This window comes from Podarcis melisellensis, assembly GCF_964234715.1.
Source record: "Podarcis melisellensis genome assembly, chromosome: 13".
Taxonomy (NCBI): Eukaryota; Metazoa; Chordata; class Lepidosauria; order Squamata; family Lacertidae; genus Podarcis; species Podarcis melisellensis.
This window is the reverse complement of record NC_138545.1, coordinates 19,002,843-19,284,690: the sequence shown is the minus strand read 5'-3', so window position 1 is coordinate 19,284,690 and position 281,848 is coordinate 19,002,843. Positions and strand designations below refer to the sequence as shown.

Genomic DNA, 281,848 nt, shown 5'->3' with positions numbered 1-281,848 from the left:
ACGTGGCTTCAGGTGCTGAACAGAAGGGTGTGAAGAAGGCTAACTGGTTTTGTGCCCTCTTTTTATGTTTCTGACTTATCATCCAAAACTGAAACTTGCTCATCTCCTCTGCTATGAGATGTGCGCTCACCAAATGCTGGGGAAGTCCACAGGTGCAAGACAAGGAGGGTGCTGCAGTTCCTCCTTGGGACATGGCACCAGAAGTGTAGAAAGCGAATGTGTGTCCCCTCTGCCCTCCATTTCCGTGTAATGTGTGAAGCTGCTCTCCTTCACAGATTCCCAGTAGGATAGCTGTCACCAGTTTGCCAGGACAACTACTTCTTGTACTATGGACAGCCAAATACAGAATGCTTTTTTGGGGTGGGGGGAAGAGGAATCAAATGTGGGGTTTTGGTGTGGCTATGTGATTGCAAATGTCCTTTATGAAATAACCAGCTGCAGAATTTTCTGTAGCAGATTGTTGATCGCAGAATGTGATACATTATCTAAAACCTATGCAGCTGGGAAGTGTGCCTTATTAACAGCAAATGCCTATTTTCATCCATGGGCTTAGCCATGGGCTTAGCCAGGATTTATGTTAGGGGTGGCAGGCTTTATGTTGGGGGGCAGAACCCCCTCCGCTAGAGAGAAATGACCCCAATCCCCACGTGTTTCTTGTTTTGCATGTTTCTGTAGAGTCAGTTCTGGGGGGGTTTGCATTCTGGATATTTCTACTTGGAAAGCCTGTAGTGTGAATTCAAATTGCAGAGTTTTCTGAGAGTGGAAATGATGTGAGAGTTTTTATTTGGGGACATTCTGCTTTGAAGGAATGACAGAGATGGCAGCGTTTGATTTGCAGGAGCGCTCATTGTAACACACTCAAACAAAATCAGAGTTCTGGTGTTTGCATTTAGAGGGGAAAGCAAATTGAATTCCATTCCAGCTTATGTGTGCTCTGTGGCCCCCAAGTGGAAAGAATCCATCCTGTCCCACTGCTTTGTTCCGTTGACATATTTCCAAGGGCAAAAATGGGTCAGTGCTGGTGACTAAGTTACAAGGTGGTGGCTTACCTTGATGTGTGTGTAACAGCTGAGTAAACTGGATTTTTTTTGTCCTAAGTGGTGGGGAAAGAGGGAGTCTTCTTGCTGCATCTGCATCAGATCAGAAATCTAGGGAAGAATTGGATAGTAAAATTCTCCTCCCTTCCCCAATAGGATAATACAAGGCCTTTAGTTCAGCAAGTGTACCTCACAGCAAGTTACCCATCAATAAATAGCTTTCTCGTTTTATTTAATGAGTCTGTGTTGGTGTGCGCACACATGCACTCTAAATATGTGCATGTGTACATAGCTGGGTGCTTGGTGTGGCCCTGAACAAAGTGTGGAAAGGATATGATGTGTTCCATTTGGGGGTATCGGGCTTGTATGTGTGTGTGTATAAGAAGCATCATTGCATAGGGACACATGAGGTGTGCAGCTATCCGTGGCCGTGTGGGGGAGTCTCTCATTAGCTATGTATATATCTCCGTGTTGATACTTCCTAATTCTAATATTAATAAAGTTTAATATAAACCTACTCCTGCTCTGTTTTCTCATTCTCTGGAAACCAAATCTCACAGTGGGCCGGTCAAGGTATGCATGGGTAGCAGGGGGAAACTGTGAAAAGCACAATTCATTAATGGGAATTTTAGATTGTTCCATTTCTAGCAGGTATGTGCTAAATGCAATGCATAAATGAAGAAAATAATTTTGCATTTGCTCACTTAGGAAATTGTGTTTTTATCTATTCCGTCTGGCAGTAGCTCTCCAAGGTCTTGGGCAAGGAAAGCCCTTCCACATTCCCTACCGTCCGATCCTTTTCCCTGGAGATGAACCCGATACCGTCTACAATCAAAGCATGGGCACAGCCACCAAGCCACCCCACAACGTGCAAAGTGGAAGCATGCCTTTCATCCGCTGTGTGCATACCACAGGGAAAAGGCAGCAAGAGAGCGTTGCGATAGGCCCCAGCTCCCTGCAGCATGTGGAGTCTTTTAATGTGTGCCTAGGACTAATGTGACTTTTGAAATGGCCAGCCGACATGGCCTTCCCTTGCCAAAAGTCAGAGAGGAAGTGTAGCCCAGGTTCAGCCTTTCTCTGGCTCACAGCGCATGTTGCACAAGCATTAAGGATGTGCAGTACAAATTCCGGTGCAACCGTGTTGCTCTAGTGCTTGTTGCGCAACAAAAAGCAGCAGCGCCACAGCAGTCTCTTACGCAACTAGCCATGAGCACCATGCTCACTCCGTGTGCCCTCTCTTGCGCAAGCCATTCCGCTGGTGCAACTAGTGCGCTACAAAGGGGCTAGCACTACGTTGAATTCTCCCCTTTATTCCCTTCAGACGGTTGTCCTGTGACACCCATGTAGGCCACACTCCAATGGTCCTGTTGCTCATACAGCTCTCCTCTTCTCCACATCCATTTTCGGACTCTGGAGGAACCCAGTGGCAAATCAGGCAAATTAATTCAATGTATGCAAATATGCACAATTTATTACCATTGCAGAATTTTGGAGATTTTTTTTTTTTAAGTTCTGATATTTAAATGCTCTCCCCATCTTTACATACTCCTTCCCACATCCCTTCCATTAAAGTATCACCCCTTACAGTCAGCCCACAGTAACATCTCTGACCAGCCACTCCCCCCCCCCAGTCCATGACACCTCAGTCCATCCTCCGCAATGCATCCTTACGCAGCCTATTGCCACCCTTCCCACCCCCATTCCTTGAATAGTCACATTCCCTATCCTTTCATCCATCTACCCACCCACCGCTATTTACTTACTTTCAACCCCCACCCTAAGAATCATCCACATAGACGGAGAGTTGGGTGCAGTGGTGGGTTTTTGTTTTTAAGATCATTTCCTCTTCCCCACCCCACCCTGCCACCACCTACTCTTCCTTTTTAGTTTATACATCTCTTTCATTTTGGCAGATCAGAAGAATTGGCAACGGTTATCCTCCCTTTATGTGGTAATCTGGTCGGTGGTGCTTGTTGTTTTTAAATCTCCTGCTTTCCTCAGAATATACAAAGAGGGAACTTGGTACTAATGTGGGAGAGCCTTTACCCTGAGTCAGAGCGGCCATTTTAGTCTCAGCAGGTGAGGAATCTAAAATCAGCCCACAAGACACAGGACCAAGATGGCCAGCCTGACACAGACCTGAAGCGGGATGCTGATTTCCAATCTGGATGTTTTCTAGATTCTTCTGCTTCCTGTTCTCCCTAGCACTGCCTGGAAAAGGTTAGGAATGCGATGCCATCGGTAAGGCTGTTTTGGGGGAAGGGGAAACATTTTAGCTCAGAGGCATCGTCCCTTAATCTACGGGTAGCTGCCAGGGCACCTTTCAGATGCTGTTGAACTACAACTCCAGTCTTATTCCTGACCATTGGCCCTAGATGGCTGGGGCTGATAGGACTTGGGAGCCCCACAGCATCTAGAGAGGGTGCTGTGTTGGCTACCCCTGCAAAGGGGTTCTCACAGTGGACAAGCAGGTCTCCTGATGGAGGCAACAAGGGTGGCCATATATCGTGTGAAGACTGGAGAAAAAGAGTCAGGGGACCAACACAGCCCTGCTTGTGAGTTTAGGGCCAGAGGTGATGTGGCTTGGTCCCGCCAGTGTTGCCAGGGGTGAAGATCATGGGGGCAACTTTTGGAGGTTTGCAGGAGCTGGTAAGAAAAGAGAGTTGCGAGCTTTTGTGCTTCCAGGCAACTCCTCCTATGGGCATGGGACTTCTTAACACACATTTAATGGGATAGCTCAGCTGACTCTTAATCTTGGGCCCATGGGTTCGAGCCCCATGTCAGGCAAAAGATTCCTGCACTGCAGGGGGTTGGACATTTAGATCCTTGTGGTCTTTTCCAAGTTGTCAATTCTATGATTCTATGACATATCAGGAGGGCAGAGTGCCTTAAATGCTTTTGGTGAGGGATTGGCTGGTCTAAGGCAGCAGGAGGCTCAAATGAGAGGCTCTGGTAGCCAGACTGAAGGGCCTTATCTTCCTTGCCACACTGCGATAGCTTGGCAAAAGAAGCACATGCTAGCCTGCTCTTAGGTACACATAAGTGTCTGCTGAGAAGTAAGCTCTCTTGAATGAAAAGGGACTTACTCCCAGGCAGGGATTGTTAGGATTGCCACCTTAGCCACTCGATATAGCTAGAGGGCACTGTGGCAGCTGCTAGTTCACTGCGGGTCAGAGGGCACACTTCTGCCCGGCTGGCCAAATAAAGCAATTTGATTTCAGGATAAAGGCCAGTTTGCAACTACTTGGTTTCCTGCCTCTCAGCTCACATGCTCATAAGCACATCAGCTTGCTTGGAAATATACCGGCTCTCCTCCTCTCTGTCAAGTGCATTTGTTGACTTTGCTTCACCATCTCTCCAGACCCCTTGGGTTAAGCAAGTAGAGGATGGGTCTCCCTGTGGCTGCTAGCTCTGCAAGCCTGCAGGTGCAAGCTCTAGTTTCAAAGATGGCGCATCTCTACCACAAACCAGCAATGGATATTCCCAGCATGCCTTGCTTTGGCACCTCCCTGTGGCATCTGGCTGGTCATCTGTCTTGCCTCCCCGTAGGTAATTCTGAGTTCCTGCTCACCTTCTTTCCCACCTTTATTATCTCTCTCCCATACACATCCACCCCAAGTTCAGAATTAAATACCTGTCTCTTATCTAGGCAGAAAAATTCTTTCTGAGGGGTGGGGGAAGGAAGGAGTTAGCACCCTAAATCAACCCTTCCCCTAGAAGGGCAGAATGAGCTTGTATCAAACTGCCATGTAAAAACCGACTGCCTCTTATTGTAGGCACGACCCAAACCATCAATATGCCATTTGTGGTCCAGTGAGTATTTACTTCAGAAATCAATGCTGCGAGAGCTCAGGAGGAAGTCGACATCTAATCCCACCCACCCAGCCTGGAAGGCAGGTTCATGCATATATCTGCCCACTCCACAAGACCAACCCACATACCGCCTCACACAAAAGATGAGGAACCTGTGTCACCCTCCAGATGTTGCTGGACTCCAACCCCCATGATCCCTGACAGTTGTCCATGCTCCCTAGGGGTGATGGCCGTTGGAATCCAACAACAACTGGAGGGCCACAGGTTCCCCATCCCTGCCCCACACCGATCCTTCACGTATCCAAATATTGCCACTACAAGCAGAGAAGAGAGTGAGCAGATCCATCATCTCAAGATGTTCGCGGAATAGATAACTTCAGAAGTTTCCCTACCCCTCCAAGCTCCCCGTTCCACTCCTAATACAATCTCAGTCTTCACGTGGTGCTTTTGGCACAATTGAATGGTGGCTCCGCAAATCCCTGGAACTTCCAGTGATTTCAACTGTATCCCAGTAGGGCCCAGTAGCCTTTATTAACCTCCCAATATCAACCAGTGGAGGGCTGGGAAGGTCAGGAAAAGGCCAATCCCAATAAAAGCTAGCCATCTCCGTCAACGCTAAGTATGAGCGATGGATATTTTTTCCCCCATGTATGACACACCAACCAGCCTGGGACAATTAACCCATGGCTGTCCATTATATGGCCACCAAGTAGGTGTTGTGACAAAGTCAACATCCTCCCATATCGGTTCATCCCAATGAGAGCTGAGCCAATGTGCGTCTCTTCTCAAAAACGATACTTCTGGATCATGCCCTTGCGGAGGTGTCAGATCAAAGGGCCCCTACCCAACCAAATCTCATCCACCTGCCTTGTGGAGTCCAATTGTCCGCTGGTAATTCCAAGGCCGTGTGTCTGACTTGGTGATGACGTTTTGCCGACAAAACTCTGTCCCAAGGTTTGAATCAACGGTCTTTTCTATTGTATATAACGCTGGTTAAAAGGGGAGGATCACCAGCCCTATTCAGTTCCATTTGGCACAAAAAGGGTGTCGTTGTTCAAATTGGCAGCCATGTTCCACATTCCAAGATGCAGCTGATGAGGTTCGGGGAATTGCAGAAGAAGGCTCATGAGCAGGTCAGACGCCACTTCCTGGAAACCCCTGTTTCCCAACCCAACCCTCTCAATTTGGCACAGAGGGTCCTTATAAGGGACATATCAGATTGCTGAAGGGAAGCCAGGAGGGGGCACAAGGGTTATACATTCAATAGCCAGTGCTGGGCAGGGGCCCCTAAAATCGAGGAAATGCCCCCCTCCTCATCACTCATTGGCTCATGATTGTTTATACAAAAAGTTCTGCCCCTTCCCCAGAAGTGGGGCTGAGTTGTTGGGCAGGAGAGGAAGGGCAAAAACAGTCCCTATGATGTCAGGCTCCAGTTAGCAACAATGGCCCCCCCCAACACACCATGCACGCGAACGCACGCACACACAACACATCTGTCTGTCCGTCCGCCACAGGAACTGGCGGGTGAAATCTTGGCATCATGGGCAAGTCAACTGGATGACTGGGCGTTGTCCCTGAATGTCGAGAGAAGAAGAGGCGGGGTTGTCCGATTTCTACTTGGTCTCAGTTCTCAATGGGATCTGGGAGAAGGGAGAAAAAGCTTCTTTTAACACATTATCAACTTAAAACCAGGTCACCCCACTCCACCCTACTGCATTTCACATTACATTTTCACATTGTTGTACATGAAAGTCACCCACTGTCTGCACCAGTGGATGGACTGTAGTTTGCCCACCACGTGTAAGAATGGATTTAAACCCTAGGAGAGGATAATATGCTTGTGATTATTCTTTCCTAATTCACATCCTTTGCAGCTTAAGCTTGGAGACTAAAACAAGGTTGATTTAACCTCCTAGAAACAATAACCCAGGATGCTTTAAGGCTGACTGGATTTCCCTGGTAATATACCCTTTTCTCCCCCTTAACAACAATAATCACACATGTGCATTGTTTTGTGAACAAATAAAAGTGGTATTTACTTACATAATCTAGGTCTTGAAGCAGCAATTATAGTAGCAAAATGAAGGCAGGTTTACAACTACTAAGTTACAAAAGTACGAAATGTAAGTTCAAAAATGGTGTCTGAGCTGCCTAGCTCAGGTATGCATCAGCTTGGAAGCACGATGAAGAAAAGCAGGCTGCCCAGGCAGGAAGGAAGTGTGTAGCTTTACAGCTTCCTGCCAAGGCAGACAAAGGAAGTGATCTCACAGAGTTCTCTCTAGCAAATTTTACAGGAAAGCTCCGTGAGCCTCTGCCCCTTCATGTGCCTATCTGGCAAAACATGAATTGTTGGTTTGACCGCAATAACGTCCCACACCACAGAGGTACAATTCCAGCTAGAAAATTACAATTTTCAGAATCTTTTGGGAGAAGATATATGGCACATACGCAGCCATGGCCCATCTGCCCCGCTCCACGGATAAGAACCATGTGCATCCATGTGTCCACTTACCAGCCGTGGGTCCCAATTCGGTGTCACAGGATGAAGAAAGGTGTGGCTCAAGGGCAGGAGAGACGGTGAAGCGAGAGAACCTCAGGGCATCCACAAGGCCGGACTCAGCCCGCTTGGCTGCTGGCAGCAAGGCAGGGGCCATGGGCACAGGCGACATGACCGGGTGGGGCTTGGCTGCGTTGGGGTCGGGCACCACGGAGACGTAGGATGGGTTCTGAGCCATCAGGGGGAAGTCATCATCCCACTCAAAACTGCCACCTGAGTGGAGAAGGAAGAACAGGGAGGGTAGGAAGGAGGCCTAGATTGAAGCGATAAGGAAAACAGCCTCCCCCAGCCTGTTCCCTTGGTTTGATTGGCATCATCTCTCTCTCTCTCACACACACACATACACACGCTTTCCGGTGCTGACATGCACAGGGATAAAACATGGCAGAAAGGCAGTCTTGATGAGGCTGCACACACACCCCTTTCCCCCGGCCCCCGACGGTCCCTGGAAACAATGAAACATGGTCATATAGAAGTAGTTCTAAGAAAATTTATGGTTCGTGTCTTCCAAGAATTGCTGGGAAATGCCCGAAACCCTGGAGAGCTGCTGCCAGTCTGTGAGGGCAATACTGAGCTAGATGGACCAAAGGCCTTACAGTGGTACCTCAGGTTACATGCGCTTCAGGTTACAGACTCTGCTAACCCAGAAATAGTACCTCGGGTTAAGAATTTTACTTCAGGATGAGAACAGAAATCGTGCTCTGGCGGCGCTGCATGGTGCTTCAGGTTAAGAACAGTTTCAGGTTAAGAATGAATTAAGTACTTAACCTGAGGTACCACTGTACTCGGTTTAAGGCAGTATGCTATGTTCCTGTTCTGCTATTTCAATGAGATAATTCATGTACTATATTTGTTTGTTTCTTCCTCGTTTTTATTTGTTTGTATACACATGTGTGTTTTAGTCTTGAAGCTGCCTCAGAGGCCTTTTGCAGGGTACGGCGGTGGGGCCACAGAAAGCAGAATAGAAATGTCCTAAAATGAAAATAAAAGGAATCACTTGCGCATCCGTGTCTTCACTTCATTTGTGCTATGGCACAAAGCTGCCCTGAATCCATTTTTAATAACCAAGAAGACTCTGTGCTACCATCTGCCTTATTGAGTGTGACAATTTTAGACTGTGTGCTTTCAAGCAGAAATCTTTTAGGAGTTTATCTCCTAAAAATAAACTATTCAGGAATTCAATAAAAAAAAAATCAACACAAAACACATCCTGGCAATATTTCCCAAAGTTCTGTTTGCCAAATTGCACTGGATCAGAATTAATAAAGGAAGCACACACTTCACTCATACATCTGAAGCTGGCTTACTTTTAAGGTTGTGGAAAGAGAACAGAATCCTAAAGCTGGTGGGCACCTCAAAGGCCATCTAGCTTAACCCCCTGCCAATGTGGGAAACCCACAACTGTGCCACTCCTTCGCAACCATCCTGATCCAGCTTCTGCTTAAAAGCCTCTAAAGAAGGGAAGTTCACCATCTTTCAAGGCAGTCACTATATGGTAACACCTGCTTTCAAAACACTTGGTGGAATCTATACTAGCCCATTAGTTGAATTTAGATCCTAATGAAATGGCTGGGAGAAGAAAGCCACAGCCTGTAATCCTGTAGGTTTTTATTTTAATTATAATCCTTCTCTTTTCTTTTTGTTTGTTTTTTCAGAAAATTTATATATCGCTTGATTATTTTTATTTTTTTTAAAAAAGGAAAACAAAGTGGTTTTGGTGCTGTTGTTAAAACCTTAATTCAAAAACAAAACAAAACATGGTTGCTAATATGCCACAATAAATGCATCAAGGATGAGGAACCCCCACATGGAGTTAGGCTCCAACTCCCATCAGCCCCAGCCCTCATGGCCAATGAAAAGTCTGGAAGGCCACAGATTCCACAATGCTGAAGTACATTAATGAAATAACAAGATGGCCCCAGCCTGCCTTCAGCCAAATTGCCTCTGCTGTACCTCCTTGCCCTCAGCCCGCCAATGGCAGAATAGCGTGCCCAACAACACAGTTGGACAGCCATACGCTGTTGAAGTACGGCTCTCACCAACTTTGACCATCTGCCATGTTGGCTTGGGTTGGTGGGAGTTGGGAGTCCAGCCACCTCTGAAGGCCTCTGCACTGGCTACCCCTGCTCTGGTCCTTTTGATCTCCATCAACATCTTCTTGAGCTTAACCTCATGCTTCAAATCCTGGCCTTGCTTTAGAACTGGACCTTGTCTGTTTTGGACTATGCCCCTGTCACAATCTACCCCTCACCCTCCGCACTTAGAAGCCACCTTCTCCTGGAAGCCAGGACATTTCCCTGAAACTCATTTCATATTTTCACACCAAACAGTGACTGAAGTGACCAGGTTACTGTTTCTTTGGCTGCACAGCTGGACTGGCTCATTCTGCATTTCAGATTCCTGATGGGGATGGCGACTATTTCCCACTTACTCTCTCCTCCTTGACCCAATACTCACTGAAGCCATCAGCAGAAGGGAAGGCATCAAGTCCTGGTTCTGCCATTGAACCAGGGGAGGGGGAATCACCATCTGGAGCTCCCTGGGAACTCAGCTCATTGGTTGGTGTCTCCTGCATACAGAAGAAGACAAGAGATTGTGGTAGAACTGCAATCCTTTCGCTTCTGGCTCCTCCCACTTTCAATTTGTTTCTGACATTCCTACTACAAATAAATATGGGCTGCTGCCTCCTACCTGTGGATAATATATTTTCCACTATTGCTCGATATCAGCGAATATTCACTAACTCGCTGAATTATTTAGGAATCTGTTGCCTATGGAATGTTGGCTAACAGTTTTCGTGAGGGAAAGTGAAAGGTCAGTATGGCTTGGATTAAACCAAGTCCAAGAGGGCATGAGTGCTCTGTGGGTAGACAAGGGAGCTTAAGTGTGGAGTGCTTAGTAAGAAGACAGGCCTCAAAATAGGAGTGGTAACAGAAAGAGGGGAGTAGAGCCAAGATGGCTGAGGGGAGGAGGACAGAGTAGGGAACTGAAAGAAGCCCTTCTCACCTCACTGTGGCCAAACTTTCACACCATCAACCTTGGTGCTCTTGACAGCTCACCTGATCAAAGAGGTAAACGGTGACATCATCAAAGAAGGAGACCATCTTCCGCTTGCGGTCGAGCTCAGCCGCTGCCTCCTCAGCTGAGCGTGGTGACTTGAGGAGGCCACGCAAGTTACGGGCGTCATCGCTTTCGCTCACCACAATGGGGACACCCCGCCCTCCGCCTCCAGCCAGGCCTCCTTCCTCTTCCTCTTCAGCATCATCTTCCTCCTCATCCTCTGCCGCTATGGCAGCCTCTCTCCCTCCCAGCGCTGGACCCTCCCCCAAAGCCGCTCCTTCCCAGAATGGCCCTTTCCTTCCCCCGCCAAGCGGGGGGAACGTCTGCAAGGCCAGAGGGGGAAGCGACAGAGATAAGCGGGAGAGCTTGGCTGGAGGAAAGAGCCAGACGTCAAAATGGAAGGATGGCCAGGAGGTGGGAGGAGTGATTGGGTCGAAGAGCCAAGATTCAGAAGTCAAGAAGACCAAATGGTATGGAAGCAAGGTGAGGATGGAAGGATTGGGATGAGAGAGACAGAAAGAGAGGGTTACTTCATTAAGAACACGTCCCTAGAATTTCTACCCAAATGTATCTATCCAGGTAGAGGGCCTTCTCAGCAGTGGCGCCCACCCTGTGGAACGCCCTCCCATCAGATGTCAGGGAGATAAAGAACTATACGACTTTTAGAAGACACCTGAGGGCAACCCTGTATCAGGATTTTTTCATGTTTCATGTTTGATTATGTTTTTATATTTTGCTGGAAGCTGCACAGAGCAGCTGGGGAAACCCATCCAGATGGGTGGCGTATAAATAAAGTTGTTGTTGTTAGTATTCTCATTGTCAGCATTCCCATGCTGTACACAAATGCATTCCCTAATGGAGCCACACCACAGATTTATATGAATACATTATGATGCTGATTGTTTTTGCACATAGATACCCTTAGCATCCAAAACAGCACACACACACAACTTGACCTGTGGGTCTAATTAGTTCTGGCAGGTCTTCCCATTTGGCCAATGGGAACATTTTTTTGTTAAGCCACACCCACCTGCCCTACTCCTGAGATCATCTATGGTGCCAGGAGTGGGGCAGGGAAAGACATAGCGAGGCAGTGATTGTGGGCACCACTTGCAAGGGCCCATGGATCAGCTGGTTGTTGAGGTGTACAGTACAAAGGCACAACAGGGCTTTGCAAGTGCCACCGACCAGCTGATGAGCTTGAAGACACTCAGTGTAACTGCCAATCAGCAATTAGACTATAGGTTAAGCCACAGTCTCCCAGCTGCCTTCTCCTTCCTCCGTTTGTTTTATGAACATCCCAACCCTTTGTTCTTACTTCCACACCAATCACAGATGGAACCCTCACCTTTGATATCCTCACTGGCTTGGTTCGCAGGGACACCAGGTTCCTGATCCTTTTTGGGCTGCTCAGCTGCTACATATCTGTCTTCCTGGGCAGCATCCTGTGTTTCGACCACGATGGGCACTGCTACACTTTGGGTCTCCATCTGGCTTGGCCTCTCCCCTTCTTTCCTTTTCTCCTCCTCCTCCTCCAGCTCTGACAGCAACTTTTCAGACTCTCCTCTTCCCTCTTCTTGCTGCTGCTGCTGCTTCTCCTCCTCCTCTTCCTCCACTTTATCTTCCACACCTTCTGGCCACTGGGAGTCCGTTGCATCTCCATTATGGCTTTTCTTGGCCTCTTCCTCCTCCGTCTCCTTCCTCTCCTCTGGCTCTAAGGTCCACAGCCTGAGAACAGCCTGCTCCTTCAAGGGAGCCGCTGGAGAAAGCCTCAGAGTCGGCAGCCTGCTCTGATTACAGAGTAGGTTGCGTGTGACATTCTCTTGCAGTGTGACCAACAGCTGCTCCTTGCACACTTGGACCACAAAGCCTCCGTCTACCGTCACCTTCTCTGTGGGCTTCCTGCCCTCAGGCCCAGCAGCAGCTGGTGCCTCAGCTGGTTCTCCCTCCCCGTCAGAGAAGTAGGCCGAGTCCCGGTGAGGTGTTGCTAGCCCCAGGCTCCTCCCTATTTCCTCCTCTAGCTCCGCCCCTTCTTCACTTACTGACAAGGTAAGATCACTAGTGGACTGAGAGATGGATGCTGTTGGGAGTTTGCCGGAATCTTCTTCTGCCTCTGTCTCTTCTTCTTCTCCAGAAGGTGGCGGTGGCGGTTCCTCTTTGAAGATGAACTCGGGTGAGAAAGTGCTCTCCGTTTCGTAGCCGCTGTCGCCAAACTTTTGCCCTGGAGAGGAGTAGTGGGATGCTGGGCTGCAGACGTCTGAGGAGCTGGTGTTGGAAGGAATGTCCAGGGAATCCACTGAGTCTAGGGTTCCCCGTTGCCGATCTGGTACCGCGGGGGAGAGGCTTAAGGTCACTGGGCCAGTGGAGAATCCATCGATGACTTCCGGGAGGATCGCGATGGTCTCTTCGTCGTTGCTTTCGGCTAGGGTAGACAATGGCGGTATCTCCACCGGAACAATCACATTGCAGCAGCCAGACGGCAGGGCCGGGAAGGGCGACCCAGGTGGGCGAGCGCTCCCCCCGCCTCTCTGTTTCGGGTAGTCTTGGAGCTCATAGGTCTTCACCGCCGTGCCCATCAGGGGGTCGTAGAATTCTCTGCGCTCCCCGCCGTCCCCATCGCAGTCTCTAGGGGGCAGCATTGGACAGTCAGAAAGGGAGCCCCGCTCCACTTTTAGCGAGGAGTCGTCCTCCGTGCCGTAGCTGTCGCGGTGAGGGCGCCGCAGGGGCGGCCCGTGGTTGCTCCAGCCGCTCACCATGTCCCCCCGAGGGATGGCGCACGTGCAACGTGCTCGGGTGCACAGCGGGCACGGCAGGAGGTTGTGGCGCCCGCCCCCAATGCTGCTCCCGCCCCCGTCGGTGCTGCTGCCAGAGCTCTGGTCCTCCATCAGCGATGGCTCCTGTTCCCACGAGGGCGAACCCTGGAACTCCGAGGGGTCCCCGGCCAGCGTCTCCCCTGCCCCTCTTTCCTCCATCATCTCAGCATCCCAGCTGCGATGCTGGTCCTCCAGCTCACGGTACACTGTGAGCAGGGACTCGGCTAGGAACGCCTCTCCCCCCGACGTCGGGGTCTCCGTCAGGGACGTCTCCTGGATCTCGCCGTCTACGCGGAAGGGGTTGCTGTCCCCGCTGCCCCCGGCCAAGAAGGGGTTGGTGCTGGGCTGCTCCTGCGGCCGGTAGGGGGCGCCGTGGGAGTCCCAATCCGAGGGAAAGAGAGGCTGGGGTGGGGATCCAGGGCTGGGGGCACAGACAGGCCCCTCGCAGCTGCCATGGTCCTCCAGGCGGATGTAATACTCGCTACTGACCGAGGGGCTGCGGGCACTGATGACGGGCACGACGCTGGGTGTCTCCAGGCTGTGCCCACGCTGCGTTGCCTGTTCGTAGAAAGGATTGCTGCCCGGAACAGCCAGCCCGCCGTTGCTGGAGGGGTAATCGGGCGGTGCTGAGGCAGGGCCCTTCCACCGCCCCAGGCGGGCCTTCTCCCACATGTACTCAAAGTTCAGCCCCCCACTGCTCTCTGTCACCGTCAGGATGTCGTCCATGTCGCCGCCGTGGAACCCGTCCAGCAACGGGTAGGCCGAGATCTCTCCTGAGGGGCGGCGGTGGCACGCCGAGGAAGAAGAGGAGGCCGGGGGCGGCGAAGAGGAGCGCTTGGGTTTCAGGGCGCTCCAGCGCCACTCGAAGCTCTCCTCCGCCTGAGCGTTGGAGCGCTCGTTCAACAGGTAGCTCACCTGCAAGTGCAGCTCTTCCATGGTTGGGCGGTGGGAAGCCGGGAGCCAGCAGGACTGCATGACCTCATACCTGCAGCGGGGCAGGGACGGAGGAAGGATAGAGGAACAGTCGGAAAAACAGGCAGAAATAGGAGGAGGAGGGGGGAAACAGTTGTGGGGGGGAGATAGCCTGAGAGAACAGTTGGGGTGGGGATAGGAAATGGGGACATTTTAAAAAAATAATAATAATAGAGTTGCAGAAAAGATGGTTGCAGGCACCGCGAATAGAGTTGGAGACAGAAAAAGAGGCAGAAGCTAAAGGGGGCATGAGTACTAGAATGGGCAGTGATATGTGGGGAAGCTGTCAGGAGATGGGTTGTGGGGCAGTTACAGAGAACAGTCGGAAAGCCAATTGGAAGCCTTAGCAGACACAGTCAGAACAACAAGCAGACATGAAAAGGCAACAGTTGGAATTTCTCATTTTTCCAGTCTTCAGTTTTCCCCACTTCCACATCACTTGATATTTTTTTAATCCTCGCAAAAATTCATCAACATTTTGGTGCAAATTTCTCCTAATACACTCATGTTTCATAATGCAATTTATGCCTAATATACACATTTTCGCCAAGCGTTCCCCCCAGTTATGATGTATTTTTGTGTGTTATTTTCGCGATTACTTTCACTTTTAGGCACAGCTTTTCTTAATATGTGCATTTTGTAAAACATAGTTTGGCTGGAGAATTGCATCGCAAAATTTCAAACTTCAAAAGATGCCTGCGTTTCAGTTCACATATTGTTTTGGGAAAGTGTGATAGATTCTCCTTCAAATGTGAACTGAATCTATTTTCTCCCACCATCCCTACTCACGAGCATACGTCTTGTGGTTGGGATGGTGGGGATTCTCTCTCTTCGCTATATAAAATTTTGCTTAATATTGAATAAAAGTTACAAATAAGCCTGTGGTGTAGATATGTCCTTATACGGATATGAACAACATCCAAAAGGAGATCCATAACCCAAAAAACAGACAACCAACTGGAAAAGTTGCCAGAAGAATGGTCTGAAAATACAAATCTGGAAGGAGGGAATTTGATTCACAGATCACCAGTGCAGCTGGAAGAGCAGGCAAGGAAAAGGTACGTCACACAACCAGAGGAAGACCTGGCAGAATAACAGTGCAGGTAGGGAAATGGGCAGGTAGGCGGAGGAATAATTGGAGGAACACAGAGAGGGAAGAATGAAAGAACGTTAGGAGGACAAGAACAATCTTAATGCACAGGGCAGCAGCCACTCCCAAGTCACTAGCTGCTCAGGAGGCACCAACAGATGTCAAGGATGGAGGAGACTCGGGAAGAAGGTATCCCAGCTGGTGGGCCTTGCTTTCTTTGGAGGACAACAAATACCTTTTTTTTCTTATGGGGGGCAGGAGGGAGAACAGGGGAATCAACTCACCAATAGTCAGAGTAAGGAAGCTTAAGGCGTGGCTTGGCCAGTTTCATCTGCTGCTCCTTGACGACAAAGGTCAGCACTTCCTCGTCAGAGAGGTGACGGTAAGGCTGGGAGCCAAACTCAAAAAGCTCCCAGATGGTCACCCCCATAGACCTGGCAAACAAAGGGAACAAAGAGATTAAGCCCAGAACTATGGACTCCAGAGAAAGCAAGCAGAAAACAAAGAAGAAAATCATTGCAGGTGCCATAGGTGAGGCCTTATAACCCCACCCCTTTTACCCTTTCTTGCTTAGCCCCACAAAACCAAGAATCTCAGCCCAGACAATAAAGGAAATGGCAGCCCAGGGATTTGTTTCAGGAAAGCAGGGAGCTGCCTTATACGGAGTCTAACCATTGGCTCATCTAGCTCAGTATCCTCTAGTCTGATTGGCAGCAGGTGTCAGGGAGGAGCTTTTCCCAGGCTCACACCTGGAGACACCAGGGATCAAACCTGGTAGCTTCTGCATGCGAGGCAGAGCCAGGGGTGCCAATTTGAATAAAATATTGGGGGGTTCAGGTAAGTCCCATCCCACATAATTGATCACACACCATTTGAATGGCAATGCCCATCAACTAAGGGAATCCTCAAATAATTTATTCAAGGGCTCCCTCAGTTTATTTATTTACTCTTAGAATAATTTATTTGGGAGTGGACAAAGGGACCTCGGCCCCTAGGAGTTGGTTCCTATGGCTGAGGCTCTATCACTGAAGTACAATACCTAGGGTTGAGTCTTAGAACATCTGAAGATTAAGATGTCCCTGAGAATACACATAGTACGTTTCCTAAATGTCTGCAAAACTACAGTCTTCCCCTTTATCGCACTCCTTAGGGGTAAAGCAGTGGTAAAAAATATTTGCCCTCCCTCCCAGATGCTGATGGACTACAACTCCCATCAGACCCAGCAAGCATGGCCAATGGTCAGAAGTAATGGGAGCTGTAGTTCAGCAAGATATGAAGGGCCAGAGGTTCCTCACACCTGATGGAAAGGAACACGATAGTATTGAGAGCTTATATGGTGGCACTAGACACCATTTTCCCTGTAAATACAAATGTAACCATTAAAAAAAGAAGATGTCTGAAATTTCAAGATTACAAATGTTGGTTTTTGAGGGGCATTAACAATAAATTATTCTAAGTGTTACATGAAATAATATAAGGTATTAACATACCAGATTGAAAATTCTATACCCTGGGTTGGTTTATTTATGTGTATGTTTGTTTTTTTGTATTTGTTTCCTGCCTTTTTCTCTCAGTGGGACCACAGAGAGGCTGACAGTACATTATCACACAGCAGCACACAACAACAAAATAACACAACCAGAAATCAAAGCAGAAGTGAAACAGCAATAAGGCTCCCAGACTCTCACAAAATCCCTAAACCAAAAGAGCATCCATAAACTAGACATGTTATTTTAAAAATTCAAATCAACTAGGTCAGAATTGAACTGGATCCAGCTGGATCCCTTATCTCCCCTCACCCCCTGCTGGTCAATTTTTAAACTAGTGGGTGCCCACCTGTCAATCACCTGATGTCATGACATCAGGTAACCAATTGGAAAAGGCTCACTCTCAGCACCAATCAGCTGATGGGTACTGAGAGTAAGCTCCTTTGAAGGCATGGTGTTAGTGCCAATCAGCTGTTTGAGGCTGACAGTACGTCTTCAAAGAGCGCCCTTTGAAGTTTCTTTACAGGGGAGGGTTGCAGTCAGGCTGCACTTGCAAATGAAGAGGGAAAATGTCACGTTTGCAGGTATGGTTTGACACCAAAGAGTGCCTGCAAATGTGCTTTGAAGGCACACAGCCAGGCAAAGTACTGATGATCAGCTTTTGCAAAAGCACAGATCAGCTGGCGTGTGGTGCCTGTAAACCCCACATTACTACATATTTACAGATGGTCATGACTCAGCAGAAACAGCCTCATGAGTCATATGAGGCCTGCTGGGCTTAATTAGGCCCACTGGCCAGTGGTTCCCCACCACTGAACATGGTGGATATGAATTTTAATATTTGTAAGCAAAGTTCGGAGCATTCCCTTGAGGATTTTAAAACCAAGTTTGTTTCTGCTCTAGCCCAATTGGATCCAGGGGTGCAAAAATGCAAACTAAGGTTGCAATCCTTTGCACAGTTACCTGGGAGTAAGCCCCGTTAAACTTGGTGGTGCTTACTTCTGAATAGACATACAGTCAAACCTTGGTTCCTGAACGGCTTAGTAGCCGAACAAATCAGCTCCAGAATGCCGCAAACCCAGAAGTAAGTGTTCCGGTTTGCGAATGTTTTTCGGAAGCCGAACATCCAGCGTAGCTTCCACTTGAGTGCAGGAAGCTCCTGCAGCCAATCAGAAGCTGTGGCATGGTTTTTGAATGGTTTCGTGAGTCGAACGGACTCCCAGAACGGATTAAGTTCGAGAACCAAGGTACAGTGGTACCTCAGATTAAGAACTTAATCTGTTCCGGAGGTCCGTTCTTAGCCTGAAACTGTTCTTGACCTGAAGCACCACTTTAGCTAATGGGGCCTCCTCCTCCTCCTGCTGCGCCGCCACAGCACAATTTCTATTCTCATCCTGAAGCAAAGTTCTTAACCCGAGGTACTATTTCTGGGTTAGCGGAGTCTTTAACCTGAAGCGTCTGTAACCTGAAGCGTCTGTAACCCGAGGTACCACTGTATAGGGTTGCGCTGTGAATTCCCTCAAGCGCAGGTGTGTGGGGTGTGTGTGTCTCTTTGCAACTCACCAGACATTGCTCTGCTTGGTTTGATCCACGACAATGAGGCTTCCGTGCATCTCATCCAACAGTTCTGGGGCAACCCAGCGCAAAGGGATCCATAGCCGGTCCGGAGTGATGTAATAGTCTTCCTATGAACAGATATGAGGAATGGGTGGAACAGGACTGGAGATGCAGACTCTCCAAAGCTTCACAGATGAAAATAGGGTGTTGAGCCTTTCCAAGCAGGTGTCTTTCTGTGGGTACCGTATATTCCACAAAATGTCCCTGACACAACATTGGTGCATTTACTGGTTGATTTCGTCTGCTTTATTAACAGTTTTGTGATGCTTCCTCAATGCTACCACCTTACTGCTACAGAACAACAAAAGCAGGACAAAAATAAACCAGATCCTTTGTGATAGAAAAAAAAGGGATTTCAGCAGGAAGTTACTATATATGCGCTGATTGGAAATTATGCCGGAGGATCACCCTCAAAAACCTGATGTCACCAGACATGGGCAAACACATTTCAATCTACCTGCAGGGGCCTTGTGGCATGGATGGCCCCGCCCCTCACCTTGTAGTTGTTGTGCGACAGGCCGTAGTCTCCAACGCGCACTGTGAGGTCAGAGGTCAGCAAGCAGTTCCGAAGGGCCAGATCACTAGGGAGGGATAGAAAAATACCCAGTAAGGGCGGCTTGGAGGTGGGTGGGCCAGGGGATGGAGAGAGAGAGAGAGTAAAGGGCACCTTTCTTCACCAGCTTTCCCTTTCTGTTTATTTAATTTAATGCAGCCAATTGGCCCAAAATAAACAGAATAGCACTAACTAATCAGGTGCCACCAAGAGCTTGGATAAATAGGGGGGGAAATCAGTAGAAAAAAATTGTAATGGACACCATCACAAGACCAGGTCCACTGGTTGGAAGGGGCTAGGGAGGGGGCAGATAGGAGTTTTTCTGTTGCAGGGAGCCAAACCCAGTGTCCCCCCTGTATGCCATGGGAAATCCCATGGTGTAAAGCAGTAATTCTATTGGTAAAATGATGCATTCTTGCCAGGGGTGGGCAGAGCAGGAATGGCCCTGGATACAAAGCTTTTCCACCCCCCAAAAAAATCCCAGAATGAAGCTAATCAGCTATACCAGCCTGTAGCTGGCATAGTTGATCTCCCACCCCTGAAGCCTATGGAGGGGTTTAAAAACAAACGAAAAACAAGATAGGCTGAGATGAAGCTAGACAAAATTTGCCTTTACCCATCACTCCCCACCCCAGTTACAACTGCTCTGCTGAATGACAACAAAGCATTACAAACTTTGGGTGGCACCAGAGGAAAGTCCTGTTTTAGATGCCCCCCTCACCTTCAAATGTGAGACACTCCGAGTAAGGCCTCAGCAGAAGAGCTTAGCAGATAGGCAGGTTCACACATCTGTTCTGCCCCGACCTGCTCAAGCTATACTCAACGGGACTGAATTTGTATCTCAAAGGTAAATTAAAGTAAAAGTAAAGTAAAGGACGTCTGGATGGTTAACTCCAGTCAAAGGCGACTATGGGGCTGTGGAATACATCTTGCTTTCAGGCCAAGGGAGCCGATGTTTGTCCACAGACAGCTTTCCAAGCCATGTGGCCAGCATGACTAAACCACTTCTGGCGCAACCTCACACCTTGATAGAAGGCAGAGTGCATGGAAACACCATTTACCTTCCTGCCACAGCGGTACCTATTTATCTACTTGCACTGGTATGCTTTCGAACTGCTAGGTTGGCAGGAGCTGGGATGGAGCAACAGGAGCTCACCCCATCACAGGGATTCGAACTACCGACCTTCTGATTGGCAAGCCCAAGAGGCTCAGTGGTTTAGACCACAGCGCCACCTCCGTCTGGAGTACGACCCACTACATTTCAAATCATTAAAATGCACATTGATCAGCAAAACCCTTTTGAGTTCCAGAGCTTAAACCATACACAGCTCCGTACAGCTCAACATTTCCTGAAAAACCCAAGGATCGTGGTCTCTGGTCTACCTGTGGATGTAGTTGTTTTTATGCAAATGTAGCACTCCCAGAGTGATCTCGTAAGCCATGCGCTGTAGTGTGCTGAGGTCACGGGTCAGCAGGTCAGGGGTCATCCCGTCTGCTTTGCGCTGAGCTCGAAGGTAACGTTTCAGATCTCCCTGGAGGAACACGGGTGAGAAAAGGGATGGCGAGCAAAGTCAGCGAAGCTAGCACAAAGTTTCCTACAGACCCAAGCAAATTCCCCAACCTCACGTGAAAAAACAGAATGTCCCTTTTTTCCCAGGACACTTGGCAGCTATGGCCAAACAGATGGAGTGATGTTGGGAGAACCTTTCCCACCACTCCCCACAGCGATCTGTTTGGACCCCTGGCAAGAGCAATCTATCCCGTTTGTGTTTTCCCACCCAAATTCATCTCTCGGCTTAAGGATACTTACCAGCTGGCAGAATTCCATGATGAGCAGGAAAGGGATGGTCTCTGTGCACAGACCGAGGCATTGCAGTATGTTTGGATGCTGGAGGCTTCTTGAGGGAAGTGGGTGGACGGAGAGAAGGGCAGAAAGAGGAGGGGAAAAGAAGGTTTTGTTCCATTCATCACAAAGAGGCGGCACCTGTTTCTGCTCAGTTTTCGAGGGCTGAAAGTGTACCCCAACTGCATTTTAGCAAATAAAATTAAAAAGAGCTGACACTACATTCCAAAGTAAGCAAAGTGTTATGTACTGAAGTTCTCACCCTGGGCCAGCAGGGGGATACTGTAGATAGTTCAGGTCCACATATGCAAATAAGGGATCGAAAGTAACATTCAGTGATTGGATAGTTACAAAAAGTTGTTACAGTTACGTTGTACTGGAGCTCTATATAAGCAGGCTGGCTGAACCCTTCAGTTCAGTTCTGTTCTGGCCTCTGAATAAACAAGAGCTGTTTGAAGAATCGCTGTGTTCACCCACATCACCCACAACTTAACACAAAGCTTGACTGGGTTGAGTATAAATCCATTTAAAAAAGATTCCTTCTTTCCTATGCTCCTCCCTTTTCTTATGTTCCGCCAGGCTTTTTTATTTAGAGCAGGGAGTACAGTCGTACCTTGGAAGTTGAACGGAATCCGTCCCGGAAGTCCATTCGACTTCCAAAACATTCGGAAACCAAAGCACAGCTTCTGATTGGCCTCAGGAAGCTCCTGCAGCCAATCGGAAGCCGCGGAAGCCCCGTCAGACGTTCAGCTTCCAAAAATAGTTCGCAAACCGGAACAGTCACTTCTGGGTTTGGGGTGTTCGGGAGCCAAAACGTTTGGGAATTAAGCTGTTCAACTTCTGAGGTACAACAGCAATTGTGTTACTGGAGTCTCCCCTATTACATGATGATGGGCTACTGGGGAGACTGGCATGAGTTATAACACTTACTGGAATCATGGACAGCTTTAGCTCTTGCAGCAGCCGCCTCAAAATAAGGTAGCTGTTTATATGGGGATATTTTGCCCCTTGTTTCTTCCTCCCACTTCAGTTTCTCCTGCTTCTTACCGATATGGTTGGGCCTCTGACAGGAATTTCCTCTGCTCCAGTGGCCCAGCATTCACCCGTAGCTCCTTCACTACCACCTGTGCAGGGGTGAAATCTGAGAATATTTCACCCAGGATTACCTGTGGAACAGGGGGGGGGGGGAACGGTTACTAACCAGAGCTGTGAACACACGCTCCCATCCAGTGTGATCCTACCACTGGTTTAGGGAAGCGGTGTCCACGACATTGGCCACGATCCATATCTATCCTGTCATTTCTTATGAAACATTGCACATCCATTTTTTTTCCTCTTCCAAACTAGCTTCAGAGTTCAGAAAAAGAATGACCTGGGAGCGATTTAAGCCAGGGATATGTATGCAGCCTGGAACCAACTAAACAGAACACATCTCACCAGTTGTTACAGGGCCACTCTGACTGCCAGTTCATTTCTGGGCACAATTCAAAGGTAATTCGTAATTACCTATAAAGCCCTACCCAGCTTTGTGTCCGGATACCGCCTTTTACCACACAAGACTCACTGAACCTTCTGTTCATTTTTGAAGGCTTCTCTCTATGTCCCTCTAATCTAAATTTAGGCAGGTGGCAACTGGAGAGAGAGGACCTTCTTGATCCTGGTTATTTAAATGTAAGATGGCTGTAGGTTTTCTTTTATCCTTTCCACCCAATATTGAGATTTATTTATTTTTCCTGTATTGTGCAATTGACTGGTCACACCCACACTACACAGTTAGAGAGCATTTAACACACATTTAAAGGACATAAGAATCTGCAGAACTGTCGTTTACCCCTCACAGAGCTACAATTCCCTTCAACCTTAACAAACTACACTTCTCAGGATCCTTTGGTGGAAGCCATGTGCTTTAAAATATATGGCGCGGATGTAACCATGGTTGTTGTTTTATTTACTGTTGTTTCATTTTGTGCATCTGCATTACATAAGTGTCCTGTTACTCTGTTGTTGTTGTTGTTAGCTTCATAATAATATTTCAAATTATTGCTATTTTTAAACTTACAGTGGCTCTTCATATTCCCTCAGAATAAAACTGAAGCCCGCAGGAAAGAACCTTGGGTCCCGCAACAAAAATCACATCCCCAACAACAAGCTTTTGCTCACCTTTCCAAACCAGCCATTTCCAATCTCCTGCAAATAACTGAGGTGTTGTCTGCTGAGTCCCAAGTGTTTAACTAGATCTGAAAGAGAGACAGAGCGTGGCAGTAACAGAAGTCAATGTCATGGCCCAATGACTTGAGCATGAACCTCCCAACTTCGTTTCCCCCCCACGTTCAAAAGTTAATAGACAAGCTACTGGGACATAAGCTAGCAGCAGCAGCTGATGGGGCAGGATGGTACCAGCTTCCTGGCAAATATAATGAGCGCTGCTTCTCCCTTTGTAGGCCACCTATCATTCCGGGCAAGAATGGAGAACCTTTGGCCCTCCAAATGTTGCTGAACTACAATTTCCATCAGCCCTAGGAAACACAGAAAATGGCCAGGGTTGGCGGACCAAAAGCTCCCCATTCCTCCTCTAGCTTGTCTTTTTTTAAAAAAAGATATTTATTAAAGTTTCAAAGGTTATACAGAAAAAACAATAATAAAAACAAAACACAAACACAAAAAATAACAAATATAAAAAAATACAAAACTAAAAACTATTTAAATACAAGTAAAGTTTCATTCCCTTATTTTCTTATAACTTACTTCCCCGACCTCCTCATACCTCCCCTTTTTGTATTCCAATTTCTAATTATTAATTCAGCAAATCCTCTCCCTTAGTTTTCATTTAATTTTCAACCTTTCTTTTCTTTTTACTTAATCATTACAGCTGAAAACCCTTAATTTCTAAACCAACATCTTTCTAACATTCACCTCCTCTAGCTTGTCTGCCATCTATATGGGGCCAAGCTGGTGTGGGATTTGTTTGTTTATTTTTACAAATTTATAATCCACACTTCCATAAAAATAGAACTAGGCAGAGTACACATATAAGGGTAAAATCAGAAGAGCCATAATAACAGCAATAAATATCAGTAAATACTGGCTGGCTATGAGGGGAGGGGGGGATATTGTAAAAGAAAAAGTTTTCAAACGACGTCTGAAGGAAGAGAGAGATGGTTCCTGCCAAGCCTCCATTTGTAGGCAGTTCCACAGGGCAAGGTCTGCCATACAAAAGGCCTGGGACCTAGAGATGGCCAACTGATCCTTAAGGCCATGGGGAGCCAACAGAAGGGCCCCATCAGAGGATCCCAGTGATCAAGGTGGAGCATGAGGAATCAGGTGGTCCCCAAGGCACTTTGAGTCCAAGTTGTTTAGGACTTTGTGGATAAACACAAGTACCTTGAACCTAACCCAGTAGCAAATCAGCAGATAAAGAGACAGGCAGGTGCATGCATGCCCTCTCCAATGAATCTTACCTGTTTTGGGCATCTGCTGGTTGGAGGACGGGAGAGAGACCTCTGAGAGAGGCAGAATGTAGACATCCGGGATAGACTGAGAGGAGGACGTCTCCTCTGCAGGTGGTGTGTATTCTCCAGAATATTCTTCTCCATCAGGGTTCTCAAATTCCTGCCAGGTGGGCAGAGGTGAGTGTAAGGATGATAAGATATTCTGCTGGTTTCCCCATTATTTCCCAGTCTGTTGCCTGAATTAGCAACCTCAGTGTTTCCCCATGGCCTTGCCATCCCCAAGCATCAGAACCCACCAACAGGGCTGGTGCCAGGTTTAATGGGGACCTTGGCATGGCCAATGCAACACCACCATCACCAGAGGTACCCCTGCTGCACCTGATCTTCCCCTTTGTGGGACAACACTGCCGCCCTCCTCTTCCCTTCCGCCCTGACGTCTCTCTTAATCCTGTTTAAAAACATTCTTCACGGCTACAATAACAGCTTCGCTGGCACCTCCCTCAGCACCTGGGCTCTGAGAAAGGGCCAAAGACATCCTTTATAGACACAAGCATTTTGGTGATGTGGTGGCCTGGAGAATGCCTCCGCCGTCACTTCTGTGGTTTGCCATGGTGGCTCGAAAGACTTTTTAAACACAGAGGACTGACCTCTGGCGCTCCTTTCTACTCTTGCGGCTCAGTTAATACAGCATGAGACTCTTAATCTCACGGTTGTGGGTTTGAGCCCCACTTTGGGCAAAAGAATCGTGCATTGCAGAGAGTTGGACTAGACAATTCTCTTGGACCCAACTGTACAAGTCTATGATTATTAACTTTTTCAAAAAAATAAATGATTTTCAAAAGCCTTTTTAGCGATCACAGCACACCGCAGTAGCGCAGGCAATGCCTAGCCATCTCACCAAGAATGCCAGAATCTGAGAAGAAAGCTCCTTTGGCCCCTTTCTCAGTGCCCAAGCAAGGAGATGGAGGTTGCTAGCCAACTGCTATGCGGTGGAGCTGGACCCAATGGTGAGCTAGTGGGCAGCAGATCAGGCTGGTGAGGAGCACTTTAGAGTAATGGGGCCCACAGGAAATGCCCAATGGGGCTAACCGCTGGTACAAGGTCTTCTCACCAACATGAGGGATGGGGAACTTGTGTCCCTCCCATCATCCCTGACCTTCAGGGACTAATGGGAGGGCTATAGGTTTTGCTTAGGAAACTGTACACTCCAAACCATGATGCTGTTTAGCTTCACAGAATACAAGCCACAAATGCCTTTCAGCAAATAACAACAACAACAACATCCCTTCCCCAAAGCATTCCATGACCACCTCAAATCCCCACAACCAGGCTCACCTTGAACCCCACATCGCCCCGCTTGCAGCACAGGCAGGTGAGGAGGAGGAAGATAAAGGCCAGCAAGCCTGAGCAGGAGATCAGGACCACAGCATAGGGAGGGGCCAGGGGAGCCCGGCCTTGGGACAGACCATCTGCAGGGGAGGCAAGAGGCAGAGGAAGAAAGGGGACAAGGTCTTTCTCTAAAGCACATTTTAAAATGTCAAAAGCTAGGTTTGTCCACAACCCATAATATGGCATTTATAAGAATCAGCCAAAGCAGCTGGGCTGACCCAAACTTTTTTCGCTGCCTGATACAAGATGGCACCCTCCTATTACTTGTAAGGAAGAAATGAGACTAGGTTGTACACACATCACACATTGAAAGCATCTTGCTTCCCCACGCAGAATCCTGGGCGCTGCAGTATGTTAAGGGTGCTGGGAAGTATAGTTCTGTGAGGGGTAAACTACAATTCGCAGGGTTCTTTGGGGGAATCAATGTACTTTCAATGTGCTTTAAAGACATGGTGCATATGCAGCCTGAGAGCTGAAGGCAGGCGACAGGCTAGCCTCCTCCACCTTGCCTGAGGGCAGCATACGTGCTTAGGAGGTGCAGAGAAACCCCTAGGGGACACACAGCTTTGTCCAACACCTCGCTGCCATTGCCTGTCTTCCACCATCCACCACCTGAGGCAGCCGCCTCACTCTGCCTAACGCTAGGACCGGGCGTAAGAGTAAATAAGCAAGCATTCAAATTTTCTTCCAGAATTCTACATCTTGGGACTGAGATGCAGTCAATGAGAGAGAATGGAGGACAGATGTCAGGTGTGTGTGTGTTTTTTTCAACCCCCCAAATGTAAACAAATTCTCTGTGGTTTCAGCCCTTACACATCTGTTCAGGACCTACAGCACCATTCTCCAGTCATCTGTTATTTCATGTTTAATCCGGTTCCACCACAAATCTGGCTACACACTTCCCTAGACTAGGGCAGAAACCGTTCCTTCCATTCATGACCGTAAACATTCCTCCACTCCTCATCCTCTTAACAAACTACAGTACTACTTACCCTCCCAGCCACGTGACTCCAGTCTCCTCTTTTCCCCACATGCAGACCTCCTGACATCTAGCCCTACAGCGCCCAGTGTGAATGGGTCCTCAGCAAGCTATTCCTCCAGTCCTCCACACTGCCATGCTGGTGGGTCTTTCCAGACAAATGAAGACACCAGTGCCTTGCCCTTGCTCTGCTGCGTGTTGGGCTCAGCACCACCACCCATCCCTACCAATTCTCATTCCCCACAACCTCACTCGGACACCCCAGAAGGTTACCAGCAGCTGAGGAAAGCAGCTATAGCTGCCATCATCTTTCCCTCCCCTCAGAATGCCTTTGGGTTCCATGGACTTGAGGCCTAGAGACATTCTAGGTGATAAAGATGGCTGTGGCAGCAGTTGCTCCCCTATCGAAATGCTTAGGAAAAATTTATATGAAAGGATGGTGGCACCCATCCAGGAGGGTCCTGACATTTGCCCTGACATGCTGGGTGCTGAGGCCGGGTCTTCCCCAATGGAAACTTTTTACCAACTCCCTGTCAATTACTTTATCTATCCCACTTTCCATTCACTGCCAACCACCTGTCCATTTGGTGCCTCAGAAGCAGAACTCTAAACTGTGCAGATGTATTTTTCAGATCTAAAACTGAAAAAAACTAAAACAGTCAATATACTGCCATGGCTATATAAACTGTTTTATACCTCTCTAACTGCCATTACTCCCCCCCACCCCCACCCCCCAAAAAAAGAATTCTGGAAACTGTAGTTTGGTGAAGATGCTGAGGTGTCTAGCCCCTTCCTCCAAAATAATTACAATTCCCAGGGTTTTGTTGGAATGGGAATTGACTGTTAAACCAGTTTAATCCTCTAGTTGGAGGTGTCTCTTTTCTGAAGGCTTGGGGGTGGTTACATGGAAAAAGTTATACCAGAAATGGAAATCCAGCTGGATTTTCCAGGGAAAATATATGAATCCCTACATTAAGAGAAGCCTGGCAAACAGTCTGTGGTGAGCCCATAGACTTTTTCTTGATGAAGCAAAGAGAAATGTCACATCCTCTCTCCCGAGCCCATCATGAAGTCATGGGACTTCCCACCAAACTGCTTCTTCTGACATCACCCAAATGGCCTTGATTAGCCTGTCCTTGAAAGGGCTACTAGAACAATCATTTGTTTCCCTATGGATTTATCTGCCCTTGTCTGCAGAAGAAAGCATTTGGGCCAAAAAGGTCCAAGGTCTCAACCCAGGACGCCCTACCCTCTGGGTGACATCATGGAAAGTAAGCCAATGGTAGCCTGAGTCCCACCACTCCAGCCCGCAGTATGGCACCAGAGCATGTATAGAGCGAGAGGTGAAAAAGAGAGGGAAATATTGGAGGGTTGTACATGAGGGAACACACTGACTTTGCAAGAGAAAGGGCTTTGATTATAACTCAGGAAAAAAACTTTCCAGCTGTTGGAACAGTAGGGGTGACAGGATCCTGAAATAAAACTCATTAGCTACTTTGTCAAGAATAACATTGAATTTGTCCAAAGCTGCATACACACTAGAGCTTTAAAGCACATTAAAAGCACATTCCCCTCCCCCTCAAGGAATTTGAGGCAGTGTAGTTTCTTAAGGCTTTCTGGGAACTGCAACTCATGAGGGGTAAACTACAAAGCTTAGAATTCTTTGATGAAAAGAATGTGTTTTGAATGTCCTTTAAGGGTATAAGGAAGATAAAACTCCTGGCCTGTTTGACAGGCCTTTTGATCCAACAGTGTTTCAGAATTCACTGCGAAGAACTAATCTTTGTGATTATTTCTGTCTCGCAGAAAACAAGAACCCTATCAGATCGCACCAAAAGTTGATCCAATGCAAACATCCTGTTTCACGCAACAGGCCAGGCAGAGACTTCCAGTAAAACCACAAGCAATGTTCCCTCGTCCTAATCTCTGGCCGCAGCCACGCTATACATTTAAAGAGCATGGTTTCCCCCAAGGAATCATGGGAAGTGTAGTTTGTTAAGGGTGCTGGGAATTGTAGCTCTGTGAGGAGTCATATGCTTTAAATGTATGATGTGGGTGTGACCTCTCTCCCCCACCCCACCCTCTCTCTCTCTCTCTCTCTCACACACACACACACACTTGTAAACACCCCACAAGCTAACATTATGAGGAAAGTGCTCCCATTTTACAGAAGGGTAAGCAGTGGATGAGGTCCTGTCACTTATTCTTACCTGTACGGTCCATCAGTACATATCCACCCACCCTTCCCTTCAGCTTTTCGTCCCTTATGCACACACCTCTACCTTCCTCTCTCTTTCAGCTCATCTTCACAACCCCTCTTCAGGCCCCAAGTACCTTCTCTATCTCAGACATGCCGGCCCTCCCAGCACTTCAGCAGTCCCACAACACATGCCAATTCCCACAAAACTCTACCACCACCAGACCCTTGTGCCAAGGGCACATCCATAGTGAGTCACGCCGCTCTCTCCAGATGGCTGCCAGACCAAATGTGGCTTCATGCTATATATTCAAGATGCCACAGACCTCACGCCCACTCCTCCCCACCTCTCTCTCTCTCACACACACACACAAACACACACACACACATTCCTTGTTTTCTTCACACACTAATCCCAGATCTTTGCTGCTGTGCTCTGATCATAGGCCCCACCATGTACAAAAACATAATTGTTCTCGCACACCCCAAATAACTTCTATTCTTGTTTGCCACTCCTTCAGCCCCTCTAGGTCTACTCAATTTCCCTCGCCAGGGTCGGAAAGGAAGAAGGGGTGGGGGGAATCCAGTCAACCAGCAAACACCGCCGGCATAGGCATCTGAGGAAAACCAGCAATGATTAATTTGGTCTGTACAGGAATCCCAGCCTTCTCTCCGGAATGGAATTTATTAACCCAGAAAACACCGCCAGCCTCTTGTTTGGGAAGCGAGAAATCCCGCAAGCCCTGCCGCCGTGCCCAGCTTTGCACACATGAAAGTGGGATGGTTGTCTCATTTGGGCAGGTAACCCATCACACAAACAGGTGGCCGCAGATGGTGGAGGCGAGGGAGGCAAAGGCAAGGAGGGGTGGCCACTGTCACAGATGAATGGGAGCCCTCGCAACCTGCCAAGAAGACTCACCGTTTTCCGAAGGCGCTGCCAAAGCTTTCTCTGGGTTGAAATACGACATGGACGCAGCCAGGAGAAGGAAGGGGCCTTGTCTTAGCATCTTAGGGGGAGTCTGGGATCATGGATCAGGAAGGCGGGGAGAGGTCTCAAGACGTAGGTGCGGGGTGGGGGGTGGGGAGTGGAGAGAGAGGGGGAGAGACAGAGGGAGAGAGAGAGGGAGGGAGGGAGAGATCCACCAGCCAGCAATGCACAGAAAAGCAGAAACACGGTGGGCATCAGTCATCAGAAGGGATGGAGCAGAGCCGAAGACGCCAAGAACAATGGTACCCAACAGATCGTTGTGTCGCCTGCATCCTTCGGAGGATGTGCGACCGCTTGGCTGGCTGCTACCTGGATCTCATCCCCAGGCATCATCTTCTCTCCTGGCTGAGGAAGGGGAGGAGATGGGAAATGGAATAAATAAAGAGGGAGGGGAGGGCAGAGGATAGTCAAAGGTGGCTGAAGAGAAGTGGCGGCAAGGATGGAGGGGGGGCGAAGAAAGCCATTGTAACAATAGGTGATCTCACATGGGGAGGGGGAGGGAACAGGAGGAAGCAGATGTGTGGGGAAGAGGGGGGGTGGGGAAGAGGTGAAGGAGAAAAACCTAAAATCCCAGTTGAAAGGAGGAAGGAAGGAAAGAGGGGGGAAAAAGAGGGGAAGAGAAAAAGGGGGGAAGGAGGCTGGGTGTTCCCCCCCCTTCGGAAACCTTGCTCTTCGGGTAGCAGAGAAATTGATGGAGATCAAAGCCCTCCCATGCAGCCCGGGTTGTGGATTGGACAATGGGCATGTCACTTAGACTGAAGGGAGGAGGATGCAGGAATGGATGGGGGGGTGTTATCACCATGGAGACCTGCTCTTGGGTAGCAGCAGCAGTAACAACAGCAGCAGCAGCAGCAGTAGGGAGTGCAGGAGCAAGAAGGTGAAAGGATGGAGTGATTAAAAGAGGGGTTCAGGGCAGTGAGGCAGAGAGGGCTGCAAAAGGGGAGAGGATATTTTGCACACAAGTAGTGCTACGCCGCTGAGCATCTGCCAGATTCAGTGTCATATTCCACAAACACATAAGCATAAGGAGAATCTCCTTCTCTCTCACACACACAGGCATAAACAGAGTCTCTCATACACAAACATACACACACAAACATAACAGATCATGCACAATATTTCATGCTTGCAGAAAATGTCTTACACGTAGATAGGAAGTGTTGCTGTATTTATTTAAAGTAGCTGCATGCTGCTTTTCGACCACCAAGCAGTGTGCAACAGTGATAAAAAGATTTAAAATGATATTACTGTGAAAACAATTAATTGTTACGTAAACAACAATAAAATTAAAACACTGAATAAAGGGAAACAGTTGCTGAAACAGTGGTGCCAGAATCCCATAATTATCAAATAAACAACCAAACAGGAAAGGCAGAATGAAATATGTGTTTTCCCTGTCCTCTGGAAGGAAGAGGTGGCAGAATGTGAGAACAAGGACCGCAGAATGGGTAGGAGGGAATCCCAGAGCTTAGAGGCCGCTACTGAAAAGTCCCTGCTCCATCTCAACGGCAGACCAGACTCCATTCCCATGGTGTCATGAACTGTATTTTATGTCACACAGAACCATTTTCTCAAGGTCATCCATACACGTTGTCTCATGCATCCCAGAGAAAGATTCCCATTTGGATCAGAGAGAAGAAATCTTCAAATGACCCACTTTCAACAAACATATGAGGTAGGGGATTGGACCTGCTGCAAGCCACAATCACAACACTGGATGACACTGAGACCACATCTGCCTGACAGCCATTCATTCAGCTTTGGTCTGAAAAGAGGCCTGTGTACAGACAGGCCTCCACAATTCTGACCAATGAGGGGTGTGGCCAATTGGTGTCAGAAGGGGGAGTTAGTGGGTGCACTAACCACAAGGTGAACAGCCTTAAACATGGGTTCATTGTTGTTGTTTAGTCGTGTCCGACTCTTCGTGACCCCATGGACCAGAGCACGCCAGGCACTCTTCAACATGGGTTCAAAGCCTTCCTCAACTCTGATAATCATATTGGATGGTTTTGATCCAGTTACTACCTTCCAGCCTAAGCCCCCTCCTAGGATTTTGTAAAGGAAAAATATGGGATGCTGAAAAATACTCTGCCCTGAGTTTGTTGGAGGTAGAATGCAAACAGGATGAATAAATAATCCAGTGCAAAATGGCAGCAGTTTCCACACATGCTGAAACGGTCTTGGAATCATACGCAGTGTGGTCAATTAAAAAATAATACAGTAAGCCTGCAACTTACACACCTTTAACTTGTGCACATTTAGCTTTACGTATGTGGCAAATATAATTTTAAAAAACCTAAAAGGGGTTCTGGGGTTCTGGGGGAAACAACTTTGGCAATCCTGCCTACCATTGAACCCAGTGGGTTTTGACTAGATGTGATTTTGCCTTTAGTTGCCATCCCGAGAATGTAACCCCTGTGTGAGTTGTGGGCTTACAGTAATAATTTCACTGTGTCAGCCATTAAAGCTGCAGTGAGAATTTGATTTTTTAGTGTGGCAGAACTTTGGAATTCCCTGCCTATTGAGATCAAGCACGTGGCTTTGCTATCTCTTTTCGGCACCTGCTAAAAACATCCTTGTTCAGACAAGTCTGCTCAGATGCTTAGAAAGTTGAGGTAATTTTAATCTGTTTTAGCATTTTCAACTTTTGTATGTTGGCTGTGAATTATTATTGGTTTTATTGTTTTACTTTGTCGTAAACAGCTTTGAGGTTTTTTTTTATTACAGCCAAGCGGTGTATAAATTTTATAAGTAAATAATCAAATAATCGCATGCATGCAGACCCCAGTTGCCACCGTGTTTCACTCACACAAAATGGTGGCGCACAGATACCTGGTGCTATTCCTCATGCACCGTGGAGTAAGAATACACACAATTTGAGTGTCTACCAGGTACTGAAATCATACAGTGAGAGAGGGACCCTTGCCATCATGCGACTGGTTTGTGGGCTTTCCAGCAATAACTGGTTGGCTACTCGAAACAGGATTTTTGGAGGGGCAGCTAGCTCCATGCACACTATAAATTTAAAGCATACCTCCCCAAATAATCTTAGGAACTGTAGTTTGTTAAAGGTGCTGGGAATTATAGCTCTGTGATGGGCAAACTAGGGTTCCCAGAGTTCTTTGGGAAGAGCTATGACCATTTAAAGTAGTAGTAGAAAACCACTTTAAAAGTACAGTATAGTGCAGATGGGGCCTTTAAAATATGTGCTGCATGCAAACCATATATTTAAAGCATATTTAAGAGCATCTCCGCCCTGCAAAAGAATCCTGGGAACTCTAGTTTACCCCTCACAGAGGCTATAATTCCTTGCACCCTTAACAAGCTACAGCTCCCAGGATTCTTTCAGGGGTGCTTTATTATTATTATTTTCCCCCCAAAAATTATTAGTTTTCACAATATTATAAACAAACAAACAAACACACAAAACATACAAACATAAATCATAGCCTTATTGAAAATTACAGTGATTAACTTTGTTAAGTGACTTCCTCGCTTCCCCTTGGTTGAATTTCATTGCATGTCCTTTTAACGGTTTTCCAAATCCCAATTTTTATGAAATTTAACTTAAACATTAACATCCTTAGATCTTCACCTTATGGAATTAAACATATAAATTCATCACTTAACATAAATAAAATCCTTAGCCCATTAAGTATCTGCAAGCTGTTTTCAGTTAGTTTAACTTAACAAATTTAACTAAATAATCATTAAATTTATTCCACTCTACCTGATACTGCTCCTCCTTCTGGTCGCGGACTCTTCTGGTTAGGTCGGCTAGCTCCGAAAAATCCATCATCTTCATCTGCCATTCTTCTATTGTTGGTAATTCTTGAGTTTTCCACTTTTGGGGGGTGCTTTAAATGTGCAGCGCTGTGACAGGCCATCACAGCCTTCTCAGACTTTCCAATGGGAAAACTTTCATAATTTGTCAGCACATGTTACTGTCACAGCGCTGCACAGAAAACCCACATGAAAATCACATGAAAATTCACTAAGACCATGACTACATGTCATACTTGAACTGGTATGAGATGTGTTTAACTGCCTTGGCTTCTGTCCATGAACTTGAGGGTTGTACTTTTGGGACCATGATGGGAAATTGCTCTTTGGAATCCCTAAACCACTTCATGGAACTATAGTACCTAGAGTTCCTGGGGGGAAATCAGGACAGTTAAGCCACTTTAAAAGGTACAGTTCTCACTTATGTTTTGCCTTTGTTTTACTATTAGGCAAACACACCCTTAAAATCCAGGAAGGGGGGTGGAGAGAGAGTTGCATGAGAGGAGATCTGGAGTGGGGAAAGGGGAATGTTCCCCTCCCCTCTCCCTAGATACCACTTAAAGGTGAAGGGTAAAGGGACCCCTGACCATTAGGTCCAGTTGTGGCCGACTCTGGGGTTGTGGCGCTCATCTCGCTTTATTGGCCGAGGGAGCCAGCCTACAGCTTCTGGGTCATGTGACCAGCATGACTAAGCCGCTTCTGGTGAACCAGAGCAGCGCATGGAAACGCCGTTTACCTTCCCGCCAGAGCGGTACCTATTTATCTACTTGCACTTTGACGTGCTTTCAAACTGCTAGGTTGGCAGGAGCAGGGACCGAGCAACGGGAGCTCACCCTGTCGCAGGGATTCGAACCACCGACCTTCTGATCGGCAAGTCCTAGGTTCTGTGGTTTAACCCACAAGCGCCACCCGCGTCCCCCAGAGCGCCACCTGTGTCCCGCGATACCACTTCTTGACTCTCAGTTACACCCTCCTCAAACCGTTTTTCTTCTTTTAACAAAAGGGAATTTAAGCTCTGGTGCACATTTGCACATAATGTAAAGTTAAGCCCCTAGTGGTAAACCCGGGTTTGTTGTCCTGTAATATACGGAATGTTCTTAGGGCTTAGACCAGAGAGGCCTGCGTTCAAATCCCCACTCAGCCATGAAGTTACATGAGAGAAATGGACAAGATGTTAGGAATCCTGGATACTTTTGTCTTGAAGGCAAATAGATGCCTGGAGCCATGTCTTCTGAGAGGATCATTTGGAGGGAGGGAGGGAGGGAGCGAAAGCTGAGCTTTAAGGATAGAAGCAGGACAGGAGGCTGAGCCACAAACAAATGCTTACACAAACCTAACTTTATTGTTTTCCCCTCTGCTTTAAAAGTCACCCAGTAAATTAGCAGCTTCATTTATCTAGCATTTTCTGTTCCTCAGCACTTTATTGCTTACCAAATGAAAGTGTCTAATGAAAGGGGGGTGATTTACAAGCCTTCAGGCTCCCTGAGCCAAGAGCAATTTTCTACATCCCAGAACACAACAGTGCAGGAGAAAGGGGAAAGAAACTCATTGTCTGGGCAAATTCAGCCACGAAAGAAAGAAAGAAAGAAAGAAAGAAAGAAAGAAAGAAAGAAAGAAAGAAAGAAAGAAAGAAAGAAAGAAAGAAAGAAAGAAACTTTACATTGAACAAGTTAAAATCCTAGTCATCCAATGTGTGGTTCTTGCTCCATATTGTTCTTTGACTGTATTTACCTCTTAGAGGCATCCAAATGTGTCTATCCCTAAGATATATTTGTCCAGTGAAGCATTCCTAATCATTCATTTAAAGAAAAAATAATATGAAGCGGTTAGTGCCTTATGTCTCATGCTTCCTGAGTTCCATATGTTCTGCTGTATTTGCATTCGTTAATGTGGAAATAGTTATGTACAAGCATTCTCAGTGTCATTCAGGGCCAAGCAAGAAACACCATCATTCATACAATTAGCAATTTCAGGCATTAAAGAAAGTAAATCAGAGGCGTGGCAGGTGGTGGCTGCGGGGGGTGGGGGTGCATCTGTTATTTGCCTTGAAATGCAAGCTCCCATTTGTTCAATTAGAAATCTTAATTTCAGTGTAAATATCACATACACGGAAGACCATTTTCAACTCTCTTCAAAACTGATTCTAGCCCAAGACAGAAATGGATTTGAGAGGAGACCACAGCTTGAAACCAGAGCCTTGCGGGATATCCAGCCTCATATAACCAAGATGCTTAACTCTGATTAATGTATGAAGAGGTTAAGACCATAGAGTAAGCTGTTCTGCCAGGCTTAGCTGGATCACTCCACCTCACCTTGGAAGGAAGGGTTATCAAACTCTTTGTTTTCTCAATTGCACCATGTGAACCCTACCAGTAAGGAGGTCCAAGCTGGTTGCTGCAAGCCATGTGGCTTAAGAAAGCCATCTTTATGTTTCTATAAAAAATAATTTAGAAACACTTGCCATTTTGCAATCTATGTTGTACTGTACTGCCTGTATTTTCTTGCTACTGCATGGAAAAGCACATGAATCTGACCTTTGAAGAGTTTGTAAGTAAACCATTTCTAGCTTACCAAGCTGGTGGCCTCATTCCAAGCTAAGGGAAGTGGGGAACTTTAGAAGCAACTTGGGGTATTTTAAAAGTCAGTCTATATTTCCACGCTTTACTTTGGTGCTTGTTTCGTGATTTAAAATCTCTCCTGGGGCTCTCTCACCAAAGAGTACTTGCCCCCAACCATTCGGGGAATTATATTTTTAACTTTACCATATCTCTTTTTTTTTTTCAAACCAAGAGGCTTGAGGTGAGTGGGGAGGATTGACCAGCTTAGATACCACATAGTGAACAGAGTGCCCAGGTGCTGAACATAACACATAGCATAAGAATACTTAGCCAGCAGCTGAGCTGGGCAATGATATACAATAACTGATGGGTTGCACAGATAAGGCCCCTGTGTAAGCAGAAAAGTACAGATGGAAGGAGTTCCACTACAGGTGCATTCACACAAAATGCCCTCTGTCTTGCAGAGACTGCCTTTCCTGCCAAACATAAAACCTGGACAGTTAGATATGAAGACAGGCGGTCCCTCAAGCAAACTGTTCAGGGCTTTATAAACTAGCTAGCATTAAGACTTTTAATTTGGCCCCAGTAGTATATAGGCAGCCACTAAACATCCTTAAGGATAGGGGTTCTGTGCTGTTGATATGAAACCCTTATCAGGAGCCAGGCCGTTGCATTCTGCACAAGTTGCTGGGAAACACAAGGGAAGCCCCAAAGAAAACTCGTTGCAGTAGTCTACTTCCAAAGTTAGCAATGCTACAAGTACAGTGCCCAAGCTATCTAGAAAAGTTAGATCTCTCTTATGCTAGATGAAAACTGCTTCATTTTCCGAGGCCGTTTAAAGTTGCAATGGCATTTTTAGGATTTATATTTTTTGCTGCCTCGCTTTATATATATATTATTATCTTCATGACATGCTTTATTATTTTCTTGCTAACATGTTCGTCTTACTGTTTGCCACTGTCAGAAGCAGCAATACTGAAGGACATTAGAATACAGGAAAATAAATATAGGCAAGCAGAGCCAGACACTTAGACGTTGATGTATTTTCATTTCTTTTATTGTAATTTTAATTATTTGTACAAGTTTTTAATTGCTTTAACTGTTTTCATTGATAATTTTCATATTTGTTGTAAATCGCTTAAGGGTTTTTACTACAATCAAGCCATATATACGGTAATTTTTGTAATATAAAGTATTTTAAATTAATGGTGGAGGTCCAAGATAGCTACTGCTGATCCAATTTTCAAACTCCCTCCCCATGCCACAGGCACTTGGTGGACTAACCACTGTGCCCTCTAGCCTGGTGGTGCTGTTGGTGAATACCAGGTCAGTTCACATTAAAATGAAATCTCCCCCATCTACTATTAAATCATGGATAAGGAAGTTGTGCCGGCACGTATTACTGAGACCTGGGTGAGTGTGCAGCTTCAAGACAGACTACAGGGTTGTTGTTTGGGAGCTGCCACCATGGGAGGAAGGTGTGGGATGTAAATAAAATAAATAGTTCACACAAGCGCCATTTGACCAGCCAGGAAACCCCTCTATCCTTGGTCAGGCGATGAGAGCCTGCATTTGGCATAAGGCTAGAAGACATACAGGGGCCTCCTACAGGTATACCATGCACCCTGCTGCCCAAAAGCTCTGCTGCCTGAGCTTGTCTTGGGCGTGGTGCTGAAAAACCCTAAGGCCTTGTTCCTGAAGGTCTTCAACATCCATGCCAAGACCCAGCACTGAACTTCATGGCTTTCATGACAACCATGGGGCTGTCTCAGCTTGTCACTGATCTAATGCAGAAGCGAAGGCACCCCCTGGATTTCATATTTGTCTCAGGGTTAGGGGAGGATGGTCGGGATGTTAGACCTAGTTATGGTCTATCACCTAGTTATGGTCAAACCACTTCCCAGCGGAGTGACCCTCTGGAGTAGTTTTCTGCAAAGACATTTAGGGCTTTTCCACACTTCCGCTTGTCCCATGCCTAAGAAAGCATGGGTCCAAGCAGTTTTCTGCTTGCTTCACCAGGCCTGGCCAGGTTCTGCAGAGTACCTGGGTGGGCAAAGAGAGATGGGCCACTCCACACACACACACACACACACACACACACAGAGGTCTCTGCAGTGCATGCCATCTCTGCCCCCATCAAATCGGGAAAAAGAAATGTCTGAGTATGTAGGTAAGTAAAATGTGTATTGTGTATGTGTATTGTGTATTGTATGTGAGTATGTAGGTAAGTAAAATGTGTATTGTATGTATAATATACATAACTTAATATACATAACATAATATAGTTTAAGTTTATGTAAACTGATGTATAATATTGTTTTCTATAAAAAAGAAATGTCTGAAGCTGCCTGAGCTCCCAACACTTTCTCTGCCCATGTCCCCCCGCCCCGCCCCTTATTATTTACTAGATCAATTAGCCACTTTTTGCTGCACACACGCTCCTTGCCATCACCCAATAGCCAGAGCGGCTGTCACTAAAGCACCATCTTTCCTCCTCTGCCTCTCATAAGGTACTGAATGGCCATAGTTGCTGTATACTAGGGTACTACTGGGTGAGAGCATGAAGACAGAAAATACTAAGAGCTGACACGCATCCTATACTACACACGCACACAACCAGAAAAAGCCGTCACTAGCCACACGTTTCTTTTGCTAGAAACAGAGTAGAACGCAGGTCTAAAAACCGGAAGTGAGAAACAGCGGCGAAGGCATGTTCGACTCTACTTTTTTTGTGTGTATCTCTATAACGAAAAGGGAGCGGAAACGCATTGTGGGTTCTTTGGCACCTCTATGGTTCAGGGCACGGGGGGGGGAGGCGTTATAAGGAACCGTTGAGACAGTCGGTTTCAGAAAGCAGCAGGGACGCCTGTTTATTCGCTTCAGCCAACTTCAAACCGCAGGCAGGGATGGCGCGGACAACGAGGGAGAAACTCCCCGGCCTCAATGAATAGCTCTGTTAGGGTTCCAACCCCCACAAAGCAATGGCGGCTCCACTCGACACACAGACGCGGCCGACTCCTGGACCGTTAATGCAACGTGCTAGCCTCCCCTCGACCACTCTACGTCTTCTTCTCTATCATCCTTGGAGCAAGCGCTAATTGGTTACCGCGCCGCGAAGCAGCCCTCCGCCAATAGGTTAGGCAGGAAAGACGTCGCCTTGCTATTGGCTAGCGGTGACGGTAGGCGGAGCACCGCACGACATATATAAGCAACCTTCGTAGGCCGCTCCCTTCCTTTTAGTAGTGGCCGTCAAGCGCGTCGGAAGGTAAGCGGAGGTTTTTTTTCATGGCGACCCGAGGCGCGGTGTCGGGGAATAAGAAGCGCCCCGGTGGCCGAGAAGGACGTTTTAAGTGACTCCAAATAAATTGTTCTCGGCAACCAGCTGCTAGAAGTACCTTAGCGGTTGCGAATCCACTTTAAATCAGGGAGTTGGAGCCTTTATTCGCGCGGCCCCCGCCTCACTCGCTCAGTGCGCATGTGCGGGTTATAGAACTAGGGCAGCCCCGCGTGCGCAGATCACACGTGTCGCGTGGTTGCTTCCGCGGTGCTGCTCGGCCTATTCAGGGGATTCGTGGATGGTGGGGATTAAACACGCTCCCTCGAACCGCCGGTCTCACGTGATTTGAATTAAAGGGGAATTAGCCTTCCCTGTCTTGTGAATTTTACAAGTGTCACGTTGGCCAGAAAGATGCCTACTAGATGATCCTCTTGGTCCCTTCCAACTCTGCAATTCTATGACTTGGTGTCACCCCACGTGTTGCTGAAAAAATAGCAGCTATTTCTAGGTGCTCCCTTTTTTCTATAATTTTGGTGGAATCGTTTTCAAAACTTTGGTCAGTGTGAGTTGATTCAGTGTTAAATGTTTCCTTCCCAGAGGCTGGGTGGGTGAATGCTGCTTATGCAAAATCATCCTTGATATGAGGAGTAGGGAATGTGCCTTTCTTTGAGATTATTTTGCTCATGGTCCATAACATCTTTGAGCATTTCACAAATTCTCATATCTCCCTGCTCAGTTGGGAGCGTTTGGGCTTAACCATTGTTATATGGAATCACACTCTTTTTTCCTGCTCAAATTATATCCATATTAAAATACTGAAGTAGCAGTAAATTGTGCCACATATATTACAGGTCTTGCTTAGCTTAGTTTGTGGAGGACAGGACTTTAAAAGGGGCCAAAGGGCCTTGCTGGTTTATTGTAAAAAGTGTACTTTAGTTGCTTGCTGTAATTCAGTATCTGCACTGAAATTTAGTGCAGTGTTTAATGCTGACTGTAGCTGCTTTCTTTAGGATATAGCAAGTGGTCCAAAGTGGCATATTGCTTCAACAAACTATTCTCCCCTTTCAAATGGGTAAACTTCCATGATTTATATCACCTTAAGGGCTTCAACACAAATTTACAAAGAACAATTGTGACCCTCTGGTGTCCAGTAGTGTCAGTTAAGGGTCAGGCTAGATTCCAAAAAACAAACTTGTATTGAATTTACCCTGAACTCAGTTGGGTGGTGTGGTTCATTGGGTAGTATTGACCTTACAAGTAGGAAAGGCTTGCATTAGACTTGAAATTCCTGGCCGGACTAGCCTACGTCATAGGTTTGGATGAATGTATAAATGAAATGAGAGACTGTAATAAATTATACAGAGAAGTAGCTGTGAAATATATCAAAACTTCATTTGCTTCACTTGTTTCATCTGCCTGCCACTTCTATAGATCTCACCTTTTTTCTCCACAGGACTGGACTCCCTTTAGGCCAACATGCCAGTTGCCAGGAGCTGGGTATGTCGGAAGACATATGTCACCCCAAGGCGGCCCTTTGAGAAGTCCCGGCTTGACCAGGAACTGAAGCTGATTGGTTAGTTTATCCTGGATGAAAAAAATAAGTTGTTCAAACAAACAGTTACGCTCCAAAGGCAGGTGCATGTTACATTTGAACTTTTATATCCCCCTCCTAGGTGAATATGGGCTGCGTAACAAGCGTGAAGTGTGGCGGGTGAAGTTCACCTTGGCCAAGATCCGTAAAGCTGCCAGAGAGCTGCTCACCCTGGATGAGAAGGATCAGAGGCGTCTCTTTGAGGGTATGTTAGGGCTGGACATGTCAGTCTTCAGCATCTTTAATGGTTCTTTTGCTGTTGCGGATCCCTTTAACAGTTACCAGCAGATTAAGGGATCTGTGATGTGAGTTCACTTCCTTTATGAATCCTACCAGTTTCTTGGATCTGGTCCTATTAAATTTAAAACCAGAGATTATCAACTTACTGTTATGGACAGTTGTAATGTTTACATCTTTCCATAATGGTTAGTTGATGGTATCTGGTTTTAGATTTCAATGTGTTATATATAGATATTATTGTAAATACTACTTTATGATACAGGTCTCTCTCTCTCTCTCTCTCTCTCTCTCTCTCTCTCTCTCTGTGTGTGTGTGTGTATTTAATGCCTTTCAGATGTGCTTATTTCTTGTGTTAGATTTAAGTGAATAGACCATATCTATTGGATTAATATCAGTTACCTATGTTGAATTGTTCTTTTTTCCTGCTGTAATTATATTTATATATTGTCTTGAGAATCTTTTAAATCAGTCCCATATTTCAGATCAGAGACTAAGGCTGAGAGTGACTGTCTTCTCAAAGACTGCCCACCATTTGTGGCTGAGTTGGGATTTAAACTGTGATTTCAAGGTCAATGTAATATACTATAGTGCTGCTTAGTAGTATGTAACTAAACGTGTCAACCTGTGTTAGAAACTGAGATATGAAAGCTAGGAGCTAAATGGCACCTTAAACCTAGGTTATGGGTGCTGCAACAGTTTCTAGGTTCACTTTTTCATAACAAGAATACAAAGCTGAAAATGAATGAACTGCAGGTAAAATCTTAAATTCAGTTTTCACATGGTCTGGTCCTTATCTGAAGACTGCAAAAAACAAATCCATACTTCCCCTGCCCACCCCTATAATCTTATGAGGGTCCCTTCTCCAGTCTTCAGAATGGCTGAAAGTGGGGAGGCAGAAAAGGGTCCTCCTTTCCTTCTAGCAGTGGCAATTTTAATATGAAATCTTAGGCGCAGTACTGCACCCAGAGCTCAGAAACTGCTCACACTAATGAAATTCCCTGTCGCAAAATGCGCCTAGAACAAAGGGAGTTTCAAATGCTGGCGTCAACTTGGTGCCATTTCTTCCTCTTCTCTCCCCCACCCGTCATTAGCATTTCATAGAGAATGCTTTTTACATGGCCACATAAGACGTACCAAAATACATGCATCTTTTGCCCACTTCTCTAGTTGTGTGTTGGCCTCTTCAGCTTGTTTACATGTCCATATCTTTCCCTAGGTAATGCCCTGCTGCGCCGTCTGGTCAGAATTGGGGTGCTGGATGAGGGCAAGATGAAGCTGGATTACATCCTGGGCCTGAAAATTGAGGATTTTCTGGAGAGGCGTCTCCAAACCCAGGTCTTCAAGCTGGGCTTGGCCAAGTCCATCCACCATGCCCGGGTGCTCATCCGTCAAAGACACATCCGGTAGGTTGCCTTGGAGTATGTTTAGAAATGGCATTTCACTTAAGCAGAATGAAGCCAGAAGCAATGACTGAGTTGCTGTGGGCTGTAAAGACAGGCTCTACCTCTGAAGTAATGCATCTGATGTCTCTTATGTGTGGCCTGTGCAGGGAGATGTGTGGACATGTCCCAGCCGTGTATCTTTTTACCCCACCAATCCCTGCCCTGGACTGGAACCCTGGATAACCTAAAAGCCCTGCAGTCTGCCTAATGAGGCTGTATGCCAAAAGCACCAACAATTTCGGCAAGGTTCACTGCGGCTCAGCCGTACACCTTGCGAAGGTCTTGGCGTGTAGGCAGTAGAGGTAACAACTAGCAACTCTGCTCCTTCTTGGCACAAAGTGTTAATGTTATCCCTCGTTAGCAAATTGTATGCTGTTACGCCCAGTTTTCAGGATAACCAGGCATTCATCTTGCCATTGTATACTGAGGGCAACAGCAGTAAATGTCAAACTTGAGTCAGTTTCTCTCAAGCATTTCCTGTTGTTGGTTGGTTCTGAACCTTTGTTCTGTGACCAGTTTGCGAGTAAGAAGTTGTGAGGGCATAGTTGCATTGAGTTGTATTGTAAAACACTTATTAATGTGTAAGAAAAGCCTATTGAATGGTGGGACTTAGTTCCGAGTGTCGTGTTTAGGAATTCATTGCAGTGTTAATTAAGGAAGTGGCTGAGGTTAACCCTGGCTTTGATAATAGGAGCAGGATGTTAATGTCTACGTTCCCAAACGCTGAGCTTTTAAATTTTAAACTCCCTGAGTGCTGGAATTGGGGGGTGATCACTTGATTCCTCACTTGGCTCTCTTCCGTCAATCACTGTAGCTCTCTAGTACTGTGAAAAACCGTTCTTAAGAAGAATGCTGCCGGGTTTAGCTGGAACGTCTGTAACTGCTTCCTTTCTCCCTCTTCAGTGTAAGGAAGCAAGTAGTGAACATCCCTTCCTTCATCGTCCGCCTGGACTCCCAAAAGCATATTGACTTCTCCCTCCGCTCACCATATGGTGGTGGCCGCCCAGGTCGCGTCAAGAGGAAGAATGCCAAGAAGGGCCAGGGTGGTGCTGGAGGCGGTGATGATGAGGAAGAAGATTAAGCTGTGGGGTGCCCCCCCTCCGCACATGCCGGTGGGGAATCAAGCCTGCCTTAACTGTAACATTACACAATAAAAAATATTTGTGGATAAAATATTGTAGCCCTTCTAGTGTCGGGGGTGCATCTTGAAAATACCTGATAATACCTGCAACAAGTGATCTTGGATGGGGCGCTCTGTTCGGATGAGAAACTCAGTTGAGGTTGGTTCCTAGCAAACAGGACATCTGCATAGGAAGGAGCAGCAGCCAATTGTTGGTTAGGAATGGGGCTAGTAGTGGAGGGTACAGGCTGAGGAGGGTACAGTGCATTTGAGGCCAATACTGTACTCTTAACATATACATGCCTCTTTTCCATCTATGAAATGGTTGACTCCATTGCACACAGAAGGGTCCATAAACAAGGAGCAGTTGTTTTTTGTCTTATGCCAACCCCCTCCCCCTTGCCTTGGAAAGTCGAAACAAATCTAGAGGAGGCCATTCCCACTGGCCACCTGGGTCATTCATTCCCTGGACCCATAATACTACCCCTTGTTTTTCTGTACACTCAAGGGGGATTATTCCTGGAATTAGCATGCATATATGTGTAGCTGAATTGCAACCCTTATCTCCAGTAGATGGAAACGATCGCTGCTGAAAATAGCATAAAGGTGAGTGATGAGTAAAGAAATTGGCAGGAAACAAGTTGGGATCTTTCCCGGAGGCAAATCTACGGGAACAGATGGCAGGTGGAAAAGTGAGAGATTTGGGGTCCGGGAGCAGAATTGAGCTCTTTGGGTGCCAACTTTGCATGCACCTCCCATCTGTGCTGTGTCTCATTGCTTTTAAGGAGACTTCCAAGCAAACAGAAGTTGAAGTTAAATTAGCCTTCAAGTTTCATCAGAGCAGCTTGAAGCTCTGGGTCACCTCGCCTTGGAGACAAATTGGCAGGGACTCCCAGAGTTTCCAGTAAGAGATCTGGCTTGCCAACAAGAAATGCAGAATCTACAACCCAAGAATAAGATTGAAATCAGACAACCCGTGACTGCAGTTGATTTAAATGGGGGCAGGGTGGCTCGAATTAACGTTCGGGTAAACTGGAACAGCACAGGATACAAAAATTAACTTCAATTATTAATTGGTCAGGTGCAGTTTTAGACAAAGGTAGCTTTGTCTAAAATGTTTTTTTTGTTTTGTTTTAAAGCTTTAACACATCTGGTATGGCAGGTTCCTGCTGGTATGTACAGGGTTTGAGTGCATGGCAAGTGTTGAGCATATATGCTCACTGGTATAGCCTAGTCCCTAGTAATAAACTAGAAGTCACTGCTTTCTTTAAACACTGCTGCAGATCTGTGGCCCCCTCTGCTCTTCCAGGCTCCCCAGTGACATGGCCTTTGCACACACCAGGCTGTTTATGAAAACATACACAAGCTAAAGAGTCGCCAGATGCAGCATCAGATTAGCTGAGCTTGTACTTTCTTTTTGCCTCAAAACGTCTTTCTCTCAACAACTAGTTTCCTGTGTCAACATTCTCGAGGCCTGTCAAGTTACAGTAATGACCTGCCCTTAGGGCAGTGACTGGAAAGATTTGTGTCACGTGTAGAAAAATGGGATGTGGTGGTGGTCAAACATGAAAAGCGAGTGGGAGAAGGATCCCTTTGCAACAGAACACCAGTCTGATCTGTACAAACAATGCCTTTTCCTCGGTCATGGAATGCCCACATCCTTCCCCACACACTATGGGAAGCAAGGGCTTCTCATTTGTAGCATAGTGCACAATTTCTAGCTAAACGTTTTAAGAACCTTGGCTTGTGGCACATTTAAACAGGTATGGGGAACTTTTGTCCCTTCAGATGTGGCTGAACTGCAACTCCCATCAGCCCAACAAGCATGAGAAGTGGTCAGGGATGAGGGGGCTTTTAGTTCAACATCTGAAGGAACGGAGGTTGCTCACACTTAGAAGACTGGTTTATTCTGACAAAATTACTACACTTCTGATTGTTGCTAGATTACTGCATCTACCCCTCATTTAACACTGAGCAGTGCATCTCCTAGTGACTTTCTGGTGAAGAAGAGAACCCTTACCTGTTCTAGGGCAACAGTTACATCTTAGGCCATCAAGATTACAAGTGTGAACCTGCAAGGATGCAACTCCTCCCAAAAGCAGGAGTTCTTTATACCTTTCTCTGGATGTGCTTTTGAGATGGGGGCTTGTGTTACAAGCCCACCCAGGCCCTGGAATAGGCAGCTTTTTTCCTTTTCTCTGCTTCTGGTGATACTTGACATCTTGAGAGCATCAGAATGAATTTGAAGGCTTTTGATGAATGAAGAGATGGCTGCCCCCAGTATACCAGTTGGTTTATTCCACAAATATAATGATAAACAGGCGCCCCCAGCAATACACTGTGCAGACAGGCCTGCTTATGTACTGTACAAGGAATGTTAGGAAGGAAAAGAGCCTTTCAGGTGCACAGCGAGTTCAAGAGTCCCTGCGGTACTGGCAGCCCCTGCAGCTGAGCCCTGGCATCGCCTCTGCCCCTCATACTGGCACGCACTGCCCAGCGACTCAGCTCTTGCAAGGTGGGCACTTTGCAGCAGAGAGGATGGGTGAGGGCCAAAGGCACTGGGGGCTGCCCCTCCCTCTCCAGGTAGCAGGGCCCCCCTTCTACTGCTCCCAGGCACAGATAGTGCTCTACTAGCCGGACCACACAGTGGAAGGCCGGGGGGTGGCCAGCGCCTGGCAAGGCCTCCAGGTGGAAAGCTGAGCCCTGCTGCTGGATGCGCAGGTTAGTGATGCCCGTGTTGGTGCGGACGCTCAGGGTGAAGAGGTGGTGGTGGTCGGAGGAATCTCGCACGAGGAAGACGCCGGGCAGCTGGGAGGTCAAAAGGCGCTTGGCTTCGGCCCCAGACAGGCTGCCCCAGTAGAAGCCGCTGGCCTCAAGGCGTTCCAGGGCGCTTTCCACCCGCTCAAACTCCCCACAGAAACTCTTGAAGTGGTAGGAGGTTGTGGCCGTGCCCGTCATGGCCGCCGCAGCTGGTGCAGGTGCTGGCGGGCAGCACCAGCACAGGGGGACCATTGCGCCTCCAGTTGGCCAGGAGAGATGCTCAGTCGGTTACCGGAGCAGCATCTGAAAAGGAAGGCAGAGACGGTTCATGCAGCAGGAGCCTGCAGGCTTTCAAACTCCAGCTAAAAGGTGCAGGTCTCTCCCCTGGACTCATGTCTTCTTTGCTTGAGACAAGGCATAAAAGCAGAACCAAGAAACTTGAGAAATAGGTCTATTTCAATATGCGCCTAAATGGAGACACGCTAACTAAAAATGCTTCATATTATTCCTGTGCATTTGCTGTGAAAGATCTCGGAGCGGCACGACTGAACAAAGCAGAGTTTGTTTGAAAAGTAGCTTTGGCATTTTATCCAAAGCAGAGCTTTTTTTGGTTTGAGAGCCACATTCACCCTTGGCCAAAAACTTTCAGGTGTTGTCCATCAGTGGTGTGTGTGTGTGTGTGTGTGTGTGGCCACCTCACACACTTGCAACTCTATGCAGATCATCTGAGATGGGAGGTTGTGGCCACCAGATCAATCTGCCAACTGGGCAGGAGGTGGTTTGCAACCTAACCAGGGCATTAGGTCCCTCTGCTCACTCTAGTGCTCTACCTAATTTTTATTTTTTATTTTTTTGCCACATCATCAAAATTGGTAAGGCCTTGGGGGGTGGGGGCAGAAAAAAACCTCTTTGGCTGACCAGATCAAACCAAGGATGTTGTGTTGACATTCCAGTACGCCAAGCTTGTCAGAGCACTTGACTTCACAGCTTTCAACTTCTTGCAGGAAGCCTTAGCTATGTTGTCCAGTGTTTGTTGAGCTATGATTGAGCAAATTCAGCTCTTGCACAAACCTTTGCCACTATGGGAATCATTCATGAAAGTTATACCCAGAAGAACAAAGGCAAATTTGGGTGCCCAGATATCAAAGCAGGGAGGACATATTAGGATCCTGAGTGATATCCAATTAATCATACAGTGAATACACCCATTAAAATCAATGATTTGTATCCAACTAAGTTCTACTCAGAGGAGATATGATAATCATTTTCAAGTATCTAAAGGGCTGTTAACATGGAAGATGGGGCAAACTCGTTTTCTCCTGCTCCGGAGATTAGGACTGGAACCAGTGGATTCAAGTGACAAGGAAGGAGATCCTGAATCTACAGGAGGAACTTTTTAACACCAAGCACTGTTCAACAGTGGAACAGACTCCCTTGTATTGGAAGGTGGCAGACTCTCCTTGGAGGTTTTTAAGTGGAGGCTGGGTGGATGCTTTAGCAGATATTCCTGCGTTGCAGAGATGATCTTTGGGGTCCCTTCCAACTCTACAATCCCATCAGTCTAAGAAGCAATGATATTTCCCCCACTGTATCATAGTCCTGTATATCTGTATATATTGGATTGTATATCCAAAATAGGCTGCAGGGACGAAGCGTTGAGAAGATGCTCTTGTAGGAACCTCTTATCTGCAGTGTACAATGGTACTCTCCCTTCCACTGCCTCACCCCTCTCCCACCTTGTTCTGCGGACACATCTCCAAAGCTTTTCCTGTTACTAAACTGGACAGAAGCATAGAAGACTGTTTGATCTCGCAGCAGATCTGGTTGTGTGATTACTTGGAACGAATGGCTGTAGCTCAAACATAGTGGTGGATGAGCTCTGTTGCTCTCCTTGGGTGCCAAGCTGAAGAAGGTGTGTGTGTGTGTGTGTGTTGTTGTCCAGCTAAGTTCAGAGTTTGTTGACTGTTCTGTCTACACTGCTGGGGCAAAATCATTGACAGGTAGCTCCGGGATCTTTTCATGAGCATTTCTGGGAATGCCTGGGAGCAACAAGGGCATGTTATACCGTCGGGTTTTGCAACCTTGCACAAGGTACATAACTTGGCAACCCTACAAAACCAGCCACAGAGGGGAGTGCTGCAGGCATCCCTCACCCCAGGGTGCTATTTATCCTAGGACCAGGCCTACTTAAATGCATTCAGACCTGGAAGAGTTGGGTTCAAATCCCTCTTTTGACATCACATCTAACACCATACATTTAAAGCACATTTACAGCCATTCAACAGGTGGCTTCCCCCAAAGTCCCCAGGATTCTTTGGGGAAAGGCAGGTGCTTTAAATGTGCTGAAGATTTAATGATATGGATATGACTGGTCATAAAACGATTTTGTAAGAGGCACGTAAAGGTAAAGGGACCCCTGAACATTAGGTCCATTTGTGGCCAACTCTGGGGTTGCGGTGCTCATCTCGCTTTATTGTCCGAGATAACCGGCGTACAGCTTCCGGGTCATGTGGCCAGCAGGACTAAGCCGCTTCTGGCGCACCAGAGCAGCGCACGTAAACGCCGTTTACCTTCCCGCCAGAGCGGTACCTATTTATCTACTTGCACTTTGAAGTGCTTTTGAACTGCTAGGTAGGCAGGAGCTGGGACCGAGCAACGGGAGCTCACCCCGTCGCGGGGATTCAAACCGCCAACCTTCTAATCGGCAAGTCCTAGGCTCTGTGGTTTAACCCACAGTGCCACCCGCTTCTATGGTAGTCAAAACAGCATTCTGGTCCTTGATGGATGGAAAACTCTCCTTCCTTTGGAATGCAACACCCACCAGAGTTTGGGGTGGAGATAGGGAGCCATACAAGGAATCTCACAGAGCTGGCAGTGAAGTCTTGGGGTGGGCTGTAGCGGTTCACCTAGTACCACCTTGAGAGTCTACTACCCAAAATAGCACTTGCGGGGCCTGATAAATATAAGCCTGTTTGATCTCAAAATGTTTTTGTCTTTTTATAAGTAAACACCTGCTGCAAACCTTTGTAACTTATATTTCATTAAAAGAAAACATACCCTGCAACTCCCTACTTCTTGGGAAAGCGGAAGCAAAGACCTTTTTTGTCACTTTGGAAAGGAATCACTCTTATGTTCATTGCACATTCTCAAGTAATTTGAACTGTCCAGCTGTCTAGGATTTCCCATGGATTTGCAAACTGCACACATTAAGAACCCCAAAGTTGTTGCCCATCTCAGAACAATATATGCTGGTGCCCTCTAGGTCTGAACCTCCTGATAGTCTCCTATAATAAGGACTTGTAGACTACTCAAGTATGGCTTAGACCAGGGTTGCCATATTTTTTGTTTCCCCTCTGGTTGGCGTCATATACCTCTGCAAGCTGTGTGTGGGCAGAAATTCAACAGGTGATGCTTTTCCTTGAGAGAGCTGTAGCGATAGGGAAACTTCACCCGATGCGTATCTGCTTGTGAGCATAGAAAGCAACAACAAGGTCTGAACCCCCGTTTTAGAGCTAATATGCAGTCTCCGCCTGGTAAAGCCTCCTCAAGGCTGTACCACTGGAAGCTGAAGGCTGCACATTTGACAAGTTTCCCCACACCAAAACATCCCTGCATACAGAAATCAAGAATCATTCCCCCAACATACTAGCTTCCATGGGCAGAGTGCAAGAGAAAACACTCCATCATTCAATTCCTCCTGCCTTGATACTGAAGTGATACAGCCCCAAGAACACACCAGGCTGCAGTGACCATTCTGCTGCTGGACACCATCTTGGAAGATCTTATCATCCCACTGTAGCTGCTTCCCAAGGCCCTCTGCAAAAGTTAGGGGGAGGAGACTAAGTGGGATGGGTGTGGTTAACTTGCTTTTGGGGGGACGGGAGGGTAGCTATGCTATGCCAGTGTTTACAAAGAACCTCTGCCAGAAAAGTGCTTTTGGAAGCCTTCATTCCCACAGCAGAATCGACGTGGCGAATGCTACTCCAGAAAAATTAAACAATATATGGAATTTCTTCTTATTTTTTAAAGGAGGCATCTGTGAATAATACGGAGAGGGAGGGCGGGGATTTATATTACATTAGAGCACAGTTCTGTTGTTCAGATGCACAAGCTTGGATGTGGCAGCAGGATTCTAGTACAGTACCCTGTTTCCCAATCTTTCCTGGGAAAAAATTGAGTTGAGGCAGAAATCACACACACACCCCTCACCAAAGCACCCTGTACAGGCTGGCAGGGTTGTGTTAAGGTTCTGATGCAGAAATAAAACCTCCACACCCCCACACAAACATTGGGAATTTAGTAATTCCCAAACTGTAGAGTTGATACAGGTGGGCCCATGAGTTATGGGGGTTCAACCTTTTTCTAATGCCCCCTAGTGTTTGAAGCCAGGTAATGAATTCAAGGGAAATTGAATGCATGCGTGTGAGAGAGCTCTAGGTTATTGTGTAGGATACTCACCTTGGGAAATAAATTAATTTAAGACTACTTTATCTAGAGTTGATTTGGGCAAAAAGAATTGATTTGGAGAAGGGCCTGTGAGAAATCAATGGGGATAAATGAATCTGAAGAGGAACTGAGTAGAGGCAACCTCTGCTCCAAATTAACTGAAAAATTTATCTGGGATGATTTGGGTGAGAAATCTGTTTGTGGGTTTTTGGTTTTTTTTAAGGGGTGAGGTCTGTCAGCTTAGTGGTTGGAGCACCCGCAGAAAGTATCAGATTCAATCCCTAGAGATGTTCCCATCTTTACATATACATTAGCACATGCAAATGTTATGCTAACATTTGCCTTTGTGTCCAGGCCTTGAAACGGTTAAGTTGCCCATCAATGTCCCTGCCAACTTGGGTGCCACAAGCAAACAGTGGCTGCCATGGGGCAAGTTTTTGTGCCAGAGGTCCAGCTGTCTCCCTCGGCAGCAGGAACAGGGGGTGAAAGGCTTGCCACATTCTGAAGAAAGGGAAGCAAAACACATGACCGCCTAAAGTGGGGCAGGCTGCGAGCCCATTAGTGTCCAGAGTCTAAAATTACCTAAGCGCAACAAACACTATGAAGAAACTGCAAGCCCTGCCATTAGGAAACTGGGGAAGGGGACACTGGCTCAGTGGGTGAAGCATAAGCTTCGGATTGAGATGGTCCCAGGGTCAACTCCTGGACCCCCACTTAAAAACATCAGGTAGCAGGTGATGGGAAAGGCAGTAGGTCGATCTACATCCTGGATGGATCAAAAGCCTGACCAGGCATAGGTCAGCTTCCTATGTTCGTTTTCCCCCCATAACATAGAAAGTAAATGAGTGACTGTTTTTGTGAGCCTGAAGTACCCATCCACAATAAGGCTGTGAGTCACTGCTCTAGCTTTCCAGTCTTTGCTGGAGGAGAGAAATCCTCCTTGGATCAGCTGTGCTAGCAGCTTCCAGTCATACAAGAGCTGCTGTCAGATGGGTGTTGCCTGTCATATCTCTGTGTGAGTCGGCGCTCTGGGTTTTCCTTCTGCCTTGGGTGCAGTTGGACAATTCACTCCCAAGGGGGAGGGGGAGCTGCAGAATGGTCCCCTGGAGGAGGTTACCTGTTGAATCTCTGCATGGGTTCAAATCAAGTCCTTGACGGTTAACCATAAACAAGAGGCACATAGGAACATTCTTGGCACCGGTGATCCTCTAAGGCAGTTTTACTCCAAGTCCCACACACCTTTTCCTCTATACTTAAGGAAGAGTCTCCTCAACAGTGGCATCGCAATGGCAGAACACCCTGCCAAGCTGGCCACACCTCATTGCCTTTCTTTCTCTCTTGTTAGCAAAACTTTTTTGCAATCGCTTTGGACTTGAAGGCTTTAGAAAAGGGGATCACATTTAAAACGGAAGGCTTAAGCATGGGCATAAGTTTTCCACTTAAATAGACAGGACTTAAATATGCACATCTTGGGTTGGACTGTAGGAACACAGTAAAAAGCCTTAAACACAGTCAGACAATTAGTCCGTCTAGTTCAGTATTAGCACCATTAGCAGTGGTTTTCCAGGGTTTCAGACACGGAAGATGCCCAGCCGCACCTGAACCAGGGAACCTTTTGCAACGCAAAGTAGATGCTCTTCCTCTGAGCTGCAGCCTTTACCCCAAAAGGCCCCTCCTTTTCTCGCTGCTCTTAATTACATGTTATTGTCTCCTTCATTTTTCAAGCAGCAACAATGCCTTCAGGATGGTTTACGGAAAGGCAATCAATACCTATTTTGATGATGGCGATAACAAATAACGATGATGTTGATGATACTAGGGATAGAATTCCACAAAATAGCAAAGAAACACTGTTCATCTTTAAAAGGGGAATATGTGGAAATAAGCTGGGGCTTCCAAGCAAGGTTTTGCTATGGTTCGAAAACCAGCTCCTAAATAAATTTTCTGTTGGGTTAGCTGAATTTAAAAATCCTGCTGATTTTCCACTTCCTTCCCAATACTCCCAGTTGTGCAATCCCACTAGGTTTTCTTAAGGCGTGTGTGGTGGAAATGGAAAAGTCCTGAATGTAGCAAGTTGGCTGTGCATATTGTTTTGTTTTAATTACAACAGCCACAAAGATAGAACATTAATGTCCTCCAGCTCTCAAAAGCAAAATGTTAAATGTTTTGGAAGTTTGCATTTTCTTTGATATTTTTTTTTTGGTCAGATTTCCAATTTGTACAGATTCTAGTCCTTGTTTACCCCCCCCCCTCCCAACCAACCTAAACCACCGTGCTGCTTTGCCTATAATCTGGATTCCCCTTATTTCCCTAAATAATTAATAACCGTCATAATAATTAATCCTCTATGACGAGGAAACAAAATTAAACTTGGAGAAAGTTATTTCCCCTAGGCTGACTAGCGCCCGACATGAAAACCACCAGAATACTGCAGGAGCCAAAGTTACCCAGGCACTGACTACTCCTCGCTTCTAGCTCTGGGCGGGCTGGTCCTGTCTTCTCGTCGTCTTCTCCCCCACCTTTGCAATCTCAGCCCTGTCCCCCCACTTCTGGCATCAACAATATAAAACAGGGAGTGGGATGGGGGTTATTAATGCTCTCGCCGTCGTCGTTATTTTAAACTCACTTACCTCTGGCGGCGTGAAAGCAGCGAGGTGCCTGTGTGTGTCTCTCCAAGAGTGGAAGAAAAGAGAGGGAGGGAGGAAACGGGTGGGGTGCGGGGGGGATCAAAATTTAAAAATGCTCTTCCCTTCGCGGGATCCTCTGCCGAAACCGAGCCCAGTCCGATCTCCTGCCTTTGCCATACTTGCAACGCCGGCGAGGGGGGCGGGTTGCGGTCGGGAGGGCGAAGCGGTGCGCCGAGCAGAGTCTGCAAACGCCCCGCGCGCCTGGGGCGCACCGGATGGAAGGCTTGTTCCCAGGCTGGGCCAATTAATCTCTCTCTCCCCCCCACATTTCCCTCCCCTCCCCGGCACACACACACACACCGGATACCTCCCGGATTAGGACTACTCAAGAGGAGTCGAAAGTGGTGGAAGTTGCTCGGGGCGGAGGAGAAGGAGGGGGGAGGAGTGTGCGCGCAGAAAGGCCGACCGATCCGTTTCCTCTCGCCAAGAATCGCAGCGTCTTTCTGGTTTCCTGGAAGTGCGTGTGAATGTGCGCGCGCGTTTCTGAAGCGCTTTTCCCGTTAGCGGAGTAAAGCGGGGCTGGTCGGCGGTGGGAGGAGGAGGAGGAGGAAGAGAGCGAGAGCCGGTGAACTCGCATCTCATGTCAGCGTGTGGCTGCTGCTGGCTGCATCGTGCTGGGAGCTGGAGGGACGGAGAAGGGCGGGAAAGAGAGCGAGAGCTACAAGAATAATATTTGAGCTGCTCCGGTTCCAAGAGGAGCTTGTATGTTTCACGGGGAAACTGACACGCTGGGGGAAAGAGAGGCTTGGATTCCTGGTGCCTGTGTGTGGCTGGGGTGGAGTGTGGCAAGAGTATTTATTTTTATGAATGGTCAGAACTTTCATTGGCCGCCGGAGGTGGCTGGCAGGCTCCTGATTGGCAGGAAGTGGCTGTGTAAACCCCGCTAGGCTCCCTCCCCCTCGCCCTCCCCCTCCTGCCTTTTTTTTTTTTCCTGGGTGATTCCTGGAAGTGTGGAGGGGACTGTTGGTAAGGAGGAGGGGAAAGCGAGCTGGTCCCCGCCTATCCCTGCTGCAGAAGAGGGAAGAGAGGTTGGGTAAGGTGATCCAGGGGCTTGCAGGGAGATCCCGCGGGCCGAAAAGCGAAAAAACAACAGCCACGCGAGACCCGGTTAACCCCCTCGTGGCCGGGCGTCCCAAGAGACGAAGTGGGAAAACCTTCCCCCAAGTGGCCCGTGGCGGCTTCCACTCCAGCCACCCGCCCGCCGCCTTCACTTTGCGCATGAGGTTGCCCTCTGCACATGGGCAGTTTGCACTGACGCGCGTGCACGGAGCAGGAGTTTTTGTGCGTGCGCACCTATTAGGCGGTGTAGGTAGAGCTTCTTGTGCGCGGAACAGGGAGAGGAACATCCAATGAGAGCCGGTGTAGCGCAGCGGCTAAGCGACGGGACCGCGGGCCACCAAGTACCCGGTTCGAATCTCGGCTCTGCCATGAGCTAACCGCTAGGCGGTCTTACCCAGGCACTGACTTCCACCCGCCCCATCGCTCCCTGTAAAATAGAGGCCGAGGCTGTGAACTCAGAGAGGAGAGATGGTAATAATACTGACTTGGCTAACAGAGTTGTTAAAGGGGTTAGAACTGCTTGGCGCACGGAGAAACGCTCTGAACACTTGGAAGTGCTATAGATAGTATTTTACTGCTGAATATCAGCACTGGTTTTGCTTTCTGAGTTCGTAGGCTGGTTGTCTCTTAAGTTTATTGCAGTTTTATAGGGATGCATCTCATAAATATACAGTAATAAATAATACAAATGTGTTATTGTTATTGTTACTTACTACTACTACTACTAAGGGGAGCTGGTGGTGCTGTGGTGTAAACCACTGAACCTCTTGGGCTTGCTGATCAGAAGGTCAACGGTTCAAATCCGCTGGATGGGATGAGCTCCTGTTGCTCTGTCCCAGCTCCTGCCAACCTAGCAGTTTGAAAGCACACCTGTGCAAGTAGATAAATGGGTACTGCTGTGGCAGGAAGGGAAACAGTGTTTCCGTGCGCTCTAGTGCTCGTCATGGTGTCCCGTTGTGCCAGAAGCAGTTTAGTCATGCTGGCCACATGATCCGGAAAGCTGTCTGTGGACAAATGCCGGCTTCCTTGACCTGAAAGCGAGATGAGCACCACAACCCCATAGTCGCCTTTGACTGGACTTAACCGTCCGGGGGTTCTTTACCTTTTACCTCCTACTACTTTTACAGTGTGGTGTTCTGGGAAGAGTGTGGAATGAAGATCTGGGTTCATATTCCTGTTCAGCAGTGAAGCTGGAGATGAACATAAATGGTACTTTACAGTGTGGTGATCTGGTGTTTTGTTAAGACTGGGGAGTCCAGGGTGCGAATTCAAACTCAGTTGCAATGATGGCTAGCTAGGTAATATTGGTAATAGTTGCTGTTTCTCAGCCCAACCTACCTCACAGGGTTCATGTGAGGATAAATCTGCTGGCCCTCATTTGCCCCTAAAGCTCCATATACATTACACATACATTTTTTGTTACAACCTGCAGATACAGTCGTACCTTGGTTCTCGAACAGAATCCATTCTGAAAGTCCCTTCGACTTCCGAAAATGTTCAAAAACCAAGGCACGACTTCCAATTGGCTGCAGGAGCTTTCTGCACTCAATCAGAAGCCACGTTGGACGTTCATCTTCCAAAGAACATTCGTAAACCGGATTTGCGGCGTTCGGGAGCCAAAACATACCTGTACCAAGGCGTTTGACAACCAAGGTATGACTGTATTGTGTTCCTTTATCTGCCTAACATCTAGGCTGATGAAAGAGTTCAGAAAATGCTCCAAAGCTTGCTCACTATGCAGCAACATTATGTTTGATCCTGTGGATTTTGGATATAGGATTATAGTGCTGCAAGTCTTACACATATAGTGGTGGACTTGGGCCAGGGAGATACCTGGGTTGGAATGAGCTTGGAGATTATCCTTAGTTTAGTTGCTGGCTTTGAGCCTAATTTAGGAAGGGGCTGAAGCTCCGTGGCTGAGCTCATGCATTCCATTGAGAAGGTCCCAGGTTCAACCCCTGCCATTTCCAGGTACAGCTGGGAGAGACCTGTGTTTGAAACCCTGGACACTCACTCCCAGCCCTACACTGCCAGCCAGTGTACTTGGGCTAGGTGGGTCAACTCTACGCAAGCCAGTTTCTTCTGTTCTTCGTAACTTACCTTGTAGGGCTGTTGTGATGTAGAAGCGACGGTCCCATGTCTGCCACCTTGACCCTGATATGATACTGTACAAATGTGAAAAAGAAATCAAGGCAATATATAGGTGGGGGGGTCACTTGCTAGTTTTATTTAATATATTTCTGTTGTACTGTACCTCTCGATTTTACAGAACCATTGTAACACCAGTACCAGATATACACAATTTGGGCAGGTGCAGACATGCCATATGTATAGGTGGATACATGTGCAAAATTGGCATGTGCATGGAGCTTGTGGATTTGCCCTTGAGTGTGTGCATAGCGCTGTATTCCTATGCACATTTACTTGCTTCTGAGTAGACATGCATAAATCTGTGCTGTCTTGTATCTATTTATTTGTGTGTGTCTCTTTGGGTGGATCATTCCTTAAGGGTAAATACTGTGAAGGCATACCTATGGTTTGTCTGTGCATATTACTGCAATGTAAGGTGTACATATGTGTGTGTGTCCCCTTGGTGTGTGCACATGCATTAAAATGCCTTCATATATGATGCCCAACGTGGGTGTGTTTATTTCTCTCCCTGTATCTGACACATGAGGAGCATGCACACAAATATGATTGTGTGCATCAGTACAGTGTCTGTGTACATTTTTGGGGTGGTGTACACAGTTTGCACACATGGTGTTATATGTACATATCCTGTTTTGAATGTATACTGCGATGGCATCCTGGCAAGTGCTTATGGAGCACGTGGGGTCCGTATGGGCAATGTTACCCATGCGCAGATGTGTTTATATGTAGGTGTGCATGCAGTGCTGAATGAGTCTGCAAAAAGTGGCATGCTTGACGTATAATGATCAGTTTTACATCCTTCATCGTTTGCAAATCCCTCTTAATGGTTACAGCGACTGGCACTCTCCCTCCTTTTCACAGTAGCTCCCAGAAGTGTGAGCTTAATGAGTATACACATTGCGTCAGGGATGCAGAATAGGTGCTGGTTGCTGCTGCAATATCTCTTGTCCATCCCCGATCAGTTGTGTGTGCAGTAGAGAACAATGGAGTCAGTACAACCAATATCAATGGCTGGGGGCAGGGAAGAGTGTGGGGTGTGTGTGTGTGTGTGTGTGTGTGTGTGTGTGTGGAGAGAGAGAGACAGAGAGATGTATCTCTATTTTACAGCAATCCAGTACACACACCCTCAAGGCACCCGCCCCAATGGAGCCACGGAGCCAGCCGCGACTCGCCACTCCCCCTTGGTGAGAGAGCCTCGGCATCCTGACACAGCAGCGCTCTGGACCCCTCGCTCCCTGGCCAGAGAACCCAGGCGTCCTGGCCCTGCGCTCTCTCCCTCTCTCTTCCTGGCTTGGGTGGTGTTTATGAGCTAATCATGCGCAGTCAGGGCCGTTAGCTGTTCCTGGCAGGTCTGAAGTTGCCGGTAAAGGCACCGCTTTCCTAGCAGTGATTAGGGGGAAGCGAGTGCGTGATGGAATGCTAAACAGCAATAACCACACGCGGAGGCAGCGGCGGCAGGAGCAGCAACGCTCCCCGGGGCTTTGGGGAGAGTGGGGCAAAGGGAGGGTCGCGGGTGGGGAGGAACGCCAGGCGGAGGGTGGCCGGAGAGCTCGCACGCCCACCCCCCCCAACACACCCCGTTTTAAGGCTGCATCGGATGAGATTGAAGCCTTTGCCCCAGAACCATTTTTTTTCAATGCAAGGGCTCGTCTGTATAATATGTGAAGCCAAGAGGGTGCCTCTGAGCATGTGCAGAACGCTTTACTACTGATTCTTCGTGCATCTAAGAAGGGAACGACAGCTAGGGCGGTGGATAAGATTTAACCCCGGACACATCTGATACCAGAACCTTGGGGTGAAGGGTGGAATGATGATGATGATGATGAATGCCTCATCCAGCCAGCCAGCGCTTAATCTGAACAGGATCTTAGCCCTAGAAAATACTTGAAATCATTCCCGACCCCACACCCGCTGCCAGTTTTCCATACCTTCACACCCTAGGGATATTTGAAGAAGAAAGAGTGCCTCTGAGGTCATGCCGAGTGCTTCCCTTTCCCATAGGAGAGGAACCAGGTCACAGAATTTAAGCCCCTGCACTTTTCTTTCTATCCTTTTTGAGAGTGGGGGCGGCATTCCGTTTTGATCCAATCCTTCCTCCAGGGAGCTCAGACAGAACACATGGAAACCACCGGCCTCCATTTAATCCTCGCAGCAACCCTGCGAGGTGGGTTAGGCTGAGGAGACTGACTGTCCCAAAGTCACCAGGCAAGCCATGAATCCAAGAAGGGATGGGACCCGCGACCCGGGCCTCCCCAGCCCAGCGCTCTAACCAGGAATGATGCGGGCAATCATTGTCCAAAGTAACACGTTTGTCTGATGTGATGGAGTAACACACACACACACACACACACACACACACACACACACACAGGATGCCGACTGTTGGGGGGCTTGTGATCAAGGAGACCCTACCACGTCCTACGTCCTTCCACAGCTGGCATACGATGATGATGATGATGGAGGAGAACACAAGGACATCATTTTAAACTATGATTTCATCTAACTGTTGTTATTTTTCAGTCAATTCCGAAAGTATAATGTACCACAAGCTGAAGTGCTGCTTAAAGCATTGGTGGAGTGTGTGTGTTGTTGTTGTTTTTGTTTCGCGAAGCATTGCTTGTTAAATAGTTAAGCATTTTTATTTTTAAAAGGGGGCTGCAAGCAATTTGATCTCCTTCCGTCTACATGCGCATGGATGCGAGACATCCAGGCAGATAGACAATGCTGCCCCCGGCTGGAGCATACAGGAAGTGCAGATGAGATGAGAGCCGGAGGGCGGGGAGGCCATCTCAAGAGTACGGCGGCTGTTGCTATGAGGATCCCAAGCCGTGACAAGTGCGAAACGTCATTTGCAAAAGGAGGTATCTTTCCTTGACCTAGTTTCTCTCGCAGGAAAAGTAAGGGTGTCTTCAGAGAAAGGAGGAGAGGCTGGGTGGCAGGTGGTGAGGTTGCTGGGCTTGTAGGATGACGGAGGCATTTGAGCTTCTTAGCTGGAACACAGAATCATAGAAAAATAGTGTTGGAAGGGGACCACCAAGGGCCATCTAGTCCACCCCCCTGCAATGTAGGAATCTCAATTGAAGCATCCATGACAGGTAGCCGTAGTGCCTGATAAAAGTTAGACTACAGGTCCATTTAGCTCAGAACTGTCTGTACTGGCTGGCTCTCCAGGGTTTTAGGAATTTTTTTTTCCTTCCCACCTCAGGTCAGGTAAAGGTAAAGGGACGCCTGGCCATTAGGTCCAGTCGTGGCTGACTCTGGGGTTGCGGCACACATCTCACTTTATTGGCCGAGGGAGCCGCCATACAGCTTCCGGGTCATGTGGCCAGCATGGCGAACCAGAGCAGCACATGGAAACGCTGTTTCCCTTCCCGCCGGAGCGGTACCTATTTATCTACTTGCACTTTGACATGCTTTCGAACTGCTAGGTTGGCAGGAGCAGGGACCGAGCAACAGGAGCTCACCCCGTCGTGGGGATTCGAACCGCCGACCTTCTGGTCGGCAAGTCCTAGGCTCTGTGGTTTAACCCACAGCGCCACCTGCATCCCTTTCAGGTCATGTAGGGAGATGCCAAAGAATTGAACACAGGAACTTTTGCATGCAAAGCAGGTGGTCAACCACTGGATTGCAGCTGCCCCTAAAAATCCGGGACCACCACCCTTTATTTCTAATAGGAATATAAAAAGATGCTTTTCACTTGGTCAGAGCACTGGCCTTCTAGATTTTCCACTCTTATCTGCAGATACCAGAGTCTGAACCTGGGAGCCTCTGCATACAAAACAGATGCGCTGAACTACTTTCTTTTGCTTTCTAAGGAAAAGCTTGTTGGCACCTGTCTGTCTCAAGAGACAATGGAGTGTGCCTCCAGGATGAAGCCAAACTTCTGTGTTAGCGGCACCCAAATGACCTCTCTGGGGTGCAAGCCTGGGCAGCATGTAAGGAGTAAAAGCCTACAGCACCCAGTGGGGTGCATTAGGAAGATCTCTAGAGCAAGCCCCACATAAATGAACTGGAAATGCAGGAGGGGGGGGGAAAGCATAATTTTGCCAAGTTCTTGTGCATTTCTCATTCATTTCCCTGAAGTCCTGTACAGGTGATCTTCCTGGCAGAGGGCGGCTCCTGGGTCAGTTCTGGCTACGGTCCACTCCGCTCTCCTTAATGGTGCCTGAAACCCGACAGCCAGTCTGTACGTTTGAGTGCCATGTGTCAATAAAAAGCCGTTTTGCCTCCGTCAGGCTTCCCAGTACAAAACGCTGAGTTTGAATTGGCAATTTGGCAGGGATGATTTGGCCGGCCTGGTGATCAGGCATCACACAAAGGCCGCCTGTGAATCCTGGGAAGTTTTGTTACTGTTGTTCAATTGGCTATTCAGCTCACCTTCTTTGAGGGCATCCAGACAGCTGGTACTTAACAGGCACCAGGTGTACCATTCCCTGCTCCACACCCTGCAAAAGATATACACAAATATTTGCCCCTTCCAGAAGAGTGAATAGGAAGATCTTAACAAAATAATACTACAACATGCTGCTGTTTTCATCTGTGGTGTGGTGGAAAGCAGTGATGCCCAGAGCCCCTTGGGCCAATTCCTAGAGTGGAGTAATAGGCAATCCCTCTTCACGGGGAAAAAAGGGACGCGGGTGGTGCTGTGGGTTAAGCCACAGAGCCTAGGACTTGCCAATCAGAAGGTCGGTGGTTCAAATCCCCGCGACAGGCTGAGCTCCCGTTGCTCAGTCTCTGCTCCTGCCAACCTAGCAGTTCGAAAGCACGTCAAAGTGCAAGTAGATAAATAGGTACCGTTCCGGCGGGAAGATAAACGGGGTTTCCATGCACTGCTCTGGTTTGCCAGAAGCGGCTTAGTCATGCTGGCCACATGACCAGGAAGCTGTACGCCGGCTCCCTCGGCCAATAAAGCAAGATGAGCGCTGCAACCCCAGAGTCGGTCACGACTGGACCTAATGTTCAGGGTTCCCTTTACCTTTACGTTCACAGGAAACTCTGGGAACTGTAGCTCTGCAAGTGGAATATGGGTGGGGTGTCTCCCAACTTTTCTTAGTATCCATAACAAACTACAGCTTCCAGGATTCTTTGAGGGAAGAATGATGGGTTAAAGCAAACTTTTTCAGCAAACCTTTTCAGCAGGGGGCCAGTCCACTGTCCCTCAGACCTTTTTGGGGGGCTGGACTATATTTTGAAAAAAAAGGGGGGGGGGAATGAATTCCTATGCCTCACAAATAACCCAGACATGCATTTTAAATAAAGGACACATTCTACTCATGTAAAAACATGCTGTCCATGGACCGGATTTAGAAGGCGATTGGGCCTGATCCAGCCCCCGGGCCTTAGTTTGCCTACCCATGGGTTAAAGTAATATCATGGTGCTTAAAACGTAGGGCATAAATGTGGCTTAAGGAGGATGTTGGCAGCCAGGGCCACCCTCTGGGCTGGTTGCAAGTAAGAAAATGGGCTGAGTGCACACTGAAGTTGGCGAGGCAGCACTCCACTCACCCTAGTGGCCCAGCCTTACATGTTGGAAAGGATGCTTACAGCCCGGAGCTGACAGAGACTCCCTTCTTCTCTTTTCCCATCAAAGAACCCCAAGAAGAGAGCATGGGGGTCCTACCCATCAACAGTGAGCAGTCCCTGGAGAGCAGCTCAAGCAGAAGTACAGAAGGCTCCAGAGAGTCTGAAGAGGCAGCTGACAATGCCAGCAACTCACACTAACAGGGCCTTTTCAGCTGTAGCCCCCCCCTTGTTGTGGAATGTCCTCCCTCGTGAGGTGCATGCCTGCATCCATCATTATTAAATAGCCGGAGGAATATGAAAACAAGCCTGTTTACCTAGGCATTTGGTGGTTCAAGAATATTGTTCCAGGCAACTCTGTGATCATTGGACAGAAGAATGCTATTTACTGTCATTGCATTTAGAATGTTTTCAGCTGTAACTGCTTTTAGATGTTTTTCACTGCGATTGTTTTTAGAATTCTTTAACTGTTTCAGAACCCCCCTAGGCTATTGCTTAAGGTACAAAGGAATTTTGTGATATATTGAACACTGGGGGAGGATGTTTAGAATTCTCCACGGCAGCTTTTCAGCTCTGCTACAGTTCTCAATCCAAACACTGAGGTGTGTATTTTCTCAGTCCTCGTGGATCATCTCTCTTCTGGATCATTCCGTGGGCAGTCTCTCCTAGGCTGCCCACACACCATGCACTAAAAGGAAATTGAAAGCATACATCCCACCTCCAAAGAATCTTGGGAGCTGTAGTTTTCCTATCACAGAGATACAGTTCCAAATATTATTTTTGTTTGTGGGGGGGGGGATGTGTTTCTGATGGGGTATGTATGCAAGCCTAAAGTAATCAGTGAAGCTCTATGACATAACAGACGTCAGTCAAAAAGAGGCCCCCAGAACTGCAAATGTGCTTTGAGCTGCGTATAGCAGCGTATCAAATGCTGGCATCTGTTGCAGCCCCCTCTTCCTCCTCCTGGCCAGCTGCTCCGTGGCCACCATCTCCACTCCCCACCCGCACCCCATTCCTGTTGGGGAACAAAGCGCCTTGCAAACAGCTCCCTCTCTCTAGCTTGGGGACAGCAATGGTGGGAGGGAGGGGAGGCGGTGGCGATTGCAGCAGCTGCCATCAGAATTGTTGTGGTGGATTTCAGGAGCTCCCCGTGACAACCCTCTGCGCTACACCCCCAGAGAGAATCCAAAAATGTGTGCTGATCCATTATGTTGTTGTTGGCAGCCGTCTGTATCAAGAGATGATGGAGAACACCTCCGGGGCTGAAGTCAAATTGCTATGTAAGCAGCACTAAAGTGAGCTCCTCGGGGCACAAGCCTGGGCAGTGCGCATGGAGGTCCTGGGCTGCCCAGACAACAAGGCCTCCCTCTCGGCCTCGCTGATGTGGTCCAGAGGATAGCAGAGCAAAATATTTGGCAACAGGAGTTGTCGCAAGGAGGCATAACTGTGTTTTAGTGGATTTGTGTAGGGTTTACTCTTTTGCCTTTTCTTCCCCTGAAGATGTCCCACAATGCAGCGGAGGTTTAGGACCAGAGTTTTCCTTCTCCTAGATGGGCTACTTTCCCAAATTGAGGAGCCCCATCTGCCCCTCACTTCTGCAACCGCCTTCTTGACCATCGGACCTGCTATTGATCTCATCCACTCAGTCCACTGGAGCCTGTATTCACACGCAGAGGAAGTCCCTTACTCACTGAGGGTTTGAGACACCTTGGCTCCCCTCACATGGCTTAGCCAGCCAGTCGAAGACATTCCCAGGTGTGGCCTCTATCACATACTGGCAGCTTCTAGGAGCCGCAGGTGAGAGCGCAGTGCAGGGTAGGGATGAAAGGACAAAGTGCCCCAGAAGGAGCATAACATGTCCCCCACCAGAGGTACTACTCCCCTAACACCTCACACACCCCTGATCCCTTATAGCTATGTGTATATAATACCCACTATTACTGGGGTCCCCAATATGGACTCTGTGGCAGCCTCAGGCACCCCCTTGGGGCCTGCCAAGATCCCTTGCAGCTCCCAAATATATATATTTTTATCTTTTACTTTTAGAAATGTTTGAACTTCTTTCTCTTTGAGCTGGATGGCTTGTTTCTCAGGGTGGTGACTTTACTATTTGTGTTTTATTTTGGAAGTGAGGTAGCTGTTTTCCTGGTGTGTTTTTTTGAGGGGGAGGCACCAAGCTACAGCGGTTTTTCTTGCACGGAATAAGCCTTTTGCGGTGACCATTACATTTGCTTAGATTTCCAAGTGCGACCCTGGGGCCCTGTCTCCCTAGTAGACATCTGATGCAGAACCAACAGAAGCGCTTTGTCTTTGTCTTGCTTAAACGAGATGCCTCTACCTATGCTCAACCTGTAAACAAATGCAAATATTACAAAAACGTCAGTAAGCCTCCGTTTACCTCCTACCAAAGAAAACTGAATCTGCTGCATCCTGGAGCTCCTCACTGTTTGGTGGCAGTGGGTTGGGCAGAGCATAGCAGTACAATTATGGAAAACCTCACTACCCTCAAATGTCATGTCTGCCTTTGTGCCCTTGAGCAGAAGTCTCAGTTGCACCCCATAATACACAACCAGAAGTCTTCCTGGATAAAGAAAGCCTCAGCCGTCTCTTCCCTGCTGGCCACTCCCTGCCCCTGGATATTGCAGCACCGACGATGGGAAACTGAGTGTCTATGCTACCACCCACAAGGGTGTGTGTGGACAGCAGGGGCTGAAACCCTGGCTGGGGTTATGTAGCCTCACAGGGATTGCAAGGACTGCTGGTCCTTGGAATGAGCAGAGTGTGGGTAACAAATGACAGAAGATGCGTCCCTTCCAAGCGCAGTGAGGACACATGGCCACCAGATGGCGAAGGATGACTATTAGCAAGGCCTGGAATCCTAGAATCCTAGAATTGGAAGGGATCCCTGGGGCTGGGTTTCACCCCCTGAAATGCAGGAATCTCAGCATGCAGTCCCCCAGCCAAGACAGAATACTTAACAGATAGACTACTACACAGGAGACCATGCTGGTTGTAGCAGGGCTAGAGGGATCAACCACCTAGCAGCTTTAAATGTTCTCTTTGTTCTTCCCATAGCTCTGTGGTAAGAGCACATGGTTTTCATAGAGAATGTCCTGGGTTCAACTCCCAATATCCCCTATTTTTTTTTTTAAAAAAAAAGAAATGTCACGGTAAGCCAATATGGGGAAAGACCTTGGCTGGAGAGACACTGCCAGTTTAGATGGCTGGGCTTAGATGGATCAAAGTGGTCTGGCATATCTTTCATGGTCATTAATGGGGATTTTTATTTTTATTTTTGCCCATAAAACCACATAAAAGTGGATAGGGAAAACACCATACTTTTTAATTGCCCAGATTGCAAAGTACCTGTGAAGATAGCTGGAGAGCACGAGAGAATAATTCAATCATCATTGAAAGTCCTCGACTCAGCACACTTAGGCCACTTAGGTTAGTTACTTCTTCTTTTTCTCCAGCAGACCACTTGAAAATTGCAGAGAGTGTTGGTGGACCACTTAATGCTTTTTTTTGGCCCATAGTGATAATTTAGAATGTGCTGTGGTAGATGCTCTATGATTTGTATTTTAATTATTACTATTATTACTACTACTACTACTATTATTATTATTATTTATACCCTACCCATCTGGCTGGGTTTCCCCAGCCACTTTTAACACTTCTTTTATTTCTTCTATATTGTGTTTCATTTTAAATCATTATTTATTTAGTTTATACCCCACCCCCCATCCTTCCTCCCAAAGGAGCCCAGGGCAGCAAACCACAAGTGATAAAACAATTTTAAAAGTTATTTAAAAACCATTCCAATAAATAAGCAGATTTCCACTGGTGTTAAATTCTGTAGACCTTTACCACACCTTTCAATTTGCCTCCTCTCTCTTCCTGTCGCTCTGTCTTTTGCGATGATAATCCACTCCACTCCCTTCATGGAACTGTAAAAGTTGGAAGGGATCAGCAAGGGTGTGTGGGGGGGTCATCTAGCCCCAGCAATATTTTGCTGAATGCGATGCTTGAACCCTTGACCCAGAGATTAAGATTCTTCTGCTCTACCGACTGAGCTATTCCATTGGCTCTGTCCCTTTCACCTTCCAGGCAGGCCAGACTGCTGGGTTCTGAGAACACAGGAAAGGTCCCTGCACCCACCACTCACAGCCACTGCCATTTTTTTACCAACATGCCATGGACCACTTGAAGGAAGCTCATGGGCCACTGGTGGGAACTCAGACTACAGTCTGGGAACTCAGATAGTCTCATGCAGCTGACAAGGAGGGACAATTTAGAGATGTCAATGGACAGGGCTGCCTACTGGGATAGGGGCTGCAGAGGAAAGCAGACTGCTAAAGGAGCAAGGATGTGGGTCTCCTTTCTCCAAGTGCTGTTGATTTATTTTTTAAAAAACAACCCTGGTGTGTTCACCTGCAAGTTCCCCCCCTTCTCGTAATTGCATTGAACACCAGAGCTGCTGGCACACCCTTTGCTTTTGTGCACACTCAGCCCCCCAACAAGAGCCTCGCCCTTCAAACCTTCTGGCACTCTCTCTGTAGCCCTGAGCAACATTTCCCAGGAGTAAAATGAACCAGTGTGGGTCATCGCCAGCAGAGGGAGCTCTGGTCCCCCCGTCTCAGCCTTGAATCAGACAAGGTCTGCTTAATCTTGTCCAACAGGACACATCATATGCACAGTGTTATACATGGAATAAATGAGACCAGGAGAGGTAAGCAATGTGGCGAACCAAGAGAGAGGGGCAGAGGCTAGGAGTCACAAGGAGAGCGAAGCATTTCCCCCCTCTTTTGCTGCTGTGACTGATGCACTTGAAGGAAAATGCCCAAAAACTCAGCCCAAGCATAGGGGGGAGAAGGGGCTGGGTTACCTGAGTTGGCTGTGGCATCCAGCTAGCAGCAGGAGGGAGGGAGGGAGAAGCAACTAATAATCAGGGGCACTGAGATCCCAGGGGCAACGGGAGGGAGCCAGCTGCAGTGGCATAGCGTGGGTTGTCAGCACCCGGGGCAAGGCAAGTAATTTGCACCCCCTAACCCGTGGATTTGCACCCCTTAACCCATGGATTTGCACCCCCTAACTCTAACCCCCAGATGTTGCGCCTGATGCGGCCGGCCCCCCCAGCACCCCCCACGCTACGCCACTGGCCAGCTGGACAGATAGGTTTAGCAACACAGGTAAGGAACCTTAGATCTGGGGCAGGGGCAAATGTGGCTCTCCATTCATCATTAGGCCCCAGGTCTTCCCTGGGCCTCACTCTGCACCTTCAGTGCATGCTTTTGGCTGGTTGGCTTGTGTCCTTGGTACCTTGATTATGCATCTTGTTTGCCTGGATGGCTGATGTAAAGATTGGTGCCTGTTTAGAAACCTCTGGAGTTTTCATGGGTGGAATGGAGCCGACGGTACAGAAACGAGAGTCATGTCCCTTGCTCTGCCCATGGCAGCCTTTGGCCACGCCTTTATCTTGACATGCAGAAGGTTGTCCACAAAGGAAGGAAGCCCATGGGCTGATGATAAAGCTTCACCCCAGTGTACAGACCCCATAACATACATGAGTAAGGTCCCCCTCTAGCCTCCAAAGGATGGCTGGGGAAGCTGTGGCCCTCCAGATCTTGCTGAACTACAACTCCCATCACCCCTGACCTTTGGCCATGCTGCCTGGGGCTGATGGGAGTTGGAGTACAACAACTGGAGCAGCACAGGTTCCCTGTCCCTCACAGAGAACTAGAACTCAGAAATGGATGCTGAGGTGTATTGATTTAAACCAGGCACAGGTAAACTCGGCCCTCCAGATGTTTTTGGCCTGCAACTCCCATCACCCCTAGCTAACAGGACCAGTGGTCAGGGATGATGGGAATTGTAGTCCCAAAACATATGGAGGGTCGAGTTTGCATATGCCTGATTTAAACAGTTGTGCTCAGGTATTGCTTTTGGGCTTCCCACAGGCATCTGCAACAACAAGATGACGGACTAGATTGGTCACTGGCCTGATCCAGCGTGGCTCTTATGTTCTTAACAAAAAGCCAGATTCCCCAACCCACCAACCCACTAATGCAAAGTAAAAACACTGAGACACGCAGCAGACATTTTCAGGGCTAGCCCAAAGCATGTTGCTGCCTGAGGCAAATCCAAGTGGGCTGGCTGTTTAATCTGACTTCATCAATGAGATAGGGGCATCAGAAACTCCAGTGGCAGACTTTGGGCTCTCCAATTTCAGTGGCGCCCAATGCGATGCTAAAATTTGCCGCCTCCTGCCTCTTGCGCTCCGTTCTACAGCATTGCCGTGGCACCCCTTGCAGCACAGCACATAGTCCGGCCAAACTGGTCACACTATCCTAAAACCACCTCTGACCACACCTGGGGAAGCTGGCTAGTTTGGGAGGCTGGATCAAGCCATGTGCCATACACAGCTCTGTCAGGAAGAGTCATGAGAAACAGGCAGCATTTGCCACCTGATGAGGTTGCCTCACTTTGCCTAATGGTAGGGGCGGCTGCCCCGGACATTGTATTAGGAGGGTGGCTGAGGCAGTGATTAATGCAATGAGGATAAAAGGTAACGGTAAAGGACCCCTGACAGTTAAGTCCAGTTGCGAACAACTTGGGTTGCGGCACTCATCTCGCTTTACAGGCCGAGGGAGCCGATGTTTGTTCGCAGGCAGTTTTTCCGGGTCACGTGGCCAGCATGACTAAGCCGCTTCTGGCAAAACCAGAGCAGCACATGGAAACGCCGTTTACCTATTTATCTATTTGCACTTTGTTCAGTCCCAGCTCCTGCCAACCTAGCAATGAGGATAGTCGTCCTAAAAAGCAAGCTCTTTCCCCCCTAACCTGATTAGTTCTGGAGAGTTGCCAATGTGGAGAGTTGGTAGGGACTAAAGAGTCACTCGCTTCAGTTCACTGCCCAAACACTGCAAGACTGTCCTGTCTGCCATCTCCTCCCTCTGCCCCTGAAGTCCTTTGCCTGCTGTGGTCTGATTTCAAACCATGCTGCAAAGCAAAATACATCATCTAGTGTCATTCTGACACCAGGTGATTGACAGGTGGGCGGTTCTGCTCACCTATCAAAGAAAAGCCACAGAGGATGGAGGGGACATGAGGATCACATCTCCACCTCTGTCATAAAGCCTAGGTAAAGGTAACAGGACCCCTGACCATTAGGTCCAGTTGTGACCTACTCAGGGGTTGCAGCGCTCATCCCGCTTTATTGGCCGAGGGAGCCAGCGTACAGCTTCCGGGTCATATGGCCAGCATGTCTAAGCTGCTTCTGGCGAAATCAGAGCAGTGCATGGAAACGGCGTTTACCTTCCCGCCGGAGCGGTACCTATTTATCTACTTGCACTTTGACGTGCTTTCGAACTGCTAGGTGGGCAGGAGCTGGGACCGAGCAACGGGAGCTCACCCGCTGACCTTCTGATCGGCAAGTCCTAGGCTCTGTGGTTTAACCCACGGCGCCACCTGCGTCCCTTGTCATAAAACCTAGTTGATAGCTAATAATCACCTGGATTTAGGCATTGCCTAGGCAGTGTCCATGTTTACTTTCTCACCGAAATAGAGACATTGTGCTGCCTTGATGAAGCTCTCACCTTGCTTTCTGCAGCACAGAGTCTCCAGCTACCTCTACCACATGGAGAAGATCTCTGACATGTGACCTTAAGCTTCTGGTGAGATGTCATGTTTACACAGCCACAGCTCAGGGGTTGTCCTTGCAAAGTGATTATCCAGACATAAGAGGCCTTGTCCATAAGTCCTGGCGTTCTTACCTGGACACACGCTCTCTTAGAATAATAAAATCATAGAACGGTAGATTTGGAAAGGACCACAGGGGTCATTGAGTCCAACCCCCAGCAATGCAGGAATCTTTTTGCCCCCCCCCCCAAAAGATTAAGAGTCTCAGGCTCTACTGCCTCAGCTACATCCATCATAGGCTCTTGCATTGGTTACCGGCAGTGCAGGACTTTAGGGCCGAAGTCCAGAAGGGTCTCTAAACAGGGCCAGTACCCTCGCTCTCCTGCTGATGCTCTTGATTCATTCGAAGGATGCTTTGTTCCTCTAGGGAACAGCAGAGAAAGCTTTGCAGTTTAAACTGGTGTTGGGATGAAAGAACAAGGACTCAGAAGCCGCCCCCTTGCTGCCAACAAGTGCTGTTGACTCTCTTTCGATTCCCAGCCCCTTGAGGCCTGCTCTGCACACCCCGCAGAACGATGTGGTGGAGAGATAATGGGATGAACCTGGACCACTTCAGACTGAGTGGGAAAGCACTTCTGAGCACCGCATGCAGAGAACCTGCAAGCCAGCTTCTCGTTTAATTGCTATTGTTTAGGTATTGTGAAAATAAGAAGAAGAAGAACCTCAGAAAATAATTTTAATCCCTGCAAGCAAGAAATAAAATTTAAAAACACTTCAGAGAGGAAGATTCAAGCTCAGCCCTCTCCCAATCATGCCATTTTTCTACTGTAGGGGGTTTCACGCATAGGGGAGAACAGTGCTTTTTTTCTAAAAAAATGTTTAGGGGTACTCTTATTTTCCTACTCGTATTGAAATACTGCCCCTCAGTGAGGCCAAACTTAGATTCACAAAATGCTTAGGGATATGCGTATCCCTGCATCCCCCCCAGAAGAAAAGCACTGGAGGAGAATTCAAAAACTGGATTCCCCAGCTGAATTGGTACAACCCACACTAACACCTCGAGTTTTTTCATCACTTCATTTGCTAGCTTTTTTTTGCTTATTCTATTTAGACCAGGTCTGGATCTCCTTTACCTCTTGAGCAGGGGCTGATAAATCTTTGGTAGCCTCAGTGGCCATCCAAAATTTGCTTGTTGCTAACACACACACACACACATACACAGGACATGGTGGTGTCCCTGACCTTATGCTATATGTCTCTAAAACACAGCGTGAATTCTGGCAGAAAGCACCTATTCATCTTTCCAGCTCTAAGCGTAGAATTGAGGCAGGAGGAGGCACACAGGGCAGAAATTCAATTTGGTGATTTGCACCTTCCTAAAACAATATGCATATTAAAAAAAACCCCAAAGTTACCTTTTGGAATTCTCCAAATTCTGCAAGGCAGTTTTCCAAACAAAAAGCGTGTACTAAAGAATGCAAAACAACAACAACACCACACCATGTTTGTGAAAACAACACACACAATTGTGTGCAAATTGCTTGTAAAAAATGTATATAGTAGGAGAACTGTGCATTAAAATAATGACAAAATTACAAACCGATGTGCAAGGGCAGTGAACCAAACCTAAGATTGGAAAACTGAGAAACTCAGAGAAACCAAAATTAAAAGAGCCATCTGCCCCTAGGGGCAGGGAAGAAAACAAGCTCAGAACCAGAAGGGGGCTGAGGCTTGCTGTGCCGTAGCCCTGGGTGGGTGCCCTTAGCTCACAATGGCTCTTGGGCACAATGCACACAGCAAGCCAAGATGCTCTGCTCCCACTTCAGTTCAGAGCTATAGTGAAGAGGGTGAGCGAGATAATCAAACCCTGCTCTTGAAGAAGCATATCAGAGGTTGAAGAGTGTTCAGAAGTTGTTATCACCCAGATTGACAGCTGTGTGTGTGACATAAATTTGCTAGTGGTCCCCTTCATAATTTCACAGACAAAAATAGGGAAACATTTAATACGCACAAGGGATTATTATTTTGACACATGCTCACCCTGCCTATTGCACCCATATATTGCTAAAGGCTCTATTTGCTGTGTGCAGTAACATGTCATTTCCCACTTTTCAAAACTAAGGTGTTTTATGTAGGGTGGGGGGGATTGTCCTACCATCTGTTAACAGAAGTTTCAAAGCCTTACTAGCATTTGAAACTGATGTTGTGTACACTGCGTTATGCCTTAGTGTTCATGCACAAGCATTTGCTCAGAGATCTAACTTCTAGGCACCCAGAGAGAGAGAGAGAGAGACAGACAGACAACTGAATTCTGAAGAACGGCAACACTCACAACTTGGACTAACACATTTTAACAAGACATTCTCAAAAGCAGGCACTTCCAGACTATCACTATTTTCAGGTGGGATTCAATTATGGGATGACAAATTCAGGTTGATTTGGAGTTCTTGTGCAACAAACCGGCTTCTCCAAAATTGGACTTTTTGCAATAAGTGATGGGGAAATGCATTGGAAAGTGTGGGATAATATTTGGGTGGATCTACACCCAGGGGAAAAAACACTATAAATAAGTCAGAAATTAAATACAGTACAAAAGAAAAAAATGCTATGGAAAAGCACTTAGAATTTTGTTTTGCTCTCCTGTGCCATCTGGTGTTGCATGTTTATAATGCATTCAAAACACTGTTGTTGTTTTTTAACTAATGTAGCTGAGTCCTCGCTTTGGTGCAATGTCATCTAACCTCCCCAGGAACAAATCAGGACGAATGCTCAAGGAAACAGGTAGTCTGGAAGTATCCAAAGTAAGGACAGTGAATTATCGGGACTGTGATCCAGGGGATGTATACCATGCCAGGCAGGGGCGTTAATTATGAGGGGCTGGCCCAAAGGGAAGTCCCAGGCCCCAGATCTCTTGCTCCTTCCCTCTTCCTTTTTTGAAAAAACAACAACAAAACTTTGCTTCTAGGGCACCTGCCTAATAGACCCACCCACCCACAGGCCTTCCATACATTTATGCTCATTCATGTTGGGAGCCTATGACCCAGGCCATTTAAATTCTTAGTAACTCCTGCTGTTACTGGTCACTAAGGGAGAGTGGGAGTCAGGGCCAGCTCTACTAATAGGCAGGATGTGGTGGCAGCCTCTAGCAGCAGATATAGGTGTTGGGGTCAGCGGTGAGTTGCTGGGATGGCAAAGCTATGTGTCACACACAGCCTGCCCTGTGCCCCCTAAGCAAGTCTTTTGCCCTGAGATATTCTGGAGGACGTTGTCTCATCCACTGAGATTCAACAACCAGTCTGGTTGGCTTCCAAGCATGGAATGGGTGAGAGGGGCCTCTCATCTTTTGCCTCAGGCAGCAAAATGCCTTGGGCTTGCCCTGAGTTGGAGTTAACCGTGGCATTCCAGGATTTGTTGGGCGCTGCAGCAATCTTCAGCAACTGCTGCTGCTGCTGCACATTGTTGTCGGCAAATCGCGAAAACGCAGGGAACCCAGGGATGCCGCAAGGAAATGAGAGATGTTTTGTGCCAGGGGTTTTGGGGAAAACCAGAGGGAAGGGCCAATGGTCTGTTGGTTTATGGGTGTCCAGAGATCAAGGGTCATCTGCAGGACTGGGCAGGGATACCTCTTTCCCCCGGCTTCCTCCCATCCCCGGCAAATTGCCTGTTCAATAAATAATGTTGTGTTTCAAAGCAGAGTCTTTGAAGGGGACGTGAGCTGTGACAGCTGAGCAAAGGGAAACATGAAGCTATTAGAGGAGGAAAATGTACTTGGGAGGAGAGAGAGAGAGAGAGAGAGAGAGAGAGAGAGAGAGAGAGAGAGAAGGCAATTCAGCACTTTGAGCTCTGGGTGCTGAGTTCAGTGTTATCTGACACCCGCCCTTGCTCTTCTCCCCCCCCCCATCTTCTTTTCAAAATTTGACTTTCCAGAGCTCCTTCACAATTGCGCCTGGCTCTCGTTGTGGGGGAATAGTTTAAGAAGGGTGATGGTCAGATTGGGAACAGGCTAACAAGGCATTCAATGGGCAACAGGAGAGGGAGAGGCCTCAAGCAGCATCGCAGACTGGCAGGGTCTGAGCCAGCCCCCAAAGGGGCAAGGGAACAACTACTTCTTTCGTTCGTGAGCTTTCATAGTTTGGCAAGGGGGCAGTTATAACCTTCTGTGTTTCATGTGCACATACAGGCATCTCCCCACTTAGACGGGGTTACGTTACATTCCCGGCTACCGCACATATATGTGAAATCACGTGTAGTGGTGAACATAATCCAAAAAGCCTGCAAACACCCTCAAAACTGCTGGGAACCCTTGAAAAACCAGCAGCACTTACCAGACTGGCATGAATGGTGGCAATGGTGGCTCTCAGCCTTCCTCATCGCTGATGATGTGGAAACAGCAACGGGGGGTAGACCAGTACCGCGGAGTGCCTGGCCGTGATTCAGAAATATATTGGTACCCCAAAGTGCTTGGGATTGCTCTGTTTGCTCCATTTTTGCAGCTTTCTCACTGTTCTTTGGCCATTTTCGCCCTTTTTGTGTGGCTTTTTTGCAGTTTGAATTGATTTAATTATTTCCCAGCCCCATATATATATATGTGGTCACTCACGGGTCAAATGTGCATATGTGGGGAGACACCTGTACCTTTTCCATCATCCTCAGCCATTGGCCACACTGGCCAAGATTGATGGGACAGACTCCCCGCTCTAAAAGATTTGTGCAAGCCAAGAGATGAAGACCTACAGCATGCCTTTGCTAACCTGGTCTGGCTGGGGCCAATGGGAGTTGTGGCTCAAAATATCTAGAGGGTGCCAGTTGGTGAAGGCTGCTCTGTAGACACTCGCTATGGAGGTGCCTATGTCTGTGTAAGGAAATGGGGGGGGGGCAGAGCACTTTTTCAAACTGAGGCTGTCAGCCTATGACTATTTACTCATCACCTCTTGCACTTCCGCTGCAAGCCTGGCAAATGGCAAATCTAGTCAGCATGCCAGACCCTTATATCCCCCAACCCTAGGGTGGGCTGGGGGGCAAATTTGACACATGGGTAGGGCTACACACCTGTCAATCACCTAGTGTCACTACAACATCAGATGATGCTGTGCATTGAAGTTCAGATTGCTGCAACTTCAAAGTGCAGTGTAGGGGCTTTTTGAAAGCCCTTTTGCAAACAGCTCTGAGCTGCTCTTTGAACCTCTGAAAGCCAACAGATGAGCAGTGGGAGCGTTCCTTGCTCCAGCAGCAAAGGAACAATCCTGGAGCTCACAGTTGCTCCATTTCAGCCACATCAGTATTTGCCCCACACCTGACATCACATACATCATTAAATGTGGAGCGAGTGGGCATGGTTTGGAGGGACATGGCCTCGCAGGCCAAACAGAGACCTCTGGTGGGCCAAATCTGGCCTTTGGGATGGAGCTTCCACACCCTTCGAGTACAGTCTCATGATCCCTGAGCATTGGCTTGTGTGGCCGGGGCCGATATGGGTTGGAGTCAATGAGATCTGGAGGGCACATGTTCCCCATCCCTGTTGTAGGAGCAATATACTTGCCAGACTCCCAGACTGCCTTTCTGGACCGAAACACATCAAGATGGCCTATGCTCTGCAACTTCTGAAAGTACATTTCTAACACCAAAGAGTGTTGATTGCTTAGCCGCCAAATCCAACATGGTAGCGATGCTGTCATCACTAACATTACCACCTATGAAGCTTGGAACTAACAGTTTGCAGGCAGTGTGAATTGGCTGAGTAACAATATTAGCTCAAGTCACTTCTTTTAAAACTTATTTCATTCATCCTTCTGAAACAGAAACTTGCTCACAAGATATAAACCCCAATCACCTCTGCCCCAAATACCCACATTTCCCCATTTCATAGGGAGGAAATGCTTTTGAGTCTTTCCCACAAACATCTCCTCCCTCCCTGGCCTTCACATCTTTACTCAAATTTCATCTTAGCTATGAGCTCCCTAGATGTGAAAAACGGGGTTGACAATATGCTATGCTTGGTAACTGTGGTATGTGTGAAAATGGCAGGCTGTGCCCTACATGGCACCTTAGCTTTCATGCCCATGCATTTCATCTCTGTGTGCCCAAGGGACTCAGTGCATTTACCCACCCACTCAAATTTCAGATGCATTCACCCACTTCTAGAAACCCTAGGGAGGGAGGCTAAACACTGATGCCTCTCTACAGTGGTAGCTCACTCTAGCAAAATGTCAAATGTTAACCCCAGCAGTAGCATGATGGGATACTGCTGAAATATTGGGGGGTGGGGAGCGAACAGGCACAGCTGTTATCTCTGCTTGGTGGCATGCACAGGCTCAAATGAGGTATGGGCAAGATGCAGGGATGGGACACTTGTGGCTGCCATCAACGTACAGCTCACTCACTTCCGCCATGCTATCATTGTGTGATTGTTACTCCAGTCACATATTGATGCTCCGGCCTTTGATAAACCAATGTATCTCTCTATGAATCTGTAGCCCAGAGTAGACGACATAGGGAAGACACCATTGAGTAGTAGACAAAGTCACCAGGGCAATTGAGCCTTCCTGAGTACTGGAGGATTTCCCTTGGACCTGTTGCCAGGTTAGATCTGATTGCTGGATGCCAGGAACAGGGCCTTGCTTGCAGTGGCCCCCTGGTTACTATTTATTTATTAAATTTGTATACCACCCTTTGTCTGAAGATCTCAAGGCATAAGCACACACTCCAGAGGGCTCCTCCAACCCCCATTTCTCCTCTCTTTTAGGTGGGATTTAACTAACTTAGTTTAGAAGGCCCTTTCCTGTGATCTTCACCCAAACAACTCTACCATGCTCAGTCGTCCAAGGGCCTCCTGCACCCTGAATGGACCACTTTCTCTTGCTGCCGCCCATGCCTGGAACCACCTCCCATAACGTTATGCCTCTGTGTGACCACCAGTCCTGTTTGCTTCAAGTCCAAACCTCACATTTCCCATAAGGTCTTTGGATCGCCCGCTGCCCAGGCCCTGAGCTAAAGAACATTTAATTGATGCAATCACATATACTTCCCTTGCCTCCTCACGTCTCCATTTAGATTTTAAGTCCTTTGGGGCTGAGTCCTTTCAAACTTGTTATTTGTACAGCACCAAACTTGTTATTTGTACAGCACCATGTACATAGATGGTGGGGGGGGGGAAATGGCAGCTTTTGCTTTATACAGAATCCCTGGATTTTACATGCTTTGTTTTCATTGCTTAATGGTTTGTTTGACTGGTCTTAATTCCTCTCATATTGTTGCTTTATTAGGTTTTATAGATTTTTTTTATGTTGAAAAGCAGTGTATAAATATTATTATTAATAATGATAATACTCATAAAGGGGTGGCAGTCACACTCAGTGTTTCTCTGGCTGCCATTAACAAGCAATGGTCAGTGAAATGGATCAGGGCCCTGGAAATGCTGGGTTTGATGACATCACAATACTGAAGGAGAAGGCAAGGAGAAGGAAGTGTCACAGGGTGGTGGCAACTGCCTCTCATGACGCACAATGATGACCTCATTGCATGATCCAAAGTGGTCTGCAAGCAAGTGATGTGTGACTGTGGCAACAACCCTGAGAAGACTACCTCTGCATCTTTTTCTTTCTTTCTTTTTTAAAAAACCTCTCAGTTTTGGGGGCGTAAATGAAGAATTAAGAGTAAACAGCTTGGTTGATCACACATTTGATTAAAGAACAGAACAACAGACGAGTATGTCAACCACAGATCATGGAATATGTTGTTTTTGTATTCATGTCATTGATTTTAATAAAGGAGGTGATTTGTGTCTTCGTGTTTGCATATTTGATACTTTAATTTTACAAATTAAATATCTCAGCCTATCGTATCTCACAGAAGGAGTTGGAGATTTTTAAATACCCTCTGCAGAAACAACCCAAAACTTTTGCAGTTTCCAGCCTACCCTTTGGCCACCTTCCTCCTGTTGACTGTTTACAGTCTCACCAGCTCTGAGATTTCTCTCCATCTTCCCTCATCTCTGTCACTGAAGCAGAGGGAGGCTGAGTTTGTGGGCTGTGGGGGGAGAAAGATAAAAGGAGGCTTCTGTTCTGTTACTGTCTGATGATAAATATATCTCTACATTCGCCCACTCAAAATGCCTCAAGGCGAGGAATGGACGCCATTTGGTGTTTTTGCAGCACCTGGTACCAAAGAAGCCCAGTTCTGCAACAGAATGGGAAGGCCCGACTGCCTTCTGGAGGGGACAGGGTTGCAAATTGGGGTTTTCTGGTATCTTATCTTTTCAGATTCTTCGAGTGCCTGGTTGTGCTTTGAAGTTCATTGAAGGCTTACTGGGGAATGTCTGCACGTTTCTACAGTCTACATTTGCATTGGAATTGTTTTAAAGAGGGTTTTTTTTAATCATTTGTTGTTTGCCGCTCTAGGCTCCTTTGGGAGGAAAGGTGCGGGTATACAGTTGACAAACAAATAAATGCAAAGTTGGCAACTTCTTTTTCCCCTAGCACGGCTGTGTGTTTGTGTTGCTTTTTAAACAAATACATGGCATGCAAAAATTCAAGAGGCACGTTCAGTGTATGAAGTAGGACAGTGGTACCTCGGGTTAAGAACTTAATTCGTTCCGGAGGTCCGTTCTTAACCTGAAGCTGTTCTTAACCTGAGGTACCACTTTAGCTAATGGGGCCTCCTGCTGCTGCCGCACGATTTCTGTTCTCATCCTGAAGCAAAGTTCTTAACCCGAGGTACTATTTCTGGGTTAGCAGAGTCTGTAACCTGAAGTGACTGTAACCCAAGGTACCACTGTACTAAAAAGAGTGCCTCTGAGCATGTGCAAAGTGTGGGCCCTGAATAGTCCTAACTCCCACACACAGAGGATCAGATTAAAGCATGCTGAAATGTTGAAACAGACCCCCCCTTCTTCCATCACCTGTACAGCTGCGTCTACCTGAGTCTCAGTCCCTTTCTTCCTTCCCACCCAGCCTCATCAGTTTCATTGCTCCTCAGGTTCCCACAAGCTCCTACAGCTTGCTCCCACTGTCTCAGGCCCTCACTTCCCATCAGCCTCTGGGGCCCTTTACCTGTTGCCACTTTCCTTGAGCACTAGCTCCTATTTCCTGCAATGGTCAGAAGCTCAGCTCCAAAAAATAAATTTTGAGGTATCCAGGGGTTTCAGTGTGGCTGCCCCTGCTCTGTGGAACAGCGCCCCCTGTTGAGATAGGCCAGGCGCCCACTCTCTACATTTCCCCAGAAGACATTTTTGCTCCACCCAGCTGGATGAATAAGTGTCTCCCATACGGTGTTCATTCTGCATTGTTTCTGTTTATTTTTGTAACTGCTATTTAGCTGTTTCAATCCTATTTTGTGCATCGCCTTGGGACATGTGCGGAAGGTGATGAATAAATCACAACAATAAATTTTTAAAACCCACTGGTGTGTCTCTCCTGTGACTCAGGATTCTGCAACCAGGTGCCCCTCAGATGTTTTGGAGACTACAACTCCCATCATCCTCAGCTATGACAGCTGCTGGCTCGTCTCCCAGTTTCTTGCCTCCCAGTTGTCTACAGATGCTCCTCTCCCAGTTTCTTCCCATTTACTTCCTCCACATACCAAGGGAACAAAAAAACCCAGTTCTGTGAACTCACTAGATTACCACTAGGAGATCCGAGGAATCTAAAGCTTCCAGCGTGACCAAAACTCATATTAATAACGATGGCAATAAGCTCCATAAGGTCATGATATCCAATGAGGATCTGATAAAGGTTTTGCCATAATATGGGATTGGGTCATTTCTTGTGGGTCAACAGGATTATCTTCTGTTGTGTACTGAACGAGGTTCTCATTGAGAGAGACCAGGAGCCCTTCTGACTTCGGCTGGAGTCCCTTCAGCTTCCGAAGAGACCTCAGGAACCGAGACTACAAAAAGGAAAAAGGAAAGCCAAGCCAGATCTCCCTCCCCTTTTCAAGATTTCTGGCTCCAGAGAGCATCGACGCTCAGTCCCCTCACGGCCAGTCCTAGGAACTCCTCGTATGAAGGCTCATTACAAAACCTCTTTTCTCCATTCGCCACCCATCCTGGTGCTCACACTAGGGGGGACTCCGCGCCCGCGTGGTGGTGAGAAGGAGAGTTACGTGCATTTCAGAGAGGTGTGCAGAAAACAAGGTGGTGCTCTAAGGCGCAGGTGCCAGTTGTGGGTGTCTGGCTTTGTTATCATTAACATTTTTAACGAACTGTATTTACTTGGCATTATCCCAGCAGCATCAGCTGTGAATCTTTGGTGTGCTGATAAAGGTAATAATGATGATGGTAATGATAGTTGTTGTATATGACAGGTACCAAGAGAGAAAAAACACTTCCATAGGCTACAATGACTGTCCAAACATCGGTTAGCTCTTCGCTTTCATAGACGAAATGCTGACAATCCCAGGTCGGTTTTGTGAATGTATTGGGCTCAGATGCCCGCACTAAGGCACACGTATGTGTTGTGGTGTGTGTGTGTGTACCAAAACATACGCAGACATCCAGGCTAGCTTATTGTCCGAAATTTGGTGAAGGCTGACTTTTATATCTGACTGTCGACAGTCTAGACCAACACACGCGCGCTCCACATACATGTGAATGCGGGCAGAGCGAATGTTACCGCGAGTGTCAGACATGTGGAGAATGTCGACATTCCCCACGTTTCGGATATTCACCGCTACATCCTGCTCGCTTGCTATCTGTCGTGTGCGTTCCTCTCCTATTCAGATCTATCCGCTTTCTCTCTCTCTCTCTCTCTCTCTCTCTCTCTCTCTCTCTCTCTCTCTCTCTCTCTCTCTCTCTCTCTCTCTCTCTCTCTCTCTCTCTCTCACACACACACACACACCACCCAGCAGACGAGCCCACTCCCCCCCCCCGGTTGGCGAGGTCGGGGCGGGAAGCCGGGGCGTCGTGTCCCTTTAAGAGTGGTCCCTCTGACATCACGGCCAGCTGCAGGGAGCCGGGCTGGGGTGTGTGTGTGAGTGTGTGTGTGCGCTGGGCTGGGGCGATTGTGAATTCTCCTCGCGCCCCTCGTCAGTTCCCAGCCAAGCGGATCCCGTGATCGTGCGGGATCCGGCCGCGGGGGCGCCCTGTGCGTGCCAGCCTGTGTGTTTGTGTGTGTGCGTGCGAGTGTGCGAGAGGGAGAGGGAGAGAGGGGGAAAGCAGGAGGGAGGGGGACCGAGAGACAGGCAGCCACCTCTCGGCACCCGACTGCGGCATCACTGCCCGATCGAAGCCCCCCAGGACAAAATCGGTAGCAGCCTTTCTCTCTCTCTCGGGCTCCCTCCTCCTCCTTCCTCCGGCGCGCCTCCACCGCAGCCCCCCTCGCCCGCTCTCTTTTTCCATCCAACGATCCCTCCCCCCCCCGCACAGCCACCCTTCTCTCCCCCCCTTTTGGGGGTCGCCCTCCAGATAACGAGGCTATCTTTGGCTCAGGGAGACCCTCCTCTCCCCCAACTGGGACTTATTGATTTAATTCTCCCCCTCCCTCTTTTACCCGCATCTCTGCTGCGCTCCCTGACTCCCCTCCCCAAACGGGTTTTCCTCCTGCTGCGATTTCTGATCGCTCCCCACTCGCCCGTTCTCCCTTTCTCTGCTGCTGCATTCCCTTGCCCCCCCCCCCCGCAGCCTCTCGCCATTGCGTGGCTTTTTCAGTCCTTTGCCTCCTGCCTGGAAACACCCCCCACACACATAGCACTCCCCTCTCCTCCTCCTCCGGACCCTCTTCCTTTCCTTCCCTCTCTCACCTTCTGCCGGGATCCCTCTTCTATTCTCTCCCCCTTTTCCGCCGTCCCCGATTCCTTCGTCCCTTCGAGGGCTTCCCTGTCCCCCTCCCCCATCCGCTGCACCCCTTTTCAACCCCCCTCCGCCTCCCCCCTCTCCTGCACCCCTCTCTTCGCCCCTCTGCCTCTTCCCCTCCTCTCCTTCTGCGTCCCTCGTTCTGTCGTCTGCTCGCGCGCTCCCTTCTTCCCCCTGCTGCATTCGTCCGCTTGGCTCCCTTTTTCATCCTGTCATTCCCCGTCTCCCTCCTGCTGCTCCTGCTGCATTCCTTCTTCCGGCCCCCCAGCTCGGCTCCTCCGGCCCCCAGCTCCATATTGACCACCGCCAGCTCGCCCTCCTGCTCCCACCCCACTGCTGCATTCGTCGCGCCCCCCCCTCCCCAGAGCTCCCTCCTTCTCCCTCTTTCATTCTGTCGTGTCCCCCCTCCTCGAAGAAGACTGCAGCCCCTTCTCCTCTCATCCATCTCTCTCTCTTTCTCTTTCCTCCTCTTCTTCTCCTTCTCCCACTTTTTGGATGAAGCAAAGTTCTGGATGGGGCCTTCCGCGATAGAGACCCATCGTCGCTTGGGGGTCGCGTAGTCACCGGCCCTTCAAGAAGATACCCTCCCTTAAGAAAGAGGGAACGGGTGAGATCCCATCCCAACTCCCAGCCACCCCCTGGAAGGTTGGAGCGAGAGAAAAAGGAGAGATAACTAAGAATAAAAAGCAGGAAAGCGATGCAGGTGCGGTGGAAGAGCAAGGATCTCAAAGCTCCGGTGGGATTCTAACAGCAAGGTGAGAGATACAGACCCCCGCTTAGCCCACCTCCCTTCCCAACAGGGCGCTGAAATCCCTGCTAGTAACACAGCTGCTACATTGTCCTGCTTGGGAATCGCCTTTCCTTCGCTTCAAGGCAGGTTGCTCTCTGTGTGTGTCCATCTGCATTAGAAACCCAAAATGAGGAGAGGGGTTATCATGGCTCCGATCAGCTAATAGTTCTAAGGGGATGGAAGCCTCAGAGTTACACAGGGCTCTTCCCCGGCAGCCCCGGAGTTCTGTGCAATTAAGGAGCTTGTAACCTGCTTGGCTGGTCCTAAGTAAAAGAGAATCTCGCTAATGTCATGCTGCTCTTTTGGGTTCCCACTCTGGATGATTCGCCCAGTGTTGTGTTACTTTGGACAACTTTGGCCTGGGTGTGAGCTTGTGGCCTTTCCTGGAGGGGCAGCGGAATGGCTGTTTTGTAGCACCTGATGTGCATTGCAGATGCTTAACTTTTAAGCCTCTGGTTGGTGTGTTAGTGAATTCCTTCAGATCCTCTTGGATGAAGGCTGGGTTTTCTCTGGTACATAACAGCACAGATTGGCGATGATGTGTTTGGATTCTTTGGTAATAAGTTAGTGAAGAGAACACACATCCTTAACTCGTTTCTGTGCGGTTCTGTTATTGCACTGAGGTGCATGGGAAGCAATTTTGATTGGCATAATCCTCCTCTCCCCCAGAAATGTGGAGTCTGTGCAGGTGGGAACTCTCCTTGCTAGTACATACATGTGCCTATAGTCAATGCAAAACACTGCATGTCACTTCATATGAAATCTCATGTTTTTCGGTGTGTGTGATTCCCGTTACACCTAGTAAGCATGTACGGTTCAGCGTCCTTTCTGTAGATTTCTCTGGCTTCCTGTAGAGCCAAGCACAAACGCAAAACTGATTTCGAACAGCTGCCTTCAGTTAAACCTTTTCAACTATAACATTACCTACGGAGCCGTGTGGGTTCATGCCTTTATACAACACTACACCCATCTTCCTATTTATTTTTTGACGCCTAGTAGATACAAATCCCTTTAAATGCATTTTGTATGTGTGTTGCAAAACAGCCAGAACTGCTAATTTAGATGAGCCGTATGCTGCACCAGTATAGTGTGTGTGTGTGTGTGTGTGTGTGTGTGTGTGAGAGAGAGAGAGAGAGAGAGAGAGAGAGAGAGAGAGAGAGAGAGAGAGAGAGAGAGAGAGAGAGAGAGAATTGCTGGATGTAAATTCATTCTGCACCTTTCTCTGTGCACTGCACTGCCTGGCAGGCAGGATGTCTGTGATTTAAAAACAGTGTTCTATGTTAGGAGAGTGATTCCAGCCCGTAGTTTGGTACTGTCCCTTTAGCACACTTCCAACATAGCACTAGTATGTTTCACCGGTTTTGTTCTGTTTAAATACAGCATGCAGCATTAGGGTAGCTTTGACACCTTTGTCAAGGTGTTGCACTGGTATGTAATGCATGTGCCTGTGATTTTCTACAGCACTGTGTGTGTGTGTGTGAGAGAGAGAGAGAGAGAGAGAGAGAGAGAGCGAGCGCAAGCAAGCAAGAGCTCCTCTTCAATCCTTTTAACATCAATCTGTCTAGATTATCCAATGGTGTGTGTCTGTGTTTGTCATTACTATTAGCTCCTGTCTCTCTAGCTTGTGTGTGCAATTTCACAGGGTGGTGTCAATTGAATTATGTTTATGCTTACCTCCCACCCCTCTTCATGTTAGTGCACATAAGGGTACCTGATTTATGGGAAGCTTCTTTAATGCCTCGGTGCTTAGATTACATGGTACATAAAGATGAGGATGAGGGGTGTGTGTGTGTAGTCTTATATGTGCATCTTATTTAACTGTTTGTTTGTGTGTGTGTGTGGCAGGAGTAGATTTAATGTTTGCATATCTCCCATTAATTCTTGGCAGATTGCCCTCTTTGAGAGAGTATGTACTGTGGTCGCGCAAGTGAATTCCTTTCAACATTGAAGTCTATGTGAATTCTATACCCTCGGTGTGCATGTTTGTGTGTGTGAATTCTCAATGCTAGCGCACAAATAACAAAATTCTCAGAACGAGCCCTTTGTGTGCACAGACTGCGATATTATAATTGTAACAGCAATTCTGAGGTTTTAGCTTGCGTCCAGGAGCTATTCCCAACCCCTCCTCCTCCCCCCTCCGTGTTTTTCTGCTGGATGTGTGAGTCTACTTGAAAGAGAGATGGGCTTCAAGCAAAAAGAGCAAGATTTTGCATATAATACAGTGTATATTTCTGTCTCACTGCGCGCCCCTGAAAACAAACAAACCCACAAATGTTTAATCCCAGATGGTGACATTGCTGTAAGATTGTATTCCCCGCCACAGATGAATATGGTACAGTATTTGCTGGAGGGAAGAGATGTGGTTGCTGTGGAGCTGAGAGAAAGGAAGAGGTACTTGGGGTGGGTTCTGGCATTGAGCTAAAGGGTGAGATTTAATCTAACATAAGGGTGCATGAGATACAGAGGGGTCAAGCAGAATGTGTGCTGCATTTGTGCCAGGTTTGTTACATTTTGGGGGGCGCACACACAATCAACTATACAATGACAACAGCATGCGGTGGGGCAGAATGTGGGGGAACCCTTGTGGTGGTGGTAGAGGAGAAGGAATCGTTTTATGAGTTACACTAGTGGTTATGGGGAGGGGAAACACTTTTATGCTTATTGTATGGGAGGCAGTGTGGTATAGTGGCTAGTGTGTTGGGAGGACACCTTGCACCCTCAATCCCTCCTCATCCATGAAGCTAACTGGCTGGCTCTGGGCCTGTCATGCTCTCTCAGACTCACTTTCCTCACAGGGTTCTTGTGAGGATGAATTGGGGTGGATGGGACTGTTAGTGCCATCCTGAACTCCTTGCAGGAAGAGTGAGATTAAACTGTAACAAAGATGGTTTCCTTTGGCCTATTTATTTGGCCTATGAACACGGGTGGCCCTTTTAACATGGAAAGTCTGTGTTAGGTGGAAAGTGCACCCGTGTGTGTGTGTGTGTGCGCGCGCACGCACATGGGTGCATGCGCAAAAATCTCCTGGGGAATGTTGCTAGTTTTATTGGAACTCTTTTGGTTTTTCTTGAAATTATGCAGAGGCTTCGCCTGAGAAGGAGCCTACAAGTTCATTTTGGATTTCACTTTCGGTGGCATTTCAGCAGCAGTCCCCATTTATATGTTTAATTCATCACAATCCGATCCAGAGTGAGCAAGGCAAAATACATGGGCTTATCCCATTTTACCCTAATAATATCCCAGTGTTAGTCTTGCAACAGCTCTCTTAGGACAATTGATAGCCAAAATCATCCACTCAGTTTAATAACAGAGCAGCAATTTGAACCTCCATTCCCATAGTCAGAACACCACACTGCAGTCAGTGGCTTAATAGGCCGTAGAAGTTGGTTCATTAGGGCAAATGGGGCACTGATCCACAATTGGCCTCCAAACAGCTCTTGCCTGCCTGCCTGCCTGCCTGCCTGCCTTCTTACTTATGGCATTGGCTGTCAGCTTCCTCTTGCTCCTGAATCTCCACATAGAACTCAGCAGGGAGGAGAAGGATGGGAACAAAACTAGAATGAGTTGGTTCTGCAGGTCATTGGCTCTCTGGCGCCACCTACTGACCAGGCTCCCTGCATCCGCCCAACCAGCCCCAACGGACACCAGCCACTGCAGTTAACGGGAAGCTTTTCCTGCCATGGAAATATGTGGCAGCAAAAGCTCCACCAGCTAAATTTCTATGGAGCAGGCTGCTGTTAAAGGCTCGGGAGCAAGACTGGGGGAAAGGGTGGTCACCCTAACTTAAGGGAAAGGGGTCAAATGTCAACACTCGTAGGATCATAGGAAGCTTCCTTAGACCAGACCAGGTGACCAATATTGCCTACTCTGATGGACAGTGGCTCTCCAGGGTCTCAGGGTTCTCAGGACTTGCTACAGCAGACAATGGAAGCTGGTCCATTAGGGCAAATGGGGCATTTCCCTCAGCCAGCTCCCACCAGCTCCCTGCCTTCCTGCTTGCAACCAGTCCAGGGCATGGCACTGCCTATTAGCATCCTCTTCCTTGGTCTTGTTGCCCTTTGTAGAACTCAGAAGGGAAGGGAGCAAAACTAGAGTTGGTTCTGTGAGTGCTCTGGCTCCACCTACTGTTTGTCCTTCTTCCTTCCACCCTGCCAGTCCCAGTGAGCACCAGATACTACTGAATGGTTGAGATCAAACCTAGGACCTTCTGTATGCAAAGCATGTGCATCTCAAACTCACAGCCTTGGATTATAGGCACTTCACGGCAAACCCAACTGAGGTGATGGGTTTATAGATAGCTATGAGCTTCATTCACTCTTAACAACTGCTCAGCATTGGTTCTTGATCTGTAGGTGCTACTCAGCAAGTTTGTACTCAGGCTAGGAGAACATACTCAAGGCAACATAGCACAGATTTGTTGCTCCTTAAGTATCTTCAACCACCCTTTGGGACTCATGAGTTGAGTTTAGAAATGGGGGGTGAAAAGGGTAGATGTCTCATACTCTCTCATAGCATGTTTACTGAGCAACTGGAGTTTGTGATTGCTATTAAAAATGGACAATGGTTATTCCAGATGAGTTGTTTTGAGCATGGAAATAGAATATCTTACGTACAGAGAACTTCAGGACTTGTGACAGTGAGCACTTACGGATCAGTATATAATAGATTTTGGAAAGTTGCATTAGACATATTGTATGATGAACCCTGCAGGCCAGCTCTTTGAATGCAAGTTCAATGGAGAGATTTCCACTCATCGCTTTCTTGGTGTGGATATCCTCTCGTGCCAAGTTATTGTCTTTTGCTCATGCACCTCTCACAATCCTGTCTGTTTTCCTTGTATAACTATATTGCCCTTAATTTTTTAATTGGCCCTGTCCTGCAGACTGATACTGTGTACGCATTACGACTTACTCTGGCTCCAGTGCGCTCCCACTGCTGGTGTTTGAAGCGCTGTACACATAATATTAGCCACAATCTCTATCTATATTGAGAAATACAGCTGTTGGAGGCATTTCCCCACAAACCAGTTCCCATCTGATTTGAAGATGGAAGCCATGGTGAAACTGAGGTGTGTACGCTAGAAACAGTCATTGCACATGTGCAGACGACAGGCCATGGCCAGATGACAGCTTCACTGAACGGGAGCTTGGGGGGCGCATTGCAGGCACAGGGAAACATAAAGTGCATCAGGTAAAGACATTCCCACCCTCAGGCGCGTACAGCAACATGCAAGTGCGACTTGAAATGGGGAGGGGAAGTGACATTGCTGCATTTTAAGCTGCTATTGTGTGCATCACTTCAATGTGGGAAACAACATACCACTTATAGTAAATTATGCACAAACTACATGAAAAACTTATGTCATCAAGCTGAGCCACAGAGCAACCACCAATACCTATCTGCGCATCCATCATGGCAATAAATATCTGTTTGCCAATCATCCTTCCTCTTCTTCTCTTGCAAATGCCTGTCCACCCATCTGTCCATCCTATAATCTTACAATCTAGAGTTGGAAAATGTATTTGTAAGCTATCTGGTCCAACCCGCCTGGATGATGCAGGAAATTGAGAGGCAGAGCACCTCCATATTTACTATTATTGTTATTTAGTATATATCACAGCATAGCTCCAAATAACTCAAGGGGGTGTACACACTTCTGCCTCTCTCTCCACATCATCCTCACAACAACCCTGTGAGGTAGGTTAGCTTGAGAGATAGCGGCCAACCCAAGGTCACCCAATGAGCTTCACGGTCAAGTGGGGATTTGAACCCTGGTCTCCCAGGTCCTAGTTCAGTACTCTACCCACTACACTACAGTGGCTGCCCAGCCTCTGCCTAACGACGTCCAGTGTGTGACAGCCTCACCCAGGTCTTTAAACCTCTCTCTGCTCATGTGATCTTCTGTTTGTTTGGGGGGCCATAGCTCAGTGGCAAAGCACCAGCTCTGAATGCAGAAGGCCCCAGATTCAATCCCTGGTATCTCCAGGGTTGGCTAGGAAAAGAGACCTTGCATGGAACCCTGTAGAGCCGCTACTAGTCAATGTAGACAATACCGACCTAGATGGAGCCGTGGTCGGACTCGGCAGCTGCTTCCCATCCATAGCTTTGTCTTTGGCCCCATCTGCACAGTATGTTGAAAGTGGTATCATGCCGCATTAAACAGTCATGGCTTCCTCCAAATAATTCTGGGAACCGTAGCTTGCTAAGGGTGCCAAGTATTGTTGGGAGACACCCCTATTCCCCTTAACAATCAACCCCTCTGGAAACTGTAGGGGGAAATAAAGCTCTCCTAAGGAACAACTCTCAGCAAGCTTATCGGATGACAGTTCCCAGGATTCTTTGGGGTGAGGGGGAGCCATGACTGTTTAAAGTGGTATGATACTTCTTGAAACGGACAGTGCAGATGGGGCCTTGGGCTGTCCTTACAAACCTCCTCCTCTCCGTTCCCACAAACATATCATCCACTCTCTCTCTTCCCCTCTCCCGCCACACACACACACACACACACACGCTCCTTCTCCCTTGAATGTTGTGTATGCATATAAAGATCTGGAACAGGAAGAGGAATGTGTGTGAGTAGGGTGACCATATTGCGCCGCCTTCTGTAACCAAAATAAAACAATCACAGATGGGAGGAATTGAATAAAGGTTCTCCTCGGGGGGGGGGGGGGGAGTGACACTTCACTGCTAAGGGGCTATAAACAATGCTGTGGGCAGGCAGTAGGGGGCGCTGTAACATAGGGAGTAGGGCAGGGAGATTGATATTTAGTGGGGTTAAAGAGGAAAGGGGGGAGAGGATATATTTTTATTTCTCTCCTTAACTATGGGGGGTGTCAGAGAGCGTGCCCCACAAGGATCTGCCCCCCACAAGGATTTGGGCCCTCTAACAAGGAACTGCCCCCATTACTCCCCCCCCCCCAATTTGTGGACTCTTGTGGTTAACATGTGATGCTATTTCTCTCTATATAAAAATATACTTTGTGCCTTCTGTGCCCCCCACCCTTTTTCTGGTGCCACCCCTCCCCATGACAGACTCGCTGCCATTCAGACTGCCCCTATCCCCATGGCCCTCCATTCTAGGCCAGATACTATTTTCCTATCCTTCACACACATGCACATACACACACAGAAAGAGAGAGAGAGAGAGAGAGTTTAGGTCTTTTTTTGGTCCCTCTCTTCAGCACAAATGCAGTCGAGGGCATAAATAGAAACCCCTGGAGACACAAGCCAGGGAAAAAAAGTGCTTGAAAATCCATTGTGAGGGGGATGATGCTGGACTCTCTGAAAGCACAAACATATCTTGGAGAAAACCATAACTATGCAACGGAAGGGAGCAAAGCCTTGATGGCTGGGGGCGTCGGGGGCGGGGGATGGTGAAGATGTGCATGTGGGGCAGACGGGGGTGGGGGGACACCCTGGTTTCCAGAGGCCCATGTAATTGGAGGAGACTGGAGGTTGGGGCAGCAACCATGTACTTGAAGCGACTCACCCCTGCTCTACATGTTTTCAACCCCCACCCCACTACTCCAAATGTATTTCTCATGTGACTCCCATATATCGGTCTGGGACGTGAGGACAGTTGTCATCTTTGTGTTTCATGACATCAACTTCTGCAAGAGATAAATCAATGGAAGAGATGAGTCTTCCATGGATTGGGGGGGGTGCACGAGAAGGCTTGCGCTCTCCCTCCTCCCCCCCATCCTTCCACAGAAACCCATCAAGAGAACTGGCCTGAAATTATGAGCACTGAGGGCTAGGAAATTGAGGAAGGGATGAGGGGAGCTCAGTGCTTCAGGTGAGATCTCAGTGCTTTACATTCCCAGAACAGACCGTTCCTGTATCAGTGCTAAGCCCCAGAATATATCAAGAAGATTGTCTCTGAGCATGTGCAGAGTTCCATCCAGCTCTCTCTATGTTCACTACAGCCCAATCAGGCACAACTGGTGCAGGGCTTCCAGGTCAGACAGGAAATCATAGAGGTGGAGAGGTTTGAAAGCATCAGCCAGTTCAACCCACTGCAAGCTTGAATCCTAGAAACTATTGGGTGGGGGGGGGGGAGAGAAACCAGCCACAGGTGTGATGGATAATTCAGGGTGTGGGAAGAAGAGTGAGACTGAGAAGGTACAACGTTGTTTCTGCTGTTTCCAAGTCTCTTTGTAAAACATCTGCATGAAGGACCAGAACCAGAGACTGGTGTTTGGGGATAGGAAGGTAGAGCGTGGCTCAAGACTTTGTGGGGCATGTGTGTAAGGGGTAAGGGGTCACAACACAGGGCATCTGCTAAGGCCCACTCCCTGCAGTGGTCCAACTGCTGACCTCTGGAGCCTCCTGGTCCCCTTGCGCTCTCTCCTCTTTGAGAGGAGGCTACACACGCATTGGCTCAAAAGAGGAACGGCGGCGCATCAACAAAAAGAGAGGATGCCAGGTCTGCGTCAAATTTCCATACGCTGATTTTCTGTCAAGATGCAAATTCAGGGATGCATCCATTCAACTAAGTTCGGGTCAGAGTAGAAGAAAACGCATGCACCTAAGTAAGTAGTGTGAATTTGACTTCAACGGGTCTACTCCTGAGTAGGACCAGCACTGGTTGGGAAAGGCTGCAGCCTGGTGGCCTGCTCTGTCTGCTGTTCAGGTGCTCACCAGTGACAGGCAACTTCAAGGGCTCTCCTGCTTCTCCTTAATCCAGACTTGGACAGGATAGAGCCCATCGAAGAGAGGGCTGTCCTCTGTAAACCAGGGTGCATGGCCACCCTCTTCTCCTCTGAGTGCTTGCACAGATTGGCACCAGAAGGAGAGGGCAAGAGGGAGGAGGTCGCAGTTCATTGTACAGTGGTACCTCGGGTTGAGAACTTAATTCGTTCCAGAGGTCCGTTCTTAACCTGAAACTGTTCTTAACCAGAAGCACCACTTTAGCTAATGGGGCCTCCTGCTGCCGCCACGTGATTTCTGTTCTCATCCTGAAGCAAAGTTCTTAACCCGAGGTACTATTTCTGGGTTAGCGGAGTCTGTAACCTGAAGGGTCTGTAACCTGAAGCGTCTGTAACCCGAGGTACCACTGTTTGTGGATTGCAGTCCCTGCATTCCATCCGAGGCGCCCCCCCCCCCAAATAATCTATTGACATGGACGTAGAGTAACTTTGCTTAGCCTACCTCAAAGGACTGTTGCAAATATAAAAGGGGGGAGGGGAGGAATACATACATGACCTTGAGCTCCTGGGCAGGAAAGCAAGATACAAATATATGTCACACAGCGCAAAGTTAAACTTCTGCCCATTGTAGGTATCCCACCAAGTCCCGCCCCCACAACCCGAAGCAAGCACTAGAATGAATGATTGGGGGGTGATGGTGGTGTACTGCTGTGGTTATAAAGCTTTAGAGGTGGACTAGAGCAAGGCTTTCCAAACTTGGGTATCCAGCTGTTTTTGGACTACAGTTCCCATCATCCCTGACCACTGGTCCTGCTAGCTAGGGATGATGGGAGTTGTAGTCCAAAAACAGCTGGAGACCCAAGTTTGGAAAGCCCTGGACTAGAGGCTTGCAGCCAAAGGTTTGTCTAGTCATTTCAAATCAACATGTGAACATTAGCCTTGTGAGTTACTTAGGGTAGTCATATTTCAAAGGGTAAAAACCAGCGCACCCAAAAAGTTGTTGAGCCAAAACACCACAATTTTCGATTGACAATGCACAGTCTTTCAGAAATTCTTCCTGGATGTTAATTCCGCCTTTGAAATCCCAGGAAAATCTGAACGTATGGCAGCCCTACAATTACTCCTCTTCCCTGTCCACACACACTCCCTTCTCTCTCCCTTCCCTCCATTTTCACAGGCCATTTCTTCTCTGGCAGCATATACACACTGCAAGCACACCTCGTTTTATTGTGCTTCACAGATATTGCTTCTCACGAGGACGTGGGTGCAGGTGCCAGCAGGGGAAGGAAGTCCGCCACCAATGCTCTTCTGTCCAAGGGAGTGGAGCTGGCTAGGGCTGGGGCTCCCCCTCCCCCCCAGCTGCCAAGGGGGGCTGGCTTAATAGACCACAGTATAGTTTAACATAACTTTTATATGCACTGGGAAACCCCCCAAAATATGATGTGACTCGATTTATTGCGATATTCACTTTATTGAAACCATCTGGAACCAAACCAAGGCATGCCAATATACCAAACCATTATACATTTAAAGTAGATTAAAAGCACATGACTTCCCCCCAAGAATCCCGGGACATGTAGTTTACCCCAACAGAGTCACAGTTCCCAGCACCCTTAACAAACTACAGTTCTCATGATTCTTTGGGGAAAGTCGTGTGTGCTTTGAGTCTATTAGAATTAGAGTCCAACAACATCTGAAGGGCCACAGTTTCCCCACCACTGAGCTAGACCCTTCTGACTTCCTAGGAGGAAAGCGAAAACTATTATGCCTCCCTCAGCCGTATGTGGCAGCCAAATCTCTTAGTGTGTTACAATATAAATTCTTTACCCATTTTTTTTTTTGCGGGGTTAAGCCTTTACCTGAGGCAAGCCCCACTGAACACAGCAGGACTTATTTATGAGTAAACATGCTCATAATTCACCATTCCCAATCTATGGGATCATTTTTGGTGTACTGGGATCAGCTCTACCCAGAGCATTTAAAGTCAGCAGTGTCTCTTATCTCTGTAATGAGCTTGGTCATTATGAGCTGCTGATGAGTTCTCTGCTTTAGTGGTTGCAACAAGCATGAACCAAATATGATTCTGCAATATTCATTTTGAGGACTGTGCTGGTCTATCTTGCATCCTGCATTTTGCTTTGTTAAAAATCCCAACAAAATTCTAAAGAAATGGGCTTTTTTTTGTACATAGGTAGCCTCCTCATGCCAAGCCAAGGCCTTTAGTCCATCTAAGCTTAGTTTGGCCTGCAGCAGAATTCTACCACAGCTGCGCTGGCTGGAGCTGAAGGCCAAAACATCTGGAGGGCGGCAGGTTGGGGAAGGCTGGTCCACGTCAACTGGCAGTGGCTCTCCAGCATATCAGGCAAGGGTCTTTCCCCCATGAGACGCTGGGGATTGAACCCTGGACCTTAACTCGGGACCAGAACTCAGTGGCAGAGCATCTCCTTTGCATGCGAAAGGTCTCAGATGCAATCCCTAGTATCTCCAGCTAGGGCTTGGAACATGGTCAGAAGGTCCAAGAAATTGGGATAAGGCAACTTTCACTGTTCCTAAGATCCATATGCTCTACCACTGAGCTACAGCTTTTCCTCTATGTACCTGAAGGAGTGTCTCCACCCCCATCATTCAGCCCAGACACTGAGATCCAGCGCCGAGGGCCTTCTGGCGGTTCCCTCACTGCAAAAAGTGAAGCTATAGGGAATCAGGCAGAGGGCCTTCTCGATAATGCCGCCCACCCTGTGGAACACCCTCCCTTCAGATGTGAAGGAAATAAGCAGCTATCCTATCTTTAAAAGACATCTGAAGGCAGCCCAGTTTAGGGAAGTTTTTAATATTTAATGCTGTATTGTTTTTAACACTTGATTGGGAGCCACCCAGAGTGACTGGGGAAACTCAGCCAGATGGGCGGGGTATAAATAAATTATTATTATTATTATTATTATTATTATTATTATTATTATTATTATTCCTAAACTGGGGATCAGGAATGCTGGATTGTTCTGGGGAAGGTGGCAGGAAGGCCCAGAGCAAGGAAGGCAGGAAAGCCACCTGACCCTTTAAAAGAAAACTTGGTGAGATCATGACCATGAAGTGGATTGATTGGGCAAGTGCTTGGGAGCCCACACCCTGGGAAGGGTCCACCTCTGACACTTGCCCTGGGTTCCTCTTGAAAAAACAAAGTCTGGCGCTTCAGGAAATTCTAGGAAATTAAAAGGGCAGATCTCAGACCCAGATGCCCAGTGGTGATGGCAGCCCTACCTGAGGGAGGACGCCCAGAAATGTAGGACAGGTCCTGCCAGAAGGCACTTTACTGAGGGCTCCTCAGACACGGTAGACTCCAGAGTGTCTGGCTTCTTCACATTAGCTCTGGGATAGCTCAGTTGGTAGAGCATGAGACTCTTAATCTCAGGGTTGTTGGTTTGAGTTTCACCTTGGGCAAAACCTTCCTGCATTGCAGGGGTTTGGACTAGATGACCTGTGTGGTCCCTTCCACCTCTATGATTCTATGGTTCTTGGAAGAAGCAAGGCTACACTGGTTGGAATGAAAATCCATGAACTGTGAGCTAGAGAATTATGCTGGAATGGAGAGAACTATGAATCTTGCTTGCGTTATGTCAGAAGGCCTAATGGGCTAGCTAGGGGATGGGTGGTGGAGATTTCATAACCCATATTTTGGGGGGGGGGAGTAAGGAGAATATGTAGGGATGCGGGTGGCGCTGGGGTCTAAACCACCGAGCCTTTTGGTCTTGCCGATCAGAAAGTCGGCAGTTCGAATCCCTGCAATGGGGTGAGTTCCCATTGCTCAGTCCCAGCTCCTGCCAACTTAGCAGTTCGAAAGCACACCAAAAAGTGCAAGTAGATAAACAGGTACCGCTCCGGTGGGAAGGTAAACAGCGTTTCCATGCACTGCTCTGGTTTTGGTGTTCCATTGCGTCAGAAGCGGCTTAGTTATGCTGGCCACATGACCTGGAAAAACTGTCTGCGGACAAGCGCCGGCACCCTCGGCCTGTAAAGCGAGATGAGCGCCGCAATCCCAGAGTCGTCTGAGACTGGACTTAACTGTCAGGGGCCCTTTACATTTACCTTTAAGGAGAATATGTAGGTGGAAGTAAGCATTTCTGGTAGAAGAGTTTTCAAACTATTTCCAGGAAATCTGGAGCTCCTTAGAAACTTACTGTGAGATCTGGTGGACCAGCTGCCTGAAGGATATATTGTGGGCAAATTCTAGGGCACCAGGAGTAGTGTTATTCAGGGTCATTGTGGGAGTATTCTTGGACACCCTCTCAGTCCTTGTAATAGGTAAGCCCAGCAGACCTGGGTGACACCCTACACAAACAGAATACTGCTCCAGAATCTTCTGCAGTGTTCTGGGATTTGAGGGCAGTCATGAAGGGGTTCCTCATCAGAGTATGAAAGCTAGGAGACAGTCATTAGAAGGCCTCTCAGGGTTGTCATGTAGAGTGGAAGTTTAAAATCCGGCAGGTGCCTGCTGAAATCTTTTCTATTTCATTGGCGCTATCTAGTCACCTGATTTGGTTCTTAAATTTGTTTTAGATGTTTTGTTCTGTTATCTTTAAAAGCTTCCAACTGTCTTTAAATGCCTTTGATATGTTTTTATTTTGTTTTTAACTGTAATTTTATAAATCACAGAAGTATTTGTTGCCCTGAGTCATCCTCTGGAAGAATGGGCAGGATATGGATTTATTTTTATGTTTAAAAAATCTACTGGGTCAGAGCAAAAGCAGAGAACTACTTTTGCCCTGTGGGCTGGATTAAAAAGGTGTCCAACCCTCCATGGGCTCACTTTTGATAGGCAGGCAAGTAGAACCAATCCTCATCCCCCAAAGCAGCAGGGCTTGCATCTTGCACCAAAAGCAAGACCCAATGCCCTTGTGCCCTGCTGGTGGCTCCTTGGCAGCTGTGGCTTTGCCTATCCTGCACCTGATGCTATATGGTAAAAGGTAGGTGGCCATTTAACATCATATGAGTGACAGATGGGCGTGGCTGGCCAAAAACGGCTTCTGCAGGCCAGATTGGCAGGCCTAGTTTAGCCCGGAGGCTGGAGGTTCCTCACTCCTGAGTTAGAAGGTGAAAGGTCTTGTAGCCAAGACCTCTTGGACTCTTTGGGAGGTTTTAGTGAGGTAGGGTGGTGCTTAGAGCCAGCCGCCATGTTCTCTTGGTGAAAATAAAAATATTGTGGTTAAAGAGGAAGAATATGGGAGCCAGTAACTATTGGGGCCTCTGAGAACCCATTGGTTTGACTAGGAAAAGCTCAAATTTAATGTGAGTATAGCTTTTGGGCGGGGTGTCTGTGTGTGATTTGTGTGAATATCTGGTTTTTCTAGCTGATTGTTATCAATTCCTCTTCCAGGTCCTTGCGCTGCATTTGGCCAGTGGCTCCCCCTGTCACCTAGGATGAGTAACTGCAGCAGCCGCGCCCTGACCCTGCTGTCTAGTGTTTTCGGAGCGTGTGGACTGCTCCTGGTGGGCATCGCCGTCAGTACTGACTACTGGCTGTTCATGGAGGAAGGAATTGTGTTTCCGCAGAACCAGACCACCGAGATAGTCATGGCACTGCACGCTGGGCTCTGGAGGGTCTGTTTCTTTGCCGGTAAGAGCCTTGAAAAGTCAAGTTTCCCCTCTCAAAATTGCCTCGTGTCACACCTGGAGACTCCAGTTACAAATGATGGCGTCACTAGGCCAGATCTAAACTGCTTCATCAGGCTTGCATGGCCTCCTCTGCTTCCATAATTTGTGTTTTCATCTAATTGAGGAAGGTGATCAGGAGAGGGAAATGAGTTGTAAGGCCATGCATTGGGGCATTAAAAACAACGACACATCTGGGTTTTTCTCTGTTTGCCTGCAAGTCTACATGTACTTGCAGCTGAACTCTTGCAAAGCTTAGGTTGCTGGACACAATCTGACTGCTGGTTGTTAATAGAAGAGCAAAACTCTTCCGAGGAGCAGAAGAGCAGCTCAGTTTTCAAAAAGGTGATTTGAACAGCCATCATTCAGGAACCTCATTCCTGAAACTAATGTTTGAGATCAAACTGCCCACTGAATCTTAATCTACCACTCAAGATACAATGGCATTAATAGTGGCAGCGTGTACCTCAAAATGTGGAAGAATTCTGTAGGTTCAGAACTGCCTTCAGAGTGAGAGTTTAGCCTACTTCCTTTAGTTTAAAACCACAAGACCTGAATCCTGTACACTGGTACCTCGGGTTAAGAACTTAATTCGTTCCGGAGGTCCATTCTTAACCTGAAACTGTTCTTAACCCGAAGAACCACTTTAGCTAATGGGGCCTCCCGCTGCCACTGCGCCGCCACTGTGCGATTTCTGTTCTCATCCTGAAGCAAAGTTCTTAACCCGAGGTACTATTTCTGGGTTAGCGGAGTCTGTAACCTGAAACGTCTGTAACCCGAGGTACCACTGTACTTTGGTTGGTTACTTCAAATTATAATGTGTGTTTCATCGCTCACCCACACAGCTGCAATATACATTCTTGGCCTTCTTTTTCTATAATCCCCCCATCCTACCTGTTCACCTCTGAAACTTCTTTCTGTGGTCACTTTCCCCATGCAAGAGCATCCATGTAGGCCCTGTGTGAACTTCTCTACCTCTCATTTCCCCATTCCTCAAATCCCTAATGCAAATGTCCTGCCTCTTCATGAAGCGCGTGGTTAAACTATGGAACTCACCCCCACAAATGAAATAAATAATAATAATACCACCTTGCTGCTGCTTGCTCTATCTGCCATTGGGCAGAGTGAGGCAGCTGACTAAAGCTTCAGGTGCCTTGGAGGTAGCCTCGATGGCAAATTGTGTGCGCCACATGGCCAGCTGCACGTTCCCTAAGCTAGTCAGCTGCCCTCTTGTGTGGCAGAAGATAACTTTCCCAACTTGAAGCAAGAGTCAACAGCTCAGGAGGTTTCTATGGATGGAATATTGGGGAGGGGAGCAGATCTTGTCCACCTCAGGCAGCAAAATGTCCTGGGGTGGCCTCAGTGGCGTAGCGTGGGTTGTCAGCACCCGGGGCAAGGCAAGTAATTTGCGCCCCCTAACCCAGGGCAAGGCAAGTAATTTGCGCCCCCTAACCCAGGGCAAGGCAAGTAATTTGCGCCCCCTAACCCCTAACCTGCCGCCGTTGCCAGCTTCTTCTTGCTGCTGCCTGGTCTGCTGTGGTTTTCTCCCGCGCTCAGCGCTGCGCTGGGCGGCCGCTGCACTGTCCCTCCCCCAGATAGTCCCTCACTCTCTCTCCACACCGCACCACACGCCTGGCACCCACCCCCTCCACAGTGGGCGGCGACCCAGCGGCTCGGATCGGATTCACACAGCCAGCACTGCAGTGAGAGAGAGTGAGTGAGCCAGGTAGGGGCAGAGAGCTGCGAGTGCGAGCGCGCCCCCCCAGATGTTGTGCCCGGTGCAGCCGGCCCCCCTGCACCCCCCATGCTATGCCACTGGGCGGCCTTGCTTCCTAGCCCCTGCTTTGCTACCCACTCGAATAAAACCTGCAGTGTGGCAGCACTGGCATGCATCAAGTCAGCAGAGCAACATGCTCTGCCCACTGAAATATGCGGCCTGAGTTGAGTTGTGTGCTGTCAGTGGCTCGTTGCCACAGTGGCCATGTTCCCTACCAGAGGCAGCATGCTTCTCTATACCCGTTGCTGGAGGAATAGCAAGTGGGCTCTTGTGCTCAGGTCCTGTTTGTGGGTTTTCCTCAGGCATCTGGTAAGAACAGCATGTGCTCTGGTGCCCACTTGGTGCAAGGCTCTCTGTGGCCCATTGGAAGAAGCTGACATGTTGGACTAGATGGGCCTTGTGCTCTGGTGCTCACTTCGTGCAAGGCCTTTCGCACCAGTGCTGTCTGTGAAAGAAGCTGAATGGGTGAGAGGTGCAGGCAACCAGACCCTCCTCAAACCAGACTAGCAACAAGGAAACACCACTGCTGCTGGGGCTTCAGCTCCAGGGGATAGGAATGGCCATAGGGAATTGCCACTGCCTCCTGCTCCTCACAACATCTACCGTCCAAGGCACCTGCCTCACTCTGCCTAATAGTAGGGCTGGCCCTGCTGGTCCTCTCACTTGGCCAGACCTACCTCAGTGACATACAGTCCTTTCCACCCCTTGGACCTGTATGAGGTTCCCACCTTTGGCCCCTTCCCAGAAGCTCTTGACACCATGAATGTGATGTGTTTTCTTCTTCCGCAGGTCAGAAAAAGGGCAGCTGTGTTGCTTCCGAGTACTTCCTAGAGCCCAGGCCTGACCCTGACCCTGAAGGCCCCCTCGTAACGGAGAACACAGAAAACATACTTAGTAAGTCAATATGCTTCTGTTTGTTGGGCATTGAGAAAAAGAAAGCTAAGAGGGGCTCTCTGAAGGTCGAACTCAGTCACATCTACACATTTAAAGCATATTTCTACCATTGCAACACTCATGGCTTCCCCCAAAGAATCCTGAGAACTGTAGTTTCTACTACAGAGCTATAATTCCCAGCACCCTTAGCAAACTATAGTTCCCAGAATTCCTTCGGGGAAGCCATGTGCTTTAAATGTATGGTGTGGCTATGAACCTAGACATGATGTTAACCCCACTTGTAGCAATAGGATGAATGGCTTACTTCAACTAAATAACAGGCATGAAGGCCCTGCTCCAGACCAGGGTCCCAGCTGGCGGGGAAATGGTTAAATCCCCAGGGCCGGCCCACCCATGAACCAAGGTGGGGTGCCCGCCTTGGGGAAAAGGGAGAGTGAATGCCTACCCCTCGTCTTTGGCCTTTATTTGTTTCTTCCCATCCCACCCACCACATCTGCGACCCCCCCCATGCACATTTCACAGATTTACAGCGGTTCTCAACCTGTGGGTCCTCATGTGTTGTTGGACTACAGCTCCCATCATCCCTGGCCACTGGTCATGCTGGCTAGGCATGATGGGAGTTGTAGTCCAACAACATCTGGGGACCCACAGGTTGAAAAACACTGGATTAAAATGAGAAATGTTTGTTTGGCCACCTCCATAATGGCGCAGGGTTGTAGGCACCCTTCACCTGACTTTATCTTGTATACAGGGGTTGCCAGCATGGTGCCTGAGGGTGCTCACAGAGGTCTCCTCTGGTGACCACAGATTCCCCTCCCCTTGCTGAGATTAGATGGGCAAGAAGCATTCGGTTATAGCCAACAGGATAGGTTGTGGCATGTTCTTCGTTGCTCTGTGTGTGTTGCCCACAAGAGCTTCTCAGACTTGCGCATGGGCCCATGGACTCCAAAAGGTTGGTGTTCTCTGCTGTTCAGCTTGCCCTTGGCTGGCTTAAAAGCCAAGAGGATGGTTGTCCATTTGAACAAAACAAGCACACGTAATGGCCGGGCCCAATATGTCAGCAGCAGTTCAAAATACCCCTCGGCAGCCACAGTTTGCGCTCATGTTCAGGCATTTGCCTACATGCACTGCAGAGAGGCTATGCGCCCACCCACCTGCTCAGAGATTTAACTTCTAGCGACATGGAGCAGGATTTGAGCCCTTGAAGAATGACAGGGCCAGCCACTCATGCCAGCGAAAGGTTAACAAGCTGTTCAACTCCAACTCTGCAAAGCGTATGGATTTATATCCCACTGCTCTCTAAGAAAGGATTAGGGCTCCTTGAGGAGCTCAGTCCTTGGGAATTCCAATACAAACTGAACTGATCCACACTTCCCAGACTAAGGTGAGGATCAGACTGTTGCTATCCACTGCATGTCACCTTCATCCAAATGTTACGGTGGTACAGCTCTTGCCTAAAAACTGTATCTCAATCCATTTTAAAGTGTGTGGTTTTGACAAGAGAATACATCCATGACTGCCTATTTTGACAGAAAATACATTTAGAAATGTGTATTTGGGGGGCAAAGTCCATTTAGGAATGCTATTAAAGCCCTAAACGGCCTCGGTCCAGTATATCTGAAGGAGCGTCTCCTCCCCCATCGTTCTGCCCGGACACTGAGGTCCAGCTCCGAGGGCCTTCTGGCGGTTCCCTCACTGCGAGAGGCTAAGTTACAGGGAACCAGGCAGAGGGCCTTCTCGGTAGTGGCGCCCACCCTGTGGAACGCCCTCCCATCAGATGTCAAAGCGATAAACAACTACCTGACATTCAGAAGACATCTGACGGCAGGCCTGTTCAGGGAAGTTTTTAATATGTGACATTTCAGTGTATCTTTCATCTTTGTTGGAAGCCGCCCAGAGTGGCTGGGGAAACCCAGCCAGATGGGCGGGGTACAAATAATAAATTATTATTATTATTATTATTATTATTATTATTATTATTATTATTACTACTACTACTACTACTATTTTGACGCAACAAAGCTGCTAGAAATTCTTCCTGTTCTCACAGGGCAGGAGTGCAACAGCAGTTTTCCTTGCCTGCAATTTGTGGCAACTGGTATTCAGAGGCAAACTGCCCCAGACAGTGGAGGCAGAATGTAGCCATAATGGCTAGGAGCCGTTGTTAGTAGTCAATTTTTGTCTAATCCTCTTTTAAAGCCAGCCACACTGATGGCCATCACTGCATCTTGTGCAAGTGAACCTATTATTATTATTATTATTATTATTATTATTATTATTATTATTATTATACTCCATTCTAAGGTGCAGGCTGGATGTAGCTGTAGCTATTGGGGCGCCCCCTGGTGGCCCTGTTCCATTACAATGACTAGTTTTTGAAAGGCTGTGGAAGGACACATAACACAAACTCTTCTCACACCCCAGTTCTACTCTTTCTTGACTTGCAGGTGAGACTTGCCAGTTTCAGCAGAACTGCCTTCCAAAGGGAGCATTAGCTGCCCACTCCTATGGGAGCCTGCGGAAGGCCTACCATGGCTCTTCCCCACAAAAGCTGGCTGGCACTGCCGCAGCTTTCTCCCCTCAAACATCCAACATGCTGTGGACGCTCACCGTATTTTTCGCTCTATAAGACGCACCAGACCATAAGACGCACCTAGTTTTTGGAGGAGGAAAACAAGAAAAAGAAAAAATTCTGAATCTCAGAAGCCAGAACAACAAGAGGGATCGCTGCACAGCAAAAGCAGTGATCCCTCTTGCTGTTCTGGCTTCTGGGATAGCTGTGCAGCCTGCATTCGCTCCATAAGATGCACACACATTTCCCCTTACTTTTTAGGAGGGAAAAAGTGAGTCTTATAGAGCAAAAAATACGGTAACTTGGTTTTAAGAGTGAGGACCGAAGGGCACCTTTGCAGCAGAAATCCACTTATCTGTTATTTAAAAACAACAATTAATTAATTTGATTTTTGACCTACCCTTTACCATAAGATCCCAGGCCTAGTTACAAGGAAATATCCCTGTGATTCCCAAACTACCTGCCCTCACTTGAAAATTGCAGTCTTGGCAGCCCATCTCATGATTTTTCTACCTGCTGTGGCAATTCTAATGTGCTAGAAGCTATACGATTGTATTTTTATTGCATCTTTTATTTTTTACATTTGCACTGTATTATAATTTGAAATCTGTAATTTGAATTCTGTACATACCTGAATAAAGCTGGTGGTTCATGCACCACAGTTTGGGAAATACCCACTTATTCAACAAGTAGAGCAGTTTGGGCGTTGGTTACCTGCAGCTTGGACAACCAAAATTGCTCAAGGATGGTGTAGTTCACCATTCATGCAGCAAAACACATATATTTGCTTGGGACTGTCTGTGTGGCACCTGACATTTCAGGTGGGCTTGACACAATGCTTCTCCACCTAGGTCAAACTTTGCCAGTCTAGTGCCCGTTACATGTTTTGGACCACAACTCCCATAAGCCCTAGCCACCACAGCTTAGGGGCTGATGGGAGTTGTAGTCCAAAACATCTGAAGAGCACAGTGTTGATGAAGACAGTCTTAAGTCTTTGAGGCATAAATGGGGGGGGGGACTAGAGGGAGCAGCACTCTCCCTGGTCAAGTAACCCTCCTTCCCACTGCCACTGCAGGACCCTTATGGCTACTTTAAGGAAAGGCACTTTCCACAGACAGAACAGCGCTCTTTCTTTATTTCCAGCAGAGAGAGAGAGCGAGAGAGCAGTTCCCTGTGGGCTCATGTCTGTCCAATGGTGACAGAACTGGGGTAGGGAAGATTTTTAGCTCCCTCAAAATCAATAGGAGCTAAGCCGACCAGGTGAATAAACCAGGCAGGGCTCCTGAGTGTTTAACAGTTGTGTAAAAGAGGAAATTTCCACAGGTGGATCTTGGCACGCCAGTTCCACCTGCTGAAATTCCCTTTTCTGTACAACTGTCACATTCACAGTACTAAGGATGGAGGAACCTGCCAACTCGGTTTCTTTCCACGTCTTGTTTCTCCAGTCTTCAGTTCTGTTCTCCAAATTACTGCATCAGTTTGCAATGTATGCTTTCAAAGTCTCCATGAAAATCTGTCTGCATTTTAGTGCAAATTTCTCCCAATAGACACATTTCTGTATGCAATTTTGCGTGATATACACATTATTGAAAGTACCGTATTTTTTGCTCTATAAGACTCACTTTTCCCCTCCTAAAAAGTAAGGGGAAATGTGTGTATGTCTTATGGAGCGAATGCAGGCTGCACAGCTATCCCAGAAGCCAAAACAGCAAGAGGGATTGCTGCTTTCACTGTGCAGCGATCCCTCTTGTTCTGGCTTCTGAGATTCAGAATATTTTTTTCCTTGTTTTCCTCCTCCAAAAACTAGGTGTGTCTTATGGTCTTGTACGTATTATAGAGCGAAAAATACGGTAGTTTTCCCCAATATAATACATGCTATATACTAATATATGCATTTTAATGCACATTTCCCCCCAATACACACATTTTTGTACACATTATTTGGTTGGAGAACCGCATCACAAAATTCAGGAGATGTGTGAATTTTGAAGGATAACTGCTTTTCGGTTCATATATTTTTCTGGAAAGTGCAAATTGGGGAGGTTCACATTGAAATTCTAAGCAAACCTTCTATTTTGGCCACCCTGTACTGGGAGCTTCAGAGAAAAGATGGCTATGATGGGAGCATTAGCAGAAAATATTGCATTGTTTCTCTTTTAGAAAATTCTTACATGTGGCACAGAGCTCTCTCTCTCTCGCACACACACCCCAAATTTGCCCCTTGTGTACCTGCCCCCATTTTCATTTGGGGGAGGGTGGGTTTCACTACTGCTTTAAGCTGAGGAGAGGAGTGGAAGCTACCACCACAGCTCTGCCCTGAAACTATTTAGTTGGCCTTGACAACTGTGCTGTGTGCCTTGGCTATGAAGAATCAACATAGGCAATAAAGCTAGCAAACTGACTGCTAAGGCTAACAAGCAGGGCCTTTGCGGTGGGAGCTGGAGAGGCCAGGTTACCTGAAAAGAAAACCCTGCTTCTAGCAATAGCTTGGTTTCAAGGTTGCCAACATTTCAGCCAGTCCCAGTGCTCTGAACAAGTGAACTGACGTGCAGCAGGTATTAGCAGAGGAGCTACCATTGATCTCCATCCTATGAAAAGCCTCACCTGCTGCTGCTCTCTTGCAAAATCAATCTACTTTCAAAAGGCACAAGAGCACAGCTTGCTTTTCTGGTCAGTTGACAACAATTCTGTTCTGATTATGACATAACTTCTCAAGTTTCCCTCCCGGAGTACCAAATTTATTTCATGCAGTTACTAAACACTTAATCTTGAAAACAGAACTGAGATAATTGTGTGTGTGTGTTTGATTCAGAGAGAGAGAGAGAGAGAGAGAGAGAATATCATTGCCCCCTGCTGGACGAAAGAAGGAATAGTTAGGCTCTTATAATCTCAACTGGAAAAATATTTTGAATTTCCAGAGCAGCAGCGAGAAGATTTCTGCAGCTCGTCATTAATGGTGATGTCACACAAGCAATATTCCATTTCCAGCCAAATTCACCACCTCCGTACCTCACTCTTCCCTTCTGTGCTTTAACACCTGGCAATCTAAACTGCATGGGATGACATAATCATCGTGCGCCAAGTTTTATTGCCGTTGCCAAGCGAAAGCTAATGAGGTGGAACGGGGACAGCATCAGGCTTTATATTTATTTGAACAATTTATTTCCCAAGGTGGCATGCAAGAAACATTAAGCTATGTTTTAAAGAAACCACGGCAAACAGCAGCAACTTAAACAAAGCATTCGGGACCCTTCCCAGTTTGTGGTAAAATGGCGGCAAGCAGAGAGTTCCACTGGAGGAGGTCCATGGAGGCTGGTCCATAAGGCACTGCCCCACCAACCTCAGTTTGCCCTCAGCCAGGCCCTATACTACCTACCTGCCTTTTTACTGACAACCAGTCCAGCGGGCAGCTCTGTCTGTCATCGCTCTGGCGCCACCTACTGTTGGACTCCCTGCCTCCCACCCTACCAGTAGCAATGGGTTCCAGCCACCACTGGAAGCTCTGAGATGGTCTTTGCCTGAGTCCCTCTCTCTTCTTCCCACTGGGCAGTTGATGACTGATGACCCAGTGAATAGGCAGCTGGAGCAAACTCTGGAGTGATCTTCACCTTACCCCTTCTCTCTCTCCTGGAATCATATAGCATGTGTCCTCTTCCTAGATCAGGAATAGGCAATATGGTGCCCTCCAGATGCTGTGGGATCTTAATTTTGATCAGCTCTGGCCAGTATAGCTCAGAACCAGGGATTATGTAGTCCAAAACATCTGGAGAACATAACGTTGGCTACCCTAGCCCCTAGGAGGGCTGTTTTTTAGTTGCATCTGCCTTAATGCTAACTGGGTGAACACACTTATTAGTTAAAGATGGGGAGGAGATTGCAGAATGCGTTATACTACTTCAGCTGCGTGGGGGAATCACACTTTTCAATGCTCTACTTTTTATTATTTAAAAACCTCTCTGTGAGTAGAAAAAAGTCGAGTGGATAAGTCTGGAATTTTTCTAGCATATGTATATGTCAGGGACTGGGCAGATGAAGAGGAATGGTGGAGACAGTCTGCCCAGGAGCCTTCCAGAGAGGAGGAAGGGGCTGATAGTATAGATCTAGAAGAGTGGTTTGACACAGGTCACAACCCAGAAGAAGGAAGAAGTTGGGAAATAATGGAAGATGAGGAGCAAGAACCAGGTAGCACAGAACAGGCAGAGCCTGAGCAGTGGCTGGCTGACACAAGCTGTCGCTGGAGAGTACCCCAGAACCTGTTCTATCACCCCAAACCAGGTGTTCATTGAGAATGGCAGAGAAGAGGGCTCAGAGGTGGGTGGCACTTGACAGCTGCCATAGGAGGGAGGAGGAGTCTGATGAAGTAAAGAGAAGAGGAAGTGGAGCTTCACTCGAGGCAACACCGGATAATGAACGGTGTGGATGGAATTTTGTCCTGGTAATTCTAATAATAAAAAGGAACTGAAAAGTTCGCTTTTTCTCTGTTTCTCTGCTTCATTAGGCAAGCTGTCAGTAGCCAGTAGCAGCACCCCGACAGTATATAGTTTTCTACTTGCAGGGAGTATTTACACGGAGAACTATCTCCTCCCCACAGTCCACTCTACCACCTCTGGCATTCAACACCCTGCCACGATCCATTCTTTCGGAGGTGTAGAGGGGACCTAGAAAAAGGTGGAAGAATCATCGAATTGTAGACTTGGAAGGGGCCATGACAGTCATCTAGTCCAGCCTCCCAGGAAATGCAGGAATCTTTCACCCAACATGGGGCTCAAACCCACAATGTTGGTATTAAGAGTTTCCAGCTCTACAACTGAGCTGTGAGGAAGGGTGTTGCATTTTCAATTCTCCCCTAGCAGAAGAAATCTTCCAACATGCACAAACCAACACAGCGGGGAGCAGGCTAGGCCAGAACCTCCCTAATTATAGTTGTGGTTGTTTCTTTAACTTACAGGGAGGGCTTTACAAATGAAGAAACCGAGGAAGTATTAAAAAATGTGATGCATTCAGCTGAAGTCTGAAATGCTACTGCACATTTACCACCTCATAATTCAACCTCCTCAGATCTGCGGCATGTGCAGACTAGGCCTCAGTTCCAGCCAAGAGAGGTGTCTTATTGTTTAGAAGTGAACCTTGTAGTTCCAGAAATGACTAGTAGTAAGCTGCTGTTACACAGAGTGGAGGGCAATCAACTCTGCACATATTCAGTGGCACTCTTAATTTTTTTTTAATAACTTGACATTGTCCAAAAAGGGTGGAGCCCTTAGCTTGAGTTCTGAGCCATCAAGGTTAGATGCTTTAGTGTTCACAGTTGCCAAATACAAATGGGATTCATGCCCTTTTAACAGAAACAGGAATCACCTTATCAGGAATCGCAGTTGACACGCAGTTTAAAGAGACTTTTAGAAAGGCAACTTTGGGGTAATTGAATCTCATGTTCTGGAAAACTCAATTTTTTTGTGTGAAAAGGTATACTTCATGTTGTATACCAAAGTCAAATTTGTGGGTTTGGGAAGAGGGCCTGACAAATAGGATAGACTAAGGTTGACCTAAGATCATATTCAAAAATGAAAAGAACACTTTGGATTGGTTCCAGAATGTATTGGTGCAAGCATTTATCCGATGGACTGTGTTGTTTTGTCGTGTGGACCATCTGCATGCAAATAAGAATTCACCTGTATGTGGAAATGTTCCATGTGCTTGGGAAACAACTGAGATACAAGGGGTTTAGTTTTATCACCCATGCACATTTGTACATCAAATAGGTGTGTTTGTGTCTAAAGATAAGGACTCTTGAATGTAAGGGCAAAGAGATGTTTTGATACGTGGTGGACATGCATCTCGTGTAGCACTTGTAAGCTTACTTGAGTGTTTTAAATGGACCATTATTATGGTGCATGTATTACGGTTTACATACTTTTTGTATGTTTCAATGTTTCTTCAACCTTTGCAGATCCAGGACCCACTTTACTGAATGTCATAGCAGATGTTTACCTCTGCCCCTGGCTCAGTTCTTTTAATTCTGGGAAGCCACATATATGGTCCTATAGGAAGAGATGGCAGGTGGCATAGCATAGCAGTATGGTGTGTTTTTTTGCTCTACCTACTGATCTGAAATAAAATGTCCCTTTAAATCAATTTTGGATGTGCACACACCATACATTTAAAGAACAATGCCCCCCTCAAATAATCCTAGGAATGGTAGTTTACTCCTCACAGAATTGCAATTTCCAGCACCCTTAACAAACGAGAGTTGCCATGCTTTAGTTGTACAGTGTGTCTGTAGCCTTTGTACATGTTCAGGGGTACTTTGCACTGTTGCCTCAGGCAGCAAAATGTCTTGAGCCAGCTCTGCCTCAAACATTTCAGTCACACATGTTATCATCTGCTCCCCTCCTTTTACTCCCCGCTTCCATTTAATCAAAGCTCAATCCTGAAATTACTTTGGAAATTTTACTACATTTGCTTGCCACATTCAGATGTGAATTATTTTATGCGTGGAGTATTCATCTGTGATGTCTGTAAGACCAAATTCTAGAAAAAGAGCTTTGTTAGGAATCTCAGTTTAAATAAATAGAGTTTGCAGAGAACCAGGCATGATTTTGCATCCAACTCACTGAAACTTGATGTGTGTACTGTGGGGTCATTTCTAAAAGAAAGAGTTCCAGTTTAAGCCCATCTAGAAGCCCCAGCCTTTTTTACTCCTAAAGGAATGCATGCAGCCTGTGGTTACTCAGGAAGTAGGGGGAATATATCTGTGCGTGCTCAGGGGGCTCTCCCAGGAATACGACTGCTTCACGTGTCAGAAATCTGAGCATTCAAACCTGGTTCTAGGACTGAGCTTTGGTGAAGAGGATCGACTCAAATTTAACTTAGAAAATCTGACTCTTCTCTTTCTCTCTTTCTCTTGGCAGAGACCATCCGCACAGCCACCCCTTTCCCTATGGTCAGCCTCTTTCTCGTCTTCACAGCATTTGTCATTAGCAACATCGGACATATCCGCCCCCAGAGGACCATCCTGGCTTTCGTTTCAGGAATCTTCTTCATCCTCTCTGGTGAGGTGTGGGGGAACATTCATCAGAGGGCAATTTATTCCTGGAATCTGTGTGCTAACCATGACATTTGGGATAGCTAAATAAATCCTGTGTGGTAGTCTTCAGAGTGGAGCAGGGATAGGTCACGGCAACAGGGGGACTATAACCCTTGTAGTGGGGTGGTGGCTTCTGTTAAGAATTGACAAGCCACAGAGTAGCCTTTCACAACCTTGTTCTGTGGGGATTTTCAACACGGGTGATGGCCCAAGCACAGAGGAGGTCCATAGTCCTAGGCAGATAGGAAGGAAAAGCACAGGCAAGGATCAGCACCTTGGAGAAGGGTCAAGGTGTGGATTTCAGGACCATGGTCAGCAATCATGCAGCTGAGCCAGACTGCATACATTACTAAGTCAATGCCCTGATGCACCTAATTAATAGTTCCTCATAGCCTCGCTTAGCTATTTATTGACTAGCGACTACACCATATGAATGCTTCATTTGGCCAGGGAGGCCAAAGTTTTTATCCTGCAGCCATTGGCTGCTTCTTCTAGGCCCTGGGCTTTCAAGCTATGGGGATCTCTTCACAGAGATCTTCCAATCCTCTGAAATCTGTGGTCCAGCCTTTGGTGTCTGTGGCAGAGGTGACTCCTCAGGGTTCAGGGGAAGAGAGGTAGGCCATAGTGACTGTAGCTCCACATGAGACTGTCATCATCTGAGGACTGTGTCTCTGAAGATTCCTAAGGTAAAGGGACCCCTGACCATTAGGTCCAGTCGCGGACGAATCTGGGGTTGCGGCGCTCATCTCGCTTTATTGGCTGAGGAAGCCGGCGTACAGCTTCCGGGTCATGTGGCCAGCATGACTAAGCCGCTTCTGGCGAAACAGAGCAGCGCACGGAAACACCGTTTACCTTCCCGCCGGAGCGTTACCTATTTATCTACTTGCACTTGATGTGCTTTTGAACTGCTAGGTTGGCAGGAGCTGGGACCGAGCAACGGGAGCTCACCCCGTCGCGGGGATTCAAACCGCCGACCTTCTGGTTGGCAAGTCCTAGGCTCTGTGGTTTAACCCACAACGCCACCCGCGTAGTCTAGGGCTATTTTGGACCACAACTCCCATCACTTACCAGCTGACATGGCCTGCTATAGAGTTTAGAATGAGCACTCGCCTTTTGCCAAGGAAACTATTGGTCCACCTAGCTCAGGTCCAGGGAGTCTGTGGTCCTCCAGATATTGCTGGACACCCAGCATTGCCAATTAATGGAGATGATGGGAGATGTAGCCCAACAACACCTGGAGGGTCACAGTTTCCTCACCCCTGATCTCACTGGCAGCGGTTATCTAGGATTTCGGACAAGCATCATTCCCAGCCTCACCTGGAGATGCTGGGGATTGAATTTGGCACTTTCTGGTGCTCTGCCCCTGAGCTATCACTCTTCTCTCCAAGACAGCTTCAGCAATGCTCTCTTCAAACACCCTGAAGAAGCACCAATTAGAAAGGAGCTGGGAAAGGTAGCGATATGCCTTCCCTGTTACACCCTTTCTCTGCCCCACCCCCGCCACCAACACTTATATTTCAGAAGCCAGGAGCAAGGTCCTACCATTATTTTTTCTACACCCCAAATCCAAAGTCCAGCAGTCTCATGCCCCGCCCCACTCCCCGAGCCATATTAATAATTTTCTTATTATTCCAAGACTTCCTGGCATTCTTTCCATCCATCTTGGTAAAAGCAGAACTGAAAAATTACAGAATTATTACTATAAATCACCTTCTAAACCATCATCTCAAGGCAACTTACATATAAAATTTAAAAGTTTTTTTAAAAAAACCATAAAGGGCAAATGCATTTAAAACAAGGCTAAACCCCTAACTTGCAGACACTTGCTATAAAGACTCATTTATCCAGCTAGATATTTAGAAACTGGATGCTGGCTTGTACAAATGCGAAGTTTCTCTGTGTCCAGCTTTTCTCCTCTGATGCTTTTGCCTGAGAATTGCTAAAGCACCCACTGTGTTTTTGCAAGAGAGGACGACAGGGAAAAAACCCAGAATTGCCTCTGGCTTCACCTTCCATTAGCTTCCCTGCCCACCAGCTCCAGCAGTAAGCAGCCATCACTTCAGAAGGCAGGTGAGCTGGCGTTACTGCTGAGGCCCAGGGGGGGACGGAACACAACTCCCTGGCCAGCATGGGAGAAGGAGATGAAGCGGAGGAATGGCAGCAAAGCAGGGAGCAAAGAGCTGCATCCTGCCGCATCCACCCTCCGCTTCTGTCACGCTCCAACTCAAGCATGACAGAAGTGCCAGAACACAACCGAAGCACAAAACGGCCTTTAGATTTACAACAAAAGCCCAGTTTTGTCCACTTTGCCTCCTCCCTCAGACTATTTTGCTGCCACTGCCTTCACCACTGTGGAAGGAGGGGAAAGAAGAGGGAAGCGGGCAGGGCAACCTTAGGCCCACATCCATACTGGGGTCCGGGGGGGGGGGAGGACCAGAGGAGGAGGAACAAATGGTGCTGCCTGCCAGTGCATATTTATTAAAACATTAATACAATAAGTAGCAACAAATACAGGTAGTAATACAGCAGCGGGTCATAGCAGATGGCCAGCATGATGTAAAGGCTAGAGTGCTGGACCTGGGAGACCAGGGTTCAAATCCCCACTCAGCCACGAAGCTCACTGGGTGACCTTGGGCTGGTCGCTGCCTCTCAGCTTAATCTACCTCTCAGGGTTGTTGTGAGGGTAAAGTGGTGAGAGGAAGAACCATGAAAGCCACCTTGAACTCCTTGGAAGTAAAGGTGGGGTAAAATGTAATAATGAAATATAGGGCTGGTACATCCCATTTCATAGGGATGCAGGTGGTGCTGTGGATTAAACCACACAGCCTAGGACTTGCCAATCAGAAGGTTGGTGGTTCAAATCCCCGCGTTGGGGTGAGCTCCCATTGCTCGGTCTCTGCTCCTGCCAACCTAGCAGTTCGAAAGCACGTCAAAGTGCAAGTAGATAAATAGGTACCGCTCCGGCGGGAAGGTAAACGGCATTTCCGTGCACTGCTCTAGTTCACCAGAAGCGGCTTAGTCATGCTGGCCACATGACCTGGAAGCTGTACGCCGGCTCCCTCGGCCAATAAAGCAAGATGAGTGCCGCAAACCCAGAGTCGGCCACGACTGGACCTAATGGTCAGGGGTCCCTTTGCCTTTACATCCCATTTCACCACTTGAGATGAAATGGGAAGCGCTGCTTTCCCCTGCCCCTGCCGCCACCAGCTACCTTCTCCTGCCCTGCACCCAGCTGCATCTGAAGCAGCACTGCCACCGGCACTGATTTTGGGCAAGGGCACACTGATTTCAGGTGAGATTTCACTCCAAATCACATGAGATTTTGTGCGCTCCTCAAGTCCCCCCCCCCCGATTTCAGGCAAGATCTTACCACAAATGGACGTGATCTTGCCCAAAATTGGCGCCAATGGCAGTAGCGCTTCTCCATCGCTGGTGGAGGCAGTGGGGCAGGTGGGGCACCCATGGGCGTGTCAACTGCAGGGTTTCTGCCTCCTGAAGCAGTAGCTTTACACCGTATAATGGCTGGGCCAGTTCTGATAAAATATATAATAAAATAGTAAACCCCCCCCAAAAAAAATTTCCAAAGCCTTGCAGAGCCTAATCAGTTCTACTTAGAGAATAAGTGTGTTTAATCTGTCATCTGGAGGGGCTATGGGGGCCAAGGCAGTGGGGCCAGGCAAGTGAGGCTGAACAAAAATGTTATAGTTCTAATTGCATGGCAAGGGAAGAATGGATTGTGGAAGGCAATTACGTCCAGGTTGGCCTTCTTCAGTTCAGATGATATTAAGAGTTGAAGAGCAATGGCTGCAAAGCAACCCCAGAAGTAAATTTGTTGAGCAGCTGAAAAGGGCAGCACTGGGCCCTTAAAGGGAAACAGAAGAGCGGCACATAGGCCTGGCTGTGATGCTGCAGCACAAGCACAGTACGGCACCGTGCTGCACTACTGAGCCAGCTGCATTTTAGCACTCTTTCTCTTTGTCACATGCTGCTACGACCAAGAAATGCTATGCAGGGTGAAGCTATGCAGCTGAAGGGGTGCAATTATGTAGATAGGAGCAGGCTTGATTTACAGTAGCTCTGGTTGTCTTCTATATGATATAATTAATAGACAGAAATGTGGGCATGCTGTTGACCACCACCACCCAAACACACATAGTCTGAAAGGAACCCATAAAGGGGTGAGGTGTGTGCATTTGTGTGTGTGTGTACATGCACGCACTGCGGCTGGTTGCAGTGGCATCTCTGCTCTGAGCTAAATGTGGAGAGTGAGGTAGGTTTGTGGTACAACATAAGAACCGAGGGAGGTACCTTATACAGTGGTACCTCAGGTTACATATGCTTCAGGTTACAGACTCCGCTAAACCAGAAATAGTGCTTCAGGTTAAGAACTCTGCTTCAGGATGAGAACAGAAATTATGCTCCGGCAGCGCAGCAGCAGCAGGAGGCCCCGTTAGCTAAAGTGGTGCCTCAGGTTAAGAACAGTTTCAGGTTAAGTACGGACCTCCAGAACAAATTAAGTACTTAACCTGAGGTACCACTGTACTGAGTTTGATCACTGGTCCATGTAGCTCAATACTGTCTACACCAGGGGTCAGCAACCTTTTTCAGCCGTGGGCCGGTCCACCGTCTCCCAGACCATGTGGAGGGCCGGACTATATTTTGGGCAAAAAAAATGAATGAATTCCTATGCCCCATAAATAACCCAGAGATGCATACATTCTACTCATGTAAAAACACACTGATTCCTGGACCATCCGTGAGCCAAATTGAGAAGGTGATTGGGCCGCTTCCGGCCCCAAGGCCTTAGGTTGCCTACCCCTGGTCTACACTGACTGGCTGAAGCTCTCTCCCTGGGTCTCAAACTGAAAATGCTGAGCCCTACCTAGATATGTCAGGGATTAGAACTGGGACCTTCTGCGCTTGTGAAGCAGGGGCTCTGCTACTGGAGCTGTGGCTCCTCCCCACAAGTGAGGCCTTTATGAACAGCTGAAAATAACAGCCTCTTCCTTCCTTCCCACCCCTCTCCCTCTGTGCTCTTTCTGCAGGCCTCTCTCTGGTGGTGGGCTTGGTTCTGTACATCTCCAGCATCAATGACGAAGTGATGAACCGCCCCAGTGGCTCAGAGCAGTACTTCCAATACCGCTACGGATGGTCCTTTGCCTTTGCTGCTTCTTCCTTCTTGCTCAAAGAGGTACACTTCCCAGCATTTATTTATCTATTGCATTTTCATCCAAGGAGCTCAGGGTGGTGGACATGGTTCTCCCCACTCCCATGAGTCCTCACAACAACCCTGTGGTGTAGGTTAGGCTGAGAATTTGTGTGTGGCTGGCCCAAGGTCACCCAGTGAGATTCATGGCTAAGCGGGGATTCGAACCCTGGTCTCCCACGTCAAAGTCCGGCACTCTAACTGTTACACGACACTAGCTCCCACACTGCACTTGCACATGTGCATGCGCAAACACACACACACACACACACACACACACACTCCTGACTCCCAATCTTGAATCACAGATTTAAATTTTGGCCAAGGGGTAAAGCAAGTTTTCCTTTGCTGGCCTTACAGGGCTTTTAAGGCCAGAAGGCAGAAAGGGTGTCCACTGTACTTTTGCCAGTCCATGTCCTCATTAGGACTCTTAACAAGTGAGACCACCATATCTCCTTCCTCCTAAAGCTATTGCTCCTGTTTAGGGTTCCTGCCTGTCAGACCACCTAAGCGGGACAGCCCAGTCTTCCACTCCCTCAAGTTTAAAGTTATTTTTATACTGGATCAGATTGTTACTATTAATGTTTGCTGTTTTATTATTATTATTATTATTCTATGTGTTGGAAGCCACCCAGAGTGGCTGGGGCAATCTAGCCAGATGGGCAGGGTATTATTATTATTATTATTATTATTATTATTATTATTATTAATTCTGTTTCTTCCACTACCCCTCAACTGCTACCAATATACTTTTATTTTATTTTAACTTCTGCAAACTTTGGAGTTTCCCCAAGCATGATGACACACCCCCCCGCCCCCCATTATGGCTGGAGGTTGGTTTCAGGGGACAATTTCAGTTTTGACTTTTGCTGCAACTTGACTAGGGATTATTAACAGAGCATCAGAGTACTGCATTACTCCTTTAAAATATTCCCTCCCAGCTAGGGATGGGCAAATGCATCAGTTTCGGTTTCTCTTTTTCAATGGTTTCAGTTTTCCAGATCAATATGCAATTACTTTTTAAATTTTTATTTTTAAAAGTCCTCACAAAAGCTGTCAGCATTTTAGCACACATTTCTCAAATATACACACTTGAGCAAGTAGTTCCCCTTAATATAATGCATCTTTGTGTGTTTATTTCAGAAATATATGCAGATTTATGCACACTTTCCCTCAAACGTACACATTTTTGTATATAGCTGAAGTTTGCACCACAAAATTCAGAGGTGTTAATTTTTGATGGCTACCTGTCCACATGTTGTTTGGGGAAGTGAAGGTTAGGTAGATTCCCATCAAAATACGAACTGAACCAAAATTCTCCCCTATATTCAGCAAAGTCTCTCAACCTGCAGTAAGGATACAGCAGTGAGCTACGCTGCAACAGCTACACTCTTGATTACTAATCTCTCAAGCCAACCTGAAACACACAACTAAAAACGAAGGATAACATAACAGCTGTGTTGCAAGCTACTGCCCCATGTTTGGTCAAACCCCAGGCTGCAGTAAGGTTCTACCTCTGGACAACATCTCTCAACAGCACTGTAGGAGTGTTGCAAACTACTTAGAGGTTAAAATGTCCCCTGGCCTCCAGCCTTCTGTGTGAATGTTACTTCAGGGCTGCATTATAGCCAAAGCCTTTCCTAAACAGATATTATATTAGGTCCCAAAACATGAAGGGTTTTAGAGGGTAAGAAAATCCCTGAATCTGAGATTGGCACATCGCCCTGACAGGATAGACTCTCTTTTAACAGGATAGACTCGCTTTTAGTCATACCCAGAGGAGGCCCACTGGCATGGCTAACTTAAGTTCTACTTAAAATTAATGGACCTATCTTGACACAACCCAAGTCTCCTTGTCTATGACAAGAATTAAAGAAGGGGCTCTACAAGATATATTTTTTAAAAACCTCAAGTCTACCTTTTCCAGCTGGCAATGTGAACCACATTTGCTTTGGAATTTATATTAGCAAAAAAAAATATTTAAATGTTTCACACTGAATAAGAATTGCATTAAAAAGAACAGGAGCTCTTTCGTCTTTGCTGCTACCTTTTGGAGTTTTGCTGTGTGGGTGGGTGGACACAGTGATGTCCAATTCCAGTTGCATTAACATTTTGGATGTTATCCACTTATACCTATGGGCAGCTCTTACTTTCACTTTTCTCTGAGGACATTTAAAAATAAACTCAGTATGAACCAGGAAATTACCTGTCCAGACAAAAATGATGTCCTTTTTATCTCTTTGTGCCTCTTTCTCCATCATCTTTTCATGCATTTCTCTCCAGCAAGGAGGGAAACAGAGCAGAGGGTGGTTCTTGCCTTCTTTCACACCTGCCCGAGCAGCAGAGTTTTGAAGTTTCCCTAGTTGTTTCAGCCACATTCCCCTCGTCCCTTGCTCCTTTCAGCCAGCCAGACCATTCCACACACACACACACCCAAAAACACCTTCAGTTTTTCCTGCCAACTGATTCAGTACAGTGGTACCCCGGGTTACATACGCTTCAGGTTACACACTCCACTAACCCAGAAATAGTGCTTCAGGTTAAGAACTTTGCTTCAGGATGAGAACAGAAATCGTGCTCCGGCGGCGCGGCAGCAGCAGGAGGCCCTATTAGCTAAAGTGGTGTTTCAGGTTAAGAACAGTTTCAGGTTAAGTCCGGACCTCCAGAACGAATTAAGTACTTAACCTGAGGTACCACAGTATTCTGAAGCTACTGGGTTGCCTTAGGTTTTGTTTGTTTGTTTGTTTGCTTGCTTGCTTGTTTGTATTCTGTACTTCTACAAATACTGGGCTTTCAAGCATGCTAATACTTCCTATTGTGCACGGATGATTCTGTTTTGTCCTCATAAAGACTGGCACTCAACCCTCCAAAAAACATTGCTAAGAGAAATGTTGGTGCATAAGCTAGCCCTGACTCTCACATTCAGCAGCAGCATAAGACATTGGGCCAAACTGGACATGACTATGGCTGGGGGAGATATTTGATCCAGTTTGCATTTAAATGTGACTCCACCTAAATTGCGCTTTCAGAAACAGCAACTGCACCGAAACACAACCATCCAAAATTCGCGTGATTCTGGAATTTTGCGGTGCACTTCTCCAGCCAAATAATTTGTACAGGAATGCATTTACTTGGGTAAAGTGTGCATAAAAATGCATATTTTAGTGCAAATAACATACAAAAAGCATTATATTAGAAAAATTGCTTTGCCAAAATATGTAAATTAGGAGAAAGCCACACTAAAATGTGGATCAGTTTTCATGAGGACTCTTTCTTTCTTTCTTAAATACAAACTGATGAGGAAAAGTGACGAGAAAATAGAATAAAAGAGAAGACAAAACAGTGAAAAAAACTAACCAGGATAGATAAATGAAACCCTCTTAGGCAGCATATTTCTATGTTCCAATTGCTGAGGAGTAGCAACAGGGGATAGATATCACCCTCCTCACCCGCTTGTGAGTTTCCTAGTGGCATTTACCGGTACTTGGCAGCTGTTGAAAGCTTGATCTGATAATATAAGGCAGTTCTTACAGTTTAATTGGTGGGGTGGGGGACAGGATATTTCAGTGCCGATTTCACAAGCTTCCAGGCTTGAAGAAGGCTTTAGCATAGTGCCTCTAGTGGGCCTCCTTCTAGGCTAGTGGGGCCCCCAACTGGTGCCTGAGAATTGCCACTTTAATTTCCCATATTGCTCCCTATCTCTGAGGCACTGTGGAAAATTAAAATGGTGGCCATTTGATGCTGAACACAGGGGTTGGGAGTTGAAGGATCTTCAATACACGTTGAACAGAAACCATGAAGGAAGTTCTTGGTATGTTTGGCATGAGTCAAACATCTATGGGCTAGGATGATCATGCCCACTTGCAAAAAGCTGAGTATCATCACAGTGACCAACAGAATGCTTTACGGCCTTAAGCCTACACAAGCTTCAGTGTTACTTGTGCATGTGCGCATTCCAGAGCATGACTCCTCATGCCCTGAAGACATCCTTGAGTGGGATGAAACTAGATGCAGTGAATCACAGGTGAGCTACAACGAGCGACATGACTTACAGACATAACACATGCACACACATTTATTTGTTTATTACACTGTGGCCCCACTTTCCATCCAAGGAAGTCAAGGGGGCCTGCATGGTTCTCCCTCTTCCCATATTATCTTCACAGCCTTGTGGTGGTAGGTTAGGCTGAGAGACTGTGGTTGCCCCAAGTCCACCCAACAGGCTTCAGGGCTCTGCGAGGATTTGCACCCTGGCCTCCCAATACCTAGCCAAGCTCTGTAACCGCGACACCACAACATACTGGCACCATAACTTGTGAGACCATATGGTTGCATCTAAGGGGTATGTCTTGTTCTTGATATTTCCCTCTGTAACGGCTCTTTGCAGGGCGCAGGGGTGATGTCTGTCTACCTCTTCACCAAGCGCTACGCTGAGGAGGAAATGTACCGCCCTCACCCAGCCTTCTACCGGCCACGCCTGAGTGACTGCTCCGACTACTCCGGCCAGTTCTTGCACCCCGAAGTGTGGCACCGTGGACGTAGCCCCTCCGACATCTCCAGCGACGTTTCCATCCAGATGACTCAGAACTACCCACCAGCCATCAAGTACCCTGAACATATGCACATATCCACCTCACCTTGCTAGATGCACCAGAGAACGAGCTGGACAAGGAAGCCAGCTTTCGCTTGCAGACTATATCGTTCTACCCCAACCTGCCTAGGAGACTCCCCTACCAGTGTGGGTTGTCTTCCCCTCTCTAAAGACTCTTTACCACCTACTCTGCTAGAAATGTCCTCTCTCTCTCTCTCTCTCTCTCTCTCTCTCTCTCTGGTGGGAACTATTCAACCAACTTTTGAGATTGCCAGTGCCCCCCTCACCTCCCCTTCCGCACTCTTGGAAACTGTCCTTATTTCCTTGCTTCCCTGGGAAACTACCAATTTGAAAAGCCCACCCCTCAAAACTCAAGTCATGCACACACCCTGTTCATTCTCCACAGAGCAGCGGAAAGAAGAGATATATCTCCCAGTTCAGTTCTGCTGCCTCAGAATACTTTTCCTTTCACTCAGGTGGTTGGAAACCTTAGTGGGAAATAACTCGTGAAGCATGTTCCCCTCAACCTTCTCCCTGAAGAGGTTTCGACAGCAAGCAGGTTCAAAACCATCTGCATTTTTCAGATCTTGTGAGAGGAAGATGCCCAGAAGCCATTTTCTCCCATCAATCCAATTCCTGAAAGGAGAGGGCTCATTGCCAACATCTCCCTCTGTCAAAACAACAACGAAGAAACAAAACTTGCTTGACAAGAAGTAATTGCTTTACCATTGTCATCATTCTCTAGTTTCCTGACTATAAACGACATCTCCTTGACATTTTTACCTCCATCCTTCAAAGGCCCTAATTATTCAGGCCTATCTACATGACAACAGCCATCCTTCCATCCCAGCTTCTTAGGTGATGACAGGAAATACATTAGACGGCCATCTTGGTTCAACCAAAAATGACCAGGTAAAATGTAGTGCTATATTTTCCATTCCCCTTTTCATCTTGCCGATTTGTGACATAGCTCTACAAATACTGCTATGTTTATTTGTCTCAAAACAACTAGCCCTGAGAGAAATACTCTATTCAGTTTATTTCTACCAATATCTCAAGCTCAGTCAACCAAATTATAGCATGAAACTGTTCCCTTGCCATTCTTCTGTGCCCTAAATGTCCTCCTCCCTCCCCAACACACACACACAAACCTGCTCCCTCTGTGCCTCATTCTTGCCTTCTAGGTTCTTACAGGAAATGACTAATCATCATTTTTGTATGCCCACAAATGACCAGCTTGGGCACCAATCCTGTAGGTTTCATTATTCTCTCAGGCACTTCCCCTTGGAACCCAACAGCAAAGTGCTGCACCACCGTTTGGGGTTGGCTAAAATAAGGCCTTTTCCTGTCAGGAAATGTGCACGCCCCCACTCCCGTTTCTGTTCTTATTGTTGAAGAAAATAGTCTGACATCTAAATTTTCTTCCAAGATCTCGTACCATTTGCTTTCTTCCTGGCTCCACCTCCTGGCTCTTCCACCACCTTTATTTTTGTCAGCGTTTCAGAGAAGAACCCAATGTATTATCTGAAAAGACCTTTTTTTAAAAAAAAATGGTGCCCCTACAAGTGAGACAACTAAAACACAATTATGGAGGGGTGAGGAAATAACTGTGTCTTCCAGCCAACAATGCCTCAAATATTCCCACCCCATCATTCAGTTGTCCATCAGCAAGGGGCCGCGGCCATGTCATCGTGGTGCAAATGGAAACTCTTAAGAACTCCAGATGACTCTTTTTTAAGCATGTTCCCTTCAGTCATGATGATGCCACCTGGGGTTTATGAGGCTAAAGACTCAAGGGGAAAGGAAGAGAGAAAGAGAGAGAAGGAGGGAGGGAGAGGGAGAGCGAGAGAGAATTTATTATCCAGCTGTCAATCATCTACCACACTAGGGAGTAAAGTTTGAACCCCTGTTTCCTTTCCTATATTTCTCACTCTTGTTTTTCCTTTGTTTTGACTTAACCTCTTATATTTTCTGCATCAGTTTCTTCTCGTCTTACTTTTATTTTTGTTTCATTTGCGTAACAGTTTTTCCCCCATTTCCTCACTCATTCATGTGTGAGGTTTTCCCCCCTTTCTGTACCCCTCTTAATTTTTTCCTTTTCACAACATTTCACCTTCTTGGGCTTTCTGAATTATTATTTTTGGATTGCTAAACACACACACTCATTTCCTAAGGATTCAGTGTGCATAATTCTCTAGTTTTCCTCTGCTTCTTCCTTTTCCCCGCCCATCTCATTTAATTCCTCTTAACATTTTGTGCATTCCCCACCCCCAACCCTTTCATTTTGAAACTGTCTCTTTCCTTTCCAGTTCCTCTCTCTATAATACTCCGCTGCGCCTTTGCAACTCCAGCTCCTGCATATGGATACTCTGTGGTTCAACCAAAGAGGGAACATGGTGCAGGGGAAAAAAAGAAAGGCTGACATGAATTTTGTGTAGAAGAGGGATGCTGTCAGGACACACAAAAAATGGTGGGAGTGGGGGAGGGGAGGAAGCTGCTGAAGAGGGAAACCTGAACGGAAGGAGTATGGGAATGGGGAGGGAAATAAAAAACGGGGGGGGGGAGGAATGTGGTGGAAAAATTGTAAGAGGAAAATGGCAAAGAAAAAAAAGGGATATTACTGGATGTAAGATTGAATAGAAAGAGAAGGCTTGAGGGGGAAATCTTGCGGTGTTTTTGGCTGCTCAGCTCAAACTATTTTCACTCTCCTTGTAAAATTTAATCCTGCTTTACCCCCCCCCCCCCCGTTTCGCTTCAGCTACAGGAAAAGGCTGTTGCTCAGTGAGGTAAATGAGCCTACTTTTCAGGCAGAAGACCGCAGTATCAGTCTATGGGCGTAGCCAAGGGGAGGCAGGGGGGCAGGGGCAATAGAAGTACTTAACTGACAGATCACATTGGTCCTGCCCCCCCATCAAAAGTCCTGCCCCCCCAAAAAAAATGCTGGCTACCCCCATGTATCAGTCCCTGGTAGGACTGGAAGTCTTCCTGCCTGAAATCCTGTTGCCCGTTGATGCAGGGCATCAGTCTTCAAACGGTGGGTTGGGCACCCACTACAGAACCACAAGCTGATCTAAAGTGGGTTGAAACTTTGGCACGGCTGCCATACAAATATATGGTAAAAAAGAAGAAGAAACTGGGCCTCCCAAAACCCATGTTTGGTTGAAAGATGGGTCCTAAGTTTGAAAAAGCTGGAGGCTACTAGTATACTGACCTAGATGCACCAAAGATCTAACTTGAGCTAAGGAAGAATTCGTGTTTTCTCCCTCTCTTTCTCTCTGCCTGTCACCAGCCTCTTTTCCTGTCACACTGTAGTAAACTGAGTGATGGGGGAGGACTTCTGCTCCTGTCCTTTGCAGGGGAAAAGGTGGGGCAGGAAATGACATTCTTGTTAGACTGGGCTAGTCCCACCCCGTTTCCCCTGGGGCATTCAAAGGTTTAAGGAACGGCATTCTGTGAGGCACAACGGGAAAAAGTTTCACTGTGTTTGCAGGCAGCATTGCAATATGGCTTCCTGTGAAGAGGTGTCATGCCAATGCATGGATTTCCTCGTGGCACTCCCCCCCCCCCAGTTTTCCCAATCTGAAGCAAGTTTTAGCACCCACTATGTCAGAATTCCCTTGAGCAAAAGATGAATTATCCTTGGATGCTACAAATGCAATCACAACATGGACCCATCTTACACAGAGGGAAGAGAAGGCAGCAAGGACTTTTGAAGGGTAAGGAGCAGATGCTCTCGTGCCATAGCTATGAAGAGGGATGAGAAGAAAGATACTGCTGAATCAGCTTTAGAGAGAGGGGGGGGGGGGGAGAGTTCTGATTCTCTTTTTCCGCATGTCCCTCCTCCTCCCACTGCAGAGTCAGCACCAGCTGCAGTTAAGTTCACCTTCATGCATTGCTTAGGGAATCAGAATCCAGCAGTGGTTTCTGATTTTCCTGCCATCTATCAAGCGGTCTATCTACAGCATCACCATATTTGCACCCCACCGCATCTATTCTTTCAGGGGTCCACAATCATCACCTATTGCAAGAGAGCGCCCCTTGTTTCAGTGAGTAGCCCTTCACTTCTGGGAGTCGCTTCTGTGCCAAAGGAGAGTTAGGGGTGATGTGTTGTCTCCAAGCCAGAAGGCTGTGGAAGGAAGTGATCCATCCCAGCACTGTATGCAATCCTACAAATTAATGCTTTACAAATAACATGTTTCTGGTCCACTTGACCTCATTGAGCTAAGGAAGTGACAGATAGCCTACACTTCTGTTTCCCACTTGGCAGATGCCAGTTTGGTAGCAAGACCACTGTGGAGGTAGAGGGGGTCTATTTGGTGTGAAGGGAGTTGGTCTCACTCTCTCTGGCCACCCTACACTTCTGTTTCCCATTTGGCAGATGCCAGTTTGGTGGCAAGACCACTGTGGAGGTAGAGGGAGGTCTATTTGGTGTGAAGGGAGTTGGTCTCACTCTCTCTGGCCACCCTAATAGAACCATAGAATCATAGAGTTGGAAGAGAACCCCAGGGGTCATCTAGATCAACTAGTTGTTATGCAGGAATCTCAACTAAAGCATCCATGACAGACACCTCTGCTTAAAAACCTCCAAGGAAGGACACCAGGTGTGTTCTGACCAAGTCAGAACAGAGCACAACTATTACTTCCCTTGATCAGGACACCATAGTTCTGTTGCTGCAGACTAGAATAGCATTAACTTTTTTTTTGCTGCTGTATTATACTACTGACTCATGTTAAGCTTGTCGTCTAGTAAGACCCCAAGCTCATTTCACATGTACTACTGGCAAGTCAGGTGTCCCCCATCTTATATTGGTGCAGCTGGTTTTTCCTGCCTAAGTGTAGAACCTGGCCTTTGTCTCTGCTGAAGTTCATTTTGTTAGTTTTGGCCCAGTTCTCCAATCTGTTAAGGTCACCTTGAATCCCAATTCTGTCTTCTGCAGCATTGGCTACTGCTCTCAGTTTGGTATCATCTGCAAATTTGATGAGCATCCCCTCAATTCCTCCACCCAAGTCGTTTATAAAGAGGTTGAACAACAATAGGCCCAGGACAGAACCCTCTGGCACTCCACTTGTCACTTTTTCCAGGGTGATCAGGAACCATTAGTAAGCACTCTTTGGGTTTGGTTAGTAAACCAGCTACAAATCCACTTAATACTCGTCCAGTCCACATTTTACCAGCTTCTCTGCAAGAATATCATGGGGGACTTTGTCAAAAGCCTTACTGAAATTAAGCTAAACTACATCCACAGCATTCCCCTGATCTACCAGGCTTGTAACTCCGTCAAAAAAAGAAAGAAATGAGATTCATCTTGCATGACCTGTTTTTGAGAAACCCATGCTGAGTCTAAGTAATGACAGCATCTTTTTCTAAGTGCTCACAGACCAACTGTTTCTTCCCTGGTACTGATGTCAAGTTACCTGGTCTTCTTTCCCTCCCTTTTTGAAGATAGGTACAACATTTGGCCGCCTCCAGTCTGCAGTTGGGTTGTACCAATCTTACCCCTAAATCTATAATTTGCAAATTAGGGGGAGGCAAGAGAAGGCACTCACTCCTCAACCTTCCATTAATCCCATAATAAGTCCCACCCCATTATTTCCAGTTGTCCAATGCACTCAATCATTGCTGCCCTTGTCAAGCTATATTGAGTTTGGGAACCTGTGTTTCATCTGTTGTTGTTGTTGTTGGGATATTTATTTATTTATTTATTTACCGGTATTTATTTATTTATTTGCAGGGGGAGGGAAGCTCTGGAAATGCAAACAGCTGCTCAGAAAGCAGATGGGTGCAACTTTCAGGACTGCTGCCACTCCTGTCCCTCCCTACTAGGGCCTCAGGTTTTTTGTTTTTTTAAAATAACTGGACTGTTGTGAGCCAAGCTTCCATAGCAATACCAGATCAGGGAGGTGGTGGATCCATAAATGTAGAGATTTAACGAAAATGGCAACTCAGAATGCAGGAAGGAAGGATATGAAGGATTCTGATTCCAAAGTGCAAATAAAGAGAGGAAAGCAGAGCGTGTGGCTCAGAGGTTCGGTCGGGTCAGCAGCAATAGCGATCGCCAAGCAGCAACGTAGGTGCAGTGATGATGGCTTCTTGTAGGAGTTCAGCTTTGCAGCTAACGGTTGTAAGGTGTCAGTCTCCTCTTTTTTCCATTTTCCAAATAGATTTGATAGGCATGGAAACCTCCTTGGAAATCTGCTTGACATAGGACCCCCAATTTTCCCTTTGCAACTGGACATCTAGTCTCCGTGGGGCTGGGGCTGTGCAATAAATAAATAATAGCCTGAAATGGGAGGCAGAGAGAGAGAGACGGGGTGTGAGGAATTTATAGAGGTCATGGGGCAACTGCAAGCAAAGTTGCCAACTTCCCACGTGGTCACTGTATTAGTGCTTTTAACAGCAGTTTGATATACAGACTTTAGCAGGTGATGGTGTCAAGTCTCCAGGTTTTGAAAAGCATTATTTGCTCATTTTTGCAAATCAGGTTGATGCTCAAGGTATGAGAGCAAGCCAGACGATGGTGCAGCAAGGTTGTAGACAGGAGAGCAAAACAGACACCGGTTGGCTTATGGGCCCTCAGGTTTCCTGACCCAGGTCACCATCAGACAAAGCAGATATTGAACCATCCTCTTGGTTTGTTTTCACAAAATTTGTGCAGAGGTTCTATGACATCGCCATCTAGTTGTTACCCTGGTCTTCCCATTGCAGTTTTCCACCACTGCTCTTACAATTCAGAAACAAATGTAATGAATGCAACACTCACCAACTTAACTTCTTACTGCTCAACCCTATGCATGTTTCCTCAAAAGTAAGTCCCACTAAGTTCAGTTGGAATTACTTCCCTAGTAAGTAGGCTTAGAACTCAAGCCCATTGCACTCAATTAGACTTATTTCTGAGCAGACTTCTAACATCATCATCATCATCATCATCATTATTATTATTATTATTATTATTATTATACCACCGTTCATCGGAAGATGGCAGGGTGGTTCACAACACAAAAAATGAGAACACAAATTACATTAAAAAAAACCCAAGACAGACTGATAACCCACCCTCCCACAAACACATTTAAAAGGACACAGAAAGTTAATCAGCCCAAGACTTGGTTAACAGAACTGCACCATAAATCAAATCTGAATAAATGTACATATAAGGCGGGGGTGGGGGAATGGGCTGCATCCAATTAGTCATATTCAGAGATGACCCGCTGAAATTAATGGGCATTACCAACGTAGGTCCATTAGGTTCAGTGGGTTTACTCTGACTACAACCTAGTGAAAGGTAAAGGGACCCCTGACCATTAGGTCCAGTCGTGGCCGACTCTGGGGTTGCGGCACTCATTTCGCTTTATTGGCCGAGGGAGCCGGTGTACAGCTTCCGGGTCATGTGGCCAGCATGACTAAGCCGCTTCTGGCGAAACAGAGCAGCGCACGGAAACGCCGTTTACCTTCCCGCCGGAGCGGTACCTATTTATCTACTTGCACTTTGACGTGCTTTCAAACTGCTAGGTTGGATACAGCCTAATACAAATTCTCTTTTTACATGATGTTAATCAGGGACAGCTTTTTTTTGTCAATCAAAATGTTTGAATTGAGTTTACCTGATTGACTGAGCATTGCAGCCCTAGTTATAAGCATGTTATTTAAAAGTAGCACATTTGAACTTATGGAGTAGGGAGGGGAGGAATGCTGTTCCCTATACCTCCTCCCAAAGTATTATTTGATAAAATATCCCCCGTTCAGGATGCTCAGTTTTCTAAAGGGTTATGGTGGCTGTTGTTTTTAATGCTACCAATCATACATCTCAAGACGATTCACAAAAAGCAAACCCACGACTAAGTGTCTAAAGCAGAACCATGACAACATGCAGAATCCATAAATGGGCAGTTTGAACGCAGGATCATGTTACAGCAAGGAAAACTGAAGCACAATCCAATGTACGTTTACCTGGAAGGAAGTCTCACTATGTTCAGTGAGGGCATACCCCCAGGTATGTCTGCATTGGATTACAACATAAGGCATGTATTTTTTTACCAAAAAAAAGTATTGCAGGGTGTGAGTGGACTTCTCACACATCAAGAAAGTGTCAGTGGACTAGGAATCATGGCCCCAGCAACCTTTGCTCCATTCTGTATGGGCAACCACCTGTGTCTCTATCCATTGCAGTACAAGAGGCAAAACGCTGCAGCAGGAGAACCTGTCCCTAGAGATGCAGCAATGCGGGGAAAACTTCAGCTATGCATTTCTCGAGTGTCATGAAGCTCTTAAAGACACAGGAGTTTGTCCACTAAAATTAAGACAACTGTCAGCTTCTCAGTAATCTCTGTCCCACTTCACACGAATTTCACACGGACGGCTGAGATGATCGCCTAAGGTGAAGTTGTTCGCTCCTCACTGCAAAATCACCTTTGCATAATTCAGACAACAGACACTTTATTTATTATAAAGGATTTATATGTCACCTTTCTGATACCTATGTAGTATTACTCAAGGCGACATCACTTGAGTTCTTTTGACGGGTGACTCAACCACCCACCCACCCCACCCTGATTGAATGTGTGTACCAAATCCATTGGGGGGTAAACATTGCTCTGAGATGATAGGAAAGGTGTATCAATCCTGTCTGGTATCGAATGGCTCATTCACACAGGCAAGCGAACCCTTGCAGTCATCAAAGGATAGATTTGCCCTCTACACTCCTCCATTGATCCAAGTTGATATGTGTTCCTCTCCCTGCAAGCTGAGGCTGTTCTGGGGGAGGAAGGGAAACCATAGAGAAAATGTAGCAAATTCCCTTTAGGTAAGGTTGGTGGGCCTGCCTCTGAGAGGCTTTCTGTGCCTTTAAGAGTAGAAAAAGCCACACCCGGTAAGCATTTCGCTCCCATGCAAGCCTTGAAGGTACAAGGGGATTCTGAGTCTAGATCTGGCAGCCCTGCATTTGGGGCTCTCTGTTGAACCAACAGTCATGCTAGAAACCAGAAAGAGTTGAGAGCAGCGAGGGAAAATGTTTTCCTTTTGCCGTTTTAAGTAATCTGCCATCTTTGGGTAGGGCAGAGCTTTCTCCTGCGGCTTTCACAGGTGCATGAGGACAAACAAAAATTCAACAGGTGAAGCCTTCGCCATCACTGTGAAAAGCTGCACCTGTTCAACTTCCACCCACCATGGAGTGGTTAAAAGTGCAAGAGCCCCACAAGAGAGGGGGCGAGGGATGGCATATGTAATAGTGTCGTGATGAATTTTGGTACTGAAAGCATTAAAACATCTCTAAGCCTGGCTTCCTTCCCCGCCCCTGTGCATGGATACAAACAACCCTTGGGATGGAAGAAGTCATATAAGGGCTAAAAGCCATCTTGTACATTTACACAGACTAAGGAGAATGGAAATAGGGGTGTTTTGTCAGCAGCATTAAAGCTAAAAGAAGCGTTTTGGAATAAACAGATGTATATCGATATGTGTGGCACACTCAAAGGCAAAGTATTAGTTTTTATGCCAATTAAATCATTTTCTCTCCCTCTTGTGAAAGCTCTCTGCCACACCTGGGCAGAGGAAGTGGAAATATTCTGGTGGTGCTTACAAGACTTAAATTTGCACACACAGAGAGACATCTTGGAAGCAGCTGAGTATTTTATTCTCTATAAGCGTCTAAGGTTTAAATATGGTGTGGTGTAGTGGTTAAGAGTGGTAGTCTTGTAATCTGGGGAACTGGGTTCGAGTCTCCGCTCCTCCACATGCAACTGCTGGGTGACCTTGGGCCAGTCACACTTCTTTGAAGTCTCTCAGCCCCACTCACCTCACAGAGTGTTTGTTGTGGGGGAGGAAGGGAAAGGAGAATGTTAGCCGCTTTGAGACTCCTGAAGGGGAGTGAAAGGCGGGATATCAAATCCAAACTCTTCTTCAAATATGGAATGCAACTTTTGAAACACGGGGAGGAGAGTGCCTGCCACAGTGAGAAAAGTGGATCCTGTGGTCATGGAGGCAGAACTGGTGCAGCTGGTCTGGAGAGGTGGCACTGATTCTATTTTCTTAGGCTGCATCCTAGAATTTTGGGGTGAATGGGGTCGGGGGGAAGGGGAACCTAAGGGGAGGGGGAGGGGATTAATTAACCAACAAAGGAACCTTTTTTAAAAAAAGAAAAAAATAATTAATTACAAGAAAATTGTTATTAATGGTTATTAATGATTATTATTATTATTATTATTATGGTTAATAAAAATGTCCCGACCCCAGTCCTCCTTGCTATGGAGGAGGGACTGGGCCAAAAAAACAATCCATTATTTACTCTGTAATATAATGTAAATAAGACTTCAATAAACTTTATTTCAAACAAAAATATCTCCTCTTCATGACCATAGAAACAGAGTTCCCTGTGAGATAGGATCTAGATGGATTGATAGGTATCAGAGTATAGATTAGGCTACTATAAAACTCATATTATGAGCTGCAATGACTCCTTCCTCACCAGGCAGGAATGGGACTGGGAGAGACTGCCTGAATTCCTTGAGAGCCACTGCCACTTTGCATAGACACTTCTGAGCTAAATGGACCAGTAGTTCGATTCATTAAAACGTAGCTCCCTTTCCAGCTGTTAAGAGGGGGATCACTCTGTGTGTGCTCAGAGGCACTATCATCTTTATTATTATCGCTTTGCACGTTTTAGGGCTGAGGTGGAAGGGCCCCCTGGCTCTCTGAGAAAATGGAACAATAAAGTGATGGCCATTGTGATGGAGCAACAGGATCCAAGCTGGGATAGCTCGGTCGGTAAAGTATGAGACTCCTAATTTCAAGGTTGTGGGTTCAAGCCTCATGTTGGGCAGGGGGTTGGACTAGATGATCCTGGTGGTCCTTCCATCTCTACAGTTCTATGATCTCCAGGGAGTAGAGTGCAAGAAGGTTCAAGGAGCCAGTGTAGTGTAGTGGTTAGAGTAGCCTGGAGACCAGAGTTCAAATCTCCACTCAGCCATGAAGCTCACTAGCACCTGAGTGAAGATGGACCAGAGGACAAGGCTGGAAGGCAGGAGAACTCTGGATCTTTCCCCATTCCTTTTGGGTGCCTTTCCCCGAGACTCCATTTCCCCAGTCTCCATCAGGAACCAACGATGTCAATATAAGAGAGCTACAGTAATGGGCTACACTAACCTGAGAAAAGAAGGGAAGGCCTAGCGATAAGAGCACCCTCCTCCTCCTCCTGGCAAATGCGGAATGGGTTAATGGTCACCATGGTAATGAGCTGGGAATATGGTACCTTGGATGCACACGTGGCAACGGAGGAACTGGCAGAAACTGTGCCGCATAGAGAAGACGGGAGGGGGGAATGGAGGGGGATTGTGGAATCAGGAAGGATGCAATGAATGTGGAATGTGCAGGGAGAGATCAGGGAGAGTGAGGATTCACTTTGATGAGGGAAGAGAGCAGGAGAGAAATAATAGGAGGAGGAAATACAGGAGCAGCTGGTGCAGGCAGCTGAATAAAGCAAATGTGTTTGGAGGAGTGTGAGATTTTGGGGTACAGGATCAGTGGTGGCGGCGAGAGTTCTGGAGAAGGGGAAAGAGATGAAAAGAAAAGGCTAGGAGGAGGTGGGTAGATTGCGGGAACAATGACTGCTGCTAATAGGAGGAGGAAATCAAATGCAGAGGGGGGCGTGGAGAAAAGGGAAAGGAGGAAAAACAAGCTGGGGCTGCAGAAAAGGGGGGAAATGCGGCAAGAGAAATAGGAGGAACACGGGGTGGGGGAGAGAAGTCTGGGAGACCAAAAAGAGTGGGGGCAGGAGGGAACGATGGGGATGGTTGCATCAAAAGCATCCAGGGTTCTGCAGGGGGGGGAAGAGATTTTTGGCAGTGAATGTGGGGGAAATGGATCAGAGGAGCAAGGAAGGAGAACCTCTGCTGGGATGGGAGGGGGGGGATCAATTAAACAGGAACTGAGGAAAAAAGAGCATGATTCTAGTTAGCAATATTTTTTGCCGGAGGGAGAGATAGAATCTAGGCAGAATTAACTACAGAGAAGTGGGGAGGGTGGGAGAGCAGATACGGGGGAAGACATTAGGGCGACAGGATGTGGGGGAGGAAATTAGAGGAAGAAAGGGAAGAGGAGGGCGAAGAGAAGAATAAATCTCCTGTCTGAGAGATTGGAGGTGGGGAGGAAGACTGAGTGGGTGCAGGTGGAAGGGAAGGTCACGGAACAAAGAAGGGATAAGGTTGGGGTTGTGGGAAGGCCGCCAGTGGAAGATGTGTGATCCAAGGTAGCTACTGTTAGGGATGCAGGAGAAATCAGATTCAGTTGCCACTTAAAGGCAAACTTACTTAGTTTGCTGTTTCTGAACAATACGTGAAACAAAACTAAGCCACCCATCAAAATCCACACTTCTCTGAATTTTGCAAGGCAGCTCTCCATAGAAGTAACGTGCACATAGGCTATGGCCTAGGGTACAAATATGCTTATAAATGCATGTATTAGTGAAAGCAACCTACAGAAATGCATGATGTTAGGGGAAATTGCTTTGCAAAAAATGGGTATACCAGGCAAAATTGCATACAGAAAGATGTACATTAGGACAATTCATACTGAGAAGTTGATGAATTTTCATGGGGACGTTGAAAAAAACAAAACACAGATGTAGAAATTTAGAGAACAGAAGACTGGAAAACTTGCCATAGTGCAAAGGCAGTTAATACCTTTTTTATTTAAAAAAAATTGTATACTGGCTAATCACAGTTGTCTCTAAGCAGTGTACAGGAGACCCGATGCAATAAGACTAAAAATGAGTTACAACCATAAAATCAGAATTCAATTTAAAAGTTTGTCTTCAATATGTGCCAGATGTTCAACAGGGAGGTGGACATAAGAAGAACCCTACTGGATCAGGCCAATGGCCCATCTAAGTCCAGCCTCCTGCGTGCACAGTGGCCAATCAGATGCCCGTGGAAAGCCCACAGGCAGGATATAAATGCAACAGGGCATTGTTCCCACTTGCAATTCCCGGAAGCTGGTGTTCCCAGGCATGCCACATCCAACAATGAATTTCAAAAGAAGGCAGTTGTTTGTAGTCAGGTGTTGAGTTGTTGTTGGTGGTGGTGGTGGTGGTATGTGTGTTTTACTACTTAGCTACAATCAGCCAAGAAGCTGGAGAAGCAAGACCGTGGTAAACATGTTCTAACGTTACAGCTGACCCCCTTCCTATTTGGTGCTATGGAAATTTACAGGAGGTCATGACCTAGGATGTAAATAGATGACTGTAATTGCCCAGTGAGAAATGGAAGCAGACAGTGGATGCAGAGTTGAGGAAATAGGATGGAGAGTGGAAGCTTGGGAAAGGTTCTGCAGCGAAATTAAAGGGATGCAAAGAAGACTCGAGAAGAGATGCAAAGAAGACTTGAGGTTCAGTGAATGTGTAAGTGTGCCTGGGAACAGGAAGAGCTGTTGAAGAAATGCAAGAAAGAGATCAGAATCATGAAGGCACTATGGGGTCAAAAGGATTAAAATGGTTCATGGCTCACATTTTGCAGAAGGACCCTCACAACAGTTTTATCTCCACTACAAACTTACATTGGCTTTTAATTTCCAAGAAACCCAGGAATTGAAGTTTGGTGGTGATGCTGAGATCAAAACATGGAATTGCAATTCCGAGAATTTCTTATGCTTTTCCTAGAGGAAGAGGAAATAACATAAATCAAGATAAGGGTGGAGTCCTATATCTAAGAGAAAACCTCACAGAACAAAGTGGGATCTCCTTCTGAGTAAACATCACACTGCATGGTCACCTCCAAACTGTCACTATCTTGATGGAGGGATTCAGCTGCATACCAAAAAAGTTAGGTTTACCCAAATAAAGTGGATTTTGGAACAACAAATCCACTTTTTTAAAAAAAAATCAAATATTTTGCAGTTAGGAAAGTGACAGAGAAATGTGCTAAAAAGCGTGGGTTAATGATTGATGGACCGGAAGGAATGCAACCTCTGTGCAAATAAATCAGAATGAATGTCTGTTGTTGACTATCCTCCACACAAATAAATCAGAACAAATGCTCATTGAAGACAGGACATACTGGGTATGCTTTGTGCAAGCAAATTAGGATGGATGCTCAATAAATAGGCCATCTGGAGGAGCTTCATATCTATAGTGTACGTATACTTTTGATGCTTCCGGGCAACCCGTTTATTGGACATCCGTCCTCATTTGTTTGCATGAAGTTGGAGGGGGCAGCAATATGACTTTGGCTGTTGGTTGAGCATTAGTTGGGCTTCCCCTATTCAGTAGCTTTATCTTGTTCAGAGTCTAGCATCCCAATAATCTCCCTAGGGTGGAACCCCAGAGCTGGCAACTCATCATTTGTATTTGAGGAGCTCAGTCCATAAGAATAGAATAGGATCAAGTCTGTGCCTATGTACATATATATCCTTTTTGTTGTCATGAGTTATTATTTCTTACAAGGGCCGCTATCCCAGCAGACAATGCCAAACTTTCACAAGACTGACGGGTGACGGATGGTGCATTCAGGGGTTTGACTGAACGAATTGACTTGTCCTCTATTGACATGTTTTGTGATCCACATTGCCATCAAGCCCTGTTGCTTTGACGCAGCGTTGTCAGAGAGGGAAATGTGCCGTTCCCAGACTGATGAGCTCTGACATTCAAAACAGGTTGTGGGGCTGAACCCTCGCTCAAATAAAGCCGAGGAGGAGAGAAGACAGGGAGTTCTTCACAACAATCTCAGAATCACCCCCCCTCCCTTCCACTCCTCCTGCAAGCCTAGACTTCTGGGTGGGAGAGAGGTGGAGTTGTGAGCACTGGCATCTGCTGAACAGAGAGATACAGCATTCTGCATTGGCATGGCAACCGGGGCAGGGAGGGGGGAGAAGGGAGGCAGCAGCTTCCCGGCTGTGTCTGGAGCTCACAGTCATCAGCAGCATATGCCAAAAGAACAGGGGCAATCCACACTGTGCAGCAGTGTGCGCTGTGGGCAACCCTGGATAGTTCTAAGTTATGCCGAGGGGACACCGGTGCTATGCAATGCGGCAGCAAGGCTGTGCACAACTTTAGTGCACGGTGACGCAAACACAACAGGCAGATAGTCACGCACAACGGCAATGCAGTTTGCATGTGCACACTGCACAGGGATATGCAACAGGCACCATGAACAGTGAGCATAAGGCATGCATAGCCCCCAAGGCCCATGGATTTATGTAGAACAACGCAGCCTGATAGATGATGGTGATACATAGCTGACAATAAAACACACAAAAATGCCACACACCACTATTCCTAAGTAATTAACAATTCGCAATGCTACTGCAACGAACAGCACAAAACGTATAGTACACACCTGCTTTGCGTTACACTAATGCAGTGTTGTGTAATACCTCACACACTGCAGCACAACAGAGAAGGGAGATGCAGTAACCCGTGGCAATGACATTTATCACAGGTATACAACCATATACTCTGCACAAATGTAATACATAGTGCACGGCACAATGTAAGGATGCTTTATGTGCAACAGTACACATCAAAACACCACAGAACAACACACATAACCAACTATAATCAGTCCACTGTGGTGATGACTTGTATTGGTCACTCTGATTAATCACCCAGTTCCTGGCTTTTGTCTCTTTGTCACAATCTAGCATGACCAAAGCAGGGAAGGCAGGGTGGTCATGTGTTGAGAGAAGCTCCAGACACAGATTCTGCTGCTAGGCGGATTCCACCTGACTCCCTCAGTCTAGATTGTGTTGGAGAAGTGAGCACGGTGGGTGGGTGGGCCACTGTCACCTGCGGGACCCCTGGGCTCACACAGAGGAGGGGAGCTGGTGAAGCCAAGCCTAGAAAGGACAAGTTCACATTCCAGGGCTGGGGCACTCTGCTGAATCACTGCATATTCCAGCCTCTGTCAAATGTTGTGAGTGTAGTTTACATGGTAGCACAGAAAGATGGACACAGGTGAATGCGCTTATACATATGTAACAGCTCATCCGCTCCTGTCCACTTGATCTCATCCCGTCCTGAAGCCTTCAGATGACAAATCCAGGGAAACTGTATGCACACAGGGAGGAATGAAATGAGGAATGCAGTGACAGGTTCCATTGCAAAACCTGCATATCCAATAGACTGCCAAACCCTGCTCTGGATACTACGTGACTACATAGAAGGGGAGTGAGTCGCATGCTCCTCCTTGACCTCTACATGTTTGAAAGAGCCCTCTCATGTTCAACTGTATGCAAAGATGGATCTCTTCATGCCATCAGGATCCCTGGATTGTCAGGGCTCCTCTTCACAGATTGAGAACCCTCCAGATGCCCTGCTCTATCAGGTATTATCAGACAACTTGTGGAAGTCAGGAACCCGTGATCCATACAACATCCATACAGGGCTTCAGAATAGACCTCGCAAGTGTGTACAAACCATAGGCATACCGGGTTTCTGTGCATGACCAGGAACTATTCTGCAGTGCAGCAATACAGCTTGCTTCTTTATTTCTGGGTGCAATTCAAAGTATGATTATTATTTTTTAACCCACAGCCTGAGCCTTCTATACCCATTGGGAGTCTTCCCATCCACCAAGACCCACCAAAAATTTGGAGAAGGCCCTCCACCAAGAAACCTGCCCACTTTGCAAGATCTCATAGCAGGACCTTCCTAGGAGTGGCTCCTCCATAATTATGTAACACTTTCTTCAACAAGCCCCACCTACTTTAGATGCCTTTAGAAAAGGCTTGGGGAGCCCTTTTAACTCCAAGAGCCACATTCCCTTCTGGGCAACCTTTGGTGTTGGGGGCGGTCACATGCCAGGTAAGGAAGAGGCATTATCAGAGTTGAATGATAGATTACACCCAGGCAAAAACACCACACTGGGTGACCTTGGGCCATTCACTGCCTCTCAGTCTAACCTACCCTGCAGGGTTGTTGTTCAATGAGGAGGGGAAAACTGAATGTGCCACCTTGAGCTCATGTTCTGATGCAGGTAGACTAGACATTGTTGAATCAGTAAATAACCAAGATAGACACATGCCTTGCATGATGAAAAATCCAGAAACATAAATCACAGCAGGAACTGCTGATTGTTTGTGACTCTACATTGCAGAGTAAATAGCTACTGTGTAGAGCAAGGGTGCTTAACCTGTGCTCCTCACCCCAGATACTCCCATCGGCTCAAGCCATCATAGCCAATAATCACTGGATTATTGGAAATGCAGCTCAGCAACATCTGGTGAGCCACAGGTTAGGCACCCACTTCTGGGTGGCTAAATAAATGAACTTCTGAGGCAGGGAATACACAGGGAGCTGGCGGGTGGAGGTTGTGAAGGCATTAGGGCAATATGTACGGGGGACAGTGGAGGCTGGTTCATGAGGGCAACAGAGACATTGCCTCACCAACCTTAGTCTGTTCTCAGGCAACCCCGTGTTCAGAGGCTGGCAGGATCCTCCCCCTTTTCTCTCAGAATTGCCCCTGTAGAACTCAGCAGGGAAGAGGATGGGTGCAAAACTAGAGTTAGTTGGCTCTGCGAGTCATTGGATTTAACACTACCTACTGTTTGGGCTCTCGGTCCCAAAAGGCACCTGCTACCACTGTATGGGAAGGACTCAATTTCTCTCAAAGAACCAATTAAGATGCCTGCACATTTAATCACTCACACAACAAGTGGACACTTTGGGTTTGGAACGCCTGATGTAAGAAGCACAGGTCCAAACCCTCACTCAGTCATGGAACTTCCTCCATGGCCTTGGTCAAGCAATTCCCTCTTATTCTAACCTACCTTCCAGGACTGTGATGAAGGAAAGAACATCTACAGGTTCTGGCCTTTGAACCAGATTATATAGATGCTGGATAATATAGGGCTGTCACAAACGTTATAGGATCAGGCCATCTGGTCCAGCATCCTGTTCTCACAGAGGCCAGTGAGATGTCTATGGGAAGCCCCCAAGCAGACCTGAATGCAAACCCAGATGTGATATTGAGGCCAGTCCAAGAGGAGCACCAGCGGGAGTTCAACAAAACACCCAAATACACCCATACTACAGCATAGTGCTATATGACAGTGATGCAGTACTAAAAAATGGTGGAAAGTCACAGGCAATGGACATAATCTAAAGTGCAACCAACATGCAGTGGCACACAACCAGCGCATCATGCATTAGCCAGATGAAAGTGATGCACAACACACAACAATGATGTACCCATTCTGGATGTTGCATCCCAGCCAGTACAATCCAATATGACCAGTTGTAATGTAATGGCAGCTAATGGAGACTTGTCTAAGAAAACTCAGAAAGACATATCCTCCCCCCACAATATTTATTTGTATACTTCACCCGACACACAATGCAATGTCACAAATGCAACACTTTAGGGTATATAACCATTGGAGAACATACATAGGAACATGTAAGCAAGAAGATCATGTCTTGTCATGTTATAGCTCCGAATATACTGTGTAGGGAGGGGTTGCAGCACAGAAAAGAAGGATGCATATGTACAACAACAACGCTCACAACAACACTTGTGTGACACCACCCCAAGCCCCACTGTTTGCTCATCACACACACACAAACACTGCAGCTCCCAAAAATGCTCAAGTGATCCATCCACACAACACACAGTAAGCAATCCATTCTGGTATGCGTGGCGGCCCAATGCAGAAACACACACACACACACAATGCCTAACAACGCTCTGGCATCACACAGCCCCCCCATCCTCCCCTCCCCTACATACACACATCCCAACCCCATATGCCTCTCCGTTCCTTTAACCAGCCTCTTTCGCTTGCTGCTTCTTTTTTTCCTTCGTCCAATGGTTTCTCCCAATGACATAATAACAGCATGCTAGCATCTCTCTCCTATACAGCAAAATACCCCTCGATATAAAACGCCATTTCGCAGAATCTTCTCTGGCTGGTGCCACCAACAACCCACTGCTAGGTGGGGGGACAAAAAGAGAAGCTGTCTCTCACCACCCCCAGCGTGTGACACCTTTGGAAAACAGACCCCCCTTTTTTTTGCAAGGTAAGCCTGCTAGCTCTAGCGCTCTCTCTCTCTCTCTCTCTCTCTCTCTCCCTTGTCTGTCTGTCTGTCTCTATCAATATTCCCCCCTTGTTCTGCAAAAGATATACGTGCAAGACATTCAGGAGCTGGGGGTGGGGGTGGTGGAATATGCCTGTGATTTACAAGAGAAGGATTTTACAACTGTGTCATGATTCTCTCTCATGCACCAAGGAATAAATCCACAACTCCCCAGTTGCTAGAATGAATTTCTGGTCCTCCCAGGCACTGCCTTTTCCCTCTTCGCTTCAGGTGATGTCCACCTCCGGACTGCCTTTGCTAAAGCATATATGCAACAGATCTGCTGGAATAAATTTCCCTTGGCACCATACTTTGGTGTCCCTCTCCTGTGGATTTCTTTCTTTTGGTGAATTTCCCTCCACCTTTACTGCTTGCACACACAGGCTTGCATGTGGAAGAGGGGGAAACAAGACATTGGAGGTGGGTTTGAATTGTATACCAGCCAGGTTTTTGCATTGTATTTTCCCCCTCTTTTATTTTCTTACACTTCCCCCTTTCCCCCTGTTTTGGGAGACAAGGAAAAAAACATACACATGTTGGGAATGGCAGCATGGCTTGAGAATACTGGGGAGTGGGGGCGGACGAGGGGAGGCTGGTTGAAATTTCCAACGATGCTGGGTTTTTTTGGCCTTACTGAAAAGAACTGCCGATTGGGAGCAGCTGTTGAATGAATGGGGAATTCAGTAGGGAGGGCTTGGAGGAAATCAAGCAAAGGAAGAGATGCCCATGTCAGTGTTAGGTTGAACTGTGCACGGTGCTGCCACTCAGGTGCCAGCTCTTCCCGGCATTTTGCATTGAGGCTTTGAACCAGCCATGCCTTTAATAAGAAGATGGGGGGAAAGGTATCATCACCGCAGACCACCTTTCCAAGAGTTTGGCTGCAAAGGTTAAGGCCTTATTCTGCAATAGGGGGGGCTACGCACACCCCAACAAAATGCCAATTTGGCTTTCCAGGGTTCAGATCCATCTCCCATCTGGCCATTTGCCACTGACAAGAGAGATTTTCATGTTAGAAGAATCACCAGAATATTGGGGGGGTGGGGGGATGGAAAATGCAAAGCATCAAAGTCCCTGTAAAAGAAGGAGAGGGGTTTTGATAGTGGGACGTGGGGAGCCCTTCCTGGCTTTCCTTCCTGGGATTCCTGGGTTCTGCATAAAGGAAGTCAAGTCCTGTGGCTTACAACAGGGAGTGTTCCAACGCTGAAAGGCAGAACTCCTGGCTTCTCTTGGAAAGAAAGGGTTATACAGATTTACATTAGGTTAAGATGGCGGGGGTGAGGGGGGAGTCTCCAGGGTCCTATGTGAGAGGGGAGCTGCACCTAGCAGGTAAAGAAACCTACCTACCAGTACTTCTAGAGTCTATCTGGGTGCTTGATTGTCCAGTCTAGAGGGCCTTGGATTCAGAACCAGCTGTATAATATGGGTCTCAGTCCTCAGCATTTCTGAGCTTGCATAGTCTTCAAAGTGGCAGTTGGAAGTGGCTTTTGACTAGAGATTTTGAACCTGCTGATACAGTTGACTCTGGGCAGGAAGAAACAGAGAAGAGCTGGGGGGGGGGAAGGTCATGTGCAAGACCTTTTGACTGAGAAAGGCGTTTAGAGCATCACCTTGAATAAGGAGAAGTGTGTTGCATTTGCTTATCAGATGTCTTGGGGGTGGTTGTTTTGAAACCCTTGTTCAGTTTCTCAATTCCCGTTGTAGTTACAGTATTTGTTTTACTCCGATATTGTGCTTTACTATGATTCCGCTCTATTATATGGGGCCATTGTAAGCAGCCCAAGTAAAGCAGATTATATATTACCATACTACTGCTGTTATTATTATTATTATTATTATTATTATTGATGGCTGGGCAGATGGTACAAGAGAAACCTCCATCAATGAAAAGGATACAGAAAACTGATGGATGTTACTTAGGCTCCTATTAGGACAATAAGGTCAAGTCTTTCTCTATCTTGTTCAACTCTTAACTCAACCATCTTTCACCATAAACATATTCTACCAACCCATCTACTAGTTAACCAGTTGATCTTTAAACATAACATCCTATGAATTAAAACATTCTACCCCTCTTTCCATTAGCACCCCTAGTGCCTCTCCTGGTAGTATCCATTCATCTTCCTGTATCTATCCAGCCATTCCAAAACCTACACTCCATCCATTCATAAACCCTCACCAGCCAGTCGACCTACCTCACTTTCCCTCCTCCATCTATTCATTCACCTAACTACCTACACCCAGACATATACTCATTCATTCATTCATTCATCCCCAAATGAGCCATCTGCCCATCAAATTCCTCCTGCGTCCAAGGCTCTCTAAACCAGATGTAAATTTTTCTTTCTTTCTTTTTCTTTATCTTTCCCAAGCAAAGTTCTTACCTAGCAAACAAAATGGCTGAATGAGTCGCATGATGAGACAGCTGAAAGAACTGAACAAAAGCAACTCCCCACCCCCCACCCCCCAAAAAACGGAAATTCAGATGGGTTTGACCATATCGGTCAGGTCATATAGTGTCAAGCAGATGCTATCAGGCAAGTGAGACAAAAGATGGCAAAGAAAAAGCATCTTGAACACACTAGTTATAAAGTAAAATCTCACCAGAAACAGTGCAGGTATCAATATTCAGCACAATCTGGAAAAGGAAAGAAAAAAGAAAAGATCTATTTACCCAGCCAGCTATCATAGCTGTGAAAAATTAACCAGACCATTCCTGAAGCCTTTCCATGTTTCAGTTATCTACCATGGTAAAGCACACTCCTTATTTTACAAATTTGGCTCCAAGGTCACTGAAGATGGCATTGCCTATCTTATCTGCATCTCCACTATTCTCTAGGCCTCAAGGCAGCTAGTGGCGGGGGGGTGGGGGTGGAGTTAAAGCTTTCACCAATATTTTATAAATGGTATCCATGGATACTGTTAGGATAGATTGCTTCCCACCCATCAAGGGCACTCTAGCAAGAGAATAGGCACTGCTGGCTTGGGGGCTATAAGCTACCACTCTTTGGATTCAGCAGTTGTGCAGCAGAGAACCATAGACTCAAACAGCAGGAAAGGTCCTTCAAGTCAGGAGGACGCCTGGGTTCTCTCCATCAGGGCTGTAGCGAGCTTGGTGTAGTTTTCAGAAAATATTGGCTAGTGGAGGCAGCCAAGGCTTCCAGAATTTTTAGGAAAGGCACAGAGAGCAAGAGAGGCTTTCAAGCTCCGACAGCCATGTCCCATCACCTCTGCCAGAGGCCTGCGGCCTCTGAATACCAGTTGCTAGGAATCACAGGTATGCAGAGTGGTGGTTACGCTTGAGTCCAGCTTGCACGTTTCCCATCTGGTCAGCCGCTGTGACAACAGGAAGCTGGACAAGATGAGCCACTTTCCTGATTCAGCAGGCCCACCTTAGGTTCTTATATAAGACCAGGATCCAATTTCACTTACTTGAAAATAAAGGCGCTTCCAGACTTATCCCTATTTCCAGGCGGGATTCAACCATGTACCGGCAAATCCAGGTAGCACAATTATTGCTGGTTGCGATATCTTGTGCAACAAAGCCCCTTCCCCAAAGATCGGGCTTTTTGCAATAAGGAAGGTGATCGGGAAATACAGTGCAAAAGGTGAGATAACCTTTGCTTTGACTCGTCATCCAACTCCATTCCCCCCCCCAAAAAAAAATCTGAATGAATGCTCATTAAGTAGCCAACATCTTCTGTCTCCCTGTGGACAAATCGGGATGAATGCTCAATAAACAGGTTGTCTGGAAGCATCATGTCCCAGTGAATTCAATGGGGCTTACTTCTAAGCAGACATGCGTAGGATTGTGTAACCAGTTTATTGTTGTTGTTTGTTTGTTTGTTTGTTTGTCTGTTTATTATTCTCTTTTATTATTCTTATTCTACTGTAAGTAAAGGTAAAGGGACCCCTGACCATTAGGTCCAGTCGTGACCGACTCTGGGGTTGCGGTGCTCATCTCGCTTTATTGGCTGAGAGAGCCGGCGTATAACTTCCGGTTCATGTGGCCAGCATGACTAAGCCGCTTCTGGCGAACCAGAGCAGCACACGGAAAGGCTGTTTACCTTCCTGCCGGAGCGGTACCTATTTATCTACTTGCACTTTGACCTGCTTTCGAACTGCTAGGTTGGCATGAGCAGGGACCGAGCAACGGGAGCTCACCCCGTCGCGGGGATTCGAACCACCGACCTTCCGATCGGCAAGTCCTAGGCTCCGTGGTTTAACCCACAGCGCCACCCACGCCCCTTTTATTCTACTGTACAGTAGTTAATTTCTAACCATGTGCACCCGACTGCTACTGGGGTAGAGAACACTGAAGCTCACATTCCCAATCAGTCTGTTTCCCTGGTGCTGTTTTATCATCCATCTTTACTTGGGAACTGTATCTTGCAGTCTTCTGAATGTCTGGGATGGGGGCGGAATATTTTGGGACTGGGTGAGAGACAGGGTGTGATAAAGAGATGTAGATGTGAGAAATCTGGAGAATACGAATCCAGGATTCTCTGCAATGTAACGGAGTACCCAGCAAATCAATAAGGCTGTCAAACCAGGTACAAGATGACCCCAATATTAAGTTTAGTCTCTGCCAGCCAAAATTAGTATTTATAGGAGGCCAAAAACAGCAAAGCAAAGAAAAACACACCTGGGCGCTGATTTGATAAGTGACACTGTATTTTGGTGCTTGAATCTTGCACATGTGTAATTCAAATGAAAAACTAGGTTGGCTAAACCCAGCATTTGTCTGGCACTGTATACACAGCATACCTTTAAATCATATACAAAACTCATTCCCACCCTCACAAAAGAACCCTAGGAACTGTAGTTTGCAGTGGGTGCTGGGAATTGCAGTTCTGTAGTAGGATAAAGAAATAACATATCCTAAAGACACTGCAGTCTCTGCTGTCCCTCACTCCGAGAAGTTTGAACCCTGGGTAAGCACTTGGAACCCCTGGAATCTCACACTGCTCAGAGATACAGATGGTGTGCAAATATAATTGTGTTTTTTTTTATTAAAAAAACCCCATGTTTTTAGCTGCTTTTATTTTATCTGTAAGCCACCTTGAGGGGGAAAGTTGGGATATAAATAAATATATAACAATACTGATAAGGTATGATGTGTACACATCCTGGGGGAAGGCTCTCTCTTCACTTTTCTGTCTGCCATTAAAATATACACAAGGCCAGTGCTTTTTTTTCTAAAAAAAATATTTAGGTGTCTTCTCATTTTCCTACTCATATTGAAATACTGCTCCTCAATGAGGCCAAACTTAGATTCACAAAATGTTTAGGGGTATGCGTATCCCTGCGTACTCACCCCCCCTGGAAAATAGCACTGCTCAAGGCATTGCAGATTTAAATGTGTTCCCATTGCTACTTGTGAAATTTTGATGGGTCTGGGCAAAACTCCACAGTGGTTGACAAGGCTGGAGATTTGGGCTTGTCCGAGGAAGAACCCAAAGTAAGAACTGCAAGGTATACAAGGGTGGAATATATTGCTTTCCCCTTTTCTGTTTGGTTGGCAACATTACTAAATCTGTGCAAAAGCTAAAACACGATGCCTCATATTCTATGCTTGGGATCAATCTTCTCTTTTGGTAAATTCTGAATTCCAATTAAAGCACACACTTTCCCCGAAATAATCCTGGGAACCTCACAGAGCTATAATCCCCAGCACCCTTAGCAAATTATAGTTGCCAGGATTCTTTGTCAGAGAAGAATGCTTTACATATATGGTGTGTAGCCTTAGGCCACTTCTGTACAGTTGGCTTGCAAGACCTTAGATCTCATCTGTTTAGTACTTCAGCTTCATAAATGTGTGGCCTATTTGCAAATTTGCCGATACCTTCTGTATCATTACAGGTGGAGCCAGATGATCACTTAGCACCCAGTGAGCAAGTTCTTGCCAATAACTGCTTTTTAGTCATCCCCTTAAACTTTGTTAACTGGGCTTTCCAGGATACTGAGGGTGTGGAGGCGGCTGTAAAGGAATTAAGAAAATAAGCCAAGTTTTGTTTAAAACCTGCATGGTGTATCCTCACACAATAGTCGCTTCTAGACAATCTATTTATTGAGCACACACCTTGATCTATTTGCACAAAGTTGATGGGGACGTCAGATGACATTTGCTATTTATTGAGCATTCATTCTGGTTGTCTGCATAGAGGTTAGATGTCATTGCATCAAGCAAATGTTATCCCACACTTTCCAGTGCAGACATTTTCTTTATTGCAATAAAATGTGGTTTTGGGGGAAGCAGGTTTGTTTCACAGGAGCACCAAGTCATCTTTCATGCTGCAACCTGAATTGGTCAGTATGTTGACTGAATCCCTCTTGAAAACAGCAATAGTCTCGAAGGGTGCAATGTGTTGATGAGGCACAGTGGAACAGCAATCTTCATGCAAAACTAACAAGTATACAGGTCCACTTCAAATTTGTATCAATTCTATACCTGCTTAGCATTCATGGCTTCCCCCAAAGGATCCTGGGAATTTTAGTTTGGCGACCGGGCAGAGTATTCTGTTTGAGATCTCGCAGACTCCTAAGATCCAGGCTTGCAGAAAGGGAATGACTGTGAAACCAGTTCACACCTGTGGTGTAAACATGTACTAAGTACTTAAAGTTAAAATAAGCTTAAATTTCTGCAGAAGCCACAGACCTCTTCTCTGAAATCCAATCCCTGCCCCTTCTGATTCATAGGGGCCAGTGGCGTAGCGTGGGGGGTGCAGGGGCCGGCCGCACCGGGCGCAACATCTGGGGGTTAGGGTTAGGGGGCGCAAATCCACGGGTTAGGGGGTGCAAATTACTTGCCTTGCCCCGGGTGCTGACAACCCATGCTACGCCACTGATAGGGGCTTGCTATGACAATTCAATGGTTGCGAATTCGGCACATGATCAGAGGCAGTCTCTTGTGTCTGGTCACCCAGCAAGTGAAGAAATAAATGGTCCCACCTGATGTGTTATATATTTTTTCGTTTTATTCCGTTGACAAATAGTGGCTTGGGTATGCACTGCATAAACATAGCTGGAAAAATATAATTATGTTCCCTTGCAATTGGCCAACCTGCAATTGATAGAAAGGACTCTAATTGGTAGTCCTGCATATTCAGTGGTGAACGATCTTCATTATACACATGCTAGACAGAGAAGCACCCTTTTAGTGTCGCTTTATGTTTCTTGGCTTAAAGCCTGAAAAGGAGTTTGCATGTTTAAGCCATCTCTCAAACTAATCTGCATATATCCCCATAAAAAGCAGTGTGGCTGTGGGCATGTTTCCCACAAACAGATGTATATGCAGTATGAGGGAAGCAGTTATTCATATGACACACACACACACACGCCAATTTGCAATTAGAAATCCTGTGGCGGAGTTTGGGCTTTCAAATTTCAGCAACGTCTTGTGCAACGCCAAAATTCAGTGCCTCCCCAGCCTCTTGCCTTCTGTTGTAGGTCACTGTCGCAGGGGACCCTGCGGCCCCCTCTTGGCCTGGCACCAAGCGCAGGCGAACTGATCACGCTCCCCTAAATCCACCTCTGAGATATGGAACCACCCAGAAGGAAGTTTGCCTCTTCACCTGCTCTCTGTGGGCCAAATTAGATATGGGCTGCGAATATACCACTCAGTTAAAGCACATGCCCCCACCTGCATACAATCCTGGGAACTGTACTTTCTTGAGGGTGCTGGGAATTATAGCTCTGTGAGGGGTAACTTGCAGTTCACACTATTCTTGGTGTGCGTGTGTGTGTGCGCAGCCAGGGTGATAGGGACTGTGAGTCCATCTTCCTTTCACAGAAGATTCTATACGAGGCACAGAAAAATCCTGATTATGGGGATGACTGCAGCGGTGGAGCAAGCCGATTGGGCACCTGGGGCAGCGCGCGTGCCCTGCACGCCCAGGGGTGGGGCCAGCCGCACATGAGGCGGGGTGAGCTGGGGTAGGACGCTCCGCGAGGCCTCCGAGGAGTCTGCCTGCCTCCTCCCACTCAGCCGCCCTACAGCTGAGGGGGAGGCAGCGGGAGGACCGTGTGGGGCAGTATGGAGCCTGCGGGCACTCAAGTCACTGCGTCACTCCCAGGAGAGACGTGTGGCTCAGGCACACTGCAGGCCCCGCGGTGAGTGCCGCCCAGCATTTTGTCACCCCCCTCAGTGGTGACACCCAGGGCGGACTGCCCCCACCGCCTCCCCTTCCTCCACCCCTGGATGACCGCATTTTTAATCTTGAAAGAAAGTAAAATACAAGTCTGAGAAGAACCCATCAGAGGGCAACTAGCCTATGGTGCGGAGGGAAAGTACATGTTTGTGAAAGGAGGACACAAAGCTGGGAAATTCGGTCTTGAATCATTTTAAGCACCACCTCATCAAACTATATACTTTTAAACTGTGTTGTTTAAATTAATAATGTCTTGTTATCAAATGCCTTTAATAGCTTTGACTAATGGCTGAGGCCCTTTTCATTGCCTTTTACCGTTTACAGGTGCCTATATTATTTTTACACTCAATTTCTCCTGCTTCTGCAGTTGTTGCGGGTTTTGTTATTGTAAACCACCAAGTCCACTAGTGATAAGGATAGGAGTGCATATCACTAGATGAACTATTGATTTATTTAATGAATAATAATTTATAAAATAAATAAAATAAATAAAAAATAGTTTATCTGAGGACCAGAATACCTGCAGTGAACATCAAGGTATCAGGGATTGGGCTAAAAGCTTTCCCCCTCTGCATGTCTTTACTCAATTTCTTCTTTTTTTCTGTCTCTCTTCATTTCCTCCCCTTTGCCCAGAAATCATTAAGTCACACAGCTAGTTGGCTCCATGTCAAGTTGAGTCAGAGAGATCAAGCGATCCACATAAACCGACGTGTGCCTCAAACTGAAGAGCAGAAGCTGAAACTCAAAGTCTCCCAAACTCAGAGAAACCCGAAAGGAAGAAACAGAGGACAAGCACATTTTAAAAAAAAGGAAGTCAAGTAAACTTGGCATAAAGAAACGGGAAACATTTCTAGGCTTCCCTGAAACTTGCTGAAGCTGCATATTAAGAAGAAACAGAATTTTACCACAAAATATATTTGAAAGTCCAAGAAGAAGAAGAAGAAGAAGCTAGAGGCAATCCAGATTTCCCCCCAGCAATCTCTAGTAGCTCTCCAGTTGTAATTTAGTACACCTCCAGAAAGGCTCTTGCAAGCTTGCAGAAAATCTCCAGTAGGTACCTAGATATTCCATAGTAGCCTTCCAGTACTCCACCAATAGGCATCTAGATGCAATCCAGATGAAGACTCCCAGAGGTTTTTCTACCTGCTCTTCAGGATTTGCACAACAGTGACCCAGAAACTCTTCAGTTATCCTCCCCTGGCTATTTCCAACTGCTACCCAAGCCTTCATCTTCTGACTGTGGCCTCCAGAGGGAACTTGTCTGACAGATCTCCAGAATTTCCTCAGAAACCATCCATAAAATTCCCAGCTATTCTCCAAAAATTACCGCACCTTCTCTGAAAACTTATATTGAAGTCCAACTAGATATTCCACAGAATATCTGAAGAGAGCACTTCCAAGAGAATCTAATCGTCAGAAGCAATTCAGAAGGAGCTCTGATTGTGTTCTTCACAGGGTTCCCCAGGGTTTTGCAACAGTTGTAGGACAACCTTCCCAGCCCATATTATATCCTGGTTTCTTCTACACACTGAACTTGGTGAAAGACAATATTCCCCTGGTGCCATTTTCCAAAAGCTCTTGTGCTTTTAGATTCTGCCCACTGGAAGAGGAAGCCGACCACAACAGACAAGGCACTCATCACCTGCTTCCTTGAAAGCATCACCACCACTATTTTTCATCACCACTCCCAGTTTTCTTTCTTGCCGCCAAGCTGGAGTCACTTAAACGCTGGAATGAGGAGAGGATGGTCTGGTGTGAGAAAGGTGTCCAGATTCTGCTCACCACTGTGGGGGCCTTTGCAGCCTTTGGCCTCATGATCATCGCCATTGGCACAGATTACTGGCTGTATGCCCGTGCCTTCATCTGCAATACCACCAACATATCTACTGAGGAAACCCCCCAGAAGGACAAGAAAGATCCTGGAGGGCTTACCCATTCAGGCCTCTGGAGGATATGCTGCTTAGAAGGTGAGGGGCGCAGTCCAATCGTTGTTAATCCATTCAATAAAGTTCTGGGATAGGTTTCAGGGGTGGCCACTGGCCAGGAACCTTAAGACCCTCTCTGCAAAGCAAGTTTAGGGGGGAAACACTGGAAAATAAGGAGAGGGAGACAGGAGAATTGTAGGACAGTACACCAAGCTGGAGCAAATAATAACAAAGATGCGACCAGGGAGAAGCCCTTAGTGTACGATTCATCTAGCATGAGAAAAGGCTGGAAGAAGAGGAAATGAAACTAGTTGAAAGAACTTGTGAGAAAAGTATTGGGCCTAGGTCCTGAGGCATAAATCTTTGTAGTTCAGTGCTGATTAAAAATGAAGGGCATCTACACACAAGGGCTGTTTAGTACTGCTGAGACACTGCTTTCCCCCACTTAGCATGAAAGAAAATTCAGGTGGTGGTTCTGCTCGTGGCTAAGATTGTTGCAAAATGTTACGTAAGCTTGATTCAGCAGACACCCCCCTGCAACTTTACTTGGAAGCTTCCTGCATCACAGGGGGTTGGACTAAATGACCCTAAGGGTACCTTCCAACTCTTCTACGATTCTAAAATTCTCCTTGCAGCTTCTACCTCTAATTGCTTCCTATGTAATGTGTCAGCAGTATTAACTATGAATCCTCTTAATTGCTCTTAATTAGTGAGTTCCTACCCTGTGGGGTGGGAGGGTTTGATTACTAATTCCCCTCATTATTTTGTCTTCCGTATTGTAAAATAAAGTTATTTCACAATAAGAAAAGAGGAAGAAAATATGAGAGGATACCAGTAATCAATCCCCCCCCCCCCGGGCATTTACAGGGAATAGAATCTGGCTAATTACAGGGCAATTCACCAGCCATGCTGAATGGGAAGCAATTAAGAGGCAGAAGCCACAAGACAGAGGCTTCTAACTAAAGGCACAGTAGCTCAGAAAAGTTTAATGGTTTCCTGCTCCACACCAGACAGGCTGACGCAGCAGTTTTATTGCATAAATGAATACAAATAATACAAATTGGTTCTGAAGAAAACACCGGAATGCAACAAGCTGGCAATAATATCTGGATTCTCTGTAAAACACAATTGAGACAAAGGATGACAATTCCAAACTTAAGCTGCAAGCTTGGCAGCAACCCAATATCCAATAGTATGGCCTAGCAGCTGTTGACTGAGAGATTCAGTTGATGAGACAGGATGAGAGGAAGGCAGCTGGAACAGCAATGAAAGAATCTGTCTATATAGATATAGTCTAAAAGCCAGTCGCCAACATTGCATCCCATTGTCCCACCATTCAGCCACACTTGTGCCCAAGGAACAGAATACACAATGGAGCAAAGGAGCGAGGAGTAGGCTTGATTCTTAATGGGTGGGGTCACCAGGGGCAGGGAGCAGGATTAGTCCCTAATCCGGAGTGTGCCCCTTTGCTTTCTCCTATGTAACTGGGAAAGCATGCAATCTTACAAAAGAAAACCTAAGCACTGTCCTTGGAGATACAGCTGCAGTGAGGGCAAAACACTGCCCCATTTCTCCTCCCCCATGTGGCCCTTGCTGTCTATAATCCCACCACAATCCTGCCTGTCACAATGGGCATAACATCAACAGCAATCAAGTACATATTGTTGCTGTTATGAAGCTCTCTCCTTGCTCTAGAATTCCTCACTCTACCCACATAACAGTAAACAGGCTGCCATGTTGCCCACACAAAGATCCCAGGTTCTCGCCAAGAAAAAGAAAGCCTTTAAACGCTCAGAGGTTTGCAGGTGTTTGCGCCCCTTGCCCTCTTCCTCCTGCTCATGCTGCTACACCCCACGGAGCAAAATTAGGGTCCTTCCACACTAGCTGTTTCCCTCTCCTGCTGTGGCCCTAAATAAGCCTCTGAAGCCCTGTTCGTACTGAGAGGAAATCCCTTGTTGGTGCTCTGGTTTTATAGAGTCACGGCTTGTGGTGATATCTCTGACCCTAAACAGAATCACTGATAGCTCAGTGGATTAGAGCATGGTGTTGATATACTGAGGTTGCAGGTTCAATATGGGATAACTGCATATTCCTGCATGGAATATGCAGGCATAGATCAGGCATAGGCAAACTCAGCCCTCCAGATGTTTTGGGACTACAGCTCCCATCACCCCTACCTAACAGCACCAGTGGTCAAGGATGATGGGAGCTGTAGTCCTAAAAATATCTGGAGGGCCGAGTTTGCCTATGCCTGGACTAGGTTATCCTCAGGGTCCCTTCCAGCTCACCAGATCCACTTGGGACCCACCTGGCATGGCCTACAATCTGTGATGCACATGATGACAGAGTTGGTGAAGCCCCTCAGCTCTGCATGACTTGCCTCTGCATTCCTTCATTACACTGTCACTACCTACCACTCGTACCTGAATTCCAGAGACTTTTCAGAAAGGTTGGAATGATGCAGATTATCAGCTCCAGAGGGGGAGACTAATTTCAGCCCCCGCCCTTTTCCTCATCAAGCTGCTCATTAGCAAGATTTTTGCCTGCATTGGCTTCCTACGCTTCCATCATTACAGGGCCAGCAGCTAAGGATGGATGAAACTGTCCAATTTGGGTTCTCTCTGTTTCTCATTTTTACAGTCTTAAATTCAGTTTCTGCATCAACCTGAATATATTTTTAGTCCTCAGGGGAAAAAATTGTCAGCTTCATTTTGCACATTTCTCCTAAAATACTTATTTTTTATGCATTTTTGTCTAATACACATATTTGTACAAGCTATTTCCCCTTAATATAATGATTTTTTTGTTTGCCATATATGCTTTTTGTGCATATTATGTGGAACAGCATTTCAAAATTCAGAGAAATGTACATTTCAAAGAGTAATTGTCTTTTGGTTCACTGGGTAGTTTCTCGGCAAAACAGAAAGAAAATTGAATTTTTTATTTTATCCCTACTTGCAATGCAGCGCCTTCCTTCCCTCATTACTTTTTAAACAGGCTGTCATTCACCTTTTTCTGGGTTGTTTTTTTTAATGTTCATTCCTTTTTTGCTTCTCTTTTTTTGCACTAAAGCACAAGAATTTTAAAAATTACCGTAAATTAAAAAGAGACAAACATCCAAACTCCTGCTGGTGCAACCATGCTGCCTGCTATTGCCTTTTCCATTGGGAATGGGCACTGTGAGATTGTTAGGAGAAACATAGCACTAAATTCAGTGCCATTTAAATGTGATATCATAGTGATAGGCCTGCTTCTATCTGACTGAATGCCTCAGCAGCACAGGACAACAAGGCCTGGTGTAGAAAGGAGAACAGGCAGGGTCAATGGCCCCAAACATATGGAGACCACCAGGTCTGGTGAAGGCTGACACCAGAAGGGTCCTGATGGACCACAGAACCATTTAATCCAGCATCCTGCTTCCCATAGCAACCAAGCAGACAGCTCAGAAGAGCCCAAAAGCAGAATGCAAAGATAATAACCCTCCCTACCTTTAGTGAATGGCACACATAAATATGACTCTTTTATTTAGTCATAGTGGCTGGATAGCCATTGATAGAACTGTCACCTGTGAAAGTATGCATCCCTTCTTAAATCCACCCAAGACACTGACCATCACCACATCTCGAGAATGAAGTGGAGACTCGCACTGTGCCTTAAAGTTTAGACACCTTTCCCGAATGAGCTGGCAACCACCATAAACGTCAGGCTTCCTCAACCTCAGTCCTCCAGATGTTTTGAGACCATGATTCCCATCATCCCTGACCACTGGTGCTTCTAGCTAGGGATCATGGGAGTTGTAGGCCAAAACATCTGGACGGCCGAGGTTGAGGAAGCCTGGTATAGGTCTTACAACTAGGCAGTCGTAACTCAGCTTATTGGGGGACTACCAGAGCACTGTTGGTGACTATGGTAACCTACCACTCTAGACCTGAAGAAGGTCCCCAGTGCTCCTAGGTGCTCTAGGTGGCTTCTTGGGAAGGGCAATATCTCAGTGGTGCATCGGCCTTACACTCAGAAAGTCCTGGGTTCAATTCCTGGCATCTCCAAATAGGACTAAGAAAAACTTTGGTCTGAAACCCTGACCAGCATATACAATACCGAGCTAGATGGATTTGTTGTCTGACTCAATAGAAGGCAGTTTCTTATGTTCCTATGAGGTAGCGCTTTATAGTGGCTGGGCCTGCCTTGAGAAATGGGGCTTGGCAGACTGCGCTGAGATTTTGTAAGAGCTTGGGATTTGGTAGGGAACATTGTGTGTCACGGAAAATCCAAGAAAGTTGGAGCCAATTACCAGGAGATGCACCAAAAAACGTTGCTCTGAGCTCAAGCCACGTTCACAGAACTGCTTTGAATGCTGGTCATCTCTGTCTCCCTCTGCTCTAGGGCTAAAGCGAGGGGTGTGCGTGAAAATCAACCATTTTCCAGAGGACACAGACTACGATCACGACAGCGCGGAATACCTCCTACGTACGTATAAATAGGGGGCTTATTCATTCCCCTGCCTTGGCCTCGGCAGTAATGTGTCTCTACTGTTCTCCGTTACCAGGGGAAACAGAGTTTGAATACCACTGAATCTCAGTGTCAGAGGTTGCTGGGGCTGAGATACAGAAGCCGCCCTCACGATTTAGCTGGAGATGGACAGCAACTCCTACGTATCAAAAGGGGGGGGGGGGTTGCATCAAATATTGTGGTTTCCGGGGGGGGGGGTTACTGCACTGCAAAAGGGAGTTGCTTCTCAGTGCTATGGATTCCTTTGAGTCTGCCATGTTGCAGAGAAGGAGTTCACTCATCGGTTCTCCATGCTGGGGATTACTGACAAGTTATAAAGAGGCAGGGGCAGGGTAGACGCAGCTGTGTCAGAAATGCCAAGGATTCCCCATCAGTTCTGCTGAGCGGCTTCTTGCATCCCCCACCCCACCCCCGCCAGGTAAATACCAAATGCAGGGCTGGAATTTGCAAAAGCAACTGCAAAAAAGAAAGTATTCCTCCCTGCCCTGAATATCATTTACATTTTTTCATGAGACTTTCTAAAGGAAAGGGTGGGGTGCTGCCTTGATTCACATATGTAGGTGTAAATTTAAATGCAAACTGCCTGGTCAGAAGGAGATGAGAGAGAGAGAGAGAGAGAGAGAGAGAGAGAGAGAGAGAGAGAGAGAGAGAGAGAGAGAGAGATGCCTGTGTGCTTGCATATAAGTAACATTAGCCCTCAGGAGGTCATTCATGCAAAAGGATTAGACATTCATGGGGGAATGGTATCAACCATGACAGCTAACTGCATCCTCCATATTCAGAAGCAATACAGCTCAGATTACCAGGCGCTTGGAGCCTGTGGCCATAGATAGTTATCTCCTTGTTTCTGTTTATTTATCTGTCTATTTATTTTTATTTAATTAATTTATACCCCTTTTGCCAAACCAACTTTCCAAAGTGACTTATATCCAAAGAAAAATAATTATAACAACAATACCATACAATATTAGAAATCAAGTAGAGCACAAAAATAGAAAAACATGGGAGCATTCAAAACCAGCAAAACGCAGTGCTGTCAATCATATTCAAGCACTGTCTAAAAGTGGGAAGGGAAGGAGTTTGTTAGACCTTCCCTGTGAGAGAATGCCACAACAGTAGTGCTGCTGCTGAGAAGGCTTTGTCCGTGGTGCCCACCAATCAAATCTTTGCTAATGGTGTGCCAGCGAGCAAAGTCTCCCTGGCTGATCTAAGCCTAGACAGGTTCATATGGGCAAATATAAAGATAATCTTTAAGGCCCTAAATGTTCTGAGACCAAGCTATTAATCAGCACTTTAAACTGACCCTTGAACACTGATTGGAAACTACTGCGTTTGAGGTCGTATACGGTAAGTTGCATATGGTTCAGCTGCACTGCTCCTACCAAGCATCCTGGCAACTGGGTTTTATACCAATTCCAAGCTGCATTGTTCTCCTGTAGAGAACAATGGAACAGGCCAGTCTGTAAGTAACTAGTGCATGGGAAACTGAGGCCAGATCCACCTCCTCTCAGTAGGGACACAGCTTGCAAACCAGCCAAACAGGTGAAAAGAGTTTCTGGTGACAGACGTCCAACTGGATCTAGGAGTACTCTCAGGCTGTGAATTTTATTTTTCAGGCAGGGGCAGGGGCATCAGCCAGGGGGCGGGGGATAGTTCCATCCCAAAGCAGGTTACAGCCTCCATCTAGATGAGATTTCCAGGGGCATCTCATTGGCCACTGCTGGAGACACAAAACTGACCTCAGGTCCTAATCCAAATTGTGTCTTTGACACCAAATAGTGCCTTTGATACCTGAGGTGTATGTTTTCAAGGCCCATCCTATTCTTGTATTCTGTTTTACCTGTTTTTAATTCTGAATTCTATATTGTTGTAACCCACCATGGGACTTGCTGATGAAGGGCAGGTAATAAATTTAATAACTACCACCACAACAATAATAATAACAACAACAACAAGAAAACACATATGGAAGATCTTATTCAGAGACCTCCTGTATCTCACCTCCTCTGACCAAAAGCCAGATAGCAAGGCTAGTTCAGTTCATGAAAGCTTTGATTCAAACAGCACACTTATGGTACACTTTTGGGGATGACAAAAATTGGTGCAGATATTTGTCCAGAATAATTTCGCCCCTAAACACTAACATGGACAGCAAGTCTTTTGCAGTGGTGAGAGGGAGGTGGGGGAGAAGGAGCCTTCAGGCCAGTGATGGGTACAAATATCCCATGTACATTTCTAGGATTGGGTGCTCAAAGGCAAATCCTTGTTGCCCAACATGGGTGTTCTTCATGACCAAAGCAATTTCAGAGGCGCTTCTCTATCTGCAAGCCAATGTCATCTTAATAGTTTTACTACTTTTTACTCTCATCTTTTCAATTAAAGATTAGCCAAGAATTTATGAATGACAATCTTTTCTGGCAGGTGCTCTTAACACAGTTCCTTCTTCTCAGAAGTCCTCACCTTTCGCTTAAACAGCTCCATCAGGCCTGTGCCTACAGATGATTTAAAATAAATAAATAATACATATTTTAAAATAATACCCTGATATTTTTCAAAGGGAAAGAGGAGCAGCCATTTCACATTCCCCTTTAAACCAAAAACAATGCAGGACAGATTAGCCTTCCTCCTTTCCAATGCCTGTAACAGCTGAGACACAGAAGTTCACATTTTGGAACTGACATTAGCCCTGGCGGCAAGAGAGTTCTCTTGGTTGTCCCTCTGAAAATCCATTCTGATTTGACATGAGTTAGGATAGAGTCACTTGCGCATAAGTAAATCTACTCTTCTACTCTGAAAAAAATTATCATATGCTGCTCCCTGTCTCTCTTAATCAGAGGCAGTACCTTCTTTTTTCTGGACCTTATCGCTGTTAAACTGCTGCCCCTATTGCAGTGGTGCGGTTAGGTAATTTTGGATTTTGGACTTATGCCCTCCCTCTCTCTGTAGGTGTAGTACTTCACAGTGACCTGGTTCACATAAGACTAAGCTGTGGCTCGTTTAACAAACCATGAGTTATCCACAATTTGTCCCAAAGATGGTCAAACAAACCATGGCTTGTTCCCCCCAAATTTGGTTTGTTTTCCAATTACCCTGGCCTGGTAGTTTGGTGAGCATCTGGAGTGCAGCGGCCAAACAAACCATGGAAAAGTGTCACAGTAAAAACAAAGAAGGGTTTGTATACCAACCACAAACCATGGCTACAAACTGTGCAGGGGTGAAGCTAGCTGCCCCGGCACCCAGAGCAGCACAGGGGCAGGGCTAGCCGTCCGCCCGGCGACCATGGGGGGGGGGGCGCTAGCTGCCTGCACGGTGAGCATCCAGGGGCACCGCCCACACAGCGAGCGTGGGGTGGGGTTGGCGCGGCGATCAACCGCCCTCACGGCTGACATCCGGTGCGCACTGCACCTCCCGCACCCGCCTTCCTCCATCAGTGAAACCATGGCCCAAAACCCGCCACATTGTTCAGTCACTGTGACACTGTTTAAACCTAATGCTAAGCCATGGTTTAATAAAACAGTTAAATAGACTGCAGCTTAGCATTATGTGTGAACCAGGCCAATGTGGTAAGCCAGCCCTTCTAGCTTTTGAGGATGCCTAAAGTATGTGTGAAATATACTAATATTGTTGTCCATCAAGGTTCGTCTCCCTCCTGAGGCCCCCATGACATTTAAATATCTGAGTGAGGGGTAAGATACATTTTGTCTCTAGCACGCAAGCACATACTCTCCCAACAATTTTCACAGACAAAAATAGGGACATGCTTATTCCACCCCAGCTCTCATACCAAGGATAGCTGTCTGAGCCACCCTCCCTCCCATGACAACATTGCTGAAAGCCCTGGTCATTGACTTGCTTACTTTAATCATTTACTTGCCCGCCCCTTAACACAGATTTAATAGCTGGGAGACTGCTTGCTCACTTGGTTAAAGCTAGGGATTTTTTAAAAAGTATGTGATGTACAAACAATTGAAACGGAATTGAATGAAAAATAATAATAATTGTCATAACAATAAGTTACCAACATTTCAAAATATACCTCAGCAGCTGCAGTGTGTGGAACAGCTGGCTGCACACTGCATCGTACCCTTGCATGCATGCACATGCATTGAAAAGCAACACGATGTATTCACTGTTCACTCTGACATGAAACCTCTAGAGATTCCAGGAAGAGAGCCGAATTTCAAAGGCTGACAGTTCTCTCACACTCAGAAACCAACAAGACATCCCCAAGAGGCCAAAAAGGAAAATAAAGAAAAAGGACGGAAGGAAAGAAAAGATTGCGATTTGTGATGGAAGAGTACAAAAATAAAAAAATCAGGGATGACCTATGGCAAATAAGAACAACTAGAGTATCTGCAAACATATGTCTGTGCATGACCACTAAGGCACCATGTAGTGTACAGCCTGCCCCTTCTCCTGCTGCAGTTTAAGAGCTCTGACTTTAAAATAAATGCAGAACACAGGAGGTAGAGTAGAGCCTTCATCAACATATAATAAAGGGGCTTACAGTGGTGAGGCGGTAAATCTTTCTATGAGAATCAGAGTGTTACAAGCGTGTCCTTTACATTTTCACTTGTGAAATGTTGGCAGGTATGCAAGGTCTGCTTCCAGTGGGGTTTGATTGTTGCTTTTCTTTGTGGGACAGGATGATTTATTAAAAATGGCCACATGCTAAGGGAATGCCAGGAGGGAAGAAGTGTGGGGAATGGATTCAGGGAATGTGATTGGACAGTCAAGTGTTCTATGTGCAACTCTAAGAGGTGGCTCAAGCCTAATTATTTATATTCAAGTTATATACCACCCTTTATCCAAAGATCTCAGGGTGGTGTACAACATTAAGAACATAATTTATGCAGCATAATAATAACAGCATAATACATAGCGTAATAATAAAACAATCATAATAACAGCCCCCCCCATTTAACAGGCAATAGATTTTTAATGGCCAGAGGCCTGGGTAAAAATAAATGTTTTTGCCTGATGCCTAAAGACATGTAATGGTGGTGCCAGGCGAGCCTCTCTGGGGAGAGCATTCCACAGATGGAGAGCCACCACAGAGAAGGCCCTTTCTCATGTTGCCACCCTCCAAACATTTTGGGGAGGGAGGACATAGAGGAGGGCCTTGGATGACAGGTGCAGAGTCCGGGCCAGTGTTGGTATGAGGAGAGGTGGTTCTTCAGGTATTGAGGTCCTGAAGAATGGACCCAAAAACTGCCAGGAAGTGCAGCCGATCCAAGATCAGCGTTATAGGTTCAAATGGTCTTGTTCTGGTGAGCAACCTGGTTGTTGAATTTTGCACTAGCTGAAGTTTCCAAACCACCTTCGGAGGCAGCCCTTTGAATAACACTGCAGTAATCCAACCTAGAGGTTACTGGCGCGTAGGCCACAGAAGTCAGTCTACTACTGTCCAGATAGGGGCGTAATCGGGCCACCAGACAAAGGCACTCCATACCACCGAGGCCACCTGACAGTGACAGTAATGGATCCAGGAGCACCCCAAAGCTACATACTCGCTCCTTAAAAGGGAATGTAACCCCCTCAAGGTCAGGCGGTCTCCCATCCACCCAGTCTAGGAAGCCACCCACTAAGAGTGCCTTTGTCTTTTCCGGATTGAGCTTCAGTTTACTGGCTCTCATCCAGTCCATTACTGTGGCAAGGCACTGGTCCAAGGTGAATTACAAAAATTTCAACCTCTCCTTCCAAAGCGTTGTGGGGGAGATAATTAATATGAACAACATCTTTAACCTTTCGACAGGAAGCATTTCCCACATCAGTTTCCAACAGCTTCTCCAGCCCACACACAGGCACACAGGGTGTGTCATAGCTCAGTAGCCACAAGTCATCAATGCTGTGTTACAACCAATAAAGCCAGGCAGGTAAATGAAGTTGGCTCTAGAGAGGCTGTGGATTGATTTAGGCATTACTTATGTAAAACAAACTATCGGCAGAATCTTGTAGCGTTGACCTTGCTGGATTCCACCATTTCAGAGTGAAGGTACAGACTGCACCATCAAATACTTCTTTCCCTCTAGATTTTTTCTGAAGAAATCCTGTATACATAGAAAACTAGCATGTCAGGATGAGGAAGGCTGGTTCAGAACACACCCTGAGAGACTAGTTCTCTATGTGGAGAGAGCTCTGCTCTCAGACATCTATTATTTCCTGCATTGTAATCTCCTCCAACCTACCTTCCCCTTCCCACAGGTGTGGTGCGAGCCTCAAGCATCTTCCCCATTCTAAGTGCAATCTTGCTATTGCTGGGAGGGTTCTGCGTGGCTGCCAGCCGTGTCTACAAGTCCAAGCGCAACATCATCCTAGGTGCCGGCATCCTATTTGTTGCTGCAGGTGAGTGGGGGTAAAGAATCCCTCTCTGGTTCTCTAGTGTAGTTCCATGCGTGTGTCTATTCAGTGGTCAGTTCACACACACAACAGAGAGAGAGAGAGAGACAGACAGACAGACAGACAGACAGACAGAGATCCACCAAAAACTTTACCCCCCAGTCTATAGCTGTGTATACACTCCCATTTGCTTTGCATCCAGATGTTCCCAATACTGCTTTGGGAAGAGGTATACACATGATGTAAGCCACAATCTGTATCAATTCTTCCATTTCTTATGAAATGCTGCATTTCAGTGCATTCCCCCCCCCTCAAACCAGTTTCAATCTGAACTGGTGAAAAGAACAACCTAGCTGTGTTTTAAGCTGGATATGTGTACACAGCTTATTTCTCTGCCAATCTATACCACTTCCTTTATCACTTCATGCATGCATCTACAACTTCACAACTATATACCTCAACCTTCTTACCCATTCCCTCATCTTTCCTTTCTCTTCCTGCTTATCCTACCAGAGGCGGATTTAGGCCAGTGCAGCTACAGTGTCTCAGCGTCTCAACATATAGGGCAGCTGTGTACGGAGCCAGGAGCTCCCAGTTCGAGCCTTGACAACTCCTGACGTATCCATTCACTGCCACCATTTTCCCTCCCGCTTTCATCTTTCTCTAACCCATATCCATATGCAGTGAGTCACCTGCCTTCTCTACCTGCCCACCCCACAGCCTCCCTCATTTCACTGTTCTTTATTTCCACAACTCCTCAGGCCTCAGTAACATCATCGGTGTCATCGTCTACATCTCAGCCAATGCCGGAGACCCTGGCACAAAACGCGACGACGAGAAGAAGAGCTACTACTCCTACGGCTGGTCCTTTTATTTTGGTGGCCTTTCCTTCATCCTGGCCGAGATGATTGGAGTCCTGGCCGTCAACATATACATCGAGAAGAACCGGGAAGCCCATTGCAAGAGCCGCACGGAGCTACTGAAAAACCCATCTTCCTCGTCGTCGGCCATCTTGCGCCTGCCCAGCTACCGTTTCCGATACCGCCGCCGGTCACGCTCCAGCTCCCGCTCCACCGAGCCATCGCAGTCTCGAGAAACCTCGCCAGTGGGCCTCAAAGGCTTCCCTTCCACTGACATCTCCATGTACACACTATCGAGGGACCCTTCCAAAGCCAACGTCAGCTCGCTCTACGGCGGTGCCAGCGAAACGGCATCGACGGGCGCGGCTGCGTCCGCCGCAACTGGCAGTGGTGGTGGGTTCTTGCAGCTGCACAACACCTTCCCCAAGGACCCTGGTGTCACCGTCACAGTGACTGGGCCTGGTGTAGCGGGGGCGACTGGCACCCTGGGCAAAGACACCTCCTCCAACACCAACACGCTCAACAGGAAGACAACGCCAGTGTAGGGATGGAGTTAAGGGAGGAGGGGGCATAGGGAGGAGGAAAGATGAAGAGAAGACACAGCTGAGAGAGTAGGTTGGGAGAGTCAGAAAGTTGCAAAGCGAGAAAACAATCCATCCATGCATTTCCTTCCTCCCCTCCCTCCCTTCCCTCATCCATCCATGAACTCGCATTGCTTTCCTTTTTTCTAACCCGCCAATAGAACCCAAATTCACACCTCACACCTTGGGGGAGGGCAAAGTAGCGGAGGAGTATGCTCACCAGGGGGCTTTCATGAATGAAGTGACAGGGATCAGCCATTCCTACAGCTTAAGAGACACTTAAACCAAACACCATTGTCCTTTCAAAACAGGCACCTCAAGGATAACCTAGATGGACTACTTTTCCCCACCCCACATTGGGATGGAGAAGAGGGGATGCTGTTGTGTCTCAGGGGTGCTTGAGGAAGGAGGATAGTTTTCCTTGCCTACTTGGTTAAGATCTCTAATGGGCAGCCAGATTCAGAATCTGAAAGGGACGTCCGTGTGCGTGTATATGTTTTGAAGACCCTGGCTCCTCCACTCGTAAGCCTCTTACAAGATGGCTTCCACAGCGTACTGTGCCAAATTTGGGGCTGCAGTGTGGATCAAGAGGGTGTTTTGTTCCTCAGCGGGTATAAGGGAATCCTCTCTTCTCCTTCACTGCAGCTTAATTAAGGGCTGACAAAAAAGTTTGTGCCAAAACACAGTGCCAGAATATTTTTTTTTTTTTAAGGGCGGGGAAGGTGTTTTAAAATCCAAAAGGACCGACTGCCCCCTGGTGGCTTTTAGAAGTATTTCTAATCCGCTAGGCTTTGCTTCAATCTCCTTCTAGTACATGTATGGCTGAAGTCTTTTTTCAGTTTCCAGCCCATCTCTAACACTGAGCCATAGCTCTTCCTGAGATGAAGAGGTCTCTAGGGAGGAGAGGGTCCCTGCTATTTACACAGGCACCCCTTGCCCATTGAAATGATAATCAACCAGTCATTACTGACTTTATTTGTTTGTCTCGTCCATTTAATAGATAGATAGATAGATCCCCCTTTTTTAATCTTCTTTTCGATATTGGGAAGAAGAACTTTTAAAATGAAACAAGAAGTAAAAATAGAAATGGATTACACTTCTGCTCATCCCTACCTACCCCCACCCCCAATTCAGCATCCTAGGGAGAATTTTTACATGTATTATAAATATATAAATAGATAGATATAGATAGATAGATATAAACAACAACAAAAAACCACACATATATATGAGAAGACGAACAAAATGATTGTGAAGTTTCTTAGGACTTGGTTGATTTACGTTGGTTGGTTTTGTTTTTTTAAACAACAGTGGGATTACTATTTCCCCAGCGGAACTTGTGCCAACTGGCAAGCAATCGGTTTTACAATCCTGGTATCCTGATCCTGAACCATGCTCGACTTTGCTCCCCTTCTGCATGCAGAAACGGGTCTGCAGATCCTCACTGCCGATCCAGATGGATTTCCTTTTTCGACCGGGGGCCGCAAGATCCCGAGTGGCCCAATGTATAATGTATACCCCTTTCCATCTCCTTAGAAAACATAATCTCCCAGAAACTAGTTTTACTGACTGCTTTTCTCGGGGGTTGGACTCACATATCCTGCATCTGCAGCAAGAGCCGAAGGGGAGACTGTAACTACAGTGCCAGGTTAATTAAGGCCTACCCTGGCAGCACTGGCAGCAGGGGTGTCAGATCAGAACCACACTATTTATTTTTATAGCAACCCTAAAACATGGACTCAGGGAAGAGTTACAATAAATAGATGTTAACAAAATGGATATATTTCACCATTAATGGGGAAGGGGAAGAGAAGGCAGAAATCAAAAACTAAACGTAAAAAATGACAAGACAGCCACCCGATTTCCACTTCTCTTTCTCCATGAATGAGAATAAAACCGGAACAGAATGTCTCACATTCGGCAAATATATATATGTTAAAATAAAACTCTAACCAAATTGTATAACCAAACCAAAATGACTTTGGAAAGGGTGGTGCAGACTATTGCCACCTTAAACACACTTAGTAGGAAGCTAAGCACAATGAGAAGCGGTAGGACTTCGTTCTGATTAAGCATGCTTACTGTCTGGCTAATAAATCAGCTGACATCAAATTCAGGTCAAGAATTTTGGTTTGAAATTCTCCGACTGAAGAATTAAGGGTCAACCTATGAAGAATTCAAGGATCCCTGAATACAGCACGGTTTGATTTAGCCTTATTGTCAAAGACAATGTGTTAAAACTTCAAAACAATTAAGTGCTTGGGTAATAGAAATATTGCTTGGTAAGAGGGTTGTCAGAGACTACTACACTCTCGTCTTTCAGTAGCTAATCTTATGGGAAAGCCATGTCTGAAAAACAGTTAGAAACTGTGATTGTCTCTTTACTGTTTCTTCCTGCCTTTTAAGAAGTAGTATTTCCCCCCCTCATTTGTTTAAATGAAAGTGTATAGTTTTTTTCAGAGGGGGGGCCGCTTAGAATTGTGTAAGGAGGTGGGCTTTTTTTCCTTTTTTTGTGGTAATGTGAGAGGATGAACAATTTAAAATTTGAGGGGAAAAGTGTACGTTTTAAAATGTGCAATGAGAAAGAAAACCTTTCAGTGGAAAAGCCTCACCTGTTCTAATTTTTTTCTGTATAAAAGTGGGTTTCATATTAAAAAAAAGACAAAAATACAAGAACATTTTTTTTTCAGAGGGGCAAAGTCCACTTGATTGTGCTACTTACTGGTGAATAAAGCAAGAGGAAGGGGGGGGGGGAAACAATACAAATAAAAACAACAGTCTGTCTGTCATAACAACAACAAAAAAATGCATGGATTTTTACTGGAATCTACCTTTCAAATAAAGTCCTATGAAAATATGTCCAGGGGAGGTTGTTACTGAGGGGAAGGGACACAGCCAAAATGACTTATGTCACAAAAGGAGGCATTGCTACCTTATTATTAACTACAGAGCTGCTTTCTAGAGGAGATCACAGACACATGGGCTGCATCTGCCCCATGCATTTAAAGTACATGGCTTCCCCAAAAGATCAATGGGAACTGTAGTTTACCCACCACAGAGCTACAATTCCCGGCACCCTTAACAGTTCCTGGGGTTCTTTGGTGGGGGAATAATGTGCATTAAATATATTAGCCCCACTGTTCATCAAGTCTGCATTCTGGGGATTTTGAAAAGGTTGACCCCCCCTTCTTTGCACTAGAGTAGGGACGGGGAACTTGTGGCCCTCTAGATACTCTTGGGCTCAGCCAGCATGTCCAATGGCAACTGCAGTCCAGCAACATCTGGAGGTTCTAGCTCATAGGCAGCTCTCGGTCTCTCCCACTCTGTGGTCTGTATTTCCTTTGGGTGTCATCTCTTCCTTATGTTTGGCAACAAGCTTGCTGTCAGGACATGTTTGAACTGTGGGAGAAAAGGAAAGAGGCGCACTAATCCACTAACCCAAGGTTTCAGGCAGGAATCTTTCCCCATTTCTATCTGGAGACACCAGGGACTGAACCTGCAACCTCCTGCACACAAAGCAATGTTCTACCACTGAGCTTCGGCCTTCCCCTTGACACTCTGACTGGCAGTGGCTCTCCAGCGGAGACAATTCACACCACTTGCTGCTGCAGGCAGTCATAGGGATGGGGCCTGATGCCTTCTGCAGTCAAAGAATATGTTCCCTGCTCCTGAGCTAGAACTCGCTAGCAGCCTCATGATCGGCACTGTTTGGGAATTTGAAGAAACGAAATAATAATAATAATCCAATTTTGAAAACGATGGTTGACATTGGGGCAGTTTCCTGAAAGATTCAAAATGGCACCCAGTTGTATCCAAACATAGACGGTAACCAGCTCCGTGATCTCTGGAACCATGATGCAAAATTGGTTAGTATCAGTGCAGTTCTCAAAGGTTTTATCCGCCTGGCATCCAGTTGTATTCAAACATAAGCAAAAACCTGTTCAGCTATCTCAGAAACCATTATGCAAACATGTGGTTATGATATTTGGGTTGGAAAGGTTCAGGTAAGCCCATTTGTCTTTCTAGCCACATTGGCAAGTGGCTCCCCAGGGGCTCAGGCAGGTGGAGGGTCTTCCTCACCATTTGCTATCTGATCCTTTCAGCTGGAGATGTCAGAGATAAAGCCTGGATGTTTCCGCATGCAAAGCACATGAGTGCATGTTGTCTGACTAAGAACTAGTGGAGGCTGGTCCATTAGGGTGAATGGGGCACTGCCCCATCAACCTCAGACGTTGTATGGGGTAAAAGTGCCATAGGATAAATGAATACTTCTTTATTTCCCAAAACGTCAACTCTTGTCACCTCTGCCCTTAGACGCTGACAGCTGTCACAGAGCAGTTTTGAGATGCAAATAATGTGCTAGCCTAGCTTGTTGCTGACAAACCTGACTTAATTTTCAGCAAAGCCCCATGGTACAACCACACATTTCAGGTGTTAATAAAGCAAGACACACATAACAAAAAATTAATAAACAAAGCAGTACTCAATTCATCCTTCTTCCTGACAGCACAGCATGTCTTCTTGGCCTGCATTTCACTCCCTGCAGCACAGCACCCCCTACAGATCTCCCACTGCCATTTCCTGCCAGCCTTGAAACAGCTGTCATTTCATGCTAACTCAGTGTTTTTCCTCAATCAGCTTGTGCTGAGAACACACAGTATCCCGCTCCCCCAGGGCAGCAGGGCGGGGGGACTGTGGCACCAGATGCTCCAGCCTGCTCCTAATTGCATGGATGAACCACTCTAAAATCGCCACTTGGCCCTCTGTGGATTTTACTTAACACCTTCAGGCCTGGACCCTCCTGTCCTAGTCTCTTCCTTTAGCCCTTGTCTAAAGTGTAATGCTTTTGAATTATGGTGCTGGAGGAGACTCTTGAGAGTCCCACGGACTGCAAGAAGATCAAACGCATCCATTCTTAAGGAAATCAGCCCTGAGTGCTCACTGGAAGGACAGATCCTGAAGCGGAGGCTCCAATACTTTGGCCACCTCATGAGAAGAGAAGACTCCCTGGAAAAGACCCTGATGTTGGGAAAGATGGAGGGCACAAGGAGAAGGGGACGACAGAGGACGAGATGGTTGGAAAGCGTTATCGAAGCTACCAGCATGAGTTTGACCAAACTGCGGGAGGCAGTGGAAGACAGGAGTGCCTGGTGTGCTCTTGTTCCATGGGATCACGAAGAGTCGGACACGACTAAACAACTAAACAACAACAACAAAGCGTAATTTCATGAGAAAATCTGCCTCCTGATGGGCAACAGAGGCAACGCTGGACAATCAAAGGAGAGGTGCCCCAGGATTGCTGCAAAGCAACCGTGAGCCATTCAGAAAAACAGGAACATTGCTACTACTCCCTTTCATATCTCCAATTTTCTTGAATAGATCTCTGATTCTTCCCATTCTGTTGTTTTCCTCTATTTCTTTGCATTGCTCATTTAAGAAGGCCTTCTTGTCTCTCCTTGCTATTTTTTTGGAAATCTGCATTCAAGTTTCATAAGAAATTAAAGCCAGACCCCGCTAGAAGGGGCAAATTCCTCCAAATGATACATGTCTGCTGAGCATGCATGCTCCACAGGAGTGACTCACCCTGCTTAGTTACTCTTATCTCCTGTTCTAAGCAAGGCTTGTGCAACAGGCATTTGAAAGCCATTTCAATGGCTTTCCGCTGTGTATGAAGGCAAGAGGAAGAACCAGGAGAAAGGAATTGGTGGTGGAGGGAAGACAGGAGCAGCCGTAAGAGTGAGAGACAGAAGGGAAAGGGGGACAACAGATGAGATGGGGGGGGGGAGATAGGAGCAACAAAGAAGGGGGTGGGGAATCAGGAGCCAGAAACAGCAGGAGCAACAGGTGGAACAAGGGAAGAAAGAAACAGACTATAGGGAGCTCACCAAGGAGAGAGCACATCATTTTGCAGCAGGTCCCATTTCCATTCTTAGGTTCTGAACAGGTGTCACTGTGATGGAACACATGTTGACAACCTGCTGGGCCTCATTCCCCTTCCAGAAATCCAGGAATCTACGCAAGGTTGCAGGTGGTGATGCCTTGCAACACAAACTGCAGCTTATTTCTGCACCCCCACCCCAAGAGGAATGTTGCTTTTCAGGGACATACGTAGCCAGCATGGAACAGGAGCCTTGTTCAGGCCTCTCAGGAGAGTGGGATGGCAGGAATGTGGGGAAAGATTTCTTCTGAAGGAGGGAAAGGAAGAAGTCTCCTCTCACCTCTCTGGAAGACTTCCCCTGCTCTGCCCTACAGCGCTAGAGATTTCAAACCCTGGGGGGCTGCTAACCCCTGAATCTAATCACTTTGTAGCTAAATGGGGAGGGGAGTGCTTTGGTGAGAGGGAAAGAAAAAATGTACAGTGGTACCTCAGGTTACATACGCTTCAGGTTACATACGCTTCAGGTTACAGACTCTGCTAACCCAGAAATAGTGCTTCAGGTTAAGAACTTTGCTTCAGGATGAGAACAGAAATCAGGCTCTGGCGGCACGGTGGCAGCAGGAGGCCCCATTAGCTAAAGTGGTGCTTCAGGTTAAGAACAGTTTCAGGTTAAGAACGGACCTCCGGAACGAATTAAGTATTTAACCTGAGGTACCACTGTATTCTTTTTCCTTTTGTTTCTCCTGAAACATCCATGGGTTTTTTTAAATCTCATAGCATGCATTCCACAACCCTAATCCTGTCCCCCCTCTAAGGCATTATTATTAACCCCCCCCCCCTGTATTTTCCAGCTTCTTCTTCTCTCTCTCTTGCCACCACAGCATTCCATACATTCTGGAAGCTCACAGGTCCTTCCAGCCAACTTTGGCAAGATTAACTTTTCTTTTCCTTTTAAGCTGCAAATTTATAAACTTGGAAATCCCCAGAGTATATAAAAAGCGCCGCCCTATATTTGGGTAGCCCCATTTTGTTTCCAAACCGATAGACTTTCAACCGCCTGAGCCGCATTTGAGGGATAACAATAACAATAATAGCAACAAGAACAATAATATGCAAGTAAGTTTAAAAATTGTATCCAAGTCACCAAGCAAAAGGAAATATGAGGAGTGAAGAACTGGAAAACCAGCCATTGGGAACCACAATCCTCTCTCCCTAGCCTCATAGTCTAGTTTCTTAATTAAGGATGAGATGCTTGGACAGTGTTCTCGAAGCTACTAACATGAGTTTGACCAAACTGCAGGAGGCAGTGGAAGACAGGAGTGCCTGGCATGCTCTGGTCCATGGGGTGACAAAGAGTCGGACATGACTAAACAACAACAACATCATTATTTTAATCCTCTATGTTCACACAGAGGATTAGATATTTAGATTTAGATTTAAATGCCGCTAAAGGGGTAGAGTGTCAACCCCCCCCCCCAAGTGTTTATACTTCTTTCTTTCTTATTTTCTTTATTTTTGTCATCCTTCATTCCTTCCTCAGTGTGTGTTGCACTTGACCCCAATGCATGGCACCAGCCATACACATGACATTTTACGAAATACAAAAAGACAGGTCACTGCCCTGAGGAACCTACAGTTTGAAATTCTTCACAAGAGAGGCTTCTCTTATTTGGTAATATAAAATGCTCAGCTATGCTCGTGTAAGGAGGTTAAGTTGGGATGGGGGAGAGAAATGATTCAGTTTGCATTTTAAAAGAAAATTTCTCTCTAATTCTCACTTTCTGAAACAATAAGTGAACCAAAATGCAGCTGTGCATCAAAATACAAGCATTTTCTAATTTTGCAATGCAGTTTTCCCTGCCAAGTTATGTGTTGTTGTTGTTTAGTCGTTTAGCCGTGTCCAACTCTTCGTGACCCCATGGACCGGAGCACGCCAGGCACTTCTGTCCTCCACTGCCTCCTATACATGCATATTTTCCATTTGAAAAATGTATTGTATTAGGGAAAGCTGCTTTGCAAAAATGTGTATATTAGGCAAAATGGCATACAAAAATTTACAGAATAAATCTGTTAGTTTCACATTTTCCCTGTCAGTTTCTGTTAATTTCCTGTCTAGTTCTCATTTTTTTCAAACTTAAATTCTATTCTGCACATTCCCACAGTGTGTGATTTTTTTTAAGTCCTTAGAAAAAATCACCAGCATTTTCATGCGAATTTGCCCTATTTTTGCAAATAATTTTTCCCTCTTACAATGCATTTTTGTACACACACACACACACACACACACACACACACACACCAACAGCAATATGTGCATTTTTAACCCTAATATGTGCATTTCCGTAGCCATTACTTGGCTGGAGCCCTGCAAAATTGCAAAATTCAAAAAAGGCGAAGTTCTAAGGTTGGTTGGGTTCAGGAATTGTTTCAGAAATCACAAGTTTGGTGGGCTTTCCTTTAAGTGCAAATGGAATTTGATTTCTCCCCCAGGAATAGTCCTTATTGAGTATTCGTTCAGATCTGTTTATGGGGCGGTTATAAGGCAAGGAGCAGTCTGCCTGAATTCATCCAGATTTAATTTTTCGGTAGTTATTCATCTTCCTGTTAATTGTTTGCCCATCCCACACTCTTCAGTCCACTCCCCCACCACTTTCCTAACCGCAAAATAATCAAGTATTTTTTGTAAGAGGATTTGTTGCATCAGGCCAACAGAGCACATTAATTCCCTTTAATTGCTCAAATGTCTGGTATGCACTTGAATCCCTCCCACAAAACACTGATGGTCTGGAGATGACCACTTGCTAATCCTGACAACAAGCCGGAAAGGTCAGTCAGCATTGCTATTGTCTGTACTGGGTATTGGGGCGGGAGAGAGAAGGGAGGGCTGAGAGACAGCAGTTTGCCTAATGGGAAACTCACAGCCCCCCAGATGTTGTTGAAGAAGAAGAGAAGAGTTTGGATTTGATATCCCGCCTTTCACTCCCTTTAAGGAGTATCAAAGCGGCTAACATTCTCCTTTCCCTTCCTCCCCCACAACAAACACTCTGTGAGGTGAGTGGGGCTGAGAGACTTCAAAGAAGTGTGACTGGCCCAAGGTCACCCAGCAGCTGCATGTGGAGGAGCGGAGATGCAAACCCGGTTCCCCAGATTATGAGTCCACCGCTCTTAACCACTACACCACACTGGCTCTCAAATGCCCATGGCCAGCATGGCTCAAAGAAAGGAGCTGTAGTACAACAATGTCTGCAGGGCTACGTCTTCCCTACCTGGCCTAAGGAAAAGTCATAGCAGAGGAAAGATTTACACCTCCAAATGCAGAAGGAGGAAGCGCTGGCATACTTGCTCGGAAAGCACTTGTTGGAAACAACGCTTGCTTCCTGTGGGACTTCGAAAGAAGTGTGCCTAGCAGTAGACCAACTTGTACATGATTTTAGTGCTGTGCATACTTGCTGTTAATCAGTGTGAATCCAAAAGAGGTATTGCAGCCAGTGCAAGTTCCAGAGACTTGTGAAAATGCCTCGAGGTATTCCGGTCCCAGCAGGGGGTGCTGTCGTAAGGTGGGGCAAGGGGGTCCCCCCCCCGGTGCTGCTGAAAGAGCTTTCCATTTTGGCCTCCGCATCGTCAAAACCTTCAGAGGCGCACAGGCACACACACATCCAGACTGTCTATGCGCCCTGGAGCCTTAAAATAACCCTGATTGCCTAGGCGATGAAGAGCAGGAACAGGTGCTCCGCACATTTGCCAAGGCGGCCGGGGGGGGGGTGAGGTAGCTGCTGTTCCAACCCTGGCCTCACCCTGGGAAGCCAGGGCATTGGGTAGAGAAGGCAGGGGTGGGGTGAGGGTGGCCAAGCAACTTTTCAGCACTGCATGCAACGTGTTGACCTAGATAGGAGCCAAGAGAAGCTGCGAGGAGCCCTCACGGAAGACCCAGCTTAAAGCCTGGGGGGTTTGCAAACCGGGTTCCGGGTAGCTATTCTAGAGCCAAAATAGATCCCTTCAAAAGACAAGGGGGAGCAGGGCAAGGGGCTATGATGTGGCCAAATTTTTTCCTCCAGGACGAGGAGCAGCGCATGGGGGGGCGCACGCGGGCAGGGGTCAAGCGGCGCAAGGTCCTGACGGATGAGCAAGAGGGCAAGATCAAGCTGGCCTTCTTCGTGGCCATCGTGGGGATGACCCTGACAGTGCTGGCCGTGGGCACAGAATTCTGGGTGGAGCTCAACACCTACAAGCAGAACCAATCCCTCGTCTGCGAGGCGGCCCACTATGGCTTGTGGAAGTTTTGCCACAAGAAACTCTGGATGGACGTTGTGGAAGAGGAGAGGGCTACCTGTGGACCCGCAGAGCTGCCTGGAGGTAATGGTTTACCTGAGCATGTTCCCGTTTTCTTTTCCCTTACTCCCCACCCGACCCCACCCACACTTTCATAAACAAACACAGACACACACCCTGTTCCTGAAGTTGCCCCCTCCCTTTGATCAGCTCCCTCCACTTCCCAACATTGTTGTGTCCAACCCCCACCATCTTCTCTGCTATGCATCCGGGGAATGTGGGCTGGTGTTTCCATGTGATACAGCACGTTCAATGCATTACATGCAGGATCATAAGGGATGGGATGTGCGGACTAACAAGGGAAGATGGTGGACTGCTGGCAGCCCCTGGTTAAGTGTGAGGCCCTCCTCCCCAGTTTAGTAAAGCCCTCCATTATCCATTCATCAATTAATTATCTCTTTGCATATGCCGCCCCTACCCAACACATTGTTCTCATCTATTTACCAAAAAGCAGTCCAGTGTGTTTGTCTTTCTCCCTTTCCTTTTTTGCTCCGCCCCAGCCACATCCATCAGGCCTTCATGTAACCCGCGACTCACAACCTCAGCCTTGGCATCTGTTTGCAATTTCAGGCTTAGCCCAAGGACTTGCAATGCAGAATGCTGATGTGTTGATTACCTCCTGCTAATGAAGGATAATCTCCTTGCCTCTGCTAGCATCTTTCTTCCATCTCCCATTCTACAGGGAGAGGCTCTACCTGAATACACTATAGCTTGAAACGGGGGAGTTATGGTTGAAAGTATCATCTTCTGTTTGACGTAAGGATGACAGTTCACAGAATCAGGAGCCTCCATAGAGACCCCAAAGCCAAGTTTTCCATATTAACTGTAACTATTTTTTCACTGCATGTGTAAACTGGAAAGGGGGAAAAAAGTGTGCCTCTGAGACTATGCAGAGAGTCTGCACTTAACACTTAATTAAGACAACCAACACCCATGTAGTTGATGTTAGATTAGCAGAGCTTCTAGGGAAAGATATGGCCAGGACACTGGGGTGGGTAAGGGGGATTGCCCCTTTCAGAGATATTTTAGGCCTCCTTTCTGAATATTAATGCACTTTTGAAAAATGGAACAGGCAAAGCAAACATGATGTTATTCACACAATTAGTAATTGAGCAAATGCTGTTTGCAATTAGACATAGCAAACCACTGATATTATTATTATTATTATTATTATTATTATTATTATTATTATTATTATTATTTATTTATACCCCACCCATCTGGCTGGGTTTCCCCAGCCACTCTGGGCGGCTTCCAACAGAATATTAAAATACAATAGTGTGTCTATTTGCCCCCATCACGGTCCCAAACCAGACTGGGGGGCCCCACACAGCTATTGACTAATTAAAAAGGTTGGCTAATACCATTGGGTCTGCTGCTGCCTTAAGACTTTCATTATTTTACTTATCAAGATATAAGCATAAGCAAAAGCAATGTAAGTAGTTTTCTACTCAATCATTCATTACAAAATCATGCAATTAAGTAACTGCAATATTGAACGCCCTGTATTTATCTTCTGGCTGTTCTGCAATGATTCTGCTCCTGCCCAGGCCCCATCGTCACAAAATCTCTGCCTCCAAGTCTGTGTGGCTTTCAGGAAGGCTCAAAATGTGGCATTTCCCATTATAGGCATTGAGAAATGCATTAACCCAGCCATCTATTTGTGGGCCAATTTGCACGATGGTTTTCACTTCACGGCAGCAGGGCGTGGGTTCCATGTGCGCCACATGATGCACTGACTAGCTAATCTGTCCATCCGTCCCCCCTCCGTGATTTTCGTCTGTTTATTCTTTGTGTGTTTTCAGAATTGTTTTATTAGCAGCTTTGTGTGTGTGAAATGGCGTTTTGGGTTTTGTTATTATTCTGCTGTTGGTAGGCCAGATTGCGGCATGGCACAGTTCTCACTGAAATCACTGGGAGTGCCTTACACTTGAAAAACTTTTTTTTTCAACATTCCCCCCCCCCCCACTTGTATCTTAACTTATGGATAGAAGGAGTGGCTTCTTGGGCCATAAAGTGTTGTCAGCTGTTTTCATCCCTGAACCTCCATTTTGCAACAATAGGAAGAAGAAGGGCTTTGTTTCAGAGAAGCAGCGAGGAACTGCTTTTAAAATCTTTTAATCTCCCTCCTTTGGGAGGAAGGGTAGGCTATAAATTGAAATAATAATGAATGAATAAACAACAACTTCATTTGTATTGCCGCATCCCGTAAAGCGCTGCAGAGTACTTTTAGCATTAGGTTTTGTCCAACGTGTCTGCCTGCCCACACACCAACTGACTCTTGCCAGCGGCAGAGGAAGCCGCTCAGGTGCCTGGACCCTGCGGCGGCGCGCCCAGGGACAGTGTGTGCCGCCCATAGGGGCGGGGCGAGAGCGGAGCACACTGCAGGGCCTCCAGAGTCTGCCTGCCTCTTCCCACTCAGCTGCCCTACAGCTGGGGGGGAGGCAGCAGGCAAACCATTTGGGCTGCGTGCAGTGGTGTAGCGTGGGTTGTCAGCACCCGGGGCAAGGCAAGTAATTTCCACCCCCTAACCCGTGGATTTGCGCCCCCTAACCCTAACCCCCAGATGTTGCGCCCGGTGCGGCCGGGCCCCCCTACACCCCCCACGCTACGCCACTGGCTGCACGGAACCCAGGAGACCGCCTGGCATTTTGTGAGTGCTGCCTGGCATTTTGTCCCCCCCCCCTCAAGTGGTGACACCCGGGGCGGCCAGCACCCACCGCACCCTTCTTCCTCCACCCCTGACTCTTGCACAGGCATTTGCCTGACTCCTCTCTCCATGAGAGAGAAAATGCTGTCTACTAATCAGCAACTTCCCACTGTAATCACTGGGCTGTGGCAAGGAATTCGATATTAATTTTATTAATATAGCACACTCTGCCCACCAAATGGCAATTCCATTTGTAAGATAAAGCGACACAGCAATGTCTCAGCTGGGAAGAGCCACCCTGTACAGATTGCCCCTTAGTCTTCTCCTACAACAACCTCTGCAGGTGTGCAACTTAATCTTAACAAACATTTTCTTATTATTGTTAACTCTGAATTGGGCCTCCGCCTCATGCCTTCCTATTTTTTTTTTAATGATATTTATTGAAATTTTACAGACAAAAGAAAGTTACAGAATAAGAAAATAAAAATAAAAATAAAAATAAAAAAGATACAAAAATGCAAAGAAAAATACAAAATACATGAAAAATCATAAAAAATAAAAACAGATCAATCTTTTCATGTCTTATATTTCATTTACTTGTTTCCTGACCTCCTCACACTTCCCTTTTTTGTATTCCAGTTCACATAGTTAAATCAGCAAATCCTTTCCCTCTTTGTTTTTATCTTAATTCTATATCTTAACATATGAAAACTTCGTATCTTCATCTGATTATCAATCCATTTTTACATATTCTTTTTAGCTTTATTGCTAAAGCCATTTTATTTCAATCCAACATCATTTTAACATTCATTAATTTCTAATTAATTCATTAATTAATGTTTCTGTAGATAGTTTTTGAATTTCTTCCAATCTTCTTCTACCAACTCTTCTCCCTGGTCTCGGATTCTGCCAGTCATTTCCGCCAGTTCCATATAGTGCCTCATGTCTTCCTAGACTATGCATTGGATGATAAGGTCTAGTTTGGATGGGAAATCAGTATGCAGAATTATAATCTGCGCAGGTCTATTTTCTGATTCTATTTTTTGTTTCCTCTGGCTTATGGTTTGGAAGCAGAGATCTTTCAAATAGTTCTTTTTCTCACTTGGCTGCTTTTAGACAGCTACGATGGGTCATTTGCAGAACTTATAAATGTGGCTTTGCACTGGAACCTGTGATCTCAACCTGGAGTTTAGAGACTTTACATACATAGAAATACACATACAGGATTCCTCACTCACAGGAAAAACCCAGACAGCTGATCTCCCCTGCCCCAAATAGGCTACATATATCATTCTAAGCTGCCAGCGTCTTGCGTTTCACTCCTGAACTTGTTTGCTCATTGCTATTGTTCATTCGCACATCTTTCAATGCAAATCCATTGCTCGGCTTTGAGGTTGAGTAAAATAAGGGACAGATGACAGAAGACTGGTTGGGATAGAGGCAGAGAAGACTGTGCGCGCAGAAAACTCATAAATTGAAGAAAAGTTATTTTGGGGTTTCAGAGAGTCAGATTACATATTACAGTGGTACCTCAGGTTACATACGCTTCAGGTCACAGACTCCGCTAACCCAGAAATATTACCTCGGGTTAAGAACTTTGCTTCAGGATGAGAACAGAAATCGTGCTCCGGCGGCGTGGCGACAGCAGGAGGCCCCATTAGCTAAAGTGGTGCATCAGGTTAAGAACAGTTTCAGGTTAAGTACGGACCTCCGGAACGAATTAAGTACTTAACCTAAAGTACCACTGTACACCCAAAGATCCCTGGATGATCTCCCATTGCTGATGTTAAACGAAATACACCTGTAAGGAAGGAACACAGGAAGCTGCTTTATACCAAGTCAGAGCATTGATCTATCTTGCTCAGCACTGTCCACACTGACAGGGAAGTGGCTCTCCAGAGTTTCAGGCAGGGGTTTCCCCCAGCTCCACATGGGGAAGCCAGGGAATGAGATTGGGACCTTCTGCATACAAAGGAGAGGCTCCACCACCAATATGATTGAGGAAGAAACGCAGAGGTTGAGGTTACTTAACCCTTTGCCCACACCCCTAACAAAGCAGAATAAATTCACAACTGATGCACTGTTGTGTCGAGAGTATGCTGCAGAATACATCAGCAATAAGACACCAGTGTAGGGCGGTTGGGCTTCATTCATTCTGTCTGTGTCACACTGAAAGTGTAATATATATTTATACAGGTCAAGTACAAAAGAACTAATAAATGTGGGGGGTTTAGGAATTAAGCCAGCAGGCACAATGCTAACCTGCTGTTTGAAAACTATACCGCGAGTATTCCTATATTTGCTCAGCTGAAAACGGCCCTCATGAGAGATTTCACAGCAATGTGAAACAGCTAAACTAGGTTTCAACCCGAGAACAAAGCAGTGGTGGGCTTGGGGCTTTAAATTTCAGCAGCACCCTGTTACAGCCTGAAGAGGAATGGGTGTGAAACCACAGTCAGCATAAGGGAGAACCACTGGGGGAACTCCTTTCTTCTTAGTCCTTAAAGGGAGGGGGGCACTTTCCCCTAATATAATTGATTTTTGTAGCTATTTTTTGTGAATCAATGCACTTTCCCCTAATGTGTGCATTTTTGTACACATTTGTGTGTATGTGTGCAAAATTCAGAGAAGAGCAAATTTCAAAGAATCCCTGTGTTACAGTTTGTGTGTTCTCCAAATTATGTAGTTTCTCATTAAACTGCAAAACAAAATCAAGTTTCTCTCCCATTCCTAATGTTCGCGTACATGCACTTGTGCACAGTGCTGGTACAGGACACTTTGATGCCTGAAGCAGGGCCCAAATAACGGGTCCCCATTTCCTAGTAGGGTCAATACTTTGAAAGGTTTTGTTTGCTTCACTCTCCTTCATGACAGAGCCGACCCTGTGTCCACACACTGGGGACAGAAAGAGAGGCAGAGAGATTTCACCTTATTTGGCCTTCACTCCTGTCATCCAAGACAGTCATTTTTAAGAGATTCAGATCCACATTGAAGGATGGAGGATGAATTCGGTTCATTTCACATTTAAAGGCAGATACACCTAATTTGCACTTGCCAAAACAATACGTGAACACAATCATCCTTCAGAAGTCTCATTAATCCAAATTGCAAATGGCACTCGAGCCAAATAATGTGTTCAAGGAGCATAGATAAGTGTGTATAAATGTGCATATTAGTGAGAATAACATTAAAAAGTGCATTGTATTTGCAAAATATGCTAATTAGGAAAAAATGCATATACAAATGTGTGTATTAGGAGTAATGCACACTGAAAAAGCTGACATATTTTCATGAGGACTTTTAAAAAATTGCAAACTGGCACAGTAATGTGAACTGAATTTTAGATATGAACAATGAGAAAATGAGCAAAACTGAAATTGACAGATTTGCTCTTCATATCCCATATCTAACCCCCATTTCTTAGATATCCAGGAAACTGTCGTGATCATTAAACACAAAGGGAGAATTCCTGCCCCTTCAATTAGAGAGAATTTCAAATGGTCCAGGTTGTCATGCAGGGATGCAAAATTCTGTTCCTCCTGAAATTTCCTGTCCTACACAACTTTAAAAGATTTTAAGAGTATTATAATCCTTTGCTTCTGCACAGACACATCAGATGGGTTTTCTGAAACACCTTGCCACTAGCCACTATCTGGAGTTGTTTCTGAATTTCACCTAAATCCAAATCTCAGGAAATTTGGAGTAGCCTATTCAGGGGAAACATCTACAGAGATTTCTTGGGATACACACACACGATTTTCTGGAAATGATTCATGTATCTCTTCTCAGTGTTGAAGACAAGGTGTTAGTCTGTAGTCCCGGAAAGCATTATAGTGGTACCTCTGGTTACATACTTAATTCGTTCCAGAGGTGCGTTCTTAACCTGAAACTGTTCTTAACCTGAAGCACCACTTTAGCTAGTGGGGCCTCCCGCTGCTGCCGCGTGATTTCTGTTCTCATCCTGAAGCAAAGTTCTTAACCTGAGGTACTATTTCTGGGTTAGCAGAGTCTGTAACCTGAAGCGTATGTAACCCAAGGTACCACTGTACTCTTTGCACTTGAGATATGCTAATATCAGCTATTGATTACTTTTACATCCCACTCTTCCTCCGAGGAGTTTGGGGGTAACACACATGGTGCCCCCTTTTACCCCCACCACACCCCTGGCAAGCATATTGGGCCAAGAGATGGTGACTCTCCTAAGGTCATCCAGTGACTTTCATGATGGAGTACAGATTTGTATCTGCGTCTACCCTAGTCCTTGTTTGCATTTCCTTGCCAGGTTTTTAACAGTGCTGAAAGACTCCTTGTTCAAGTGTGGATTATTTGATGGTGTTTTAATCAGTCTCTTTCTTTCTTTCTTTCTTTCTTTCTTTCTATTTTATTCATCAGTTTCTTTCTTTATTATTCTGTTTAGACCATTTCTATACTGCTTAATATGTATAAGAAATATCCAAAGGCAGTGTGCAGAAAACAAAAACAACAGTTATGCAACTCTGCTCTTTATAGCATTTGCTCTCTAATGCAGAGGTGGGCAGCTGAGGTCCTGAGAAGCAGATACAGGCCATAAGACCATTTTATTCGGCCCTTGGCAGTCCTAACCAATTTTCATCAGGATGTAGTAAAAAGTTTGTTCCCCATCTTTTTGCTCATAAGGGAAAAGCAAGGCAAACGTTACAAAGCTATACACAAAGGAGATACTCCTCGCTTTAATTATCCTCTCTTGGATTTTTTATGTCATATTTATGAAATTTGAGCTGTGCCTGAGTCCACGTGCTCTGTAACTTATGAAACCTTTACTGCTAGATAGTCCCAACTTTACTATGGGTGAGGTGTCCGCTCATATACAGAAAATATAGTTCTGGTCTCCAGACTTCCTACTAGAGAACATATTTGCCCCTGAGAAAAAGGCAAGGTGCCTGTTCATGGTTTAATCCCCCCTTTCCCCCTGAGAACTTAAACTTTCAGTTTTTTATATATTAAATTTAGAAGCTGTAAAACAAGCAGGTTCACTTTTTTAAAAAAATGCCCCTCCGTCCCTTCTATATTAGTTAATTCCTGCTACCAACTACATGTTCTGGGGGGAAGGGGAGGGAGGGGAGGAATCCATTAAGGGCTGCACATCAATCCTGATTATGCATATCATTCCACAGTGAGAGCCACTGAATAGCTAAAGCCAAAAAGAGCATTTGTGTCTTTTAGACTTCCTTATATGTGATGTGTGCTATTGAATTTGCATAATGTATTCCTTTTCTAGCATTTGGGGTGTGTCTCACCGAGTGAGTTGGGAGGAGAAGATAAAGCACAGTATTTCTCTACAAATGTCTGAATTTTCTATTGCACAGTATCTGCTTCTTTAAATGCAAGGATCCTCTGCTGCATGGAATCTTGTTTATAGAATATCAGGTGTTTTGATGTAGGCAGGGATTTGGTGGCGATGAAGTCGCCTCTGGCAGTAATCGACTAGAGCTGCGCTAGCATCACAGAAGGACAAAGCATGTCTCTGAATGTCATTGGCTAACACAGTCTGGGCCTCGAGCGGGGAATGGCAGGAAGCAATATGTAAGGAAGAAAGGACGGAAGTTGCAGAGGGCTTAGGGAAGAATGAGGCAGGGGCCTGACAATACAGCAACCTAGGGAAGCTGGGGCAGAGGGTATGGTCCAGAAGGAAGGAGGAGACAGAAAGCTTGGAAAGAGAATGGGCAGAGGAGTGAAATGCGTATGTCATGGTGAGGAGGTAGAGGTGAAGAAGGCTGAAGTTTGCCTATTACTGTAGTGTCTTAAAATGATGGATCAAACTAATGTTTATTTATACTATTACTAGGGACAGCAAACCCCTGCTCACTCTACTCCCCAACCCCACCTACTTGCCAACCCCTTCCTACTCCCCAACCCCTTCCCCTGCTTCCATCCTCCCTTTAACCCTCATCCCCCCACACACTTATCCCCCCCCCCGCTTGCCACAAGCCCCTCCCTTCAGCCTCAGAGCTCATCCCCAGCCCTTCCCCTCACAGCTCACTACTACTCCTACCCCTTTTAAAGGAAAGCACTTCAGAGCAGTTTCCTGAAGTGACTCTCCCCAGTCTGACACAACCCCACTGCAGCTGCATTTAAAAGAGGGGGAAAGAAGCACTTCACAGAACGGTTTGTGAAGCACCCCTCACTCCCTCACTCCCGTTGTTAAGCACGGCTGCAGTGGCATTGAATGCATTGAATGAACGGAGGAACTTCACAGAGCAGTTTGCAAGCACATTAAACTGCTCATCTAGGTCATTTACCACCCTGTCGTCATGCTGGGGTTGGCATGTCCACCTTGGCACCCATGGAATCTGCAGCAAGATGACAGCCTCACATTTTTATGTATACAGTGGTACCTCGGGTTACATATGCTTCAGGTTACAGACTCCACTAACCCAGAAATATTACCTCGGGTTAAGAACTTTGCTTCAGGATGAGAACAGAAATCGTGCTCTGGCGGCGTGGAGGGCAGCAGGAGGCCCCATTAGCTAAAGTGGTGCTTCAGGTTAAGAACAGTTTCAGGTTAAGAACAGACCTCCAGAACGAATTAAGTACTTAACCCGAGGTACCACTGTACAGCAAGATATTTATATCCTACCTTTTCCTTCTAGGAGCTCAAGGTGGCATGCATGCTTTTTTCCTCTCCCATATTATTCTTACAGTAACCCTGAAAGTTAGCTTAGGCTGAGAGACAGTGACTGGCCTAAAGACACCCACCCAGGGAGCTTTCTGGCCAAGTGGGGACTTGAACCCTCTCCCAGGTCCTAAGTTCAACGCTTCAACCACTACACCGCTCTGGCAGGCCTCCAGCCAGCTTCTAATGCAGACACTGTGAAGTGATTTATGGCTACCTTTTGCCTAGGAGCAAGGGGCCATTTTGGCTGAGCAAGTACAGTCAAACCTTGGTTATTGAATGTAATCCATTCTGGAAACCCGTTCAGCTTCTGAAATGTTCAACAACTGAGGCGCGGCTTCTAACTGGCTGCAGGAGCTTCTTGCACTCAAGTGGAAGCCGTGTCAGATGTTCATCTTCTGGAAAATGTTCGAAAACCGGAAGACTTACTTCTGGGATTTTGGTGTTTGGGAGCTGCAACGTTCCAAAACAGAGGCGTTTGGGAACCAAGGTTTGACTGGAATTCGGCTCAAGCATGTCTCTTGTTTTGTTATTGTCAGTCGGCTATGTTGGGATGAGGCCCGAAGCTGGAATAGCAACAATCCAACTTGCAACATGCCCTGTTGTTTCAGAAAAGTGGGTAGGGGACATGCCAGAAGGCAGGACAAGCCAGAGTGTGATATAAAAACAACTGGCAAGCGAGACCATCAGAAACAACAGGCACCCAAGCATGGTGAGGCCAAAAGCCAAGTTAATGTAGGCCCTGCTGTATGGAGTCAAGAGGGGAAGGAATCGGAAAGCACCAGGCTGGAGCCAAGTACGAGTAGAGAAAGGCCAGACAAACTGTGATTTCATCCAAGGGTGGGCAAAGGGCAGGTCTGGATCAACTTGTAGATAAAAATGTGCATATTAGTGAAAATAAGCTACAGAGATGCAAAAAATATATACACTAGTCAAAACTGCATACTAAATGTATTCACTGGGAGATATTTGCCCTAAAGTGCTGATGAATTTTTATGAGGATTCTTTTTATAAAATGGCAAATTGCAGAAATGTAGAGAACTGAATTTAAGGTTAGGAAAACGAGAAACAGAGAACTGAAATAGACACCTTGGTCCATCTCTGCTCCCTGCTCTAGATTATACAGTGGTACCTCAGGTTAAGTACTTAATTCGTTCTGGAGGTCCAAACTTAACCTGAAACTGTTCTTAACCTGAAGCGCCACTTTAGCTAATGGGGCCTCCGGCTGCTGCTGCGCTTCCAGAGCACGATTTCTGTTCTCATCCTGAAGCAAAGTTCTTTTTTTTTTTTGAAAATTCTTTTTATTGCTTCATTCCATGAAAGAGATAAACACAGTTAAACAAACAAACAAAAAAAAGAATATTACACAAACAGATAACAATAGAAAAGGAAAAGAAAGATAAAAAGAAGATACACAAAATTATACTTTTCACATCAACAGTGTTACATAATCTTCCCTTTCGAGGCTTCCTTTAGCTTGCCCGAAAATCATTTGAAGTAATGATTTAGGTTACACATTTCTTAGCATATATTGTCAATGTACCTTTCTCTATCTCCTATTTTCTTTACACAATAACTCTTAGTCTATCACAGTGCGTCTCTGAATCCCTTTAGCATTGTTTTTCCTTCACTAATAGATTCCAGATAATCTACGTATTTTCCCCAATCCTTGATGAACTTTTGGTCTCTTATATACCTGACTTTTCCTGTGAGTTTATCCAGTTCCGCGTAGTCTAACAGCTTTGATCTCCACTCCTCCACCGTTGGTGTTTCCTGCTGTTTCCACATCTGGGCTAACACTACTCTTGCAGCTGTGACTGCATAGTGACTGCAGTCACATCCTGAAGCAAAGTTCTTAACCTGAAGCACTATTTCTGGGTTAGCGGAGTCTGTAACCTGAAGCGTATGTAACCTGAAGCATATGTAACCCGAGGTACCACTGTACTGTAGAAATGAAGCAAGCGGGGGGTGGGGGGGTTACAGAGTAACCAGTAGTGGGTCTCTGAGCCCCTTTCTGTTCTGGTACTCAAGAAACAATATTGGGCTCAGAATAATTTAATTCTAATTGTATGTCTTTTGCACTGGGGTGCAGCTGGTAGATATGGGGGTTCTAGTAAAAAAGCAAAGTAGATCCCAAAAGCCTAAAGCCTGCCAAAACCTGGTTTGGTGTTAGGATACAGGGTTAGCAAAAACTAGTTAATAACTAGTCATTCTGAGGTCCAGGACAGCATCTCAGTTCTACACCTAACCCTGCCATTTCCTGGGAACTGATACTAGAGGAAAATAAAACCATTTGTGGATCTTTAACAGTGCTGCTGCTAAAAGTTCCAATTTCTCACAGCTGAGGTGAACTGGTCCTCCTTGAAATAAATGGGGAGGTAGGGAAACTCACATCTTGATAAAAGTGCTGAAATGGCTACCATGGGCATAAAAACATGACGGTACTCCATTCTGATGTGTGCCGTGACACAAAAAAAGTCCCAAGCCCTTTATAAGTTTTTAATCCTCCTGCAGCTGCTGCCCAACGCTGCATCACTTCAACTTTCTCATCACCCATCAGAAGCATTCTGTTGATGAATGAGCTTCCTTGCATGATGCCGCAGGCAAAAGATCACTGAAAAGTTCCTTTCTCTCAAGCCCCGAGCAAGCCAATATGTAACTATTCATCTCCAATCTTGAGCACGTGCCCAAAATTAAGATTGTTTGAAAACCAAACTGCACATCACCTTTGCTGATTCTTTATGAATGAAAGGCAGCTGTGGGAGCTCGTCAGCTTGATCGGAGCAGCTGCATGCACCACTTTCCAAATCCAAGTCAACCCCTCAAGCCTTTCGTGTGTCTTACAATGTGCATGTGTGAATGAACCTCCAACACCGCTGGCTGAAATTTCATACCTCCTCGTGTTTCTGAGGTTGCCAACTTTTTACAGCAGCTAAGCCTTTGTGGTTCGGGATTTGTTGTGAGGTGACGACGTTTATCCCTGTGCTGTGCAATGTTTCACCTGATGGTTTTTGTATATGAAACTGTTGTTAGAGGCACATGAGCCAACCATGTTGGCTGCTGAAGTGTGTTAAGTGCCATATTTTTCGCTCTAGATGCACTGGACCATAGGAGGGAGAGAATGGGGGGGGAATTCTCCCCCTCTCTGCTCAGCGCCCCTTCAGCAAAGCGGCAGGAGAAACGGAGCCCCTTCCATTTCTCCTCCCGCTTCGCTGAAGGGGCGCTGCGCAGAGAGGTAAAACTGTGCAGTGCCTCTCCAGCGAAGCGAAGCCTGGAGAGCAAGAGGGATCGGTGTGCACCGACCCCTCTCACTCCTCAGGCAGCTATCTGCAAGCCTTCAGAGCGCAGCAGAAACTCCTGCTGCGCTCCGAAGGCTTGTGGATAGCTGCCTGAAGCCCCCAGGGGGCAGCGGGAGTTCCCTGCGCTCCGGGCGCTTCAGGCAGCTTCAGCGAAAGCAACGCAAAGCCTCCAGAGCGCGGGGGTAGCTCTCCCTCTGCGCTTCGGAGGCTTCGCGTTGCTATTGCTGAAGCCAAGGAGCCTGCATTCGCTCCATAGGACGCACACACATTTCCCCTTCATTTTTGGATGGGGAAAAGTGCGTCCTATAGAGCAAAAAAATACGGTAATTACCTGATGAAAAATTAAGACGCATGTGTGAACTGGCAGACAATGGCTCAGTAGAGAAGCAATCTTGGCAAAAGACCCATTGCCCTGGGCTACAGTTTGCCTGCTATCAATAGTTATGTCCTCTCAAAACTCACGTCAGCAGACTTACCAAGGCCAAAGTTAGAAACAATGTATTTGCCAGGACCAAATACTTGCTTGGTGTGCTGCTTTGACAGGGCTTTCCTAGCCAACCTACATTTTTCTGAAGGCTTGCCCTTTTCACTCACACCCAAAAACCTTTCTGCTTCATTTCATCATAGCAGAGCTGCTCTTAAATCGCTTCCTGGCTAAATGATAGTGAGCTCCAGGTGCAAACCGATCGCCAAAATGGGCTAAAAGAATCCTTTGATGGATTAATCCTTATCATTATGGTCCTCTTCCCCCAACAGCAACTACTCCATCCACAATCATTTTGCAGACAAATTGGAGAGCTTAGAAGGCCAGACAAATGGGAGGCAGAGAGAGAAAGACGGAAGGAGCAGGATAGTTAGCTTGGAGAAAAGAAGATTAAACGAAGGCGTGATAACTGGTTTCAGATGCTTAAGAGGCAGATGGAACGCATGAAGGAAAACAGAGGGAACACCCCTTCACTTCTGAACTGTGAAAAAAAGTATTGTGCTTTTGAATTAGGTGGGCTGGGTCAGTTTGGCTTTACATATCACAAGAAAAATGCCTAAAACAAGCCAGGTTGTGGCAACTACTTTAAAAAACAGGTTCAGAACATAATTAAAGGTCATTGATTTCTTTCATTTATTAGATTTTAAAAGGTGGTGTTATTAGTATCATCATCAACATACTCATTGTTCACGATGTTTTGCAAAGTGTAAGAGATCAAGTTTCTGCCCCAAGGAATTTACAATCTGCCTATCACACCTTGTTTCATGATATGTAATGATTTGGAGGGAAAGGGTTTAAAACACTGGGCTGTTGTTTAATAAAAAGGCAACTTGATGAAGAGGGGATAGGATTCTTGGTCATGGCAACAGCAACGCATAGATTTATCTGCACCACTAATTTATTTTAAATAACATTTACTTACCTTATGCTTACACATTCCATTAAAAACAGTGTTATGGAACAGTAAAGAAGACAGGTAAAGGTAAAGGTAAAGATACCCCTACCCGTACGGGCCAGTCATGTCCGACTCTAGGGTTGTGCGCCCATCTCACTTAAGAGGCCGGGGGCCAGCGCTGTCCGGAGACACTTCCAGGTCACGTGGCCAGCGTGACGAAGCTGCTCTGGCAAGCCGGCATCAGCGCAGCACACGGAAACGCCGTTTACCTTCCCACGATAAAGCGGTACCTATTTATCTACTTGCACTTAGGGGTGCTTTCAAAGTGCTAGGTGGGCAGGAGCTGGGAACGAAAGACGGGAGCTAACCCCGCCGCGGGGATTCAAACCGCCGACCATACGATCGGCAAGCCCTAGGCACTGTGGTTTTACCCACAGCACCACCCGCGTCCCAGAGCAGTTATTAAAAACAGTAAAATAGCAGAAAATGACAAATACTAAGCAGCAATAAAATGGCAAAAAAATGTTCAAATCAATAAGCAGCATTAAGCAACTAATACAAGCTGTGCAACCCCTTCAGATGAATCTCAAACCAAAGCAAACCTTGTCTGAAGTGAGTTAAGACAGCTCCAGATTGGTCAGAAGTGAGTTTGATTGATATAAAGTGCTTTGGATCAATCCAGAGCATAAAACACTCTCTAAGAAAGCCAGACAGCCTGTCTCCAAAGTGTTTCAAAACAACACCAAATAAGAAGAATGCAAGGGTGGGGAAAGGGGAAGCAGGAGAGCCAACACTTTTCTCATCAGTGTTTATGGGGAGGGGTAGAGAAGTGTTAACAATTGCTCTCACTGCCTTTCACTCATTGGTAAGCTCTCTGAACACTAGAAAGTATTTGATAGCATTTGCTGCACTTGTATTTTGCTTATTCTTCAGTTTCCTACTCAGTCTTTCTTTCGTGTGTGTATATATATACCTGTTTGTTTTCCAACCTTTCCTAATCAATCCCTGCCCCATCCCTTCGTTTAGTTTATATTATGTTCATCCTTCAGTTCATACCAGTACCCAAACTTTCTTATTTAACTGTTGGTTGCGAGTCCTTTCCCAATCATTCCCAGTTCCATCCTTACTCTTAAAAATAAAAACAGTTTGTTGTCTTAGTCTTAACTATTGACTCAGGCTGTGTCACTTCCCGTATCCCTAGCGCCCACAATTTTGGTACAAGTTTTTTTTTAGCTTAGGTATTCGTTTTATTTGCAGCCATGTTCTGTTTTCTGTGCCTGCCTTTGTTAGTACTTTGGCTTGAATGTGTGTGCCAGAAAGTCTTATAAGTACATTGTACACAGTCAGTGCACAAGCACACAGTGAGTGTATAAATATTGAAGTTTTAGCACTAGCATGAGACATCTACAAAGCAACCACGGTGCCACCGCCAGAGGCAGAGATGGCAGAGCTGCCAGCCAGTACCAGAGGCAGAGATGACAAGCAGTGCTGGCAGTAGCAGCAACAACACTGGCCAAATTGGTCCTTTTCCCAGTTAAGCTAGTCTATCCTAGTGGAGTCTGCAGTGGTGGGCAGCAGCAGAAGCCCATGCAGATTCTTCCTTGTCCTGAGTCTGCTGGTAGTGGGAACAAGGCTACTCCAATTGCCAAGAGATTATTTGAGGAGGAAGTAGGCACTGGCAGCAGCAGCATTGTAGGGGCATCAACTGTGGTTGGAAAGGAGAGGAAATCCAGTCCACTGTTGGACATCAAGATCTCTGAGGAGATGTGTCTGCTGTCCTTAGCTGCCTGAACATAGGAGCTTGAGAAGTGGCAGGACTGAGCACTATGCTGACTGTATAGTCTTTAAAAATACTGTATATGTTATTTTTTGAAAAAGACATAATTTAAAGGTGGCTAGCACACACACACAAAAAAAAACCCTGGATCCAGGACCTGCTATTTGGTTCAGCTAATCACCCCTGGAAGGCCTACCATGTCTCCAAGTTGCATGCACTTACATGAAACAACAAGAAGGTTATGGCCATTTTACCTTTAAAGTACTTACAGTATTTTAATTTGGCAGGGGGAATCATCTTTAACATGGCTAGCACAAAAAACCTGGATTTACCTGTCTGAAATTTGGTATGGTTAATCCCCTCTGTGGAACGCCCTCCCACCAGATGCCAAGGAAATAAACAACTATCTGACTTTTAGAAGACATCTGAAGGCAGCCCTGTTCAGGGAAATTTTTAATGTTTGATTGTGTTTTTAATATTCTGTTGGAAGCCACTGGGGAGGCCCAGCCAGATGGGTGGGGTATAAGTAATAAATTATTATTATTATTATTATTATTATTATTATTATTATTATTATTATTCTACCATGTCACCAACTTTCATGCAAACAAACAAAAAAATATGGCTGTGTTTGTTTCCCAATACAAGTTAATGGGAGATCTGAAGATTCATATTTCTGAATTCAGATTTGGGGTTCGAATCACATCAGATATGCATTGATCTGAACTGAATTGGGCCCAAACCAAAGGGTGGGGGAGGCTTGCACATCCAACCACCAACCATTTATTTATAAGTCAAGTTTCCTAATTTGGCAGAGACTTCTAAACTCTTTCAACTGAACACACATAGATACCTGCTGAAAGGAGCACATGCACACAGGGTTATTGGCCGTAAGGCTTGCATGCCCCTCTGCACAGTTTTGACCCTTGCCTGTTTAGGCAAATGCTTGAAGACGACTACAGTGTATGAATACAAAGATGCCCAATGTTGGGGCTTTCCCTGAAAATGACACACAGATTATAATCCTGTCCTTCCGATATGAAAATGAGCAATCACCCTGCAGCTCAAAAAATAGTCCAGTGATACAGTCTCAATAGAGAGCTCCAGAGACTGATCAGATTGTACCAACTCCGGTTCAAAACAAAAAAAAAAAAAGGTTGGCGGGGGGGCGGGCGGGGAAGGTTTAAAGCAGGCATGTCCAAAGCCCATTTCAGGGGCCTTATCCGGCCCACTGGTCGATCTAATCCAGTCCCTGTGGCAGTATATGTCCTGGGGTAAAATTGTAAAGGGAAAAAAATGCTCAGCAGCGTTGGTCAGCCCTTGCGCATGTTCACTTCAAATCTGGCCCTCTTTGAAAAAAGTTTGGGCACTCCTGGTTTAAAGAAAGCCTTGGAAATGAAAGAGTGCCAGTTATATCTGGACATATTCCCAGTTTAGAAACGAGGCACCAGTTTTTCACAGCAGGAGGGTAATGACTTAGCCAAGCGGCCATGGCAGGGAAACGGACTCTCTCCATCAAACGGAAACTAGACGCCTGTCTAAAAGAGACAGAAGATGGAAGGGCTTGATTTGGATGTCCCTCTTGGCTTTAATCACAGCTTTTCTCATACACTTTGGTTCTGCATCCAGTTGTCTGCACAAGCTTAGCCCAATGATATAGACAGGCTAGACAACTGCCTAGGAGGACATAAATCAAAGGCACCACCTGGTGCAGGCTGTACTCTGTTCCCAGTTTGTGGGAGAAAACTCCTGCCCACCCCGGAAACAAAAATTCTTGAGCCTTTATTATGCTCAGGAGATAGAGGGAAAGGACAGATAGTTAATTAGACAGATAGAAAGACTTCGACACTGTGATATCTCTTTTACTAGAAATTAAACTTAGGAGAGATACATTTCTAGATGCTGGGACTCAAGACTATCTAAAAAGAAACACCATATTACTGTATATGGATTCGTGGTGAGAGAAATGCACACTGTGCCTCCTCAGGGGAAACCTCAACCATTTCTTCCTTCAAATGTTCTGGAGCTCAAAAAACTGCACTAAAAACCAATGCAGCTCGAGTGAATAGCTGTCTGAATAGCACATTTATATTTCTGTCTGCTCTGTTTTTATTTTGCTGATTTTTTTTTTCTGATGGTTTTTGAGCCATCTGTTTTCTTTCCATTAACCTTTTCTTTGTTTCTGTTTGTATATTTATGGGTACTTCCAAATGGGTGTTTGCTGTGGGATCAGTGCTCTTCATGAATGTATTTTATTATTGTTGTTGTTGTTGTTGTTGAATCCACACTATGTCATGTGCACCAAAATGCCAGCCTATATTCCCCACCCCACCAAACTTCAATTTAATCTGGATCTTCCCTTTCTGGGGAAAATCTGATAAATTAAAAAACAAAACAGAAAAAACCCCACTGCTTAGCAACTACCCATTTGTAATACCTCAGCAACCTGCTTTACAACCCACCTGGAAGGACCCTATGCTATTAACCTATTGCAAGCAACCTGGTCATTGTTTGGGAGGAAGTAGTGTCCCTAGGATTAAATTTATATAGGAATTGATGGATATCTCAATTTCAGCCTCTAACTTTTCCAAACCTGTGTTTCATTAGCTCCATTTCCACATCAGGTTTTTTTTTTTAAGTCTGCATGGGAATTTGTGCACAGAATCGTGTATATTTATCATGCTAGCATTCTTGTATGTATTTTGCCTAATATACACATTTTAAAGAAACCTTTCCTGATATAATTATTTTTTGTGTACATTTTCCTTTACACTTTTTTTTTTTTTGCATTTTGCAAATTTCAAAGGATAGCGGTGTTTCGGTTTTCCTATGAATGCAGAAACTGTGAATTAGACAGATTCAAAGGGAAAATGTGAGCGAGATGAATTTCTCCACCATCCCTAAACATGAGGACTGCTTCCAGACTGAATGAGTTAGCTATTGGCCTCCTCCTGTGACTTGACCCAGTTGCTTGAGTAATCTAACACCATTTGGTTTGCCAGCCTCTTTCTACATCAGCTTTCTCTCTTTGGCACACTGGAATCACCAGGGCTGCACTGGTTAATCTGTGGGGACCAGCAGGCAGGCAATTCTTTGCTATGGAACAGGGCAAAAAGGATGATTGTTGTTGGTGCCGTGACTTCGTCTTTCCTTCGAGCGGCAAGTCTCTTCATGCGTGGCGTGAAAGCACGAAGGAAAATGTGTGAGTGATGTGTATCCCCAGTGTCTCATGCCAGGAGGAGCTTGAATCAACTCCCCATAGATTCATAAGCTGTTCCTGTAGTACAGGGATGGGTAACTTTTCCAGCTGTTGCTGCACTACAACTCTCATCATCTCTGACCACTGGCTATGCTGGCCAGGGCTGATGGGAGAGGGTCCAACAGCATCTGGAGGACCACAGGTTCCTATAGTCCAAGAATATGCTTCTCAGCATAGGGAATGTATGAACATCCTCCCATACAAACCAGTAATGCTACTAGATTAACCAATGGTCCATCTAACTGAGCAGCAGCACTAGGATCTAGTCTGACTAGCAGTAGCTCTTTGGGGTCTGAAGCAAGAGATTTTTCCTCATCTGCTTCCCAATATCCTTTCTCACCCCGCACTGCCAGGGATAAAATGTGGGATGCTCTGTCACTGATCTATAGTCACTTCTCATATGAGAAACCCAAAGCATGTTAGGAAGACATACGACTGAAGCACACGCCTCATACTCTGCTTTCATGTTATGTATTTTCTTATCCTAAGGTGTAATGCCAGCAGCAGAATACAAAATGAGCTAAAGAACCGACTCCTTTCCCCATTGTGTAGGTTCTAATGAAGACCATGGATATGGTCTACAGCAGCCATTGAAAACAGAGCTTGCTAAAGATGAAGGGTGAGGTGGTAGAGTTGAAAGGATATAGGAAGAGGAGAAACTCTACAAAATTTGAATTTTTTTTTATTTTATTTTTGAAGTCTGGAGAAAGTTCAGATAGGAAACCTGTAAGAAAGCCTACTGTCAAAGCGGAGAGACAGAGCAGAAGAGGCAGAGAGCTATTATTTCCAAAGAGAAGACTTTATTGCAGAATCACTGGGGCTCCTTGTCATTGATAGAAGTTTCTGAGAGATGATTTAAACAAAGGTGAGATGACCTAGGTTCTGTCACTCCATAAATGAAATTCACATTTGGTGTCTGGTGAACTCCAGTCCTAGAGCTGCAACGCTTTACTGGATTTCTGAAGCATTAGATTTGTCTGATATCCAGCTATATGAATGACCTTTGACAGCTGTGACCCTCCCATTCTCTTTTTCAAGTTGATCGATATCTGAAGAAGAATGAGGCTTAGAATAACAAAAACCTCTCAAAAGTCTGAGGATTTTTAAAGCATGCTTCAGCATTAATTATCTAACAAGTACTTATTTGGGAAGCAGCTGGTGGCAAAGCTAATCAACATAAGGTGAGTAAATTAGCGGCAAGGGCCAAAATCGGATATATAATAAACATAGCAGCAGCAGGGCATCAATTAAAAGCAGCAATACAAACATAAAAGGTTATTTTAAAAGCTCAGGGAAATAGAACTTCATTTATTTATTATTTTTATATTCTGCCTTTCCTCCAATAAGCTCAAGGCAGCATACACAGTTGTCTTTCACATATAAATTTTATCATCACAATATTGTTAGATAGGTTAGGCTAAGACAACTACTGGCCCAAGGTCACTAGTGAGGTTATAGCGGGTGAGGTTGGGGGTGAGCCTCAGTTTCCCCCATTCTAGTCTGACACTCTTAACTACAACATCACGAATCTTTGTTTTGTTTTTTTGTTTTGTTTTTAATTGGGCTAACAGCAGCAGCAAAAATACACATCAGGCTGGCACAATAAAAATAAAGGGCTGAGCACGTGTAGAATAAAACAAAACCCGTTACTGTCATAGGCAGGATCATAGCTGTCAACTTTTCCCTTTTCTTGCAATGAATCCCATTTGGAATAAGGGAATTTCCCTTAAAAAATGGAAAAGTTGACAGCTACGGGCAGGATTAATCTTAAAGACATAATATCACATATTTTTGAATCAACCCTAATCTACTGACAAGCGGAGAGAGGTGACACCAGCTTTTATTTTTACTTCTGCCTATTCGAAACTGCATTCCAGAACCAATTCACACATGCATAGCTATCACTTGTTTGCTGCACACTTAATGTGTAAAAGTCTTTCCAGAATGGTATGGTCTGGAGGCACATGATGCCGTCACCTTGCTGAAGCTAAGCAGGTCTGGGTCTAGTCTGTGCTTGGATGAGAGACTGCCTGGGAACCACATGTATGCTGTACTGTGTTGTGTTCGGTGAATGTGGAATAGAAATGTAACAAAAAACATTGATCATAGAATAACTGAGAGCTGAGAAATTCAGCAACGTCTATTTATATGTGACCCAACAAAGTCCCCACAAGAATAGGCGATGCAACTCCAAACCTGAGTATTGTACTCAAAGTAGGGTCACTAAACACACATTTAATATGCTATTAAAGATCCATAAGAAAACATGCACTTGAAGCAAAATTAAACTTACCAAGTCAGTGGAAAAACTGAAGTATAAACAGGCTTAAGAGCAATAATGTCCAAGCGAAGCAGGTTCAAATTCCAGTTAGAAGTCAAATCTCTCCAGTAAAAACTGCTCCACATTATTTTGACTCTGGCCTTCACCATTACCTGTATGAGATTTCACTTCATTGTGTTTGAGATGTAATCGTGAAGGATCATTCATTTCTTCTTCAGCTGCAGACAAAAAGGTACAGTTCACATGTTTTGAATACTGGAACTTAGCATCTAAAGCACATGAACAAATAATACGGGGCACAAACAAAAACCTTCAAAGTCCTAAGGACAGGCTGTCAATAAGACTTCCAAATAAAGAGAGTTGTTCATTTGCATAGAATAAATACCCATGGGGGAGTGACAGGCTCTTATGCTGACCAAAACATAATCATTAAAATATCTGTAAATTCTTACAAATATGCATAGGTTGGAAGCCTGTGGCCACGTGCCTGCTATCCATGTGCATTTATCCTAAACAAATGAATGCCTGAAAAGGGCTGAATAAGATAGGCTAAAACATTCAGCGGGGGTGCAAAGCCGTGCCTAGGGGTGTGGTGGAGTGCAAGGAGACTCCCAAGGACCAGACAGAGAAGCTTGGGGGGGGGCTGCATTTGTCCCCACCAGGCTCCAGGTTCCTGAAGCAGCACGAGGTGACAGGCAGCAACAGGTTTGCAGCTGCCATTTTAATTCCTCCCAATCCCACTACCACCAAGCACCACTCTGGGGCATTGTGGGAAATTTAAATGGTGGGTACCCAGACCTAGCCACCTGCCAAGCCTGTTTTATTCCACAGTCCCTCTTAGACCATGAATAGGCACAGGAAGCTGCCTTAGGTTGTATTGATTGGGCAAGGTGGTGCGCGACCTGCCTCAGGTGGAAAAATCTGGGGCATCTTTAAAGATATCTTTTTTCTGTTCAGTAGTACAGTATATGCATGCTATTAATAAAACTAAAGTCCAACATATTTTAACGAGAGTGTTTATTAATTATAATTATTACCATAATGGGGATGGGTGACTGAGGGTAAGAAATCAGCATGAGGCTTCTGTGGCAACGATTGATTCTGACCTCAGAAAAATGCCCTGCACTAAGGCTGCTTTCTTGTTTCTTTTTTAATTTTCAAAATTGGTAGAACTCTTCTGTCCCCATAAAGCAAAGAGGAGGAGTTACAAGGTTAAAAAAGGATCATAAGGAGTATATAAACAAGGAGTCAGCTAGTAAGAAGGCACCATTGTGTGTCGCAACTGCTACACCTGTGAGGTGTAATGATTTTGAGTGTTAGATTTACATTCAAAGCAGTGGTTCCCAAACTGTAGTCATGAACCACCAGTGTTCCAAGAGGCTCATTCAGGTGGTCTGTGGTGTGTCTGTGGGTTTGTGGCTGAATATGGAAGACAGCACATCCATCACATTAAATATTCATATTGATTTTCAGTTGTATATTTATTGCTTCTTTCATTTCTTATATTGTATTACAATTTGAATTATATGGAACTGCAATTGGCAGAAAAAATAATAATTAAGTGGTTCTTCCGCCCCCCACCCCACCCCGGGCCCTCAGCAATTTTCAAGTGGCTCATGGGAGGAGGTTAAATTTGGCAACCACGGATCTAGAGAGACCTGGGTTCAAGCCCAGTCCTTAGCCACAAAGCTTATTCAGTGACGCTGAAAACAGTCTCCTTAAAGCAAATTTGTGTTTTCTGCGGATTGCTATTTTTCAGTAAATAGGAGGTTTTCGCAGGAAAAACTCTGGAGCGAAACAAAGCATGGTTGCTCACGGAGCTTTAAAGTGTGGGCCATGGTGTAAAAAAACGTGGAGGAAATTTAAGTGCGGATGGACCCTGAGCCCCAACCTGCTTCCCGGGTTTGTTGTGAGGATGAAAGCGACACACAGACACATTTGCACACCTGGCTCTTGGCCCTGAGTTCATTCAAGGAAGGATGGGATTAAAAATACATCAAGCAAATCAATCATGGATTAGCAAAATGGACAACCAGGCCTCACGGGAATAGGGTGTAGCTTGATGGTTTACATCTGGCTGAAAGCCAGGACTCCTGGATTGTCCAGGAGAAGAAAGTGAAATCAAGGGAGTTGCAGCAACCGTTTTTGGTTGCTGTGGGAAGGAACTGGGGATTGGTGTGACATAATGGGAAGGCTGAGAGCCAGGGCCCCTATATTCAGCTGTCTCCCACGGTTGGGTCCAGGAGCGATTGGTTTCTTTCTTAGCCTGACAGGGTTGAGTGACTGTGCTGTAACTCAATCATCGGCTTGGGCTGGTGGGCCACAGCTTGGAGCGCAGCCCGGAAAACAGGGATTGGAGCCAATTACTTGGCTAATACTCCTGGCTTATCTCCCTGTAACCAGAGCCATCCCTGTGTTTTGCTGAGCTAGGCCCGACTCTGAGTAACTAACCACTGGAAGACATGTCTGGAAAGTGTACACATGGCAATCATATGCAAGTTTGCTGGCGTGTAATAGGTTTTGTTTTTTAAAGTCATCGATGGAGTTGTCTTGGGCAAAGCACTATATTTCAGCAGTCTACCTCAGCATTGCTCTCAGCTCACTGATAAAGCTTTACAAACAAAATTGGTGTCTGAGGAAAGGAAGTGGGGCTAATATCCCCCCCCCTCGCACCGCCATCCGTATGCTCAAACTGTGTGAGCCAGTTTATATAATCTGTTATGTTCTGAAGTTCTCACCGTGGGCCAGCAGGGGGATACTGTAGATAGTTTTCACTCAGGTCCACATATGCAAATAAGGGATTGAAAGTGACGTTCAGTGATTGAATAGTTACAGAAAGTGGTTACTGTTGCGTTGTAGTGGAGCTCTATATAAGCAGACTGGCTGAACCCTTCAGTTCAGTTCTGTTCTGGCCTGTGAATAAACAAGAGCTGTTTGAAGAATCGCTGTATCGTCTGATATGTTCACCCACAACTTAACATAATCAACAAATCAAATTGTAAACTCTTTCCAAGGCTGTTCGATGTCAGAGTGCAAATTTCTGTTGGGAGAGAGACGGGGAAATGCGTCCCTGTTAATTCTCCTCTGCCTCTCAGCAGCTTTTGATACCATCAACCATGGTATCCTTCTGGAGCAGCTGTCTGAGTGATGAGTGTGTGGCTCTGCTTTGCAGTGGAACCAATCCTACTTTGATGGTCATTTCCAGAGGGTGGTATACAAATGTACCCTTTTCTCCAATCTATTTATTTGGTGGTAATGGTGGCTCCAGCGAAGGCAGAAAGCGAAGGAAGATGGGTTTCCCCTTCTTCCTCTGCTGCCTGGTGTTCTGCTATGCAAATAGCTGCTGGGAAATTTATTTTCCCAAGGACAACTGTAGTGCTTGAAACTCAGCAACCAATTCAGATTGATTGCCATCACTAATCTCCATTCTTCCTTTGCCTTTATATAATTTTAATATAATACGGTGTGTGCCTTGAACTCTCCCCAGTTCTAGAGGACAGTTAGATAAGACATCACTGCTTTTCAGGGTGAGATACCTCACCATTTAATAATTAGAACTGACATCGGAAAATGAATTTTGGGCCAGAGTGCAATTCTGAACCAAATTCAATTTAGTCTAGTTAGCCTGGGGGCGGAGTTGAGGAGAGATCTGAGAATATGCTGTATTCTCTAATTCAGCATTGTTTTTGTACATTCCAAATAATTTTTCCTGGACCAAGCATATGCTCAGAGATGCCGTTCTTTCATTTTTTCATAGTCTATGTTGTCCAGGACCAGCACCACATTTGAGGGAGCCCTTGGCAAATTGCCCTCTTTTGGGGCTCCTTCTACATTGATAGAACCCCAGTGGTGTGCTTAGCTGGTGGTGACAGTGGCAGGCAGTCATTTTAATTTCTCAGAGTGCCCCAAAGCGACACTGCATTGAGATTGCTCTGAGAATATAAAATGGCCGCCTGCCACTGCCAGGCGCAAGGCAACTAGGGGAGGCACTTGTACCAGTAGTGGGCCTTGTCAGAACACTTTGGGCCACATCCTCCTCTACACACTTGTTAAACATATCAGGGCCCTGTCACACTATTAATATATTGCGTATACATCTCGCAATTACATGTGATGTTGTGCCGGACCATAACCTTCCTCTCTTTCCCTGCCTTCCTTTGAATATAACCCTACTGGTCAAAAACCTAGAGGCAGCTGTTATTGGAGAGAACCAGGGAGCCAGTAGACTTAACATTGAGCATTTTTGTGAGCACAATTATAATTCCTGTAAATGTCTCACACATGCATGCATGCACACTCTCTCTCACTCAACCACATGGTGCATTTGCTCCCCATACCCTGGGGCTACCTGGAATTTGTCCAGCTGCAAAGGCTGCAGTAATTGCTAGCTCTTCTCTCTCTGGGGACACAATTAAATCCACTCCACCAGGCAATGTAAAATCTCGGAAAGGACAATCCCTGAGGCCTGAGAGGCAAGGAATTTTTCTTTGCCCCCAAAACCTCTGCTTCGGTTGCCATGTTCTAGAAATTGTCTCCTTCCTGAGCAAAGTGTGTGTACATAACGTTGGCTAATTACCTTAACTCCCGAGTTTCTCAACAATATCCCTATATGACGCTTAAAATCTATATCCACCAGCAAATATGGTGGGAATTTGGAAAATCTAGGCATCTATCCATTTCTAAGTTACCACAGAACTGTGCAGCATTTTAAGAAATCATGATGTGCTCTCTGCTTTTTGCTTTGAAAGGCTTCTCCAGATGACCTGTTCATCCTGTTTTTCTTGCACAAATCTTATTATGCCTGTTCTATCTTGAGCATTCATTCTGACTTGTTTACAGCGAGGTTATAGAATCACAGAACTGTAGAGTTGGAAGGGACCATGAAGGGATATCTAGTCCAACCCCCTGAAATGCAGGAATTTTCTGCCTAACGTGGGGCTTGAAATCACAAGCCTGAGATCAAGATGCTCATCACGCTCTACCAACGGAGCTATCCCAGAGCCAATGTTGTATGTTGCAAAATTAGCAGATGCACTGCATATATTACCCTGTATAGTCTATAATAACCTCCCAACAGTTCGACTCCACCCCCAAAGGCACACTCTTCCACTGTCTCCCGAGACAGGCAGATGCCAACTAGTCTATAATGTATACAACTGTAGGAAAAAGGGACTGTCACAACATTTGTGGTTAAACAAACTGAGCTATTTTCCGCTCACATATTATATTTTAGTGATGAGCTCCACATGTATGTATATAATAATAATAATAATAATAATAATAATAATAATAATAATAATAATAATTTACGTGGTATGCTGGCCTATCAATTTATTGTCACATGGATTTTACTCCTTACGTCTTCAGCAGCCCCTGGTTTCGAGCAAGTTTCACTGCAAGTTTGCCTATTTTATAACAATTCCTTGAGGCATCCAAGCAAAAAATTTATGTAACTCCCCTGTCAATGCAGAATTTGTTGACAGAGGCCGAAGAGCCTGCGCAGCCGAGGTGAGCTGTAATAGTCACTCAAAACAACTCCCTCTACGAGCATCTTATGGTGAACTGTCACTGGATCTGCCACCAGCCGGCAGAGAGCAGCTCCCAGGTGTCAAGATATAAGACTCGAGCCTTTCTGATGCTCGGTTACAAGTGTCAACACAGTGTTATAATATGCCAACGAAACAAAAAGTTGAAAGAGGTACTCATCGTACCAGTTAAGGATTAGAAGCAGTAATTATTTGGGGTTTACTTATAAAGCCTGTGACCCACTTGCAAAGGCTGGGGAACTCTGTTCTAGGAGAACGGACCCACAGTGCATTTTGCTCTTGTGTTAAGCAGGATAGAGAGAAAGCAGGCATATATATTTGCATTTTAACTGAAGCATCCTAGCTAGCGGCATCTTAGAGCAGTGAATTTGCATTCTTGTGTTCTCCACTACCTATGTCGCTCCAGACTGGACCACACCAGATTTTACTATGCGCTTGCAGCTTTTTGCAATTCCATCTAATTTATGTAACACCGGTTTTTATGCTCCCCCCCCTTCCCCCTGACAAATTGGGTAAAAGTGGGCTCCAAAGTGCTCCACTCAGGGTCAAATACTATTTGTTTCTGTGTTTTGGGGTGGGTGGATCAATTGACACTTTTTGCTACTCCCCTTCCCATAACCACTGCTTTCTTGGTGCATTCACTTCTTTTCTATTTCTTTCGATCTATCAGATTTGCACAAAACCGGAAAACTATACCACCAGCAAAGCACATTTTTAAAAAATTCTGCACCATATATATCTGGCACAAAGTGTGTGATGAGAATTTACAATAGCTTCCATTTATTTTCCCTCCTTCGCCTTCTGCTCTTATTTTTTCAATGCCCTTTTCCTGCCTTCCTTTCAGAAGCCAACTGTTCTTATTTCAAATTCTTCACTACTGGGGAGAATGCTCACATCTTCCAGAGGACTACTAAAAAAGGTGAGTCCATCAGCCCATCGAAAACAGGGAGCCTTGTTGGCCCGTTGTGCAAAATCCCAGCAGGAACAAATTAAAAACGCCCGTGTTTATTACATTATTATCCCACCATTCTGCCCAAGAGCTCAGAGTGGTTTACAAACTTAAATAAACTATCAATAAAACACAATTAAAACGATATATGACATGACCCTTTATGTCGCTTCTAAACAGGATTCTTCAATGCTGGGGCAGCCAGTACTCTTAAAGGAATCCTAGATGAGATGATAATAACAACAACAACAACAACAGCTTTATTTGAGCAGTTAACAAACAATATTTAAAGAGGCAAAGGGTCGGGGGGGGGGCTCTGCTACACATAGGCATTTGTATCGCCTCACCATCCAGGGTACTTTCCTCCAAGCAGGTGCCACCTGGCTGGGGGGAAAGCAACATGAGAGACGGATTTGGAATTACCGTATTTTTCCGTGTATAAGACTAGGTTTCTCCACCTAAAAAATAATCTCAAAAATTAGCGGGTGTCTTATATTCTGGGCCATCTCCCCCCATTTTCTTAAATCTGAGTCCCCCAAAATAGGGGGCATCTTATACATGGGGGCGTCTTATAGACAGAAATATATGGTAACTGAATTGCCCGCCATTTTATGCTCATCTGTTTTACAGACTTTGGGTGTGAGGGGTAGGATAAGTAAATAATAAAAGGGACAGGGCAAAGGAACGCTTCGGCTCACACAAAGACATGACCCTCCGCACCTCTTTAGTCTTTTCTACCACACGCACCCTACGCAATACATGTACAGGGAAGGCCCACTCTTGAAGAGCAAGAGTCTCTGCCATCACACACAGTGCATTATGTAGGCTTTTGAGTTTCATAGAGTTCCTCCCTCAGGCAGGCCGTTCTACAGACTGAAACTTGAGGATAAAACAGGGGTTAGTGCTGGGAATGCCACCTGATTAAGGAAATTGCGGTCAGTGACCCACGTGTTTTCGTGAATGAATCCACTGAGCAACCATTTGGAAACGCATACGTTTTTGTTTTTATTAAAAGCAAGAGCTCTGAAGCAACAGGCGCCCTTCCTTTTGTTTTTGCAGCATGTGTCATAGCAAACATCACCACAGTTAGAAGAGTGGGAGGAAACCAGGAGGGATTTTGTCCAGCACCTGCAGTTTTATACAAGTCCTTGAAGGCAAAATAACTTTTAGAAAATTAAAAAGATCTGCCCATGTTTTTGGTTGATTAGTCAATCCATCACTCCTGCCCTAGTTTAGCAGGCGTGGGGTGGCGTGCTGCTGTCTAAAGCTTTTAAAAACTGTTAAGAATCTTAACCTTAAGCAGGCTATTTAGGTTAAGGCCCGTGCCTTTTTCAGAGGATCTCAGATTACACAGAGGCATGCTGGGACAGACAAGCAGTGGCGGGCGGCTCTCCCTTCGAAAACATAAAATAACCTGCAGTTAGCTGAATCTCTCTCTGGCATTCCTCTCCGTCTGCAGCCCCAGGTCCCTTCAGGCTGGTTTACCAAGCCGCTCTCCAGCTGCCCTGTCCCATCTCCTACACTTCCATTCTTATCGGGCCTCACTCAACACCACACCTCAGCCATGGCAGTTTATCACATAGCACATGATTGTGTGGCTGTGTGTCCCTGTAATGCCACAGAGGCTGAGCATTCCCTTCTGTGCCACACACACACACACAGGAAGCAGGTCAAGTGGGTAATTGTGAATCCATCACTCTCTGCGTCTACAAATGTCTGCTTTATCTCCCTCCTGCTGGCTTGGTTGGCATCGCTGTGTAGAACTGAACATCACGGCAGCCATTGTGTCCCTCGTCAGCATCACCCTAATGGCCATGGGGTCCCTCTGCATCACGGTGGCTCTGAGCAAAGGGGTTGAATTTCTCCTGAAACCAGCATCTTGCTTCTTTATCATATCAGGTAAGGCAGCCCACCCTGCAAAACCTCCTTCCCTTCTTCAGGCCTGCTGCCCCAGCCACTGCGTTCCTGAAAAACAAATGTCATTTCCAGGCAACCCCTAGTTTGCTTAGGGGACGCGGGTGGCGCTGTGGGTTAAACCACAGAGCCTAGGACTTGCTGATCAGAAGGTCAGCGGTTCAAATCCCCGCGACGGGGTGAGCTCCCATTGTTCAGTCCCTGCTCCTGCCCACCTAGCAGTTCGAAAGCATGAAGTGCAAGTAGATAAATAGGTACCGCTCCGGGAAGGTAAACGGCATTTCCGTGCGCTGCTCTGGTTCGCCAGAAGTGGTTTAGTCATGCTGGCCACAGGACCCGGAAGTTGTCTGAGGACAAACGCCGGCTCCCTCAGCCTATAGAGTGAGATGAGCGTGCAACCCCAGAGTCGGTCATGACTAGACCTAATGGTCAGGGGTCCCTTTACCTAGTTTGCTTGCACAAAATTGTGTAATTGTTGATGCCCATCTCATTTTACTCTGTGACAATTTTTAATCTATTTTATTCTCTTTCACTCTGTTGCATTTTTTATGTGCTTCCTATTTTGTTTGCTGGGCACTGGGCATCGGATGCAACAATAAAGATAGGGTATTTTTTCAGCAGGGAGGTTGCACAATGCTGTCTAGTTTGGATCGTTCTTTTTTGTTCGTGCAGAGGTCTGCATTGAGCAATGGTTACCCCACACTTTACTTTCCCGTCGCTTTCCTTAGCACCAAAAGTAAAGGGGGAGAAGACAGAAGCGGGTTTGTTGCAAAAGAACTTGAAGACTACTTTAATTGTGAAAACCTAAGCTTACTAAGCAGGATGGCTATGCTCTGCCACAATGGTTGAAGGCAGTGATGCATTGGAATAGTAGTTGCTAGAAGCCATGGCAGGTTGCAAGGAAAATGCTCCTGTACTCAGGCCTGCTTGCGGGTTTCCTCCAGGCACTTGCTTGGCCACTGTGAAAACAGGATGCTGGATTAGATGGGCCAAGCACCCAGAGCATAGCTGTCAACTTTTCCCTTTTCTTGCAAGGAATCCTATTCGGAGTAAGGGAATTTCCCTTTAAAAAGGGGAAACATTGACAGCTATGACCCAGAGTTAAGTGAGCCACTGGTGACAGTTAAAAGAAAACACAACACAATGTACCTTCATGTGGTCCAGTTAACTCTAAGCCAAATGTCTATCCAGGAAGCTTCCCATAGTCCTTTGTTTGCGGTCTTCGTTCACAACTAGAATTTGGGGAGGACGCCAGGGATGGGGCAGGGAGGTCGTCGAAACTCCCAGGACTGCCTTTCTCACTTATTCTCTCTCCCTTTCTAGGCATTATGGTGCTCATATGTCTGGAGGTTTTCCGGCACTCGGTTCGGTGGCTTATTACCTCTGATGAGACCATCCCACTGGAGTACGAGTATTCCTGGTCCGTGGCTTGTGCAGTGGCGGCTGGGGCTATCCTGATCTTTGGCGGAGGCTGTTTTATCCTTTTGTCCATCCCTGGCTTGCCCAAAAAGCCCTGGGAATACTGCATGAAAAGCCGCAGCAGCAGCGCTTCCTAAAAACCGTACGGGAGAGAATCCCAAAGTCTCTCTTTCTCTCATTCTGCCAACAAACACAATCACACACACACACACAATATCTCTCACACATACGAACAAACATACATATACCTCCACCCACCCCTAGGGGGCAGAAAGAACCGACCTTCTCCCTCCTACATGCCTGCCCTCTTTCTCCATCCTCTGGACTCTGTTTTCTCCCTTCCCCGTTTTGTGACTTGTAAATAGAACCTCTAGTGCTTGTTTTGTTTTAGATTGGCGGGGGGGGGGGGGGCTATGAGGAAAGGGGACAGCTGTGCTAATGAACTGAGAAATTACGAGGGGAGGGAGGATAAAGGGCTGTATTTTAAACCCGGTTTTTATAAATGGCTATTTATAGCTCAATGGAGGGGCCGTGTCTTGGACTCCTTTAAATCTACGCCATGCGGTCAAGCGTTAGATTCTCGTCTCAGTTCCCCCCTTGAGTGATGTGCCACACTGAGCAAAAATCCCAATCCTTCCCTTGTAAAACTGAGTTTCTTCCTTTTTCTTCTTCGTACAACCTCCAAGTACAAAAATTAAAAGCACCCTGTCCCCAACTGGCCCTACGACTCTTACACGGTGGCAAAAAGCCACACACAGGATCAGCCTAGAAATCCCAAGGAATTATGGACAGGTACCCTGAAACACAGGGCAATTTTTAAGCAGTCATTCTGGGTTAAAAATTCTGGGTCCATAATTAATTTCTGTCAAGGGCCCTGCCAGCAGCCACAAAGCTCAGTGCTTTCAAAAGTGAGGGGACTTCCAGACAAACTGCTTATTGGGCACACATCCCTATTTAATGAGTATTAATTCTGATTTGTCTGCGGGAAGTTTAGGCAAAGTGGCATCAAAGCAAGTGCCATGCCACACTTTCCTGTGCGTTTCCCTGTCACTTTCCTTACTGCAAAAAAAGCAGATCCTTTGGGAAAGCGGGAATGTTGCACAAGCTCTCCCAATCAACTATAATTGTGCACCCTGGATTTGCCGGTACGCAATTAAATCCCACCAGAATATAGTGACAATCTGGAAGCCCCCAAAATGAATTTAGAGGCAACCTTCTCAAAACATGATTTTTTCCTGCCAAAAAAGTAAAATTATCCTACTCTCACCTTTAAAAAAATAGTTAACGTTTCCCAGTTCTTCCTGTTGTTAGAGGTGACGTATTAAAGAATGCATGGAAAATATTAAATGCCAAGGACTCAGTCCAGCTGGCAGCTCTTCCTCAGGTGCAGTTCTCTGCTTGTGGAGAAAAGGTGGGAGTAGAAAATGCCCACCTTAAGAGCACTGTGTGGAGAAGAGGTACTAGGGGAACACAAAGAGCAACTGGATCATATCCTGAATTCAGGGCATTTGTGCTCAACAAGACTCCCTTAAATCTTAGGTCGTTGATATAAATGTTATGGAGAATTTGGCAAAACCTATAAATAAGGGGAGTGGCATTAATATAGATAGTAATAATAATAATTAGTAATACATACTTATCACAACTAGAAATTCCAGATTTGACTTTATAAATTCACCACTTTTTGAATCTGGGCAAAGTTTTCTTTCAGCCCTGGCAAAGACCATGCAGAGAGCTGTTGGCAGTCTCCCTTGAAGCTGAGAGTTCAGGAAGTTCTGTACCACAATCTTATTATGGCAATACACCAGAAGCAAGTGCCTAAACAACAACAGCTGTGCAACGGAGGCTGGCCCATCAGGGAGGGTGGAGCACTGCCTCACCTGCCTCAGTATACCCTCCGCAAACACCTGCCTGCCTTCTGCCTTACAACCGGGAGGGGCGTGGGGTGGGGGGCTCGGCCTGGCTTGGCTCTGGCTCCACCTGCTGTTGGTCTCCCTGCCTCATACCCAAGCACTCCCAGTGAACACCAGTCATCATTACAACTGTGTGCTTCCAGCTCTCAGGCACAGCTGTTAAAAACCGTCCTGCCTGGTTAAAACTGGCTGTTAAAAGTTTCAGCCGATTGACCTGTTGATTAAAGTTTGCAGACCTTCTTGTCTTGGGAGGCTCAGCTTTCCATACAGCTGGGGGTACACTCATGAGCCCATTTTTAAAAAAATAAAAGGAGGAAGGGTACACCTACCAAAATATTCTTACCAAAGCAACTGCCTTTTACAAATTCTTTTAAAAGTTTAGCTCTAGGCTAGGGATGCGACCTTCCAGAAGTTGATGGACTCCCATCGGAGATAGTGGGACTTCAACAGAATCTGAAGGTTCTCTAGATAGGATGGGTATTACATATTGTGCGAGATGCTCTCAGTTGGACTCCTTCCACCTTGCTGACATCACTCATTCAGTCTCCCTTTACCTCTGGCCCCAATCCCCACCACCGCCCAGAAGGAAAGGGCGGATGAGTGAACAGGCAATGGCAGTGACTGCCCCTTCTCATATTTATTGCTCGGTTGCATGATCCCACTAGGCCACAGGGATAGTGTGGGTAAATGGGTGGCCAGGGAAAGGGGGAACAGCAGCACTGCAGGGCACTCTGTGGAGGCATGGGCCTTGGTAGCTGCCAGATGATGCCAACCCTTGATGGCAGCCCTGGCTCTAGGCTGCATGCTTCCACTCTCCAGCATAAGTGTTTACTTCCTGTGTTTAAAATCAACACTGACCGATGAACAGATTGCAGTTACCTTGCAGCATAACCGACCCACTCTGAGCAAGGCTATCGATTCCCCACACAGGCACACTGTTTGCGAACTGGATATTGTGCTAATAATGCTCAGCTGGGGCAAATGTGCTTTAAAAAAGAAAGAAAAAGAACTTTCCCTCTCCTGTGATCTGAAAAGGCTCTCCATGTTCTTATAATTTCAGGATACACTGTCCAAGCCTTACCACGAACAAGCCACTGAGGCATCATTGCCAGGCTGTCCGTTCGGCTTTGCATCTAAGTGAATTTCTCCAAGAAAGATTGGGGTGGGAGTTGGAGAGAGAACTCGTTTTCCTTGGTGTACTCTGTGTGCTGAAAATTCATGTGTTGGCTTGGGTTGATGGGAAGAGACGACTGTCAAGTTGTAGCATCAGCGAGCCAGGTGACAAGCGGAACGCAGATCTAAGGGCAAAAAAGCAAGCTTTGAGAGAAGATGGGAGTGTTACGCTCTCTAAAGTGGAAAGAGGTTAAGGAATAAAGGAGAGAGGGAGCGACAGGGACTGGGTCCCATGGCAGGTGGTAAAAATTCAGTGTCACCTGAATCTACATCATGGAGAATTTATAGCTGTTGAGACTCTTGGGTTCCTTTTCAAACAAACAAACATGGTTTCTAGCCCTCAAAGATATTTTAAAGGATAGATGGCATGAAAGGAAACCATCTTTTCCATGGTGTTCAGGCATCCACAAACTTGTGGAAGATTACTGAGATTATGGTTGAGGTGCAAACACACAGACTGCTAGGGTTAATGGTTAGAGGGTTGGGCTGGGCTCAGGAAAACCCAGGTTCAAAGCCATGAAACTCACTTAGTAAACTTGGGACCAGTCACTATCTCTCAGCCTAACCTCCCTCATGGGGTTGCTGTAAGGATAAAATGAGGGTGAACCATGTACACTGCCTTGAACTTGGAGGAAAGGTAGAATACAAATAAATGTAGTAGATAAAATATAAAAGAATCCTCACAACTCCAACTTCCCTGAGACCTCTAAGTCTCCCCTCACTACTTATCAGTTTCTCCCCCTTGTTTTTGCCTTCTGCCTGAGACTTTCTTCCATCCTTATTTTCTTAGCAGCCTAAAGATACGAGACTGAGATACATCACTCGCCCAGTCAATTTATACCTAGGGCCCATTAATGGTAATTGCTCTCTAAAGCTTTAACATGAAAAGGGAAACCGTAACCATGGTTGCCCTGCTGATGAGAGACATTGCTAAGTTTGGCCTCATCCATACTTGTCCCATGCCTAGAAAGCATAGGTGTGAGCAGTTTCCTGCTTGTGCCGTGTTTTCTAGGCATGGATCCGAGCCACTTCCTCCCAGAAAACCCGCTCTTTAGTGCTCAATTGGAACAAACAGCAATCCACAGAAAACCCAGTTGCCGTTTGTTCCAATTCAGTGCTAAAGGGTTCAAAGGGCACTCGGGTGCAATGACGAAGGTTTGGGTGCTAGGTATGTGGAGATCTTGAGAGTTTTGGTGTTCCGAAGATGTCTGTGTCTCAGATCTTCTCCCACCCTGATTAATTGCGAACAAGCAGTAATGGGGATTATGCCAATCTCACAACTGTATTGAATTTAGAATGCTCTAGTTGCTAATTCCTGATCAGAATTAACTGTACTTATGCATGGGGGGGGGGGGCAAGAAGCACACACACACTCAGATATATATCCAACATTATTACTTGCTGATCTGTGCACACATGTGAACCAGCCCTGCTGGGTAGACCAGTTTGTATTGCCCAGAACCAATTCAGGAGTTTGTAAAGAGTAACTTGTGGCGTCCACAGAGGATCATTTCCAGATGGCTTTGAGGGGCTTGGCCTATTTCCAGGCACACACTGTATTAAAACAGGTGGCTCTATTCAACCCATAATCCACTTCTAACACCACGTAGCATCCTGTGGGTTTGGTAAGGGTACTCACTGGGGAACCATGCCACTAGTCAGCCCTAATACCAGGCAAACAGCAGGAGATCTCTATTTCATTACTTGCATTTATTCATGAGCAGCAGAAGAGCAACTCAACCGCTCCACAGACAAGGTTAAGGTTACATTGGGTTCCTAATGAGCTATGGAGGTAACCAAACCCAAAAAGGGTGAGAAGAGTTTCTCATAGAGGCAAGGCCGGGCTCTTAAAGAGACAGGCTGCACTGACTACCCTGCACAAACTTCTTTTTTTAAAAAAAAAGCAGGCCCTTTTAAGAGTGCGCACCCTATAAAAAGTTTCCCTGGAATTATTATGCCACACACACAGGTTCCTTGAAGGGCCAACATGACCCAGGAGCAAATAAATTAATGTCAAAGTGTTCCCCTTGGTTAAAATGAGTTTCCAATGTGCTTTTGGACCTTTTGGCAATGCCTTTTGAACAGCACAAATGTGAAAGCAGAAGAAACAGCCGTTTTTTAAAAAAAAAAATCAAATTCTTAAGAATCAGAGCAAACGTATCTTCTGGTCACCACAGCATGATGTTTACATTACACAGAATTATTATTATTTCAGTTTATTATCCACCTTTCACAATAATCTTCCAGGGCAGGTTACAGCAATAAAAAAAAAATACAATATTAAAATCAGTTTGGAACATGAGAGATGCCAAAAAGCAATTTAAGACAGAGATACTCCCCTGCCCTAGCTCCCCAATACAAAGAGCCATCTTCATTTTTCGCCCGGGCCTGAGGCCTGGCATCCGCTGTGGCAAGGCCAGGAGGGCTCTTTTGGGGCATTGTGAGGGAAGGTGAGGCGGCGGGGGGGCAGCAATTGCTTGAAAATGTGCCCGGCTTCTTCTGCCCAGCCGTTTCTACGCAGGGAGTCAGCGGCCCATCTTCCATTCCTCCTTGTCAGCATCTCAGCCTGGGGACAGGGCGTCCCCACACTGGGGGTGGGGGCAGAGAGAGAGAGGGAGAAGGGGATGCTCTCCAGCAAGGAACACGGTTATTCTGGTCCTCCTGCCCTCAGGCTCTCCAGTTACACCCTGAGATGTAAACAGGGCGAGGGAGCTTTTTTTGGTTCTCGGCAGTGTTTTGCGCAGCAAGGGAGAGGCAGGTCAGGAAAATACAACCCGGCAGCCCTGCTTCCTAGCAACCTCCAGGAGCACGCCCTTTTTGTTAACCTCCAGTCCCTCTTGAGGGAAACTCTGGTGGGGCATCCATTCCGGAGGAGCAGCTTTCTCACAGCCCTGCCAAGGGCTGCACCTGTTGAATTTCTTTATCGATCAACGTCTACGGAAGCCCCGCCAGGGTTTTGTTTGTTTTTAAGCTGCAGCTCTACCTTATGCATGTTCTTCTCATCAAACCCAGGAGTCCTGGCTCCAACCATAATCTGTTGTATGTGCACTTAAGGAATAAAATTGCCAACTCAATTGGGGGGGGGGGGTTCCTTGAGCACTTTTTTTACTTCAAGAGGAACTTGATCTGATTAAATCAGCAAGTGAAGCCTGTTTGGGGATGAGAACAAGCATCGTCATCTGCTAATATTCTGCCATCCAATCAGTTAAAGGCGCAGGAGGAAATGCTAGCTAAGAAGTTGGCAACCCTTCTAAAGAACTCAGAAGTCCTTGATTTCAGCTGCATCCATAATCTGTTATATTCCCCAACCATCTTTCACATTCATCCCCAGAGAAACCGAGGAGTTTTCCTAACTGCTGCCCTCCTCTAAGGCTGGTAGCCATATTTTAGATTCAGGTAGGTAGCCGTGTTGCTCTGATGCAGTCGAAAGAAATTAAAAAATTGTCCAGTAGCACCTTAGAGACCAACTAAGTTTGTTCTGGGTATAAGATTTCGTGTGCGTGCATGCACACAAAAGCTTATACAGTGGTACCTCAGGTTAAGTACTTAATTCGTTCTGGAGATCTGTTCTTAACCTGAAACTGTTCTTAATCTGAAGCACCACTTTAGCTAATGGGGCCTCCCGCTGCCGCCGTGCTGCTGGAGCACGATTTCTGTTCTTATCCTGAAGCGAAGTTCTTAACCTGAAGCACTAGTTCCCGAGGTACCACTGTACCCAGAACAAACTTAGTTGGTCTCTAAGGTGCTACTGGACAATTTTTTAATTTATTTCAGCCAGATTTTAGACATCACTGTAATTCCTTCCCAGGCACCCAGCTCTCTTTAGCCAGCTCACATTCTTCTGTTGATGATATTGCTATATTGTGACATGCAGGGGGGAAGGAAAGAAATGTCATTAGAATACACCCCTTTTTCAATTAGAATGCATCCAAGAGCAGGTCTCATTAATATTCCTACCACCCCACCCGGCCTCCAATGAAAATGTGAAATGGCTCCTCTCTAGTCCTCTCCCATGCAGCCTGCTACCCTCTCGCATCTTCATTTCATTTGCAGAGAAAAAGAAAGAGGGCAGAGGGGTGCCCAGCTGTCTCTGTGTCGATCTCAGACTTGGTGACTGGAATGTGAATGCACAACCACTGCAGATAGTGACGTCACACACACATAAGCACCTCTCTCACACACACTCACAACACCTGGAGATACAGAGCACACAAACACAGCCACCAGCCAGATGATGGAGAAACATGAAGCGGGAGGCGGGGAGGGAAACCCACATACACATCAGAGATGTATCAGCCTGACTGGAGAGGGACCATGCTGTTTATATGAAGCAGACAGACAAAGCACACACGCACAATGATGTATGAATTAACTTTAAACCTCAGGCCATTGCCCACACCATTGAAGCACCCCACTAATGTCGCCCATATTTACATAATGAGAATGGCACCTACTGTAATCAGGATCTACTCCAAGTAATACTGTAGGCTTAATAAAACTGCTTTGCAATTTCATTAGGCTTCCCAAGCTGGAATATAAATTGGGAGGCAACCATCAAACACCCAGACCATGCCAGACAACTGTGCAAGCAACAGCTGTATGCAAAGGGCACACACAGAAAAACTGCTAAAACCAATGCTTTTGGAAATAAGACCCAGCGTCCAAGAGGGTACGTGACTTCATGGGATTAAAGCTGCAGCCACTCAATGGACAGTGTATTAGCTGGTTTAAATACAGACCATCATGTCCCCATTCACAGCCATGCACCACACTTATCCACTAATACATCTCCAGCTCTCTGAATCTGTAAAAATCTGGATAGTGTCCATATTAAGGTTACCAGATTTTTTTCAATGAGTCCGGGGACACTTTTCAACTTCCTATTAAGTAGATGGTTTTTGTCAGGGGACTGATTTGTAAATCCAGGGACTGTCCCCAGGAAACGGGGACATCTGGTAGCCTTAGTCCATATAGAATCTGGAAGTTCAGCGGGGAAGAGTTCGGGCAAAATCTTGCGCAGGAGTAAGCCAATGTGGTGCCCCCACCCATGTTTTTGGACCACAACTCCCATAATTCCAGAATGCCAGCCATGCTGGCTAGTGCTGATGGAAGTTGTAGTCTCTACATCATTTGGGTGGAAACATGGGTTATGGCTAGAACCTGGCTGAATCTGAAGTTTAATAATTTTTCATGGTTACTTGGAAAGAACACACTGGTTAGTTGAGAGAACATCTTTTACTGGTTGGCACAGTGAATAAATGCTGGTTGAAAACATGGTGCCAGCTCTTTTGTCCCTCAGATCTCTCCTCAAAACACATTTTCCATGAAGCCTTAAAAGCAAGGTCCTGCCATCAGGTGAAAAGAAGTCTAAGTATCTATCATGGCATTTGGTCCATGTACAGACCACAGTCATCATCATAGCTGTCAAGCGTCCCTTATTTGGAGGGACAGTCCCTTATCCCAGCGCCATGTCCCGCTGCTGTCCCTTATTGATGGATGTCCCTTAAATTTCCCGGGTTTCAAAGGAAACAGCTCCTCTCCCTCCCTCCCTGCTGGCCAGGGAGGAGGGAGGCTCTAACTGTGTTGCTTGGCTGCCCGGCCTGCCCCCCTCCGGCCTCCACTCACCATCCTCAGCCTCCGGGAACCCCTACCCGCCAGGACTGGTGGGAGCCTCGGGCCCTTCCACCACCATCCTCCTCACGGCCACCGAACTGGGCGTCTCTGTCTGGGGCCTCCCCTCTGCCCGTCACTGCTGCTCCCGCTAGGCCGTACTGCGGCTGTGCCGCCGAAGGACCCAAATGAGATGGGCATGGTCTATGAATTGATGAGGAGCCTTGAGAGGAGAGTGAGGGCAACGACAGAGAAAGCAGTTCAGAGAGAGGAGGAAGAGGAGGAGGGGTGGGCAGGTGTTCCAAGGGCTAACCATAGAGGGGGAAAGCGGAGAAAGGACCGCAAGCGCTTCTCCCATTGATTTGTAGTGGTAGACTAGCATAGATGGTCTGATCTGCGGGTTTACTTCGGGCGCTATTTCCCCCCCCCTCCTCCCGCCCCACCTGATGGAATTGAGAGCTGCAGATGGAGCACGAGAGAAAAGATACAGAACTGCAGCAGCATCTTCGTAGCTTGGACTTCGTTTTGCGCAAAAAGTGGTTGCTGCTTGTAGTTATTTAATTGCAGTGTTTCATCTGGAAACGAAGGGCTAAAAACCGGCGCTGCTCTCCAAAATTATCTGGTCCCTTTTAATTGGTTGACTAAAATCCCTTATTTTGGCTGCTGGTCCCCTATCTTCAAGGCTACTGGTCCCTTATTTTCAAATCTGTAAGTTGACAGCTATGGTCATCATTTAGCTTGTAACAAGTTTGTTTTCTCCTGCTCTGGAGGGTAGGACTCGAACCAATGGCTTCTAGTTACAAGAAAGGAGATTCCGCCTAAACATCAATAAGAGCTTTCTGACAGTAAGAGCTGTTTGACAGTGGAACAGTTTCCCTCGAGAGGTTGTGGACTCTCCTTCCTTGGAGATTTTTATGCAGAGGTTGGATGGCCATCTGTCATGGATTCTTTAGGTGAGAAAATTCTGTGTTGCATGGGGTTGGACTAGATGACCCTTGTGGTCCCTTCCAGCTCTACAGTTCTATGATTCTATGAACCTCCCAGAGGCAGGGACCCTTCCTGCCACTTGGGGTTAATATATATATCAATATATAAAATTAAACATAAACACATGGGTAGACAAAACATACAGAACTCACATCACCTGGAACACATTTATTTGTAATATTTTATGATACTTGCAAACCATTTAGAAATGTTAAGTGGTCTATATATTGTCTAAACACCATGCACTGAGGACTGCCACATAAAAACACGCACAGGTGGCATCTATCAACCTGATCATCTGGGAAGGCAGTATGACACACAAATAAACACCCACACCTCTGCAAGATGCTTCAAACAAACTATATTTTGCTGAGAGATGCTAAGGCAGGAATGTTAGGCATCAGCAGTTAAATACAGGACCTTGGCTGCTTCCAGACAACCTGCTTCTTGAGCATTCGTTCTCATTTCTTTGCAGGGAAGTTAGATAACATCGGCTATTTAATGAGCATTCGTCCCGATTTGTTTGTGTGGAGGTTAGACGACATTGTGTCAAATCCAGTGTCATCCCACATTTTCCAGTGCATTTTCCTGTCACTTTCCTTATTGGGGGGGGGGAGTCTGCTCTTTGGGGGGGGAAGCAGGTTTGCCATACAAGATGCCCCAATCAAGTATAATTGCACAGCCTGAATTTGCCAATAATATGTTATTGAATCTCACCTGGAGATAGTGAGCGCCTGGGAGTGCCCCTTGTTATTTTTGCTGAAGTGTTTAAAAATGTTACAGAACTGGGGGGAAATAATTCAAATGAGAATGTGGTCAAATTACAGTACTCATTTTAGAACATTGCATTGTAAAAGGGAAATGGAATAGTGCTCTTTAAGATAAGGGCAAAAACTGGGCATTGCCCTAGACATTCCCAGTTGAAGCATCTGGGCCAGCCCTACCATTAGGCAGAGTGAAGCAGCCACCTCAGATTTTGGATGCTGGGAGGGTGGTGCAACAGCAGGCTCACTCCCCAGCCCAGCAATGCCCATCCACCTTAAGCCATCCTTTCCAGGAACCAGAGCATAGGAAAACCTGAAGCAGCTGAATTTCTTCCAGGCACAAAGCTGTTGTTAAAAGTGCTGGAGCCTTGCTAGATTGAGGCTGGGGTGCAGGGAAGGTTGCAAGTGGATGTTTTTATTAGTTGAGGATTGCTCTGTCCTGCAGCTCCCTCTAGTGACCATTGTCTTTAGCTACATTCGGGGGGGGGAATGAATTGTCCACTGAAAATGTCAAAGAGCACACTGTTCTTCAGAGTCCTCGGGGAATGAGGTGCAGAGTACCTAGAAACTGACTTTCCTGCAAGAAAGGGAAGGCCAAATGCCTAGTGTCACTAGAAACATCAGAAACAAAAGATCTACCTGGATCTAACCTTTTGGGCTTCCCCCAGTCCTGGGATGTGCCCACACTAGGGTGTTCATGCGTATGTGTTTCACTGTTTCCATCTGAACAATTAAGCAATTAAGCCTTCCTTTCTCTCTTCCAACTTATTATTATCCCCCACCCCAAAATTTTTTATTTGTTGTAAGCAAGACTGGTATTTGGCTAACAGCAAATAAATGGTAGCTACCCTTACTCTTTTTGGAGTAAATATACAAGGGAAGAATTAATGCTTTTGAAGAATTGATGCTTTCGAATTATGGTGTTGGAGGAGACTCTTGAGAGTCCCATGGGCTGCAAGAAGATCAAACGTATCCATTCTTAAGGAAATCAGGCCTGAATGCTCACTGGAAGGACAGATTGTGAAGCTGAGGCTCCAATACTTTGGCCACCTCATGAGAAGAGAAGACTTCCTGGAAAAGACCCTGATGTTGGGAAAGATGGAGGGCACAAGGAGAAGGGAACGAGAGGATGAGATGGTGGGACAGCGTTCTCGAAGCCACAAACATGAGTCTGACCAAACTGTGGGAGGCAGTGGAAGACAGGAGTGCCTGGCGTGCTCTGGTCCATGGGGTGACAAAGAGTCGGACACGACTAAACGACTAAACAACAACAACAATATACAAGGGGGACTGTTCCAATCAAGGAGATTTGGGAGACAGGCTTGTGGCGGGGGAGGGGGATGGAGGCGTAAGACAGAAAAGTGAGCCTCCGATTATCCCCTTAAACAGCTCGTACTTTAAATAGGAGCCTCCTACACCAACTCCATCAGTGGAAACCATATTGCAAAAGAATCCCAGATTTGTAGATCTGTGAGTGCATGTGATTAATGTTTACAAGGGCATGCATAAACCAGGTTCCCTAACAATGCAATCCGAACCCAAGATCCAACAGCATGAGATTTGGCAGGTGTTGGTCTTTCCTCGCTGAGACTAGGCACAGCTGGGGCTATGCTGGCATAAGTCCCTAAGCTTAGCTCAGCTGGAGATATACCAGCTTAACTCCCTAAACCGGGGCACAGCTGGCAGAACTTAAAAGTGGTGTAACTTACATCAGCATATCCCCAAAAAGGAGTGTTCCAGGGGCAGGGCAAGGATTTGCACCTATTCCAAACACCTTTCAACTCTGGGACAACTTAGCAACCCAGCAATACATAGCCAGAGAAAGGATGGTGTAAGAAAAAAATCGTCCTGAATGGAGTTTGGAATAGGGTGCATAATTTATAGTTTTCTTTATTTAGGATTGCTCTGTTAAGCCGGAGCAAGGCTGTGATCCTCCCCGTGTTCACTGGGGATGGGACCAAGTCCCTCTAAGCTTATGAGGTTTTACTACTCAGAGTGTGATGCTGTGTACCCCTGGGTAGTCTGCACTCAACTCCACTTTAACTGTGGTGTGAATCATAGCCTGATCTTTTCTCCCAAATGTGGCAGGGATGATCCCAATTCTCTCTGCTTGACCAACATCTGAAGTTCTGTTCAGGTGGAGATCAGCTAAACCACATGGGGTTGCATCAATTTAGACAACATTCCGGGACAAGATCCGGACATAGAAACTTTGTAGGAATTCTGTAGAAATCTCTGGAGGATTCATCTGGGCAAAAGTGGCTAAAACCCGGGCTGCTGCTGGACTGTCACTATTTTGGGCTGAGAGTCAATCACATTCCAGTAAATTCAGGCTGTGTTTCTAAAGAAGATTTGGCACCCTGATGCAACAAATGTGCTTCTCACCAGCACCAGCAAATTGGACCTTTTCTTGCTTCCTGATGACCTGTTCACTGAATATTCGCCCTGATTTATTTGCACAGAGTTTGCATGGTGTTAGATGCCATTTGCTATTTATAATGTGAAGAGGTCCTGCTGCTCACCTGGCCTCAGATTGGCTGAGTTCCTGCTGCTTGCCAGGAGGTAGAAGGGGAGGAGCGAAGCAGCAGCAAAGTAGGCTTGGTGCAAATGCATCAGCAGAACCAATCTCATGCTCCTGCTGCCGCGTTTGCACCAGACGATGCTACCCGCTGCCTCTCCCCTGCACCTTCCAGCAAACAGGGATCAGGTGAAGGGTGCCACCCCACCGTCCGCTTCCCTTCTTACTCCCTGGTCATGATGCTTAGGGAATGCAGCCCAAGTCCCTTTCATCCAGTATGACAACGCAACGTCTCGCCAACCAGCACAGAGACAGAAAGGCAAGGCACACTGCGGGTTGGATAAATATCTTTTATATTGAAATGCATAGGTGAGTCCATTAATCTATGGTACTGGCTACAGGGAACCACAAGCCAAAGGGAAGGAGGTGTCAGTGGATTATTCCCAAGCTGCGGGGGTGGGAGGGATGTCAGCAAAGAGAAAAAAAGACCGAGGCTGGAAACTGGCGGAAGACTGATGTGCTGGAAGGATCAGGCAAACCAAAGGGGAAAGAGCTCTGGAAATGACTCAGGAGAACAATTCCGGTCCTATTAGCAATCTTACTCATCTTTCATGAGCGCAGCAGTTCTGGATCCCAACATCTTCTGGTCTAACGACAGGCTATCTCTTCCTTAGGTAGGTACAAGGTACTTGTGGTCTAGCTCCCATGCTCGCTCTTAACCCCATGCCCTTGCTGAGTTAGGGATGGGCTGAAGAGGACTACCCACTTGACGCCCATCTGCCCAAGCCTATAGCCTGCTGGGTGCTTGATAAAAACCCTCTGCCAGAGGAGGAATGAGGTTGGCATAGAATGGGCAGGCATGAGGTGACAGAGGCCGAATCTAGCTTCCACCAATTTCAAAGTGAGAGGAGAAAGGTAAAGAGGGACTGTTGGCCCAGATGCACCAGAATATACAGCCTGATGCATGAAGGGAAGAGAATGGCCTTGAAATTTTTCGCTTGGCTCATCTACATGACCTGCCAGCAGAATATAATTATTTCTGCGCCCATCAATTAGTCGCCGACTAAGACCAGTTTTTGTAACTTTTGGCACAGCAGAGACACCCCCAGGATCATCTTACACGCACCCATTTAACATGGCAAGCACTCGCTCTTACGGAAATTGCCAGCATTGGGCAAATCGGGACAAAGACCAGTTCTCGATGGGCTTCCCTCATGAGGTAAAAACAAATACCAGTCTTTTGCCACATAATGAAAAATATTCACAGCACAAGCTTGACAGGGTGTCTTTCCCACATCAAAAAGCAACAGGGTATTCATGATAAATGAAATGATCTGTTAAGAGGAGTCCCAGAGAATTGGGGGGGGGGGTGCGGGGGAGGGGAGAGAAGGTGCCATCTTCAGTTTACCACACACCTCGAGTTTTAAAGCTGGAAAGAGGCAGCCAGGTGTTAACTTGGGAGGGCAGATGTAGAGGGTTGGCGGTGTCCACTGAGCAGGATGGAAACGTGGAAGATAGGTATCAATAAATAAATATACTATAATGTTCATGTAATATAGTCCATGCACCAGAGAGAGAGAGAGAGAGAGAGAGAAAAGAACAAAAGAAAAGTCGCATTTGGACATGCTGTGTGTTACTATAAAGGAGGGCGATATTTTCTCCTCGGAGTCTAGCGTGCCACCTCTGTTGCTGTCATCGCTTCCTTTCCAAAGTCTGGTTTTCAACAGCTGAGTGGGTGATGCAAGCAGCCATGTTGAAGGAAGCAAGGCAAAGGTGTCAGTGCTGGGGGCCGGGGGCAATGGGGGACGGAGCCATCGGGGCTCAACAAGGGCAGGACTGTGTCACAAAGAGTGAGGTGGGTGGGTGGGTAAGGGTGTAGAGGAAGGACCAGTTTGGGGTTCTACACTCTTTTTGTGCAGGCAGGCATCCTAGCTATGCGTGAAATCGAAGGGCTCCAACTAAGTTGGGTAAGATCTATCGAGTTCAAGGTTACATCGTCACACTGTAGCAGGTAAGGAAAGCACCACGGAGACGAAATTTAGGACTAGGATCTGGGAACAGGGCAAGGGATGAAGACCAGAAGGGTTTTCGGAAATTATCTGAGCAGTCAATTAGCAGGGGAGGCAGGGAGAGAGAGGGAAGGAAGGTGTTGCTTCCTGACATTTCCCCAAATTAAAAAATTACTTCCAGGGCAAACAGATACTCAGGATCATTTAAACGTAGATTAGGCATCCCTTCATATTTTAAGCCTGTACGAAGGGACTGAGGAAGCTGCCATATACTGAGTCAGACCACTGGGCCAATCTAGTTTTGTCCTGTCTGCACTGATTGGTGGTGGCTCTCCTTAGGGGTTTCCCAGCCCTAGAGAAGCTAGAAATTGAACCCATGGCCTTCGCTCTACCACTCAGCCATGGCCCTGGAAAGGAAAGGCTCATGATCAGGACAGACAGCAATGAAAGGGTGGGCTCTCCTCCCCCAGCCCCCACCTTAGTGCAGAGCAACACATGGAATAATAATTCACAGGCTGCTATTTTGGTCAGTGATCACATGCTCACCTTATGGTTGCTTCTTCGATTCCAGAGTATAATTATGCCCACTGCATTCCCCTTATCCATTAGAGAAACCAAACTCATCAAAGAAAAATTTGCAAGGGCCAAATAAATAAATAATCGCATGGCCTTTTGTAAGGGATGGAAAAATACACGTTGAGCTAAGGAGTTCCACGACTGCTTCCTGTTTGGACCTCTGTTTTTGCAACAAACCTTCATTTCACTGCCTACTCAACCCATTTGCCAGAACTTTGCAGTCATGTGGCCAACCTGGATTTAGGGCAGAGGGCATGTCTTCTGGGCAGATTTCAGCCACAATTTCCATCGTTTTGTCACAAAGTGTGTGCAGTCCTGTCTCTTGCCCTCTTGCCTGCTTAGGCAATCCCATGTTTTGGCCAATTTGGAGGAATTTCTGATGGTATGAAAGCTATCCACTGCTCTGATTATAGGGGGGAAACCTTGCAAACACAGTACTGAAATGGCCATTTTTACAGAAACGCCTGGCACAGTTTTCTCTCTTTGTGCCAACGCAAACTCCGTTTAATTGGGGGATGCTCAAAAAAGATTAGCCTTGACCTAGGGAATGTTCCTATTTTATTGGGGCGGTGGAGTTTTAAAATCCCTCTATAGATATATGTCTGCTTTCTTAACCTCACTGATCTGGGTTTCATCTAGTGGAGGTAAGGAAGGAGGGAAGCAACTCACTGGAGACAATTAACAACAAAAAAGTGTTTTCTAGGGGAGGCAGGGGTGATAAGGTCAAGCATAGGGTTTATAGGGCTGAGCTCTGGGCAGGAGTCATGCTCCCGGGAGCAGAATTCTAAGGGCTTGAATTGGGGTTCTTAGGGTCAAGGGTCATCCAGGAGACACTCTCACACCAGGGAGGTTGGGGAAGGGATCATCGCGGTCGGAGAGAGGGGCATGCTGGTCGGAGAAAGGGGCAGGGCTGTTGGGGAGAGGCTCCCCTGCCGCAACGTGGACGGGTGCACAAACTCAGGGTTGATGTAGGTGAACCCCTGGAACTCGCTCTGATCAATGCTTGCGAGGACTAGCTGGTCTGGGGGTGTCAGCGCTGGAGGTGCCCGTGTGAAAAACTTGTCAAAGTTTTCGCCGCTTCGGCCGCACTGGATGGGGGGACGGGGGCAGAGAGAAAGAAAAGGGGAATAGGAGGGATGAGGGGAACAAGGAAAATGGAAAGAGAAAGGGAACAAGAATTATCTCTGTTGGTTTCTTTAACACAACCCCTCCCTCTCCATATTTTAATCTTTCTTGAACATGCTACGTCTTCAAAGGCGTTCCTCCATAATGTTTCCAGAATTAAAAACCAAACACAACCTCTGAATTTTTAACCTTAAAAAACCCCACCGCTCTGTTAGCCTTCTGAGCTTTGTTTGACATTTCTTTCCATCTCAGGGAGACGGAGGAATGGAAAGGAGTTTGAAATGGATCTACGGGTCTGACTAACTTTGGATACAGCCCTGAATCTTGATCACCGTTTTATTTCTTCCTGGTGCATGTCATTATATTGTGTTGTGTGAAGGTCTCTGCATGCTGCAGCTCATATATCTAGAGCTGGTGTCTGTGGGTGTTTACAGATATTAATAGATATGAAACGCAGTATTGTGTAGTAGTTTAAGAGTGTTGGAATAAGTCTGGGAAAACTCAGGTTTGAATCCTCATTTTGCCATGAAGGTGACCTCAGCCAGTCACACTCTCAGGCTGACCTACCTCACAAGGTTGCTGTGAGGATAAAATGGGAGGGGGCACAATGTACACTGCCTTGACTCCTTGGAGGAAGGCATACAGAAAGTAAATATACCAATAAAGTGATCTATGCACGTTGCAATGAATGTGTGAAGAGGTTCCGATTTGTAGATATGCAAAGTTCTGCCTGAGTAATGTACAGCAATGCATGTATTCTTAATGGAGGTATGTGACACTGTGCTTGAGCCACAGGTCCGTAGGACAACCTGAGTGTGCCCATCCACATGCACAAATACAGGTGTGTGCCTATTCACACCTGGTGGCAGGAGTCTGCACAGCTGGATGTGGCTGAGCTCATGTGGGGACCCAAAGCTACTCACTGGACGGGGGATGAACGGCGGGGGGATTTCCAGCTGCTCCAGCCTCTCCCAGTCCATCCAGCGGAAAAAGCCGTGCTCCCGAATATCCCGTTCCCCTTCTGGTCCTGAGCCCAGGCGCTTCAGTGGATGCTTGGTCAAGAACTGGGGAAAGAGAAAGAGATTTGCTAGGAACACCCTCCTCTTCTAAGGGGTGCGGACCACAGTCCGAGATTGCCTATTACAGGATGGAAATTGGACATTCTGTCAAGAAAGGCATGTCTCCCAATCTGCATGTACCAAGACAGGGAAGCGAGGTGAGAGCAGTGCCGGATTTACGTTCAGTGGTACCTCTGGTTGCGAACGGGATCCGTTCCGGAGGTGCAGCCGCATCCCGAGGAATTCGCAAGCGGATTAGCACTTATGTACATGCGCACACGGTGAAACCCAAAAAAATACTTCTGGGTTTGCCATGTTCACATCCTGAAGTTTACGTATCCAGAGGGATAGACTAATAAACTGATCTATGTACGTACCCAGAGGGATACGTAAGCGGAGGTACAACTGTATAAGCTAAACAAGCTATAGCTTAAGGCCCCACTCTCTTGGGCCCCCCCCCAAAAAAAAATAAAGGGGAAAAAACTGGATGTACATTTCCAAAATATAAGACTACTTTGATATCAATTACTTTGATATATAACAATTACTTTGATAAAATACGTATTTTGTTATGTGCAAATGGCTTTAGATACCTATTAGGTCCATAAATTACCATATAGCATATTTTCAACAGAAAAAATAACGGCAGGCAATTCGTTGTTGACAAAGGACAGCTGGACATATAAAGGGCCCCATTACCTTCAATAGCTTAGGGCATCATCAAACCTAAATTCAGCCCTGGGTGAGAGGGAGAAGCGTTTAACCCTTTACAACCCTGCTGATTCTCCCCTTTGGATCCCTGCTCCTCCATTATTGCTGTCCATTAAAAATGTCCAGGGGCAGAAAAATCAGCTTGTGAATTCAGAGTTAAGCACCTCCCACCTTTCGGCCAATTGTTCCCTGAAAGTCCTTCTATTCTCAAGGAGAGTCACCCATTGTTTCCCTCACAACCACCTGGTTTCAACCTTCAGGGCAGCCAAAAGGAAATGTGGCATGAAGCCTTTCTCCTCTTTGATGTGCCAGGACTCACCCCTTTGCAGATGGAGACAGCCTCACGTGAAAGAGATTTGGGATAGGACACCGTGTGCTCCATGATCGACTGGAAGAGTTCGTCCTCGTCCTCTCCATCAAATGGTGGCTGTGGACCAGAAGCTAGTGTGAGAACTATGGCAGGTGGAATATTTACACTAAAGAATTAATGCCTTGAGGTCTCTTGGCAACAGCCACAAACCATCCCATGATACCACAAATGTATCCCTTGACCTGGACTGGATCATGAAAAAAACCCACCTCAACATACTTACCTGCCCAGCTAACATTTCATACAGAAGGACACCAAATGACCACCAGTCCACTGACTTCCCGTATGGCTGATAGGCAATAATCTAAGATGGGTAGAAATGGGAGGTTAGGTCCTTTAAATCTACAGACCTTTTTCATTCCACTTTTTTTACCCAAACAGGTCCAACAAAGCAGCTTACGAAAATAAACTCTAAAACCATAAGCAACATAGTAAATAACAACCAATAACAGAAATCCAAACCATATAAACCAAGATGTTCCAATAGAAGCAACAAACACGATTCAATTGGTCCCAAATGTCCTTAGAAATTAAGTTCCCTTTGCCCAATATCTGAAAAACTATTAGAGAAGTAGCAAAGTGAGCCTCTCTGGGGAGTAACCTCGTCTATAAGTCACCAAGGCATGCATTGGAGAGCTAAGAGCCAAGATTCCTGGCAACAGGGTGAATTGGGATAGCAGATTCATTCATTCAACAACCTGTTTCGTCCCGAATGCTCTGAGGGTCAAACGGATTATGAAAAGGACACAACAAATTAAGGCAGGGGAGGAGGTCAACTATTCCACTCACAACCCCACACATTTAACTGTAAAATTAGACCCCAGGCACAGAAATATGCAATAATGGGTGTGCCTGTCATATACAGTTGTTTTGGATCCGAGCATAAGAGGTAGAAATTTGAAACCAGGGCTCTGGAGTTTTTAGAAGGCAACAAGTCTAACCTATAAGGTTAAATTCCTGGGGAGAGTTTAGATTAGAGCAGAAGGAACCTGATGTTTCTTTGGAAGGGTGGTGAGTTGTGTGATTGGGGATGGGAGACTTAGGAGCATTCTGTACCTCTGGAGCGATGTAGTCCGGTGTTCCACAAAAGGTCCGTGTGGTGATGCCAGGAAAAATGTTTTCTTTACACATCCCAAAATCAGTAATCTTAATGTGACCATCAGCATCCAACATTACATTGTCCAGTTTCAGATCCCTGAAGGCAGGAGAGACAAAGCAAGCGATAGGAGTGCCCAGCAGAGGGCGCCAAATTACAGCTGGGAATTACATCCTCCAAGTAAGGAAGGGATGGGCAGATTCATCAATTTCAGCTTCTCCCAGTTTCTCACTTTTCCAGTTTGAAATTCAGTCTTCCACATAAATTCGTGATTTTTTGTCTTGTGAAAATTCACCAGCAGTCTAGTATGATTTTTTTCCTTGATGTGCACATTTCTGCAGAGCAATTTCCCCTAATATAATGCATTTTTGTAAGTTATTTTCATGTGCACATTACTTGGCTGGAGAACATTAAGAGAAGCCTGCATTTCAACCACTGGCTATGTTTCAGTTCATGCAGTGTTATGGAAAGTGTAAATAAGGCATGTTCACCTTTAAATGCAAACTGAATTCCTCCCCAATTCCTAGTTCCAAGAGGACAACCCAGAATGAAAGATGATTTGCCTATTAGAATATCTCTTTTTTTAAAAAAAAATATTAATTTTTTTTCCTGTTTTACGATTTCAACATTTTACATGCTTTAGAATATCCAATGACTTCCCTTCTTCTCCTTCCATGTTTCATTTTGCATATCTTACATCCCCGCATTTTTTACAATAACTATTCAAATTGGTTTTCCACTGTTACATCCATCAAAACTTATTTACTCTGTTGAATTTATCGTAATGTTGCCAGCATTTTTTGCCTATTAGAATCTTGATAGTAGAAGGAAGGAAGGAAGGGAGGAAGGGAGGAAGGAAGGGAGGGAGGGAGGAGTCCTGTAGAGATTTGGAGAGGGGGCAGGGGGGAAGAAGAGATGGAGCCAGAACCCCTGGATTTGGGGGGGGGGAGTGGGGTTTTGCAGTTGAGTCTGGGACCTCTATAGAGAACAGAATAGACTCACCTGTAAATAATTCCTTTGTTATGCAAAAAGAACAGGCCAATAGCAATTTCTGCAGCATAAAACCTGTAACAGAGAAGGGGAAAAGGGTGAGGAGGGTTAAGGGGGGGAGAGGGAGGAAGGGAAAGAGATAACATGGCAAGGATTTCATTAGCAGCATCACTGAAGTCATCATGGTGGCTCTGATGGCTACTTTTCACATGATGTTTGAAAAATACAAGCAGGCACACTCACTAACCATGCCATTCCAGTACCATACAGCTCCTCCACACAGTACTTACCACCTCCCCAACTCTCCACCTTTGTAATAATACTCAAATTAAAAAAGGTAATGTGTTAATTTCTGCATGATCACAAGAGAGCTTTTTATTCTGCGTACAAGTGGCTGCAAGTTACTGTGTGTAGACCTGCTTCCCGCTGCATCAAGTTAGGATTAAAGCATATTCCACGTACAGGTACCAACCTTTACATGTTACCAGGGACGTGGGTTGGCAGGCACACAGGCTAGTTTTCATTCTTGTGAATTTAAAGGTTTTCTGTTATCTATATGGCACCAGCAACATGCACGGCGCTGTACAGAGCAGTAAGAAGGCAGGTCCCCGTGCCAAGGAACTTACAATCTGAAATCAGACCCAGTGGAGGCAATAGCGGGGCAATGCAGGCAAGGATAAATAGGAAGAACAATGCATGTATGTATGTATGTATGTGGGGAGACAGTGCAGAGTGTGGTGGTTGGAGCAAATATGGGAAACCTCCAGCCCACAAGCCTAATTAGGTCCAGCAGTGATCCTAATTTTACCAGAGAGGCCATTTTCTCCAGCTGCGCACACCAGCCCTACACCTATGTTGGCTTCATTTTAGGAGGAGATAGGAACACAGGAAGCTGCCTTCTATCATCTCAAATAAATGGTCTGCCTAAAGCGGTGTTGTCCACCTAGCAGTGGTTCTCCATCGTTTAAGGCAGGAGTCCTTTAACATGGGACCTTCTGCATGCAAGGCAGAGCTAAGATAAGGTGAGAGGTATGAAGTGGTCCCAGAAATGCATACAGGAGAATGGCCACTCCACACCCCAACATGGCGCGCCAGGAACAGGAGGGCTGCTACACTCATCGTACATCTAAAGCACATGACTTCCCTCAAAGGATCATGGGAACTATCGTTTGTTAAGAGTGCTGGCAACTGTAACTCTCTAAGGGGGTAAACTACAACGTACAGTAGTACCTCTGGTTACAGATGCTTCAGGTTACATACGCTTCAAGTTACAGACTCCGTTAACCCAGAAATAGTACCTCGGGTTAAGAATTTTGCTTCAGGATGAGAACAGAAATCGTGCAGCGGAGGTGCAGCGGCAGCAGGAGGCCCCATTAGCTAAAGTGGTGCTTCAGGTTAAGAACAGTTTCAGGTTAAGAACGGACCTCCGGAACGAATTAAGTACGTAACCAGAGGTACCACTGTACTTTAAATGAATGGTGTGCAAGTAGCCTAAGACTCTGGCTTTTCAGGCAAAAAGGATCCTATCTCCAACGTAGCTGCCTGCCTTGTCATTCTCACATTCCATCTGAATGTCATTTTAAGACAGGGGAGTCTCTTGCAAAAATTGGTAGCCCAAGCTTACTTCCCATGGTTCTTCTCAGCGGCTTGGACAGAGGGTGGGGGAGTGGGTGTTTTAAACTCCTTGTCAATTATGTTTCTTTTTAGAGCAAGTGGTCGCTTGTTGATTTCACATTCAGGTCACTCAATTACACAACTTCACTGGAGTGTAATAATTTCCCATGAAACTGAGCTCTGGCATACGTAAGCATGCAGAATGAAGCGGTAGAATCCCGAGGCCATAGAGCAGACTGTACCACTTCAGACCGCTGTGAGAGGGTGGTGTGTGTGGGCCACATTTTTGAACGCTCATCCAGGTAAAAACTCTCCACAAGGAGAAATCTAGTACGTCAGGGAGAAAAATTCTTGCCCAGCTAACTCCCTGCCGTGCTCATTTGCAAGTGCAGGAAGTGGGTCTCCTTGCTTTCCTGACATAGAAAGGTATTTAAATGTGAGGTCTCACCTGCAGTCTGAAGTGGTACAGACCACTCTACAACCTCAGAACTCTATTAATTACTTCACTCCCACTTCATTCTGCTGCGTATGTGGAGCACTCCTGATTCACCTGACACAGAGGTGGATCTTCAAACACATGGCTCTTAGGACCAAAGTACACATTTCACCAGGAATCCCCCATTGAACTCTAGACATTTTATTTTATGCTCTTACTAAGGGCATTCGCAGGGGGACTGCATGCACCATGCTGGAATGTTTTCAGCCACAGAGCAAACAGCAAGTGTGCATGTGTTCGGGCGAGAAAAGATTTAGATCAGGAAAACAGCACAGTTAAAGGTAAAGGGACCCCTGACCGTTAGGTCCAGTCACAGACAACTCTGGGGTTGCGGCGCTCATCTCGCTTTACTGGCCAAGGAAGCCGGCATACAGCTTCTGGGTCCTGTGGCCAGCATGACTAAGCTGCTTCTGGCGAACCAGAGCAGCACACAGAAACGCTGTTTACCTTCACGCTGGAGTGGTACCTATTTATCTACTTACACTTTGGCGTGCTTTCAAACTGCTAGGTTGGCAGGAGCAGGGACTGAGCAACAGGAGCTCACCCTGTCACAGGGATTCGAACCACCAACCTTCCAATCGGCAAGCCCTAGGCTCAGTGGTTTAGAGTACAGGAGGGGTAAGCATTAAACACCTACACCCCCAAGCTATTTCCCTGATCCAGCTAGCAGCCTTTGGTTGCGCAAAGGATTTAGACACCGGTCATGTGTAGTTTGTCACTTAAACAGTGTTAAAACTATGTTCAAGAGATTTTGATGATATGACATATAAGATCCCTGTTGAGAGAATGCCAAAAGTAGGTAGTAAACATGGATGAAGGGCGTACAATAGAATATTCATAAGAATACTTACTAGGCTTCTGGCAACAGGAGGAGAAGCGGAGACAATGACATGGTTTTTCTTTGTATGAAAGTCATTGTGTTCATTTAATGAATACTATTGCAAAATCAATGAAAATATTGGGGGGGGGGCAGCAGTGCATGTTCCAGGATTTGGGGAATCCCTAAATCAAGCATCTTCAGTGGGTCCCCTTGAACTGAAAGAGGTTGGGTGTGCAGTGACACTTGGGACTGTGGGCCCATCTGCCAAACACGAGGCCTTTGCAAATGCCAAACACGAGGCCTTTGCAAATGCCCAACCTGACCACCCTTTGAAGATACGTAAGAAAAGTCGTTCTCAGGTGTCATCATGTTTTGGACTGGAGTGACTATGCAAGTAAAGACAGGCAGGCAGAGGGTACCTCTGGACAAGGACAATTTAGCAACACACACTCATCGCTGTCCTGCTTGAAGCCGGAAGTGGAATAGCAGCTCTCCTTACAAACCTCTGGCATTCTGTAGCCAACTGGGCAGTCCCTCGTCCGCCCGTTCCAAATGTTGGAAGGCAATTGTCATTGGGATCATTATGTGAGAAGAAAAAGTTAAAGACTCCACCACTCCCCTCCCAGTAATGGTAGTGCTCCCCCCACCCTTCTGCAATTTAGGGAAGAGGGGAAAAAAGATACAGAAAGCCAAAGTTATTCGGAAATGCAAGGAATGGAGTGGCAGAGCTGTTTCTTAGAGAGGGAAGACAAATGATTGAGAAGGAAATGGCTGGAGGACACCCCAGGAAACAGCTAGAGCAATCTAGTAGGATGGAATAGCAGCACATAGACTGTCTACAGCAGGGGAAATTGTGCACTGAGTTGTCTACAAAAAAGGGTTGGGTTTTACGAGCCCCCAGGAGGAAAAATGTGGGGAAACTTGAGAGGGGAAGTGTTTAGCTAATGATACTGTACAAACGCCCTGTAAGAACTGAGTGAAGAAGCAGAGTTGTTCCAATGTGAGAGCAGCTAGAGAGAGAGAGAGAGAGAGAGAGAGAGAGAGAGAGAGAGAGAGAGACCCATTCTCAATTGAGTTCCCCAAGAGACTCACGTACATAGCATGAGGTTCCTTGAATTTCCCAACCTGCTGGATATGATACATCAGGTCTCCTCCATTGACATACTCCATGACAAAATAGAGCCGGTCCTTGAAGGAAAAAACCAGGATGTGTGTCCATTATTGCCACAGGCAGATAAAGTGAAAGACCCAGATACCACAGCATGCCCCCCTTCCCTCTCTGCAATGCTTAGTCGGTTAAACCAATTAAGACAGGGATTCCCAAACTTTTCCCCTCATGGGCCACTTGAAAATTGCTAAGGGTCTTGATGGACCTCTTAATTATTTTTCTTGCCTCTAGTAGCAATTGTAATGCCCTGTGCCAGATGCTATATAATTCTAAATTGTATTTTTATTGCTTCTTCCCACCCCACCCCCTTTATTGTATTACTGTTTGGGAATTCCACAGAATTCATATTGTGTGTGTTCCTCACGGACATGCCGCAGACGCCTGAATGAAGCACAGTGACCCATTTGGGAACCCCTAAATTAAGATACATTTTGATTGAATGTGACTCAATTAATTGGACAGCAACCTTTAGAAACTTATTTTAACCACTAGTTCTAAAAAGATGGCTGCCATCTTATAAGAAGACATCCCCTGCTGCGCAAGGGAGATGAGGGGAAATGCCTCTTCCGAGATGCTGCTGTGTCGTATGCATTCATCCATTTTCCCCTGCATGCAAATTTAAGTGGAGGCAATGAATTACGTAATCAACAAAACAGCATACAGTTAAATAGCTACAGTTTCTTTAACCAAGTAAATAACCACACGCAATTACTGCGGTTTGGAAGGTAGAGTGCAGCTGGGTTAGGAAATGTGGACGCTCCCCCATGGCCAAAACTCTCTTTTCCACCATAGTACATTCAACGTCGTCATCTTGGATGATCACGTCTTTCTTGAGGATCTTGATGGCAAACAGCTCGTCCGTTCCACGGCGCTCTGCCAGCATCACCTGTGGGGAGAAAACCCTAAAAGTTTGGGTCTTGCCCACACCTACCCAAAGGAAACTCATGACACCCTGGGCTCCTTACACAGAACTTACTTCCCACGTAGGGACAGTAGTGTTTGGGGTTTTTTACTGAATTCAAGGTGGTATGATAAAAACATTGTTTTCCTATGAACAGAGACAGTAGGTGGTGCTAAATGAAAATAGCACACAAACACCCCTAACACAAATTGAAAACCCCACTGGCAGGTGTTGAATTTTTGTAGGGAACATTCTAGGATGTTTCATAGGGCGAAAATTGCCAAATGATTTACGGAAGGGACGTTTCCATGGGCAGTGGGGTGCAGTTTAGTTATTCCCTCCCCACCCCACCCCTTAAACTTCTTTTAACATTTTGCAAAGTGCTCTTTTGCACCTGGAAGCTTCCATTTACTTATTTGTTCTTTTCCCGAAATACATTACATTTTGCCTTTCCACTTTCCAAAAAACAACAACAACCAACCAATATAACTTTTACAATACAACACCGGCACATGGCACAATGAAAAACTAAACAGTTTAAAGGCAGAGAAAAGATGGAAGATTAAAATTTCACAAAAATTCCTGGGAGCAAAAGCCTGTCAAATGAAGCAGTTCTCCTGAGGTAATGAAGGACCATCAGAGAAAGAGAGAAAAAGGCAGGCTTCCCTAGGCTGTGAGTTTCACAATGTAGGCGTGGCCACAAAGGAAGCCCTCCCAAGCTCCCCAATCAATTGCATGTCTGATGCTGGGACACAGAGCAGGTCCATATGTCCTGCTTGTTGAGCCTTCCTCCTGATTGTTATACAAGTGGTGTCTCTTAAAAGCTCCAAAGTAGCACAAGCTTCAATACGAATAGGAAGGAAGGAAGGAAGGAAGGAAGGAAGGAAGGAAGGAAGGAAGGAAGGAAGGAAGGTGATAGATGATAGATAGATAGATTAGATAGATAGATAGATGATAGATGATAGATAGATAGATAGATAGATAGATAGATAGATAGATGATAGATAGATAGATAGATAGATAGATAGATAGATGATAGATAGATTAGATAGATAGATAGATGATAGATAGATAGATAGATAGATAGATAGATAGATAGATAGATAGATAGACAGATAATCCTCTGGGTGGATGAGAGTTCCAGCACTGCAGAAGGGTGTGCTCAGCCTCCAAAGAACCAGAGGAGCAGGAGGCAAAAAGAAAACAAAGAAAGGTTCTCCAAATCCCGTGACAGTTCTGCAGGGGAAGCAGGTGACTTTACACACTTTCTTGGAGGTGAAGTATTTCGTGCACGGGACTTCCGGGATAGCGCGATCCGGTAATGGCGGATTCCCTCCGAGCTCCGGAGGGAATCGGCTCCGCTGAGGACGGGTCTTGCCGTGCCGGCGACACGGGGACCCTTAAAAACCGCAGGCGCTGAAGCCTGCGGACTTGGTGACTCGGTGGGCACCTTAAACGCCCTCCCCGACCCGCGAAGAGCCTTTTTAAAGGCTGCGGAGTGGACTGGGGTGCGGCGCGGTGCTGAGAGTCCATCGCTACCTCGGCGGAGCGAAGCCGCGAGCCATGGCCGGAGAGCGCTGTCTTCCTTCCTGAAATTTGGACTGAAATAAAGAACCCGTGAGTAAAATGGAAATTTGATACTAAAATTTTACCTTTGATCGGAGTACGACCGGGGGATGTGCTAAAAGGAAGTCCACACTCCCCCCCCCCCACAAAAAGATTTAAGCAAGGAGAGAAGCACTGAGGTGGAAAGACTTTTGTGCTTAGAAAGATAACTCGCACGAATTGGATTAAAAAGCTATTGTGCTGGAGAGGAGAGAGGAACATTAGAAGTTTTTATGTAATTCCCCCCCCCCCATTCTGGACCCGGGAGGGTCCTGCGTGTGAGCCTGAGGAAAAGGAGAAGAAAGTTTGACAGCTGTCAAAAGAGCTGTCAAACGGGCGATTAAAGGCTGGAATTGAGATACTTAGAAAATCTTTTTTGGATTAAAGGCGATATATTGTATCTGAACTGATTGGAAACAAAGTATTTGTGAATAACAAAGTAACGAACTGTTGGAAAAAGAACTATTGGACTGGTAATCCCCCTGGAGGGAACCAAAGATATTGCAATGGCAGCAGAAGGAAAATTACTGGCAGAGATTGAAAGGATGTTCTTTCTCGTGGGAATTCTACAAGAAAAGACTGCAGATATGAGCAAACAACTCGTGACCTTGAATCTGAAATTGTGCAACTCTGCTGATGACAAAAAGTTGGGAAACAACCCGGCAGCCGAAACAGAAGAGACAGCTTTGGAAATAGGGGGAGAGGACGAAGAAGAAGGAGAGGACGTTCAGAGGGAAAGTACCAACCAAAAGCCTACAGCTTCAGAAAATAAAGGATTTGATGAACAGGACCAGTGTACCGTAAATTTGCAAAAGGAGAGAAGGACAAAGGAAGAAGCCCCTGGAACATTTGAAATACTGGAACATAAAAGAATAAACAAACATGATTGGGACTTCTTCCTCAAGTTTGAGTATGGTAGACTGGCAGACCCTTGGTGGCAATTGCTATGGACTGACTCGGTGGAAGGAAAGAACAAGTATGACTGGGACCCCTTCTTTAAGTTTGAGCATGGGAGACTGGCAGATCCTTGGCAGCAAATGCTATTGACTTTGGCGGAAGGAAAGAAGAAGGAGCTTGGGACACAACTCCTTCGAGAATTGAAGGCCAATAAGCAACAAAATAGACGGGGAAAGACTAACTGGGGCTTGAGAGCCTCGGATGTGAGAAATCCGGGCTGAGACTGATTTTTTAGAATAGTAATGTGGAAAGGGACAGAAACTGGGCCAGGGAGGGAGGGGGAGAGTAGAATAGTAAGAATTTTTGATTTATGATCTTTTAATTTAGATATGTTTTGTTTAATATAAAAAGGGAGGATTCGTGTGAGAGAAGATGGGTCGACCTTAGAGAAAGGAGTTAATGTGTAAAAATTTATAAGTAAATTTGAGTCTAACAAGAGATGCTAAATATAAAGAACAGAGGATAACAATATAATAGAGAGAAGAGGAAATAACTTGCTGAATTAACTATAGAAATTGGAATGTGGGAAGGAGAGATGTGGGGAAGTCAAGGAAAGAGGGTAATGAAAATTATATATGTATTGTTCTGTGTTTGGTGTCTGTGTGTGTGTGTTTGTCTATAAAAAATTTGAAAACTCAATAAAAATTTATAAAAAAAAAGAAGTATTTCGTGCACGTACATCCTTTTCTCGCCATCGCACTTCCTCAAATGGAAACACATTCAATGCATTGCTGCGCCTGCAGTTGCAATACTGCTCCTCTGTGCACATCCCTTAAAAAAAAGCAGGCCTACCTTGCCGAAACTGCCCTTGCCCAGCACCATCAGGAAGTTGAAGTCGGAGATGTGGAAGCGGTTGGTGCCAAAGAACCCGCCACGCTTGGTGTCAGTGGGGCTGGGGGATGGCGATGGGATGGGGCCATGGCGAACCTTCTGCAGGCGCACCGTGGTTCGAGGCAGGGAGGAGAGGAAAACACAGACATGGATATGCATGAGTACCACCTCCTCCTTAAGCTCAGAACAAGGGGCAGGAGAGCCGGCAATACAACTAATGCAGTATCTACGCCAATAGTGGCACATTGGTTTATTTTAGTCAATATGTCCATGTCCCCTGCCCCATGTTTACTCAATAATAACAATAATAATAATTTATTATTCATTCCCCGCCCATCTGGCTGGGTTTCCCCAGCCACTCTGGGCGGCTTCCAACAAAACACTAAAATACAATAACCTATTAAACACTAAAAGCTTCCTTAAACTGGGCTGCCTTCAGGTGTCTTCTAAAAGTTTGGTAGTTACTTTTCTCTTTGACATCTGGTGGGAGGGCGTTCCACAGGGCGGGTGCCACTACCGAGAAGGCCCTCTGCCTGGTTCCCTGTAACTTGGCTTCTCGCAGCGAGGGAACCGCCAGAAGGCCCTTGGAGCTGGACTGTCCAGGCAGAACGATGGGGGTTGAGACGCTCCTTCAGGTATACTGGGCCGAGGCCATATAGGGCTTTAAAGGTCAGTGCCAACACTCTGAATTGTGCTCGGAAACGTACTGGGAGCCAGTGTAGGTCTTTCAAGAACGGTGTTATACGGTCTCGGCGGCTGCTCCCAGTCACCAGTCTATTACGTTATGACACACTCTGCATGATAGGAAGAGTTTGTGAAACTTGTGCAAAAGCTGTAAAGTAGCTTGGTTGTATGTCTAGTTCCTTATAAACATTTATAAAGCAGGGGTTGTGTGAAGTTTGTGGAGTGGCAGATGCATGCAACGAAGAGGGGAGGTTCAATGACTCAGGGCTTTGCATGCAGAAGGTCTCAGGTTCAACCCCAAGCATCTCTGGGATCTCAGGACTGGGAAAGCACCTCTGAAACCTTGGAGAGCTACTGCCAGATAGAATGACCCCCACTGGACCAATGGCACCTGGCACATTGTGAGGCAGCATGCTATGTTCAAGGGCTTATCCTATACAGGAGGCCCAGGAATACCCAGTTCTGTCTCAGAGCCTTCTGCCTTTCTTTCTTTAATCCATTTGCCCCACAAGTACTTTCTACCTTCTGCTCACCTCCTTCAGGAAGTTTGGGGCAGTCAAAAGGAAATATTTCCTCTCTGTGCAAGTGTGGATTCAAACAGCAGCTCAGGGTGGCCACTCATAATAGAGGGTTTGTATCGACATCTGTGGCTATGAGCCATGATACAGAATGCAATGTTCATATTCAGAGGTATTACGTGTGTATGTATATCTGTGTGTGTGTGTGTGTGTGTGTGTGTGTGTGTGTGTGTATGCACTGAGAAAAACAATAAGGGGGTGGCTTTCTCCACTAGGCACCTGCTTCTATGTCTCAACTGCTTTAACATTTCTGCTATGTTAGGGGGGAATTTGCATCTGCTGCCCTGACACTAAATACATTGACTTGGGAATAAGCACCACTTTGTTGCAGAAAAGGATAATTAATTGATTGATTGATTGATTGATTGATTGATTGAGGTCTGCAACCATGTGCATTTATTGCCAGCTGCCCCCTATATAGAGTGCTATTAGGTTTTTTAAAAAATAATAATAGTAATAAAAGGAAAGGATGCCCATGGCAGCCCAAGTGCAGATGCAGGGCCTGTTTGCTGCTGCCCTCAACATCAGTACCCGGAGATCCAAATCTGTGTCACTGCTTGGAGCTGCCCAGGAACGGCTCGCGCTGGGCACTGCTGGTCTTGATGGACTTTTCCCCCCGTCCAAGCGTAGCTGTTCCTCTTATGTTGCTTCCCTCCCACTCTATAAAGCCCTTGAAATCAGCTCCAAGACTGACTGGTGTCCTTACGGACAGCAAACGGGAAACCAACTTCACCCCCTCCCCATCTCATTGCACCAAGAGAAAGGCAGAAGAAACTAAGGGAATCGCAGGTACCTCATAGAGCTCCAGTGGGAAGTTGCAAGCCTGGAAGACCAAAAATAAAAATAAATCAGGGTTTAAGACAGATGCACAAGTAAACTTTGCCCTATTCTTATCTCCTGGCTAGGAGTACCATTTCAGGTCAATTGCCAGTGATCCAGTCCGACCACCCTCTCTCCCTCCCTTGGAGTCCTAAGAGAAGAAGTCATTCAGAGGTATTCCCTCCAACCTGGCTCCTTTCATCACAGCAGTGGCCCTGCCACACCACCCCCAGCTAGGGGTGTGGTTTGTGTTTGGGCTGGATATGGCACATAGTTGGCGGGGGCAGACCAGGGGAGCGTGCCAGTCCAAGCGGGGCCGGAGAGCCACAAGGTTACCTCGAATTTCTGGAGCAGCCCACAGTTTTCTGCATCGGCCACAGGGACACTATAATATTCGCCCTCCTCCTGATTGAGCAATTTGTACCTGGGACAGCAACGCAGACAGGGACACCAGGCAGGGAGGAGGAGGAGGAAGATGAACAAGAGGAGGGAGTGATTAGAGAGAGAGATGGATGGGGAGGAATGCAGAAGGAAATGGAAACAGAAGAGTGGGGTGAGGGGTGGGAGGAGAAATGAGGGGTATTTGATGGATTAGATAAGATAGATAAGTAGTTAAGGTAGATTAAAATAGATAAGGTAGATAGATAAGGCAGAGAAGACAGGTAGATAGATAGACAGATTGGATTAGATAATGGAGCCATCCAGGCAAACAGATAAAAACCCAAAGAGACGCCAAGACGGACGGGAAAGAGAAAGAAAATGAGCCGGTGGTGGTCCCCCGAGTTGCCCCATCATTATTTTCCATCTTTGCTTCTCTCCACCACCCCCCTCCGGCCCTGCTCCCCCACAGATTTCCCCTTACCAGCCTTCCACAGGACCCTTGAAGAGCTCAGACACCCCAAAGGACATGGCTCCCATGAAATCATTGCGGGTTGTCCGGTCCCAGTCCCACACCTCGATGGAGAGGCGCCGCTCCATGTCCCCCGGCTGCAGGGTGCTGGGGAGGTATAAAGAAGGTCAGAGTCTCTCTCTCTCTCTCTCTTTCTCTTTCTCTCTCTCTCTCTCTCTCTCTCTCTCTCACACACACACACACACACAACCCCACCAGGGCTCTGGCTTCCAGGTCCTCCATCACATCCACAGGACTTACAAAGTGAAGGTTTCATTCCACACTGGGTTGAGGGTGGATCTAACGGTCCGAGTCTTTTGCTTTGTTAGGTTCTTAGGGTCAGGGATCAGCTTGAGTTTCACATAGGGGTCCGAGAGGCCATTGGGATCCATCGGGATCAGGTTAAGGGCTTCACCAACTAACAAAGAGAAGGAGGGAGGGGGGAGGGGAGACACGCATATTAGCTTCCAACAGAGTAAGTACTGGAGGAGAGGGCGAGTGGGCGGGAAGACAGACCTCCTGCGTTCCCTAGTGGGCGGAGGAAGGAGGATCCACTGGCTCCCATCCCAGGCCACCTGCTGCGGGCCAAGGAAGTTGCTGTGGCAGCAATTGCTCCCACCCTCATATGTGGCTTGTGTGCGCGTTGGGGGTGGAGAAATTGAAGGAGATAGTAGAGGGGTGGGTGAGGAAATCCCTTTCTGTCAAGAAGACTGCAGCGATGGCTTTCTCCTCACCACCTACATGCAGGGTTCCAGAAGGGGGGGAGGGAAACGAGAGCGGGGAAGAAAGTGTGCAGAGAAAGAAGGTGTGAAAAGCAGAGGCGGGGGATGTCAAGTTCTGCAGCTAGGAATAGAACCCAGGCGTCCTGGCTCTCAGCCTCCACCAGCTCAATCAATCCCACTCGCCGCCACAGCCAGGCCTCCTGCTCCCATGCTGTTCGCCACCCGCCTCAACCCCAAAAGGTTTTCTTCTCTGCTGCAGGGCCCAGGGCATTTTCTTGATGTTCCATCAGCCCTGGCTGTTCTTAATAGCAATACTGTCCCTGATTGTCACTGTTATCAGGGAGCCAGTGTGGTCTAGCAGGTAAAAGTGTTGAACTAGGACCTGGGAGACTGGGGTTCAAATCCCCCATCATGAACCTTGCTGGGTGACCTTTAGCCAGTCACTATCTCTCAGACTAACCTACTTCACAGGGTTGTTGTGTGAATACAATAAAGAGGAGGACTATGCACCGCCTTGAGCTCCTTGGAGGCTACATGGGATATAGAGGCAATCGATCAATCAATATATTGTATTACAGTGGTACCTCGGGTTAAGTACCGTATTTTTCGCTCTATAAGATGCACCAGACCATAAGATGCACCTAGTTTTTGGAGGAGGAAAACAAGAAAAAAACTATTCTGACTCTCAGAAGCCAGAACAACTTACTAAAAAGTAAGGAGGGGAAAAGTGAGTCTTATAGAGCAAAAAATACGGTACTTAATTCGTTCCAGAGGTCCGTTCTTAACCTGAAACTGTTCTCAACCTGAAGCACCACTTTAGCTAATGGGGCCTCCTGCTGTTGCCGCGCCACCGGAGCACGATTTCTGTTCTCATCCTGAAGCAAAGTTCTTAACCTGAGGTACTATTTCTGGGTTAGCGGAGTCTGTAACCTGAAGCGTATGTAACGTGAACTGTATGTAACCCGAGGTACCACTGTATAACAATAGCCATTGTTATTTTGAGGTAGATATAAAGAAAGGGAGAAAGAGAGAGAGAGAGAGAGAGAGAGAGAGAGAGAGAGAGAGAGAGAGAGATAAATAGTTACAGGCGCTGTTGAGCTGTGCATACTGAGGGACACAGGGAGCTGCCTTTGACTGAGTCGGACCATTGGTCCATGTAGCTCAGTATTTCCTACACTGACTGGCAGCTGACAGCTCCCCAGGGGACAGAGGGTGTTTCCCCCCAACCCTAACTGGCTGTGCCAGGGGACCGATCCTGATAACGTCTCCAGGCAGAGCAGGTGCTTTACCACTGAGCTACCGCCCGTCCCTATGCACAAGAACACACATTCAAAGATTTGGCACCAAGGCAGTTTTCAGTCTGAGAAGCTAACTAAGCTGAATCCTGTGATCTGTATGAATCAAGCAAACGTTGCATGAATTATGCAAATCGAGCCAGTGTGCATCCATTTGCATAATTTATTCCATCCCCGCCTGCGACGGGGAGCCAGAAAAGGCTACATGGAACTCTGAATCATGGCTCCAGACCCCTGGAAGTCTACGACAGCCCACTTTCCTGTCTATCATTCTCAATTCACCTGACACCATTTCAGATGTATGCAGAACAGCATGCCTGGAGTTTGCGTCTGCATCAGCTAAGATTAAAAAAATTAAAAAAGAAGCTTTCTAATTTGTGGCATGACAGTTTCTGTTTAAAAAGTGAGGGCTCACTTTTAGAATATGAAGATTCCCAGTTAAAAGATATCCCTGATGGCTGGTTCCTGCCAAAAAACAAGTAGTACTGGTGGCCCAAACTGCATCCCTCTGCAAGAGATGGAGAGAGATGAGGCTGCCTTGCCTCTCCATCAAGCTCTGCTGAAAGACCAGGAAACTTCTGGCTCCCAGCCAATTTTTTCCATTCCTGCTGTTCACTACAAGATCCCCGTAACTAAGAATTAGTGCCTGGGCTTGCTTTTTCCCTACTCCCTCCCAACTCCCTTTTCCTTTTGTGTTGTGTCTCTTAGAAGGCAAGTGCAAAGGGTGGGATTTGTCAGCCACTGTGGGAGACTTTTTCAGCTGAAGAAATGACGTTGTTATGCAGTTGTACCTCCTCCCCAACCTCTCAAAATCACTTGGGGAATGGGGCTGCCTTACATGTGTCGTTGGTCCCTTAAAGGCAGAATCAAACATCCTGAACACCTCAGCTTTTATTTCAATTTTATTTAAACACAACAGTTCTAGTCCTCGTCTGCTATAGCAATAAGCTTTGCACAATGGCTGTTGAAATCTCAGTCGTTAAAGAAGGGCTGAGCAGGATTTTCCCTGGCCAAAGAGCAGAGCCTCTCATCTAGCTACCCCATCACATCTTGTTTGCTCCCTTAAATATGAGACAACTGAGAGAACTGAGAGCAGCATAAGAGGAAAGGAAGGGTTCTCATCCTAGTTCATCACAGGACTGGGCAAAAAGAGCTACTGCAGTTTGCCATTGAGAAGGGAGAAGAGATGGAGCCAAACATTGGTTTCCTCTTTAGAAGACAGTCCACAACTGGAGCATTCTGTATTGTTGTCTCCCACCTAAGCTCCAATGAAGATGTCAACAAAGAGTCAGCTTCAGGTGAGAGCAGGCCAACCTATTCCTATTCTTCCCCACTTCCCCCAGTCACCACCATTCTCTTCTTACCAGTCACATGGATCTCGTCACTCCCGAATGTCTCGATGTGGAGCTGCAGGCGTCCCCTGCGTTCTGTGTGGTCCACACCGCACAAGCTGGGCACACAGTGGACGCAGCGCTTGTGCACATTCATCTCACAGCCTGCAGGGGGCAACAAAGGTGGGTGAGTTAAGCTAGGACCAGATAACCAGAGACAGCAAGGCTACCGTTCCCTCTGCAGCATTTAGGCTGCCATCTTAACCCCGCTTACCCGGGAGTAAGCTCCATTTAATTCAATAGGACTTACTTCTGAGCAGACATAGGCATGTCCAGGCAACTAACTGGTTAGTTGTTTTTTTAAAAACAAACAACAGAAAAACCAATGACTTCCAATTCACTACAATTGTGTTTTATTAATCCAACAGATTTTTAAGAAATGTTTTGATACAGGATACACAATATACTTGGCTTACATAAAACTGGGCAATTTCAATGTATAGATGATGATGATGATGTTGAAAATTTCATCCATTTGGCAGTTTCACGTGCATGAATTTGCAAACTTCACAAGAGCCTGTCCATGTATGCTCAGGACAATCTGTAGGTGCTTCCTTGCGATATTGATGTATGCAAAACTGCATCAGATTCCTCTTACTCCAAATATAAATGTGGGTATCAGTCCAGCTGTTGTTAATAATGACTAGCTCCCACTGAAATCCATGAAGCTTAATTTAGTGATTAAGCTAGTGCTAAGAGGGACGCGGGTGGCGCTGTGGTCCAAACCACTGAGCCTAGGGCTTGCTGATCAGAAGGTTGCCAGAAGCGGCTTAGTCATGATGGACACATGACCTGGAAGTTGTCTGTGGACAAACGCTGGCTCCCTCGGCCTATAGAGCGAGATGAGAACCGCAACCCCAGAGTCATCTGCGACTGGACCTAACGGTCAGGGGTACCTTTACCTTTAAGCTAGTCCTACACATGCGGAAGACATGCTGGCTCCCTCGGCCTATAGAGCAAGATGAGTGCCGCAACCCCACCCAGAGTCATCTGCAACTGGACCTAACGGTCAGGGGTACCTTTACCTTTAAGCTAGACCTACACATGCAGAAGACGAAGATGTGACAAGAGGAAGCTAGTCCATATGAGTGCATGGGACACTTCCCTCCGCCTGCCTGCCTTCTTTCTTATAACTGGTTTAAGAGGTGGCACTGCTGGCCACAGGTGGCGCTGTGGGTTAAAGCCTCAGCGCCTAGGACTTGCCGATCGAAAGGTCGGCGGTTCGAATCCCTGCGGCGGGGTGCGCTCCCGCTGCTCGGTCCCAGCGCCTGCCAACCTAGCAGTTCGAAAGCACCTCCGGGTGCAAGTAGATAAATAGGGACCGCTTACCAGCGGGAAGGTAAACGGCGTTTCCGAGTGCGGCTCTGGCTCGCCAGAGCAGCGATGTCACGCTGGCCACGTGACCCGGAAGTGTCTTCGGACAGCGCTGGCCCCTGGCCTCTTGAGTGAGATGGGCGCACAACCCCAGAGTCTGGCAAGACTGGCCCGTACGGGCAGGGGTACCTTTACCTTTACCTTACCTTACTGCTGGCCAGCTTCCTCCTCCTGATTTCAGTACAGTGGTACCTTGGGTTAAGTACTTAATTCGTTCTGGAGGTCCACTCTTAACCTGAAACTGTTCTTAACCTGAAGCACCACTTTAGCTAATGGGGCCTCCTGCTGCTGCCGCGCTGCCGGAGCACGATTTATGTTCTCAACCTGAAGCAAAGTTCTTCACTTGAGGTACTATTTCTGGGTTAGCGGAGTCTGTAACCTGAAGCGTATGTAACCCAAGGTACCACTGTACTGCCCTTGTAGAGCAGAGAGGAGGAGAACAACACTGCCTGTCATTGCCTCTAGCTCCACCTGCTGGTGGTCTCTTTGCCTTCCAACCTACCAATCCCAATGGGGATCAGTCCACACTGGGTGGAAATGATGTGATATAACAGCCTATAATACCAATTCAGACTGCAGACGGGTGAATCTCTCCTAGGTTTTCTGACTGGGTATTGTTTACTTGAGGAAATCTCCCCCCTGCTGTCTTCCTAAGAGGCGCAGTCTATTTTCTTTCATCTCAGGGCACCATCATCTTGTCCTGCTGCATATGTAGATCCAGCCTCAATCACAGCTAATTTCCACTACACTGAGAGCATGGATAATACACCCTCTGCCTTATAGGTCCACTTTCTAAGACTAGTTGATGTGTATGCATGGGTGTAGCCAAGGAGAGGCAGAGAGGGGCAACAGCCCCCCAATCAATAAAAATACATATCTAACCGAGGTTCTTCTACCCCCCACCAAAAGGTCTGCCCCCCAACAAAAATCCTTCCTACGCCTATGCATGTATGGACCACTTCTCCTAAGTCATTGAAAAGATGGACATATGCAACCTCAGCCACTGTTGAGGCAGCCCTGGAACATAGTCTTAATAGTAGTGGCACGACAACTACCTCCACACTGCAGATGTAGAGCGGAGGTTGAAGAATACCACCTTACCTACCCAGTGCACTCATGATGGAGCCAGTTCTGAACTGAGGATTTCCTGTTCATAGCACACACACGTAACCCCCCACGCCACAACAGCCCTCTGACAAAAGAGGCTTTTGCTCTGGAGAGCCCATGACACGGTTAGCCTTTACAGCAACACAGGATTGAGTTATTTCTTTTTTGCAGAAGGCAAATGGTTACTCACAGGTGCATTTCATCCCCTGGTGCACCAGCCCATAGAGGAGTGAGCCGCAGTGATCACAGAAGGTTGGGCTGCTGTAGCTGTGAATTTTGAACTTGTGCTTGTTCCGAGGATCCTGTCAAAGGGGAAAGGCACAGAAGCACAGCATCTATGACGAAGGGAAACTACACACGATTCTCTAAAACACTTGCGTCTTTTGTCCTAGTTCCATCCCTACCAACACCATCCGTAAAAACCTCTGGCATGCAGGTTGTTAGGGGAGACTCAGTCCTCCCCCCCCCCCCGCTGCCACCTTTTAGAGGTTGGAAGTGAGAATGCACAGTTGTTAAGAAGCACGTGGAAGGCAAAAGGTGTGGCTTGGAATGTGAATGTGCGGTTTGTGTGCAAGTGAAAAGGACGTTTTATGAGAGTGCTCATGGAGTGGAAACAAGTACATGAGGAAAAGGGGGTGCACAATGTACATTGTGACACCCAGGGGAGCACTAGAAGCTGCAAGCATTACCGTATTTTTCGCTCTATAAGATGCACTTTTTCCCTCCTAAAAAGTGAGGGGAAATGTGTGAGCGTCTTATGGAGCGAATGCAGGCTGCACAGCTATTGCAGAAGCCAGAACAGCAAGAGGGATCGCTGCGCAGCAATCCCTCTTGCTGTTCTGGCTTCTGGGATTCAGAATATTTTTTTTCTTGTTTTCCTCCTCCAAAAACTAGGTGCGTCTTATGGTCTGGTGAGTCTTGGAGAGTGAAAAATGTGGTATTTTTCTTTTACTCCAATATCAGCACAGTGGCTGGGGCAACCTAGCCACATGGACAGAGTATAAATAACAATATTATTATTATTATTATTATTATTATTATTATTATTATTATTATTATTATTATTATTTGCCATGTTGGAAGGGCAATCAAGATCAGAGTCACGGTGTATGGAGGACTTAACCTCATCTTTCCTCTCCCTACAAAGGTACAATTCATCCCAGGAGGGAAGGTCACTTTGAAGCTCCCCTCCCAGATGTAATAGCAACTCGGGAGGTTTTTAATTGGGAACACATCACAAAAGGTAAAGGTTAACCTCATGAACAGCAGCTATTTAAATGGTGGGGGTGAACATGTTGGGAATACATGTTGCTTCCAGTGACACATTTAGCATCATGTGTAGTTTGGCCCTAAGAGCCTTTGAAAATGAATGCTAGGGATTGATTCTGGGACCTCAAATATAGATGCTATGTGTCCTCCTACCACACAATTGTGGATTATGAACATGAATTGGGGGGGTCTACGGGTGTGGATTTCCATGACTATTCTATGAATATGTACACAGTACATTCCACAAGCATGTAGAACTGCTTAGATATTTCAGTAAATAAGCGGTATAGAAATAGCTGCAATAAATAAACAAATAGGTGTGCATGCTAGCACAAAAACATACTCAACATTCGGAGCACAATTGGGGTGGCAGAAACACATAATTTCAAACAAAACCACATAGTACAGTGGTGCCCCGCAAGACGAATGCCTCGCAAGACGAAAAACTCGCTAGATGAAAGAGTTTTCCGTTTTTGAGGTGCTTCGCAAGACAAATTTCCCTGTGGGCTTGCTTCGCAAGACGAAAACGTCTTGCGAGTTCTTGCGAGTTTTCCCCCCTTTCCCCCCCTTTTTCTAAGCTGCTAAGCCGCTAATAGCCGCTAAGCCACTAATAGCGCTAAGCCGCTAAGCCGCTAATGGCCGTGCTTCGCAAGACGAAAAAACCGCTAGACGAAGAGACTCACGGAACGAATTATTTTCGTCTTGCGAGGCACCACTGTACTAAATGCTAGATTTTTAAACACGTGTGCTTAACAACTCTGCCTTTAGGGCCTGGGTGCCACCAATGCATCTTCTTCTCATGTAAGAACATGCAGGTCTGGGCATGCATGTTACAAGCTTGGATGCAAGTGAAGCTGCATGACACATGCCTTAGTGCATGCAACTGAGAAGGCACTCGGGGGACAGGTAATTCTGTGCGAAGCAGTTCTGCAAGGCAATTTGTTTGCAACTGAAGGAGCGAGTCAGGCAAGCCCTCCCATCCTTCCTTATTCCTTCCCTGGGATTTCCAGGCCAAGGACAACAGAAATGGGACAGTGTCAGCCTCATGAAGACATCCACTCCCCATTCCCCCTCTCTGCAATATAAATAGCAAGGAAACCGGGACACTCACCTGGAGTGGAGGAGTGAGGCCTGAAGTCCTGGCTGCCAAGCCCTCCCCCACAGTACTCTGCCCACCAAAGTCACGGAAACAGAAGTGGTCAACTTCTCTATTTCCCCCACCCCCACCAACCCATAATTTATTTTCCTCCCACCCCGACAAATCCCCATCAATTTTGGAGGCAGCAGTAAAAAGAGTTCTAAGTAGCCACTTATAATTTGACAATGTGAAGGGGTTCACTTACATCTGTCTGGGGTCCTTTCCCAGCTCCTGGGCACTCAAAAGTGACAAATTCATGACATCTCTTGTGTAAGACAAAGCTGCACACTAAGAAAGGGGACGGAGAAAGAGAGAAAAGTTTACTGGGGGGATTAAGTGCTGAGTAGAAACATGGCAGAAAAGGGGGGGGGGGAATAAATGTTTGTTGTTCTTTATTGGAGGAAACTGCATCACGAAACCATACATGTCCCAGGTGTCTAGCAGCAAAAAAACATGACCATGTGACATTACTGTATGCTGAGGCAGACCATTGGTCGTTCATTCCAGGTTGCATACAAACCACAATTAAAGCACATGACCACAGCTGTCAATGTTTCCCTTTTTTTAAAGGGAAATTCCCTTATTCCGAATAGGATTCCTCGCAAGAAAAGGGAAAAGTTGACAGCTATGCACATGACTTCCCCTCCCCCAAAGAATCCTGGGAGCCGTAGTTTTGCTTTGCTTTTTGAATTGTGATGGGTAAGCTAGCGTTCCCACGGTTCTTTGGGGGAAGTCATGGGCTTTAAGTGAATGGTGTGTACACAGCCCCTGTGTTATCTATTCTGGCCGGCAGCGGCCGGCTAGAGTCCCTTTCCTATCCCTGCTACTTGATCATTAAAGACAAAACAAAGCCTGGACTGAACGCGATACTTTTTGCTCGCAAAACATGAGGCCTACCACTGAGCTATGGGATCTCGTCCCGGCGCTGGAACTTAGTACTCTGTGTTTAATGCTGTGGAGAAAACTATCACCTCACTGGCTTCTGGCGCTGGCTATGGCAGATTAGAATCTTTTCTTCCCCTATCCGCTTTCACTGAAATGGTGAAGGCAGGGAGGGCGGACCCTAACCTTTTACCACCTCTGTGTTAGTATGCCAGGCTGTCTAAATGGGCCAATATTCATATGTGCTAATTGATCTCGACTTTGTACTCATGGGCTTTTCCATTAAAGCCAAGCAGCAAAAGTGCAAGGAGTGAGTGGGCTTTCTGGGGGGAGAGGAGGGAATGGATATTTATTAGTCTGCAAATGCAGGTGCAGGGTGAGGGGGTGACTTTTCTCTCCTTTCCTCCCCCCCCCCCCACGCCTTCAGCATCTTCAGGCCTGAGATTTGGAAGATGGGTCTCCATGGCAACAGGCGGGGGACGAATCCACAAGTACCCGCACACAGCGGGGGAGGGGGATCGGACGGAGTCAGAGGAAGGGGGCAGGGAAGACTTTTGCTCAGGCACACACACACACACACACTGACATCCTCCGAGACAATTAGGATACAGCCCTCTCCCAGAGAACCTAGCCCTGCTTTTCACTTATCCATTCAGCGCCCCCTCCCCACAATACAGCTGCCCATGTTTCATTTGCAGCTGGGCCGAGTTAACAGGCATTTGACCTGCAGCAAACAGAAGGGGATCGTGTGCAGTCCAGACGCTGAAACCTTTGCCTGCTATTTCCTGTTCATCTTTAAGATGCCATTGTTGTTTTACTGCTATTTCCTGCGTATCCAGCCACTGTAAAATACACAAGGGCAGCCCAAGCCCATTAATTTCTAGCCAGTTGGCAACCCCTATCCCTGATCCATATCTCTTGCTCACTCACTTTTGTCAATGCCTTGGGTTCCCATGGCAACGGATTTACCAACTGAGCCATTGCCGTGTGTGTGTGTGTGTGTGTGTGTGTGTGTGTGTGTGCGTGTGTGTGTGTGATGTCCAGTGTACATAAGGGGAATTACAACACGAAGTGGAGGTGGTGGGAGCTGAGACCTAGAATACCTAAGGGTGGGGTGGGAAGGGGCAGGAATGTTACCCAGAGGGCTCTGATGGAGCATGCCTGGATCCAGACTTCCTAAATTCTCCAGGAAAGGAATGGCGGCTGATGAGTTAAGAGAGCAAACTGGGTGCGGGAACGAGGATGTTTGGGTCCTCTTAGCTGGGTAAAGGGATGCATAGTTGGAAAAGCAGGATATGATATGGGACATCAGTTGATTGGCAGGTGTTGACAGAGCTGGCAAGTGAGGAGTGGGGTTGCTTAGCAGCCGTAGTGTGGTTTCTTAGCAACCGGCAGGTCTGGACACAGAGAGCTGAAGATGTGTTTTGCAGAATGTAATAAAGTTGCGGGGGGGGGGTTAGGGGGGAGGCAGGCAGGCAGGGGGAGATCCTTAGGCCTCCGTGGGGAAGGGAAACCTGAACCTAGAACATGCACTGTGGAAAGAAACAGCACGGGGAAGCCATAAATATTAAACTGGACGGGAGCTGACATGAATGTTTGTGAAAGGCAGGGTAGGGGCATCTCCAGGTGTTAAGTGCTGGCTTGCCAGCATGACTCTTCTTCACAAGTGCAACTGGTAGAGGAGGGAATCCCACACAAGCATAGGGGCCTGTGAAAATGTGGAGGGATGGGAGTCCCGAAATGTATGTTCATGGGAGAATTTCTGCACGTGCTCACATGCATGAGGGTGAACGTCAGAGAGGGGGGCTGGATACCTGTCGGAGAAAGGTGTCTGTGGGGGGCCACGCATCTCATGGCAAGCGAAAGGGCATGGGCACATGGCAGGGCATGTGCTTTTACATTTTCATTGGGTGTGCAGTAGAGCACATCCACGCTGTCTAATTAAGCACAATTGTGTCTACGGCCCAGTTCACATGTCATGAAGGGGCCTAGAAGGGCTCTTTCCCCTGCTGACACTTTTGTCTGAACCAGGAATCGTCTGTTTTGCTCCAACGAACCACAGTCAGTATGCCATGAACAAATCTCGTCGATAGGTTGTGGTTTGTTGGCAGTGAAACAAGACACAGTCCCTGGTTAAGACATAACGCTACGCCAGGGCTCGTGAATTTCTTTCTTCCGTATGCTTGCAGGGAGGAGCAAAACAGACCAGAAAGGCACAACCCAGTAAGCAATTAACTTACGGTTTTCTATGACATGTGAGAAAGGCCTGTGGATAAATGAGGGCCTAACTGCGCATGGCACATGTTGTTTATCATTTTGGCTTTTTACTTATTTTGCAAAAAAAAAACCCGCAGGATGTGGTTTTTCATAGAGGCCTGAAGGATATGGGTTACCAACCACTTACCCTCCAGTTTGTTTGCTGAAGGGGGGGGGTCATACCACAAGCTGCTTCCCCTACTCCCAGCAGAGGAAAATATATAGGTGACTTTATCTTTTCCCCTGTGGGATGAAAACCAAATTGTGTGTGATTTTCCACAGGAAGATACTGGAGGATAAAGGGATAAGGAGCCCCTGTCCTCTTCTGGTCTTTAGTGGAAGGGTGCATACTTCACAGTGCTGGAGAGCTGGTGTGATCAAATACAGTGGTACCTTGGGTTACAGACACTTGAGGTTACATATGCTTCAGGTTACAGATTCCGCTAACCCAGAAATAGTATCTCGGGTTAAGAACTTTGCTTCAGGATGAGAACAGAAATCGTGCTCAGGCAGCGCAGCTGCAGCAGGAGGCCCTATTAGCTAAAGTGGTGCTTCAGGTTGAGAACAGTTTCAGGTTAAGAACGGACCTCCAGAACGAATAAAGTACTTAACCCGAGGTACCACTGTAGTGGCTAGAGTGCCAGATTAGAACCTGCGTGATCCCACTCAGCTATGAAGCCCACTGGGTAACCATAAACCAGTAACTCTGTATTCAATTGTGTTTACATTATCATTTACTCCTCCTCCAGTGCAGTCTCACTACAGGCTTTTGAATCTGTGTACACACAATGTTACCCACAATGCAGAGCTATTCTGTACTTCCTTGAGAAATACTGCTTCTTTGAAGCCACATTCACTTCACAGTGAAACTGAGGTGTGTACACTTGAGGGAGCCATTGCACATGGGCAGATGGCAGCTTCATGAATATGAGTCAGAGGGGTTGCAGGGCCTTGCAGGGGCAGGGAAAGCAAATAGGTCATCGGGTGCAGACATCTGGTGTGTACGACAGCATACAAATGCAACTCTTGAAGCAAAGGGTTCGGGGTGGAGACAGATGATCTTGCTGCATTGTCAGCCATTAACATGCACATGGCCTGAGTCTAGCCTGTGTTGTGAGATTGTCGTCAGAATAAAGCGGAGAGCAAACCATGTATGCAGTCCTAGGCTTTTTGGAAAGGAGAAATAGATAAAAATGTAGTCAATAAATGTATATACGTATTTAAAATCAGGGGAGTAGGGAGTTGCAAGGTAACCACATATGACAGCTTCATGCGGAGGTTGATCCGAAGAATTAGTGCATCTTCATAGATTATAATTTCCTATGCAAAAATCAGTCCCATGGACTGCAAGATGATCCAACCTATCCATTCTTAAGGAAATCAGCCCTGAGTGCTCACTGGAAGGACAGATCCTGAAGCTGAGGCTCCAATACTTCGGCCACCTCATGAGAAGAGAAGACTCCCTGGAAAAGACCCTGATGTTGGGAAAGATGGAGGGCACAAGGAGAAGGGGACGACAGAGGATGAGATGGTTGGACAGTGTTCTCGAAGCCACTATCATGAATTTGACCAAACTGCAGGAGGCAGTGGATGACAGGAGTGCCTGGCGTGCTCTGGTCCATGGGGTCACGAAGAGTCGGACATGACTAAACAACTAAACAACAACAAAAAGCAAAAAACAACAACAACACACCACCATTTCTATACAGGGGGGAAATGTGTATACAGTAATGGCATAAAGTGCAGGGTTTGTTTCTGGGAGGGTGTGCAGGGGGATTCTGACATGAACACACACGGTGGAAGAAAACACTCCTGATAAATGCACAAAATGTGAAGTGGATACAAACAACTCCAAACATACTTTGAACATGTTTTGAGTTGTGGTGGATTTTGTTGGCCCTCCAAACATATTGAAACCAATGGAGGTAAGATCTTCTAAGTATGAGGTGAAGATTTATGGCTAACTTTACAAGTATCTTGGTGGACGGTATAATTGCCATCTTCCACACTACTGTGCATATGTATACTGGCATACACACACACACACACACACACACACACACACCTGACTGGAGTGGGGGAAGAGCACAAGGAAGCTGGAGGCAGGTGCAAATGTGAAGGTAAATTTGGACTGAAGTGTCAGGTACAAGGGGAGCGGAAGAGACAGAAGTGTATATAAAATACAAGAAGAATGAGAGAGAGATTTCACAGCCCTAAAATAGACGAAGAAATCTAGTTCAGCGAAACAATAAAACCTGGCTCAGGGGCCATGTGTGTGTGAGCTGCCTGATTAAAAAGGGAATTAGGGAAATTAGAAACAACCCAGCCCAGCACCCACACAAATCCAGCTCTCCCTTCCTACTAAGAGCCTGTGAGTCCTGAATCCCAGCCCTTCTGCCCCCTACATGCCAGCCTGTACGCCACAGGAAGTTACTCTTCTCCCAAAGAACCCAGGTGCCCTGGCTCTTATTTAAAAACTTCCCTAAATAGGGCTGCCTTCAGTTGTCTTCTAAATGTCATATAGTTTATTTCTTTGACAGCTGATGGGAGGGCGTTCCACAGGGCGGGTGCCACTACCAAGAAGGCCCTCTGCCTGGTTCCCTGTAACTTCGCTTCTCACAGTGAGGGAACCGCCAGAAGGCCCTCGGTGCTGGACCTCAGTGTCCGGGCTGAACGATGGGGGTGGAGACACTCCTTCAGGTATACTGGGTGAATCCTGCCCTTTGTTCCCAGCTTTCCTGTTCCAACTAGATCTGCTGCTTTGTCTTCCCACAGAGGTTCTGTAAATTGAAAAGCTACCCAACAGAAACAAATTCAACTAGTGTATCTTCTCCCTAACTCCAAGTCACAAGAACATTGTTCTTGTTATGATCTGTTGTAAAAGTCATGGAACTGCCATCAAGAAGAAAGATTTCAAGTTACAGCAGCCCTTTCCCCCCAAGAGCAAACTCCTGACCCAGAATTTGTCTTTATGCACATACAAACTGAGTGGAGAGAGTGCCTCTGAGGTACATGCAGAGTGCACTTCTTCCCTGAGCACTGACGTGCTACAAGCAATCCACCACATTATCTGGGCTGAGGGATGCATGTGGCTTCTGCTCCTGCAACCTCTCTTTTATAAAATTGCAATTCCTTCCCCGCTGTGACCCTGCTGGGGCGCTTCATATGCCTAATTGTGCTTTCACAACATGTGGTGCTCTCCTCATGAAAGGAGGACCAACCCAGAGAGGAAAGCCAAAAAAAAAAGTTCTTACCTAAGCACTGGAGCCCCTGCTTTCCAATCCCCCTGCATAGAAAGTTAAAATAAAAAGAAGGAAGAAAAGAAACAGGTTGTTAGCTCACACAAAGCGTAGGATGCCAGCTTTAAGGAGCACTCAGCTAGCAAATCCCTTAGATGTGACTTTAGCAGCACATTCATGTGCCAGGGAGAGGTGGGGGATAAGACAGACTTATAGGAAGGGAGTCATGCTGAGTGGTTAGAATGCCAGGAAACTGTGAATTTCAAAAATGCAAAGTCTCTTTTACCATGCCCATACAAGTTAGGGTTGCCATACGTCTTAGACAAGTCACTCGGGGGCGGGGGCTCAACATTTTTGGGGTCTTCCTAAAAAAAAGGGTTGTCCTGGTTTATACTTTTTGAAATATGGCAACCCTAATACAAATTTATGTCTATTAACTGGATAATTTAACCTACAATAACAATAATCCTCCTGGTTACATACTCATAATCCCTAACATGGGTTACAATCTCCATAAGCAGAGGGTGGAGACAGAATCCTCCATTCTATTACACTGACGATAATTATCACTGAGTGACTGAAAGCACAATCCGATGAATTTTACTTACCAGTAGTCCCACTGTGTTTGGGTGGGGGGCATACTCCCAGGCAAGTGTGTGCAGGATTGCAGCCTCCATGCATTATTATTTATTAAATTTATCAATCACTTCACTCTCTCACTCTCTCTAATCCAAAAGTAACTCAAAGCTACACACAACAGAAAAGTAACGCATACATTAAAACCATCATAAAACGAAAACAAAATGAAATCTAAAACTCATTTGTATTTTTAAAATACACTAATTCCAGCCACTGAAGGAGGCCGCAGATGATTAAAAGCAAACAGCCTGGAGAAAGTTAAAACTCCCCCCCCCCCCGTGCCTAAAGGTAAGTAGCGACGGCACCAGGCTTGCCACCCTGGAAGAGTGTTCTGTAAGTGGGATGGGGAACCACCACTGAGAAGGCCTGCTCTTGTGTTGATGTTCTCCACACCTCCTTCAGAGGGGGAACACGGAGAAGGGTCTCAGATGATGAGCACAGGGGTCAGGTTGGTTCATGTGGGGAGAAACGGTCTTTAAATTAGTATCAGATACAGTCTTAGCTCCTTTTACTGCCTGAGGCAAAGAACAAGATGGCACCCTCTCTCCCCACATTTCCATGTGCAGAAGCCAACACTAGACTAACAGGTAAATCTTATTTCAACACTGACAATGGGCAATTGTGTTCTCCTGTGGGCAGAATGCTACTTTAGGGGGCACAGGGCCCTGAACATCTCTTGTCCAACAATTTGCTGCTGCTCCTTATCCTCCTCACTGGCACAGGTTGACCACAGTCAGAGCCACGCTACACATTTAAGGCACATAAAGGTAAAGGCAAAGGGACCCCTGACCATTAGGTCCAGTCATGACCGACTCTGGGGTTGCGGCGCTCATCTCGCTTTATTGGCCGAGGGAGCCGGGGTACAGCTACCTGGTCATGACTAAGCCGCTTCTGGAGAACCAGAGCAGCGCATGGAAACACCGTTAACCTTCCCGCCGGAGCGGTACCTATTTATCTACTTGTTCTTTGAGGTGCTTTCGAACTGCTAGGTTGGCAGGAGCAAGGACTGAGCAACAGGAGCTCACTCTGTCGCAGGGATTCAAACCGCTGACCTTCTGATCGGCAAGTCCTAGGCTCTGTGGTTTAACCCACAGTGCCACCGCGTCCCATGGCTTCCCCCAAAGAATCCTGGGCACTGTAGCTTACACATTCACACAGTGACAATTCCCAGCACTCTTAACCAACTACAGTACCCAGGATTCTCCTGTAGTATGAGCCTTTAGACTGAAGCAAGGGGGGGGGGGAGTGGAACAGCCAGGATTCTTAGTTAAATATGTCAGCTAGTTAAATCCACACATACGCACATGCCATGGTAATAGTCTCCAAGAATTGACAGCCAGTATCTCAATGTTCCATCAGCTCTAACAGACACTGGAGATGGCAAAGCCTCTTTCAGCATGTAGGGAAATACTGTGTGTGTGTGTGTGTGTGTGTGTGTGTGTGTGTGTGTCTGTACTTCTCTTTGTAGTCATTAGAATACTGATGATGTCGCTTTTTTTATTTTAAGGTTCAGCATTTGGCTTTAATTAAAAATGCACAAAAGGAATAAACTAGCCAAGCAGGAGGTTATGATGACAAGAGCAACTGGGAACATGAGGAGGGGGGCGGGAAACAAGGTGCTAGAAAAGCGAGCTGCAAACATCTCCTCTCTGCCACATACACAAATGCACGCATATTTTAACTCATGGTAAGTTTTTAATTGGGCACTAGAAAGCTGCCTTGTACTGAGTAAGGTCATTGGTCCATCTAGCTCAGTATTGTCCACACTGATTGGCAGCAGCTGACCAGGGTTTCAGGCAGGTGTCTCTCCTAACCCTCCCCAGAGATGCCAAGGATTGAAAGTGGGGTACTAATCAGGATAGCCAGAAGCATAAGAGGGCAGGGCTCCCCGACCTTTTAAAAGAGGGGATTTCGGCAGGTGTGGAGTCTGCTTACTCCGGGTCTAAATATAAATGAGAAATACAGTGGTACCTCGGGTTACATACGCTTCAGGTTACATACGCTTCAGGTTACAGACTCCGCTAACCCAGAAATAGTGCTTCAGGTTAAGAACTTTGCTTCAGGATAAGAACAGAAATCGGGCTCCAGCGGCGTGGCGGCAGCAGGAGGCCCCATTAGCTAAAGTGGTGCTTCAGATTAAGAACAGTTTCAGATTAAGAACGGATCTCCGGAACGAATTAAGTACTTAACCTGAGGTACCACTGTAATAGGAAATGGGGGACATGGGGGAGGAGCCTGAGAAATGTAGGACTCTTTGGCTGTTTGTGAAGGAAAGGGGTTAAGGAGCAAGAATTAGGATTCAGCAGTCCTGAGTTCTGAGCAATCAGAAAGAAAGGAATTCTGGGCCAGGAATGGTGGTCATAAATTTTGTTCCTCCTGCCCACTCATCCGCACAAAAACAAAAACGGGGCCTGTCCAGTTCCGCACAATAGTTTTTGTAGGCCCTGCTCATGCATGCAGGGTTTTTCCCAGCATCCACGCGACACTTTCCTCACCAAACTGCTATTCTGCATTATTTTCTCATTGCATCCAGTTTTACTATATCTGCAGAAATTCTGATACGCAAACAAAAAAAGATAGAAATGGTAAATCCAGAGTAAAAAGGGGGGGGGGATATGGGATGGGACTTGGAGAAAGAAGGTGTTGTGTGGAAGATGTAGAAGATTTTGTGCCATTAGAAACAAATAAGACATGCTGTGTACGCATTACTGGCTTAAAGCACAGCAAGGCTGTTCTTTTTCTCAGTTTGAACCAAAGCTGGCTTGTGGGGAAGATGCGTCAAAACTCGAAATGCCGTGTTTCACAAGAAAGAACTGTATGGATACAGGATATGGATTGTGGCTGGAGTCATGTGTATACCATTTCTCAAACCAGGAGTGGGAGCTCACTGGATGCAGAGCAAACAGGAGTGTGTGCGTATCGTGCACAACATTCCCCATCCCCGCATATCCTTGTGGGGGAATGCTCCACTTGTTGAATTTCTGCAGGGGAGGAAAGTGTGTGTTAAAAGCAGAGAGTTTCTGCCATAAAGGGAAGGCAGCAATCTTAAAAGAGGAGTGTGGGTTTGGAGTGGGAGGGTATAAAGGTGGCTGGCATTCAGGAGACCACCCTCTTATTCCAGATTAAGGAGGCAGTCCTATTTGCATTTCACCTGGGAGTAAGTGCCACTGAACTCAATAGGACTTACTTCTGAATAAGAACAGGTAGGATTGCCTTGTAATCCAAGGTAATTACCACTGCCTGCCAATTCATGATCGCTAGCAAGGATAGTAATTCCTAAGATGTGTGACAGGGCACCTTCATACAAGATACATAGATAGACAGACAGACAGACGATAGATAGATAGATGATAGATAGATAGATAGATAGATAGATAGATAGATAGATAGATAGATGCACCTTGTGAACCTACTGCAAAAGGAGGCTGCCCACCGCATCTCTGAATGAGTCCCTGTTCTTGCCTCACCTCTTCCAATCACCTTCTACGGGTGGCAAGCCATTCTGCTGCATGCATTCTCAGGGGGTTGGACTAGATTACCCTTGGGATCACTTCCAACTCTACAATTCTATGGTCATTGCTGCAGGAAGGATGAATTCATACAGCAAGAGATGCAGCAGGGTTACATGCCCACAACTGGGTTGAATGGTACTCTTATTCAGCAAAACAGTTACTGGATTATACTGCTGTTTTTAGTGATGATATATATATACATAATTTTATTATGTATATTGTGCTCTTACAAGTTGGAAGCTTGTGAGGGCTTGGCCCTAAAAGGCAACCTAAAAATATCTTAAATAAATAATAGAACAGTGACTCATGCGGAGGCCCAAAAGGTGGGCTCTTCCTTCTAAGGTAGATCTTCTTCTTGGGGTAAATGATACATAATCACAGCGGACATGTGTTTTAAAACTGGATTCTTATAGGGAGGGGTAGAGATGTAGGACCAACATATGCGGGGGGGGGCTGAATCCTCCTCACACCCATGCCTCCCCCAGGCACAAAAACAGCACTATTTCCCGAGCAACGTTTTCTTTACTGGTGCTCTAAGAAATGTAAATAGATGGAAAAGTTTGGTGGAGGAGACTTGGGAAGATTCATGCCCCTTTCCGTCTCTCCAGTATTGTGTTTTCTATCTCCACCCCACTTTATAGGAATTCACCCCTCCCACATTCTAACATGTGAGTACAACAGGGGAGTGTGTCTCCCATTTATCACCAAAAAACTGTGAAGAGGAAAAACAAACTTATTTTTAAAGACACACACACAGAGAGACCCCCCTCCCAAACTATGGATAAGAAATGTGAGCTGAAGTATGTTTCGTAGCAATTACTCCACAAGGAGAGATCCTGAAGATATATATGCCTGGGGGGCGTTCCCTTCCCAGGCTGAGTGGGTGAATACAACCAGAGAAATTGACCCAGAGATTCTGTGGAGATATTTTAAGAAAAAAGGGGGTGTAGAAAGAAAAACAGCTCATATCTCTGGGTCTGACAAATGTTTGGAAAAGGAAAGCTGGCAGGGTGGGGCGGTGGTGGTGAAGACCCTGAAACATTTTATCCCACCTCTTTTGGGGGGCGGAGGGAGGATAGACTAATGGGTGCAGTGAAAGGGTTTGATTTCTCTGTTTCTGACTGGTGTTTTTCTTTATTTCCCCCCACTACAGGTCTATGTCTTTGAGTTTCCAGATCCCTTGGTGTTCCAGGGATGAATCAAAGCCACTCTACATCTTTACAGCTTTTAAAATGTGAGGACAAAGACGGAGCAGGAGGTGGCCAGGAAGGATGCTGTGATATAACCCAGAATTGTAGACTTTGAATTCTGGGCAAAGAATAGATTCTGCCCCACAGTTCGGGTTGCCAGCCTTTCCCCCCCCCCCCCGTCCCTGTCAGAGCCTCTCTGCCTTTCACAGCTGCCTCATGACAAGCGGACATTTGACAGGTGATGCTTTTCTCTCAGTGGAGGAGCAGCGAGGGGGAAGCCTAGAGATCCCTTAATGGGGATCACAAGAAACAAGGCTGACAAGCTGAAGATGGCTCCTGTCCTAGTTCCTTATCTGCAGTTCCTAGTTCCCTATTTTTTTAGCTGTTTTTTTTTAATAAAAAAAAACAGGTTCAGAACAGTACGGGAAAGTGGGAAGGGGGTTAAACACAGTTGTACACCAAAATAGGATTTGGATCCCTATAATGGGGACGTTGTCGTGTGTGTGTGTGTGTGTGTAATCTACTGACTGGTGCAAGAGTCCACACCTTTTCAAATAGGGTGTATGTATCATCCCTCATGTTAAAATCACAACTATAAAGGACTCCAGGATCAGGAAGTACCTCATGAAGACTTACCAAGGACTATTTGGGAGTGCAGTGCCCCAGCCCTTTATTATAATTGTTATTTTAATGTGAGGGTTGAAGAAAACCCACTTACAAAATTGGACAGCTCCTTACAGCAGCACATAGGAGGCAGTTTCTCTGTTGTATGGAAATATGATCTAAGGCCGTTTGTTGATTATCTGAAGGGGCAGACATATTTGAAACTTCATCCAAGATTCACCCTTGCTCTTTTAAGTCAAGTAGGGAGCCCGGGCCTGCAAGTAAACAATCAGGAACGACCCTGGGGGCTCATCCATACTTCCGCTTGTCCTGTGCCTAGAAAGCACGGGTCCAAGTAGTTTTCCCCTTGCCTCGCTCCTTTCCAAGGGAAAACCCACCCTTTAGTGATAGATCAGAAGAAATGACGACCCGAGGAAAACTTGAATTGCTGTTTGTTCTGATTGAGCGCCAAAGAGCAGTTTTCCCTGGGGGAAACCAATGGGACATGAGGAAGTATGGATAAGCCTTTAGTCTCGTGCCTGTTATGCCCTATAACCAGCTCAATAACCCCACCTGTTAGGGGGTGCTGAGCAAAAGAACAAAAGAAAAGCTTGTTCAGATTAAGCCACCAGACGCCTCAGAGAAGCCCACAAGCATCATTTCTTCCCATCTTCCTCCTTGCTGAGTTCTATAAGGGTTAACACTGAGACTAAGGGCATAAGAAGTCCTTGCTGGATCAAGCCAATGGCCCATCTAACCCATCATCCTGTTCTCACAGTGGCTAACCAGATGTCTATGGGAAGCCTGCAAGCAGGACCTAAGCACTAGAACACCCTTCCCTCTTGATGTTTCCAACAACTGGTGTTCAGAGGCATACTACCTCTGAGAGAGGAGCTAGAAAAGAGACATTAGATGAACAGGGAAAGACTGGGTTTATATAAATATTTTTCTATGACTGCTATTCATTGCAGGGGACAGTCTGTGTGTCCATAAGAAAATGTGTTTTAATCATTCCAAAACTGCACACAGTTCAATGCTTGCTCCACATAGACACTTCTGATTTTGCTGGGGCGTGCATAATCTTGGAAAGTGATGCCAAAATAAACAGGCACTGTGTGGTGTGTGGTTCACACCAGGCCCCCTGCTCCTCTGCTCTGCATTTAACAGTAGCTTGCTCTGAAGACATTAGCAGGTGATAATGTTTGCCACCAGGCCTTGAAACATTTTTACTGTATTTGCTGATGTTTGCAGATCAAAGTGTTGTGAACGGTACAGGAGGAGGTCAGGGGTTTTTCCCACTGATAAATCTGGAAACTGAAGGGGGTTTGGGAATAAAGTTCAAGAGAGAGTTCTGTCTGCATAGAACGGAGAACAGGCAAACATCTGCAGATGCCCACCATAGTAGGTGAATGTCAGCAGAATCTGTAACCATAAACTGTAAGCCTTGATGATTTAAAAGGAACTTGCTGCCACATAAATGCATGCAGACCTAAGAAGAAACAGTTTAATTGTCAACCTCTTTAATTGTCAACCTCTTTAATTTAAGTTTAATTGTCAACCTCTTTGAAGGTAAGCAAGGAGGGGCAAGGTGGCAGGTGGGTAGAAAGAATGACCACATGGTTTGTCCAACCCATGGCCAGGGTAAAGGGGCTTCACTGTACAATTTGTGGATGGGTGTGGGTGCGTGTACACACAAACACATTTAGTACTTAAAATCCAACAAAGCACGAACTGTTAAACAGATATGTCAGCAATTCTTATTCTAATATTACAAACCAACCAGTAAGCTGGCTGGCTTTGCTTCCCTGCTGCACACCACTTATTTTATTACGTTGTGGCAATTAACACTCATGTTTTTCAACACTTGGGTGCAGCTGTACTAAACAGACAGGGTGGAAGGAAAAGGCATCTAGGTAGCAAAGGGCATGGACTGGAAGTGGCACAAAGCATTCACAGCTCTAGCAACATCTAGCAATACTCCCCTACCCCACCCTTCGCTCTGCATGCTGCAGTTCAGCAGCACTAGAATCTAGAAGGAGCCGAATTTTGATGCAGGACTCAATCCCTCCTGGCTCTGGAAAAGGGCCTTCTGTTTTTGCCATTGTGCTCTCAGTGGTAACCGGAAATTGAACTGCAGACCTTGTTTTAAGGACCAAACCATAGGTTATACATGAAAGCCATGATGTTTCCCCCAATTTAAATTCCTAGAATTTCATTTAGAAATCTTCCCCAGCCCTCCGTGGAGATGATAGGGACTGCACTTGGGGCCTTCTACTTGCAAAGCATTAACATTAACACTCTTTCAAGGCCTATCTTTACAGCCTTAAGGACTAGAAACTTGGTTCGTTTTACTTGAAAGCTAAGATTCGCAGGATGCTAACTTCTGCACACCATGTCAAAATGCACACGTGGCCCCATGCTTTAGCAGAATCTCAGAACTCACATTGCTTGTTCATGGCTGTGTTTTTTCTTATGGACCACGCAAGCATGCTTATTAGAGATGACCAGTGTGGAGAACATATCATTTGCAATTGTGCTTATGGAACCAGGAGATGGTAGTTATTCCCACTTCACTGTTAGTTGTTCTTGGGGAGCTACTTAACCAAGGTGCGGGGACCTGTCTTGTGTCTCTGTCTCTGAGGTTTAGGACACTTCCAGACTGTTGATGTTTTCATGTGGGATTCAATCACATACTGGCAAATTAAAGTAGCATAATCAAAGTTGACTTGGTACTCTTGCAACAAATCCACTTCCTCAAAAACCCAGACTTTTTGTGGGTAACAATTGCATTGTGAAGCCTCCCCATATAAAAGATCAGAATGAATTTTTCATGAATAGTTTGTGTTGTCTAACCTCCTTGCAAACAGTGTACAAAAAAATCAGGATGAACGTTCAAATAAACAGGCTGTCTGGAAGTGAGACCTTGTTCTACGGAAATCAACAAGCAAAGCTTTTCATGACACAGAGCTAAACACCTAGTATCAACTGCCTGGTAACATCTGCAGACCAAACTGCCCTTTAAAGCAGGGGAGTAAGTCTTGGTTCAAAAAGGGGCTATCCTACTCCTCAGTCCTGTTTTGCTGGTAGTTATCCAGGTGAAGGTCACAGTCAAAAGCACCTTGCACGAGCTTTGGCCAGCAAACCAGCTGAAATCCCTCTTTTCTGACTTGGAGATGCAGCACGCTCTCACGCATGCAACAGTAACCTCTCATTTTAACTGCTATGGCAATGCATTGGCACTGGGCTGCCCTTGAAAATGACCCGGGAACTTCAGGTTCTGCAGAATGCAGCAAGCCTGCTCATTGGCTAGCTTGAGTAGGAAAAAGTGTTTTTACTCTGCTGCATGACCCATCTGCACTGGCTTCTGGTTTGCTTCCTTGCCCAGTTCAAGGCAGTGGTCCTAGGTCCTGTTGCATCATGGAATTGTAGAGTTGGAAGGGACCACAAGGACCATCATGTCCAACCCCCTGCAATGCAGGAATCTTTTGTCTAATGTGGAGCTCAAACCCACAACCCTGAGATTAAGAGTCTCCAGCTCTACCAACTGAGCTATCCCAGCATCTTCTCCCTTATATGCCACTGCACCTGCTCTGTAAGATCAACAGGTGAAATGTTTTAGTTTCAGAAGGACCATATTTATGGTGGTAACTTCCATTTAAGACCTTCTTCCCAAGAGAGATTGGGCTGGTGGCTCCTTTCCAGAATGAGCATTTGACACACTAGTGGGAACTGTTTGGTTTCTTCAGCCTTTGCCAGCATTCTGTTTTACAGCCCAAGCAAATGCACATTTACTCAAAGTAAGTCTCACTGAATACAGCGGAGTCTTACTTTCATCAGACTGCAACTTTGCTTCTTGCCTTATGAGCTGGGAACTGGATCTGTCCCTCTGTTGTTTCTTCTCTGCCTTAAATTCTAGCAGAGTTTAGGGTTGACGGTCTTCATTATTTTTACTTTTCCGCTTTTGCTGTGTTTAATGCGTTTTAAATAGATGCTCTGTATGTTTGTGTTATGTCACTTTGAGCACCCAATCTGGGCTACAAACGTTGACTCACGAGATTTTATAAATAAATAAAGAATGAAATAAATACGAGGGTAAGATCTGGGTGTCTATGTGGCAAGTCCCCAGCTGTCACATCCCCCAAATGGGGATGGAAATGTTTGTATGTCTTTGGAGTTAGTAGTTATTATAAAGACTTCTGTGCCCTCTGCTATGTGAGTCATTAACAGAGATGAGGGGTTTAGCATATTTTGTCTCCGCCTGACACTAACTCCCGAGGCTGCGGGGGTGCTGGTGTCGAAGCTCCAGGTTTTTCCACAAGCTGACACACAGCTGCCTTCTCGGCTAACTTCAAACAGAATTTCATACCTCTTCCAACAGCCTTTTCTCCTCATCACATCCTTATCAGTCTTTGGGAAGGATCCTCTTATCCATACAGTGCCATTACTGTATGTGGCACTTTATAGAGTCACACAATCGTAGCAGAACTCCCTGCCCTGTGGAGCTTACAAATCTAGATAGTATGGAGGATAACAGAACAAAGGCAATGGTTAAAAAGGGAGAAATATTGTGCGGAATCAGGGCCATGTCTGGCATGGCATGACAGGAGATTCAAGAGCAGGGATTATTATCAGGGGTTTTTCCCAAGTCCTAATTTTTTTTGGCCTGCTGGGCAAAACATATAGGTACCTGCAAGTTTTCCTCCACGGGACAAACTGCCACTTGGGAAGAGATTGTTTTAATTGAGCAAAATAGCACTGAAAGAAAGTGTTACACTCCACTGCCTCTCTGACCTGTTCCGAACTGAAGCTCCTTCCCACCCCAGTATGGTGGGGGGATTTTTGCCCTGTGGAGGGGACATGCAGGAACCTGTATCCTTTCCTGGAGGGGCAGGGAAGCAGCCCAGGGGGTTGAATGGGAAAGCAGCTGGAAGGGAAAGGGGCAAGAGGCACATCTCTCCCTTTACTACTTTCTCATATCCATGCAGAAAACAGCTTCAGAGGCAGCCTTTGGTTTAAAGGAGAAAATCTGATAAAAGTTCCTCATAGCCGAGTGTAACATGTAGTTCACCCCTTTGAAGAATAAGGTGGATTCAACAGGGCTCACAGCCCTATAAAAACACCTAAGATCAGGCTGCAAGTACTTCAGCAGTCGAACTGATCAAGGGCTTATCCACACTTCCTCTTGTCCTGCTGCTACTTCCTGGGGGAAACCGCTCTTTAGCACTCAGTCGGAGCAAAAGGCAATTGGGTTTTTCCGAGGATTGGCGTTTGTTCCGATTCAGAGCAGGTCTTCCTTGGGAAGGGAGTGGGGCAAGGGGGAAAACGACTTGGACTCGTGCTTCCTAGCCCCGGGACTAGCGGGAGTGTAGACCAGCTCTCAGTGAGATCAGAGTCCAGTGCCAGCACAGTCACTTCTGGCCATTTGGCCATGATGCAGCCATGTTGACCCGGATGCCTCCCATCTCTTCCACCCACCAGTGAGAGCTCAGGACCACCACCACCCACCCACCCACCAAGTCAACACTCCACATCCCATTACAAGCAGAAGTTGCTGTGTTATCTAAAGAGTAGCCAGCATGGGCCAGTGTAGTGTCGGGCAGTGGTGAAAGTGTTGTCAGGGCTTAGGAGGGAAAAGCAAGGGTGCCCTTAATGAAATCCACAAGCTCCACCCCTTGGCTCCCCTCAAATTTAGTTACATCATGCACTCAGACCACCTGCGATGCAAGTACTGAGTACTGGACCTAGGAATAGAGAGACATAGGTTCACATCCTTGCTCAGCTGTAAACTTACTGAGTGAGCTTGAGCCAGTCATCAGAAATCTGCCTAACCTGCTTCACACAGAATTGTTGAGTGGGACAAAAGGGGGAGCCATGTTTACGCCCGTGAGCTGCCTGAAGGAAGAGGTAGCTGCATAAAACGCACACATAACCAAATGGTTATGTGGCCAATACCGTAACTTCATGAACTTTCTGGTGTCATTTGTACAAGTTCTCCTTAAATGTGACAGACCCTGTCATCGTTCCCTCTAATAATGAACTCAGCTGGTGAGTGCCAACAGGACGCTACCTAAAACGGTACCAGTAAGAAATAGCAAGGTAGCACCTTTGGGTGAACGCTTATCTGCAAAAAGTACAAAGAATATATGGGGGGGGGGACCTAATGAGTACCCCCACCCACCCACCCTCAAAAAGAGCAGCCCAAAGCAGGATTTAGCATGCTCAGTGGCCACAGACTGCCTCTTGGGGGTGCAGAGCATGAAATAGGAATCTTAGAGGAGATCATGGCTGACTGACAGACCCAGTGAACCAGAGCACTTCAACATTTTGTTGCAGGTTCCCATTTGGGATCTGTGACATCACTCTGCTTTCCCCCTACCCATGATGTCTTTTTCGAAAGCAGGGGAGGAGTTTGCTGCTACGCCACAGTGAGCTAAAACAAGTACAAACCTTGGTTAGCCTAGAGAGAGCTAAATTGCAAGCACCCAGGTTCGGGGAACACACTAAGCCAAGCCATAGATTTTCTCAGCATGGCACAGCAGCAAAATCAGGAGTAGGCAACCTAAGGCCCGTGGGCCAAATGCGGCCCAATTGCCTTCTCAATCCGGCCCGCAGACAGTCCGGGAATCAGCAAGTTTTTACATGAGTAGAATGTGTCCTTTTATTTAAAGTGCATCTCTGGGTTATTTGTGGGGCATAGAAATTCGTTCATTCCCCCACCCAAAAGAAATATAGTCTGGCCCACCATTCCACCCCATTTCACCTTCCCATCACTTTCCTTACTACAAAAAGTCTGAATTGTTTTGAAGTGGGTTTGTTGCAGAAGAGCTCTCTGATCCACTTTTGGTTGTGCAATCCTAATTTTGCCAGTATGGTGCTTAATCACTCCTGCAAAATAGTGACAGTCTGGTGGGGACCCTGATTTCTTCTTTTGTCCTACTGCCCTGTTCCCTCCACGCCCATTGATTTCCTGCAACATCTTGCCCAATAAACAGTTCTAGAGAACTCAAAAGCTTGCAACAACTCTGTGACAGTTTGGTTAGGCCTAACAAAGTTAATACCCTACGGTGGATATCAGAGGGGTTTTTTTGTCTTTCTTTATGGACCTTTGCTCTTTTATCTGAATTTGTTTGTTTCTGTTCATATAGAGCTATCAAAGTTTTGTGGCAGCCTACAAAGAACAATAGGGACGCGGGTAGCGCTGTGGGTTAAACCACAGAGCCTAGGACTTGCCGATCAGAAGGTTGGCGGTTCGAATCCCCGCCACGGGGTGAGCTCCCATTGCTCGGTCCCTGCTCCTTCCAACCTAGCAGTTTGAAAGCACGTCAAAGTGCAAGTAGATAAATAGGTACCACTTTGGCGGGAAGGTAAACGGCGTTTCCGTGCGCTGCTCTGGTTCGCCAGAAGCGGCTTAGTCATGCCCGCTCCCTCGGCCAATAAAGCGAGATGAGCGCCGCAACCCCAGAGTCGGTCACGACTGGACCTAATGGTCAGGGGTCCCTTTACCTTTACAAAGAACAAGAAGACAGGTTCCTACTGCAAGGAGCTTACCATCTAAAATTTGACATGAGGTACCTGTTATGCTTCTTCTTTTGCTTGTTGTTTCTAAAAATCAATAAAATCCACGGCTCTTAACAAATGACCTCAGGGAGGCAAAAGAGAAGGGGAGAGATGGAGGCTAAGAACTTCACGTGCTTGTACTAAGGCTTCAGTTTCAGTAGGGGTCAGGGACTAAGGCAGGGGTGTGGAAGCTGTTGTCCTCCTGATGTCGTTGGACTCCAGCTCCCATTAGCCCTGGCCAGCATGGACGATGACTAGGACTGATGGGAGTTGTAGTTCAACATCACATACAAGGGCACAGTCCTAGATGAAACCACCACTGAGAAGTGTGGAAAGGCATACAACTGTAACTGCAATAAGAAGCTTACACTGAGGTAGGAAAAATATTGTTGCAATATGTACATTTCAGCAAGGCTTGCAAAGAAACATATGGCGCAACGATAATTATTATTGCATCGAAGAATGCTCTAAGCAGTTGACAACAGACAGGCTTCTGGATAAGGTCCTGCTTTGAAGGCCTTCCTCAGATGACAAAGCTGCAAAAAGCATTTCAAGGCCCCAGCCGCAGTTTTCACAACCAGAATGTTTATATCTCCAAAGAAGTTGCTTGATTCCAAGAGGATAACACCATTGCTAGGGTGCAAAGTTATAGGCAGCTGCACTACAGAGCCTTCTTCAACACAATAATAATAGTTGTTGAGCCATATGGTTCTTTGTAAGCTGTGCTGAAATGTATATGCTGCAATTGTGTTGGTATTTTGTCTACCTCAATATAAACTTCTTATTATCAATATATCGTTGCTATAGCTGTGTGCCTTTTGGTACTATTCTGTGGTAGTTGTAGTTCAACAACATCTGGAGGGCCACAGCTTCTGCATCCCTGGACTAAGGGGTTACAGAAAAGGTCGAGGGGAAGGGTTGAGATGGAATTTGAAGGAAGTGAGAGAAGCAGCAGCAGACAGGGATTCTGCAAGGCCTAAATACAGCACTGCCTATAGCAGGGTTTCCCAAACTTGGGTTTGCAGCTGTTTTTTGGACTACAACTCCCATCATCCCTAGCTAACAAGAGCAGTGATCAGGGATGATGGGAACTGTAGTTCAAAAACAGCTGCAGACCCAAATTTGGGAAACTGGTCTATTGTCTGACTGGCAGGGTTTCAGGTGGTCTTTGCCAGGCCTACCTGGGGATGCCAGGGACTGAGCCTGAGATCCATTCCTCGCAGAGCATGTCCTCTGCCATCGAGCCATGTCCCCTACTGACTGCAGCATGGGAGAAAGGCTGGAGTCATTTGTGGGAACAGGAGACATTTAGATGACTGAGGTCACATCCACAGCATCCATTTAAAGCACTCATATAGCTTTAACAGTCCCAGAGAAGCCTAGAAGCTGTAGGTTTTTTAAGGATGCAGGCTGCAGTTCCCAGCACCCTCTCTCTTTTGGGTGGGGCGGGAAGCCATAACTGTTAAAAGCGCTATAAAAGTCCTTTAAATGGATGGTGTGGCTTCAGCTTGAGGGTGGTGAAGCTGCTGAAGGAGCAATAGTCTTGGAGAGGGGATCTGTATTGGGATCTGAGCGCAGAGTGATAAAGGGAGCAGCTTAACCATGAGAAAGATCTCATCAGCATGATATATTTAACACAAAACACTTTCTTTCCATCCCCCTGCTTTTCTCCATTCAGCTGCAGAGGAATATGGCTTGCTCTCCTAGTCTATTCATAGCAATCCAACCTTTCTGCGTACTTGAAAAACAGTTGTTACCTGAGCCTTACAACCGTTGCTTTGCCTCCCACCTGTTGGCTATATTTTTACGGATCCTTCATGTTCTCTGCCCATAATAAGCAGAAAATGTATTATGTGCTGTTTGGTGTGTGCGCGCGTTGTGTGTGTGTGACCACAGAACCATGTGTCAGAACAAATTTCCATCACTTCTGCAGCCTTCAGGAATATGTCTGAGAGAAATGTGTGTGTGTGTGTGTGTGTGTGTGTGTGCGCGTGCGTGTTTGAGAAAAGGCGCTTCTGGAGGCAGCAAAGAGGAACCCCAAATAAGAAAGGCTGCAGAGAGGGAATCATACATAATTGTGGCACATTGATATTTAGAAATATAGGGCATCACATTGTAGTTTTTTCTTGCTACACCCACTCTGAAAGCTGAAATTGCCATTTGGTATATAAAGGACTGTATTAGGCAGCAGGGACCTATATCCCATACTTAATAACATATGTATCTCTTCAAGATGACAAGAAGCCCATGAGAGTACTGTGATTTTAGCAAGTCCCCTGATATCCTACTATATAAAACTTAAATGCTCTTCCTCACTAAATGGGTTTAATGGAGAGATAGTCCACCATTTGAGAATTTACAAACACAGCAACCCTACCACAATTGTGCACCTGTCAGAACTACAGGCTGTAGGAAAACAATCCCAAAATGAGAACAACTAGTAACAAAACACATTGAAACCAAAGGTCAGGGATATCTCTGACCAGCAGTATCTCTCCGGAATACCTGAGTGTTCCTAGGCAATGCATGGGCCATGCATTGTTGTTTAAACTCAGAACCTATTTCCAAACTTCCAAAATATGGGTCAGGATTATGGATCCTGGAGATGATGACTATTTAAACAGTTATTTCTAGTGTGGGTTTTGACATCCTAAGGATCGCATCCTTTAAAAATATATATCCAAGTTTCTAGTCCTGGTTATTATGTGTTGAAACATCTCCTTGCCCTTCCCTCACTTCTATTCACCTCCATCAACATCATCTTTGCCACAAATAAATCCTACTTATTTCCACAGCTGAATCACAGAAAGTAAGATGAATTATGCAAAACTAGACACATTACGCAAATACACTTAATTTGCATAATATATTTTGATACACTCAATTCGCCCAACACATTCTGATTGCAGAATTAGATTTCCCGGAAGCAGAAATGTGGGCAAAAGAGAGAAGCACAGAATGCACACAGGTAGTCATGGGGGCTCTTGGCTGAAACTAAAGGCTCTGCAGGGTCAAACTGAATTATATAGGGCCATGGGTTATGGGGGAGATGGAGGGACAGAGGATATGGCAAGATGTAGAGATATATTGGAAAGAAGTAACTAGATCAATTGTGCCAAAGGCTTGGTATTACATGCAAATACAATAAATATAAATAAGAGGCTGCATGGATGGAAGTATGGATTTATAGATTGAGGAAAATCTACAGAAACAAAACTAGGGTGGTAAAAGGTGATCAGACCATGTAGATCTATGGGGCTTCAGAGACATATAGAGGAGTAATGGGATTATAGGACAAGGAACATCTGCAAGAAGGAAGACGAGAGAGAGAGAGAGAGAGAGAGAGAGAGAGAGAGAGAGAGAGAGAGAAAGAGAGAAAGAGAGAGAGAGAGAATCACTTTGCTTGTATAAATTCCTCCGTTTGAACCTTGGCATCATCTTGGGAGGCAGAGTAAAAGTAGATACCTTAGTTTAAAAAAACTTGAAATAAAAGCCAGTAATGGTAGGGGAGGACAGGACCATTGGTCAGCTCAGCTTCAGGACCAAGACTGCCCAAATTCTCCAGCAAGAAATTATATGACCTATCCAAATTTTACATAAATTAGCATCACTTTTTTGTTACAGAGACGAACAAGGACTTACACAGGACACTGCAGCCTTACCCCCTAACCACTAGAATTCCTACTTAGTAACCTCTGAGTTTTAGAGATTTTACCAAGCATGGCCCAAGACTAATCTGCACAACCACAATGAGGACTAGAAAGGTACCTAAAAAAAATAAAAACAGAACTATCAGGTTATCAGGGTGCTGAATTCTGTGCTTGCTACTGTTTCTGCATCTAGACAGAACTACAAAACACAGGAAGCCCTGAATAAGGTAGCCCTTTATGGAGAAGAGTGATAGGACCACAGGGTTATGGAATGTGGGGCGCAGGATTGCACAAGCAGCAGTAAAAGGGGTGGCAAGATCAAAGGCAAAGGGTCACAGGGGGTCAGTGCAAATAGGGTCACATCACAGGGTCAGGTTCTCTCACCAGATAAAGTCTGTGCAATGGCTGCAGAAGGTGGGTTGCTTGAAGAAGCGAGCGGTGAACTTGTGGCTCTTCACCTCGTGGATGACCTTCTGGCGTAGCGCCCCCTTGCGGCAGAAAAGCGGCTTAGTCAAGCATTCAGTCTCTGTTGGGGAGCTCAGCAGCGCCATGGTGCCACCTGGGGGAAGCCCCAGCACCTTAACTGCTAGGGTCTTCAAGAGGGAGGGGCGGAGGGGTAGGAAAGAACCAGAGGGAAGAGGCGATTAAAAGCAGGCAAGAAAGATATGGGAGCTGGAGGGAGCAGATGGGTGGATGAGGAAGAGGGACCGGTGGATCGTGCAATGAATGAGAGAAGAGGTGGAAAGTGGACGGAGAGGAAGAGGTGGAGGACGGAAAAGGACTGGAGGGATGTAGAAGGATGGATGGGGAGAAAAAGGAATGGGGAGGGATGGGAGATGAAGGAGGGATGGGCAACGAAGAGGTGAATGGAGTAAAAAAGAAAAAGAGAGAACAGAAAGAGAAGAAGATAGTGATAGGGAGAATGGCAAAACTGCTGATGGAAAAAAAAGAGAAGAGGCAGAGGTGAAAGCTCCCAGCAACAGCTCCACAGAACGAGAGACAGAGAGAGATGGAGAGAGAGAGAGAGAGAGAAACAAACAGGTTGTGGATTTGGGCTGTGTCTGTTTCTCGCCCAGGAATGGGAGATTTGGACGGGGGAGGCTGAGGCTGAGCAAGGGGGGAGGAGGGGGAGGAGTCAGAGTTTAAAGAGGAATCGCTGGGAAGGCTTTTCTCTCCCCCCGCAGAAGCAGCCAGGGATCTCTCCCCTCTAACCCTTTTTCTGCATTGTGCTGCCCACTAAGAAAACCCACCAGGTGCCTTGGTATCCACCCCTCTCTCGCCCATACGCCAGGCACACGCACACACCCATCGGATTTCTTTCTCACTCCCTGAAGAAACCAGAATTTCTGAGCAAGAGTAAGGAAAATCTAAAGAGATTGGTGAAAGCAGCTGAGGGGAGAAGCTGAGATACTAAAAGGATCGCCTCCTGAATGGGATTGTGGAAGAATAAAGTGGTGCTATTAAAGAAGACTCACAACAGGGAGCCAGCTTTTCTGGATTCTCTGGGGGAGCAGAGAAATCCAGAGAGTTAGGGTGATCCTTTTTGGAGAAGAGTAGGGCTTAGGCAGGTGTGGGATTTGTGGAGGTTTAGGACTCCTGGGTTCCTCTCTCTGTATGCTGACCCCCCCCCCACAGCTGTCTGTTGTCTTGCTTTGGAGTTCAGAGTTCCCTGTGACAAATGTGGAAGGCAGGTTGCCCTTTGGCAGGGTCCCATCCAGGCCTTGTTAATGAATAACTTTGGACACACAGTGGGAGAAATGGACATATATTTCAGAGGGGTGCTCAAATCCCAGTTGCTTATAAGGCCGTCCCGTCAGCCTGCAAGACAAAATCCAGGAGCTTCGGCTGCCACCCTGGCACCCATTAATTTTGGTTCCTTTCTCAGAGCACCCAGGAATCTTGTGTCTCTGCACCCTTCTCTCAAACTGCATTATCTAGGAGGCGCTAATACCCACTCCCAAAAACTTTCCTTGGACCAGCTAACCATCGCCTCTCTCCCAGAGAACGCAGGAGAGAACCTGTCTCCCCAAAACAGAGGTGTAATCAAGAGACACGGGTTGTGTCCTCCTCGCATCATGTCCTCGCTCCTTTTCCTGGCACTGCTGGCGGTTCTCTGGTTCTCACAAGGCTCTGGACAAGTGGGAGGTGAGTCCCCACAGTCGCTTCACCCCTTTTCTGCTTTCAGTCCCTCTACCTGACTTTTCACCTCCCCTTCCTCGTATTCCTTGCTCAGTCGTCCCTTACAAGCTGCTATATTAGGAACGTCGGTAGGTGCCATATACCAGGTCAGGCTATTTATCCATCTAGTCCTCTGTTGTCTGACAGGCAGGAGCTCTCCAGAGTCTGTCCCAGGCAGAAAGAGGTCTTTCCCATCAGCTCCTAGCTGCTCCTTTTAACTGCAGATGACAGGGATTTAACCTGGGACGTCCAGCACGTTAAGCAGTGAGCAATGCTGGGCCGGCTCTACCATTAGGAAGTGTGAGGCAGTCATGATTTGGGGCATCATGAAAGGGCAATAGAATTGTGTGATTAGTTTTTATATTTGGCAAGCTGCTTGGGAGACTTTTATCTTTCATTAAGGATTGTATAAATTAATAATGGTGATTTAAAATAACAACAGCGATTTAGATTATTGTGATTTCTTTTTCATTTCCTGGGAGAGGCGTGTGTGAGAGATTTTCTGCCTCATGTGCCAAAGCAAGCCTTAGGTACTACTATGTGCCTTCACTTTGGCAGGGCAGGTGTGTTATGTGCCATCTGCCGCTCCTTCTCAGGCAGCAATATGTCTTGGGCCAGTTCCGCTCCACCTTCCAGCCACTGACAAAACTCAAAGCTCTTGACTTGCTGAGGGAGGGACAAGGGAAGGCAGCATTTGCTATTCTACCTCAGGGAGAAAAATGTCTTGGACCGGCCCTAGAGCTGTGCTCCATCTCTACACACTGTGGAAAGATTGTACAGTGGTATCTCAGGTTAAGAACTTAATTTGTTCTGGAGATCCGTTCTTAAGCTGAAACTGTTCTTAACCTGAGGTACCACTTTAGCTAATGGGGCCTTCCACTGCTGCCGCGCCGCCGGAGCACAATTTCTGTTCTCATCCTGAAGCAAAGTTCTTAACCTGAGGTACTATTTCTGGGTTAGCAGAGTCTGTAACCTAAAGTTTCTGTAACCTGGAGCATATGTAACCCGAGGTACCACTGTATTTGCGTTCGGCCCATTTTCAAATTTAAGCTACCATCTTATATAAATCCAGGCTGCTGGGCACAAGCAAGCCAAACATAGTTAGAGCAACAATTTTTGTTAGGCCCATCAGTGAAATGATATATCCTGGCATCAGCTGTGATGTTGCAGGGGGTCCTGGAGTATTCTGGGGATCCGATTGTAGTGCTCAGCCACTTGGAGCAGAAAACCCCCAGCTGTACCAGCTGTGTGCCTTAAACAGGACACAGGAGAAAATAATATACTCTCCCCTGCCCCCAAAGACAAGTAGGTTGGAAGGGCCATAAGCTCAGTGGTAGAGCAGCTGCTTTGCAGGAAGACAGACCCAGGTTCAATCTATGCTAGGAGAGAAAGCAGTCTGAAATCCTGGAGACTTGCTAGCTACCAGTTAGTGCAGACAGTGTTGAACTAGATGAACCATGGTCTGACTTGGTATAGGACAGCTTCCCATGAACACTTTATTATCTGTTCATTTTCTCTCACCCCTTTGTACTTTTCCCTAAAGCGTTTTTCACTAAAGGCTCAGGGTGCCAGATCTTTCTGATCTCATTCTGTGTTTGGAGAGGATCACAGAATACAAGCAGCCCAAAGTATAAAGCACCACTTTGTGAGAAGGAACTGTAGAGCCACAGAGTTGTGGAATTTATATATCCTGAACTATCTGTTGGCTTTTGACACATACTTTAAGACGCCAGGACTCTTAGACCTGTCCTGTGTCCAAATAGTTTTCCATTTTCCTAACACGCTCCACTCTCATAAAGACACTTGCATATATTTAGATTTCTAGGCTCTGCAGTCTTAAAACTGAGGATGTATAACCAGAATCCCTTCCCTCGCAGTCACTTTCAACACTTTTTATAGAAAGAAAACTGAAGCAAAAGCCAAGCATACAAAGAGAGAGACTGGAATTGGGCTGAGCTACAATAGGAATCTAGTTAGCTCACTGAAGTCTGAGCCCCTTACTCATAAGAACTTAAAAAGAGCTTGCTGGATCAGGCCAGTGGCCCATTTAGTCCAACATCCTGTCCTCACAGTGGCCAACCAGATACCTTCTTCTCTGCCTACTGTGTAAGATTGCCAGGTAGGGCTTCTTTCTTTCTGCTGTTTTCCTAACTTCCATTCACTTTTCTTCTCCCTATTCCCACACATATTCTCTCTCTCTCTCTCTCTCTCCATCCAGTGTACAATTTCTAAAATGGGAAGTATCAAGCTTTTATGCCTAATTTTATCTCTGTCTATTATTAAATCAATGTATCTATCCATCTACTCATGGTGCAAATTGTCAAAAAATTTTTTTAAATGCACACAGTTGTTACTAATGTGTTGCTGAGGATTAATGGGTTTGAGAAAGATCCAGACATCTTTCTTTAAGCTCACGCTTCTATTTCAAGGATATCACATTTCCCCTGCAATTAAAAGCATACATATATATATATATATATATATATGCAGGTTTTGGTGTCCTCGGGTGTCTTCCCGTGTAAAAGTTGGGGTGTCTAGGCGACGTTTCGACGAGGTCTCACTCGTCATCTTCAGGCTGGTGCTTTCGGCTTCTTGTTACTGGAACAGAGCAGGATCTCAGTGTTTGAGTTCCTATAAATACTGTTGAGGGGGTGTGGTGTATAGCCTCCAATGTTCTGGGCAGAGAGGAAGTTCCCAGGCTAGTGTGCCTTTTCTTCTTTTGTTCCTTAATTACTTGAGGGATATCTTGAGTGATTTCTTGAGTGATATCCTGAGGATATCACTCAAGAAATCACTCAAGATATCCCTCAAGTAATTAAGGAACAAAAGAAGAAAAGGCACACTAGCCTGGGAACTTCCTCTCTGCCCAGAACATTGGAGGCTATACACCACACCCCCTCAACAGTATTTATAGGAACTCAAACACTGAGATCCTGCTCTGTTCCAGTAACAAGAAGCCGAAAGCACCAGCCTGAAGATGACGAGTGAGACCTCGTCGAAACGTCGCCTAGACACCCCAACTTTTACACGGGAAGACACCCGAGGACACCAAAACCTGCATTCCTGTACCCGTGAAAATCTACGAAAGCAAATATATATATATATATATATATATATATCCTACCAATCCCAGAAAATAGGTTTCCTGTCCCTCCCCCACGTTAGTACTTGAATTTAGAGGGCTATGTGAAGTAACGTGACTGCAGAATGGATGTAGCACTATTGCAGTTTAGCTTATACATAGCAAGGAAGGCAACTGAGGCTCACTTTGCAGATCATCAGGGTAAGCACACTGACTGCTACATAGCTAGGTTCTTACCTGCACAAATAAACCATCCTCATGACGGACTGCATAAGTCATGTTATTAAATGTAAGCTGTTTAATAATAGTATCTTTTTATATATTTATTATTCAATATTCTGTGCATTTTATTTTAATTTTGTTAGCTTACAGGACCATTAAAATTTGTACCTCGGTGCGATATAATTTGGGAACTGAGTTTACAAGCTGATGTTAGAGCTACAACATCCAATCGAATTCTTGTACTTTTCCTTGTACTTTCCCATTGTCCCTTTGCTTCCTGTTTTGTGAAACACTTTGCCTGTTGCAGAGCTCTGGAGAATGTAAAAGCTTGCCATTATTTTTTAATTTGGTTGGTCCTTATAAAAGTGGATCTTTGGGGTGTGTGTTTTTTCCAAAATCCAGCTACGGATTTTGGAGGTTTTTTCCTTTCTGGGTCAGCTATAATTAGGCGTGTTACCTTTGGATGTATTGCTACTCACATGGCACCTTCGAGTGTTGCAGTCTAAACATTAAAATAAATATTTTTTAAAAAAAACAACAACATGTATGGACATAAACAGGTAGACAGCATTTCTTGTAAAAGGCAGCTTTTCAAGCCAAGTATATATTTCTCCACCTGGTGGCCATTGCCAGCATCACAACTTTTCTCATTCAAGTTTGGAAAGCAAGGAAATGTTCATTTTGCTTAAGATACAAAGCTCTAAATATCCCTCTTTTTAACCCTCATGCCCTTCCATACAGAATATATTTAAGCCAAAGTCTCAAGATCTCTTCAAATGAGTGTTACTTCCCATTAACACCCTAGCAACTCCTGTCATGCTCACAATTAGTTTTGCAGGAATTAGCAGGTGATAATGTTTATTATCTCCATATTGTGGAAAGTTCCACTGGCTGATTTCACTGGCACTTGCAAAAAGGCTCTTAAAACTATGGGAACAGCATGCCAAAGAAGTTTCTTTCTGGTCCATTTGTAACCCTTCCCGTAATCAGGACCAGTGACAAAGTAGCCTTTCGACATTCGCATATGTAGAATTTCAGCCCCACATTTGAGACTGCAAGTACACAGTCAAGACTCATGGCTATTTTTTAAAAAAATACGGTAGCCTAGCAGACAGGGAACACAACTCTGGGGCTTTTGTTCAGGCCACCAGTGATTCTGTCATCTGTAAGAGAACCAGGGTAACTGATGGACCCAACTTGCTTCGGAAAGTGAATGACGTGATAATAAGAGTTTTAGAGGGAGTACAACCCTGACCGGAACATGTCGTCTACCTTGGACTGGGAAACTACAGCCGGTGGAACTACAGCCCATTAGAGTGAATGGGGCAGTGCCCCACCAACCTCAAGTTGCCTTCGGCCAGCCCCCATGTGCCTGCCTTCCAAGGGGTGGCACCGGCTACCGCTGCTAAGAATCATTAGGAAAGGAACTGAAAGTGCCAATATCATAAAGTGGTTACACAAATCCATGGGTAAATCCGATTTGGAATGCTGTGTACAGTTCTGGTTGCCTTACCTCAAAAAGGATATTGTTGAGTTGGAAGAGGTTAAGGAAAGCGCAACCAAAATAAACAAGGGATGGAACAACTACAGTGGTACCTCGGGTTAAGTACTTAATTCGTTTCGGAGGTCCGTTCTTAACCTGAAACTGTTCTTAACCTGAAGCACCACTTTAGCTAATGGGGCCTCCTGCTGCCGCCGCGCCACCGGAGCACGATTTCTGTTCTCATCCTGAAGCAAAGTTCTTAACCCGAGGTAATATTTCTGGGTTAGCGGAGTCTGTAACCTGAAGCATATGTAACCTGAAGCGTATGTAACCTGAGGTACCACTGTACTCCCCAATGCGGGAAGATTGCAGCATTTGGGGCTTTTCGGTTTAGAGAAGAGGCGAGTAAAAGGCTAGAAGTTTATGAAATTACACATGGCATGGAGAACATGGATAGAGAAGGGGGGGAATCCTTCTGCCATATCATTAGAGCTCATGGACATCCAATGAAACTGAATTTTGGAGGATTCAGGACAGACAAAAGAACGTACTTCCTCACACAGTACATACACAGTAAAACTACAGAATTTGCCGCCACTCGAGGCAGTGATAGCCGCCATCTTGGATGTCTTTAAAAGAGGATTAGACAAGTCCGCTGAGGTAGAGGCTTTCAATGGCTACAAGTCACAAAGTCCACACTCTGCCTCCCCAGTCAGAGGCAGTACGCTTCTGAATACCAGTTGGTGGCAACCACAGGAGGGAGAGGGCCCTTGCTCTCAGGCTTCCTAAAGGCATCTGGGAGCCTGTGTCTCTCACTTCTCTCCCACCTCAATGGATATTCCCTGCTGTCAGCCTTTCTCTTCACTGAGCCCCCAAATATCTTTCCCAAAATCTCCAGATATTATTTTGTTTTTATGTGCTCATCGTGATTCATTCTGGTTGGAGCCAGTGGGGTTAGCACAACATGCTGTTTTTAGGGTGGGGGGATTGGTTTTTATGTTCTGATATATATCACTTAAATATTGTTTTAATAATAAGCAGTTTACAAACGGTTTAAAATTTTTAAAAATAATAAAAACAAAAGATTTGGCTTTTTTTAAAAAAAAAAAAGCTAGGTTCATATTCTAACAGGTAACCCAATTGTTGTTGATTGCTGTCAACAGATTCAATGGATAATAATTCTTATTCTGTTACAATTCGGTTGGGGGGGTGAAGGTTCTGTGTGGTTTTTTGAGTTCAGATTTAGGTTCAGTCTGACATCCTGCTTGTACGCAAACCTAAACAAACAAGCACACAGGCAGGAGTCAGAGACATTGCGAGAGTAATGAGGCACAGCTTAAAAATTAGGTTCAGCTGAGGGACATTTGAGAAGCTCGCTAGGAGGAAATGAGCCACGATACCGAAATTATCTCATTCACCACAGGGAAAAGCAGGACCAGGACTACCATGAGGCAGCCCACTCAGATGGGAGATTTCAAAACAACGTTAAAGGACAGCCAATTGCCAATTATTTAGTTTACTGTGATATTTTGTATCGCCTCAAGAGGAGAAGACACTATTTGAATTTTTTGTTTGAGGCAACAAAGCATCTTAGAGCTTCTTGTTAGGGCATAGCTGTCAACTTTCCCCTTTTCTTGTGAGGAATCCTATTCGGAATAAGGGAATTTCCCCTTAAAAAAAGGGAAACGTTGACAGCTATGTGTTAGGGAAGGGAAGGAAGGTATTTTCACCTTCGATTCCCCCATTACAGACACACAGACGTAGCTCTTAAATACGATTGTATATCACTTGCCTCTTTCCCCAGTCTCATTCCCTCATATCTGTGTAACCACTTATCTTTTCTTCTATTTGCAGTCAGGAATCTGACCGACCCCAAATGTCCACTGCGGAAGAAGAATTTTACAATGCTGACAGGGCAGACCTGCCAAAAGAACTGTGAGCGCCGCAGATGCTCTAAAAGCAGGAAGTGTGAATGTGACGGGGAATGTGGAATGAGCTGCATTTCTACAGGTAGAAACTTGACTACCTAGTCCACACACAGGAATATTCACAGAAAATCCAGGCATTTACATGCTTCCCAGTCCTTCCTACCTAACTCTGCCCTAGCCACTTTATAGAGATTTCAGAAGTGCTCCGTTACCAGGAAAAAATCCTTTAAACCAGTTTAGAGAGCTTGAGACCTCTGATTCCCAAACTCCAAACTTCAGCCAGTCTTCATCCCTCATTCCAGAAGAACCTAAGATTTGTAGTTTTATGTCAGTTTCAAGATATGTATGTGCTTGTTTATATATTGAAAGTTGCTTTGAGTTACTTTGGTTGTTTTTTAAAAAATCAATAAATAATCAATAATCGTTCCCAGATCCGTTTCTCCTCCCTGCACATCTCCAATCACATTCCACTTACAATGATCCCAAGATGCTAGGTCACAGCCTCTCATTTTTCCTTATGAAACAGGTTTCATTCCTCTTCTGGCTCCCATAACCCCAAAAAACCACCTAGCCCACATTCACCATCCCATTAGGTGGAAAGAACTGTTTTCTAGTATTCCCAGCCCTGCTCTTGCATCTAGCCTTCCATTTATTCCTTTTCCAGAGGAGTCCTGGTCTCCAGATTCCTTAACCCCTCCTTTGCCCCATTTAAGAAAATTCAATATTCCTGATTGCCAGTTCCCTGTTGCTTCAACCTACTACACCCCAAAAGATCAGCGCTCCTGGTTTTCATCTCTTTCTGTCCATTAGACCTTCTATTTCCTCACAAGAACCCAGGAGTTCTTCTTCCAACATGGATCACTAGACCCTGAGAATCCAGGCTCAACTCTTTCCCACAAAATTCCGGGTTCTCATCAGCCGCCATCTTTCTTTCTGTATTCTTCCAAGGCTTGAGGTGTGCATGGCCGGTGACAATTGACAATGCAGAGACACAACTGGTCCAGGAATCCACTATGTTTGGGGACTTAATGGAGGTGACATGCAAGCCTGGATTTATAATGACTGATGGGCAGGAAGTGGCAATAAGTCGCTGCCAAGGAGATGCGAAGTGGAGCTTCACTTTACCCTGTGAAGGTAATCAACCATTTCCTACCATTGTCATCAATAATTACCAGGAGGGACCAAGCTCGCAAGCACCTCTTATTCAATCTAGAACAGCCACTGATAACCCTCCACCACTACAGTGCCTCCACCAGATGACAAACAAAACCCAACAATTGGTCTAATGCACCAAGGATACAGACTTATCAAGCATTTTTTTTCCTCCCCCTTCCTCTTCTTTATCAGATGCTCTTAACCCACCATCCCACTGCAAATCTCCACCAGAGATCGAAAATGGATCCCATGAAGGGGGCCCTTACAACACAGGAAGGGAAGTGCACTACTGGTGTGACTATGGGTAAGTCAGTTGTTCAGGTTGTGAGCCTGAGGGCAGGGACTGTCTTAGAACTGATTTGTGTCTTTCTGGGCTAAAGAGCGTGTTAGAAATGATGTAAATAAAACTATCCTCAACTCCATCACTTACTCCAACACGCTGATCAGCATACACATCCCATTTTATTTTATTTTATTTCTGGCGCTGTGGTCTAAACCACTGAGCCTAGGGCTTGCCGACTGGAAGTTCGGCGGTTTGAATCCCTGCAAAGGGGTGAGCTCCCATTGCTCGGTCCCAGCTCCTGCCAACCTAGCAGTTCGAAAGCACGTCTAAGTGCAAGTAGATAAATAGGCACTGCTCCAGGGGGAAGGTAAATAGCATTTTCGTGTGCTGCTTTGGTTTCACCAGAAGCAGCTTAGTCATGCTGGCCACATGACCCAGAAAACTGTCTGTGGACAAACGTCGGCTCCCTCGGCCAGTAAAGCGAGATGAGCACCACAACCCCAGAGTCATTCGCGACTGGACCTGTCAGGGGTCCTTTACCTTTATCATACCATTCTCATGCAAAAACACCACTGAGAGTGTCTGAACATATATATAATGTTACAATTTCATAAAACGAGGTAGAACAATAAAAAAGTCAGTCAGCTGTTTTTAAAAAGCATAAAAACATTGTCTGCCTCAAAATATAAATCTAATAAATACTATCTCATATCTGGCCTCAAGCGGAAAGCTACTGAATACTTCCTTCTGATTTCTTCTTCTTCCTACCTCACAGATATCGCCTAGAGGGACCCAGTTCTCTTTTATGCCAAGAGAATGAGGAATGGTCACATGCAGCCCCAACCTGCCACCGTAAGTAGTTAAGATTATTGGGGTGGTGGGGACCAAGCTTCTGGCTGCTTGATTAGTAATAATAATAATAATAATAATAATAATAATAATAATAATAATAATAATTTATTATTTGTACCCCGCCCATCTGGCTGGGTTTCCCCAGCCACTCTGGGCGGCTTCCATAGAAACCAGAAAACACTAAAATATCATACATTAAAAACTTCCCTGAACAGGGCTGCCTTAAGATGTCTTCTGAATGTCAAGTAGTTGTTTATCGTTTTGACATCTGATGGGAGGGCGTTCCACAGGACGGGTGCCACTACCGAAAAGGCCCTCTGCCTGGTTCCCTGTAGCTTTGCTTCTCGCAATGAGGGAACCGCCAGAAGGCCCTCGGCACTGGACCTCAGCGTCCGGGCAGAACGATGGGGGTGGAGATGCTCCTTCAGGTATACTGGGCCGAGGCCGTTTAGGGCTTTAAAGGTCAACACCAACACTTTGAATTGTGCTCAGAAACGTACTGGGAGCCAATGTAGGTCTTTCAAGACCGGTGTTATGTGGTCTCGGCGGCCGCCCCCAGTCACCAGTCTAGCTGCCGCATTCTGGATTAGTAGAAATGTTCTATTCCTTAGTAACACAGATCCACACATTTCACCACACCTGGAAGTACATTATAAGTTCTGAGTCAAAGGCGAAGCAACTTCTGCCTTTACCAACCAATAGGCTGATATATCCATTCATTCACATGCTGACCTACCCAATAAAGCATCCATCATCCTTCTATAGATCACTCCATATTTATTTCTCTGTTCATAAATCCAAATAAACACCCATCCATGAGTTCTCTATCTGTCCATCCATTCCATCCATTCCATCCATTTACACACACACATTCACACACATACTTAGAATACTTTTCTTTTTCTCTCCCTAGCTGTGACCTGTTCCCGACCCCCCAATATTGCTGAAGCAACCCTGGTTGCTGTGCACCAGTCTGAATACCCTGTGGGAACTGTCATCTATTACTTGTGTAACAAGGACTTCCTCTTAGATGGCTCTAACAGAGTGGTTTGCCTGGAGAATGGAAACTGGTCCCAACTACCCTACTGCAGAGGTACTTTCCTTACTTTACCAACCCATACATTATATTCCATACCAGCATCCCCATTGTCTTTGAGGTTCCAGATGGTGAAAAGCCAATGGGTCTGTCAACCATACTTAACAGGCTTTGTTTCTTACCCTCACCAGCCCGCTGTCCCATCACTGCCAAGAGGAGCCGGATGATCTACCAAGGGCGTAAGCTCTGGGTCTATGAGATCCCTGAAGGTCTGGTTCATCATGGAGAAATTGTCACATTTTTCTGCCGTAGTGAGAACAAGACCTGCAGTTTTACGGCCGACAGCCAGTGTTTCGATGGTTTGTTGAAGATGCCCGACTGCTACGATGGTGAGACAGAAAACAACCCTGCACAAAACAACATTGGGTGTTAAGTTTTGGTAGACTGGGGGCAGGAGACTGGAACTGTTACGAATATGATTGCTTTATTGTTCTTGGAAGGAAGATCTCCACAAGCCAGTCTCTCTTGCAATATATCTCAGAACATTGAGCTCATGACTGGTGCGGTATGTGCCATATTCCAGGCACTGTCCCCGATTTAGGGTTCCACTTCCAGATTTCATTGTGGAGAAGTTCAGTTCCTCATTAAAACAAACTTGAAGTCTGTACAAGTATATAAAAAAATTCATCCCTCTAACACCAAAATTGTGCAATCAGCACGCAAAGGAACCAAAGTACACTTGAGTAATTAACCGCAATTATAGAACCGTTCGTTTCTGATCAAAGAGCTTGAGATGGGATTGGGAAATGCATAGCATAAAATCTTAGTATTCCTATTTTAGATATTCTGCTAGCTTCACAGAGGATTTACACCACCCCGTTTGAGGGATGGGGGACACCATACATAGTCAAGAGGGTCCATTTTTATTATATACCAACCCTCATTGCAAACAGCCTTGTTGATTCCCTTCTCTTTCTTCTTACAGAGCCTACCTATCTGCAATACCACCTGTTCCCCAAAAGAGTTGTATCTGAAATACCTGCTTGTTGAGCACCCCTTCAACCCATACATTCCCCAATGAGATGCTTCCTTCTCTTCTTGTTCTGGCTCAGCAGGCCTCTTGGAAGTGCGGAAAAGACAGATGGAAAAGAGGCAATCAACACAAGCAAATAGGAAACCAGCCACATTTGAAACAGAGATCGGGCCTGGGAATCCTGATGGCCAACAGCTAGTTATTTTATTGTACTCTATTTATTTTCTATCTTTGTTGCTCCCCAGATGAGCAAGAGATCCCTTTCAGGTCATAAAAACATGCAAGTCAATTTCCTATGTACCCCTTGTTTTTCTCCATTCATCAAGCTGTATGGCTGGATTGACAAATCAGTGCCAACATGATACCACTGGAGGGCTTTTTAAACATGAAGGCAGTTTCATGCAGTAGTTTTTATATAGTGTGTCAAGCATTCAGTACACTTCACATAAATTAATTGCAGTGATCCTACCAATAGCCCTGGAAGGTGAGATTTGAATTATCCATTATATATGAGGGAAGGGCTGAGTCTGAGTAAACAGTGAATGGCTAAGGTTACCCAGAGAGTATATGTGGCTCAAGGAAGTTAATCTGTACCAAGGACTTCTGATCTTATACAGTGGTACCTCGAGTTACATACGCTTCAGGTTACATACGCTTCAAGTTACAGACTCCACTAATCCAGAAATAATACCTCGGGTTAAGAACTTTGCTTCAGGATGAGAACAGAAATCGTGCTCTGGCAGCGCGGCAGCAGCAGGAGGCCCCATTAGCTAAAGTGGTGCTTCAGGTTAAGAACAGTTTCAGGTTAAGAACAGACCTCCAGAACGAATTAAGTACTTAACCCGAGGTACCACTGTATTGCAGTTCATATCTTACGAATTATGCCACACCAGCTTTCTGTATGCTTAGAAAATATTCCTCTACCACAAAAGGCATTGTATTCAAGTAAATTAAAAAGGGGGAAGGCAAAGAGTTTAAAGTTGCAATCTTATGCATTCTTACTTGGAATAAACATAAATTAACTTGATGAGGGAGGCTTACAATGCAGTCCTACACATCTCATCAGAAGTATGTCCCATTGAGCTGAACGGAGCTTACTCCCAGGGAAGCTGATGTAGAACTGCAGCCTTCTTTCTTACAACTCATCCACAGAACTGAGCTGTGCAACAGGCAAAAAAAACTGAACATAGCCTCAGATTGGTGGTGCTACAGGAAGCAAGCTGGAGCCAATCGTAACAATGGGCAGGTGCAACATTCGTCCCAGGCCCCGAGGCCTTGTGACATGGGGCTGTGTATGAAGAGAATGGAAACATAAGGCAACTGAAAAACAAGCCTGGAATGAGGTTTACAGCTGATGCTATTGGATACTCGTGTAAATTGATTTGTACATAATAAACTGCACTTGTTATACAACAGTGTGAACTTGTGCTCACCATGCAACATGGAGAAACAAAACAGACCTCTGAGGCGCGCTGGTCGTGCTGCTGCAGATGGTTTTAGAGTTGTCACTCTTTATAGCAGGGCTTTTCCACAGATGAAATTAGGGACATCCCCATCACTTGGGTGGGTGGCACTGAAACTCCTTAATGTAAGCAAACCTTGGCTGCCATCCAAAGTGGCTGTCCGCCATGTTTTGATAACCTGGGGTGTCATTAAATGGGACCCAGGTGAATGTCATGACCTGAGACCCACTGCGATCAACACAACAGGTAGGCATTTCTGATCATACCTTGCTTCCCCAGCACTGATATGTCTGCTCTAAGTCAGTTTCTAATTACAATAGCTTACAGTCCGCTATCAGCAGGTAGAAGGACACCAAGAAGAGCTTGTGCCAATTCGGAATGCAGGGAATCCACAACAAATTCAGATTTTACCATTCTACCTGGACTACAAATGTAGCCCATACCACTCTAACTAGGGCAAGGCCTACAAGTAGCACTGTCTTGAGGGCCCCCTGAACTGAGGGCTCTGGCCGCATATGCATACCCGCCAACATTTCTCCAATGAAAACAGGGATGTCCCGTTCCATAATGGTAATTTTAATATTTATACCCCCCCCCCACATCTTCCTGCATTGCCCCGGCCACTCTGGGCAGCTTCCAACATATATAAAAAGATAATTAAACATTAAACATTTTTTAAAAAAACTTTGCTGTACAGGATTGTCTTCAGATGGCTTGGGGCCGGATAACTCCCTACCTTCCAACATTTATCCAATGAAAATAGGGACACCCTAAGGAAAAGTTGGACATTCTGGGATCAAATCAGAAACTGGGATGTCTTATCTAAATGAGGGAAGTCCCTGGAAAATAGGGACACTTGGAAGGTCTACATCTGTTGAATTTCTGCATTTCTTGTAGCTCTTAAAAGACAAAGGAGCACTACTTGACAGGGACACAGCAATTTGAGGTTACTGGCTAGAATTTACATGTACCCTCTTCTCTCCACTCCATGCTTTTTGGCCAACCATTTTACCAATTCAAGGGGAGAGAGCCTAGGCCGAGATTTAGACTGACTGGGGCCAAGCATATTTCAGCCTGATGAAAATGTGGAAGGGAAAACCATATGTCTTATGCCTCCATTTTTAAGCTCCTCTACAAACAGAGATGGGAAACATTTAGCAGTCCCCTTTCTGTCACAAAGTGCTCCC

The 281,848-nt window shown here is 46.3% G+C and overlaps 8 protein-coding genes and 2 long non-coding RNA genes across 18 annotated transcripts; 5 read left to right on the top strand and 5 right to left on the bottom strand.

The window, feature by feature from the left end:
• Positions 1-2,488: 2,488 nt before the first annotated feature.
• Positions 2,489-29,902, bottom strand: LMTK3 (lemur tyrosine kinase 3). 5 transcript variants are annotated; one of them, XM_081885892.1, is made up of 15 exons: positions 29,776-29,902; positions 25,627-25,760; positions 24,301-24,451; positions 23,003-23,079; positions 21,890-22,008; positions 20,810-20,897; positions 20,383-20,531; positions 18,943-19,027; positions 18,393-18,514; positions 15,627-15,776; positions 11,816-14,265; positions 10,467-10,837; positions 9,865-9,976; positions 7,363-7,620; positions 2,489-6,490 (listed from the first exon to the last, which is right to left on the bottom strand). In XM_081885892.1, the coding sequence occupies exons 1-15, from the start codon at positions 29,861-29,863 to the stop codon at positions 6,474-6,476; spliced, it is 4,371 nt and encodes a 1,456-aa protein (XP_081742018.1). In that variant the 5' UTR covers positions 29,864-29,902; the 3' UTR covers positions 2,489-6,473. The 5 variants fall into 5 exon arrangements, 4 of the variants coding, with proteins under 4 accessions (XP_081742018.1, XP_081742019.1, XP_081742021.1 ...); XM_081885893.1 differs by having other exon boundaries at positions 20,810-20,894; XM_081885895.1 differs by lacking the exon at positions 29,776-29,902 and adding an exon at positions 26,494-27,340.
• A 9,401-nt stretch (positions 29,903-39,303) lies between these two features.
• On the top strand, positions 39,304-43,908 carry RPS9 (ribosomal protein S9). 3 transcript variants are annotated; one of them, XR_014162576.1, is made up of 7 exons: positions 39,305-39,450; positions 40,916-41,035; positions 41,136-41,258; positions 42,510-42,696; positions 42,843-42,867; positions 42,912-43,037; positions 43,639-43,812. XR_014162576.1 is itself a non-coding variant. In XM_081886598.1 (5 exons), the coding sequence occupies exons 2-5, from the start codon at positions 40,939-40,941 to the stop codon at positions 43,814-43,816; spliced, it is 585 nt and encodes a 194-aa protein (XP_081742724.1). In that variant the 5' UTR covers positions 39,307-39,450; positions 40,916-40,938; the 3' UTR covers positions 43,817-43,908. The 3 variants fall into 3 exon arrangements, 1 of the variants encoding a protein (XP_081742724.1); XR_014162577.1 differs by having other exon boundaries at positions 39,304-39,450; positions 42,843-43,037; positions 43,639-43,761; XM_081886598.1 differs by lacking the exons at positions 42,843-42,867; positions 42,912-43,037 and having other exon boundaries at positions 39,307-39,450; positions 43,639-43,908.
• A 2,223-nt stretch (positions 43,909-46,131) lies between these two features.
• Positions 46,132-54,523, bottom strand: LOC309355323 (suppressor of cytokine signaling 3-like). The gene is made up of 2 exons (XM_081886100.1): positions 53,692-54,523; positions 46,132-46,918 (listed from the first exon to the last, which is right to left on the bottom strand). Exon 2 carries the CDS (start codon positions 46,865-46,867, stop codon positions 46,253-46,255), a length of 615 nt encoding a protein of 204 aa, XP_081742226.1. The 5' UTR covers positions 46,868-46,918; positions 53,692-54,523; the 3' UTR covers positions 46,132-46,252.
• Positions 54,524-81,104: 26,581 nt separating this feature from the next.
• CACNG7 (calcium voltage-gated channel auxiliary subunit gamma 7) lies at positions 81,105-121,966 on the top strand. The gene is made up of 7 exons (XM_081886076.1): positions 81,105-81,356; positions 82,403-82,656; positions 96,711-96,950; positions 99,552-99,656; positions 109,137-109,277; positions 114,358-114,503; positions 118,906-121,966. The coding sequence occupies exons 3-7, from the start codon at positions 96,755-96,757 to the stop codon at positions 119,161-119,163; spliced, it is 846 nt and encodes a 281-aa protein (XP_081742202.1). The 5' UTR covers positions 81,105-81,356; positions 82,403-82,656; positions 96,711-96,754; the 3' UTR covers positions 119,164-121,966.
• Positions 121,967-124,525: 2,559 nt separating this feature from the next.
• LOC309355338 lies at positions 124,526-199,815 on the bottom strand. 3 transcript variants are annotated; one of them, XR_014162500.1, is made up of 5 exons: positions 198,875-199,815; positions 192,045-192,250; positions 140,769-140,802; positions 132,653-132,751; positions 124,526-125,390 (listed from the first exon to the last, which is right to left on the bottom strand). It is a non-coding gene; the product is annotated as an uncharacterized lncRNA (long non-coding RNA). The 3 variants fall into 3 exon arrangements; XR_014162501.1 differs by lacking the exon at positions 132,653-132,751; XR_014162502.1 differs by lacking the exons at positions 124,526-125,390; positions 132,653-132,751; positions 140,769-140,802 and adding an exon at positions 190,530-190,800.
• LOC309355336 lies at positions 127,151-129,163 on the bottom strand. The gene is made up of 2 exons (XR_014162498.1): positions 128,999-129,163; positions 127,151-128,752 (listed from the first exon to the last, which is right to left on the bottom strand). It is a non-coding gene; the product is annotated as an uncharacterized lncRNA (long non-coding RNA).
• On the top strand, positions 137,602-163,387 carry CACNG8 (calcium voltage-gated channel auxiliary subunit gamma 8). Its single transcript, XM_081886054.1, has 5 exons — positions 137,602-138,110; positions 146,948-148,281; positions 152,623-152,706; positions 158,953-159,093; positions 159,849-163,387. Exons 2-5 carry the CDS (start codon positions 148,059-148,061, stop codon positions 160,490-160,492), a joined length of 1,092 nt encoding a protein of 363 aa, XP_081742180.1. The 5' UTR covers positions 137,602-138,110; positions 146,948-148,058; the 3' UTR covers positions 160,493-163,387.
• Positions 170,230-202,103, top strand: CACNG6 (calcium voltage-gated channel auxiliary subunit gamma 6). The gene is made up of 4 exons (XM_081886082.1): positions 170,230-170,759; positions 198,423-198,497; positions 200,289-200,426; positions 201,765-202,103. Exons 1-4 carry the CDS (start codon positions 170,435-170,437, stop codon positions 201,995-201,997), a joined length of 771 nt encoding a protein of 256 aa, XP_081742208.1. The 5' UTR covers positions 170,230-170,434; the 3' UTR covers positions 201,998-202,103.
• Positions 202,104-215,161: 13,058 nt separating this feature from the next.
• On the bottom strand, positions 215,162-267,630 carry PRKCG (protein kinase C gamma). Its single transcript, XM_081885945.1, has 18 exons — positions 266,331-267,630; positions 248,811-248,842; positions 242,624-242,706; positions 240,202-240,313; positions 237,504-237,635; positions 234,384-234,540; positions 234,096-234,230; positions 233,570-233,657; positions 233,208-233,237; positions 231,114-231,251; positions 227,571-227,744; positions 226,787-226,878; positions 222,773-222,835; positions 221,731-221,869; positions 220,898-220,978; positions 220,624-220,731; positions 219,459-219,599; positions 215,162-218,498 (listed from the first exon to the last, which is right to left on the bottom strand). The coding sequence occupies exons 1-18, from the start codon at positions 266,495-266,497 to the stop codon at positions 218,247-218,249; spliced, it is 2,124 nt and encodes a 707-aa protein (XP_081742071.1). The 5' UTR covers positions 266,498-267,630; the 3' UTR covers positions 215,162-218,246.
• A 123-nt stretch (positions 267,631-267,753) lies between these two features.
• Positions 267,754-280,611, top strand: LOC309355281 (beta-2-glycoprotein 1-like). Its single transcript, XM_081886011.1, has 8 exons — positions 267,754-268,091; positions 274,766-274,921; positions 275,788-275,973; positions 276,187-276,298; positions 277,053-277,129; positions 278,043-278,222; positions 278,357-278,554; positions 279,151-280,611. The coding sequence occupies exons 1-8, from the start codon at positions 268,022-268,024 to the stop codon at positions 279,213-279,215; spliced, it is 1,044 nt and encodes a 347-aa protein (XP_081742137.1). The 5' UTR covers positions 267,754-268,021; the 3' UTR covers positions 279,216-280,611.
• The last annotated feature ends 1,237 nt before the right edge of the window (positions 280,612-281,848 follow it).

Excerpts from the sequence above, each read along its gene's own strand:
- LMTK3 (XM_081885892.1), bottom strand. The coding sequence starts at position 29,863 with ATGCTAAGACAAGGCCCCTTCCTTCTCCTGGCTGCGTCCATGTCGTAT. Across the intron at positions 20,898-21,889 it reads TCAGAGGCCCAACCATATCG|AAGCCTCCAGCATCCAAACA; the intron begins GTAAGAAGCAGG and ends ACTTCCCTCAAG. Across the intron at positions 20,532-20,809 it reads TCATGGAATTCTGCCAGCTG|GGAGATCTGAAACGTTACCT; the intron begins GTAAGTATCCTT and ends GTGTTCCTCCAG.
- RPS9 (XM_081886598.1), top strand. The coding sequence starts at position 40,939 with ATGCCAGTTGCCAGGAGCTGGGTATGTCGGAAGACATATGTCACCCCA. Across the intron at positions 41,259-42,509 it reads TCAGAGGCGTCTCTTTGAGG|GTAATGCCCTGCTGCGCCGT; the intron begins GTATGTTAGGGC and ends ATCTTTCCCTAG. Across the intron at positions 42,697-43,638 it reads ATCCGTCAAAGACACATCCG|TGTAAGGAAGCAAGTAGTGA; the intron begins GTAGGTTGCCTT and ends CTCCCTCTTCAG.
- LOC309355323 (XM_081886100.1), bottom strand. The coding sequence starts at position 46,867 with ATGGTCCCCCTGTGCTGGTGCTGCCCGCCAGCACCTGCACCAGCTGCG.
- CACNG7 (XM_081886076.1), top strand. The coding sequence starts at position 96,755 with ATGAGTAACTGCAGCAGCCGCGCCCTGACCCTGCTGTCTAGTGTTTTC. Across the intron at positions 99,657-109,136 it reads GAACACAGAAAACATACTTA|AGACCATCCGCACAGCCACC; the intron begins GTAAGTCAATAT and ends TTCTCTTGGCAG. Across the intron at positions 109,278-114,357 it reads AATCTTCTTCATCCTCTCTG|GCCTCTCTCTGGTGGTGGGC; the intron begins GTGAGGTGTGGG and ends CTCTTTCTGCAG.
- CACNG8 (XM_081886054.1), top strand. The coding sequence starts at position 148,059 with ATGGTCTGGTGTGAGAAAGGTGTCCAGATTCTGCTCACCACTGTGGGG. Across the intron at positions 148,282-152,622 it reads GAGGATATGCTGCTTAGAAG|GGCTAAAGCGAGGGGTGTGC; the intron begins GTGAGGGGCGCA and ends CCTCTGCTCTAG. Across the intron at positions 152,707-158,952 it reads CAGCGCGGAATACCTCCTAC|GTGTGGTGCGAGCCTCAAGC; the intron begins GTACGTATAAAT and ends CCCTTCCCACAG.
- CACNG6 (XM_081886082.1), top strand. The coding sequence starts at position 170,435 with ATGATGTGGCCAAATTTTTTCCTCCAGGACGAGGAGCAGCGCATGGGG. Across the intron at positions 170,760-198,422 it reads ACCCGCAGAGCTGCCTGGAG|AAGCCAACTGTTCTTATTTC; the intron begins GTAATGGTTTAC and ends CCTTCCTTTCAG. Across the intron at positions 200,427-201,764 it reads TTGCTTCTTTATCATATCAG|GCATTATGGTGCTCATATGT; the intron begins GTAAGGCAGCCC and ends CTCCCTTTCTAG.
- PRKCG (XM_081885945.1), bottom strand. The coding sequence starts at position 266,497 with ATGGCGCTGCTGAGCTCCCCAACAGAGACTGAATGCTTGACTAAGCCG. Across the intron at positions 234,541-237,503 it reads TGACGAGATCCATGTGACTG|TTGGTGAAGCCCTTAACCTG; the intron begins GTAAGAAGAGAA and ends TCTCTTTGTTAG. Across the intron at positions 218,499-219,458 it reads CGCCGTTCATCCCCCGTCCA|TGCGGCCGAAGCGGCGAAAA; the intron begins GTGAGTAGCTTT and ends CCCCCCATCCAG.
- LOC309355281 (XM_081886011.1), top strand. The coding sequence starts at position 268,022 with ATGTCCTCGCTCCTTTTCCTGGCACTGCTGGCGGTTCTCTGGTTCTCA. Across the intron at positions 276,299-277,052 it reads CACTACTGGTGTGACTATGG|ATATCGCCTAGAGGGACCCA; the intron begins GTAAGTCAGTTG and ends CCTACCTCACAG. Across the intron at positions 278,223-278,356 it reads CCAACTACCCTACTGCAGAG|CCCGCTGTCCCATCACTGCC; the intron begins GTACTTTCCTTA and ends TACCCTCACCAG.